The 288358-nt window shown below is 40.7% G+C and overlaps 5 protein-coding genes, 1 long non-coding RNA gene and 1 other non-coding gene across 11 annotated transcripts in view; 3 read left to right on the plus strand and 4 right to left on the minus strand.

Annotated features, from left to right (window-relative positions):
* Positions 1-3356, minus strand: part of LOC122664991 — an 18300-nt gene extending 14944 nt beyond the window's left edge. Inside the window, exon 1 of the long non-coding RNA XR_006333410.1 lies at positions 3165-3356. This is a non-coding gene — a long non-coding RNA (uncharacterized LOC122664991). The remainder of the gene's footprint in view (positions 1-3164) is intronic.
* Positions 3357-27580: 24224 nt separating this feature from the next.
* LOC122664791 (sacsin) lies at positions 27581-188158 on the plus strand. Of its 2 annotated transcripts, XM_043860769.1 has the most exons (14): positions 27581-28177; positions 84324-85050; positions 88577-88579; positions 98601-104596; positions 110770-112280; positions 113046-113309; positions 125611-125831; positions 127646-127917; positions 153003-156045; positions 156124-156256; positions 157114-157631; positions 157760-158677; positions 172130-172312; positions 187853-188158. In XM_043860769.1, exons 1-14 carry the CDS (start codon positions 27834-27836, stop codon positions 188048-188050), a joined length of 14331 nt encoding a protein of 4776 aa, XP_043716704.1. In that variant the 5' UTR covers positions 27581-27833; the 3' UTR covers positions 188051-188158. The 2 variants fall into 2 exon arrangements, with proteins under 2 accessions (XP_043716704.1, XP_043716705.1); XM_043860770.1 differs by lacking the exon at positions 88577-88579.
* Positions 188159-190824: 2666 nt separating this feature from the next.
* On the minus strand, positions 190825-205381 carry LOC122664611 (photosystem II stability/assembly factor HCF136, chloroplastic). 4 transcript variants are annotated; one of them, XM_043860507.1, is made up of 9 exons: positions 204995-205381; positions 203999-204234; positions 202578-202708; positions 200973-201105; positions 199525-199647; positions 198772-198846; positions 197917-198032; positions 195777-195813; positions 190825-191064 (listed from the first exon to the last, which is right to left on the minus strand). In XM_043860507.1, the coding sequence occupies exons 1-8, from the start codon at positions 205320-205322 to the stop codon at positions 195807-195809; spliced, it is 1149 nt and encodes a 382-aa protein (XP_043716442.1). In that variant the 5' UTR covers positions 205323-205381; the 3' UTR covers positions 190825-191064; positions 195777-195806. The 4 variants fall into 4 exon arrangements, with proteins under 4 accessions (XP_043716442.1, XP_043716443.1, XP_043716441.1 ...); XM_043860508.1 differs by having other exon boundaries at positions 190825-191061; positions 195765-195813; XM_043860506.1 differs by having other exon boundaries at positions 195777-195845.
* Positions 205382-205525: 144 nt separating this feature from the next.
* TRNAA-AGC lies at positions 205526-205598 on the plus strand. The gene has a single exon. It is a non-coding gene; the product is annotated as a tRNA-Ala (tRNA).
* Positions 205599-209216: 3618 nt separating this feature from the next.
* On the minus strand, positions 209217-226295 carry LOC122664645 (trafficking protein particle complex subunit 5). The gene is made up of 8 exons (XM_043860556.1): positions 226132-226295; positions 225743-225831; positions 225381-225444; positions 223609-223686; positions 219555-219631; positions 218968-219034; positions 218773-218880; positions 209217-209627 (listed from the first exon to the last, which is right to left on the minus strand). The coding sequence occupies exons 1-8, from the start codon at positions 226201-226203 to the stop codon at positions 209598-209600; spliced, it is 585 nt and encodes a 194-aa protein (XP_043716491.1). The 5' UTR covers positions 226204-226295; the 3' UTR covers positions 209217-209597.
* A 9411-nt stretch (positions 226296-235706) lies between these two features.
* Positions 235707-245022, plus strand: LOC122664643. Its single transcript, XM_043860555.1, has 3 exons — positions 235707-236086; positions 236809-236939; positions 244020-245022. The coding sequence occupies exons 1-3, from the start codon at positions 235943-235945 to the stop codon at positions 244807-244809; spliced, it is 1065 nt and encodes a 354-aa protein (XP_043716490.1). The 5' UTR covers positions 235707-235942; the 3' UTR covers positions 244810-245022.
* An 8207-nt stretch (positions 245023-253229) lies between these two features.
* Positions 253230-255358, minus strand: LOC122665844. Its single transcript, XM_043861977.1, has 5 exons — positions 255353-255358; positions 254834-255059; positions 254345-254433; positions 253860-254083; positions 253230-253770 (listed from the first exon to the last, which is right to left on the minus strand). The coding sequence occupies exons 1-5, from the start codon at positions 255356-255358 to the stop codon at positions 253230-253232; spliced, it is 1086 nt and encodes a 361-aa protein (XP_043717912.1).
* Positions 255359-288358: the final 33000 nt, after the last annotated feature.

The following is a 288358-nucleotide window of genomic DNA, read 5'->3' on the forward strand; positions in this document are numbered from 1 at the left end:
AAATTGCAAACCCCCACCTCCCAAAAGAATAAAAAAATAGGAAACAAGACAAAGTGCTTCCTAAGAGACTACTCTAGACATCAGGAGTGATACCAAAATCCCACCTAATTGCAGGTTGAGTATTTCTGTACCCAATATTTCAGTCCAGTTCAATGATACAGATGCCCGGGGGGAGATGGGTCAGAAAAACTCCATTGTTTGTTGAAAATAGGTTACAAACTCCAGCTTTGAGACCTCCATTAAGATTATCATAGTGGCTGATCTTTAAGGACATTAATTCTAGGTTGAGAGCTGCTCTTGATAAGTTACTCACTCTTGACCATCTTTGAGGTAGACAGTTTTTCCTTCTTTTTTTTTTGGATAGATTATCTTTAAGGAAGAGGTTGCAAACGAGCCAACAGGTGTGTTCTATGAAATAAGTAAGCCCTCAAAACATCTCTTCATTTTCTGTGATATAGCATGAAAGTAAATTTGGCCTCCTTCCACTGTTTGTTCGTAGTTGATTCAGAAAGCCCGGAGACATGGATTTCCTTGGACTTGGCTTCTTTCAGTTTTTACTTTGAGGAACAGGTGATGGGGGGAAGGAAGATGGCTCCCATGCTATTCCTTTGGGGGGATTTAAATGGAGAGGAATCAGTAAATCTATGACAGAGTAAGTGCTCAATATATGCGCACATCAATTGGGTGATCCATGGAATAGACAGCATCTAAGAAAGAATACCTAGGTGTTCGGGTTTCCAAGTTGAAGATAATTTGCAATATTTGGTTTAAGGGTATTACATTTTCTTCTTTTTCTTGATACATTTTTCTGAACAATTTACATCTTTCTTTTTTTTTCTTTTTTTGGTTGAATTCCTCATTCACCATGCTTCTGCTATAAAATTTTCAGTACAGATTAATCTACAAAACATATATTAATAAAACCCTTCCAATCATTGCTTAAAAAATTGTTATCACTGCACTCTCATGACTTAACAAAAAACAGCAAAGGAAAGAAAACTGAGACTACAACAAAAACTCCTTACCAAAATGATATCAAAAGGAAACATTAATATACCATGACAAAACCCAGCATCTAGTTAATGAGTCGCTTTCTAGGCATTTCCATGTGTTCTAGGGTTGTCAAAGAAGATACTAAAAGGCCTGAGCTATTTTCCATTTGCTAAAGTCTACAAACTATTAACTATTTATGAAGCTTCCATGCATTGGTATGGGAGCTGTACTTCATTCAAATGTACAGTATATACAATAGATCTCTCAAGAGAGGAATAAGGCATCTGACAAGGTATGCATAGAAATCAAGGTGTATTACCAAACACATCTGAACAATATATAATAAGTTCCAAGGAAAATCCCTCTAGGTCAAAGGTGGGCATAGGATCAAGGAAATTGAATTGCAAGTTTTCCTTAATTTATTATTATTATTTTTTATCAATACCAAAATGATATTTTATCTATAGAACCAAATTGCACATTTGGAAAGAAGCTCAATGAGAACGTGGAAGATATTTGATGTACAACATCAAGTTAAGTGTTATGCTCCATGGACTGAAAAGTTGGCAACACATTTTACACTTGCTTGTGGAAGTTAATGATTTACTCTGGCCACAAGGACTAGTAGCACTTGATTATTTCCCAAAGCCAATGTGTGGTTTATAAGGATTTTATTCCAGCCTCAAACACAAAACAATAGTAAGAAACAATAGAGCACATACTTCTAGTAAAAGCTATAACAAACAAAGCTCCAAGAGCGTAACAACTAACAATAGAAATATTTATTGAAATATTGGAAAAAAAGCACAACCAACTGAATTATGCAGTCTAATAATTGTGGCAGGAAATTTGTTGCTAACAGCTGCAGTACCTCAACAAATAAAATAAGGCTCAAAACCTTAAACTCTAAAAGGGCACTGCCAGTCCAAACTACATCAGTTCCTAGTCGGAATTTTGTGCAATAGTCCAATACATGAGGCACAAACATAAATTAACTCTTCTCCCTCAAAGAAGGCCAAACACATGGACACAATGACACGTAGATAAGGACCATTAAACTCTTCTCTTTCAAATGGAATTAACTTTTCTCCAAAGCTTCAATTCTTGGATACAACATTACTAAAGAAACTCCCACATTCTGAAAATGTAAGTTAATATAATTACAGAAGTATTATTAATTTTCCACTCACATCTGAGAATACCCTGTACATTGAACTATTACAGAGGGCATTTACATTCTCAGAAAGAATATACAGAGAAACCTGACCAAAGAGCCTATCTTCCCAAGGATAACTTAGAGAAACAAAAAAAAAAAAAAAAAAGCTATAACTTACACACAAAGCGATCTATCTGCATCCAAGACTTGCAGAAAAAATCCATCTTCCATACAAGTCACGAGATGGAAAAGAAAATTCATAGAATGACAATCATAATAACGTATTGACGAAAAGAGAGAGAATGTTTCCAACACCATGTGCCTACCTCTGTATGATACATCTTCTAAACAACATAGAACTACCAAACAGAAATTGGCAGAGGCCAAGGATATGATATCCAGGAACCAAAACTTGAAAGGAAAACAAAAAAAAGAAAACCGGAAATTTGTCCATGTTCGACTCTAAATCAAAAAATAACAATAATTTTTTTTTTAAAAATCACTAATTGCAGAAAACCGGAAATGACTGCAACCGCTAATTAACATAATCAATTAACTCCACAGAACCGTGACCCCTAAATTTAAACATCCGCTATATAATCAAATAACAAAACAAGCCTTCTTTAAATTCATTATTTTCCTCCCTCTTCCTTCTATATTTCTGCATCATCCAATTCACCAAAATATAATAACAATAATTATACAAAACAAGAGTTGAGAAAAAGCTTCACTAAATTAAACAGCGAATCAAAAACCGTCACTAAATTTATCATACGGAGCCTGAAATATCTGCGACCACATTTGATCACCAACAAACTTTAAAATTAATAATACTAAAAATCCTCAATAGACTTAACTAATCTTACACTGAATCAAAGTCTCTAAATTTAAAGATCCAAGAAACTCTGATAAATTTAACTACAGCAGTGTTAGATATGAACAAAACAGAAAGATAGAAAGAAAAAAATCTTGAACAGAAATGGAGAAAGAAACGGAGAAGAAACTAGAAAGACACCTTTGCATAAGCTTTCCGATATCCGCGCTTTTCTCGCTTCGCTTCGACGGCTCCCTTTATAAGGTAACCTGTCTTGATCTATTATTCTTTAATCCTTGAACGATAAGAGAGAAAGAAAGAAAGAAAGAGAGCGAGGGGCACGAAAAACCAGAGACTCTGATTGAAATTTGGGAAGTGAAAGAGAAAGGATTTGTAGTAATAACGATACTTTTTGGTCCAATCGTTACTATTGAGTAGAATCACAGAAGAAAGGAAAGGAAGCAGTTGAACTGTAAATTTGGTGAGATAGCAAGGGCATTTATCTACGTTTAGATGTGATCACGTGCATAATAGCGCTGGATTAGAATAAACATTCACAGTTCTGAAAAAATATTCTGATCAGACGGTTAGATTATAAAGTATATGGTTTAAACAATTCTTTAGTTATATTGTGTTTTTTTTTTTTTAATCACATTTGTCCAGTCCCAGCTAACGCTCAAAAAGATGTGGTCCCCATTATGTAATCTTTGCATGTTTAGCTCGCATAGATCTCTCCTGAGAATGTTTCTGATGCATCGACGGTATACATAAATGATGTACATTCATAATTTTATGGGGTTCATAATGGAAATGTAGTATGTAATGGATGGATAGGATCAAATGTTGCGGAGAATCAATATGATCTACCATGTACAGTTGCAGCAAAATAGACTTTTCTTTGGATTGATTTTGCGTTCTAAGTGTGGTCCCGTTAGAGGAGGAGGTTTGGTTGTTAGCCATGCGTAGGTGATGGACTTGCCACTTGACCATTTGTAGTTGCTACTTACCATTTGTACAACTTTTACCGATCAACATTCGATTAATACATTTTATCCAAAGGATCTTAGGTAGACCAGCTCTCATGGGAGCCACTAGATTAGAATCTTCCAATTCAAAATTGTAATTGTGGACCAAGGAAACTCATTTTAAGTAGGTTTTAGTGGTTAGGCTTGGATCAAATATTCGATCAAAGTATCTTTATATTTCCATGGAACAAAAATTCGATTTTAACAAAAAAATAAGGAAGGTATCCGTAGTTTCGTACACGGGAGATTCTCTCATCGACTCCATCAAATAGGGGAACAGGGGTTTTTATGTCATTTGGGGCAATTATGTCAATCGGATCGCATTTAATGCCGATTGTGCACATGCATCACCGGACATGAAAAAACATGGTGAAGAAGAGAAATCTATTTCCACTAGTGATGTGAATCATTTGACCATGTTTTAAAGTGAAAGTTTTCTTTAACTAGTGTGTTGGAAGAATCCCCTCCCCCAAATGATGTGACTATATGATAGGACTCTTGTTCCATCATCAATTTTCAGTGTCTATTGTTTGGGGTTGAAATTATATATCCCTCTCTTTTGGCATCCAATGGTACGTCCTTCACTATATGTGTATGGTTACAAATATCGGAATCAGATTGGACATATTAGTATAGATACTTGGCTAATACTGTACCAATGTAATGATTCATAGTAAGGGCAAAACCATCCAAACATCAATTTTCTTTAAAAAATGAGGGTAAAATCATTTGATATAGGTTGATATGGCCGATCCATATCAGTGTTAGTATTGGTCGAGACTTCTACTGATCTTGATACCCATATTAAAATCACGCAAGGGTGAAGAGAAACTCGGACCGTATTTATTGCATGATTAAGATAATGATGAATAGATAAAACTATCTTTTTCCATACCTCACCATCTCAATGTTTTTAATATTTTCGTACACAATACAAAAGATTGTAAGCATGCCAATTTTTTTTTTAATCTATCCATTATTAAAAAGATGCATCTAACTAGAGAGGTGAATGAGAAATTGTAACCTTCTTTTCTTTGTCCGGAATTGTTCTCAAAAGGTTTTTTCTTTTTCAATAAAGTTTTCAATAGTTCTTTAAGTTGGGGGTAAAACAAAAGTTTTTAAAATAAGGGAAAAGATTGAGCATACTTTCGGTGTACCATAAGTAAGCACCCATTATGTATATATTTCTCTCTCTTCACCCTTTGAAATGACCCATACTCCCTCTTATATGATACCCCATCATATGCCCCCATTAGTGTTGCTCGCTAGTTTATCGCACACAGGCGGTGTGCTTATCCCTCTCCCTTAAAATTAAAATAATTTGAGAGAAAAGTGTGGTACAATATATAGGTTAAAAAAAAAAAGTTTACATCTTCTTTGTCACTAACTTTGGTTAAAATAATATTTGTCTTTATTAAACACACCTTTTGAGAGTTGACACACCACCATCTTCCTGTATTTATTATTTTTTAATGAAACAATACTAAAGTACTATTTACCAAAAACTGTTTGATGCATAAGAATCATGCTATAATAAAGGTATTATGGTAATTAACTGAAGACAATTTTGCCTTTACACCAATCAACTATAGAGAGGGTTCTCTCATAGGACTCCTAATTCTCCCACGAGGTAGGATGTTGTGGCAATTTTAAATTGTGGATAGACAACGGAGAGTTTGGATAAACCACATATCAAATTTTGAACTGCTATTCAATCATGTCCCATATCTATTGGCATGAATTCTCGAGTATATTTATGCACACGCAATGCCCCTGATCAATTTTATGCACTCGCCCCCTTTTTTAGCCATATTTTGTTACTTGACTCTTTTTTTTTTTTGTAAGATATTTTGTTGACTAGACAAAACCTAGTTGTAGGCCCCTCCCAATACTACGCAACAGATTTAGGTTCCATGTAAATGGGGAAAGTACACAATCATGAAGGAAAATTTAGCTCATAAAAGAAAATTCTACATTTATTTTTTTTGTTGCATTACAAAATGATGCAATATAAGTATCTTGTTATGGGGTCATAGTGGAAAGGCTAATGTTTTCAATCTAACCATTGGATAAGAAGAGGACCACTTAGATTATCTAGGAGCCAATTTCTTGACCAAATTTTTTTTTTTTCGAGTAAACTCCTTGACCAATTTTTAACTGTCCAATAAAGAATGGCGGATATAGAAATTTTATCTATTGAATAGATAGGTAACATTGTGGATTGACAATCTAAAACCCAAACTCAAATTGTAAGTTGTCGAAGAAGATAAAAAAAAAAACTCAAATCATATGGACCACTGTGTTGAACCATTTTCTTGTATAACCTAAAAAGTAAAAAATTTAAAGGCATCCAATGACATATTCCTCACTAAGTGCTCACTTTAGAGAATCCACAATCTATGACACGCGATACTTTTTATGAAGCTATCAAACTATTTTTTCCCCTTTATTTGGATACAATTTGATTTTCTTTTTAATGGTGGCAATAGCTTGTTTTTATAAATAGCAAGACTACCTCTTCATGGGGTGTGCGGGTTTAATCCCAAGTTGGGTGTGTGAGTGTGGTGTGTGTTGTATATATCCGCTATTTTACGATCCCAAAAGTTGATTAACCTTTTGGGATTGGTGTGTGGTTTGTGTGATTACACTTTCATTAAAAAAAAGAAAAGACTACCTCTTCATGGTCTTACTTTTTTTTACGGGGGAGGGGGGTTTGTATTTTTAACTGCTCCATTTCCTACCCGCTCCATTTCTCCAAGTTCCTCTAATAGAGGGGGGTGGACCCCACCCGGGCAGTGTGTTCGGGCTGGGGTAGGGTGGTCATTTTCACCCCCTCTATTAGAAAAACTTGGGGAAATGGACCTGCTCAGGAAATAGAGCAGATAAAGGTCGGGGGGGTTTGGAGGACATGGCCCCTAGCTTCGCTCCTAGCACATGACAACTTGTGTAAACTCAATTTTTTTGATAGTTGCATAAGTAGGTATTATCCTTCTCTAACGTCGTATCAAATTTCAAGCCAAATAGTATTCGTCCAAGCAATAGAACAAAAGGTTTAAAAAAATAGGACCTAAAGGTTAAGTTGAACCATTGAGTTTGGAATGTTGGCAATTAAAGGGGACCTTATATGTACAAGAAATCATCACATCATCCCTCCATGTAGGCTCAAAAATAGGTATATCTTGTACAAGATCATTATTCTACCTTTTATCTATTGATATTTTTTGTTCATTTTTTTTTTTAATTATTAAGGAAAATAGAACGCTGCTTGGTCGCATGGTTCCTGTGCTAAGACACAGGAGCTCATTGGCCCCCGCATTGGTGCAGGGCTACATGACCAAGCAACAATCTATTGCCCATTTATTAAATATAATTATGGGTAAAAGATCCTAGTTTACGGCACCCCCTACACGGCTGCACTCTCTTACAGGGCATCATGAAATGACGCCCTTACCCCCTGGGTAGATACCCAAGCATGCTCCCCCATTGGCCCAGATGCTAGTGTAGGGACCATGCGACCAAGTAGCGATCTCCTGCCCTATAATTATTTTAACCAAAATACAAGTGTTTTCATTTTTTCAGTACAACCGTAACTCCTCACCGAATAACCCCCACCCCCAAAGTTAACATAACCATTGTTCTACCTTTTCGCTGATGAATATATAAATCCTCATCAATAAAAAATCTTACAAAATTTGTTCAACCAAGAGAAATCAAAATACAAGGTTTGTTTTTTTTTTTTTTTTAATTTTATTACAATCATAACCTATCCCACCCCATAATCCATCAAACCTAGTCTCCCTCCATATTAAGCGAAATAGATCCCTAGTCTCCACAAGTCCAGTTCCTTTCGCTATGTGAGTACCCTCCCCCTGGATCTCACACGTACCGTCCATAGGGTGTGGGACCCACCTTTTAAGTGCAGGACCCATATCCCATGGACTTTGTGAGATTGAGGGGGGAGGGTACTCATGTGGGGAGAGGATTTTAACTTAGTCTCCACTATTAAAAGTTAGACATCGTCCCACCAAGCCAAGGGTGGCACCAAAAATATATTTACTATTGAAAGATATTTTTCATGGAAATCATCTAAGTTCTCTTACCTAATGGCCTTCTTATATGTCGAAATTATTTATAATAAAATATGATTTTCATTGTTGATGATATCAAAGAAGAAAGATATGGTTTATCTTCAATTCAATCAAATAGATATTTAGATTATTTCATGGAAAGTGATGGCATATGAATGGATAGACCTACGAATTATAATAATCTCTCCTTATCCAATTCACTTTGAAAGTATGTTACTTAAAAAAAAAAAAGAAGTAAAAGATGCGACATGTACATTGCTCTCGCACTCTCTCTCCTCCCTAACCATGTGGTTTTTTCTTTATACGAATCATGAGGCACCCCCTCCCTTTCTTGTGTGTCCATTGGCTTGGCATGCAATGTGACTTTAAAAAACTTATCACTTAAAATCAAAATAAAGTAAAAAAAAAAAAGTGGTGTGTACATCGCTCTCTTGCATACTCTCTCTTTCCTCCTTGACCATGTGGAACTCACTGAATAAGAATCGTGAGGCATCCCCTCCTAGGAGACCATTGGCTTGACATGTTTTGGAAGTACGAAAACCTCCCCAACTAGAATCACAACGAGCATGTAATATGAGATATTTCTATCAAAAAAAAAAGGAGCATGTAATAGAGATGACTTGCTCATGTATGTACTCCAATCGTATGGTCGTGCCAAAATTACAGTTACAGTAAGCAAGTGACAGATCTTCTGGAAGTACAAATACCTCCCCAATTAGAATCAAAGAAAGCATGTAATATGCGATGACTTGAGGAGGAGGAAACTTAGAGAGGACTTGATGTAAGATTCTTGTGGTTTACTCATAAATTGGTTGAGATGGTTGATAAAATAAGCAATGTCAAGGTGCGTGATTGTAAAATATAAGAGGCAACCTATGAAACACCAAGCAATAGATAGATAAGAGAGGAGTGGACCATCCTTTGGTTGAAGTTTCAAATTTTGTTCCATGAAAAATTCTAATGGACGCCCTCTGAGGATGCTTGTGTGAATCAAAATGTCTAAGGCATATTTGCGTTGAGAGAGATAAATCTTTCGGCTTGAATGAACAACCTCAATCCCAATAATATATGTTAAAGTGATCCAAATCTTTGATATGAATGCTTAAGTGCTAAAATTTATTGACTATGTTAATAGAGGTAGAGGCATTGCCTGTGATGATGGTATCATCCACATAAACTAAAATATAGTAAATGAAGATTTCCGTATAGAAGTGAATAAAGAGTAATCGGCCTTGGACTGCACAAAACCCGCGTCAATAAGAGAGAGAAAAAATTTTGAGAACCATTTGTGAGAGGCTTGTTTAAGCTCATATAATGACATATTAAGGTGACAAACTCTTTGTTACCCTTGTTCTTCTTCCAAATCACTGTGGAGGAAGGCATTGTTTATTATTATTATTATTAATTTTGGTAGAAGAGGAAGGCATTGTTCACATTTATCTAAATTAGTGGCCAACCAAATACGGAAGCAATAGCAATGCATGGGAAGTTATATAATCGTGCCGCACCCACTTCTTAATGGTCTCACTCCTTTTGAAGTCCTTTAAAAAAATCATGTATGATCATCTCCGCAATTTGGTTGTTTATATTATGCCTCAATGTTCATCCATGATAAATTTGGGGCATGTACCCACAAATGCATTTTCTTATGCTATTCACATGGTCAAAAGGAGTATCGTTCATCAAATAAAAAATGGTTGTAAGTTACAAAAAATTCAAAATTCAAACAATGTGTAGACTGCTCCACCAAATCAAAAATTGTTGTAGATTACAACAAATTCAAAAACTCAAATGAGATAAGTTTCGGTCAATAAATGAAGATGGTATGGATACTCTTTTAGAAGATAAGCACTTTTTCTAATGGTTAACACTTGCAGTTCTTTCCCATTTGACGAATTGTAAACCAAAAAGAAATTTTTGTATTCCTCCAGGATTTATTTCAATAGCACATGAATTTCACAAGCTAGTCAAGTGCTTCTTTGTTTCAATCTTTGCAATCATATTTGATTTTCATTTCCTGAATTTTCTTTAAGAGACCCCATTAGGAACAACCTTATTCTGGAGGAAGGCTTATGCAATATCTCTTTCTTCCTCTAAATATGCATTTGTTCTTATTTGATTGGACTGAGTTTCCCTCCACTCACGGTGAATGGGATCCCATTCACTACAGGCGGGAGAGGGTAGGAAAGGGTATCAGAAGGGTATTTTGGAACATACTAAAACCCTAGGAGGGGTTTGTGAACCCTAGGATGGTGGGTGAACCCTAGGATGGTGGGTGAACCGTCCACTTTGGGCGGAGGGAAACTTAGTCTTATTTGATTTACTTTCTTTAATTATATTCTTATAGTGTTGTTGATTTAATTTTTTTCCATTTGTAAGCTTATGACAAGTCTCTATATTCTCTTTCCATTTTGTTACAGGTCAAAAATCATTGATTTATTCAATTTGCATCTTATAGTTTTTATTTTTTAAAATCAACAAATTGTTGTAAACACAATCTAATTGGTTAGAATGGTTTTGGATTTAAATTTCACATTCGAATCCGAGTTTTCTATTCTAACTAATATGGTAGTCCTAATTCACAAAACCCCAACCCTATTGAATCATTTCAAATTAGTTTAAAACTTGAGCATTAGTTCCTCTATTGATTGCAATTCTAGAATCTTTGGAATATATTTGATTGGTAACAACAACTGCCCAGCTCAGTTGGTGAAGCTGTGGTGCGCTAAGCCCATGCTTACCAGGAGGTCTTGAGTTCAAACCTCTTGGTTCCTCCCCCCCCTCTCTGTAGAGTACCTACCTATCAATATATATATTTGATTGGTTGAGTTTGACCAAGGTTTGAAACTTTGGAATCAAAATACAAACCTGTTAGTGGATGTGGTCAATCCGCTAGGTTGCACTTGAGTAGTAGAACATAACTACCTAACCACCTTCATGGGAGAGGCTATTAAATAGAGATAATAAATAATAGGGTATTGGGGTCCCTAGTTTCACTTAAACAAGTATCACATCTTACCATCAAAGTGTGAGATAGAGAGACGGGCAAAAACTAGAAGATTACCAAGAACTATCTTTGTTATTCTTCATAATCTTTACTCGCACGTCGGAGAATGTCAAACACTTCAAGGGCTGGATAGAGATGGCAAACCTCAGTCCGAATGATGGAGATAAATTATGCAAGTTCTCCCTTTCAATTTATCCTTTTAGGTGGTATTGGAGCAAGAGGTATTTGCCTCGTGTTGTATGTTTGATTGTCTGATTAAGGTTTTTCGACCATTAACGGCCTTTGAATCGAAATGCTCTGAAGAGGCCACAACCACTATAATAAAAATTATTAACACTTCCATATACCACCCGAATGGTGGAGGGGGCTTGTGGGTTTTAACAGATGATCGATGTCGGATTCCTTGATGACTCGTTTCGCTAGAAAGAGGGAACAATAGATTGCCCAGCAGCCAACCTCACAGCAACTACCGTGGCAGCATCGGCTGGATATTGCAAACAAAGTGAGATTTATTCCCACATATGGTTTGAAAAAAAAATGATTCTGATGGCCACCGGTTTGACTGGTGATCATATTCGGCGCATTCCTAACTGCCACGAACATGGCCAACTGGTAGTGTTAGCGATCGCAGTTGTGTCCGACAGCAGAGCCCATTGGGGCTTTTATAGGTGACCAGCGGGAGAGTTTCTCCCTGCCAAAAAAAAAAAAAAAAAACCTAATGGCCATCATCATTGGCCGACAACCAAATTCCGAGTATAATTGGTGCCTATGGGGCTGTCATGGCCGTCGCCTATACGGGTGTAGACTTCCCAATTTGTCGCCCCCGAGTGGCCCTAGACAATGATGAGTTCGGAATCTTTTTAAAGCATGGAAGTGATCCCCTCATTATAGTTTATAGTGTTCTCCTTGCCTTAGGCAATATTCTCAGCCCCCACGCTAATATGGGAGGCTATAGATGATCAACATGATTTTTTAAAATAACAATAAATGGTTTTGACACACTTAGATAGACCCAGATTGACCCTAAAGACCAAGACTATAGCTAGAATAGGCTTAAACCCGGATAACCCCCCCCTTGGTGGTATATTTCGACTAGGTACATCATGTCCAAAAAAGGGCACCAGCTGTTGGGAAAACGGTGCCGTTTTTCCCTCACCCTGTGCCGTTTCTTCCCATCTCATGTCGTTTCGACAAGAAATCAGGGATTTGGTGAATCTCACTCAGGATTCGATTTTTTTTCTTTCATATCACACGACCCTAGCTCCCCCTAGACAACTGTTAGCACCTAAAAGACACCCAAGAAGACCCTAAAAACCTTCCTTTGGCAAATCGAACTGATCTCCTTCCATCCAAAGCCAAGATTAACCTCTCTTCTTATACCAATAAGATTCCTTCAAATGGAAGTTGAGAACCCATACCTTGCACGATTTAGGGATTCTAAGACTATAAATAGGTGGCCCCTTACACGTTTTAGGGAGTGTCCAACCAATTTTCGATGATTTTACATGTATAATTGTGCATTTGAGCATATTTCGAAGATCAAGTTGCTATTCTGCTGCGTCAGTTCCAATTTGAAGCTTCTCAAACCTGAGTCTAGGCCATTCACACTACTTTACTCCCTTCATGAAAGTTTTTAAGCAAGTAAGTCTTCTTCCTTTCAGTCTTTGTTTTACATTATTTATATTTTTGTTGATTTTATATCTTTTTTCTACTGAGCACGTGTCACTGTTGCCATTCATGGGGCAGTGGTGCTGTGCATAATTACATTATATCTCCTAATGGGTTTCAAAAGTAGCCCTTTTCTCACATATTCCTCACCCCTTTAGCTTTCTTCTTGGACTTTACCAAAATTTTCGTCATTGTTGTGATATTTTTCCTAGATTTTTCCTTTACAGTTTAAGCTGTTTCAGTTTTCACCATTTTTTCTTTATTTTCTTTAATCAAAGTTTTCATCATTTTGGTTTCTTTTAACCTTTTTTTGTTCTAATTACTTTGATTTTATTTAGGATCTTTTAGGTGTTTTCATCACTGTTGTAATTGGTTTCATCTTTATTTCAAGTTTTAGACCCATTCCCACCCCTTTTATGTTTTTTACCCTTTTTAGGCTATTCTAATGATCAGGGTATTTGGTAAATTCCATCTTGCATGTATATTCCCTATTTATATATTATTTCTGATATAATATATGTTCTTACACCGTGCTTGGGATATTTTATATGCATGTTGACCATGTTTGCTATGATTCCCCATGATTTTAATACTTCATAATGATTATTCCATACTTTGATTTTATTTTATGAGATCCATACTTTGATGTTATACATGAGATGAACGACGAAGCTTTAATTGGCAACATGTATGTTGGATGTCTCTAGAATGTTTAGCATAGGATTTCGCTTTCGATCATGCCATGTATGCATTAAATTACAGTATACTAACCTTGCAGATAAAGCTAGATTTAGATATGCCATCCTCCCCTCCTTGTGAAGAATGTATGTGATTCCAAGCATGCTTGTTCTTTTGATTGTGGTCCATTCAAATACATTGACCTAGGGTAAAAGTCTGATTTTCTTTTTCTAGATCGCAACCTAACACGGACACCAACCTTTCGATTGGATCAGTTTGGATGGAATCATTTTGTTTTATTTTTATTAAGGGTCCTAGACCTTAATCTAGGTGGCGACTCCTTGTCAATGAAACCTTGAGTCTGGTTTCCCTCCTGAAACTAGTTGTCCTCACAGCGGGTAGAGGCAACTGTAGTTGCATTGCTGAGGGCTTAAGCTTGATCATAATGAAGATGGCAGAGGTAAAGCCCTATAATTTGTGAAATTTATAAGGGTATTTTGAACATTTTAACTGACATTAGCCTAGCCATGTGTCGACCTTCCATTTGTTGAAGGGTAATTTCACAATGGTGAAATTCCAGCGACAATATTGTCCTTTTAAAGCAGTTTTAATAATCGATGCCACGTGTCAACCCCTCATTAGGAGGGGTAAAATAGTAATTTTATAGGTCATATAATGGGTCGTTACGATTTTCAATTCCATTAGGCAAAACGATAAATTCACGGTCGTGAAGGAACGAAATATCATTAGCACATAAAATGGCCATTAAGTATTCACAAAAAACATGGCCATTACGTGAGGCTAATCTTGTAATTTCATGTGCTAAAATTAAAGTTTCGCATTTTCAAAATTCAAATTTTGTAATCTACTAACGTGTGTCGATCCGAGACTCGGCTCGCTAACCTGCTTTTTTACTCGAAACCTGTCTAGGTTTGGTTAGCCCGACCCACGGTGATCAGTTCGGGCAACCTTTAACTGGTCTACTTTGGTTCCTTTTGAACCCATTTCAACCCTGGTTCAATCAATTCACTCTTGATTCAATTTAAGGCATAAAATAATTTATAGAATTTAGTTTGGTGTCTTCTATTTCTAGAAATAATTTATGACAAAAATAATTTTTGTAAATACTTTTGTTTCTATCCATTCTTATAAATTGTTAATGACATAAACACTTAAGAAAAATATTTTTTCTAAATTCATTTAAAGCTGTTTCTTTTTGCCAATTTTAAACCATTTTTCACTCTGATTTTCTAAAGTACTTTGGAACTGTGGGACAGTGGGAGTACACTTATAATGAAAAAAAAAATATTGAAATATACTCTAAATCAAGAAGATGAGGGTATGTTTGACTGCATTAATACCATATGTGTATGTCATTTTGGTGTTTTTAATTTGTTTAATGTTATGAGCATACTATCATACTTTAATTACATTATGATGAGAATAATACCTAATTATATTAAAAAAAAAAAAACTCATGAATCATGGAAACTCATAAAATTAGGGTTGTCTTCTATTTACATGATTGCCATTGAGGGGATTGATGTGCCATAAAATTTCATCTTTTGAAATCCCATTAAGTTAGTTAAGGTAATCATATAAGTATGTAAAGACATAAATACTTGCAACTTCTTTACAAAATGAACATCATTCACCAGGGAATTGGCCATTTTTGTGCAAATGAATTGGGGTAAGGTAGTAATGTTTATTAGGACAACTGATGCTTGCATGTAAGCTTGTCTTAATGTGAAGCATTCTAGCCTTATCATTTTATTTTAAACTATAGTTATTGCGGATGATGCCCACAGGTAAGTTTTGTAATTGACATTACTCTAACACTGAAGTCAATATTATTATTTTTAATAAAGGAGACATATCATTGCAACTTGCAACCCTAACCCATTGGAGTAGTGAACTTGATTATGTCACTAAAAATTAAAATGGGTTGATTTTAGCATTAATGTGATTGAATTTTTTGTTAAGTATGTTTTATTTATTGTACATATTTTAATTTTGCAATAATTTTAGATAACCAGTTCTATTTTCCCATGTTGAATGGAGAGAATTATGCTGACTACAATGAAAATGTTGACCTTACATTGATGTGAATGGAAATATGGATTATGACTGGCTTTCTAAGACTCTAACACTACAGCTGAGAGAACTTTACATAAAAACATGGAGGGATCTAACTGCATTTCCCTATCGCTCATTAAAGAGTCATATCAACAAGAGCATTAGGGGGTCTATTTCTGCTTGTGACACAATCAAGGAATATATAAAGGCTGCTGAGACCCAATTTTTAAGTTCTAACAAAGCCATAGCCATGACCAAATTGATAGGTTAGTTCTACTCCATAAAGTATAATACAATAAAGGTTTGAGGGCACACATCATGCATATGATTTCTATTTAATTTTTTCGGATTGATTTCATGAAATAGTCAACAAATAGATTATTGGTTAAGAAATTGAAATTGTTTTGATTGCATCAATTTGAAATATTTCAAGAATAATAAATGCATTTGGTAGTTCAATTTTTTGAGAATAAATTCTCTATTTCTTTGGGAAAGGGTGGTAGTGGCTGGGGCAAGGCGGGAAGGGGGTGGTGGCGGTAGCGGTGGTGAGACCATCACGAGAAGAATAATGGTAAAGTTTTTTCTTTAATATGAAATTATTGCTTTGCCTATCAAATTAACCATGTGGTCATTAAAGAGTAAGAGTGAAATTAATTTCAATTTTAAAATTGAAACAACTCCTCGGCTATTTCTGAATTTATATTCCATTTTATTTCTATTTTACTAAAATAAGATGCAAAATCAAACCAAATAATTTTTTAAAGAGAAAGAACACTACCTAGGCACGTGTTGTGCGTTGCCATTGCGTCCAAACACAAGGGCGGGCGAAATGACCAACTGCAAAATTTTTATTTTTTTATTTTTTTAAAGTTATTATTGTAAAAGAGAAAAGTATTAGGCACCTGGATCTCCGGCACATCTGCAACATTCCTCACTTATTTGGTAATAAAAAAGACAAAAAAAAGAACTATTACCACAAAGGGGATTAAACTCAAGGTGGCCCTCAAGTTGCCCACGTATCCCTTATTGAAATTAACTCAAGTAACTTTTATTTAAACCTCATACTCGTTATTCATTTACAGTTTTTCTCTCAAAATTGAATTTTTTACATTTATGCTTTTCTATTTAAAAACAATCACTTGTTTCATTTCTCTAAGACTACATAAATAGTTAGGAAACCTCCAACCAAACTTATGCCAATTTTTAGATATTATAACTACCCCTATTTACCCACATTTTCAATCAAACTTATGCCCAATTTTTAGACATTATAGCTAAGTCTATCTACCCACATATATCAAGAGCTTTATTCTACTTGTTCTTCTTTGGCCCAATACTGGAAGTGATTAACGTAGGTAGAAAAAATCACAAATTTATTCCCTCCATCTGTTTCCAAGTAAAAAATGAAAAAAGAAAATGTTCTTGTAAAATGGGAGTTTTCATTATTTGTTTTAGTTGAACATGCAAGAAAACACAGAAGACCAAAAAAAAAAAAAAAAGGAAAAATTTACAAAAAGAAAAATTTTAATGTAAAATATCATTTGGATGGAAAATTTTACAATGAAACAAACATGGTCTGAGTGTATTCTTTCCAATTACATGGCAAACTGGAATGAAGGACCATATTTTCCATTCTATAAAGTGTGATCTTTCCAACTTCATGACACTATTAAGAGACTGTATCCTTAAATTCTATTTTTCTAACAGAGGTTTGACTCTAAAAGCAAGTGGCCACAAAAACTATCTAGGACATTTATTGTTTCTTCATCCATTCCTCTGGTTCTAGGTTTATGATGGCACAATAATTCTCTACAAAATACATCTAACATGGTGATGTGTCATAAAATCTCCCAACCAACCAAAAGCTACCATGCAAACGTACTGGAACTGAATCCGAGGCCGAGGCCGAGCACTGAAGCCGAGGCTGAGGCCGAGGTCGAGCACTGGAGCCAAAGCCAAGGCCGAGCACTGAGGCCGAGATAGGGCATAAAATCACCTCACCACTTAGAAACTGCCACGTGGCCGACCTGAGGTCAGTCTAAGAACCAAACTGACCTGAGCAGGAAACCGGGCCGACCCGATCTCCGATAGGTCACCTGACAGAGCCGAGCTCACACAAGTCAGCCATAAACTCCTGACCGAGCATACATAGGACAGCCTAGGCCAAGGTGACTGCCGAGACCGACCTAATAGGCCGACCTCCCAAGCCGAGGTGACTGCCAAGACCGACCTACCAGGCCAACCTCCTAGGCCGACCTCCGAGGCCGAGCCCTCCTCCACAAAAGCTACCATAGCACCCCACCAGGGATCGCGGGGCCACGTCAGCACATCCCGAGAATCAGGAGATAAGGATCGAGCCACGATCCCAGCGCAATACGAAATCACACTTTACATGGACTCTTACCTTAATAAGAGCCCGACCCCGAAAATAGCCCTCCACTCTGCTCTACGCGAGAGAGCCTTCCAAAAGAAGGACTCCTACCATACTAGGACTCTCCCAACCACCTCATCTCATCCTCACTCTATAAATAACCAAGTATGGAGCACCATTCCTCATCTTGCTTTCACTACGCAGTTACGCTGTTGCATTGGAGACCAGACTTGAGCGTCAGAGAGTCCTTGGCTGGAGCCACACCTGCTCTCTTATTCTCATCGCTTGGTTTTTGTAGGCTCATCCGTGGGCGAACCGGCCATCGGAGGTTTTCACTCGCAACAGATTTGGCGGCGTCTGTGGGAACGACATCAGTAAGTCGTTGTCGTTTCTACCAACCTCAAGAGCAGCAACAATGGTGCACACGAGATTAGGTCAACATGGCTCAACCTCTCGAGGAGATGAGCTGCAACCTAATAGGCAGGCAAGAGAATCGCCACCCCCGGAGACGTCGCGGCAAAGGGCGGCAGGAAGACCCCCACTAGGGGGAGGTGCTTCGCGCAATACGGGTACCGCTGTCAATCCCACGCCACCAGTGAATGCGGGCAATGGGGGAAGTGTACTGGACGCGGCGGCGGTAGACCAAACTCAGGCCGAGCCGAATGGGCTGAACTTGTAGCCGCCACCACTTTTGCCAGAGAGTTTGGATCCTGAAGGGCCAGTGAATAATCGACAGGTTATGGATTTGCAATTGCAAATGCTTCAAACTAACGAGATGTTGCGAACCTTCATGACTCAGATGGCTCAGGGTGGGCTGATGGGTCAGCCACCGATCGCACCTCGGCTGGCACTCACGCGTGTCATAGATCAACAGCAATAAGGTGGTCAGTAGAGGGCTGAGTTGAGCCGAGCTGCGTCATCTCATCCCCGGGGCTGAAAAACTCCCCCTCCCCAAGCTAGCGGGGGAAATCGGCAGGACGAATGAGGACACCGTCGAAGCCCAAGGGCCACAAAGGACATCGAGCCAGCTGGGTCGACTGCACGGAGATTGGTCTTTTCTGGGTGACTCGATGACGGTGAAGGATCGAGGAGATACCAGGATCAGCGTGAAGAGCCCCGAGGCCAACGTACTACAAGGGAAGAAGAGGATTCTCGCCATAGTCCCGGGCGACGAAGTCCACTTCGACGAAGAGATGGACGAAGGGGCCCACATGAGTCTGACCACAAAGATGACGGGCGTACGAGGAGAAGTGATGTTGGCTAAGCTGACCATAATGGTCGGCCTTGTCAACACGTGCTAGAGGATCAGGTTGGCTGACCTCATCAGGATGAGTTGGCCGACCAGAACGGCCGACTTCAGCAGGAAAAAGTGCAAGACCCCATCCGAGCTGAGGAACAAAATGGCCGAGCTCTAGAATCTGAAATGGAGAAAAAGCTAAGGGAGCTGACCGAGCAAGTTGAAGGGCTTAAGAAACAAGCAACTCCGGATGCCTACTCACTGGTCGGGCGTCACCCCTATCCGCCTGAGATCATGACAGCCCCGCTTTCGGTAGGGTTCAAACCACCTCCCTTTGATCGGTATGATGGGACTACCGACCCAACCGACCACATCAACTACTTCGACGCAATGATGACCATGCACTGCGGGACTGAGATTATTTCTTACGGAGCTTTCCCCTCGTCCCTAAAGGGTGCGACAACTTCTTGGTTCTCATGGCTACCGTCAAACTCTATTACAAGCTTTGCCCAACTTTGTCGAGCCTTCGTCACGCATTTTCAAAGTAGCATGAAGCATAAGAAGACAATAGTGAACCTCCTCAACGTGAAATAGAGGTCAGACGAGTCGATCCGATCGTACGTCTCCCGGTTCAATAAAGAATCCCTGGATGTTAGAGACCTGGATGAGGCCATAGCTCACACTGCGATGAGCAACGGACTTACACATGAAAACCTGATCAAGGACTTGGCTCGAAAGCCAACCAAAAGTATGGCCGAGCTCCTTATCAGGTGTAACGAGTTTGCAAACATGGAAGGCGTTCTCCAAGCACGCTAAGGGAATGAAAATGAGGGGGAGAAGAAAAGGTCAGCGACCGATGACCGAAGGGATGAAAAGTGGACCAAGACTGACCGTAGAGCCGAGAGCTCAGACCGAGCTTAGAGTCCCGAGTACAATCCCTTAAACGTGTCGCGAAAGGAAATTTTGATGGAAATTCAAGATGATGGGTACATACACCGACCTCGACCGATGCAAGCCGGGTCATCCCGAAACCCCAACAAATATTGCCTATTCCACAAGGACAATGGCCACGACACCGAAGACTGCTAATAGCTGAAGTGAGAAATTGAAGAACTCATTAAGGCTGGTCGCCTGAATAAATATATCAAGGGTAATCGAGATGAGCGAGGTGGTCGACGATCCGACGATCGGGACCTGAAGAAAGTCGATCCGAGGTCTGAAAATCGATGAGCCGAGCGGGACGAGGATAAGGCCCGAGCTGACAAGAAAGATGACGGATCCTGGCCGAGCAATGAGAAAAGAGCTCCCATATACACCATACTTGGAGGGTCCAAACATGAATCCACCCGAAAAGCCAAAGCGAATGCACGATTCGTCGGAGTCGCGGAGATGCAGAACAAAAGGCCGAAGGCGACGATCTCCTTCTCTGAGGCCGACCTCGAAGGTATAAGTTTACCTCACGACGATGCTTTGGTGGTACAGGTAGAAATAGCAAGGAGGCCCGTTCAACGGGTATTGATCGATACGGGAGCATCCGTGGATCTTATGTCACTGGACGTGTGTCGACAGTTCGGCTTGGGCGATGGGGCGCTCAAACCAGAAGCCACCTCACTCCATGGATTCTCGGGGGCCGCCGCCACGATTCAGGGGTCATTACACCTCCTGGTCACATTCGGGAAAGCTCCATACCAAGCGACGATCCAAGTCAAGTTCATGGTGGTACGATCGGTGGTGGCCTTCAATGCCATACTTGGTCGCCCAACGCTCACCGCCCTCCAAGCTATCATCTCGCCAATACACTTGAAGATAAAATTCCCCACAGAGAACGGCATCGGAGAAATCCGAGGTGATCAAAAGAGAGCTCAAGAGTTCTACGCCACCTTTGTAAAGCAAAACAAAGGAAATGTCCAAGGAATGGCTATGTGCGTTGAACACCTCCCTGAAGACTAGCGGGATGAGCTCACCAAAAGGCGCGAAAGTCCTGTGGAAGACCTCATCCCGTTCTCCCTTAGTGACGAAGACCCAACAAAGATGGTACTGGGGCCTTGGAACTCAGAAAATTTGAAGAAATTTTTTCAATAATTTTGTTAAGTATTCTGCTCGGCACAGCTCATGACAAGCATTTATGTATTCGGCTTCGGCCTCAACATTCTTGATTCAATGAAATAAAGTCTTTTCTCCACTTGCTTAGCGCACTTGCAACACGTCGGGCAGACCAAGTAGTAAGACTGGTCCTCATAGACCTGGCCGACCTCAAAGACCGACCCTCATAGGGTGGAAGGCAACCAAGTCGTCGGCAACCAAGTCGTAAGACCGGTCCTCATAGACCTGGCCGACCTCAAAGACCAACCCTCATAGGGTGAAAGGTAACCAAGTCGTAAGACCGGTCCTCATAGACCTGGCCGACCTCAAAGATCGACCCTCATAGGTCGGCAACCAAGTCGTAAGACCGGTCCTCATAGACCTGGCCGACCTCTAAGATCGACCCTCATAGGTCGGCAACCAAGTCATGAGACCGGTCCTCATAGACCTAGCCGACCTCAAAGATCGACCCTCATAGATTGGCAATTAAGTCATAAGACCAGCCCACAAAGACTGGCCGACGTCTGAACCAATAAGAGCAAACTCTGCCCATGGCCGAGCTGAATAAAGTCTAAAACTAAGCTAAGGCATTACGCTCAGCTATGGAGGCTGCTCGGCCACAACATCAAATGGAACAACATACACAAGGAAAAGAAGGCTAAAATTGTCGAGCTAAAATAGTTAGACAAATTTTAAGAAATGAAATTTTCATTGATTAAAGAGCCGACTGCTCGGCACAGTACATAGAGAGGCAGCTCGGCCCAGTACATACCAAAAAAAAAAGAGGAAGAGTTCAGTGTGATTTAAAGATCCAAATCGAAAGACGGTTCAAAATCCCGAGCATCATCATTACGCCGAGTACTGTGGCACAGACACCCCAACTGATAGACAGTACAACGTCAAATCATCGAAGGAAAAGAGCTCGGACTTAGCCTCGGAACGAAATCGTTAAGCGGACCGAAAGATGACACTCATCAAGGACAAGCCGAGCCTTGATGAGTGGGGGGGCCTGTGATGTGTCATAAAATCCCCCAACCAACCAAAATCTACCACGTAAACGTACTGGAACTGAATCCGAGGCCGAGGCCGAGCACTGAGACCGAGGCCAAGCACTGAAGCCGAGGCTGAGGTCGAGGCCGAGCACTGAGGCCGTGATAGGGCATAAAATCACCTCACTAATTAGAAACTGCCACGTGGCCGACCTGAGGTCAGTCCAAGAACCGAACTGACCTGAGCAGGAAATCGGGCCGACCCGGTCTCCGATAGGTCACCTGACAGAGCCGAGCTCACACAAGTCAGTCGGGGTTGAGGCCGAGCTCACACAAGTCAGCCATAAACTCCTGACCAAGCATACACAGGACAGCCTAGGCCGAGCTGACTGTCGAGACCAACCTAACAGGCCGACCTCTCAGGCCGACCTCCCAGGCCGAGGTGACTGCCAAGACCGACCTACCAGGCTGACCTCCGAGGCCGAGCCCTCCTCCACAGAAGCTACTATAGCGCCCCACCGGGGATCGCGGGGCCACATCAGCACATCCCGAGAATCACGGGATAAGGATCGAGCCACGATCCCAGCGCAATACGAAATCACACTTTACGTGGACTCTTACCTTAATAAGAGCCCGACTTCAAAAATAGCTCTCCACTCCGCTCTACTCGAGAGAGCCTTCCAAAAGAAGGACTCCTACCATACTAGGACTCTCCCAACCACCTCATCTCATCCTCACTCTATAAATACCCAGGTATGGAGCACCATTCCTCATCTTGCTTTCACTACGCAGTTACGCTGTTGCATTGAAGACCTGACTTGAGCGTCAGAGAGTCCTTGGCTGGAGCCACACCGGCTCTCTTGTGCTCATCGCTTGGTTTTTGCAGGCTCATCCGTGGGCGAACCGGGCATCGGAGGTTTTCACTCGCAACACATGGGAAGGTTAAGATTCAATTTCTTTAATGATAATTAATCTATAGTTAATAAAAAAAAATGAGAACAAATGAATCACTGGTATCAACTTTTCTGTGCTAAATTCAAGAACAAGGAACCATTTACTATCAAATTTTAGTAAAAGTGGGATTTTTTCAGTAAAAATGTTCCCATCTCTGAAAGAAGATCTCTTAGAACCTTGATTGGTATTAAAGAGATGGCCAAAAATTCAATTTACCTTAGCACAAAACTTATTCATTCGTGTTCTAAAAAGGATTTAGTCATGATAGATCGCAGAATGAAAAATGAGTTTTCTTGTGGGAAATTTAACCAACTTTCTTATGTAGGGAGGAAAATTCTTATTCAATCAGTACTTGCTTCAATTCCAACGTACACATTGTCTTGTTTTCTTTTTCCTCTCATGGTTTGTAAGACCATTGACTCCATTTGCCTCAACTTTTGGAATGGCACCATGAATCAATCAAGAAAGCCTTGCTATATCACATAATTAACATTCGTAATAGACCTAGCAGGTATGGATTAAAATTATCGTCATGAACCATAATCCATTGCACACTAATATGGTAGTGTCGTAACTAGTGACCAGACACAAAAAGGTTTGAAAATATTTTCAAATAATATTTATTTAATATAACAATAATAAAATATATTTTTCAAACTCCTTATAAAAAAGTGCAGGACCATGGACTACGGACCAATCACTGACATGTAACTCACTCACTTGGATGTTCTCCTTAATAAAAAGGCAGTGAATTTTTTTATTTTTTTTTGTTTGTTTGTTGAAAAAGGCAGTTAAAACCTTATTGAATATCACCCCACTGGCATTCATACCTTTTACGCCGAACAACCAGTGTGTAGCTAATCTTATTGGTTGGCATCATCCATTAGCACACACACACACACACAAGATATAAATGTAATAGTAAATGTCTCTTAAGTAAGGAAAAAAATAACTACCAGTGATTTCCGTTGTCATATACAACTGGTGGTGAACCATCCAGGAATCTCTATGAATCAATGTTCAATACATAAAAGTGCTCACATCTATATTCCTTCCCAAACTTTATTGGGAAAATATATAACATAGCAACCCTAGAACAAAGTGCTTAAGTTTGTTCATAGTTGTGAACAAGTAAACAATACTGATGGGCAGTTGCACTTAAAAGATCAATTATAACAAGCATATAATATTGAATTGTAACTAATTTATTTAATCTCATTAAATAGAGTTTGATGAACATACATCTAATATCAATATGTCCAACATTTTTATCCATGAATTCCATTCTCTCCCTCTCTCCTCTCTTTTCTCCTTGCTTGACCACCGTAGCGTCCCTCTTATGGAGACCCCACTCCACCTAGCCGTTCGCCTGAACGACTTCATCTCTACCCGTTCCCTTGCTACTGATGTCTTCATCCAAAATGCCTTTGGAGGGAACCCCTTGCCGGATTCACAACTTCTACATGGAGATCTCCTTCCACTTCGAGAGCTCCATCATTCCCTTTGTTGGCAAGATCGCTCTCCAATACTTACAAAGATCTCGACATGTGACACAACCTTCGAACTGATACCTCCTTCGAAATTTTGAATGTCAAGGGAACATGGAATTTTAGATTTCAAAATGCTTCATCAAATGAAGGAACACAAGAGATTTTATTTCCATGCTTTACTCTGCTATATTGAACAACATTGTAGAATAGCAAGATGGTGGTGAAAAGCGGCGACGAGGATCGGTGGCCATACAAAAACTCTCCATGGTTTTCTCCTTCAATCTAGAATTAATAGAGAGAGAGAGAGAACCAATTGCAAGATTGTAGGAGATCTTTTCATTTTTATTATGTTGACCACATGGATTCTACAATATTGGGAGATTTATGGATATCATCAACCTTCCTATCCTAAAATTGGAAAGCCCATCAACGATTCTTTCATATATTTGGTATATGGAAATAGCAATATTTCCACCTTTTATAATATGAAGGTAATCTTAGCTTGAACATCCAAGGTGGAATGCTAGCAACAAAGATCCCCTATTATTATTTTAAAAAAGAGTTTGACTCATTGGAGATCGCAATCAAGGGAGCATCTAGCCTAGCTGAGTTATGGAATCTCTCTCCGCTTTTAATTTAGTTTTTATTTTTAGCATGTCTTTTGTAACAAGGAACCTACTTTAGTAAATGTTACTTTCTTTAGGTTTATTTTCTCTATAAATTCTTAACCATAAGATTTAGGTTGTTATTGTTTAATCTTAATTGTAGGATTGGAGTTTGGGCTTGAAAATTAGGGTTTAGTTTTCTTACAAATTGTACGAGCTTTGTACATTGTAGTGGAAGAGTTGAATAGAAGAATTGAATTTGCTTTAAGTAGACACCTTGAGTGTATAAACCTTGAAACTTATAAGGGTTTCACTGCATCCTTGAAGAGTTGCAGTTTTCCCCTTGAAACCACAGAGAGTTTGACTACAATATAGAAGAGCTATAGTTTTCCTTCTTTGCGTCTTCTTTATCTTTTATATTCAAGTTACTCGGTTGCACACTTAGAAGATTGTATCTTGACTCTCCTGATCTATAGATTCCAACATGGCTGTTCTAGAGAGAGAGAGAGAGAGAGAGAGAGAATTGGGACAAATGACCAATCATAATGATTTTGATCTCTTGTTTGACTATGAAGGAAGACGTTGCTAGCGGTGGCGGTGACAAGGGAGAAAAGAGGTCAATCAGGTGAATGGCCAAGTGCAGTGGGAATCTCCATGTGAGAAAGAGAAGAGATGGGAGAGAAATGTGAAGGGGGAATCAAGGGTATGGTGAGGGAGTTGGACGATATTTTGGGTAATTTTACAATGGGAAAGAGAACGCTACTTGATTGCATGCAGTGCGTGTCCCCTGCATTTAGGCATAGGGCTGCGTGAAATGACCGTTGCACCCTTAGGGATTTGGGCATTTTCATGGGCGTGCATCCGTCATTTCGCATGGTCCTGTGTCTGAACACAAGAGTTGTGCGCCGCACATGACCAAATAGCATTCTTTCTCCCTTTTACAATGCAATCTTTTTATAATAGGTAAAAATGTCATTTAAAAAATCTCAATATGTTGTTAGTACATTAGTTAGTATCATTTTCTACAAAAATGATCTGGGAAGTTTGAATGATGAATAATTTCATCCATCCTTAATTGCAAGAAAGCCATAATCTGTCGATTGGGTCAATTTTCTCCACTTGCCGAAGTTCTTTCCCATTGTATATTGTCAACTATATGCGTAATTGTACTTTTCAAGTACAATATTGCTTAAGGACTGTGAACCCTACCTTCCAATATCAATAATTCAATACCCAGCTTAGAATCTGATTTGATATAAAATTCTTTTCCACACACAACACCAATCATATATAAACGCCAATACCAGATTAGAAGGGCACACTAGGCTCCCACAACTGTGATATGGAGAGGGTCATACTGTACCCAATCTTACCCTTGCTTTCACAAAGAGATTGTTTCTAAACACAAACCACTTGGTCACATTGAGCAACCTTATTGTTGCACCAAGGTCCACCCTCAAACATCAATACCAGATTATCATCTTTATTTTGGAACTTGTATACATATATATATCAAGCCTGTTTTATAAGGGGTGGGGAGGGGTCTTTGGTCATTTTAGATGGGAATTTATGCTCATTTAACAGCACTAAATGTACGTCTTGCATATGCATGGCCGTACATGAAAACTATTACCTTTTCTTTTTGGGTTTTTGCCAAATGCCCCCTTCTCAAAATGCTCATTTGTACAAATGCACCTTTGCAATTTTACAATTTCCACGTGCTCCCTACTTTCAAAACATTGTAATATTTTAGTCCAATTTGTTAGTCTGGGACGTTAGATGTTAGTTTTAAAGAATCTAATGACCAAAATGCTCTTGTGACAAAACCCACAAAAATAAAAAAGTAAAGTGACCAAATTTCCCTCATCTTCCCTAAATCATTTAGGGTTTTAAACTGAAAATCAAACCCTAAACCATTTGGGGAAGATGAACCCTAAAATCAATGGAGTAAGCCCAACCGTTGAAACTTTGCAATTCTAGAGTAGGGATACCCTTTGCCCTCTCCTAATGGATTGGACTAAAGTGTTACAATGTTTTGAAAATAGGGAGATACGTGGAAATTGTAAAATTGTAAAGGTGTATTTACATAAATAGGCATTTTGAGGGGCGCATTTGACAAAAACCTTTTTTTTTTAAACTTTATTTTGGTTAGTTTGATTTAATGAAAGTTTTTTGGAAAACAGATTTAATGAAACTTTGGATAGATAATTTAGTAAATTTAATTTTGGGTGGATAATCTGAACCCATTTTTTGTATTATTTATACTTTTTGGTTCGGATTTCTCAGTCTGATGTATGAACAGAGTCCACAATAATTCCAGCATGAACCCATAGCCTGCCTAGGACCCTCTTGTCTATTTCATAATAACCCTTTTGTGTGTACGGATGCTAACGTCGGCACTGACACATTCCAACATTGGTCGTTCTCCAGACCTTTTGGCCATTGAAGAAACTCAATCTTGATCTCTAGTTGTCGCATTTTCGAGTCTCTCTCCTCAGAGATTCTCAGAGATCACACCAAAATCGTATTCTCTGTTGAGTTACTATACAAGGTTTGATGAATTGGAAGGTTTATCCTCTCTGATTCTTCTCTAAGCAGTGATGGCCTCTCATGGCGCTGATTCATTGTTGTTGGAGGATTTCGGACAGAAGGTTGACCTAACGAGGAGAATCCGTGAGGTTCTAGCTAACTACCCTGAAGGAACCACTGTGTTGAAGGAACTGATCCAAAATGCTGATGATGCTGGGGCAACCAAGGTCTGTTTGTGCTTGGATCAGAGGGTTCATGGTGTTGACTCTTTGTTATCAGATAAGCTGGCCGAGTGGCAAGGCCCGGCCTTGCTTGCCTTTAATGACGCCGAGTTCACAGAGGATGATTTTATCAGTATATCTCGAATTGGGGGTAGTAAGAAGCAGGGTCAAGCTTGGAAGACTGGGCGTTTCGGGTAATTTCCTCAAACTTTATAATTCTGTTCTTGTTGATTTGTGTTGGCTTGAGAAGCATATTTCAGTAATTCAATCACCATTGCGCGTCTCTGGGTGTGAAAATTTTATGAGCCTAGTTTGAACCTTATTCTATGTGGCTTGTGTGAAGATTAAGGAAGAATGAAATTAAGTTAATCAATGTTGAAGAGGATTTCTCTATATAAGGTCCAGTATTGCTTGCTTTAATGATGCTGAGTTCAGGGGGGTGCTTTTATAAGTATATCTTGAATTGGGCATAGTAAGCAGCAGGTTCAAGCTTGGGAGACTGGGCGATTTGGCTAGTTTCCTCAAACGTCAAACTTTATAGTTCCTATCTGTGGTTTTGTTTCTGTTGATTCTTATTGGGTTGAGAAGCATACCAGCAATTCAATCACCATTTCAGGTCTCTATATGTAAAAGTTTTATGCTCCTAACTACTTTCGGTCTTTGCTTGAACCCTACTGAATAGTTTGTTTGAAAATTGAGAAAAGAGGAAATTAATAATTGTCAAATAGGATATCTTGAGATAAGGTCCTCTATTGAACTAATAGAATCTCATTTATGGATAAAAATTGGGAGTAATGAAAGTTAAAAGAAGCCTTAACGAGGATGAAAGTAGGCAATGCACAAGGCCCAGATGGGATCCAATAGAAGTGTGGAAGAGCTTAGGAATCTGTGGTTTATGTTGGCTAACCAAGCTATTGAATAAGATTAAGAGCACAAGGAAAATGTTAATGAATGGAGGAGAAACATGGTGGTCCTGATTTACAAAAATAAAGGTGAATTTAGAGTTGCAATAACTATAGAGGCATAAAACTAATGAGTCATAAATCATAATATGAACTTATGAGAGAGGGTTATTGCAACCCACTTGAGACAAGAAATTACTATTGTGGATAACCAAATTGGTTTTATAATAGGAAGATCCACGACCAAAGCTATTTACCTAATTAGGAGACTTATGGAAAGATTTAGAGATTGCAAAAAGGATCTCCATATGGTCTTTGTTGACCTAGAAAAAGCTTATGACAGAGTCCCTAGAGAGTTAATCTAGAATGTATTGGAGAAGAGAAATATTTCAAGTAAATATGTGGACATAATTAAAGATATGTATGATGGTGAGGTGATAAGTGTGACTGTGTGAGAATTGTGGGTGGGGGGAAGTAGTGAATTCCCAATTACAATTGGGTTACATCAATGATCAGCTTTAAGCCCTTATTTGTTTGCGCTTATCATGGATGATTTAACTAGAGATATTCAAGATGAGGTTCCTTGGTGTATGCTTTTTGCTGATGATATTGTTTTGGTGGATGGGACAAAACTCACAAAAGTAGGGATTAACACCAAGTTAGAGTTATGGAGATCAACCTTGGAATCAGAAGTTTTTAAGATAAGTAGAATGAGACGGAGTATATGGTGTGTAACTTTATTTAATATAGGAAAGACAATGATGTGGTAAAATCGATGAGAGGGAGATTTCACAGAGAATTATTTTAGGTATCTGGGCTCAATCATAAATGAAGAAGGTGATATAGGGGGTGATGTTTCACAGAGAATTATAATAGGATTGATGAAGTGGAGACGTGCATCCGGAGTGTTGTGTGATTGGCCTATTCCTTTAAAACTTAAAGGAAAATTTTATAGGACAGTCATATGACCAACTATGAGGGTGGGCCTTGGTGCAACAGTAAAGGTTGATCCATTGTGACCAAGTAGTGGTCGCGGGTTTGAGTCTGGAAACAACCTCTTTGCAAAAGCAGGGGTAAGGCTGCGTACATTATGACCTTCCCTAGCCCCTGTAGTGGTGGGAGCCTTGTGCATTGGGTACGCCCATTTTTTTTCTTTTTTTGAGTCATACGACCATCTATGATGTGTGGTGCGGAATGTTGGGCAATTAAGAAGCATCATATAGATAAACTCAGTGTAGCGGAGATGAGTTCCATAAGGATGTTGAGTTGGATGAGTGGCAAAACTAGGAAGGATAGATTAAGGAATGATCATATTAAAGCTGGTTTGGGAGTAGCCCCGAAACTTGATAAGCTACAAGAAAGTCGTTTGACGTGGCATGGCCATGTTCAACGAAGGCCTTTGGATGCTCTAGTATGGAGGAGTGATCTGATTCAGACTGATGGAACTAAAAGAGCTAGAGGCAGACCTAAAATGACCTTAGGAGAAGTGGTGAGGAAAGACATGCATAGCTTAGGCCTTGTATCAAGTTTGACCTCGTATAGAGCTGATTGGAGGGCAAGGATCCATGTAGCCGGCCCCATTTAGTTGGGATAAGGCTCAGCTGTTGCTGTATTCAAGATGAGGTTCCTTGGTGTATGCTTTTTGCTGATGATATTGTTTTAGTGGATGAGATAAAAGCAAGGATTAACGCCAAGTTATAGTTATGGAGATAAACCTTGGAATCAAAAGGTTTTAAGATAAGTAGAATGAAGACGAAGTATATGGTGTGTAACTTTGGTTACACTAGGGTGGATAATGAGGTGGTGAAAATTGTTTAGAGAGAGATTCCACAAAGTGATTATCTTAGGTATCTTGGCTCAATCATAAATAAAGACGGTGATATAGAGGATGATGTTTCACAGAGAATTAAAATAAGATGGATGAAGTGGAGAGGTGCGTTTGGAGTGTTGTGTGATCGGCGTATTCCTTTGAAACTTAAAGGAAAATTTTATAGGAGAATCATTCAACTAACTATGATGTATGGGGCAGAACGTTGGGCAGTTAAGAAGCATCATATAGATATACGCAGTGTAGCAGGGATGAGGATGTTGAGATCGATGAGTGGCAAAAGTAGGAAGGTTAAAGTAAGGAATGATCACATTAGAGCTGGTTTGCAAGTAGCTCCGATACATGATAAGCTACGAGAAAGTCGTTTGAGGTGGCATGACCATGTTCAACAAAGGCTGTTGGATGCTCTAGTACGGAGCAGTGATTTGGTTCAGATTGAAGGAACTAAAGAGCCAGGGGCAGACCTAAAATGATCTTAGGAGATGTGGTGAGGAAAGACATAACTTAGGCCTTATATCAAGTATGACCTCGAATAGAGCTGATTGGGGGGGGGGGCAAGAATCCATGAAGCCGACCCCATTTAGTTGGGATAAGGCTTAGTTGTTGTTGTATTAGTCACAAGGCGTTTCAGGTAGTATCCTCAGATTTTGTAATTCTGCCCTGTCGATTCTTATTGGCTTGAGAAGCATATTTCATATCAAGTCTCTCTATGTGAAAGTTTTTCAATCCTAATTTGAATTTTATGCTAAATAGTTTGGGTGAAAACTAAAGAAGAAATTAGTTAGTCTCTGTCAAATTGAAGTAACAGAGATCTGATTGACTTAATGAATCTACTCCCATGGATAACAATTGGTACTGGTAGAAAGGATTGTTTATTAGTTAATTAGTTTTAGTTCCACAGAGTTGAGATGAAAGATGAGTGTGGATGCTCTGTTTCTATTCGTGCCATATCAATCACTAGGTGAAAGCTTGTTTCTAAGTTTTTATATATGTTACCTAAGAAAATCAGAGAAGAGGAAAAGAAGAGAAGGAGAAAAGAAGAGAGGAGAGTTTCAGCCATAAGAATTCTGTCTATTCAATAGGAGAGCCAAAAGAATATAATACATAGGTATAGGGAAAAAGGAAAAAGACCAAAAAGGGCCTCATAATGGGGCTTAGAGCTAATCACGAGATCCTGTTTTGGACCCCACAACAAGCATTTTAACGCTCCCCCTCAAGCTGGAGCATATATATCAATCATGCCCAGGTTATTACAAATATACTCTATCGTCCCATTACCCAATGACTTAGTAAATACATTTGCAAGCTGCTCTCCAGTTCTGATATGGCTTGGAAGAATCAATCCACTCTGCATCTTTTCCCGAACAAAATGGCAGTCAATTTCAATGTGCTTCATCCTCTCATGGAAGACAAGATTAGAAGCAATATGAATTGATGCCTGATTATCACACCATAACTGCATGGGAGTTGGAATCTTGAATCCCAACTCAAACAATAGCTGCTGTATCCACATTTACTCACATGTCACTTGTGTCATAGCTTTGTATTCTGACTCAGCATTGGAACGAGCCACAACACTCTGCTTCTTGCTCTTCCATGAAACCAGATTTCCTCCAACAAATGTGCAGTACCCAGTAGTCGAACTCCTATTAGTTGGCGATCCTGCCCAATCAACATCTGAAACCCTTCAACTCTGCTATGTCTGTTATCTTGATACACAATTCCTCTACCTGGAGGCCTTTTTAAGATACCTTAAAATACGTACAACTGCAGCCCAATGAGAAGTCCGAGGAGAGGAAAGGAATTGACTCACCATACTTACTGGAAAAGTAATGTCAAGTCGAGCAACTGTTAAGTAATTCAGCTTACCCACCAATCTTCTATATTTCTCAGGGTCATCAAGTGCATCTCCTCCTTCAGCAACAAGTTTCACATTCTGGTCCATGGGTGAGTCAATAGGCTTAGACGTGAGCTTACTTGTCTCAGTAAATAATTCCAACACATACTTTCACTGTGACAGAAAAACTCTCTTCCGAGACTGTGCCACTTCAATTCCCAAAAAATATTTTAACTTCTCCAAGTGTTTAGTCTGAAATTTCTGTTGAAGGTATGACTTCAACTCAGCTATGCCAACTGAATCATCCCCACTGATGATAATATCATCAATGTACACAATTAGAACAATCCTCCCTACATCTGACTGTCTATAAAAGAACGAGTGATCACTTCCACACCTGGACCTGCGAAAGGCCAGAACAACTTCAGTAAATCTGCCAAACCATGCATGAGGAGACTGTTTCAGCCCATACAATGATTTTCTTAATCTACACACCATTCCAGACTCCCCCTAAGCAACAAACCCTGGTGGTTGCTCCATATAAAACTTCTCTTGCAGAGTCCCATGTAAAAATGCATTCTTAATATCAAGCTGAAATAAAGGCCAGTGATATGTGGTTGCAAGTGAGATCAGAATACGAACAAAAGCAAGTTTGGCCACAGGTGAAAAGGTATCTAAGTAATTTATACCATACACCTGTGCATAACCCTTAGCTACAAGTCTCGTCTTCAAACGGGCAAGAGAACCATCAGGATTCACCTTCACTGCATACACCCATCGACAACCAATGACAGTTTTCCCTTGGGGCAGCGGTACAATATCTTAAGTATCATTCACCTTTAATGCCATTAACTCTTCCTCCATAGCTGTCCTCCATCCAGGACTAGATAATGCCTCTGTCACAGACTTAAGAAGGGGATGGGCCTCAACAGTAGATAAAAAGGAACGAAATGGAGAAGACAAAGAAGAATAAGAAACAAATTTAGAAATAGAATGCTGAGTACAACTACGGGTACCTTTTCGTTTAGCAATCAGAATGTCAAGATCAGAAACAGTAGGCTCAATTGAAGGGGTATCTGTGGTAGGATCTGCAGCAGCAGAAGACGTGACAGGGTCGGTGAGAATAGGAGGGGCAACAGCTACTTGTGGGCGGCGGACATATTCCTGGATTGGCGGCAATCCCTGTGCCGGAGCTGGTGGTGGTGGCTACGAAGAATTTTCACATTCACACTAAACTGAGTTCGAACTTTATAAATAGACACACAAAATATAGAAAATAATTCAGATCTATTTTTCATTAAATATAACCAAGTCATCCTTGAATAGTCATCAACAAAAGTAACAAAGTATTTAAAACCCAAATTTGATACGGCAGGACACGGACTCCACACGTCAAATGAACCAAAGAAAAAGGAGAAACATAACGCTTACTTACTCTAGGGGGATAACTCACACGGTGGAGTTTCCCAAACTGACAAGACTCACACTCAAGACTAGAAAGAGAATGAAAACTAGAATCTAACTTCTTAAGGCTTTCCAAGGAAGGATGACCAAGCCGACAATGAATCTGATGGTGCAAGGCAACACTGGAACAAGCAATAGATTGAGAGTCATCAAGTAGATACAGCCTTAGTCCTTCTTCTTCTTCTCCGACCTGCCCCTCCGGCAACCTGAGAGTCCTTCTTCTTCTCCGACCACCTGCAATTTCCGGTAACCTGCCTCTCCTATTATTGCTGACAGAATGCCTTCCCCCTCGCCTCCACCAATCCTTGATCCTTCTACTGTTTCTGTCCTTCCTTCTGAAACCCCTCGATGGAGCTCCTTCTTCAACTCCCCTCACACCTCCTCCCCCTCGACTGAAGGTCTTCCCCTACACTTTGTAGCTCCTGTAGTTGTAGGGTCTTCTAAATACGCTTCTTGCCTCTCTGGTGCTCTAGACGATGAAGCCAAGCTCTGGGAATCCTATTTAGTGGGTCATTTTCTGGGCTCCTGACCCTCCTTCCATATCGTCAAATCCTCCCTTACTCAACAATGGAAATCCCTTGGCACTCTTGATATTTACCTTCTGGATAATGGTTTTTTCATTTTCAAGTTCTCTGATGAAAATGATAAGAACCATTCTTGAAGGTGGGCCATGGCAAGTTGGGAAGAAGCCCATTTTTCTCAGGCAGTGGCATCGCCACTTACAGCTTCGAAGGGTTGACCTCTCTTCCATCCCTCTCTGGGTGTCTCTCCCTGGGCTCCCCCTTCACTTCTAGTGCACCGATGGCCTCAGTGCAGTAGGATCGGTGCTAGGAAAACCTTTATTCTCGGACATGCGAACTATGAGAAAGTTGCGCTTAGCTTACGCTCACATATGTGTTAAAGTATCTGCTAATGAACCCCTGCCAACTTTTATCACTGTGAAAGATGGGGATGATCACTCGTTCGAACAGGAAGTTCACTTCGAATGGAAGCCTCCCCAATGCCTGATCTGCAAGAAATTTGGACATGATTCAACACTTTGTGCTCCACCTGTCCCTTCTTGCCCATCGGAGAATGTCCTGGAACCATGTTCTGAGCACCCCCAATTGCCGGAATCTCTCCATTCCAGAGGTCGCACCCGATCAAGAGCTCGCCGTCGGCACCGGAATGTTCAGGCGGTCAGTCAAGGCAGCATTCTAGGCTCTCCCCCTTTATCCATTGGTCAAAATCGATTTGCAGCTTTAAAGGACGATATCCCTATGGATACTGACACTTGCTCTGAGCAGATCATCGATTCTGCTGTTCCTCGAAGTCGATCTCGCATCTCCCTGATAGCTGACGACGTCTGCCCTGCAATCTTTGAGGAAGCCCCTCCTCCTGGCGCTCTGTCGATGATTTCGCAGGCTCTGCAACTTGGCTCCCCTTCGGTTGTTGGCCCTTCTTCTGCGAAGGACCCCGTCAACCCTCTGGTTTGCCCCTCTGCTTCCCTTCTTTCCCCTCCTCTTCCCGCAAATTCCCTTTCTAATGACAATAATCCCACTTTTCTATTGACTGACCCGTCCACTTCTTTGTCCCTTTCCCCATCGCTTAGAACCGAAATACCCACTTTGCCCTCCCCTATAAAAGGCAAATCCAAAAAGAAAGACAGGAAAGCGAAGGAGAAGAAAAGCAAAAATAGGAAGTCCACGTCTGTTGCCTTTTCTGGGTCCCACTCCTCTCACTCGCCTAATTCTTCACTTAACCTATCTGGGTCGGGTACCCGTTTACCTGACCCAGCTCAAATTTTCTCCATTGCTCCTTCGTCCCTACCCGCTTCCCCTTCTACCAATATCCCCTGTAACTCCCCTGTTCCTTTGGCCTCTGCAAGTTTAAATCCCCCTGCCTCCTCTTATAACAGAAGGCACCGCAGCTCCTCTGCTTCTCGTAGCGCTAGTGTCTTGTCCCGACTCCTTGGGACTGAGTTGCAACCTTCCAATCTGCAATCTAGGCATTTTGTGGAGTACTCGGGGTCTCAATTCCCCTTGTAAACACGCTGCTGTTTGTTCCCATATCCGTCAACTTCAAGCTACTTTTTGATGCTTGCTTGAGACTCATGTCAAAGAACCAAATGCTGCTAGAATCTCCAACTCTATTGCTCCAGGCTGGTCATTCTTATCCAATTTTTCTCACCATCCTGATGGCCGTATTTGGGTGCTTTGGGATCCCACTAAAATCAAAATTTCCTTGGTCTCCTCTTCAGCCCAATACATCCTCCTAAGCTTCTCGGATTGTTTAAACCAATTTTCCTTCTTCACTGTTACTTATGCTTTCAATTGTCCTATGATGAGGCAATCTCTTTGGTCTGATCTTCGTAACCTTGCTGTTCCCATAGGCTCTCTCCCCTGGGGTATTGGTGGTGACTTCAGTGTCATCAGATTTGGGTTTGAAAAACAGGGAGGTGTCCATTTGGATCTTGAACCAATGGCTGATTTCAATGATTGCATAGACGACTTGAGTTTGGTTGATCTCCGATGGACAGGTCCCCCTTTCTCCTGGAGCAACAAAAGGGCTGGTCCTTCCAGAATAGCCTGCAAATTGGATCGGGTTTTAGTTAACGAAACTTGGCTGTCCTCCTTTGCCAATTTTGACTCTCCTGGTATATCTGATCACAGCCCCATAGCTTTATCCATCCAACCCTACAACTCCTTTGGTCCAAAACCTTTTAAATACTTTGACATGTGGTCTACCCACCCCTCTTTTCTGACTACTGTCAAGGATGCTTGGGACAATCCTGTCCAAGCTTTCTCCTCTCCCCTCCTAGCTTTGGCTAGAAAGCTTAGAAATGTGAAATCTGCCCTCAAAGTCTGGAATTCTAGCACCTTTGGCAATGTCTCTCAAAATGTTAAGGATTGCAAGCAAAAGCTTGCAAATATTCAGATGCAAATACAAATGGACAATCTCAATACCCAATTGGCTGCCGCTGAAAAAGCTGCTACTCTTGAATTAACTATGCTCCTCAACCAAGAAGAAAGTTTCCTAAAGCTAAAGTCCAGGATCAAGTGGCTGGAATTAGGGGATTCTAATTCAGCCTACTTCCATCGCTCCTTGAAATCTACAACCAATTACAACTCCATTCTCCAGTTGGATGCTCTTGATGGTTCTCCAGTTACTAATGTGAATGATATCAAAGACATGGCTGTGAACTACTTCAAGAATCTTTTCTCGGGTCCATTGGATGAGGCGGATCAAATACCTGATAATGTGCTCAACAAGTTCATCCCAAATGAGCTCATTCAGTCTTTTAGTGCTATTCTTAATGAGGAGGAAATCATTGCTGCAATTCACTCTATCAAGCTAAATTGGGCGCCTGGGCCAGATGGGTTCAGCATGGGGTTCTTCCTAGCAGCTTGGGACATCATCAAGGATGACCTCATCAAAGCCATTAGAAGCTTTTTCTACAACCCCAGCCAGATCTCTGAGGTAAACCACACTTTTCTTTGCCTCATTCCTAAGAAGGAGGGCGCCTCTGTGATGATTGATTTCAGGCCCATTGCCCTTTGCAACCTAATCTACAAATTCATAGCTAAGATCCTTGGTTCCAGACTCAAGACTGTGGTGGACCTTCTTGTCAGTGAAAACCAGTTTGCCTTCATCCCTGGTAGAAGTATTTGTGACAATATCCTCCTATGCAATGAGATTGTCAGAGGTTTTGAAAGAAAAAACCATTCCCCTGCTGCTCTCATGAAGATTGATATTCACAAAGCCTTCGATTCCCTGAGATGGGATTTTATAGTCAAAACCTTGAGCAAAATGAGGTTCCTTGCGGTCTTCATCCATTGGATTCATTGCTGCGTCTCCACCCCCAGGTTCTCTATTCTTGTCAACGGCAGCCCAGTAGGTTACTTTGGCTCGACTGTAGGTGTGCGTCAAGGCTGCCCCCTTTGCCCCTACCTTTTCACTTTAGCTTTGGAAATCCTATCCAGGGAAATCCAAATTTGCACTGATCAGCACCTCATCTCCCCTTTGCCCAAATGCAAAGCCCTCAAGCTTTCTCATTTGGCGTTCGCGGATGACCTCATGATCTTCTCCAAGGCCTCCATCACCTCTTTTGAGTCTATCATGAACTATTTGCAGCACTTTCAAGCTTTATTGGGGCTTCAGATCAACCCCCTCAAGTCTCTTCTCTTCCTAGCTGGGGTTCCTGATGATGTTAAAGCTGCTTTGAAGGGTATTTGTGGTTTCAGTATTGGCCAGCTTCCTGTGAAATATTTGGGCCTTCCTTTGATCCCGGCTAGATTATCGGCTCATCATTGCACTCTTATGCTGGATCTTATCAGGAAACGTCTTGAACTTTGGAAAGGCAAACTTCTCTCTTATGCAGGTCGCTTGGTGCTTGTCAAGTCTGTTCTCCAAGCCTCCTACATCTAATGGTCTAGTATCTATGGGTTGCCTCAGTCCATCATCAAGTCTTTGGAATCTCTCATGTCTTCCTTCCTTTGGAAAGGCTCTGATGCTACAAGATTCCTTCGGCCTATTAGTTGGAACTCAGTTTGTCATCCATTAGGGGAAGGAGGCTTGGGTGTCAGAAGGATAAAAGATGTGAATTCAGCTGGCATTATCAAATTATTATGGAAGATTGTGTCTAAGGCTAAAAGTATTTGGGTGGACTGGATATATTCAGGCCTTCTCCGTTCGGACTCTATATGGACTGTCCACATAGCCTCGGATGCTTCTTGGACCTGGAGCAAGATTCTTGAAAATCGATCATTGGTTCTTGGATCTATCCATTCTCACATTGGTAACAGGAACTCCACCCTGTTCTGGTTAGATCACTGGCATCCTTTTGGTATTCTGCTTCACCATGTCAGTCCTAGAGTGATCTATGGCTCTGGGCTGCCTAGAAATGCCTTGGTGGTTGAGATTCTTAATGCCGATGGCTGGGATCCTCCTGATTCCTCTAACCCTGCTCTTACTTCTATCTGGACCCTATTGCCCTCTATTTCCAGAAGGCCTTTCACTAGGGACGATTGTGTCTCTTGGCTGCCTAGTACTTTGGGAAAGTTCAGCACTAAATCAGCTTGGGATCTTGTTAGAACTTGCCTCCCGCTTGTTCCTTGGAGGAAACTTATCTGGTACAAGCACCACATCCCTCGATACTGCTTCATGGTCTGGAGAGCCTTCTCCAACTGCCTCCCAACGCAAGCTTTTCTCAGACACCACCACATCATGGTCTCCCCCAATTGCGGCCTTTGTTGGAATGGGATCGAAGATGCAAATCATCTTTTCTTTGACTGCCCCTTTGCCTGCTCTATCTGGAAGGGTATCCTTTCCAAATGCTGGCCAAGAAACAGGAGGATCCTTCCTTTCGACCGAGAATGGATTTGGATTGATATAACCTTTGGTGGTTCTACTCTTTGCGATGTGATTGGGAGGATGGCTTTCTCAGTGGTCATCAAACACATTTGGATGGAGCGAAATCTTCGGAAATGGACCTCCAAATCCAGATCTACCAACCAGATTTGGGATTCCATCTCCTTCGAAATCAAATCTAAACTTAATTTAGTTGCTCCCTCTTCTTGTATTGACACCCCATGGAATAGGCACATTGTTGTATCCTGGGGCCTTTCCTCTATCTCCCTTATTCCAGTGGGCTCCCCTGTTTGAGCTTTTGCTACGGGTTCTTGTTTTCCTCCCTCCTATTTGAGGGCTGCTCTTCTTTTAGTAATGAAATTTTTATTCATCCAAAAAAAAAGTAGATACAGCCCCCCCGACTCACCTCCTCTACCAATCGTCTTCTTGGTAGCAAGATTCTGAAAAACACAAGAACCGGGATAAAATGTCATTGAATAGTTAAAAGTATTGTTTAATTTACTTACAAACATAAGATTAAATGGAAAATTCGGAAGGTAGAGAACGGAAGACAAGGACATTGAAGAGTTAGGATGAACAGTACCAGTGCCCTTAACCTTTGCTAAAGATCCATCAACTAAGGTAACACTAGATGATGATGGAGACAAAGAGGAAAAGATACCTGACATTTCTGACATGTGGTCCGATGCCCTTGAATCAATGATCCAGGGCCGGGAAGCAACGGAAAGGCATGCAGTGGCACTACCTGTCTTAACCAAAGTAGTATTGGAAGAAGTTGGCTGTGAAATCTGAAACTGGTTGTACCGTGCATACTCTTCGTCAGACATAACAATCACCTTACCCTTAGAAGGTTGAGACTAAGGGGGCTGAATCGCTACTAGCAGCGGAATTAGCAAAGTGCTGCTGTCCAGGCTTCCCATGAAGCTTCCAACAAAATCTCTGAATATGGCCAACTTGACCATAATGATGAAATGTCCGGACAGCACCCGATCCATCAGAAGAGGCATTAGACTGCCCATAACCTTGGCTGTTTCCTGGCTGAAATGAACCACGTCCTGTACCACGACCACCTCCATGACCAGCCCCACGTCCACGACTTCCCCCACGGTAACCACCACTAGCTCCAATTTGTGAGACCAAAGCTGAACTGTCAACTGCTGGTGCGGAGTCACGAGAATTCTCACGAGATACACGAAGAACAATGGCAAACGTATCTATGAGTGAGGCAATGTTCTCACTACTAAGAATTTGTGATCGGACAGATTCATACTCCTGCCCGAGTCCTCCCAAAAATCCTATAACAACCAATTGTTCTCTTTGAACTTGCATCTGCTTCACATCCGAAGAAATAGGAAGAAGGGCATTCAATTCTTCATACATTCGCTTAAAGTTAGCAAAATATTGAGTGATAGAACGCCCCTTTCTCTCAGTTCTCTAAAACTCCCGTGATAATTCATAAATCCTTAACAAATTATTTTGACCAGAATAAATAACTCCTAAATAATCCCATAAATCTTTCACAGTGTCGATATGAGTAACCAAATCCACAACATGATTCTCCATCGAGTTCAACATCTGTCCAAGAATTCTGGCATTTGACAGTTTCCCAAGTTGCATCATCTGGTGGTGTGGATCCTGTCAAGTGTACCTGTTGATTTCGCCCAGTCAAAACAAGCTTCACAATTTTCCGCCATTGCTGAAAATTGGTAATACCTTTAAGTTTCTTCTCTGTGATTCGATTGGAAGAAGAGGACACCACCTCAGTAACCATTGCACTACTTTTACCTTCATCACCCATGTTGTCCTTTTAAAATAAAAATACCCAAAACTTCAAGAATCAACAAACTCGAAATACAACTTCAATAGATGCTGCCACCAATCGAATCAACAAACACCAAACACAACTTCAATAGATGCTGCCACCAATCGAATCAACAAACATCACCCACGGCTTCAAGAACTACTGCACTAACATCACCCACGACTTCAAGAACTGCTGCCAACATGAATCAAGCCTCCCAAAAACATCAGACCAGCAATATGGCACTCAATTGCCACTCAACCAACTACAAACATCACCATGAATAAAAAAAAATCTGCTTTTTAATTATGAAATAGCAGATTTACATCTTAGGCACCCAAACAGCAATCAACAAACACCAACAAAAAATCGCAGGGGTGAAAAATGACCCCCTTCTAAGACCGTGAGCCTCTGGTGGTGTTAACCAGAAATCGCGGAAGAGAAAAGAAAAGGGAACAAAGAAAAAAGAGGAAGAAAAGAGGAGAAGGACTTGCGCAGATTTGTACCAGGCCTAGGAGTTATGCTCTGATACCATGTTACCTGTGGAAATCGGGAAGAGGAAGAGAAGAGAAGGAAAAAAGAAGAGAGGAGAGTTGCAGCCATAAGAATTCTGTCTATTCAATAGGAGAGCCAAAAGAATATAATACATAGGTATAGGGAAAAAGGAAAAAGACCAAAAAGGGCCTCATAATGAGGCTTAAAGGAATTTCATGATTAGAGACTGGCACTAATCACGAGATCCTGTTTTGGACCCCACAGCAAGCATTCTAACAATATAATTAACCAATTTATCAAGAATGTTTATCATAGAGCTGTCATTCGTGGGAATAATCTGTCACTGTTGGTGAATATTGGTCAGTAATAAAAAAATTTATTCCTGACTCCATTTAGTTGGGATAAGGCTAAGTTGAGTTGAGTTGTATTCTACAAAACCACCATATCAATCGATATGATCTATGAAAAAGCCAAAAAGAACTAAAAGAGAAAGATATGAGTCGTCTGTCTTAATAAGTTAATTGATTCCGATTCATGCGGTCGTTCTCTGCTGCATTGGTGTTTTCACTCCCCACTCTCCACCATAAAAAATGTTTCCACTATATATTAGGAAAGGAAGGAGGTTAGGCAGGATGAAAGCTGGCACTGTGGCCTTTCACTTTCCTCTCCCGTTGAGTTAAAGAGTTCCTCGTAGCGCTACTTCCATAAGACTTTGGTTACCCATGTGGCCATGATAACTCTTCATTAATTTGATGAGCCCAGTTGTAGAGTAGTATAATGAGTGTTCAGCTTGAGAGAGTTATCGGATATGAAAAAAACTGAACAGCAAGGGGAACAAGAGCTGTGTATACAGATGGACAATTGGGATTTTGGGGAACTCAGTCAATGTGTTCAGGTTTTATTGGTTAGGATAGGATTTTTCTGGCTGGGGTTATATTGTGCAGGCTGAAGGCATAACATAGGTGGAAGCATTAAAAGTCAGAACTTATCTTAGCGAGAAATTTGTTTTCATCGTTTTGACGGTTAAGAAGTTTTATTCTATCAAATGCTAAGAAGGACAGTACAATGGAACAACACAAACCAGAGAGCATCTCAAGCATCAAAAGAACGACGGTTTTCACCTTTCGGCTTGAGATCATGTATACATAGTATCTCTCCCTTCCATTGATTTTCATTGCAAGAAAGGGAGAAGTATAGCAGGTCAGGGTTGAGGAAAAGGAATTTCAGGCCAAAGAAAGAATGAAACCTAATCCCAGTATCAAAAGAAATACAGCACTACAATATGAAAGGGCAAACTGTCCCCATTGTAAAGGTTTTAAATACCGCTACCAGAGACCAGATCAGATGCCACTGATCCTGTGACCGATGGGCTGATTTGGCTCGACCGTGGTCAATCTTACACAGGATATCATTGGTTTCAGCCAGGGTCTGGTTGATCGGCATCATCATATTCAGTCCTGAGTTTTAATACTTACCAACTTACACTCTAGGGTGAATAATTCTTTGCTTAACGAGGTCATCTGTGACTTAATTGTTGTCCGAGGTATTGGTATTTCCCTGATGAGCCAAATGATGATGTTTCTAATTAAACGGGTAGACCTCCAAGGTTCATAGTATTTTTTTATTTATTAATCCAGCCAATTACGTTAGCCACATTTCATCCAACATGATGTTGGTAAAGCCAGCCACTATGAACAACTCCAAGCTTGCATGTAGTCTGCCTGGTAGAATTGCCCCCATCGGGCATGAATAAGCTATTAGCACCAATGACCAAACCAACGTCATCCCTAACAACACCACCAATTCCCGAGGGACCTTGATTTCCCAAAGGTTTCAACAAGGGCCACTGTGGAAGGAGCCCATTGGATCATAATGTGCTGAAGAATGGCCTGGAATTGATAATTGACCAACATGGAGTAACAGGCTGGAACTTGGAAGCAAATCCTTGAAAATGCGATCCGTGGCTGCCCCATCGAAAATTCTCAACTTCACTTTCTGCACCATCATCTGCTTTGAAGCCACTTCATCTTTGAATGGTCTTGCTGTGCTCTTCCAAAGATACCAGTTGCATGTATAGTCGCATGCCAAAGAAATTGGCCCCTCTTCCCAAATGGGTACAAGGCCAAAACAAAAGAACTTCCACAATGTACCTAGGGCTGACCCGGTCCACTTGAAACACTGTTAGTTCATGTTTCCAGACCTTTTGAGCAAAATTAAAGGAAAAAAAGAGAACAGATGGTCATTGGATTTGTAATCCCCCTTTTGGATGAATAAATAATTCATTACCAAAAGGGAGAGCAGGAGAAAAAGGGGGGGGGGGGGGGGAGCTATACAAAACAAGGCCCTAGGAGGGGCCTGAATGAAGAAGAAGACAAATAGATAATCCCCAGGTAACAACAATATGCCTGTTTCGAGTCAACAATAGGACGATGAGGTAACAAGTGTAACTTGGAGGCTTGGAGCTAACATAAAAAAAGATGGCATTCCAAATCATGTCAAGAGAGCGGGAGTTGGGAGTCCATCTTCGAAGATTGCGCTCCGCTCCATTCAAATGTGAGAAATAGTAGCACCGAACACAAGTTTGCTGACCATATTACAAATTAATGTAATTCTAGATGGCTAGAATACCAGCTAGAACCAATAACTAGGATCTGCTATGGATTGGGAAAATTGGCTAGGTCAAATTATGTGAAATTGTGAAATTAGGGTTAGGGTTTGATGGGGCCTAGGGTTGGATGTTTGGGTTAAGTTAGGAGAGTGTAGATTATATGGGAGAGAAGAGATGCTGAAAGTTATAGTTAAATCAGATGACTAAATCTGAAATTATTGAGGAATCCTAGTAGAAATAGGATTGAGGGGTAAAAGGGTAATTTCAACAATCATCTGGGTGGATAGTAATGAAATTTGAATAAAGTATCTCCTAGGGTTTGAGGAAGATTCGATCAAAATTTCAGCAGGTTCTAACGGTTAGATTTGGTTGGGCAGAATTCACGCGAAAATTACCTTGCATGTGACCTTTTAGAAGGGAAGAAGAATAATTGCGGAATTTCAATTTCAGACTTACTTGTTGTTTGAAAATATTTTGATCTTACAGAGAAATTCCAGCAACTGAATATGTTTCTTCAAGAGATCGGCTATGGCAGAATTGAAGCTTGAATGGAGCTTGATTGGAGATCGATGGAGGGGGTTGGGGAAGGGGATGGCTATCTCAGCTCACCCAACCTATCTCATGATTTTTTTAACAAAGGCTAAAGCCAATATTTCATTAATCAAATTCGTGTTCAATGCTGGCCTCCCTTACAAACTTATATAAAAGAGTCAAAAATAGAATTAGAGACACTAAAAAGGAAAGGCCTAACCCTATCCTTAACTAATAAGGTAACCTAACTTGACTAAGAAAATTAAATAATAAAGAAACAGACTCAAAATAGGACTCTAACTAAACTAATGAATTAAATTCCGTTTTTCTATTTTCTACCCATATTTTAGGCCCATTAAATTGGCCAATTACAAAATAAACCCATGGGATCAAAACCCCAACACATATATAACCCAACCCAAAGCTTATTTCCACTAAAATAAGCCTTAAGTGACTTATTTACATCATAAATAGTACTACCGGAGAACGTCATATCCATCCAAAGCCACTCCCTATTGAAGGGGAGGGGTCTCCTACTGCGGGGCTAGAAGGAGAATAATGCTTTTTCCCAAACTGAATAGGCAAAAGGGTGAGAGAAAAAGAGATGGTCAATGTCCTTAGAGCCATTCCAACAAAGGGTACATGAAGGGGAAACAGAAAGGTGGTAGTGTAGAAGGAAATCTTGGGTGGGAAGGCTTTGGGTAAAGACTCTCCAGACAGTGAAATTGTGACGGGGGATGTGACCTTTAGGCCACACAAAATTGTGCCAAGGGACAGGGAGGCCACTATTTCTAACAAAATTCCAAGCCGATCTAGAGCTGAATAGGCAATAGGGGATGGAAGCCAAAGGATCAGGTCAGAGGTGGAGGGTTCGGGGGGGGGGGGGAGAGAGGCCCAGACCTGGGAGAGACTCGGGAAGGGAGGGGGGAAGAGAGAGGGACCAAGAGCCATGAGAAATAATTGAACAAACCTTAACAGATTTTGGAATACCCGAGGAGTAGACCAAATGGGCACCAAGTCACCAACAACTGAAAGGAGAATTTCTAAGGGGATGCTAGTGGTCAAGCTAGAGGGAGGTAGAATTCTCATCAATAACCTTGGAAATGGTAGCTCGAAGGACAAGGGGGCGAAGGTGGAGGATTTTGCGCTAGACCCAGGAAGAATCAACAGGAATCAAAGCTGTGCAGATTGACTGAGATTTAATAGACCCAATTAACCCAAATGGAGTCATGCTTAGTAGAAATTTTCCAGAGTAACTTGAGAATACCAGTGATATTAGAATCATGGATTCTACAGATGCCAAGACCCCCCTCTTTTTTAGGGAGACAGATGGATTTCCAACTGAGGGGGTGAAGAAATTCGGAACATTCTTTGCCTTTCCTGAGGAAGGCGCAGAAAAGAGATTCCATGTCAAAGCCTTGTGAGTAGTTCCTTCGACTCCTGTCTGATGGAGCTCTGCTCCCTGTTCTTCTTCTGTCTCTTGCACTGTTTTGTTATGGTTACCCTTTATGTTGCCTAAGTATGCTCTGCAGTTGCCGTCTCTGACGGATCCTCTGCATCAGAAATGGGTGTGACTTATGCTTAGTGTTCTTCCTAAACTCTGGTTGGTAACGTCCCTTGAGGTAGGTGTGGGTAAGCAGGCAAGGCCGCTGTAAAATCCCGGCACAATCGGGTTACATCCGACCAGGGTCTAAGAGGTTTACTATCCATAATTCTCCGGTTATATTAAAACAGTACCAAAACAGTTCCTCCGACAGAAGTCCAGGTGCATCTCTACCGGACGGTGGTCCCTTATCATACATCTTACATGGCTCTTCAACCGCCTTCTCCGGCTCCGGTTACTGTCTTCGACTCCTGTCTGATGGAGCTCTGCTCCCTGTTCTTCTTCTGTCTCTTGCACTGTTTTGTTATGGTTACCCTTTATGTTGCCTAAGTATGCTCTGCAGTTGCCGTCTCTGACGGATCCTCTGCATCAGAAATGGGTGTGACTTATGCTTAGTGTTCTTTCTAAACTCTGGTTGGTAACGTCCCTTGAGGTAGGTGTGGGTAAGCGTGCAAGGCGCTGTAAAATCCCTAAGACAATCGGGTTACCTCCGACCAGGGTCTAAGAGGTTTACTATCCATAATTCTCGTTATATTAAAACAAGATCAAAACAGCTTCCTCCGACGTAAGTCCAGTGCATCTCTACCGGACGGTGGTCCCTTATCATACATCTTACACGGCTCTTCAACCGCCTTCTCCGGCCCGGTTACTCTCAAACAGTCCCATGCATCTAAAGTGGACTATTTCAGTATGAACTCACTACACTCCTGAACAAGCAGATCCATCCGACGAACTTTCCAATCCTCAATCCTTATGATGTCTTCCCTGCACCTCCTCTTCCGTCACAAGGAAGCTTGAACTATCATAGCTCCTAAAAAGACCCAGGGTCTTAAGGAGTATGTTCGTGCTCCCCGTTCTCTCGTAATCAAGTTACTGCAAGTGGCAAGGAACAATATTTTTGTTGATATCACCCGCACTGATCCGCCAATGGATCCATCTTGGTTACACTCATCTTCACTGGGTGCGGTCAAGATCGCAACAACCTTCCATGGTCGTAAAGGTCTCCCAGTGGCGATGCGTCTCAATTTTCTCGACACTAGATTCCGAGAGTTCCCTCATGCCACCATCACGACGCCCGCACCACTTTGAACGATGGCACCGTGTTTTACACTATTTATCCCAACTACAACATATCTCTACAGATCCTAATCTCACGGATGCCTGGCAGTTTTCGATACAACTTACGGTGCTCCTCAAAAGGAAATGACCATCGCAGCCCACTCGCACTATCGACCATATGCATCGCAGAACCATGCCACGAACCTCAACACCGGTTTTTCCAAGAACGATGCAGCTCTCTTCGCCCGGATCGGCGAAGATCGGATCCCAACGATCACTCATGTCCCACGACGGATAGATCGGGAGACTCTTCTCAAGCTTATCCTGCAGTCCTGGATCACGGCATACGAATCTACCCACAATATCCCTGCCGCAACACCTCCGCTGACACCCACAAACCCCGTCTACAAATCACTGACGACGGGCGTACTATGGTCACTTATCCCCGACCAACCGATATGGGTATGATTCTCCTGGCTCCATCTATGGACGGTTGGCCTTCATGGCCTCGATCGCGAATCACGATGATTCACCTCCTCCTATGCGCCTCCAAAACCTAAGAAGAAGAAGCACGGACCAGATCCTCTTTCGCCACGTTATCAGTGGATGTCCTAACGTTGGCCCCTCGTGAAGATCGTGGACGCTATCGTTCATCGCTGAGTATGGTAACAAGAAGCCCGCTCTTTGGGTTGTTGTCCACCCCGACTCTCCGATGATTCCCCCACCATCCACTCCTTATTGCAAGCCGATCTACCACCGCTACTCCATCTCCACCAGCCTGACCTCCGCTTATGCTTGGGCAAGAAGCAGCCCATTCCATGTTACATGGCTACCAGCTCAAGGCATCGCAGGAATTTTCCTCCTACAATTGCTTATGAAGATGCTCGACCGCCGTTATCATAAGTGGAAGATTACTCCACCAAATGTTCTTGACAACAATGGCCAGATGACACATAATTCTTCTGTTGAAGCCCAGCTTAATTGGCAGGCTGAGAACTCTCTGGTTCAAAACCAGTATCTCACCAAGCTTCTCTCATATCAAGAACATCATACTCTTGCTCTACGACAGAATGAAGGCGACATCCGTTATCTGAAAACACGGATTGAATCCCTCCACCAGGAACTTATGACCATTGCTATGACGGTGAAGGATTCGCAAGCCTCTTATCTCGATCTATGGCCGAGAAAAAGAAAACGATATCTTGGAAGAACAGCTCCGCCTTCAGCCTGCACCGCAACTATCCGCTAGCCCGACCTGTTCCCCGACTCGGTTATGACCCCGCATACCATGACTATCAAGCTCCGCACGCCTTTCCTACGGCCATGTTCAAAGAACTCCAAGATCAGCAGAGACAACTAGCTGCACATAAGGCACGATCCGCTAAACCTAGGCGATCTCATGACTCGCCCTACCCATCAGTGTCGCAGCCAGTTTTTCAGCCTTCCCCTATCAATATTGCTAAGCCCATGGTGCAGCCTACGTTCCAACCACTAGCTGAGCAACCTACAGGACCTCCTGGTTTTGTCCCCTGGGTTCCTCCCAGTTCTAAGCCATCACCTCCTGACTCAGCCTATACGGTTGTTCCATCACCAGCACTTCCAAATACCCTTAGCAATTTTTTGACTCAGTTAACCTTGGCTCCTCCGGCCATCCCGGCCTTGCCCCTTTCCAGGGTTTCCTCTGTCACTACCTTCTCAGATCCGGAATCCCAGGCTTCCTCAAGCCCTTTGCCTGTCTTTCAGACCAAGGCACCAGATGATCCTCAGGCAACTGAACCTATCATCTATAGCAGCGACAGAAGCTGACACGCTCCACAAGCCCCACCGCAAAGAACGGCAATGTGCCTTCGTGCCCAAAATCCCACGATGCCCCCTCAGGCCCATGTTCCAAGCCCTTTTGGCAATCAAGACCCCAAACAGTTGTTTACCTTTGACGGTCTTCCTTTCCACAAATGGCCTGACCGCATCTCGGAGTTTCAGCCTGGCTCACTGCAGAAATGTTGGTTGCCGGAGCTATCGACAATCATCGTCCTCACCAAGTTTTCGCCCGTTCCCATGGTACTCTCGAGAGAATGGTTTATGGCCCTGGTGGTTATCGTCAGCTTCAATGGACCCAGATCCCCATAGATGCTTTCATTGCCCAGTTATACAACGAGATGATTGGCCCTATTGAGAATAATCGCATCAAAGCTCGCGAAGAGTACTTCCAGATGAAGTGCTGTTCTTTCCAAAGGGCTGACCTTGCAAAACATTACACCCGCATGCTGGATCGCTTCTACATCCTCGGTGGCATGGATGACCCTAATATGAAGCAGGTTTTCCTCAACTCTTTCCCTGATCCTCTGGGAAAAGAGGCTGCGAAGGCTTTGCAGCAGCTTGGTCTTCGTATTGATCAGGCTCCTATTGGACGTCTCTACCAAGAGATCCTCAGCGCCCTGCAAAAGCTCTGTGATCAACAGCTTTTTTTTAAGCAATGGGAGAAAACCACCCATAAGCTCACAGATGCGTGTGATACTTCATATCTTAAGCTCAAGTGCAAAGATAAGGACTGCTCATGTCCTTCGAAGAAGAAATCTCATTTCTCCAAAGTTCATCCAGGCAAAATCCGTTCCAAGCATAACCGTCCTCATCGGTTTAAACGGACTTCCCATGATCAGAGGCCTTACAAGTTCTTCAAAAGAAAGAAATTCAGGAACAAGACCTCTACAAAGTGTTATGCCTGCGGAAAAATTGGACACTTTGCAAAGAATTGTCCTGACAAAGCTAAGCAAGCCAAACTTCTGCACATGCTTGCCCCCTTTTCCATTACGGATGATCTTGACGCAGACGTCGAATCTCTCTACTCGGTAGATGATGATTTCACGCCTGATCTCCTGTTCGTTCTTGAGAATGGAGATGATGACGAGCCAGACTCTTCTTCACCCGAACCCGACTCCGATGTTTTTAACCCCATTTACCCGATTACCTATCTTGATCCGCCTAAGTCACCACTTTGCTATTACCAAAACCCCTTTACCCCAGGCTCCTCTTTCCATACTACCTACATCTTGGGATCGTCCGATTAAGATCATTGGTTACTTTGACACCGGATGTGCTAGCACAATCCTAGCCCCCAAAGTCCTTCCCCCGGAATTTTGGAAACCTCACAGCCAGTTCTTTACTGCGGCAGATGGCCAAACATTTTCCATTGATCTCATTTCCAAACACCCTGTTAAGCTTAGATTGTTTCCCAATCTCACCATCTCCACACAAGTTAGGATCCTCTCTTCCTGGTCGAGATGCTCTCATAGGCTTTGATGTCTGTCAAGCTACCCCATCTTCGATGGAGTATCCATGGTCTCGCCTACAGAAGCATTTTACCCCTCGACCACTCTACCCAAATTATTCGTGATAACTCCTATTGTGGATATCAAGGCACAGTTACTTCTCAGGTGCAGTGCAGATAATCATGCGGCTTTTCTTCCTAAGTGTTCGAGTCCTCTCTGGCAAAATGATAAGTTCTTCATTCGTCTTCCTTTCAAGAAGAACGAGGACATTAATCCTACCAAGGCCAGCCATTGGCGTGAACCCCGCACACCTCATCGCCCGCAAAGAAATTGCCCTCTTGGAAGCCCAAGGTCTCATCGAGAAGACCTCTTCCCCTGGGCCTGTGAGGCGTTTTATGTTAACAAACGAGCAGAACAGAAACGAGGCAAGCTTCGACTTGTGATTAATTATCAGCCTCTGAACACGTTCTTGCTAGATGACAAGTTCCCCTTGCCAACCAGGCCAGCTCTTCTTCTCCAGCTATCTAAGGCCAAGGTTTTAAGCAAGTTCGACCTCAAAGCAGTTTACGCGTTGGGTATTCATCCGATGATCGCCCCAAAACTGGTTTCTGTATCCCCTGAGGCCATTACCAATGGAAGGTCCTCCTTTTGGTTTGAAGTGGCTCCGTCTTTATTCCAAAGAAGCTATGTTGCAGATCTACGCTCCCATCGAGAACATGCTCTTATCTATATAGACGACATCCTCCTGTTTTCTACTACAGAGGACGATCATGCTCTTCTTCTTCAAACATTCTTGGATATCACTGTGGCTCATGGCATCATGCTCTCTCCTACCAAGATTGTAATTGCAGTCAGCACTATTGACTTCCTTGGAGTCACCATCTCCAATGGACAAGTCCAACTACAGCCCCACATTGGTAATTCTCTTCTAGAATTCCCAGACGGCCCTCTCACCCGTCAAGAGTTACAGCAGTTCCTAGGCATCATCAACTATATGGCAGAGTTTCTCCCTCATCAGATCCGCATGACTAGTCATCTTCATCGTCTCTTGAAGAAGGATGCACCTCCCTGGTCTGCTCTCCATACCAAGGCAATCACGGAATTAAAAGCCCTGGCTCAGACTCTTCCTACCCTACGGATCCCTTCTACAGGACTTCGTATCCTCCGGATCGATGCTAGTGACACCCAATGGGGTCTGTTCTCCTCGAAGAACTTCCTGACAAGACACGTCGTGTCTGTGGTTATCGCAGATGGCGAGTTCAAGCCGTCCGAACAACATTATCATTCGACTTTCAAGGAGATTCTTGCAGTTCGTCGCGGCATTGAAAAGTTCCAGTTCTTCCTCATCGGTCATACTTTCTTAATAGAAATGGACATGACAGCTTTCCCGAAGATGTTACAGTTCAAGCAAAAGCAACTTCCTGAATCCCAGCTCCTTCGTTGGGCTCAATGGTTCTCCCAGTGGTCGTTCACGGTTCGCCATATCAAAGGCAAGGACAACGTACTTGCAGATTTCCTCTCTCGTACCAAGCGGAAGTTACCATTATCTTCTTCCATCCCTGTCCTCTGCATGCCCCTCACTCCAGGTGCTTCCTCCTCCGCACCTCCACCACCTGACCCTTTGCTTCGTCTTCTACCACGGCTTCCAGCCTCACTGTTTAGTCATCTCTCTCTTCGTGCCCTGCGAGCTTATAGCATCGCAACCTACAAGTCTGTCCTTCTCTCCATTGTTCATAACAGTGGACTCCAGTTTGACTGGGTGGCTTGTCATCCTGACTATCCCTTCCTAATGCCCTTCGCCATTAATCCAGCATTATTTGACAAAGAATGCGTGGTCTTCTTCTGGCACCTTCTGGCAGTTCATAAGGTGGCTCTCACCTTTAATCGCCTTACTCTCTGGCATTATCTCAGCACAGTCTCCACCATCTTCTCCAACCCTATAGGCTCAGCCTATTTTCGCCTCGTGAGACCCAGTGCTTAGCCCGTTTCCTCCGCCTCTTTGCTCCTATTCCCACTTGGCTCAATCATCTGTCAGCTCTTGATGATCAGCCTTTTGTCACTTACATCTTCCATCGACCACCTGATTTTATACACCATCATCTGGTTACACCACCCATCTTGGATCATAACCTTATTGCTTATGACCCTACCTTCACATTTCTCGAATCCAGCTCTCAGGATCTTTTCCTCCATCGTGATCAGTCAGATGAGCACAAGGCTAGATGGTTCTCTTTCATGCTAACCATGTGCACCCACAACCAAGTTGATCCAGCCACGTTGCCCTCTTGCCTTCTGCAAAGTACCAACACAGCTTGGGAGGTCAACAACGTACTTCACCATCCGTTCATCCATCGTATCATGCGCGAACATACGGAATTCGAAGTCGACCATGCTCTGGACTTCTATATCCCTTACGATGATGATACCGACCTTGATACGGATTAGCCTGTATTGTATAGGATTATTTTTAAATGTATGTCTGTATCGAGTCTGTATGTTTTTCATTTGAGTATGTCTGAGTATGTATGTATGTGTGTACCATGTCTGTACTTCTACCCGACAGCAGCCCGACAGCAGTCCACATCAGTTTGGTTTCTCTTTCGGCTACTATGGTTAGTTGAAGACTTTGAAGGCTCAACCACAGTTTGTTGAAGACTTTGTACCAACTATGGTTAGGTGGGTTACCAACTATGGTTTGGTTAGATAAAGACTTTGTACTTACCTTGGTTAAGTTACTTTTAGACTTTTGTACCCGTGGTTAATTAACCCGGATTAGTTTGTAAGTCTATATAAGCAGTTCGCCTGCTCCTTTGTAAAATAAGATTGAAATATCAATATAACTCTGAAATATGGTTCCTAAGTATGCTCTGCAGTTGCCGTCTCTGACGGATCCTCTGCATCAGAAATGGGTGTGACTTATGCTTAGTGTTCTTCCTAAACTCGGTTGGTAACGTCCCTCGAGGTAGGTGTGGGTAAGCGGCAAGGCCATGTAAAATCCCTAAGACAATCGGGTTACCTCCGATCAGGGTCTAAGAGGTTTACTATCCATAATTCTCCGGTTATATTAAAAACAAGACCAAAACAGTTCCTCCGACAAGTCCAGGTGCATCTCTACCGGACGGTGGTCCCTTATCATACATCTTACATGGCTCTTCAACCGCCTTCTCCGGCTCCGGTTACTCTCAAACAGTCCCATGCATCTAAAGTGGACTATTTGTATGAACTCGCCTATACTCGGCTGAACAAGCAGATCCATCCGACGAACTTTCCAATCCTCAATCCTTATGATGTCTTCCCCCAGACCTCCTCTTCCGTCACAAGGAAGCTTCGAACTATCATAGCTCCTAAAAAGACCCAGGGTCTTAAGGAGTATGTTCAGGCTCCCCCGTTCTCTCAGAATCAAGTTACTGCAAGTGGCAAGGAACAATATTTCCCGGTTGATATCAGTCCAGACCTGATCCGCCAATGGATCCATCTTGGTTACACTCATCTTCACTTGGGTGCGGTCAAGATCGCAACAACCTTCCATGGTCGTAAAGGTCTCCCAGTGGCGATGCGTCTCAATTTTCTGGACACTAGATTCCAGAAGTTCCCTCATGCCACCATCACAGACGTCCAGACCACTTTGAACGATGGCACTGTGTTTTACACTATTTATCCCAACTACAACATATCTCTACAGGATCCTAATCTCACGGATGCCTGGCAGTTTCTCGATACATTACCTTACCGGTGCTCCTCAAAAGGAAAATGCCATTGCAGCCACTCTTGCACTCATCGATCACATGCATCGAACCATGCCATGAACCTCAATCTGGTTTTTCCAAGAACGATGCAGCTCTCTTCGCCCGGATCGGCGAAGATCGGATCCCAACGATCACTCATGTCCCACGACTGGATAGATCGGAGACTCTTCTCAAGCTTATCCCGCAGTCCTGGATCACGGCATACGAATCTACCCACAATATCCCCTGCCGCAACACCTCCGTTGATGCCCACAAACCCCGTCTACAAATCACTGACGACGGGCGTATTATGGTCACTTATCCCCGACCAACCGATATGGGTATGATTCTCCAGTTCCATCTATGGACGGTTGGCCTTCATGGCCGGATCGACGCAGAATCACGATGATTCACCTCCTCCTATGCTGCCTCCAAAACCTAAGAAGAAGAAGCACGGACCAGATCCTCTTTCGCTACGTTATCAGGCTGGATGTCCTAACGTTGGCCCCCTTGGTGAAGATCGTGGACGCTATCAGTTCATCGTTGAGTATGGTAACAGCAAGCCCTGCTCTTTGGGTTGTTGTCCACCCCCTGACTCTCCGATGATTCCCCCACCATCCACTCCTTATTGCAAGCCAGATCCACCACCTGACCCTTTGCTTCGTCTTCTACCACGGCTTCCAGCCTCACTGTTTAGTCATCTCTCTCTTCGTGCCCTGCGAGCTTATAGCATCGCAACCTACAAGTCTGTCCTTCTCTCCATTGTTCATAACAGTGGACTCCAGTTTGACTGGGTGGCTTGTCATCCTGACTATCCCTTCCTAATGCCTTTCGCCATTAATCCAGCATTATTTGACAAAGAATGCGTGGTCTTCTTCTGGCACCTTCTGGCAGTTCATAAGGTGGCCCTCACCTTTAATCGTCTTACTCTCTGGCATTATCTCAGCACAGTCTCCACCATCTTCTCCAACCCTATAGGCTCAGCCTATTTTCGCCTTCAGAGACCCCAGTGCTTAGCCCGTTTCCTCCGCCTCTTTGCTCCTATTCCCACTTGGCTCAATCATCTGTCAGCCCTTGATGAACAGCCTTTTGTCACTTTCATCTTCCATCGACCACCTGATTTTATACATCATCACCTGGTTACACCACCCATCTTGGATCATAACCTTATTGCTTATGACCCTACCTTCACATTTCTCGAATCCAGCTCTCAGGATCTTTTCCTCCATCGTGATCAGTCAGATGAGCACAAGGCTCGATGGTTCTCTTTCATGATAACCATGTGCACCCACAACCAAGTTGATCCAGCCACGTTGCCCTCTTGCCTTCTGCAAAGTACCAACACAGCTTGGGAGGTCAACAACGTACTTCACCATCCGTTCATCCATCGTATCATGGCGAACATACTGAATTTGAGGTCGACCATGCTCTAGACTTCTACATCCCCTACGATGATGATACCGTCCTTGATACGGATTAGCCTGTATTGTATAGGTTTATTTTTAAATGTATGTCTGTATCGAGTTTGTATGTCTTTCATTTGTGTATGTCTGAGTATGTATGTATGTGTGTACCATGTCTGTACTTCTACCCGACAGCAGCCCGACAGCAGTCTCCATCAGTTTGGTTTCTCTTTCGGCTACTATGGTTAGTTGAAGACTTTGAAGGCTCAACCACAGTTTGTTGAAGACTTTGTACCAACTATGGTTAGGTGGGTTACCAACTATGGTTTGGTTAGATAAAGACTTTGTACTTACCTTGGTTAAGTTACTTTTAGACTTTTGTACCCGTGGTTAATTAACCCGGATTAGTTTGTAAGTCTATATAAGCAGTTCGCCTGCTCCTTTGTAAAATAAGATTGAAAGATCAATATAACTCTGAAATATGAAGACTTTGAAGGCTCAACCACAGTTTGTTGAAGACTTTGTACCAACTATGGTTAGGTGGGTTACCAACTATGGTTTGGTTAGATAAAGACTTTGTACTTACCTTGGTTAAGTTACTTTTAGACTTTTGTACCCGTGGTTAATTAACCCGGATTAGTTTGTAAGTCTATATAAGCAGTTCGCCTGCTCCTTTGTAAAATAAGATTGAAAGATCAATATAACTCTGAAATATGGTATCAGAGCCTTGTGAGTAGTTCCTTCGACTCCTGTCTGATGGAGCTCTGCTCCCTGTTCTTCTTCTGTCTCTTGCACTGTTTTGTTATGGTTACCCTTTATGTTGCCTAAGTATGCTCTGCAGTTGCCGTCTCTGACGGATCCTCTGTAGTAGAAAACAGGAGGATGTCGTCTATATAGATAAGAGCATGTTCTCTGATGGGAGCGTAGATCTGCAACATAGCTTGCTGGAATAAAGACGGAGCCACTTTCAAACCAAAAGGGAGGACCTTCCATTGGTAATGGCCTCCAGGGATACAGAAACCAGTTTTGGGGCGATCATCAGGATGAATACCCAACTGCCAGAAACCTGCTTTGAGGTCGAACTTGCTGAAAACCTTGGCCTTAGATAGCTGGAGAAGAAGAGCTGGCCTGGTTGGCAAGGGGAACTTGTCATCTAGCAAGAAAGTGTTCAGAGGCTGATAATTAATCACAAGTCGAAGCTTGCCTCGTTTGCTCGCGCTCGTTTGTTAACATAAAACGCCTCACAGCCCAAGGGGAAGAGGTCTTCTCGATGAGACCTTGGGCTTCCAAGAGGGCAATTTCTTTGCGGGCACTGATGAGGTGTGCAGGGTTCATGCCTGAATGGCTGGCCTTGGTAGGATTAATGTCCTCGTTTTTCTTGAAAGGAAGACGAATGAAGAACTTATCATTTTGCCAGAGAGGACTCGAACACTTAGGAAGAAAAGCCGCATGATTATCTGCACTGCATCTGAGAAGTAACTGTGCCTTGATATCCACAATAGGAGTTATCACGAATAATTTGGGTAGAGTGGTCCAAGGGGTAAAATGCTACTTGTAGCTGAGACCATGGATACTCCATCGAAGATGGGGTAGCTTGGACAGGACATCAAAGCCTATGAGAGCCATATTTCAGAGTTATATTGATCTTTCAATCTTATTTTACAAAGGAGCAGGCGAACTGCTTATATAGACTTACAAACTAATCCGGGTTAATTAACCACGGGTACAAAAGTCTAAAAGTAACTTAACCAAGGTAAGTACAAAGTCTTTATCTAACCAAACCATAGTTGGTAACCCACCTAACCATAGTTGGTACAAAGTCTTCAACAAACTGTGGTTGAGCCTTCAAAGTCTTCAACTAACCATAGTAGCCGAAAGAGAAACCAAACTGATGGAGACTGCTGTCGGGCTGCTGTCGGGTAGAAGTACAGACATGGTACACACATACATACATACTCAGACATACACAAATGAAAGACATACAAACTCGATACAGACATACATTTAAAAATAAACCTATACAATACAGGCTAATCCGTATCAAGGTCGGTATCATCATCGTAGGGGATGTAGAAGTCTAGAGCATGGTCGACCTCAAATTCTGTATGTTCGCCCATGATACGATGGATGAACGGATGGTGAAGTACGTTGTTGACCTCCCAAGCTGTGTTGGTACTTTGCAGAAGGCAAGAGGGCAACGTGGCTGGATCAACTTGGTTGTGGGTGCACATGGTTATCATGAAAGAGAACCATCGAGCCTTGTGCTCATCTGACTGATCACGATGGAGGAAAAGATCCTGAGAGCTGGATTCGAGAAATGTGAAGGTAGGGTCATAAGCAATAAGGTTATGATCCAAGATGGGTGGTGTAACCAGGTGATGATGTATAAAATCAGGTGGTCGATGGAAGATGAAAGTGACAAAAGGCTGTTCATCAAGGGCTGACAGATGATTGAGCCAAGTGGGAATAGGAGCAAAGAGGCGGAGGAAACGGGCTAAGCATCGGGGTCTCAAGGCGAAAATAGGCCGAGCCTATAGGGTTGAGAAGATGGTGGAGACTGCACGAGATAATGCCGAGAGTAAGACGATTAAAGGCGAGGGCCACCTTATGAATCGCTGAAGGTGCCGAAGAAGACCACGATTCTTTGTCAAATAATGCTAGATTAATGGCGAAGGGCATTAGGAAGGGATAGTCGGATGACAAGCCACCCAAATAAACCGAGTCCACTGTTATGAACAATGGAGAGAAGGACAGACTTGTAGGTTGCGATGCTATAAGCTCATAGGCACGAAGAGAGAGATGACTAAACAAAGGAGGCCGAAGCCGTGGTAGAAGACGAAGCAAAGGGTCAGGTGGTGGAGGTGCGGAGGAGGAAGCACCTGGAGTAAGGGGCATGCAGAGGACAGGGATGGAAGAAGATAATGGTAACTTCCGCTTGGTACGAGAGAGGAAATCTGCAAGTACGTTGTCCTCGCCTTTGATATGGCGAACCGTGAACGACCACCGGAGAACCATTGAGCCCAACGAAGGAGCCGATTCGTGAAGTTGCTTTGCTGAATCGTAATATCTTCGGGAAAGCTGTCATGTCCATTTCTATTAAGAAAGTATGACCGATGAGGAAGAATCGAACTTTTCAATGCCGCGATTTAATCGCAAGAATCTCCTCGAAAGTCGAATGATAATGTTGTTCGGACGGCTTGAACTCGCCATCGCGATAACTACGCATACGACGTGTCTTGTCGTGAAGTTCTTCGAGGAGAACAAAGACCCTATCAGGTGTCACTAGCATCCTCCGGGAGGATACGAAGTCCCGTAGAAGGGATCCGTAGGGTAGGAAGAGTCCGAGCCAGGGCTTTTAATTCGTGATCGCCTTGGTATGGAGAGCAGACTGTGGAGGTGCATCCTTCTTCAAGAGACGATGAAGATGACTAGTCATGCGGATCTCGATGAGGGAGAAACTCGCCATATAGTTGATGATGCCTAGGAACTGCTGAATCTTCGACGGGTGAGAGGGCCGTCTGGGAATTCTAGAAGAGAATTACCAATGTGGGGTGTAGTTGGACTTGTCCATTGGAGATGGTGACTCCAAGGAAGTCAATAGTCTGCGATCGCAATTACAATCTTGGTAGGAGAGAGCATGATGCCACGAGCCACAAGTGATATCCAAGAATGTTTCAAGAAGAAGAGCATGATCGTCCTCTCGTAGTAGAAAACAGGAGGATGTCGTCTATATAGATAAGAGCATGTTCTCCGATGGGAGCGTAGATCTCGCAACATAGCTTGGCTGGAATAAAGACTGAGCTACTTTCAAACCAAAAGGGAGGACCTTCCATTGGTAATGGCCTCCAGGGATACAGAAACCAGTTTTGGGGCGATCATCGTGATGAATACCCAACCGCGTAAACTCGCTTGAGGTCGAACTTCACAAAACCTTGGCCTTAGATAGCCGGAGAAGAAGAGCTGGCCTGGTTGGCAAGGGGAACTTGTCATCTAGCAAGAACGTGTTCGTAGGCTGATAATTAATCACAAGTCGAAGCTTGCCTCGCTTCGTTTCTCGCCGCTTGTTAACATAAAACGCCTCACAGCCCAAGGGGAAGAGGTCTTCTCGATGAGACCTGGGCTTCCAAGAGGGCAATTTCTTCATGCGGCATCGATGAGGTGCGCAGGTTCATGCCCGAATGGCTGGCCTGGTAGGATTAATGTCCTCGCTTCTTGAAAGGAAGACGAATGAAGAACTTATCATTTTGCACGAGAGGACTCGAACACTTAGGAAGAAAAGCCGCATGATTATCTCAGACCGCACTGAGAAGTAATCGTGCCTTGATATCCACAATAGGAGTTATCACGAATAATTTGGGTAGAGTGGTCCAAGGGGTAAAATGCTTCGTAGCCGAGACCATGGATACTCCATCGAAGATGGGGTAGCTCGACAGACATCAAAGCCTATGAGAGCATCTCGACCAGAAGAGAGGATCCTAACACCGTGGGAGATGGTGAGATTGGGGAACAATCTAAGCTTAATAGGATTTTTGGAAATGAGGTCAATGGAAAATGTTTCGCCATCTCGCCGCAAAGAAAGAACCGACTACGGGGTTTCCAAAATTTCGAGGGAAGGACTTTGGGGGCTAGGATTGTGCTAGCACATCCGGTGTCAAAGTAACCAATGATCTTAATCGGACGATCCCAAGATGTAGGTAGTATGGAAAGAGGAGCCTGGGGTAAAGGGGTTTTGGTAATAGCCAAAGTCAGTGACTTAAGCGGATCAAGATAGGTAATCGGGTAAATGGGGTTAAAAACATCGGAGTCGGGTTCGGGTGAAGAAGAGTCTGGATCGTCATCATCTCCATTCTCAAGGACGAACAGGAGATCTGGCGTGAAATCATCATCTACCGAGTAGAGAGATTCTACGTCTGCGTCAAGATCATCCGTAATGGAAAAGGGGGCAAGCATGTGCAGAAGTTTGGCTTGCTTAGCTTTGTCAGACAACTCTTCGCAAAGTGTCCAATTTTTCCGAGCATAACATTTTGTAGAGGTCTTGTTCTGAATTTCTTTCTTTTCAAGAACTTGTAAGGCCTCTGCTGCTGGGAAGTCCGTTTAAACCGGTGAGGACGGTTATGCTTGGAACGGATTTTGCCTGGATGAACTTTGGAGAAATGAGATTTCTTCTTCGAAGGACATGAGCAGTCCTTATCTTTGCACTTGAGCTTAAGATATGAAGTATCACACGCATCCGTGAGCTTATGGGTGGTTTTCTCCATTGCTTAAAAAAAAGCGTGATCACGAGCTGGCAGGCGCCGAGGATCTCTTGGTAGAGACGCCCAATAGGAGCCCGATCAATACGAAGACCAAGCCGCTGCAAAGCCTTCAGCCTCTTTTCCTGGAGGATCAGGGGAAAGAGTTGAGGAAAACTCGCTTCATATTAGGGTCATCCATGCCACCGAGGATGTAGAAGCGATCCAAGATGCGGTGTAATGTTTTGCAAGGTCGCCTTTGGAAAGAACAAGACTTCATCTCGGAAGTACTCTTCGCGAGCTTTGATGCGATTATTCTCAATAGGGCCAATCATCTCGTTGTATAATCGGGCAATGAAAGCATCTATGGGGATCCGGGTCCATTCAAGTTTGATTTATAACCACCAAGGGCCATAAACCATTCTCTCGAGAGTACCATGGGAACGGGCCAAAAACTGGTGAGGACAAGATTGTCAGAGCTCCAAAGAACCAACATTTCGCAGAATGAGCCAGGCATGAAACTCCGAGATGCGGTCAAAGCCATTTGTGGGAAAGGAAGACCGTCAAAGGTAAACAAATCTGTTTTGGGGTCTTGATTGCCAAAAGGGCTTGGAACATGGGCCTCGAGGGGGCATCGTGGGATTTTGGGCCCGAGGCCATTGCCGTTGTCGCGGTGGGGCTTGTGGGAGCAAGATGCCACTTCACTGCCGCTATAGATGATAGGTTCGGCCGTTCGAGGATCATCTCAGCGCCTTGTCTCGAAAGAGTGCAAAGGGCTTCGAGGAAGCCTGGGATTCCTGGATCCGAGAAGGTAGTGACAGAGGAAACCCCGAAAGGGGCAAGGCCGGATGGCCGGAGGAGCCAAGGTTAATCGAGTCAAAAAATTGCTAAGGGTATTTGGAAGGCTGGTGATGGAACAACCGTATAGGCGAGTCGAGGGGCGATGGCTTAGAACCGGGAGGAACCAGGGACAAAACCAGGAGGTCCTGTAGGTTGCTCGCCTAGTGGTTGGAACGTAGGCTGCACCATGGGCTTAGCAATATTGATAGGGAAGGCTGAAAAAAAACTGGCCGCGACATCGATGGGTAGGGCGAGTCATGAGATCGCCTAGGTTTAGCGGATCGTGCCTTATGTGCAGCCTAGTTGTCTCGCCGATCTCGGGAGTTCTTCAACATGGCCGTAGGAAAGTCGTGGCGGAGCTTGATAGTCACGGTAATGCAGGGGTCATAACCGAGTCGGGGAATGTGGTCGGGCTAGCCGGATAACTGGTTTGGGCTGTAGACGGAGCTGTTCTTTCCAAAGATACGCTTTTTCTTTTTCTCGGCCATAGATCGGATAAGAGGTTCTGCTGCTTTAATCCTTCACCGTCATAAAGCAATGGTCATAAGTTCCTGGTGGAGGGATTCAATCCGTGTTTTCGGATAACGGATGTCGCCTTCATTCTCACAGAGCAAGAGTATGATGTTCTTGATATGAGAGAAGCTTCGTGAGATGATCGGTTTTGAACGCAGAGTTCTCACCGCCAATGCTAAGTCGGGCTTCAATGAAGAATTATGTGTCATCCGCCATTGTTGTCAAGAACATTTGGTGGAGTAATCTTCCACTTATGATAACGGCAGTCAACATCTTCATAAGCAATGTAGGAGGAAAATTCTCATTGATGCCTCGTGAATCGGGTAGCCATGTAATATGGAATGGCTGCTGCCGCCAAAGCAAAAGCGAGGTCTCACGCGGAGATGGAGTAGCAGTGGTAGATCTGCTTCGCAATAAGGATGGATGGTGGGGAATCATCGGAGAGTCAGGGGTGGACAACAACCCAAAGAGCAGTGGCTTCATTGTTACTTCATACTCAACGATGAAGGAGATAGGCCCACGATCTTCACCAAGCGGGGCCAACGTTAGGACATCCAGCCCCGATAACGTAGCCAAAGAGGATCCGGTCCGTGCTTCTTCTTCTTAGGTTTTCGAGGCAAAGATAGAGGAGGTGAATCATCGTGATTCTCGCGATCAAAGCCAGCGAAGGCCAACCGTCCATGATGGAACCGGGAGAATCATACCCATATCGCTGGTTTCAGATAAGCTGATTGATAGTACGCCTGGCGTCGCAAGTGATTTGTAGACGGGGTTCGCGGCTGTCAACGGGAGGTGTTGCACAGTGGAAATTGTGGGTAGATTCGCATGCCGTGATCCAGGACTCGGGATAAGCTTCGAGAAGAGTCTCCCGATCTATCCGTCGGGACATGAGCGATCGCTGGGATCCGATCTTCGCCGATCCGACGAAGAGAGCTGCATCGTTAATCGAAAACCAAGATTGAGGTTCACGGCATGGTTCTCAGGCCAGAACAGACTGGAGACAGGCAGAGCGGCCGCAATGGCTGCTTTTTGAGGAGCACCTGGTAAGTCAGATTAAACCGCCAGGCATCCGTGAGATTAGGATCCTTCAGAGATATGTTGTAGTTGGGATAAATAACAGTTGAAACACAAAGGCCATCGCTCAAAGTGGTTCTGGACGCCTTGTGATGGTGGTACGAGGGAACTTCTCGAATCTAGTGCCCGTAAAATTGAGACGACATCGCCACCGGGAGACCTTTACGACCATGGAAGGTTGTTGCGATCTCGACCGCACCTGCCGAAGTGAAGATGAGTGTAACCAAGATGGATCCATCGGCGGATCAGTCTCGACTCGATATCAACCGGGAAATATTGTTCCTCGCCACTAAAGAACTTGATTCGAGAGAACGGGGAGCTTCGAACATACTCCTTAAGACCCCGGGTCTTTTTAGGAGCTACGATAGTTCAAGCTTCCTCGCGATTTTAAGAGGAGGTCTGGGGGAAGACATCATAAGGATTGAGGATTGGAAAGCTGTCATGTCCATTTCTATTAAGAAAGTATGACCGATGAGGAAGAACTCGGAACTTTTCAATGCCGCGATTTAATCGCAAGAATCTCCTTGAAAGTCGAATGATAATGTTGTTCGGACGGCTTTGAACTCGCCATCGCTGATAACCACGTATTAATGCACGTGTCTTGTCGTGAAGTTCTTCGAGGAGAACAAAGACCATCGGGTGTCACTAGCATCACCTCCGGGAGGATACGAAGTCCTGTAGAAGGGATCCGTAGGGTAGGAAGAGTCCGAGCCAGGGCTTTTAATTCCGTGATTGCCTTGGTATGGAGAGCAGACCAGGGAGGCGCATCCTTCTTCAAGAGACGATGAAGATGACTAGTCATGCGGATCTCGATGAGGGAGAAACTCGCCATATAGTTGATGATGCCTAGGAACCGCTCGTAACTCTCGACAAAGTAGAGAGGGCCGTGCCTGGGAATTCTAGAAGAGAATTACCAATGTGGGGCTGTAGTTGGACTTGTCCATTGGAGATGGTGACTCTGGTATGATACCATATTTCAGAGTTATATTGATATTTCAATCTTATTTTACAAAGGAGCAGGCGAACTGCTTATATAGACTTACAAACTAATCCGGGTTAATTAACCACGGGTACAAAAGTCTAAAAGTAACTTAACCAAGGTAAGTACAAAGTCTTTATCTTACCAAACCATAGTTGGTAACCCACCTAACCATAGTTGGTACAAAGTCTTCAACAAACCGTGGTTGAGCCTTCAAAGTCTTCAACTAACCATAGTAGCCTAAAGAGAAACCAAACTGATGGAGACTCGGTCGGCTGGGTAGAAGTACGTACATGGTACACACATACATACATACTCGGACATACACAAATGAAAGACATACAAACTCGATACTGGACATACATTTAAAAATAAACCTATACAATACAAAGCTAATCCGTATCAAGGTCGGTATCATCATCGTAGGGGATGTAGAAGTCTAGAGCATGGTCGACCTCAAATTCTGTATGTTCGCCCATGATACGATGGATGAACGGATGGTGAAGTACGTTGTTGACCTCCCAAGCCGGTTGGTACTTTGCGGTGGCAAGAGGGCAACGCGGGTCTGGATCAACTTGGTTGTAGTGCACATGGTTATCATGAAAGAGAACCATCGAGCCTTGTGCTCATCTCGATCGATCACGATGGAGGAAAAGATCCTGAGAGCTGGATTCGAGAAATGTGAAGGTAGGGTCATAAGCAATAAGGTTATGATCCAAGATGGGTGGTGTAACCAGGTGATGATGTATAAAATCAGGTGGTCGATGGAAGATGAAAGTGACAAAAGGCTGTTCATCAAGGGCTGACAGATGATTGAGCCAAGTGGGAATAGGAGCAAAGAGGCGGAGGAAACGGGCTAAGCACTGGGGTCTCTGAAGGCGAAAATAGGCTGAGCCTATAGGGTTGGAGAAGATGGTGGAGACTGTGCTGAGATAATGCCAGAGAGTAAGACGATTAAAGGTGAGGGCCACCTTATGAACTGCCAGAAGGTGCCAGAAGAAGACCACGCATTCTTTGTCAAATAATGCTGGATTAATGGCGAAAGGCATTAGGAAGGGATAGTCAGGATGACAAGCCACCCAGTCAAACTGGAGTCCACTGTTATGAACAATGGAGAGAAGGACAGACTTGTAGGTTGCGATGCTATAAGCTCGCAGGGCACGAAGAGAGAGATGACTAAACAGTGAGGCTGGAAGCCGTGGTAGAAGACGAAGCAAAGGGTCAGGTGGTGGAGGTGCGGAGGAGGAAGCACCTGGAGTGAGGGGCATGCAGAGGACAGGGATGGAAGAAGATAATGGTAACTTCCGCTTGGTACGAGAGAGGAAATCTGCAAGTACGTTGTCCTTGCCTTTGATATGGCGAACCGTGAACGACCACTGGGAGAACCATTGAGCCCAACGAAGGAGCTGGGATTCAGGAAGTTGCTTTTGCTTGAACTGCAACATCTTCGGGAAAGCTGTCATGTCCATTTCTATTAAGAAGGTATGACCGATGAGGAAGAACTGGAACTTTTCAATGCCGCGACGAACTGCAAGAATCTCCTTGAAAGTCGAATGATAATGTTGTTCGGACGGCTTGAACTCGCCACTGCGATAACCACAGACACGACGTGTCTTGTCAGGAAGTTCTTCGAGGAGAACAGCACCCCATTGGGTGTCACTAGCATCAGTCTGGAGGATACGAAGTCCTGTAGAAGGGATCTGTAGGGTAGGAAGAGTCTGAGCCAGGGCTTTTAATTCCGTGATTGCCTTGGTATGGAGAGCAGACCAGGGAGGTGCATCCTTCTTCAAGAGACGATGAAGATGACTAGTCATGCGGATCTGATGAGGGAGAAACTCTGCCATATAGTTGATGATGCCTAGGAACTGCTGTAACTCTTGACGGGTGAGAGGGCCGTCTGGGAATTCTAGAAGAGAATTACCAATGTGGGGCTGTAGTTGGACTTGTCCATTGGAGATGGTGACTCCAAGGAAGTCAATAGTGCTGACTGCAATTACAATCTTGGTAGGAGAGAGCATGATGCCATGAGCCACAGTGATATCCAAGAATGTTTGAAGAAGAAGAGCATGATCGTCCTCTGTAGTAGAAAACAGGAGGATGTCGTCTATATAGATAAGAGCATGTTCTCTGATGGGAGCGTAGATCTGCAACATAGCTTGCTGGAATAAAGACGGAGCCACTTTCAAACCAAAAGGGAGGACCTTCCATTGGTAATGGCCTCCAGGGATACAGAAACCAGTTTTGGGGCGATCATCAGGATGAATACCCAACTGCCAGAAACCTGCTTTGAGGTCGAACTTGCTGAAAACCTTGGCCTTAGATAGCTGGAGAAGAAGAGCTGGCCTGGTTGGCAAGGGGAACTTGTCATCTAGCAAGAACGTGTTCAGAGGCTGATAATTAATCACAAGTCGAAGCTTGCCTCGTTTCTGTTCTGCTCGTTTGTTAACATAAAACGCCTCACAGGCCCAAGGGGAAGAGGTCTTCTCGATGAGACCTTGGGCTTCCAAGAGGGCAATTTCTTTGCGGGCACTGATGAGGTGTGCAGGGTTCATGCCTGAATGGCTGGCCTTGGTAGGATTAATGTCCTCGTTCTTCTTGAAAGGAAGACGAATGAAGAACTTATCATTTTGCCAGAGAGGACTCGAACACTTAGGAAGAAAAGCCGCATGATTATCTGCACTGCACCTGAGAAGTAACTGTGCCTTGATATCCACAATAGGAGTTATCACGAATAATTTGGGTAGAGTGGTCCAAGGGGTAAAATGCTTCTTGTAGCTGAGACCATGGATACTCCATCGAAGATGGGGTAGCTTGGACAGGACATCAAAGCCTATGAGAGCATCTCGACCAGGAAGAGAGGATCCTAACACTGTGTGGGAGATGGTGAGATTGGGGAACAATCTAAGCTTAATAGGATTTTTGGAAATGAGGTCAATGGAAAATGTTTGACCATCTGCTGCAGTAAAGAACTGACTATGGGGTTTCCAAAATTCTGAGGGAAGGACTTTGGGGGCTAGGATTGTGCTAGCACATCCGGTGTCAAAGTAACCAATGATCTTAATCGGACGATCCCAAGATGTAGGTAGTATGGAAAGAGGAGCCTGGGGTAAAGGGGTTTTGGTAATAGCCAAAGCTGGTGACTTAGGCGGATCAAGATAGGTAATCGGGTAAATGGGGTTAAAAACATCGGAGTCGGGTTCGGGTGAAGAAGAGTCTGGCTCGTCATCATCTCCATTCTCAAGAACGAACAGGAGATCAGGCGTGAAATCATCATCTACCGAGTAGAGAGATTCGACGTCCGCGTCGAGATCATCCGTAATGGAAAAGGGGGCAAGCATGTGCAGAAGTTTGGCTTGCTTAGCTTTGTCAGGACAACTCTTTGCAAAGTGTCCAATTTTTCCGCAGGCATAACACTTTGTAGAGGTCTTGTTCCTGAATTTCTTTCTTTTGAAGAACTTGTAAGGCCTCTGCTGCTGGGAAGTCCGTTTAAACCGGTGAGGACGGTTATGCTTGGAACGGATTTTGCCTGGATGAACTTTGGAGAAATGAGATTTCTTCTTCGAAGGACATGAGCAGTCCTTATCTTTGCACTTGAGCTTAAGATATGAAGTATCACACGCATCTGTGAGCTTATGGGTGGTTTTCTCCCATTGCTTGAAAAAAGCTGTTGATCACAGAGCTTTTGCAGGGCGCTGAGGATCTCTTGGTAGAGACGTCCAATAGGAGCCTGATCAATACGAAGACCAAGCTGCTGCAAAGCCTTTGCAGCCTCTTTTCCCAGAGGATCAGGGAAAGAGTTGAGGAAAACCTGCTTCATATTAGGGTCATCCATGCCACCGAGGATGTAGAAGCGATCCAGCATGCGGGTGTAATGTTTTGCAAGGTCAGCCTTTTGGAAAGAACAGCACTTCATCTGGAAGTACTCTTCGCGAGCTTTGATGCGATTATTCTCAATAGGGCCAATCATCTCGTTGTATAACTGGGCAATGAAAGCATCTATGGGGATCTGGGTCCATTGAAGCTGACGATAACCACCAAGGGCCATAAACCATTCTCTGAGAGTACCATGGGAACGGGCCAAAAACTTGGTGAGGACAGTATTGTCAGTAGCTCCAGCAACCAACATTTCTGCAGTGAGCCAGGCATGAAACTCCGAGATGCGGTCAGGCCATTTGTGGAAAGGAAGACCGTCAAAGGTAAACAACTGTTTGGGGTCTTGATTGCCAAAAGGGCTTGGAACATGGGCCTGAGGGGGCATCGTGGGATTTTGGGCCTGAGGCTGTTGCCGTTGCTGCGGTGGGGCTTGTGGAGCAGTGTCCACTTCACTGTCGCTGCTATAGATGATAGGTTCAGTTGCCTGAGGATCATCTGGTGCCTTGGTCTGAAAGACAGGCAAAGGGCTTGAGGAAGCCTGGGATTCCGGATCTGAGAAGGTAGTGACAGAGGAAACCCTGGAAAGGGGCAAGGCCGGGATGGCCGGAGGAGCCAAGGTTAACTGAGTCAAAAAATTGCTAAGGGTATTTGGAAGTGCTGGTGATGGAACAACCGTATAGGCTGAGTCAGGAGGTGATGGCTTAGAACTGGGAGGAACCCAGGGGACAAAACCAGGAGGTCCTGTAGGTTGCTCAGCTAGTGGTTGGAACGTAGGCTGCACCATGGGCTTAGCAATATTGATAGGGGAAGGCTGAAAAACTGGCTGCGACACTGATGGGTAGGGCGAGTCATGAGATCGCCTAGGTTTAGCGGATCGTGCCTTATGTGCAGCTAGTTGTCTCTGCTGATCTTGGAGTTCTTTGAACATGGCCGTAGGAAAGCTGTGCGGAGCTTGATAGTCATGGTATGCAGGGGTCATAACCGAGTCAGGGAACAGGGTCGGGCTAGCCGGATAATTCTGGGTCTGGGCTAGACGGAGCTGTTCTTCCAGCATTCATATTTCAGAGTTATATTGATCTTTTTTTCTTTTTTTTTTTTTTTTTTTTTTTTTGACTTACAAACTAATCCGGGTTAATTAACCACGGGTACAAAAGTCTAAAAGTAACTTAACCAAGGTAAGTACAAAGTCTTTATCTAACCAAACCATAGTTGGTAACCCACCTAACCATAGTTGGTACAAAGTCTTCAACAAACTGTGGTTGAGCCTTCAAAGTCTTCAACTAACCATAGTAGCCGAAAGAGAAACCAAACTGATGGAGACTGCTGTCGGGCTGCTGTCGGGTAGAAGTACAGACATGGTACACACATACATACATACTCAGACATACACAAATGAAAGACATACAAACTCGTCTGGACATACATTTAAAAATAAACCTATACAATACAGGCTAATCCGTATCAAGGTCGGTATCATCATCGTAGGGGATGTAGAAGTCTAGAGCATGGTCGACCTCAAATTCTGTATGTTCGCCCATGATACGATGGATGAACGGATGGTGAAGTACGTTGTTGACCTCCCAAGCCGTGTTGGTACTTTGCGTAAGGCAAGAGGGCAACGTGGCTGGATCAACTTGGTTGTGGGTGCACATGGTTATCATGAAAGAGAACCATCGAGCCTTGTGCTCATCTGACTGATCACGATGGAGGAAAAGATCCTGAGAGCTGGATTCGAGAAATGTGAAGGTAGGGTCATAAGCAATAAGGTTATGATCCAAGATGGGTGGTGTAACCAGGTGATGATGTATAAAATCAGGTGGTCGATGGAAGATGAAAGTGACAAAAGGCTGTTCATCAAGGGCTGACAGATGATTGAGCCAAGTGGGAATAGGAGCAAAGAGGCGGAGGAAACGGGCTAAGCACCGGGGTCTCTGAAGGCGAAAATAGGCGAGCCTATAGGGTTGGAGAAGATGGTGGAGATCGTGTGAGATAATGCCTGAGAGTAAGACGATTAAAGGTGAGGGCCACCTTATGAATCGCTGTAAGGTGCCGAGAAGAAGACCACGCATTCTTTGTCAAATAATGCTGGATTAATGGCGAAAGGGCATTAGGAAGGGATAGTCAGGATGACAAGCCACCATTAAACCGAGTCCATGTTATGAACAATGGAGAGAAGGACAGATTTTGAGGTTGCGATGCTATAAGCTCGCAGGCACGAAGAGAGAGATGACTAAACAGTGAGGTCGGAAGCCGTGGTAGAAGACGAAGCAAAGGGTCAGGTGGTGGAGGTGCGGAGGAGGAAGCACCTGGAGTGAGGGGCATGCAAAGGACAGGGATGGAAGAAGATAATGGTAACTTCCGCTTGGTACGAGAGAGGAAATCTGCAAGTACGTTGTCCTTGCCTTTGATATGGCGAACCGTGAACGACCACTGGGAGAACCATTGAGCCCAACGAAGGAGCTGGGATTCAGGAAGTTGCTTTTGCTTGAACTGCAACATCTTCGGGAAAGCTGTCATGTCCATTTCTATTAAGAAGGTATGACCGATGAGGAAGAACTGGAACTTTTCAATGCCGCGACGAATCGCAAGAATCTCCTTGAAAGTCGAATGATAATGTTGTTCGGACGGCTTGAACTCGCCATCTGCGATAACCACGTAGCACGACGTGTCTTGTCGGAAGTTCTTCGAGGAGAACAACACCCATTGGTGTCACTAGCATCAGTCTGGAGGATACGAAGTCCTGTAGAAGGGATCTGTAGGGTAGGAAGAGTCTGAGCCAGGGCTTTTAATTCCGTGATTGCCTTGGTATGGAGAGCAGACCAGGGAGGTGCATCCTTCTTCAAGAGACGATGAAGATGACTAGTCATGCGGATCTGATGAGGGAGAAACTTCGCCATATAGTTGATGATGCCTAGGAACTGTCAGAACTCTTGACGGTGAGAGGGCCGCCTGGGAATTCTAGAAGAGAATTACCAATGTGGGGCTGTAGTTGGACTTGTCCATTGGAGATGGTGACTCCAAGGAAGTCAATAGTGCTGACTGCAATTACAATCTTGGTAGGAGAGAGCATGATGCCATGAGCCACAGTGATATCCAAGAATGTTTGAAGAAGAAGAGCATGATCGTCCTCTGTAGTAGAAAACAGGAGGATGTCGTCTATATAGATAAGAGCATGTTCTCTGATGGGAGCGTAGATCTGCAACATAGCTTGCTGGAATAAAGACGGAGCCACTTTCAAACCAAAAGGGAGGACCTTCCATTGGTAATGGCCTCCAGGGATACAGAAACCAGTTTTGGGGCGATCATCAGGATGAATACCCAATCTGCGAAACTCTGCTTTGAGGTCGAACTTTGAAAACCTTGGCCTTAGATAGGCTGGAGAAGAAGAGCTGGCCTGGTTGGCAAGGGGAACTTGTCATCTAGCAAGAACGTGTTCAGAGGCTGATAATTAATCACAAGTCGAAGCTTGCCTCGTTTCTGTTCTGCTCGTTTGTTAACATAAAACGCCTCACAGGCCCAAGGGGAAGAGGTCTTCTCGATGAGACCTTGGGCTTCCAAGAGGGCAATTTCTTTGCGGGCACTGATGAGGTGTGCAGGGTTCATAACCGAGTCAGGGAACAGGGTCGGGCTAGCCGGATAATTCTGGGTCTGGGCTAGACGGAGCTGTTCTTCCAGCATACGTTTTTCTTTTTCTCGGCCATAGATCAGATAAGAGGCCTGTGCCGAATCCTTCACCGTCATAGCAATGGTCATAAGTTCCTGGTGGAGGGATTCAATCCGTGTTTTCAGATAACGGATGTCGCCTTCATTCTGTCGTAGAGCAAGAGTATGATGTTCTTGATATGAGAGAAGCTTGGTGAGATACTGGTTTTGAACCAGAGAGTTCTCAGCCTGCCAATTAAGCTGGGCTTCAACAGAAGAATTATGTGTCATCTGGCCATTGTTGTCAAGAACATTTGGTGGAGTAATCTTCCACTTATGATAACGGCGGTCAGCATCTTCATAAGCAATTGTAGGAGGAAAATTCCTGCTGATGCCTTCAGAACTGGTAGCCATGTAACATGGAATGGGCTGCTGCTGCCAAAGCATAAGCGGAGGTCCCGCTGGTGGAGATGGAGTAGCAGGTGGTAGATCTGGCTTGCAATAAGGAGTGGATGGTGGGGGAATCATCGGAGAGTCAGGGGGTGGACAACAACCCAAAGAGCAGGGCTTGCTGTTACCATACTCAACGATGAACTGATAGCGTCCACGATCTTCACCAAGGGGGCCAACGTTAGGACATCCAGCCTGATAACGTAGCCAAAGAGGATCTGGTCCGTGCTTCTTCTTCTTAGGTTTTGGAGGCAGCATAGGAGGAGGTGAATCATCGTGATTCTGCTGATCAGGCCATGAAGGCCAACCGTCCATAGATGGAACTGGGAGAATCATACCCATATCAGTTGGTCGGGGATAAGTGACCATAGTACGCCCGTCGTCAAGTGATTTGTAGACGGGGTTTGTGGCTGTCAACGGAGGTGTTGCAGCAGGGATATTGTGGGTAGATTCGTATGCCGTGATCCAGGACTCTGGGATAAGCTTGAGAAGAGTCTCCCGATCTATCTGTCGTGGGACATGAGTGATCGTTGGGATCCGATCTTCGCCGATCTGGACGAAGAGAGCTGCATCGTTACTGGAAAAACCAGTATTGAGGTTCATGGCATGGTTCTGCAGTCTGTAACAGATCTGATAGTGCAGAGTGGCTGCAATGGCTGTTTCCTTTTGAGGAGCACCGGTAAGCTGTATCAGAAACTGCCAGGCATCCGTGAGATTAGGATCCTGTAGAGATATGTTGTAGTTGGGATAAATAGTGTAAAACACAGTGCCATCGTTCAAAGTGGTCTGGACGTCTGTGATGGTGGCATGAGGGAACTTCTGGAATCTAGTGTCCAGAAAATTGAGACGCATCGCCACTGGGAGACCTTTACGACCATGGAAGGTTGTTGCGATCTTGACCGCACCCAAGTGAAGATGAGTGTAACCAAGATGGATCCATTGGCGGATCAGGTCTGGACTGATATCAACCGGGAAATATTGTTCCTTGCCACTTGCAGTAACTTGATTCTGAGAGAACGGGGGAGCCTGAACATACTCCTTAAGACCCTGGGTCTTTTTAGGAGCTATGATAGTTCGAAGCTTCCTTGTGACGGAAGAGGAGGTCTGGGGGAAGACATCATAAGGATTGAGGATTGGAAAGTTCGTCGGATGGATCTGCTGTTCAGCCGGAGTGTAGCTGAGTTCATACAAATAGTCCACTTTAGATGCATGGGACTGTTTGAGAGTAACCGGAGCCGGAGAAGGCGGTTGAAGAGCCATGTAAGATGTATGATAAGGGACCACCGTCCGGTAGAGATGCACCTGGACTTCTGTCGGAGGAACTGTTTTGGTACTGTTTTAATATAACCGGAGAATTATGGATAGTAAACCTCTTAGACCCTGGTCGGAGGTAACCCGATTGTGCCGGGATTTTACAGCGGCCTTGCCTGCTTACCCACACCTACCTCAAGGGACGTTACCAACCAGAGTTTAGGAAGAACACTAAGCATAAGTCACACCCATTTCTGATGCAGAGGATCCGTCAGAGACGGCAACTGCAGAGCATACTTAGGCAACATAAAGGGTAACCATAACAAAACAGTGCAAGAGACAGAAGAAGAACAGGGAGCAGAGCTCCATCAGACAGGAGTCGAAGGAACTACTCACAAGGGTCTGATACCATATTTCAGAGTTATATTGATCTTTTTTTCTCCCGTAAATGCTGCACCATTAAATGCAAGAGGGTTGGAGGACTGATCTGATTAGCTCCACCCTCCCTGCATAGGAAAGAAGTTTTCCTTTCTAGAGTTGAAGCCTTTTGTGAATTAGGTTGAGCATGGGGGTATAGTGATGACCAATCAGCCTAGAGGGAATAAGAGGAAGACCGAGGTACTTAACTGGGAGGGAACCAAGGGATAATCCCGTGAGGCCAAGGAGGGAAGCCTTTTCAGCTTCAGAAACGCCCGAAAGAAAGATGTGGGATTTCAAAAGGTTAATTTTGAGACCCGGGAGACATTCAAAATAGTGCAAGGAGGACATGATGGCTGAGATAGAGGAGGGAGAGGCCTTGGAGAATGTTGGAATAAGTAGTTGTAGGGGCAGAAGGGTCTTTGTCTTATGATTAGTTGTTTGCCTTTTATTATGTCATTTTTGTAATAAGGGCATGCTTGTCCTTTTCCTCTTTAACCTTATGATAAATATATTGGAGCAGGCCTGTAGCAGTTTTTGTATTCTGTCCGCAGGTCCTCTCCTTTCTTTTGGGGCTTGTGTTTCTCCCTTCTTCTTCTCCTCCATTCTCTGATCTGGTTCACTAAGTTTTGGTTTACTAACATGGTATCAGAGCTTTTTTAATCAGATTAGAGCCCCCCTCCACGATCTTCTTCTGATTTCTCTCTGTCATTTTTAGCCTGTGGTGTGCAGCCACCTACAGCTGTCTTTACTATGGTGTAAATCCACTCCTATAGAAGAATTAATGGAGTGATTTCTACTACTATCTACCCGATTTGATGATTGATTAGATTTCTCCTTTATCTACTCTAGAAGGCAGCTCCATTCGATGTCAGGACAAAACCCTGACAATTATCGATTTGTCTCTGGGAAGGCTGTTGTTGAAGTTCTGCGGTTCAAGGCTGCTTCTACATGTTATTTATTGCTTCTGGAAGTTGTTGCAACCTGGTTTCATTGATGGGGCTGCTTATTTGAAGGTTTACCTCTCCTTCCCAAAAACCCTGAGATCGACTCTGTTGTTTGGGAACCTTGAGATCGACTCTGTTTTTTTTCCTCTTGGCTGTCTTCATTGAGTGTGGTATTGCTGCTGTTCTTTGCTTCCCTTGTTGCTGCCGATCAGTTATCTTCTTATTGGTTGCTGCTACCATCTGTCTCTTACTGCTGAATCGACTATCATTGTTTGCTTATCCTTATTGGTTCCTAAAGAGTACATATCATGGCTGATTCGAAGACACCCCATGACAATGTTAATGTTCAGATTACCTCCAATAAATTGAAGGGGAATTCCAACTACCTACTGTGGGCACAAGCTGTCCGGGTTTACATTATAGCTAAGGACAAGCTTAGCTACATTACCTCTCCTCCTCTAGAACCCGACTCTAAGGAGTACAACACATGGAATAAGGAGAATGCTATTATTTTAGTTTGGTTATGAAACAGCCTGGAGTCGGATATCGCTGCGAATGTTATGTTTCATACCACGGCAAAGGGAGTTTGGGACGACCTCAAGGAGACATACTCTCAAGAGAAGAGTATGACACGTATCTTCGACCTTTATGAGAAATTGTTTCAGTTTCAGCAGGGAGACAAGTCTCTCCAAGACTATTACAGTTTTTTCAAGGGCATGGTTGAAGAGTTAAATGTCTTCCAGCCTCTTACTACTGACATTGACAAATTGAAGGCCGAAAGGAATGAGTTTTTTGTCTCTAAGTTTTTGGCTGGCTTAAATCCTAGTCTCAAGGCTGTTAAAGGACATCTATTGGCTGGTGTATCTGACCCTACTTTGAATGACACCTTTTCTAGGCTGCAGCGTATTATCTCTCCTAGCTCCAAGCCTGAAACAAACCCCAAGGAAAATTCTGTTTTCACTACTACTAGAGGCCGTGGTAGAGGCCGTGGTTCAAGGGGAGGACGTGGCTTTGGTGGTTGCAATTTTGGTGGGCAGCATATTGATAAAGCAGCCCGATTGTGCTCTTATTGTGGGAAGACTAATCACACTGTTGACACATGCTGGTCCAAGCATGGGAAACCCGAATGGGCTCAAAACTTGGCCAATCATGCAGCTTCTGAAGATGGTACTGATTTTGTTATACCTAGTGATACTAAGGCTGGTTCTACTTTGGGAGATTCGTCTACCAACATCCGTGATGAGATGCAACAATTCATGCGTTGCCTCAAGAGTCTGGAATCATCCACTTCCACTTCTGGGGCATCCACCACTGCTGCCACTCTCGCTCATGCAGGTACACCTCCTGCTCTCTTTTCCACTACTTCCACACCCTGGATTATTGATTCGGGGGCTTCTGCTCACATGACTGGTAAGTCATTTGTTTTTAATACCATTACTCATAGTTCTCACACCCCTCCCGTTGTTGTGGCCAATGGTTCCTCTAGTCCTGTTACAGGACATGGTACTGTTTCTCTTACTTCTAATCTTTCCCTTTCTTCTGTCTTACATGTTCCCCAATTTCCTTTAAGTCTTCTTTCAGTTAGTCAACTTACTAAAAGTCTGAATTGTTCAGTAACCTTTTTTCCTTCTTACTGTGTTTTTCAGGATCTTCACACGAGGAAGACGATTGGTGGAGGGTGTGAGAAAGATGGACTATATTATCTGAATGGTGCTGCCCCGTCTGCTTCAGCTGCAGCTACTTCTGTTAGTGGAGAGTCTCTGTTTCGATGGCATTGTAGGTTAGGTCATTTATCTTTGTCTAGGTTGAAAGTTGTTTTTCCTCAGTTTAAGTCTTTAAATAAATTAGAGTATGAGGGTTGCGAGTTGGGAAAGCATCATCGTGCCACTTTTCCTTCTCGTCCTATGCCCCGTAGTGATTCTTTATTTTCTTTAGTGCATTCAGATGTGTGGGGTCCTTGTCGTGCAAGCAATAGACATGGATTTCGGTATTTTGTCACTTTTGTGGTTGATTATTCCCGAACTACTTGGCTGTACCTCTTAAAGGATAGATCAGAATTTTTATCTGTGTTTCAAAATTTTTGCAATGAAATAAAGACTCAGTTTAATGCCTCTGTTAAAATTTTTTGGTCTGATAACGCTTTAGAGTTTGTTCAAACTGAGATCTCATCTTTTTGTGTTGCTAACGGAATGATTCATCAAACTAGTTCCTATACCCCTCAACAGAATGGGGTAGCAGAACGAAAGAATAGGCACTTGCTTGAGGTTGCCATGGCTCTCATGTTGCATATGCAGGTGCCTAAACATTTTTGGTGTGATGCAGTTCTTACTGCATGTTTTTTGATTAACCAAATGCCATCCTCTGTTCTTGGTGACAAGTCACCATTTTCTATTTTATTTCCCGCTGTTTCGATTTTTAGTTTGCCTCCTCGAGTCTTTGGTTGTGTTTGCTTTGTGCATAATCTCCATCTCCATGGGGATAAGTTGGACCCTTGGTCAACCAAATGTATCTTTTTGGGTTACTCTAGGACCCAGAAGGGTTGTAGGTGCGCTATGACCCCCTCACTAGAAGGCAATTTGTGAGTGCGGATGTCATCTTTTTCGAAGGTACATCCTATTTTTCTGCTCAGCCCACCGTGTCCAGTGATCCATTTGCTGTGCCAGACCCTCCTCCCATCCTTGCCATCGTTCCTTGTCTACTTCTCCAGTACAGGTGTATCGGCGCAAGAGGCATTTTGAGCAGCTTCATGCAGATCAACCTGGCCCTTCTACATCGCTTCTTGTACCTTCCTCGACCACTGGTGGAGATCTAGTCTTACCTGTTCTTCCTGACTTACTAGCTGATCCGGATCCTGATGACTTACCCATTGCCACTCGGAAAGGTAAACGTTCATGTACTTAGAAATCCTTGGTTACCTATCCTATTGACAAGTTTGTCTCTTTGTCCCATCTTCCAGCTGCTCCTCATAGTCTTTCTACCTCTTTGTCGTCCTATACTGATCCTAAGACTCACACTGAGGCTCTTAAAAACCCTGCTTGGAAAACCGCTATGGATGTGGAGATGGATGCTTTACTGACTCGTCATACATGGGAGTTGGTAGATTTACCTCTTGCTAAAGAACTAGGTAAGTGTCGTTGGGTGTACACTATTAAGTATCATTCTGATGGGTTTGTTGAGCGGCTCAAAGCCCGCCTAGTTGCTAAGGGGTACACCCAGACTTATGGTGTCGATTATTTTGAGACTTTCGGTCCTGTGGCTAGACTGAATTCTGTTCGACTCACTATTTCTCTGGCTGTGAACTTTGATTGGTCCTTATACCAGTTGGACAGTAAAAATGCCTTTCTTTATGGTAACCTGCTTGAAGAGGTCTATATGGAGCAACCTCCGAGGTATGTTGCTCAGGGGGAGAATAGTAGGCGTGTGTGTAGGCTGCATAAGGCCATTTATGGGCTGAAATAGTCTCCTCGTGCTTGGTTTGAGAAGTTTAGTTCTGTTGTGACTGATTTTGGGTTTACTTAGTGCTTCTCAGACCATTCTGTGTTTGTTCACTGCTAAGGAGAGAGATTGGTGGTTCGTATGGTTTACGTTGATGACATTATCGTGTCAGGAAATGACGAGATTAGGATCAAGGAGGTGAAGAGTTATTTACAGCAGCATTTTCAAACAAAAGATTTGGGCCAACTTTACTACTTTCTTGGGATTGAGGTTATTTGAAGTAATAAGGGAATCAGCCTTTCTCAAAGAAAGTATGTGTTAGACCTCTTGACCGAAACTAGTATGCTTGCTGCCAAACTAGTAGATGTTCCAATGGATCCTAATCACAAGTTTGGCTCTAATGATGGTGAGGGTCTTCAGGATGTTCACTCTTACAGAAGCTTGGTTGGAAAGTTGTTATATTTGACAGTCACTAGGCTAGACATTCCCTATGTTGTTGGGGTTCTCAGCCAGTTTATGCAATCCCCTTGCAAGTCATATTGGGATGCAACCATTCAAGCTCTTCAGTATTTGAAGGGAGCCCCTGGAAAGGGGCTGATTTATCGGCCAAATAAACACATGGAGCTTGTTGCCTACTCCGATGCAGATTAGGCTGGTTTTGCCAGTAACCGTCGATCTACTACGGGATATTGTACCTTTGTTGGAGGAAATCTGGTTACGTGGCGAAGCAAGAAACTTTCGCCACGTAACAGACCACGATTGCCAGATCCAGTGCTGAAGCAGAGTATAGAGCCATGGCTCATACTATTGCAGAGTTGATGTGGATTAGATCTCTCCTGCTTTAGATGGGGTTTCCTTTTCCAACCCCTATGAAGATGTTTCGTGACAACCAAGCCGCTATCTATATTGCTAGTAATCCCGTATTTTATGAGAGGACCAAGCATATAGAAGTGAATTGTCACTTTGTTCGCAGCGCCGTCTTGAAGAAACTGGTTGAGACACCTTTTGTCTCTTCGTTTGATCAGGTTGCTGATGTGTTCACGAAGTCCTTGTTTGCTCCTAGTTTTAAGTACTGTTGTAACAAGCTGAGCATGGGTGATGTATATGCTCCAGCTTGAGGGGGAGTGTTGGAATAAGTGGTTGTAGGGGCAAAAGAGTCTTTGTGTTATGATTAGTTGTTTGCTTGTTATTATGTCGTTTTTGTAATAAGGGCATACTTGTCCTTTTCCTCTTTAACCTTATGATAAATATATTGGAGCAGGCCTGCGGCAGTTTTTCTATTCTGTCCGCAGGTCCTCTCCTCTCTTTTGGGGCTTGTGTTTCTCCCTTCTTCTTCTCCTCCATTCTCTGATCTGGTTCACTAAGTTCTGGTTTACTAACAGAGAAGATCATGAGATCATCAACAAAAGCAAGGTGGGAGAGCTTAATGGCTTTGAATTTGGGGATGGGAAAGATAAGATGTTGATAAATGCCTCAATCCTCCAACCTCCTCTTACCCTAACCCAACCCTATCCTTGAACCGGTTCAACCATATTTCTTCTACTCTCCCCAACTCCCTTGGCCATTGCAACCACTTCCGGTTCAGCCAACAAACCTAATATCTGATCCCTCCCCCCTTCCCCCCTGTGTGGGCCAGGTCGTGGAGTCTCCCCCTCCTCGCTGTCCCCCCTTTTGTGGGCCAGAAATTTCTGCCCATCACCATGATTCCCTTCCCCGTTGGGTTGTCTACTATCGCCGTAGGTTTAAAATCCTACCTCCCCAGTTGATGCACTGACCTCCATGTTTTGCCTTGTCTTCCGGTTTCATCCGGAATGCCAGGGGACTTAACTCCCTATCAAAACACGCCGATATCAGAGCCCTTATCAAATTCTCCCATTGCTCCTTTTGTAATCTTTTAGAAACTCGTGTCTCTTCTGAGAATGCTTCCCGCATCGCCTCCTCTATTACCCCTTACTGGTCATTCATTTCCAATTATGACCATTCCCCTCATGTTTGTATTTGGTTCTTGTGGGATCCCTCCAAATTTCACATATCCATTTACTTCTCCTCCTTCCAATTCCTCCATCTCCAGCTTACTCTCCCTAATTCCCCCTCCCCCCTTTTCCTCTCTATTGTCTATGCTCACAACCGTGCCACCGATAGACTGCCCCTTTGGTCCGATCTAATTTCCATCAAACCAACGGTCGAGTTTCCCCCTTGGTGTGTTTGCGGTGACTTCAATGTTGTCCGTTTTAGTCATGAAAAACTTGGTGGTCGCTCCCCTGACATATCCTCAGTCAATGCCTTTAATGATTTCCTCGAAGACTTAGGCATAAATGACTTAAGATGGTCGGGTTGCCCTCTCACCTGGCACAACTGTTGTGTGGGCAATGATAGAATTGCCTGCAAGATTGACCTTGTTCTCATCAATGAAGCTTGGCTCTCCTCTTTTCCCAACTCCCATGCCAGTTTTCTCCTCCTTGGCATCTCTGACCATAGCTCCTGCCTTCTCTTTATACAACCTTATATCTCTTTTGCTCCAACACCATTCAAAATCTTTGACATGCGGTCAAAGCACTCCCAATTCCTCTCCATTGTCCATGATGCCTGGAATAATCCTGTCCACTGTCACTTCCTTGAGTTCTTTCCTGTCCTTTCATTTGCGATGAAACTTCGCAATACCAAAGGAGCCCTTAATACAACTAAAACAAGTAAAGGACATTAAAGAACCCCCCATGGTAAACACTACTTAACAACTTAAAACAAAACCACATATATTAGACACCACCATGAATAGTTGTCACCACAGTTACTAAATACTTAAACTGCATCCTTACGACCTTACTACAACTTTAACAACCCCCTCATAAATCTTTTCTGTTTTAAATTCAAAATGGAAGTTTCTCAGAATTGTGATCATTCACCACAAATCATCTTCCCAAAATCTGATTTGAACACCTCTAATCTAAACCAAGGAACCATTAATGGAAGAAGGTCCCTAACGTAGTTGTCAAAGCGTCTAGGCGACCCAAGGTGTTGGGGGAGCCTAAATACAAGACGATCAAGGCGTCCAAGGCGCCCACCTAGGTGACTAAGGTGCCTGACCGCCTAAGCGACGTCTAGATGGCACCTTGACAACCATGGTCCCTGATGCTTTTCCAAGGAGCTGTAAGTGTGACTCTGGAAGGTGATCTGGAGTTCCAACTCTCAGTAGAAGGGCCATACTTGGATCTCAATGCCTCATGATGGGTTGAGGTCTTGAGGAACCTATTTACATTGACTATCTGATTCACAAAGATACTGTTCTTGTCATCTACTTGTTTGCCTGATGTTTTGGTTTTCTTTTGATTCATTGTTTCTATATGGTTTCATTGCCTGATCCTCATAATAAAAGAAAAGAAAGAATACAGGAGCTATGTAAACCCATTTCAGCTTGAAGATGCAGATAAATTTACAATTCTGTGCTTAATGGGCCTAATAAAATAAAACAGGTCTGATTTCCAGATCTAAACAGAAGTCAACCAATAAATATACACAGATAACCCAAAGAAAAAACTGAATCAATTGAATGATTCACACAATTAGAAAAAAATAAATAAACATAATAAGATAAAATGAAAGAGAGAAGAGAGAAAAGTCCTTCCTTTGTTTAGTTTTCTAAAAACCCATAAATTAGAAAACTAAACAAAGAAACAAAGTTCGCCGCTCCTCCTTTCTCTTCTCTCTTGCTCCTGAGATCCTCTATAGGAGTATCCAGTCTAAAACTGACCAGCTCCTCATCTCCCATTCTCCCCCATTCGTAAATGTAAGACCCTCAACCTTACCCACCTTGGCTTTGCGGATGATCTCATGACCTTTTCCAAGGCTAACCCTACTTCCATCTCCTCCGGGTATGTCTTCCCTTCAGCTCTTCGAGAGCCTTTCCAGCCTCCGGATCAATCTTTGAAATCCCATATCTTCCTCTCAGGTATTTCGGAATCAGAACAAAGATTATCTTCTTCGCGTGACGGGATTCTCCCTTGGTTCCCTCTCATACTCTCAGTCAAATATCTTGGTCTCCCTCTCATCCCTGCCAGGCTGACGGGTCATCATTGTACCCCTATGCTTGATCTCATCCGCAAAAGGCTTCTGCTCTGGAAGGGCAAACTCCTCTCCTTTTCTGGTAGGATTGAGTTGATTAGATCTGTTCTCCAATCCTCTTATATTTATTGGTGTGGCATTTATGGGCTCCCCAAATCCACAGTTAAAGCAATGGAATCTCTCTTTTGCGCCTTCCTTTGGAAAGGAAAAGAATGCTCCAAATTAATCCACCCGCTTAGTTGGGATACCATGTCTCCCTAAATTTGAAGTAGGTCTCAGCCTGTGCAGTATCCGAGATTTTAACATTGCGGGCATCCTCAAGCTTATTTGGAGAATCTACAGTAAGCATGACTCTATCTGGGTCAATTGAGTCTACTCCTACCTCCTTAAAAAAGATTTCATTCGGACTGCCCCTCACCCCGCAGACATCTCTTGGGTCTGGCGCAAAATCCTCCTCCTCCGGCCCTTAGCTTTTAGAACTATCTCCTGCGTGATCGTTGATGGGACCTCCACTTCCCTCTGGCTTAACCCCAGGCACCCTTTAGGAGTCCTTTTCAATACCTTAGGAGCCCGCTCAGTCTACTCCTCTGGCATCCCTAAACTTGCCCCACTCTCCTCTATAATCTCTAATGGTTTGTGGTCCTCCCCTCCCCTTTGCCCCCTTGTCTCACCTAGGTCTGGGCCTCTCTATCATCCCTTCCCCCCTACCTCCCACTCGGACAAGATCATTTGGGCCCCCTCCCCCAACAGTCTCTTTAGTTCTAGATCCGCATGGGACTTTGTTAGGACTCATGCCCCCATTGTCCCCTGGCACAAACTTGTTTGGTTTAAAGGTCACATCCCCTGCCATAGCTTCAATGTTTTGAGATCTCTAAACAATTGCCTCCCCACCCAAGCCTTTCTCCTTCACCAGCACATTCCTGTCTCCCTTTCCTGCATCCTTTGCTGGGGCTGTATTGAGGACGTCGATCACCTTTTTTTTTTCTTGCCCTTTCACCTTCACTATTTGGAAAAAAGCCTTAGATTTCATCTGGCCCCGTAGCAGGAGACCTCTACCCTTCGCCCGGGAGTGGCTTTGGTTGGACATGACTTTTTCAGGTCATTCTATCTGGGACTCCGCCAGTAAGCTGGTTTTTGGGGCCGCTATCTCGCACATTTGGATGTTGTGAGGAATCTTCGAAGATGGACCTCCAATTCCTGTTCTTTCAACATGATTTAGACAGCCATCTTTTTCGATGTCAGCTGCAAGATTCACTTGCTTCGCCATGGTTCTCTTTTAGATACTCCCAGGAACAGGCATTATGTTGCTTCTTGGGGCTTAGATGTCTCTCTTTTTCAGTCTCCTAGCTCGCCGCTCTAGGGCTTGTAGGGCTTGAGACTTTGTATAGTTCCCCCCCGTCTCTTTCCCGGTGTATTCTCCCCCTCTCTCCTCCCCTTTGGGGTTTTGGTGATGAATTATTTATTAACCAAAAACAAAAATCTTAAGCTCATATATCTTTAATTTTAATACAGTTAACCCAACTGATGTCAATATTATACTCCTTTGTAAGAAATCCCAATTTAATGGACTGAAAATAAATATTCTCTATACAGATGCTCGACATCAATGCTTCTGGCTATTGATATTCTAAGTGTGTTAGGTGGAGTTAATTAAAATAATGAATAGAATCCTTGCTGGCAGCTTTTGGTTATATTTGGGATTTCTTGTTTGGTCACTGCTATAACTTTCTGACTTTGAAATAATGATTTTCTTTGTAGGGTTGGATTCAACTCAGTGTACCATTTGACGGATTTGCCATCTTTTGTGAGTGGAAAATATGTGGTGTTATTTGATCCACAGGGTGTATATCTTCCAAATATTTCTGTGGCAAATCCTGGAAAGCGTATTGAGTATGTTAGTTCTTCTGCTATTTCAATTTATAATGACCAGTTCTTTCCATATTGTGCTTTTGGATGTGACATGAAACAGCCTTTCCATGGAACTTTATTCCGTTTCCCTTTGAGGAATACAGATCAGGGAGCCATTAGTAAGCTCTCAAGGCAAGCATACTCAGAAGATCACATTTATTCTATGTTTGCTCAGCTTTATAAGGAAGGGATTTTCACCCTGCTCTTTCTTAAAAGTGTCCTGTCTGTTGAAATGTATATATGGGATGCTGGGGCACCTGAACCACGGAAGCTCTACTCTTGTTGTGTCAGCTCAGCAAATGATGATATAACTTGGCATCGCCAGACATTACTGAGACTATCTAATTCTGTTATGTCTGTAAATAATGAGGTGGATTCCTTCTCATTGGATTTCTTGAGTGAGGCAATTCTTGGGACCCATTTGGAGAAGAAGATGGTCACATATTTCATAGTGCAGGCAATGGCATCAGGATCAAGTAAAATTGGTGCTTTTGCTGCTGCTGCTTTCAAAGAATATGATATTAACCTGTTGCCTTGGGCATCAGTTGCTGCATGCATTTCAGATGGTTCATTGGAGGTGAGTTACAATATCCCACTTATCAGCTAATTTTTAATGATATAACAGCAGTCTTTTTAGTTGCATCACAGACTGGTATAACAGATCTGGTGCTGCATTGGATATTTCTTTTATGAGCTTTTTTTCATTTGTTTCTTTTTTGGCATAGAGGTAAATTTCATCAAAGGAGATCATGAAAGGAGTGGATATCTTACCTGTAATGGCGACAAACTAGTATAGGCTTCATGATATTAGCAAATGAGAGAGAGGATTCAACATTTAAATGTGCCATCATGACCTAGAGTTGAAAAATGCCTTAGTATTCACTTGGTGAGCCACTTTTTTTCTTTAAATACTTAGGAGTTTCTCCCCTTCCGAGCGCATCAACATTGGCAGAACGTCCTCTCTTTAGTGGGGAATTTTAATGGTAGCCATGCATAAACTCTTATAACTACATGAGGGACCCAACCCAAACAACTACAACAACTAACACAACTTTAGTACAACTGCCTGTCTGCCTCCATGTAATCTTTCTAAGATAAATCAATTTTTTGGGTGATGTGGTAAATTCTTTCTGGAATGAGATTTAACCAAGATTCAAAATCTCGGTTTTGAGGCCGGTTTCGACCTTGGCTGTAACTAGGTTGAGACTAGGTTGAAACTAGGTTGAAACCTGGTATTTTTTTCTACCGAACTGGAATCAAAGGTTTCGAGGCCCAGAAAGCGTTTTTATGATCTGTTTTTTTTGGACTCTCTATTTTTAACATTTTACACCTATTCCATGAATTAGTTTCACGAAAAAACCACCCAAAATGGTATTTGTGGTTTCAACCCAAGTTTGCTAGGTTACTCTGAATGCTGCTGTACACTAGCCCTATTATAAGCATCGAGTTTACATATAATTTAGCTATTGGAAATGTAAATAAGCTGCTAAAACAATCAAAACATATATTAGAATGAAAAAACAAGCATACAACGCTCACCACTCAATTCCACGTGGAGTTTTTTGACGGGTCCATTCCACGAGCTGTGTATGATGGGATAAATTGTAGCCACTCCTTGGAATGCACCACATATGTATCCCATGACATGTTTGGGTCCAATTGTTCTGATAGTCCAGGACTGCCCCACTTATAAGCCCCATCATAAACGTCTCGAAGGTGTCCCGACCTAGGGAATGGCTCACTGAGACTGCAACTGGGTGGAGCCGGCACAAATTGTTTGCCTGGATACGAGAAGATGCTGTCAGCGAAAGATGACCAACCACCTGACCCACCCCCATTGGTGGAGGACCGGTTGGGGAAGAAAGGGAAACTTGAGAAGAACTCAGAGTTAAGGGGAGAGAAGGGATCTGATGCAGATTTGGTTGGGGAAGAAAGGGAAACTTGAGAAGAATTCCGACTTGAGGGGAGAGAAGGGATCTGATAAAGATTTATCACCAAACTGGGTTTCTTCGCTTAGGAATAAGTCTAGGGAGTTAGAATCTAGAAATGGATCGATTCTAGTAAGAGAAGAAGGATTTACAGCTAGGAGAAGAAGAAGAAGAGAAAAAGAGAAGAGAAGAAAAGAAGTGGGATTGAGAGAGAATCGATTGTGAGGGAGTTACCACTCCACTCACCTATTTCCTTCATTAACATATTCTTGTAATTACACAACTCCCTAGGGAGGTAAAAAGGAAAAAAGAACACAAGAGTACAAGACAAAATTACAACGTAACATGACCTATAACAAGACAGTGACCAAAGTACCCTTTATAAACTCTTAACAGCCCCCCTCAAGCTGGAGAATAGATGTCATGCATTCCCAGCTTGCGTAGGAGGGTACTAAACAGGCTAGGAAGAAGGGCCTTTGTAAAGATATCCGCCACTTGATCACATATCTTCACAAAGGGAGTGCAAATGTAATCCGAATCCAACTTTTCTTTAATGAAGTACCTATCAACCTCAATGTGCTTCGTTTGGTCATGTTGCACGGATTATGAGTAATGCTTATAGCAGCCTTGTTGTCACAATAAAGCCGCATAGGTCCCTCGGTGTCAAATCCCTAATCTTGAAGCAACCGCCTCAGCCATATAAGTTCACACACTCCATGAGCCATGGCTCTAAATTTTGCCTCAGCACTGGATCAAGCTACAACTGGTTATTTTTTACTCCTCCATGTAACCAAGTTACCACCCACAAAGGTACAATATCCAGAAGTAGATTGTCTGTCAGAAATTGAACTAACCCAATCAGCATCAGTGTAACCCTTTATTCTCAAATGATTATGCATGGCATATAGAAGGCCTTTCCCTAGACTGCCTGGAGAAGATTTCAAGTACCTGATGATGTGATAAACAACATCCAAGTGCTCTCTCTTGGGAGCATGCATGAACTGGCTCACCACTCCAACTGCATAAGTGATGTCTGGTCGAGTCAAGGAGAGATAGATTAGTTTCCTAACTAATCTCTGGTACTTACTTGCATTCATAAGAGGAGAACCACACTCATCGCCAAGCTTGTGATTTGGATCAACTGGGGAGTTTGCTGGTTTGTACCCCAACATTCCTATTTCTTTCAATAGATCCAAGACAAACTTCCTCTGGAAGATATTGATTCCTTTCTTTGATCTTGATACTTCAATACCCAAGAAGTACTTGATTCCTTTCTTTGATCTTGATACTTCAATACCCAAGAAGTACTTAAAAAATCCAAGATCTTTAATCTCAAATTGTTGAGCCAAGTAAGATTTCAATCTACTTATCTCGACGTTGTCATTCCCAGTTACAACAATGTCATCTACATAAATAATGGGGCTTGTGACTATACCCTTTCCTCGCCGGATAAACAAATTGTGGTCAGCCTGCCTCTGTAAATACCTATTCCTTAGAATGGCTTGCCTGATTCTCCCAAACCGGGCCTTAGGAGATTACTTCAGGCCATTAAGTGCCTTTTTTAAGAGACAGACTTTCCCTTGTGCTGAGGAGAACTTAAAACCAGGTGGAGTCTGCATAGACACCTCTTCTAAGTCACAATAGAGAATGGCATTCTTCACATCTAATTGGTACAACAACCAATCTCTATTAGCAACCACTGATAGAAGAACTCTGATTGAGTTATGCTTGGCCACAGGAGCAAATGTCTCTTGGTAGTCAATGCCGTACACTTGATTGTACCCTTTGGCCACCAACCGAGCCTTATCTCTTTCCACAGTACCATCTGATCGGTACTCAATGGTATAAACCCACCTGCAGCTAACTGGAACTCTCCCCCTGGGAAGATCTACAAGTGCCCAAGTACCACTCTTCTCAAGAGCCATCATTTCCTCAGACATGGCCTCCTTTCACTTTGGGTCAGGCACAAGTGCATAACCTTTGTGACATTTTGGGGAATGGAAGAAGAGGCAAGAGCAATGGAAAAGGCAAGACCTGTAGGAGAAATAACATCATAAGAGGCAAACTTGGCTATGGGAATAGTACAAGTTCTCTTCCCTTTTCGAACAACAACGGGGAGATATAACTCAGAGGAAGGAGAGGAAGAGTTACTTGATTGAGGATGGTGAAGCTCAGGATGTGGATCCAAAGAGGACTCTTGGGATGTCTTCTTTCCCTTTCCCTTCAGACATTCACCTCTTTTGTGCACAACCAACTCCTTTTCTTTGCTAGCTAACTCATTTTCATTGCTTGCATCAACACCTGAATGAGTATCAACATCAACAACATCCATTGCTCTGTATTTTCAAATGTCAAGTAGAAATGGGGAGGTAGAGGTAGGCAAAGGAGACAGAAAAGGAATGACATCAACAGCCTGTTCACTTTTATTGCTCTCCCCTGAAGTGGATGCGGATGAGAAAAGAAAGGAATGCACTCAAAGAAGGTGACATCCTTGGAGAGAAGCTGTCTTTGGGAGGAAGGGTTGTAGCATTTATACCCTTTAGTAGAAGCATAATAGGCAAGGAAAATACATTTGAGTGCTTTGGGGTTAAGCTTTGTTGGAGCTGATTTATTGACATGAACATAGCAGACACACACAACATGGTAAGCTTGATCCTCATGGGCTCTGTTGCATTTTTCTTGGTTATTCGGCGACTCAGAAAGGGCACAAGTGCTATCATCCTCCATCTCGCTGCATACTTGTCTCTATGGATGTGGTGTTCGATGAAAGTGAAGCCTTTTTTCCCATTGCCACACCTCTTTTGGGGGGTACTCTTCAGTCAGTCTTCACGGGAAGATGTGCTTTTGTTTGCTCTTATGGAAGAAGACTTGGGTTCGGAAATTTCGGTTCTGGAGGAGCCCACGGTTCCTTTGAAGATGTTTGTTCACACCAAGTAAAAAAGACAGCAAGATGGAGCCACCAGTATTATCATTGAGCCACTTCAATCGTCACTTCTTGATCCTATTCAATCTTCACTTGGTAAGGCTCCTCCTATTTCTGATTCTACATTAGATTTGCCTATTGCCATTCGTAAACCTGTTAGAACTTGCACTTTACATCCTATTTCTAATGTAGTATCGTATGAGTCTCTTTCCCCTTCTTTTCAAGCTTTTGTTTATCCTTGTCGTCTATCTCTATTCCTAAGCACTAGCAGGAAGCATTAGCAGATTCAAACTGGAAGGCGGCGATGATAGAAGAAATGAAAGCACTTGGAAAAAATGAGACATGGGATCTAGTTACTCTTCCTTCGGGGAACAAACCTGTGTGGTGCAAATGGGTGTTCACTGTGAAGCAGAAATGGATGGTACAGTTGATAGATATAAAGCTCAGTTGGTTGCCAAGGGCTTCACCCAGACATTTGGCATTGATTACCAAGAGACCTTTGCTCCTGTGGCCAAGTTAAATATTGTTTAGGTTATTCTCTCGTGTGCAGTTAACTTTGGATGGGAGCTACAACAATTGGATGTGAAAAATGCGTTCCTTAAAACCGTGAAAAGGAGTGGACGGTTGTCTTTTGGCATGGGGAATTCGAAGAGGAAGTTTACATGGATGTCCCTCCAGGGTTCTCTAGCTCAAAAACCCATGGAAAAGTATGCAAATTGAAGCGACCTTGGTATGGGCTGAAACAATCACCTTGAGCATGGTTTGGGCGCTTTCATAAAGTGATGATATTTCCTGGTTACAAATAGAGTAGTGCTGAACATACTATGTTCACCAAGAAAAATTGTGAGTTGATTATTGTTCTCATTGTGTACATCGATGACATCATGGTGACAGGAAGCAACAATGGTGGGATAGCCTAGTTGAAGACTTTTTTGGGTACTGAGTTTGAAATTAAGGATTTGGGAAAGCTTCGCTACTTTTTTGGGATTGAGGTTGCCCGATCAAATGAAGGTATCTTCCTTTCTAAACGGAAGTATACACTTGATCTTCTGACTGACACTGGAATGTTAGGGTGGAAACCGGTAGAGACACTCCTAGAGGCAAATTTTCTTCTCAAACAAAAGGATGGTCAACCTGTAGATAAAGGGGGTTATCAGAGATTGGTTAGGAGATTAATTTATCTCTCTCAAACTAGGCTGGATATTGCTTTTGCTGTTAGTATGGTTAGCCAATACATGCATGACCCCTACTCCAGTCATTTGGAAGTTGTTTACAAGATCTTGTGGTACCTAAAATCAGCCCCAGGTAGAGGGGTTCTTTTTTCTCCTCATGATCATCTGCGTGTTGAGGCTTACGCTGATGCTGATTTGACTGGCTCTCCTAATGATAGACGTTCCACCTCTGAGTACTGTACTTTGGTTGGTAGGAATCTAGTTACTTGGTGTAGCAAGAAGGAGGCAGTGGTTGCTCGGTCTAGTGCAGAGACTGTGTTTAGGCCTTAGGGTCATGGCCCATGGCATTTGTGAACTACTTTAGCTTCAAAGTCTTGTCCAGGATTTGTGTGTCCATTTTTACTTTCCTATGCAGCTCTTTTGTGACCAAATATCAGCCATTAGCATTGCTCACAACCCGGTTCAGCATGGTAGGATGAAGCATATTGAAATTAATCGTCACTTCATCAAAGAGAAGTTGGAGCAAGGCATTGTTTGTGTATTGTGTTCCCTTCATTACTTCCTCCGAACAACTGGCAGATGTGTTTACAAAAGGACTGGCTAGCAAAATTTTTCATCCAATTATTTCCAAGTTGGGCATGATTGACATCTATGCACCAACTTGAGGGGGAGTGTTGTAATTTGGGATTCAAGGGTATTTATGTTATTTTGTCTTATTTTATCTCTTAGGGGTATTCCTGTACTTGTTCCTATTCTGGAACATTCTCTAGTTGATTATAAATAAAGTGGGCTGTGGACATAAAGTCACAAGCTATTATTCTTCAATTCTTCACACATCTTCCATTTGGCTTGCCCAAATTGGCTCCAAAGTTGACAGATCTGCATGAACCTATGAAGTCTCCATTTAAAACTCATGTATCCTCATCCGATGCTGCCACATGCTGCCAATGACTGAATAACACTGTGTTAGTAAATTAGAACTTTGTAATCAGATCAGAGAACACAGAAAGAGAAGAAGAAAAGAGAGAAGAAGAGAGGAGAGAAGAATCTCGCAAGTCCCAAGAGAGGAGAGGACCTGCGGACAGAATTGAATAATCTGCCGCAGGTCTGCTCCTTATATATTTATAATAAAATCCAAAAAATAACAAAAGGGCAAGTATGCCCTTACATAAACGACTCAGGTGAGAGCAGAAATAAACATAAGAACAAAGATTATTTTGCCCCTATGACTACATATCTCAACACTCCCCCTCAAGCTGGAGCATATATATCACCCATGCTTAGCTTGTTACAACACGACCGAAACCCAAGAGCAAACAAGGACTTAGTGAACACATCAGCAATCTGATCAGATGAAGAGACAAAGGAGTCTCAACAAGTTTCTTCAAGACGGTGCTGCGAACAAAGTGACAATCCATCTCTATATGCTTGGTCCTCTCATGAAAGACCGGATTACTAGCAATATAGATGGCTGGCTGGTTATCACCAAACATCTTCATAGGTGTTGGAACTGAAAACCCCATCTCAAGAAGGAGAGATCTAATCCACATCAACTCTGCAGTAGTATGAGCCATGGGTCTATACTCTACTTCTGCACTGGACCTGGCAACAATGGTCTGTTTCTTGCTTCGCCATGTAACTAGGTAATGTAGCTCACAATAGGATAAGGATCCTATTAGAGGCTAATCAACAGGATCTAAATACAGCTGCTGGTTTGGCTAGGCAGTTTGGGCTGTTTAGGGCAAATCCAGGGTTTAGGCTAGGGTTATGGATGAAAATAATATATGGTAATGATCAGCAGGTCTAGGGGGTTATTTTGATATAAAAATATGGGGATTTGGATCAGTTTAAAATTCCTACTGAATTAGGGTTAGGGTTTCGGGTTTTAGAAATTAAGAAAAATTACCAAAACTAGGGTTTTGAGTGGGATCTAAGGGCTGGGACTAAGGTCGAGTTTTCTAAACAGTAAGGGGAAGGTCCGACTGTAATATGGGCTGAATTGAATGGCTAATTAGGTCAGAACAGGTTTTTGACTATTTAGGGTTTAGTGGAGATGAAGGGGAATTAGGGTTTAGCTATGGAAGAAGAGGCAGGAGGCTAGGTTGAATGGAGGGGTTGATGTAGTGATGCTGTGTCTGAAGTTTGAAGGGATTTGGCTGATAGGATATGGCTGGACTGAATTTAGAACACTAGGGTTTATGAAATTAAAACAGAAAATAAAGGGATCGAATGGGGAAAGACCGAAGGAGAAGGAATGATAAAAAACAGAAATTAAACTCAAACTCACCACTGGAATCCACCGGCAGCAGCTTGAATGATGAAGGATGAAGCCACCTTCAGAGAGAGATCCTCCCAGTCGTCACGGCGTAAGGAGTCGGAGGAATCCACCCACCCTTTCCACCTTGAAATCCACAAGGATGCACACTCAAAGGAGCGAACAAGCGCAGCATCGGCCAGCAGCAGAAAACAGTCTTTTTAATTCAAATTTCAATGTGGGGGAGCCCTCCACGATTTACTATATTAATAAGATGGCTTTATGCCAAGTCCTAGTACAATTTAAAGTCTTTTCCTTCTAAAATCGTGGAAGGAAGAGATTTAATCTAATTTAACTTATTTAAAACAGTAAAAGACCTATTTAACCCTACTAACTTAAGTTAAAAGATATCTAACTTAAAATAACTAATTTAATAGAAGATTCTATATTAGCCAATAGGATATAAGGACCTATTAACCAATAGGAACACTTCACTTAAATTAGACCAATTGAACTAATTGGATGCAACCAATTCTAAACCGGTTCAATCTAAAAACAGAAAAATAAAGCTAAGTATGGAAAATAATAATCCTAATCTATGGCTCCCTATTCAAGCCCTAAGTTCAAGGCTTCTTCTTCTTCTTCTTCCTTCTTGGAGCTGCATCACTAGGTTTCCTCCAACACATAGTTGTCACGGCGGTTAGGAGACCCAAGGCGGTGGAGAGGGCCAAAGTTTAAGGTGACACCAACTAGGCGAACAAGGCGTCCAAGGCGCCCGCCTAGGCGACGCCTTGACAACTATGCTCCAACAAAAGTACAATATCCTGTAGTAGACTGACGGTCACAGCCGAACCTACCCAATCTGCATCAGAATAGGCAACAAGCTCCATATGTCTATTTGGACGATAAATCAGTCCCTTCCTAGGGGTTGCCTTCAAGTATCGAAGAACCTGAACTGCTGCATCCCAGTGAGACTTACATGGGAATTGCATAAATTGGTTGAGAACCCCAACAGTGTAGGGCCTAGTGACTGTCAAATATAACAAATTTCTAATCAAGCTTCTGTAGGTATGAACATCCTTAAGACCCTCACCATCATCAGAGCCAAACTTGTGATTAGGATCCATAGGAATGTCAACTGGTTTTGCAGCAAGCATACCAGTTTCGGTCAAGAGATCTAAAACATATTTCCTTTGGACATGCTGATTCCTTTTTTACTTCGGATAACCTCAATCCCAAGGAAGTAGTGAAGCTATGGCCCAAGTCTTTAGTTTGAAAATGCTGCTGTAAGTAACTTTTCACCTCTTTGATCCCACTCTCATCATTTCTTGACACAATGATATCATCAACATAAACTACCAGAACAACCAACTTCTCTCCTTGGCGGCAAACAAACATAGAATGGTCTGAGAAGCACTAGGAAAAACCAAAATCAGTCACAACGGAACTAATTTTTTCGAACCATGCTCGGGGGGACTGTGTCATCCCATAAATAGCCTTGTGTAGCCTGCACACACGTCTACTATTCTCCCCCTGAGCAATATACCCCGGAGGTTGCTCCATATAGACCTCTTCAAGCAGGTTACCATAAAGGAAAGCATTTTTTATGTTCAATTGGTACAAAGGCCAATCAAAATTTACAGCAAGAGAAATAAGAAGACTAACAAAATTCAGTCTAGCCACAAGAGAGGTCTCAAAATAGTCAACACCATAGGTCTGGGTGTACCCCTTTGCAACTAGACGGGTTTTAAGCCGCTCAACAGATCCATCAGAATGATACTTAATAGTGTACACCCACCGACACCTGACCAGATCTTTACCAGGAGGTAAATCCACCAACTCCCATGTATGTTGAGTCAGTAAGGCATCCATTTCCACATCCATGGCATTCTTCCAAGCAGGAATAGTAAGAGCCTCAGTGTGAGTGCAAGGCACAGTATAAGAAGACAAGTACCAAGACTATGAAGACAAGATGGAAGATGGGACATGGAGACAAATTTTCAATTGGATAGGCAACTAAAGACTTTTGAGTACATGAACGTTTACCTTTCCGAGTGGCAATTGGTTAGTCATTAGAATCCCGATCAGCTGGTATGTCAAGAAGAGTAGGTAAGATCGGATCTCTACCAAAGGTTAAGGAAGGCATAGTAAGCGATGCAGAAGGGCCAGTCTGATCTGAATGGAGTTGCTCAATGTGCCTCTTGCACCGGTACACCTGTAGTGCAGGAGGAGACAAAGGAACAATGGCGGGAATGGGAGGAGGATCAGACACAGCTAATGGGTCACTGGACAATGTAGGCTGATCCAAAAAATAGGTTGTACCTTCAAAGGTGACATTAGCACTGACGAACTGCTTTCTAGTAAGAGGGTCATAACACCTATAGCCCTTCTGGGTCCTAGAGTAACCCAAGAAGATACACTTGGTTGACTGAGGGTTCAATTTATCACCATGGAGATGATGATTATGAACAAAACAAATGCACACAAAAACACGAGGTGGTAAGTTAAATCTCGAAACACCCGGAAACAAAACAGAAAAAGGAGACTTGTCATCAAGAACAGATAAAGGCATTCGGTTAATAAAAAAACAAGCAGTAAGGACTGCATCACACAAAAAATGTTTGGGCACCTAGAGATGCAACATGAGGGCCCGAGCAACTTCAATTAAGTGCCTATTTTTTTGTTCCGCTACCCCATTTTGTTGAGGAGTATAGGAGCAACTAATTTAATGAATTATGCCATTATTAACACAAAAAGAGGATATCTCAGTTTGAACAAATTCCAAAGCATTATCAGACCAAAAAACTTTTGTAGAAGCATTAAATTGAGTCTTGATTTCATTGCAAAAGTTTGGAAACACATTTAAAAATTTTGATCTATCCTTTAAAAGGTACAACCAAGTAGTCCTAGAATAATCACGCACAAAAGTCACAAAATACCGAAAACCATGTCTATTACTTGCCCGACAAGGACCCCACACATCTGAATGCACTAATGAAAATAAAGAAGTACTATGGGGCAAAGAACGAGAGGGATAAGTAGCACGATGATGCTTACCCAACTCGCAACCCTCACACTCTAATTTATTTAAAGTTTTAAACTGAGGAAAAATAATCTTTAACCTAGACAAAGATAAATGGCCTAGCCTACAATGCCATCGAAAAGGGGACTTTCCACCAACAGTAGTGGCTGCAGCCGAAGCAGAAGCGGCAGCACCACTCAGATAATATAGCCCATCTTTTTCATACCCTCGACCAATCGTCTTTCTCGTGTGAAGATCCTGAAAAACACAGTAAGAAGGGAAAAAGGTCACAGAACATTTCAGATTTTTTGTAAGTTGGTTAACAGAAAGAAGACTTAAGGGAAATTGGGGAACATGTAAAACAGAAGAAAGAAAAATATTAGAATTAAGACAAGCAGTACCATGATTGGTAACAGACGTAGAGGAACCGTTGGCCACAATAACAGGAGGGGTATAAGAGTTAGATGAAATAGAACTAAAATTGATAACTTACCAGTCATATGAGCGGAAGCCCTTGAATCAATGATCCAGGGTGTGGAAGTGGAAAAGAAAGCAGCAGGTGTACCTGCATGAGCCAATGTGGCAGTGGTAGTGGATGCCCAAGTAGTGGAAGTGGATGACTGTAGACTCTTGATACGACACATGAGATGTAGTGGATGACCAAGTAGTGGAAGTGGATGACTCTAGACTCTTGATACGACACATGAGATGTAGTGGATGTCCAAGTAGTGGAAGTGGATGACTCTAGACTCTTGATACGACACATGAGATGTAGTGGATGCCCAAGTAGTCGAAGTGGATGACTCTAGACTCTTGATACGACGCATGAGATGTTGCATCTCATCATGGAGGTTGGTAGAGGAATCTCCCATGGTCGAACTAGCCTTACCATCACTAGGTGAAACAAAATCAGAACCATCTTCTAGAGCTGCATGATTAGCCAAGTTTTGAGCCCATTCAGGTTTCCCATGCTTGGACCAACAAGTATCAACAGTGTGATTTGTCTTCCCACAATAAGAACATAACCAGGCTGCTTTATCAACATGCTGCCCACTATAATTTTGACCCCCAAAACCACGGTCTCTAGTAGTAGTAGTAGTAGTAAAAGCTGAATTCTCCTTGGGGTTGGTTTTAGGCTTGAAACTGGGAGAACAATGCGTTGGAGTCGAGAGAAGGTGTCATTCAAGGTAGGGACAGATTCACCAGCAAGTAGTTGTCCCTTTACAGCTTTGAGACTAGGATTCAACCCAGGCAGAAATTTAGAGACGAAAAACTCATTCCTTTGGGCCTTTAACTTCTCAATATCAGTGGTAAGGGTCTGGAAAACATTTAATTCTTCAACCATGCCCTTAAAAGCACTATAATAATCCTGGAGAGACTTGTCTGACTGCTGAGACTGAAACAACTTCTCATAGAGCTTGAAAATACGGGTCATACTCTTCTCTTGAGAGTATGTTTCCTTTAAGTCATCCCACACTCCCTTTGCCTTGGTGTGGAACATGATATTGGCAGCAATATCCGGCTCCATGCTATTCCATAACCAAATAAGAATGATAGCATTCTCCTTATTCCAGTTGCTGTAATCCTTGAATCAGGTTCTGGAGGAGGAGAGGTAATGTAGCTAAGTTTGTCGTTAGCTATAATGTAAACCCGATCAGCTTGTGCCCACAGTAAATAGTTGGAATTCCCCTTAAACTTGATGGAAGTAATCTAAATATTGACATTGTCATGAGGGGTCTTTGAATCAGCCATAACAGACAGACTTCAAAAATCGAGTAGAACAAACACCCAGGGCAGCAATCAAGGTTGGAGGAAGAAAGTGGACAGCAGCAACCAAACCCAGCAACAACTGACCATAAAAAATATCCTTGGCAGTAAGAGGAGTAGTACCAAACAGCAGCAAGATCACAACTGTAGAAGCCAACCAAAAAAAATAAATCGATCTCAGGGTTCCTGGGAGAAATCGATAGCATGGTTCTGGGAAGTATAAGAATGCCTTCGATGAAGCAGCAAACTCAGTCAATTCAGGTTGCAGAGACCACCAGAAGCAGGGCTGAATCGAAGAACTCAAAAAAAAAAAAAAAAAACTTCCCAGAAAAAAAATCGATTGTCAGGGTTTTGATCCTGACATCAATTTAGCAGTCTTCAAAGATAGTTGGTGTAGAACTCCAATCAGCCATTAACCGTAGGTATAAAGTAGTAGAAATCACTCCATTAATCTTCAGAAAGGAGTGGTTTTAAGCCATAAGAAGAGCAGCTATTGGTGGCTGCACATCACTAGGGGAAATCGAAAAGAAGAAATCAGAAGAGGATCGTGGGGAGCACTCTAATCTGATTAAAATAGCTCTGATACCATGTTAGTAAATCAGAACTTTGTAATCAGATCAGAGAACACAGAAAGAGAGAAGAAGAGAGAAGAAGAGAGGAGAGAAGAATTACGGGTGGGCTAATTTCATTACTAACTGTGTATAAGATTAAAAAATGGTGAGGGAGTGTTTGTGCTAGGTTGTGCTGGTTGTGTATGTACTGTTTTGTTTGTCTCTCTTGTTGTGTCTGCATGGATACCTAGTCCATTCTGACTTTTCACTAAAAAAAATAAAATAAAATAAAATAAAAATGAATAGTTTGTTGCTTATGTGGTTGTCTATTACTATTGCTTGGATTATCTTTATTATTTTATGTGCATTTTTCTGTTGCAAGTACTCTTACAGTTTTAACCTGTGAACTGCTTTTGCCTAAAATATTATGTTTCACTGTTTTGGATGTCTTTATGAGCATTATTCGTAATTGAATCAAATGATGTATTGATTGAATGTGATTTTTGACAGGATGATGTCCTGAAGCATGGCCAGGCATTCTGTTTTCTTCCTTTGCCAGTCAGAACTGGATTACCCGTACAAATCAATGGTTACTTTGAGGTTTCCTCAAACCGCCGCAGCATCTGGTATGGAGCTGACATGGACAGGGTTGGAAAGCTTCGTTCGGACTGGAATAGGCTTCTATTGGAAGATGTCGTTGTTCCTGCTTTTACAAAATTGCTGCTTGATCTACGAGGGTTACTAGGTCCATCTAAGTTGTATTATTCGATATGGCCCCGGGGTTCCTTTGAAGAGCCATGGAGTCTTCTAGTGGATCAGATCTACAGAAGTATTGGTAAAATTCCAGTCTTATACTCATATCTTGAGGGTGGAAAGTGGGTCTCACCATCTGAAGCTTTTCTTCATGACAAGGAGTTCAGTAAAAGTAAGGAACTTGGTGAGGCCCTTGTCTTGTTGGGAATGCCTATTGTTCATTTGTCGTCTCCTTTGTTTGACATGCTCCTGAAATATTCTTCAAGTTCTAAGCAAAGAGTGGTCAGTCCTGTGACAGTACGCCATTTCCTTACGAGATGTGAGTTACTGATTACATCAAGTAGATTTTACAAACTGGTATTATTGGAATACTGTCTCCAAGATCTGATTGATGCTGAGGTTGGTCAATATGCAAGTAGCCTGCCTTTGCTTCCTTTAGCAAGTGGCGATTTTGGATCCTTTTCTGAAGCCTCACAAGGAATTTCGTACTTTGTCTGCGGTGAGTTGGAATACATGCTGCTTCAACAAATCCCTGATAGAGTGATTGATCGTAATATTCCCTTGGACATACTGAATAGACTGACTGGTATTGCAATGTCCTCAACAGCCAATATTGTGGTTTTCAATGTTCAGTATCTACTGCAGTTACTACCTAGATTTTTTCCTGCTCAGTGGCGATACAAAGAACGTGTTCTTTGGGACCCTGAATCTACTCTTAACCATCCCTTGTCATCATGGTTTATGCTCTTCTGGCAGTATCTGAGAGATCGATGCGAGACTTTGTCTATATTTTGTGATTGGCCCATCTTGCCAACCACTTCCGGGTATCTGTATAGAGCTTCTAGAAGCTCAAAATTGATTAATGCAGAAAAATTGTCTGATACATTGAGGGAACTCCTAGCTAAGATTGGATGCAAGATACTAAACCCTAACTATGGAGTTGAACACCATGAGTTATCTCAATATGTCTGTGATGTTAATGGTGCTAGTGTATTGGAAGCAATTTTTGATGTTGTCTCCTCAAATGAGGGACTTCTGCAATTATTTCACAATATTATTGATGAAGATGAGAAGAATGAGCTTCGTCAATTTCTTCTTGATCCAAACTGGTATGTCAGAGACTGTATAGCTGATTGTCACATACGGAACTGCAGGAGGTTGCCTATTTTCAAAGTATATAGTGGAGCTAGTCCGCAGACTTTCAATTTTTCTGATTTAGAAAATCCTCGAAAGTACTTACCACCTTTTGGTGTTCCCGATTATTTCCTGGGAGGTGAGTTCATTGGCAGCTTATCAAATAATGAAGAAGAGATTTTATTAAGGTTTTATGGGATTGAGAGAATGGGGAAAGCACGCTTCTTCAAATTAAAGATGTTAAACAGAATTGGTGAATTGCAACCAGAATTTCGTAACAAATTGATGATTTCTATCATGCAAGACCTACCTCATTTGTGTGTTGAGGACATATCTCTAAGAGAAGCTTTGAGAAAATTAGAGTTTGTCCCCACACTAAGTGGTGTCCTAAAGCGTCCTGAGGTTTTATATGATCCTCGTAATGAAGAACTATATTATCTTCTAGAAGATTCTGACAGTTTCCCATATGGTGTATTCCAGGATCCAGGTGTTCTGGACATGCTACTAGGTTTGGGCCTGAGGACATCTGTATCACCTGAGGTTGTCATACAAAGTGCTCGCCAGGTTGAATTATTGATGCATAAGGATCAAGGAAAGGCACATTTAAGGGGGAAAGTGCTTCTTTCCTACTTAGAAGTGAATGCTTCTAAGTGGTCATTCCGTCCACCAAGTGATGGTCAAAGAGCAATGAACAAACTTTTCTCACAAGTGGCAACTACTTTCAAGCCTCGCAATTTGGAATTTGATGTCGAGAAGTTCTGGAATGATCTTCGAATGATATGCTGGTGCCCTGTTTTGGTTGACGCTCCCCATCCAGCTTTACCCTGGCCTGTGGTATCATCTATGGTCGCACCTCCTAAGTTGGTCAGATTACGTGCCGATTTGTGGCTTGGTTCAGCGAGTATGCGTATACTGGATGGTGAGTGCTCTTCAACTGCCTTATCATTTAGCTTGGGCTGGTCTTCCCCACCAGCAGGAAGTGTAATTTCTGCCCAACTTCTCGAACTTGGGAAAAACAACGAGCTTGTTACAGATCAGGTGCTTCGGCAGGAATTAACCCTAGCAATGCCAAGGATATACTCTATATTGACTAGCATGGTTGGTTCTGATGAGATGGATATTGTAAAAGCTGTTCTAGAAGGGTGCCGCTGGATTTGGGTGGGAGATGGGTTTGCAACATCAGATGAAGTTGTCCTCAATGGTCCTCTTCATTTGGCTCCTTATATACGTGTCATCCCTGTTGATTTAGCTGTTTTCAGGGAATTATTTTTGGAGCTTGGCATACGAGAAATCTTGAAGCCCACAGATTATGCTAATATTCTATCTAGAATGGCTGTGCGAAAAGCTGATGCGCCCCTGGATCCACAAGAACTCAGGGCTGCAGTACTGGTAGTGCAGCATCTGGCTGAAGTTCAGTTTCAGAATCAGCAGGTTCAAATTTATTTACCAGATGTATCATCCAGGCTATTTCCTGCAGCCAATCTAGTCTACAATGACGCACCATGGTTGCTTGGTTCTGGAGATCCAGATACTGCATTTGTTGATGCATCTACTGTTGCTATGAATGCTAGAAGAACTGTTCACAAATTTGTGCATGGCAACATTTCAAATGATGTTGCAGACAAACTTGGTGTATGCTCACTTCGTAGGATATTGCTTGCTGAGAGCGCTGATTCAATGAATTTGAGTTTGTCTGGGGCTGCGGAAGCCTTTGGGCAGCATGAGGCCTTGACAACCAGACTTAAACATATAGTTGAAATGTATGCGGATGGGCCTGGGATTCTTTTTGAGTTGGTGCAAAATGCGGAGGATGCAGGTGCTTCTGAGGTTGTCTTTCTCTTAGATAAAACTCAATATGGGACATCATCTGTTCTTTCTCCTGAAATGGCAGACTGGCAAGGCCCTGCTCTATATTGTTTCAACAGTTCTGTCTTCAGCCAACAAGATCTTTATGCAATATCACGTATTGGTCAGGACAGTAAACTGGAGAAGCCCTTTGCTATTGGAAGGTTTGGTCTTGGCTTCAACTGTGTTTATCATTTTACAGACATCCCTGCATTTGTTTCAGGTGAAAACCTTGTGATGTTTGATCCTCATGCCTGTAACCTGCCTGGGATCTCTCCATCCCACCCTGGCCTGCGAATTAGATTTGCTGGGAGAAGGATTTTGGAACAGTTTCCTGATCAGTTTACTCCATTCTTACACTTTGGCTGTGATTTGCAGCAATCTTTTCCTGGCACACTTTTTCGTTTTCCTCTTAGAACCGAAAGTGCAGCCTCTAGGAGCCAAATAAAGAAAGAAAAGTATGCAATTGAAGATGTCCTATCACTCTTTTATTCGTTTTCAGAAGTTGTGTCAGAGGCCCTTCTTTTTCTCCGGAATGTTAAAACTATCTCTCTTTTTGTGAAGGATGGAGTTGGCCATGAAATGCAACTCCTTCATCGGGTTAATAGGCACTGTATTAATGAGCCTAAATCTGATCCCAATCCTCTGCATCCTATGCTTGGCTTTATTCATGGAAATCAGCGGAGTGTTATAGACAAGGATCAGTTCCTCAACATATTAAAAAAAACCCCTGATAATGAATTGCCGTGGAACTGTCAGAAGATCATGATGACAGAGCATAAGCCTTCTGGTGATATCTCACACTTGTGGGTAGTCAGTGAATCTTTGGGAGGTGGACGTGCAAAGAAAAAATCTCTTGCCTTGGAGAACAGGTCTCATAATTTTATACCTTGGGCTTGTGTTGCTGCACATTTGCAGTCTGTTAATTTGATGAAGACTGAGGAACCAAGTGACTTCACTGAAGGACAGTCTATTGATGACAATCCATGTAATTTTCATGTTCCTTTGGATTTTATGCAAGATAGAAGGGATTTTGAGGGCCGTGCATTTTGCTTCTTGCCGCTGCCAATTACTACAGGTCTACCAACACATATTAATGCATACTTTGAGTTGTCATCAAACCGAAGGGATATTTGGTTTGGCAGTGACATGACAGGGGGTGGAAAGGCACGCTCCGATTGGAATATATACATCCTTGAGGATGTAGTTGCACCGGCTTATGGTCATCTGCTTGAAAAATTGGCAACAGAAGTTGGTCCATGTGACCTGTTTTTTACACTCTGGCCCACAAAAACTGGGCTAGAACCATGGGCATCACTAGTGAGGAAACTTTACATTTCTATAGCAGATCTTGGTCTCCGTGTCCTGTATACTAAAGTTCGAGGGGGCCAGTGGATCCCAACCAAACAGGCCATTTTTCCTGATTTTACTTTTCCTCGGGCAACTGAGCTTATAGAAGCATTATCAGATGCAGGTTTACCTACAGTTATTGTCTCTAAGCCAGTAGTGGAGAGATTCATGGAAGTTTGTCCATTGTTACATTACCTGACACCTCAATTGCTGAGGACCCTATTGATTCGACGGAATCGTGGTTTTAAGAACAGGGATGCTATGATCTTGACACTTGAATACTGTTTAAGTGACATAAAAGGACCTGTTAACTATGATTGTTTGCATGGTTTACAGTTGGTTCCTCTTGCCAATGGTTTATTTACGACATTCAACCGAAAAAGTGAAGGTGAACGAATATTTGTTACCAGTGGAGATGAATATGACCTTCTTAAAGATTCAATTCCACATCTTCTGGTGGATTCCTCTGTTCCAGGAGGAGTTCACAGGAAACTGCATGACATTGCTGAACATGGGCATTTAAATATTTCTTTGCTTACATGCCATCTTCTAGAGGGACTCTTTCCCAGATTTCTTCCAGCAGATTGGCAAAATGCTAAACAGGTATCCTGGGAACCGGGTCATGAAGGTCAACCAAATTTAGAATGGATGGGGAAACTATGGAGCTATTTGAAGTCATCTTGTGACGACCTTTCAATTTTTTCTAGGTGGCCTATATTGCCAGTTGGCAAAAATTGCCTTCTGCAGCTTGTCAGAAATTCAAATGTCATTAAGGATGATGGCTGGAGTGAGAACATGGCATCACTATTGGAGAAAACGGGATGTTTCTTGCTGAAGTCTGATGTGCAAATAGATCATCCACAGCTGAACAATTTTGTGCAGGATCCAACTGCAAGTGGCATACTAGATGCTTTACTAGGTGTTGCTGGGGAGCCACAGGAAATCGGGAAACTTTTTGATGTTGCATCAGAAGGGGAGTTGCATGAACTTCGAAGTTTCATTCTCCAATCCAAGTGGTTCTGTGCGGACCAGATGGACTGTAGACACATTGAAACGATAAAGAATCTTCCCATGTTTGAATCGTACAGAAGTAGGAAATTAGTTAGTTTAAGCAAGCCTACCAAATGGCTGAAACCAGAAGGTGTGCATGAAGATCTTTTGAATGAAGAGTTCATTCGCACAGAGTCAGAAAGAGAAAAGACCATTCTAAGAAGCTTTTTGGGGTTGAGAGAGCCTAGAAGGGTTGAATTTTACAAGGATTATGTACTCAATCGGATGGCAGAATTCCTTTCTCAGGAAGGAGCTCTTTTAGCCATTCTGCAAGATGTAAAGCTTTTGATTGAAGAGGATACTTCCATTAAAGATGTACTTTCACAGACAGCTTTTGTTTTGACAGCTGATGGGTCATGGAAACATCCTTCAAGGTTTGAAATTTTCTTCTCACTCTAAAGTCTTCGATGGTTTGGCCTAATTATGTCACGTGGTTTGCATGATTCTTTTTTGATAAAATGATTTTTTGTTTTGTTTGGTAAAGCAAACTTTCTTTTCTTTTTTTGACCATTGACTGCTTGCATGATTTTTTTCATTTTCTTTGGTAAAGCAAACTTCTTTTTCCGTTTTTGATTACATTGAATGCAATTGTATTCATGTGAGAGACCATGCTATTTCTTGGCACTTACCCTTCCTACATTTCTTCCACATTGGTTTTGTTGTGAGCTTGTTTTTGTTTTAATAATAAACTCTTGGCTTGTCAATTTTTTGGATGGCTTTGGGTTTGGATGAGTGGAGTACTGGGGCTCTTCTATTATTTCTGGGAAGGATGAGAATCATACAGCATTTTTCGTTTGACTTTGGTTTGGATTCACACTGCATTTTCATTTGATCATTGGTTTTCTCTTGGTTTTCCACCTATGTTACATGGATAAAGGTGAGGGTGGTGTCAGAGTAGGCAAAGTTTAAAAAAGGATACTGTAAACCCCCCCCCCCCCCACCCAAAAAAAAATTATGGATTCAGGAACCCAAGGCCCATACAGCATATTCATATTTCAATCTTTCGAAATCGGGAGAAAGATTATTTGTTCCGCCCCTTATTTATTTTCACGGTCCACTTGTTTGAACTATATCCAGTGCTGAATTAGTTGATCTGGCCATTGGATAGAGAGTGGACCACCTGGATTGTCCGTATTACAAATTCTATGGCCAATCTCAAACATATGGCTCACCATCTAGTGGATTTGCTGCCATAGATTTTTCATCCATCTGATCACTGGATAGCTCATTTGACAATCAAGGTTTGAAATTTTGGATTTCGACCCCATTTCGATTTTTGTCAAAACCAAAATATTTTGGTGAAATTTCGATAGTCATTTCGTTTTGATTTTGGTCAAAATTGATATATTTTGTGAAATTTTGGGCATTTTGACTTAAATTTCAAACCATGCTGAAAATTCAAACTGTTCAATAGACATGGCAGTATGTGGAAGTGTGGGCTACCCAATGCATGAGGCTCCCACAACTGCGGGGTCTGGGGAGGGTCATAATGTAGTAATGTACGCAGCCTTACCCCTGCTTCGCGTAGAGGCTATTTTCCGACTTGAACCCGCGATCACTAGGTTACAATGGAGCAACCTTACCGTTGCACCGAGGTCCATCCTCTGCATGTGGAAGTGTGGATTTGTCTTTAATAAAGTTCTGAAGCCAACTTCAATCATATGACCTACTATGTATTGAATCTTTTAACTAGCTGTCATAAACTTGACCAAAATTGTCCTGTTGATTGTCCCACATGGCATAATGCTTTTGGGTTGAAACTTACTACGAGTCAAGGATGATGTGGACAATATTTCTACAAAAACTTGGACTCCAACTAAGCTGCAACACAACAGTTTAGTGCCATTTGGTTAAAATTATCTTAATCAAAGAAGGAAACTCAAGCCCTTTTAAATTAATTTCACATGATGTATACTGATGCAAGTGATTATTGAATTGTTAAGAAAGAGAGGAAACTATTTTTATTTATGTTAGAATGACCCAATTGCGTGTATTGTTTGTTCTGATCAATTGGGATGGGTGTTGTGAAAATAATTTAATCATATATAGAAATCCTTTAATTGTTATGAGAGAGACCAGCTCTTAACGTGTAACTAAAGCACCGTTTGATAACGTTTCTGCTGTTTTTGTGTTGAGAAACGGCAGAAACAGTTTTTTCAGTTTCTGTGCTGAGAAACAGTTTTTTGGGTGTTCGAAATCGTTTGGTAAACCTGTTCCGGAAACAGTTCCATAACACAATTGCAACACCAATGGCATTTGATAAAACCTGTTTCCGGAAACGGGTTCTTATACTGTTACCAATAATTACAGAATTGCCATTAACTCTATAACCCTATGGTCCCTACTACTTATGTAATTGACATTACCTTTCATCATATTAGAAATCAAAATCATAAAAAGTCCACTACAAGCAATATTTCTTAAATTTAATAAGTAAATTATCTTTACAAAAAGATGTAATTTAACTAATAAAAATATCCACGAAATTAAAAGTTGTTACAGTCCAATTGTGAAGTTGTAAACTTAAGTCTAATAAAAGAGATTGTTAAGCAACATGCCCAGACAGGGTTCTAATTTCCTCCTTTGTTTAAGTCAAGCTTGAGGTTGAAGTAGACGAGCAAGAAGAAAGACGAGGGTTTTTGTGAGGTAGATGAGTAAAAAGTGTTGGGCACAATTGTTTTTGGTATGCCCTTGTTTCCATCGAGTTTCAAAAAACAGAAAAACAAGTCATACTTGTTTTGTCAAACCTGTTCTCTGGCCCATAAATTTTAATTTATGTTTCAAGAAACAGTAGAAACGAAACATGTTTATCAAACAGTTTTTGGGGTGTTTTTCTGTTTCTTAGACAGAAAAATGGAAAAACACGTTTCTTGGAGTATTATCAAACGGACTCTAAGATATCTGTAGTACTGATCCAAGAAAAAGAAAGCCTTGGTCGTCTTGTGTCCAGGCCCCCTCAAATGCCTTGGGTTGCATGGATGCCGTGACAACTATGGGAAAGAAGGGAAGGGAAGTGAAGAAGAAGAACAATAAGAAAGAGTTTGTGAGAGAAGCTTTAGGGTTATCGTGCTCTCTCCATAAAATATATTACAGATTTAAAATATTGTTCCAAATATACCCTTACATACTAACATATTTCCCCATAAGATGATAAGACTATATTACACAGTTCCAATAATACCCCTACAACAACTGTTCTAACACTCTGATAGGGAGAGTCTCCCCCAAAGACTGTTTTCCGATGATGAATGCTATTCTTTTTTTTGTCTGATTTTAGTATTTTACAAAGGATAGACAGTGCATGGTGTGGTCTGAGGGGTCTATCACTTAAATTTTTTTAGGATGTTGATCAATATGTGAATTGGAGAGAAGAAGAAGATGAAATAGTAGCAGTAGTAGAAGGATGAAGAAGAAGAGATGAGGGAATTGTGAGGAGTGTCCAACACAACTTTTGTTACTCATGTATTACCTTACACACATAAGAGAATTATAATACCAAAATGCCCTTACACAATGTATACTAATACTCCCCCTCAAGCTGGAGTATGTATATAAAACTTGCCCAATATTGAGATATTGGGAGTTATAGAGGCATAGTCCCACATCGGTTATTTGGGAGTTTGGGACCTTGGATGTGTCTTAATGTACCCTTGGGCCAACTCCACCTAAAGCCTTAAGGTTTTGGGTTGGACCGCCTAGTGGTATTTCGTGGGTCATCTTACTGTATTTAACATGCTATTAGAGTTAGGAGGTCGGGTGTTTGATCCCTGGTAAGTGTGAGGGATTTGTGCTGTGTTGTTGTGCCCCCTTGGTGCTACATGATGGTGTCATGTGTAGAGTGTGTTTGTGTGTGTGGGCCTGCACGTGCCAGGGGGTGGGTGTTGTGGCCCTTAAAAGCTCAAGCATTTGGAATAGGCGGTTGTAACATGGTATCAGAGCCAAGTCCATTTGTTGTCCTTAAGATGTATCTCCATGTGTATGCTGAAACTACATGTGCGGGGGAGTGTTGAGATGTTGGGAATTATGGAGGTATAGTCCCACATCAGTTATATGGGACCTTGGATTTGCCTTAATGTACCCTGGGGCTATCTCCATTTCAAGCCTTAAGGTTTTAGGTTGGGCCCCCACTGGTATTTCGTGGGCTATCCCACTATATTTAACATGGTATCAGAGCCAGGAGGTCGGGTGTTTGATCCCTGGTAAGTACGAGTATGAGGGGCTTCTGCTATGTGTTGTTGGGCCTCTACGCGTTGTCCCCCCTTGGTGCCACATGTTGGTGTTACATGCAGAGCCGTGTGTGCTATGGGAGGGTTGTTGTGTGTTGATATACATTGTTGTGGCCCTTACCTAACAGCCTGAGTTTTTGGGATTAAATGGTTGTAACACCTAGCTTGCTCAAAAGAACATGAAAATAATAGGAATTTATTCTGTTAAGACAGGCATCATCCAACTGATCTCTTATCTCAACAAGGGAGTATGGGCACTTACAGAATTTAGCTTCTCTTTACTAAAATGCCTGAAAACTTCAATGTGCTTTGTGTTGTTATGTTGAATAGGATTTTGTGCTGTGCTGATTGCTGCTTTGTTGTCATGGTATAATCTCATTGGTCCGTCGGTCTGAAAACCCAATTCTTGCCCTAATTTCTTCAACCATAGCCACAGGAGCTCATATATTCCAAATGTATAGCTCTAAACCCAGCTTTTGTTTGCTACCGTTTCACCTAAAAGCTTATACTGTGAGGGAAGGGCAGCGTCAATGTATACATCAACACTCCCCCGCACGGGCAGGCCAAGATCCCATGGTCCTTGTACGTGGAGCTAATGTGGCATTTCCTTCGCGCGGCACGGACGGAAAAGAAATGTTGGGAAAAACTCTTCCAATGCACTTCCCAGTAGTCGAACACCCGACCTCCCTGCTCTGATACCATGTTCTTTACTGTTTCACCTAAAATCTCGAACTGTTAGGGAAGGGCAGCGTCAATGTATACATCAACAACCTTAGCACTTGATCTTGCCACTACAGATTGTTTCTTGCTCCTTCAAGTAGCTTATTGTAAGTTTCCACCTACAAAGTTATAATATCCTGAAGTAGACTTCCTTTCAGATAGAGATCTCACCCAATCAGCATTGGTATAAGCTTCTGTCCTCAACTTGTCGTGTTCTGCAAATGGGAGATCCTTCCTGAGATTACACTTCGAGTATCTAAGGATATGATATACTTTTTTTCGATTACCTCAGGCTTAAACCTCCTCACAAGTAAAGGACCCCCAGAACAGAAATTACAAAAGGGGGCATCCACTCTACTCTGGAAATTGCAAAACATTTCCTGAGATGCACCCTCTCCAGCCTACACCTTGCCTATTAATTAAGTTCATCTGCCAATCCATTTGCTGACCTAGGTTCCAGCTGAATGAGTTCATCTGGGAAGCCAGGATGTTTCCGTGTCTAATGATATGAACAAGCCTTCAACGACCCTATATAGTTCCTTGTTCAAGCTATAATAGTCACTGTGACACCTTCCACGTCGATGTTGTGAAAAACTTCTCAGTACAAATTGCAACCCCGTTGTAAGTGTAGAAGCTCTGGTCTGATGTAGTTTCCCACTCCAATGGGGTCTGAATATACCCCCAAAACACCCCCTGAGGATGATCTGATCAGACCACTCATACTCGGAAGGACTAGGGTTACCTAAGGATGACCCATCAAAAGTACTTCTTATGGAGGAGGAGACCGGGCCACCTGAGCCTTTTCCTTGGGCATGCTGAATCTGATCACATTCTTCCAGTCTGTAAATGGGAAGGGACGTGGGACCCCTCTAAAGAGAATACAATGCACTGATTACCTTGATGAAATTCTTTTCTCAGAGATATTTATTTACTGATAGCTTATATGGTTTGATATGGTAGACTGGTCCAATTATTAATTAATAAAGGTTCTACTGACTACTGGATTTGTGTTGATTTTGGCAAGTAGTAAGCTTAATAAATGCGAATTAGTATGAGGTGTTAATGCAGTTTTCTTTAAGAATTTCACTCTTTTCATATGTATTCTGTTATTAATTTCACATGCAGTCTGTCTATGAAAGCAGGGGTAAGGTTGCATACATTATGACCCTCCCCAGACCCCGCAGTGGTGGGAGCCTTGTCACTGGGTACGCCCCTTTATGCAGTCTGTTTTGGTTTGTTGTAAGTTTGTTAATTTCTCACCCTCCTTCTTGGTGGGTGGTGCCCCCAAAGAAATAGTTCTTTCTGTGAGGGTGTAGTATTGTTTATTTAGCCTGGACTCTGGAGGGGCTGTGCCTGGTTTATCCCTTGTTTATTTGTTGTTTACATCTAGTTCTCTAGTTTTAGTTCTCTTTGCCTTCTTTTTAAATTATTTTTGCATGTAGCACTCTTCTCTAGCGCTAGTTATCTTTGCCTTTTTTTTTATCCTTTCATTTTCTCTTTTATCTGGTTGCGAACTCTGCTAAAAGATCTATTTTAGATATCAATTTCTTTGATATTTTGGACTGAAGCGAATATCCTGTCTTAAAATGTAATATTTGCAGGCTTTATGATCCTCGAATTGATGGGTTTAAAGAAGTGCTGCATAGAGAAGCATTCTTCCCTTCTGAAAAGTTTTTGGATGGTGAAACGCTGGACATTTTAGTTAGCCTGGGACTTAGAAGGACCTTGGGATTTACAGGCTTACTTGATTGTGCTTTGTCAGTGTCAATGATGCATGATTCAGGTGATCCAGAGGCACTAAATTATGGAAGGGGGCTACTTGCCTGTTTAGATGCTCTGGGATCTAAGCTCTCAAATGGACTAGAAGGTAGTAACAATGAAATTAGTTCTAAAATATTTCAGGAGAACAGCAATATGGTAACTGAGGGTGTGGAGTATATGCACTTGCCAAAGACATATATGAAGAACTGCTGCAATTTGGATCACAATATTTTTTCTTGTTTGGGTGACATATGTGATAAACCAGAAGAAGATTTTTGGTTAGAAATGAAAGCAATACCTTGGTGTCCTGTTTATGTTAGTCCACCTCTACAAGGACTTCCATGGCTCCTATCCAAATGTCAAGTCGCATGTCCAAGTGTTGTTAGACCTCGATCACAAATGTGGATGGTGTCATCTATGATGCATATACTAGATGGTGAATGCCATTCAAGTTACCTTCAAAGTAAACTGGGTTGGGTAGATTCCCCTAATATTGGTGTTTTAACAACCCAGTTAATTGAGTTATCCAAGTCTTATGGTCAGTTGAAGTTTGATTCTGTTCTCAAAGCCACCCTTGATTCCACATTGCAGAAGGAAATCCCTACACTTTATCTGAAATTGCAGGAATTCATTTGTACTGATGGTGTCATGATTGCAAAATCTGCACTGAGTGGGGTTTCATGGGTTTGGATTGGAGATGATTTCATATCACCAAAAGCACTGGCATTTGATTCGCCTGTTAAATTTCATCCATACTTGTATGCTGTCCCATCTGAGTTGTCAGAATTCAGAGATTTGCTATTAGCATTAGGCGTGAGACCTACATTTGATTCTATTGACTACTTTCATGCTCTTCAGCGTTTACAACATGTTGTTAAAGGATCTCCGTTGTTACCTGAGCAGTTAAGTTTTGTTAGTTGTGTCCTTGAAGCTGTTGCAGACTGTTATTCAGACAAACCATTGTCTGAGACATCTAATACCCCATTACTAGTTCCTGATTCTTCTGGTATTCTAATGTCTGCAATGGACCTTGTGTATAATGATGCGCCATGGATGGAGAAAAATGCTTTTTCTGCAAAACGTTTTGTACATCCAAGTATTAGCAATGATTTAGCAAGCAGGTTGGGTATACAATCACTTCGCTGCTTATCTTTAGTTGAAGAGGAAATGACGAAGGATTTGCCTTGCATGGACTATTCTCGAATAAGTGAACTTCTGGATTTATATGGGAACAATGATTTTTTGTTGTTTGATCTTCTTGAGCTGGCAGACTGCTGCAAGGCAAAGAAGCTACATCTAATACTTGACAAACGGGAACATCCTCGCCAGTCTCTGCTCCAGCACAATCTAGGTAATGGCTTTTGGTTGTCTAGCCAACTTTTGTTTCACTTGTTGAATTGTCACTCATGGTGAAAGAAATAACACTGATAATCTCATCAAAATGGCCGTGAACTGGGCCAGATACTAGATGATTGGCCCTTGCAGGCTGACTGCAACTTCAGTTCACTTACTCCCCTCTTAACTCTTAAGGGGGGGGGGGGGGGGGAGATTGTGTTCTTGCAGAAGTAAGCTTTTCAGCCATTAATATCCTAAAGTAGTGTTACCTTGACCACTGAAATCTTGATTTCCAGCCTGGAAGCGCGTTTAGCTAATAAAAGATTAAGTTTCATTGTGGTAAAAATTTGTACTATCAAATTGAATGGTCCCTAGGCTTTGTTGCAGCTTGCTCTCATAAGACCATAGATTTCAACCATGAAGTTTTTTTGAATGTTCATTTAATGGTTAACATATTTGGTCTCACAATGCTAATGTTTTCTACTATCAAGTTGAAGACTTGAAGAGGTCCTGGGCTCAAGTGCAGCTTCAGCTCCTGTGGAGCCATAGCTTTCAACCTTGAAGTTATTGTCTTAACTTTACGATAGACTCAACACTAAAGCATATAATTTATTTATGAAGGTCCCTTTAGTTGTCAAATCCCTAGTTCACAGTGCTGAAGTGGGTTAATCATATTATTCCCATATTTGGGATGTGGTTGGTCCTATGTCATATGAAATTCTGTTTCAGCTTTGAACTGGAGATGCATCTAACTTTTTTCATTGAATTGTACATGGTTCAGGTGAATTTCAAGGGCCAGCTTTATTAGCTATCCTGGAAGGGGCTACCTTGAGCAGGGATGAAGTAAGCAGTCTCCAGCTTCTTCCTCCTTGGAGGCTTCGGGGCAGTATACTAAACTATGGTTTGGGACTTCTTAGCTGTTATTCCATATGTGATCTCCTATCAATTGTTTCCAGTGGCTACTATTACATGTTCGACCCTCGTGGTTTAGCTCTTGCTTTGCCTTCAAACCCAGTCCCCTCTGCCAAAATGTTTTCTCTGACAGGTAGATGATGTTCTTACCCTTCAATTGATGCGTTTTGTCTTTTTTTTTTTTTTTAAAAAATAAAATTTGGTAATCCAGACAATAAATTTTCACTATATGGCTTCACAGTTTGCTGTGAGTTTAACTTCACAATTGTTTTGTGATTACCGTAACACTGATGCGATGCTGAACAAGTTCACATAAGTTTAACTGTTGTGTTCTATGAAATGATTTTCCATCTTACCTTGGTCTTTCTTTAGCTTTCAATCCCCTAAAAGTGGGATAAGTCTACTTATTTAACTCTGAAAGAAAACATGATACAATGTAGACTTGTGTTGAGACACAAACTCTTTTTTCTTTTTTTTGGGGGGGGGGGGGGCGCTGAAGTGTCAAACTCACCTGTTCATACGTTGTGAATTTTTGAGAGGATATAGACCCACTTCCTGAGACTATTTTGTCCCTGCTAAGCATTTCCATTGGATATTCTTGGACATTATGTTTTTGATACTCGACAGTCGACATCTTTGAAGTAAGAAAGATACTGCAGTGTAATACTTTGATCTCTGGAGTCTTTGGGAGGGTAAGAAGAAGGCTAGATCAGCATATATGTGAGATTGTTCTAGTTAGCCTGCATTTTTTGCTGAACTGTCGGCTCTTTCTTAGCATTTCTTTTAATTGTGACCATAAAATGGAGTACCATAGTGAGCTCAGACCCACATGTGCACATAAAGCTGCATCAATGAATTCCTCTTCCTACTATGGCCCACAAGTTTGAGTTTGATGGTAGTAATTTTGGGAAAACAGATCGAGGATGTCGCAAGATTCTACCCATGAACCTTCCTTTCCTGACTCTCCTGGCACTTCTGCCTCTGCAGCTGATCCGATGTCTTCAACCTTGGCGATTTGCTCTGCAACCGTGACTGGCCCCCTGCCTTCGCTTTCATCTCAAGGTACCCCTGCGGCAGCTTTGCCTCTGGTGACGAAGACTGCTTTATGCCTTCCCTCTGTGGGCCCCTCCTCTTTTGGCTCTTGTGACACTCACGTGGTCCCCCCTGGTCAAATCCTCCCTACGGGCTTGACCCCTTCTGCCTCTTGGCTCAGCCCCTTCTCTTTAAGTGACCCATCCACTTCTCTCTCGGGTTCGCGGGTCTCAAACCAACCCGCAACTCCCAACCCACTTGGTACTTCGTTTCCTACACCCGACAACTCCACCCTCCTCTCTCCACTTCTTCCAAGCTCTCTTTTGCCTTTAAACATTCCTGCTTCCCCCCTCCACTGCTCCTACCGCCGGCGCCACCGCAGTGAAACCCGTTCAAGGTCGGTCTTGTTCAGGCTCTGTGAGCCATTGCTGCCCCTTCCCTCCCTTTCCAAATGATCCAAGGATTCATTTGGAACACCAGGGGCTTGAACTCCCCTTCTAAGCAAGCTACTGTTCGCTCCAAGCTGCGCCAGTCTCGGGCCAACTTCTGTTGTCTCTTAGAAACTCATATCAAATAGCCCAACCATGCCAAAATTCTGCTTTCTCTTGCTCCTGGATGGTCTTTCCTCTCTAATTACACCCACCACCCAAATGGTAGAATCTGGATTCTTTGGGACCCTACAAAAATCTCTTTATCTCTACTGTCTTCTTCCTCCCAATTTGTCCATCTGTCTTTCTCTGACTGCCTGGGCCACTTTTCCTTCTTCTTCACTGTGGTCTATGCCCTCAATAGCCATTCTTTGCAAATTCCTCTGTGGTCTGATCTTCTTTCCATTGCTAGACAGCTTGGGGCTCACCCTTGGGGCTTGGGAGGAGATTTCAATGTGATTAGATTCAGTCATGAAAAGCTGGGAGGTGATCAGTTGGATTTGGAAGCAATTAACTCTTTTAATGAGTGTATTGAGGACATGGGTGTAAATGATCTTAGATGGACTGGGTTCCCTCTAACTTGGTGCAAGTGTGCAACAAAAGAGCAGGTTCAAATCGGATCTCTTGTAAACTGGACAGGGTTATGGTCAATGAGGAATGGCTTTCAGCCTTCCCTTCTTCTCATGCAAATTTTGACAACCCGGACATTTCAGACCACTCCCCCATCTCTCTAGCTATTCAGCCCTTCCCTTCCTTTGGCCCCAAACCCTTCAAATACTTCGACATGTGGGCCTCTCACCCCTCCTTTTTAACCATAGTTATTCAAGCTTGGGAAAAACCTGTCACTGCTATCTCTTCCCCTCTCATTACTTTCTCCAGAAAGCTCAAAAATGTCAAGGCAGCTCTCAAGGATTGGAATTCCTCTACTTTTGGCGACATATCTCAGCAGGTTTTGGACTGCAAGGACAGACTTGGCTCTATTCAGATTCAGCTGCAATCGGATCATTGCAATGATGCTTTAGCAGATGAAGAAAAAGATACTTCTCTTGAGCTCTCTTCCTTACTAGCTCGAGAAGAGAGCTTTCTGAAGCAGAAATCTAGAATCAAGTGGTTAGAGCTGGGGGACTCAAACTCTGCTTATTTTCACAGATCTCTGAAGGCCAAAGTAAATGCAAACTCCATTGTTCACCTTACAGCCCAGGATGGTTCTATTGTCTCCACAGTTAAAGATATCAAAGACTTGGCTATTCAGCATTTCAAGGGTATCTTCACCAGCTCTCAGTTGTCCTCTCCTCCCATCCCGAATGGCCTGCTCAACAAATTCATCCCCTCTGCTCTCCTTGACTCTTTGAGCTCCATTCCAAATGAAGATGAGATTGTGGCTGCCATCCACTCTCTCAAGGTGTCGGGAGCTCCTGGCCCGGATGGTTTCAGTATGGGTTTCTTTTTAGCTGCCTGGGACATCATCAAGTTGGACCTTATTGCTGCCATTGTCAGCTTCTTCTACAACCCTTATCAGGTCAAAGGTATCAATCACACTTTCCTCTGCCTCATCCCCAAAAAGGATGGTGCATCTGCTATGAATGATTTCAGGCCCATTGCTCTCTGCAACCTCCTGTACAAATTTATTGCCAAGATCCTTGCTAGGTGGCTCAAAAGTGTTGTGGATATTCTTGCCAGTGACAACCAATCGGTTTTCATCCCTTGAAGACATATCTCGGACAACATCCTTATTTGCCATGACATTGTCAGAGGGTTTGAGAGGAAAAATCATTCCCCTGCTGTTCTCTTGAAGATTGACATCCACAAAGCCTTTGATTCTTTAAGGTGGGACTTCATAAGTCAGGTGATGACCAAGATGGGATTTCCCTTTATCTTTGTCAACTGGATTCAGGCTTGCATTTCTTCCCCAAAGTTTTCTGTGCTAGTTAACGGCAGCCCGGCTGGTTACTTTGATGCCTCTGTGGGAATTAGACAAGGCTGCCCTCTCTGCCCTTATTTGTTCACTTTGGCTTTGGAAGCTCGCTCCAGGGAAATCCAAATTTGCATTGATCAACAGCTTATTGCGCCTATGCCTAAGTGTAAAGCTCTCAACTTATCTCACTTGGCCTTTGCGGATGACCTGATGATCTTCTCAAAGGCTTCCATCGCCTCTCTGAAGTCTATTATGCTTTGCTTGCAGCACTTCTATGAGCTATCAGGCCTTCGCATCAACCCTTCAAAGTCTCTCTTATTCTTTGCAGGGGTTTCTGAGCTGGATAAGGCTCCTTTGCTTGAGAGATCTGGTTTCCAAGAAGGTCACCTGCCTGTTAAGTATTTGGGGCTTCCTTTGATCCCTGCCAGGCTTTCAGCTAACCACTGCACCCCAATGCTTGATCTCATTCGGAAAAAGGCTTCAGTTATGGAAAGGTAAGCTTCTCTCTTATGCTGGCAAGTTGGTTCTTATCAGATCAGTTTTGGAATCTTCTTATATCTACTGGTCTGGCATCTACGGGCTGTGCCACTATAAAGTCCTTGGAATCTCTTTTGGCTTCTTTCCTTTGGAAGGGTAATGATACTTCCAGATTCCTTCATCCTTTCCCCTGGGCTGCTGTGTGTCTACCGAAGAATGAAGGAGGCTTGGGCATCAGAAGAATCAAAGATGTGAACTCGGCTGGTATCTTCAAGTTAATCTAGAAGATTGATTCAAAGGAAAAGAGCATCTGGGTAGACTGGATGTACTCGGGGCCCCTTCGGCATGATTCCATTTGGACAGCTTCCTTGTCGGCTGATTCTTCTTGGGTTTGGCGCAAAATCTTAGGCTCCCGTCACTTGATCATCCATGTCATCAAATCTCAGATTGGGGATGGTCTCTCTTCCTATCTTTGGCTGGATCACTGGCACCCAAAGGGGATCCTCCTCCCTCTGATTACCCCTCGGATCATCTATGCTTCGGGCCTCCACAGGCTCTCTTTGGTGGCTGACATTCAAGATCAGTCCGGCTGGGCCCCCCCTCCTACTTCCTCTCTGGACCTTGCCATCATCTAGAATGACCTCTCCTCCATCATCAGAAGGCCTTTGGGCAGTCAGGACTGTGTTAATTGGTTGCCAAACAATCCTTCTCTCTTCTCGTCAAAATCTACCTGGGACATCATTCGGCACAAGGGACCTCTGGCCACTTGGAGAAAGCTTCTTTGGTTCAAGCACCACATCCCTAGGCACTGCTTTACAGTTTGGAGGATCTTCAATAATTGTCTTCCAACTCAAGCCTTTCTTCTGCATCGCCACATCCCTGCCTCCCCCTCTTGCTGCCTCTGCTAGAACAAATGGAAGACACTGATCACCTTTTCTTTGAGTGCCCTACTGCAACAGCGATCTGGAAAGGCATCTTGCTAAAATGTTGACCAGCCCCTAGAAGAATTCTTCCTTTCTCCCGGGAATGGATTTGGATCGACATGACTTTTGCTGGCCGCTCTTTATGTTATACTGTTGGAAAGCTTGCTTTTTGTGCTACCTGGAACCACATTTGGATGGAGCGCAATATTAGGAAATGGACCTCCAATTCTAGATCTTACCAGCAGATTTGGGATTTCATTTCCTTAGATATTAAGACGAAGTTATCGTCAGCCCCTCAATCTTTTTGCACTGACAGCCCAAGGAACAGGCTTATTGTTGTCTCCTGGGGTTTCTCCTCTGTCTCCCTTGTTTCCCCTAGCCCGCAAAGCTGAGGCTTCGGTTCCTTATTTTTTGTTTTGTTGCTCCCCTTTGAGGGCCCTGTAATTCTTTTTTCCTTCTTGGTAATGAATTTCTTATTCATCCAAATTTTTTTTTGGGAAAACAGGTCCATCTGCGATTGATGGAGTTATTGGGGATTCCAGATCCTTTTTTTTGGGGTGAGTCAGAATTATATTAAGAAAAGAAGAAAGAATACAAGAGCTCCCCTTAAGAGGCAGCGGAGAAAGAAAGAAAGAAACTATAACAAATGCCCTGCCCTCAATTGGGAGGGACTCTGGCATGGTACAAAGAGAATGGAAGGCCCAAGGAATCAACAATAAGCATGTTCCTTGGGGGTATTAATGCACCGGGTGGAGTTATCAGAATGCTTGCTTCTAATGTCGAGGGAGATAGAGTCCCAAATCTGCTAGATTGATCTGGATTTATTAGTCCATCGTCTGATGTTATGTCCCATGCAAATGTGGTATATGGCAGCACCGAAAGGAAGCTTACCCACTGAGTTACAACTGGATTTAGTAGCAAAGGTCATATCCACCCGATTCCATTCTCTATCAAAGGGCATGATTCTTTTCCTCTGAGACCAACATTTGGCTAGCAGCCTTTTCCAGACAGAGGAGTAGAAGGGGCAAGCAAAAAAGAGGTGGCCTACATCTTTAGGGGAGTTCCAGCAAAGGCAATAATTGGGAGAGGCAGGAATCAGTCTCTGGATGAGGAATGATTGCATTTGGAGAGCGGGTAAGGGCCCGCTAGACAGTGAAATTGTGGTGGGGAATGTGCCTCTTGAACCAAATAAATTTCACCAGGGAATCATGGGTGAATAAGATTCCAAGCAGACTTGGAGCAAAATTGGCCAGAGATAAAAGCAGTTCAAACAACAAGATCTCCACTCCCATTGGGCCTTATATTGATTCGGCAAAGCTTCCCAGACGATGAGCAAGGAGGGGGAAGAAGAAGGGCAAGGGGCCCAGCCATTGCCATAAGGATATCCGGAACCATAGCCATAGCTGTATCTGGATCTATCTTCGACCGAGTGAATGAGAACCCCAAGGGGGTGCCAATGGTCCAACCAAAGAAGTGTGTTTGCCCCATCATCAAAAGGGATTTAGTGACATTAGAGGCAAGGTGCCTGAAATTCAGAATTTCCTCCATGCCCAAGAAGCATCTGATGGAGAAGGGGTATAGTCCAGATGGAATCATTCCGAAGGAGCCTATAGGCTAGAGTAGACCCAGTCGACCCAAATGTTTTTCTTCTTGGCAGCCAACTTCCTAATCAGCTTAAGGATGCCAGAGATGTTAACATATTTTATTCTTCTCAAACCAAGACCCTCTTCTTCTTTGGGGCAGTAGATTGCTTCCCAGCTAATCGGATGGAGGAATTTGGAGGACTCTTGGCCTTTCCAAAGGAAGGCACAGAAAAGAGATTCCATAGCTTTGATTGTGGATTTAGGAAGCCCATGGATACCACACCAGAAGATGTAAGAAGATTGGAGGACCGATTTGATCAAAACAATCCTACCTGTGTAGGAAAGTTTTGAAACTCTTATGTGTTCCTTTCTCCTAAAAGGCTCAGATTGTTCCATATTCCTGCATCCCATTAGTTGGGCCTCTGTCTGCCTCCCCAAAGATGAGGGGGGTCTTGGGTTAAGATGCATCAAAGTTGTCAACTCTGCTTGTATTCTCAAGTTGATTTTGAAGATTGCAGCCAAGAAGAAAAGCATTTGTGTTGATTGGGTCTACTCTAGACTCCTTTGAAATGACTCTATTTGGACGGCTCCTATTACCTTTCATGTTTCTTGGATCCAAGGTTCGAGGTCTCGGTTTCGAGCCTGGTTTCGGTCAGGATCAAAACTGAGTTGTCTCGGCTGAGATCTCAGATCCGAGAACTCGGCCGAGTTGATGTTTTTTTTGCCCCTGGTTTCGATGGCCATATGACCTATTCAGTTCCCTTTAATTGCAGGATAGCCTACTTTAGGCCCTATAAACATAATGGAACCCTTAAATTTTAAAAAACCAACTCAAAATGGTAGTTTGACTTTTGATCTATGGTTGGTAGCATACACTGTATCTATACAGTGATATGACCTATCTCATACAATATTTAGTACTAGAAACATAGTTATCAAGGCGGGAAGGCAACTATGGCGATTTAGAGGGTAAAAAATCAAGGCGACACTGCCATTGGTGGCAAGGCATCCAAAGCGACCAAGGAGCCTGGACGCCATGTGAAAAGACATACAAGCATGTGAAAAGACATGAAATTATAAACCACTAATTAAATCATACATCAAACATTATTTGTTACAAAGAGTCAAGAGGGTGACATCTATAAGGCTATAAGAGTGAACAAATACCTTCCAACACAGTCCTTTCTCCATCATCGCTAGATCGCTGTCTCCCCCTTGAGTGGCTTGTGTTGGAATGCGGTGGAAGATATTGATCGTCTTTTTTTTGTTTGCCCTTTCTCCGCCTTCATCTGGAAAAGCATCTTAGCAAAATGCTGGTCAAGAAGTAGGAGAATTCTCTCTTTCAACAGAGAATGGATCTGGGTGGACATGACTTTTGCAGGTTCAACTCTTTGCGACTCGGTTGGCAAGCTGGCTTTTTGTGCGGTCATCAATTATATTTGGATGGAGCGTAATATCAGGAAATGGACTTCTAACTCCAGGACTTTCACCTAGATTTGTGATTCCATTTCTTTTGAAATTAAAGCCAAGCTCTGCTTGGCTGCTCCCTCTATTTGTAATGACACCCCAAGGAACAGGATTATTGTTGCTTCCTGGGGTATCCATCTATCTCTCTTCGATCCTCTGCCTCCCCTGTTTGAGGCTTTGGTCTTTTTGTGTTTTTGATTCTTTTTTCTTCCCCTCTTTCCGGGGCTGTTGTTTTTCTTCTTCTCTTTGGTAATGAATTATTCTATTCACCCAAAAAAAAAATAAAAAAAATACAATCAACAATGTCAGTGAGTCACCTAGTATTGGAACGAGTACTGAAATGCTCGCAGTCGTCCACTGCAGGCCTATAGATGGAATCATCATTGTACTGGAGGTACCCTAACCTGGAGTACCCTAAATTTCTGAACCGTGCAGAACTCGAGCGGGAGCCACTGCTACTGCCACTGGATAGTGCATGTGGAACTGGAACCGGCAGGTATGGCTGGAGGACTGGGAACCCGAAGATGCTATCAACAAAACCTGACCCATGTGTGAGTGACCCTCATACTCAGAGATAGGGTAATGGTGATGATCATACCCAGTATAGTGACTATAGTCAGAATCGGTGCTCCCCCTGCCATATGACCCATATCCGTATGATGGTGCACACCACTGCTCCCTATACCTACCATCCTCCATACTCATTCCTTCGAGACTTTCAGTCAAGCTCCTTACACTGATGTCCATGGATTCCAGTGTATCATCCTGCTTCTCAGATGGTGGTACGAATACATGACATGGGCCTCTTGAGTAGCTTGTAGTCCCTGCACGTGTGTGGGCACATGCACCGTGGTTATCATTGATGTAGATCCAAGCACCCGCAAGAAGAAGAGGAAGAAGAAGAAGCCCTAAGATCAGGGCCTAGTATTTGGAGCCTTAGCTTATTACTTAATTTATTTCAGCTTTAGTTTTCCCATAGTTTATTTTTCAAGTTTAAATGTAACTTAAGTTGAACCGGTTCAGCCTTGGTTCAATTTAAGTGAAATAATCCTATTGGCTATTAGGTTGTTATTTCTTATTGGTAGATTAGGAATCTCTTAATTTTTTAGTTTTAATTAATTGTAACACCCCTTCCACGATTTAATTGAACGAGAAATTTAATTTGTGTTAGGATTTGGGCCTTAGGCCATATTATAAGTAAAGAGAATCATGGAAGGCTCCCTCACAGTTTTAGATTAAAAATTTTCAGTCATGTTTGCATGCCATTGCTGCTGCTACTCTGCTCTTCAGTGAGTGTGCCTTGTGGATCTTAAGGTGAAGGGATTGGTGGACTCCAATCGACTCCTTGCATCTGTTACTCTCTTCTCTGCTTTCAAGCTGTTTTAAGCTGCTTCAGGTTGCTTCAAGCTGCTGCTACTGGATCTCTGAAAATCCAGTAAGTTAATTTAATTTTCCTGCAACTTTCGTTCTTCTAATCCTCCAACCTAGCCCTAACCCATCCCCATCGATCTCCATTAAACCCTAATTTCCCTATTCAGCCCAATTCCCCCATCAGTTTACTTTCAAATTTCAGCCACAGCTCCTACTCAGCAACCCTTCCACTCGACCTGAACCGTAGGCCCATCCTCTCAAAAACCCTAATTCCCCTCAACCCCACTAAAACCCAAAACCCTAAAATACTGCCTAGACCTATCTAGCCATCCAAAACCATTCAAATCACAGCCAAACCTCACCCTCATTGCCCTGAACACTCGACCTAAAGCCCTGACCCAAATTCCCATCCTAAACCCTAATTTCACCTATTTTCCTATTTCCCAAACCTCTAAACCCTAACCCTAATTCTTCTGATATTTAATTCTCCACTTAAACATCAATCAACCCTCATTGTTAGCTTCCTAAAAGTCTGCCTAGCTTTACTAAATAAAACCCCACCCCATTACCCTAAACCTAGCCCTAATTCTGACCTAAATCCCCAATTCTGCCCCAATTGGCCAGCAGATTACAGATTCTGATTTTACCTGGCTCCTAGTAGACCTTTGTCTATCTAGGACAACATTAATCATCCTATGTGGCATGAGTATACTGAGTCTCTCCTGTAATGCGCACCGGCTCTTGCTTTGGCTCAAGATCGAATTGGCACCTCTTGCACATCCCCCCCATAATCACCCCCATCACTGGAATGCGACCACTCAGTCTTCCTCATCATCCGTGCCAGCTTGAGACTCAAAAGATTGCGGTTTCTATGAATGCACACGGCCCTTGTGAGATGACATATACTCGTCCACATCCGTACCCATCTGACTAGCTATCTTTGAGTCGGGTCCAAGGTTTGAGGTCTCGGTTTTGGGCATGAGACCAATGAGGTGATGGCACATGCATGCGTGCATATGAACTTCTAAAGATTGTATTGCATCCCGGGAAGGTGGATCAAGGATATATAGAGTTTGGGGGATGTGCCTACAAACTGATGGAATCATAGAGCTCCCTCGTGGTCCCTACTAAAGAAAGTAGAGATTTTAATCATTGGGCTTGGAAAAGGAGAAGCAGTCAGAGTTGCGAAAGGGGCGACAGGTACCCAAACTATATTGAGTCAAGCTGAAAAACGTGACAGAAACTGGTGAGAGAAGGGCGCAACTGTTCCATCACATGGGGGATACCGGTTGAAGGAATAGGTTGGCCTTCTCGGAATTTGAACCCCACGGAGCAGGCGAAGTCGGAACTATAGCTATATGTCTAGTGCTCCTAGAAGGGCGATTGCGGGGACCGACAGAAACCAAGACGAGATGACCAAGATTCGAGATCTCGGTTGAGTTGGTGTATTTTTTTTTTTTGGCCCCTGGTTTCGGTGGCCATATGACCAAATTAGGCCATGAAAGTTGCTGTCCAGCCTATTTTAGGCCCTATAAAGATAATGGAACCCTTAAATGTTTAAAAAACTCACTAAAAAATTGTAGTTTGACTTTGGACCAATGGTTGGTAGTCTACGCTTTATATATACAGTGATATGGCCTATCTCATACAATCATTAGTACTAGAACACATAATTCAAGTAAAAAAAACTAAATAAGCATTAGGAATGAAAATACATTAAATCGTGCATTACCTTCAAGTTGCAGTCTCCTCCAAATGATGATGTTGTCAGCAAATCAAGTGCCAAATGTTGTTTAGCAAGAAATTTAATGGATGCAAGCAAGATTGGGTTGTATTTGATAAGGCAATTGAGCCAATGGAGAGTTTTTGGGAAGGCAGTGTTGAAACTCACTGAGAGCAGTGAGACTGGTCGAGATTTTGACCAAAATAATGCACCTTTTTATATGTGGTTTGTAACAGTTTTCCCAAGACGAAACTTCAGTGTGATATCTTGCCGAGATTTCTGAGATATCGGCCGAGAAAATGTACTATTTCAGTATCGAAACCCATCTCGTCTCGAAACTAGATGAAATTGAGATGAGATGGCCGAGACCTCTTACTATGTTTGGGTCTGGAGAAGAATCTGAAGCTCAGGCCTTTTGCTTATGGAGGTCTCGACTCCTTGATTGATGATGGTGCCTCCACTAGTTTGTGTCTGGACCACTAGCATCCCCAAGAGTCCTTCAATTAATTGGCGATAGAGCGATCTACAACTTGGACTCTGACAAGTTGGCCAAGGTTTCAAACATTGTCCAGCATGATGATTGGTCTCGCCCCTCCTCCGCCCAGCTCTCCTCCATCTGGTCTGCAATGTTGAGTATCCCTAGAAGACCCACTAGTAGTGGTGACATTGTTTCTTGGACTGCCTCCTCTTCGGGTCTCTTCAGCTCCAAGTCGGCCTGAGACCTAACTGAGCTCGAGGTCCTGTTACTCCTTGGTGCAATCTGGTTTGGTTCAAATACCACATCCCCTGCCACAACTTCACTACATGGCGAGCCCTTTCTCAAGCCTCCCCATGTAGTCTTTCCTTATTATGAGGCACATCCCTGTTCCTCCCTGCCTTTGTTTGAATGCTCTGAGATGTTGCCCATCTCTTCTTTGACTGCCCCCTCTCCTCTAAGATTTGGACTAGTCTCCTTTGTAGATGTTGGCCTTAGAGAAGAAGACCCTTGCCCTAGGTGGACATGACTTTTGGTCGTATCTCAGTCTGTGATCATGTGGGTTAGCTAGCTTTTGCTGCTGCTATATATCTCATTTAGATGGAACGCAACCTGAGAAGATGGACTACAAATTACAGATCTTTCCAGTAGATTTGGGATTCTATCCTCTTTGATGTCAGATGCTAGTTGTCTATGGCCCCCACAAGATGTGGTCTCACCTAGAAATTGGCTTATTGTTGCCTCTTGGGGTCTCGCCCACTTGTTCTAGCTCGAGTGTGGCTTTGTATTGTTGAATTTGTTTTTTTGAGTTTGTTTCTCTTTCCCCCCTTCTAGGGGCCCCTTGTATATTTTCTCCTCTTGGCAATGAATTTTTTTATTCACCCCAAAAAAATTTCTCTAAACTTTTGTTTTTTGGAACTGAACAAAAATTTAAGACCACATTTTGCCAGAATCTCTACTTTCGGCTAGTAGGACACTAGGACCAGGATGGCAGGATTTATGGACTTGAATTTTTTATTGAACACTGATGTGCTTGTCAGGTACTGATTTGACCGAGAGATTCTCTGATCAATTTAATCCAATGCTTGTTGGACAAAATATGCCATGGTCATCCTTAGATACCACAATTATCCGGATGCCTCTACAATTGGAATGCATGAAGGATGGCCTTGACGATGGTTTTAGTAGAATAAAGCAGATATTTGACAGATTTTTGAAGCATTCAAGTACAACTCTTCTATTCCTTAAGTCGGTATTGCAGGTACAGAATTTTTTTTATGCATGGTAATTTGTCGCGTCTTGCTTTCTTGATATCAATAATTGTGGTAAGTGGGACCCATCTATGCAATATTTATTAGCTGTTTCTGCTAGTATTCCAACTAGTTTAATGGATTGGTCTTGTTTCCTGTCATCTCTTCAGCTCTGAAACTGAATATATATATATATATATATATATATATATTTCTTCAGTTTTACTGAAGTTTTTTTTATTTTTTATTGTTGTTTTAAGTAACTAGTTCATAAGCAATGTTCCTGAAAAACTTAATTGGAGATCGCATATTTTGGATTTGTGCCAGTGTTTTAGATGCAGTTTGTTTGTTCTACAAACTATAAATCTATTTAGATTATCTTGATAGAGACTAGGGTTTCTATTTTCCTTTTCCCCCTTACATCTTAATGATTGACCAGCAACAAGGTTTTAGGTCTCGGTTTCGCCCCTGGTTTCGCCAGACCACAAAACCGAGTTCTGCCGAGATCTCAGCGAGTTGGTGTTTTTTTCCCGTCTTGACTCGGTGGTGGGTTTCAGTGGCCATATGGCCAAGATAGGTGCTGAAACTTGACATCGACCCTATTTTAGCCCTTCTAAACACAATGGAAACATTAGTTTTTACAAATTCAAACCCAAAATGGTACTTTGACTTCGGATTCTAGGTTGGTAGTCTGCGGATAGGTGATCTCTACCCTAGGCTATTTCAGACAATATTTAGAACACATATATTTAAAGTAGAGGTGTAAAACAACTAAATTAAGCATTAGAAATTAAAAAAATGTCGAATCATAAACCATTTAAGCATTAGGCGTCATACTCATAATCATACATGGTGATGTTTTGACGGTTTGATAATAATTATTAGAAACTTGGAATGAGACATAGATTAAACCAATACAAGTTTAAGTGTGCAAGGAGTCCTCCCATTTGAGTAGCTAGTACTGAAACGAGTGTTGGCCCGGATCATCAAACGACCTTGTTGTTGTTGTCGAATCAACCTCTGCTCTTCTTTTTACCTAAAACTGTTCTTGAGATGCAATGTTGCTCCCTCTCTTGATGTTGAAGCTTCAATCTTGAATCTCCATGCTTTAATAGATTTGCCATAACAAAGCACCAAAACCCTCACCTCGAAGTGTTTTTCCTTCACAATAGAGTGAGACGCGAGATTTCGAGTTGAGGTCGAAATCTCGCCGAGAGGGTGCCTTTTATAGCTTGGTTTTGTCCTGAATTGAACCGAGATCGAGATGTACCATGAGATCTCGGTGAGATACCAAGAGCTCGGTCGAGATCTTGCACAAATCCTGTATCGCCTACCGTCTCGTCTCGAGACTTCACAACACCGAGATATTTTCGAGATCTCGGCGGGATCTTATACTATGACCATGATGACTTTGGGAATTGTGACTTGTGTTCTATGAGACACAAGCCCATCTTTATTTATAACAATGAGATATGTGGTACAAAGAGTCAAAGACAATATAGCCCTCATGTAAACAACCACTTACCATACTTGTTTTGGCTGAAATTTGACCCAAGAGATGGGTGTGGGATCTCCTTACCACATGGACCAACCCATGGCTACCCATGTCTGTCACGTGGCAAGAAAAGCATTCCCATGTTACAAAATCCAAATATCTGATGACTTGTAAGCTTTATATATATGTATATATATATAAAGTTTATATGCTGCATCCTTTTAATCATACTGCAGGATGTGTCACATTAATCTTGTGTGCTTCTTCTTTATTAACAAATGTATGGTTTTATTTTTCACACTGCTCTTCAAAATGTTGGATCTGTTTCAGGTATCACTTTCAACATGGGAGGAAGGAAATAAGCACCCTTGTCAGGATTATTCATTTTTTATTGATCCATCATCTGCTGTTATGAGGAATCCTTTTTCAGACAAGAAGTGGAGAAAGTTTCAGATATCAAGGCTTTTTAGTAGCTCAAGTGCTGCCATTAAAATGCACACTATTGATGTGAACATTTTCCACAAAGGAACTAAGGTTGTTGACAAATGGCTTGTTGTGCTTTGCCTAGGATCTGGTCAATCAAGAAATATGGCCCTTGATAGGTGTGTCTTCATAACATTATGAATCTCATTCTTTTTCTCGTCAAAGCATCATGGAGTCATGGACACTGTATTATGTAACATGCGAGGTGTATGTTGTATGTAGTTCCAGTAAAAATAAAATTGCAAACTGTATGCTACAATTTAATAACATGTAATCCGTAGGTATAATGTTGTTGGCCCTTATCAGAACGGTCCACCATTTTGAACCATGTTGACAGTTGGTTTTGCTAACTAACCATTGCTTGTATGTAGAAAGCTATTGTTTTTTGCTTCCACTTCTCAATGAAGATATATCATCAATTGGATGGAAAAAAAGTTTTATTGCTATCCTTCCAATAAATTCTTCTCTCTATTGTGTGCAATTGTACATAGTTCGAGATTTTGATTTCGACCCTGGTCGAAACCAAAATATTTTGGGTTTCGGTCAGATCTATACCATTTAGGCTGCATGTTTTGTTTGACCATTTTGGTGGTCAAATGGCCGTATTTTAGCCCGAAACTTCAAAGAAACCCTAATTAAGTTAAAACTTAAAGGTAGATCGAATCTGGTAAGAGAAGAAGTTTACAGCAAGATGAAGAGGGAGGAAGAAGAAGAAGAGAAGAGAATGGGAGAAATCGATTATGTGTGTTGAGTGATTCTCAACACACATATTAGCTTCATTAATTAAGTCTTCCAAATTACACAAGCTTCCCTAGGGAGGTAAAGGGAAATAAAGAACGTAAAAATACAAGTTAGTCATGTCTTATAACTAGACAGTGACAGAACTACCCCTATATAAGATATTCTAACAACTCTAACACTCCCCCTCAAGCTGGAGAATAAATGTCATACATTCCCAGCTTGCACAATAGAGTACTAAATAGACTAGGAGAGAGACCCTTGGTGAAGATATCTGCTACTTGATCACCTGTCTTCACAAAGGGAGTACAAATGCTCCCAGAGTCCAACTTCTCTTTGATGAAGTGACGATCAACCTCAATATGCTTGGTTCGATCATGTTGAACCGGATTATGGGCAATGCTTATGGCAGCTTTGTTGTCACAATAAAGTCTCATTGGCCCTTCAGTTTCAAAGCTCAAGTCTTGAAGAAGTCTTTTCAGCCATATGAGCTCACATACTCCATGGGCCATGGCCCTAAACTCGGTCTCAGCATTGGATTGAGCAACAACTGGTTGTTTCTTGCTCCTCCAGGTAACTAGATTACCACCCACTAAGGTACAATACCCAGAAGTAGATCTCCTGTCAGAGACTGAACCAGCCCAATCAGCATCTGTGTAGCCTTCAATCTGCAAATGGTCTTGCCTGGCAAATAGAAGACCTTTTTCTGGACAAGATTTCAAGTATCTAATGATGCGATACATTGCATCCAGATGTCCACTCCTGGGAGCATGCATGAACTGACTCACTACTCCAACTGCATAAGAGATGTCTGGTCGAGTCAAGGAGAGATAGATTAGTTTCCCAACTAACCTTTGGTACTTGCTTGCATCTATAAGAGAAGAACCACATTCATCACCAAGTTTATGATTCGGATCAATGGGGGAAGTAGCTGGTTTGCACCCCATCATCCCTGTCTCTTTCAGAAGATCCAAGACAAATTTCCTTTGGCAAATGTTGATCCCTTTCCTTGATCTAGATACCTCATTACCCAAGAAGTATTTCAAGAGTCCAAGGTCTTTGATCTCAAATTGTATAGCCAGATAAGACTTTAATCTATTTATCTCAACAACATCATTCCCAGTCACCACAATGTCATCAACATAGACAATGAGGGCTGTAACTATACCATTACCTCTCTTGATAAACAAGGTGTGGTCAGCTTGACTCTGGTAATACCCATTCTTCATAATGGCTTGTCGAAATCTCTCAAACCAAGCCTTAGGAGACTGCTTTAGGTCATAGAGGGCTTTCTTCAACAAACACACTTTCCCTTCAGCTGAGGGACACTTAAAACAAGGTGGAGGCTGCATGTATACTACTTTTGCTAAATCTCCATGAAGAAATGCATTCTTCACATCTAATTGGTACATTGGCCAATCTTTATTGGCAGCTACTGGAAGAAGAACCCTGATGGAGTTATGCTTGGCTACAGGGGCAAAAGTCTCCTAGTAGTCAATGCCATACACCTGACTATACCCTTTTGCAACTAGCCGAGCTTTGTACCTTTCCACTGTACCATCGGATCTATACTTGATTGTATAAACCCATCTGCATCCAACTGGAGTTCTCCCCCCTGGGAAGATCAACAAGTGTCCAAGTATTGTTCTTCTCTAGAGCCACCATTTCCTCAGTCCTTGCTTGCATTGGATAAGGCCTCTGTGACATTTTTGGGAATGGAAGAAGACTCAAGAGCAGTGGAAAAAGCAACACCTGTAGGAGAAATGGAGTCATAGGAAACAAACTGGGCTATGGGGTTAGTACAGGTTCTCATCCTCTTTCTCATAGCAATGGGAAGATCTAGTTCAGAAGGAGAGGAATTACCTGAGTAAGGAGAATGAAACTGAGGATGTGGATCCAAAGAGGGATTTTGGCAGGGTTGCTTATACCATTGTTGCTTCCCTTTTCCATTCAACAAGGATTCACCTCTTGTGAATACACCATCTTCTTTGAATCTCATACCCTTGTATTCTGTTTCCCTGCTAGCATCAATATCAACAACATCCACTTCTTTGTACTTTCCAATATCAAATAGGAATGGGGAAGTTGAGGTTGTAGGCAAGGGAGATAGGAATGGAATGACATCCGCATTCTGTTCACTGCTAGTACTCTCCCCCTGAACAGAATGGCGAGGGGAAGAAGAAAAAAAAGGAATAGACTCAAAGAAGGTGACATCTTTGGAGAGAAATTGCCTTCGGGAAGGAGGATGGTAGCACTCATACCCTTTGGTGGAATCAGAGTAGCCCAAGAAGATGCACTTGAGAGCTTTGGGATCAAGTTTGGTGCGGGCTGATTTGTTGGCATGTACATAACAAACACAACCAAAGATTCTTGGAGACAAGGGAAAGACTGAGGATTGAGGAGAAAGAAGAGCCAGGGGGGATTTGGAGCCAAGGAGTGGAGTTGGCATCCGATTAATAAGAAAGGCAGCGGTAAGAAGTGCATCAGACCAGAAGGTCTTAGGCACGTGCATGCCAAAGAGAAGACCCCTGGTGATTTCCAGCAAATGGTGGTTTTTGCGTTCAGCCACCCCATTTTGCTGTGGGTGTCAACACAAGCCAGTTGATGGATGATGCCATTATCAGAAAAGAACTGTTGGAGCCCCCCATACATGTACTCACCCCCCTTATCAGATCTAACAATTTTGATGTGAGTACCAAACTGAGTACTGATAAGTTGATAAAAATCCTTAAAAGCATCACAAACATCACTCTTTTGTTTCAACAAAACGGTCCAAGTAGACCGAGAATAGTTGTCCACAAAGGAAACAAAATAACGAAATCCAGATAAAGAAATAGTAGGAGAAGGCCCCCAAACATCAGTATGAACAAGGGAAAAAGGTGCAGTAGATCTATTACCACGATAAGGATAAGATGTGTGACAATGTTTAGCAAAAATACAAGATTCACACTGAAAAACATAAGATGCAGGAAAAGAAGTAAACAAGTGGGGTAACTATCTCCTCATAACAACAAAAGAGGGATGACCCAAACGCTGATGCCAAAGCATAATAGACTCCAAAGTACTACGGTCATTCCGACCACAAACATAAGCTGCAGCAGTAGATTGAGCAGGTAATCGTGGCTTAAGAAGATAGAGTCCTCCTTTCTCAGTCCCACTGCCAATAACCCTCTTTGTCTCCAAATCCTGAAAAACACAATAAGAAAGAAAGAAAGTGACATAACAATGTAAGGATTTGGTTAGATGACTCACTGATAATAGGTTAGTAGCAAAGTCGGGAACATGAAGGACAGACTCAAGGGAAATAGAAGGAGTAACCCGCACATTACCCTTACCAGAGACAGAGGAAAGGGAACCATCAGCAACCCTTCCCTTGTCCCGGCCAGAGCAAATGGAATAGGAATGATAGTACTGGGACATACCAATTATGTGATCAGAGGCTCCAGAGTCAATAATCCAGGTGGGTGCAGTAGGGGTAGCAGATGAGACCTGCAGAGCTAAGGCTGAAGTAGTAGACCCTCCAGAGGTAGAACCAATAGCTGACCCTCCTAGGTGAGACATCAACCGATGTAGGGCTGCAATATCATCCTATGAGAGGGAATCAGGAGTCGGCTGCGGTCCAGGTGGCTCGGACTCGGATGTCACAGAGTGAGCCTTAGCTCCCCCTCGCTTGGCTCCACGGGCACTAGATGAACCACCACGCATACCAGGGGGCTGCCCATGAAGATCCCAACACCGGTCCTTGGTATGTCCAAACTTGCCACGCTGGTCACATTTGTATCTCTCACGGTGATCGCCACGAGATGGCCCTTGGCCTTTCCCCCCACTCTTCCAGTCTCTGTGGGAACTAGAAACAAGAGCAGACCTCTCTGTTGATGGTACAATATCCATTGTGGTCCTCCGGGTTTCCTCCCTTTGCAAATAACTGCGCACATCATCCAGAGATGGAAAGGGAGATCTCCCTATGATTTGCAGGCGAAGAGGCTCATATTCGGGGTTGAGACCACCAAGCAAAATAAGGATCCTTTCCTTTTCTTGACTCCTGTAGACCTTTGCCTGATCATCAGAATTGGATAGCTGGAGATTGTTATAGTGATCATATTCCTCCCACAAGCTAATAATAAAGTTGTAGTACTCAGATATACTCCTATCCCCCTGTTTCATATGAATGATCTTTTGGAGAATTTGATACACTTTTGTTGAATCTCCAACTCTATCAAAAACTCTGGATACACTATCCCAAATATCTTTTGCAGTCTCCTTACTCATAAATCTCCGACCTATCTCAGGTTTCATGGAGAATATCAGCCAAGTCATCATAGTGGAGTTCTCAGTCTCCCACTTGAGATAGCCTGGATCGGTTGTAGCAGGAGCTGTGATAGACCCAGTTACGTACCCCAACTTTCCCCTACTGCGTAGGGACAATTTCACAGAACGGGACCAATCCAAATAGTTGGTATTGTCCAACTTCACAACCAAGATTTGGGTGTTGGGGTTATCAAAGGAAGCCATGGTTGAGAAATCACCACTTGGGCTGCCGGCTGTAATTGGTCCACTGACCTCAGAATCTTGTCCAGACACAGTGGATATAATATGCAAACACTTCAACAATCAAGATAAGTTGTTTGCGCAAGTGGGGAATATACTCAACCCAACCAAGGAAGAAAAAACAATACACAAATGGTACTCAATCAACCAAACCACTAGGCTGAGACCAAGCCTAAGAAACAGTAAGCATATAAAGAGCAAAACAATTGCATAACTCAAACCAAATTCTTCTAGCAGCCAAGAACCTTTAGTTCATAACACCCAATAAGTGCATCAAGATGCAAAGCATTCCATTCTCAATCACATTCAGTCATCCAATACAGCAAGCCTCAAAGAAGGCAAAAAAACAGAGCAGCCGATACCTGTATAGCTGCAAGGAAAAATCAGTAGCAGTCCTCTGATCCTCTTCCTTCAAGAGCAGGCTCTTAGGGCTTCAAAAATGCACTCCCATACGACATAAATGGGATAAGTGTTTGAGTTAAAAAATTACCGCAATCGTACGGGTCAATCGTAGTTACGGGTCGAACACGAGGAGATATACGCCACTCTATTTAACTAACTTAAAAGTAATGCAAAGTGAACCAGATTAAAGTGTTAAATTAAACTAACTGAACTAATGAGAATTAATGCATCCTAACTCATAAGCATCTAACAAAATTAAGGGATTAAATTGTCGTCCTAACACATGAGCATCTAACCTATCAAACTAACGCAAATTGGAAGGAATAAAAACAAAATATAAAACTAACGCAAATTGAAAGTAATGAAAGTGCAGCCACACATCCACAACCACATAAACAAAATAACCACATAAAAAAAAGAAATAAAAGAAATAGAGGGAGAAGAAGAAGAAGAAAGAAAGAATGAGATAGAGGAGAGGGAGAATGAGATTGAGAGTTTAGAGAATGCAAACCTAGATGTGCTTGAACTGGATTAATTGAAGAAGCTTGAATGAATACTTGGTGAACTTACCATGGCCTCCTCTTCTAAATCTCCAAGTCTTGTCATCAACATAGGAGCTTAGACTAGGAAGCTTTAAACTAAAACTATTACAACCATATTGAAGACATTAAAGTATAAACTAATCCTATTACAACCATTAACTAATCTTATGAAAGCAAAATTAAGAATTTGAAAGAACTAATCTTATGAAATCAAACTAAGAACTAAAGCCAAAAATAGGAGAAGAAGAGAAAATTCCACTAAGTGAATGAACTAAAAATTACACTAAAAACTGAATTAAAATTGAACTAGAAACTAGCTAAAAACTGAACTAAAAAACTAACTTCTTACAACCCAGAGGGCAAGGGGTACTTATAGGGGGCAGAGAGGAGAAGAGAGAAGAGGGAAGTGTAGGAGAAATATTCCCTAAGAAAAGAGAATATTCTCTTCTTCTTCCTCTTTTACAATGCCTTTAATCCTAAGAAAAAAGGAAAAAAATAGAAAGAAGAAGAAGAGAAGATTGTTTAAATAGACCTTTTATTTCTAGAAAAGTAAACTTCCAATTCTAACAAGTGCTTCTTTTTCTTTGTAGATATCTTCTCCAAGCAATAAAATCAAAGCATCTTTGATTTTCAACTTTCTATAGGTGAGAGAATATCTTTCAAAATAAATCTATCCCAAGTAGAATTCCAGAAGTGCCCTTGAGAAGTTGGAGGGGAGAGACAGTGATGACTAGAATTCCACTCATAATTAATGAAATGCCAAATCTGTCCTTCAAAAAACGTGGAGCATGGGGTGCTTATATAGGCCTCACCATTGTGTTCCTTGCGAAAAATCACCCAACATAGACCTAAATTTCGTCCAATTTGGAGTTCGGAAGCCCAAGATATCTCAAGTTGAAGTTGGACTATCCAGAGCCTTCCAAATGGAATCTCTCGGCTACAGCAAGCATAACTTCTGATTATTGTGCTAAAACCCCTCAAATCCGAACTTCCGCTTTACTTTGTCCCTGGCCGATTTTTGATAATTACAAACAAACCCCTGCAGACCATTTTCGATCGTCGTTACGAAAACGGCTATAACTTCTTCGTTTCAACTCGGAATCAAGTGCTGTTTGAACCTTTGTGAAGCTGACTCAATGGGCTATGCATCCAAGCCATTAACACCTCTAAACAGCTTAAAAACATTTCCTTAGCATCATCTCCTCCATTTTCACAAGAATTCACCTAAACCCTGAAAAGCATAAGAAAGCACCGAGTAACTCTGTCCAATGTGGTAAAATGTATGCTTTATGCCCTAAGATTTCACACAAATGTGCTCATCAACAAGTTCCAAGGCCAGCCAAGCTGCCAAAGGTAGGATCGAATCTGAGACAGTCCAAGGCTGGCGGAAAAACAGGGTCTGTTTCCAAGATTTCAAAACATCTGGAAGCTAAGTAGTATTCCCTTTCAACAAACAGGAGATTTGGGGTCTGAAACAACTCCCCTAGACGATGCAACTCCAATAGGTCTCATGCCAAGATATGGAGAAGAGAAGGAGAACCAAGAAGAAACTTCACAGGCTGGCGGTAACTTGGCAGTCTTCTTCAATGGCTTCAAATCACCCTCAGCAGCTCCTAAACTCTCTCCAACTTAGAGAATACCACTCCCAAGACTGTAAGGAGTATAGTATCTCACATATACAGCCTCTAATGGAACCCCCTTTACATTTATAGGGTTCCAAAGAGAGGAGAAGATGATCACTGAGCTCAGCCGACTCTCAAACCAGAGATGTTGGCTCTGATACCAAGTTAAAACTTTAAGGTAGATCGAATCTGGTAAGAGAAGAAGTTTATAGCAAGAAGAAGAGGGAGGAAGAGGAAGAAGAAGAAGAGAAGAGAATGGGAGAAATCGATTATGTGTGTTAGAGTGATTCTCAACACACATATTAGCTTCATTAATTAAGTCTTCCAAATTACACAAGCCTCCCTAGGGAGGTAAAGGGAAATAAGACAAGAAAGTAAAAATACAACTTAGTCATGTCTTATAACTAGACAGTGACAGAACTACCCCTATACAAGATATTTTAACAACTCTAACAAATTAAGGATCTTTAAACGTATTAGAACCTTAAGACTATAAAACAAACATACCCAAAATAGTAGTTTGGTTTCTGAGCCTAGGTTGCTAGTGTACGCCGTACCTTGCTGTATAGTTTCTCTAAGATAGAGAATTCTACACCTAATTTAGTACTAGAACACACGAAATTCAATTAAAACAACTAAAATATGCATTAGGAATGGAGAAAAACCATTTAATTGTACACTAACAAGTAATTAAGTACAACTGGTGAAACATCTACGAAACCGTTCCTCCAATTCTATGTTAGTACCACATAAAGTTTTGTGGAGCCTTGAAACCTCTAGAAGATTGTTTCCATCAGTGAAATGTTCTTCTGACTCTTATCACAAAAGACGGCCATGTTATGGTATACTTGAAGAAATGCTCGAAGTCCAACATAGTAGCCTGATATGTGTCATCATCAACATACTCTTGGTAGTTCAACTTAGGATTTAAATATAGAATCGGGAAGATGATACAAATGTAGACCCACTATAGCTGCTTGGTGGACTGAGCTGATATGGTTGCCGGGTATGAGAAGATGCTATCCACAAAAGACGACCCAGCCTGTAACTGACCCTCAGATGCACTAGGGAATGGAGAAGAAGAGGTATACTAGTCTTAACTACCATACCCACCATCCGTGGCAGTGGAGCCCTCTGTGGAAAATGAGGGTGACGCCACTGTCCTGTCTATCCATACCCACCATATTCACTACTCTCCTCCAAGCTCAGGCTTCCAAGTGTGTTGGAAAAGCTCGTACATCTATCCATAGTTGTCAAGAAGTCGCCTTGGTCGCCTAGGCGAGTACATTGGTTGTCTTATTGGTGTCGCCTTGCTTCCAAGCCCCCTCCAATGCCTTGGGTTGTCTATACATCGTGACAACTATGCATCTATCTCCATGCTGTCATCCTTCCCATCTGGTTTGAACCGGGGGCACTGGTCTCTTGAGTAACCTGAACGTGTGGGGGTACATCCATCCTCGTCTGTATTCCTCCCTTCATGAGGCCAGCTATGGCCTTCTGCACCTCACTAGGGACCCTAGGGCATTTGGCCACATCCCTTTGTCCACCAACTAGATGCGACTTAAGTCTATCGGCCCACCTCCCATGATCTTTGTCCCATTGTAATTGCATTGTGACTTTTTTTGTCATTTCCAATGGTCGTACCATGCTTCCATGTAATGACTCCCCATCTCCTCCTTGAGCAACCATTAAGCAATCTTCTTATTTTGTTGCAACAAAAAATGCCACATTATTAGCTTTTCTATATCAATTAAAATTCTTAAAACAACAATAAAGCTCTTTCCTAATTTTTACCTAAATCTCATATTTTTTTCCTAATTAAAATTATATTTTTTTTTTCAAAATAATAATGCCTTAACTAACCAAAATTTTTTTTTTGGATGAATAAAAATTTAATTACGAAGAAAAGAGAGGGAATACACAAGCCGAAGCTAGAGACTAGATGGGGCGCAAGATAGAAATAGGGATGCCCCAGGAGACAACAATGAGCCTATTCCTTGGGGAATCCTTCACATCCTTAGGGGGGAGGGAACTAACCAAAATTAAGTATGGAGCAACTCATTAATCGTCATTTTATGATGAAAAGATAGAAACAATGCTTCTAGAATTTTTCGTGATTTTTCAAACCAAAACAGAACATTTCCTGCAAATTTTTTCTTTATTTCTGAAAATTTTTAATTATTTTTATTTTCAAAAAAGAGAAAAAGAACTTTCAAGGGAAAAAATAATTTTCAGTTAGAAAAATAAAATCGACACCATGAAAAGCCTTAGATCGGCCAATAATCTCTAACATGTATAAAATCTAGCCCCAACCAATTTATAGACCCTATTTTTTTTAAAATTTTTTTTGTAAGAAAAGTAATTTTTAACCAGAAAACTAAATCTGATGCCGTGAAGGTGTAGATTGGGTTACGGTGTTTAACATATAAAAAATTGAAGATGAACCGCTAAATATTTACCCTATTTTTTGCAAACATAAGTTTGGGGATAATGGGTATACCTCCAATCTGGAATCTTGCACAAATCTTACTTAAATTCGACAAATTATCATTGTAGATGCATTGTAGACTTGTAGTAGTCCCCAACACCTTCCACCAAGATATACACGTAAGGCCATAGTTGTCACGATATCTAGGTGATCCAGAGCGTTGGAGGGGGCCTGAACGCAAGGCGACCAAGGCGACTGTAGTTGTCAAGACGCTAGTACACCAAAGTGACACCTTGATAACTATAAGGCAGGAAAAAAACCAAATTTAGGTTTTTTTATTATTTTAAATTTCCTCTCTTACTGTCAAAACCAGTGAAACTTATGAAATGGGTCAAAATTTTGGCCCATTTCAATCAAAACAATGCTTTTATAACCACTATTATGTACAAAATGATACCGAAATCCAAAATGTCACTGAAATCTGACCGAATCCACAGAAATCTAGATCGAAATCTTGAAAGCTGTTAAATTGTATGGTGTATACTGTGGGGGTATATTGGGTACTTTACTATGTATTTTTCCTTTTAGTCATAGTAAGGGTACCAGTGTAATTTTCCTCTTTGAGGCTTCTATTATATATAGAAGCTTGGATGGTCTAACAGAATGTTATCGTGGACTTGGTATTAGCGCAGAGAGCTAATACCGAGAACACAATGAGGAAGGGTATTCTAGTCTATTTAGTTATTAGGTTATGTCTTTTATTTTATTAGTGTGTTTACTGTTTTACCCATTTAGTATTTTCATAATGAAGGTTTAGAGGAAGAGGATCACATGTCGTGAAACTTTCTCTAATTTCTGCAGATTCTCTTCTCTCTTCGCTCTCGGTTTCTCTTCTTCTTCTTCCTTTTTTCTTCATTAGTTTACATGGTATCAGAGCAGTAAGGACTGCTATAATTTTCGTGGCTCACTACTTCCCTTCTGTACAGCATTCGATTGAAGTTTTGAGTATTGGTTGAAGACTTGAAGCCCTTGCGGTTTCTTCTATCCTTTGTTTGAAGGGGTGCAGCACCCTATGCTGTTTTTTGGATTTGTTTAGAGACTAGTTCGTGGTATGAATTAAGAACTAGGTCTCTCTTTTTGTTTGAGGAATATTTGAAGGTGATTTTCATGAAGTGAAGATTCTGTCAGGGTTTTGGTTGAGGAGATCGATTGCTGCCTCCACTGTCTTTATCGGATTTTATCAGGGTTTTTATCTGAGGGACTTGATTGTTGTCTTTGTTGCTTCTATCGACTTCTATCAAGGTTCTTCAATGTCTATTGATTTCTGTCCCTGTTTTCAGCATTCTTTATTGTACTTCATCTTCACTTCATTAAGCATATCATGGGTGATGAATTGAAATCTGTTGAGGGTTCAAAGTTAGTAACAACTGAAATTTTTTCTTCCTCTTCCAATCGTATTACCGAGAAGTTGGAAGGGGTTATCAATTTTTTGCAATGGAAGAAAATTGTTCAGCTAGTGTTAACTGGCTGTGATCAGCACAAACACCTGTTCGATGCTAAACCTGAGAAAGACTCTTCATGGGAAACAGTTGATGCTCAAATTTTGGGATAGCTGCTGAATTCTATGGATCATCAAATTGTAGACTTGGTGACACACATTGATACAGTGAAGGAGTTGTGGGAGTACCTTAATGTTTTGTATTCTGGACAAAACAACCTTTCCCGCATTTATGACTTGTCTCAGGAGTTCTACAGAGTTGATAGGAAGGGTTGTTCTTTGACCCAGTACTTTGCTGATTTTAAGAGAATGTATGAAGAGCTTAATTCTTTACTTCCTATCACTGCCAATGTGGAACAGATGCAGAATCAGCGGGAACAATTTGCTGTTATGGGATTTTTGGGAGGCCTTGGGAAGGAATTTGACTCTGTTCGCTCCCAAATTCTTGGTGGTGACAAGGTTGCCACTTTGTCTGAAACTTTTTCCAGGGTTCTTCGCGTTTCTTGGGAGAACACTACTGATAGTGATACTTCAGCCCTGGCTTCTTTTCCATCCAACCGTATGCCCAATGGTGGGGCTGGTAGTGGTGGTAATGTTAGTTCTAGTGGTGGTGGTGGTGGTGGGGCTGGTTCTTCTAGTAAGGCACCTACCTTGGGGACTCAGGGTACCTCTGATGTTTCTGGTGGTTCAGTGCGCACTTGTCATCATTGTGGTCTTCCAGGACATATCCAACGTTTCTGTTGGAAACTTCATGGCAAACCAACTCAGCAACAGTTTGCCAATTCTGCTACAGCTGATGCTCCTGTTTCTCCACAGCCTGAGGGTAAGACTGTGAAGATGTCTGATGATGAATATGCCCGTTATACACAGTTTCAGATTTCTCAACCAGCCCAGCCTCCAACTGCGACCTTTGTTCAGACAGGTAATGCCACTGCATGCCTTTCGACTGTCTCTTCCCGTCCCTAGATCATTGATTCAGGGGCCTCCGAGCACATGACTGGCGTTTCAAGTATACTTTCTTCTTTTCAGCAATCCTCTTCAAGTGTCACTTTAGCTAATGGTTCCTTGGCTAAGGTGACTGGTACTAGTACTGTCCATATTACACCTTCCCTTTCTTTGTCTTCTGTTCTTTATGTTCCTGATTTTCCTTTTAATCTTTTCTCTGTTAGTCGGTTTATTAAAACCCACAACTGTTCTGTAACCTTTTCTTCTGACTCTTGTGTATTTTAGGATCTTTCGTCGAAGAGGATGATTGGTAGAGGTCGTGCATCAGGGGGACTTTACATACTTGAGGACACTTCATCTATGGCATGTACCGGTGTGGCGTCACCCCACCAGATTCATTGTCGTTTGGGTCATCCTTCGTTAGAGAGTTTGAAGCTTCTTGATGGTTGTTTTCAGTTAATTTCTAGTTTTAATTGTGAGTCGTGTCAGTTTGGGAAACTCCACCGTGCGAGTTATCCTCCAAGAGTCAATAAACGGTCTGACCAACCACTGTCTTTAGTTCATTCAGATGTTTGGGGTCCATGTCCTGTTGTTTCTACTTTGGGGTTTCGTTACTTTGTCACTTTTGTTGATGATTATTCCAGGGTTACCTGGATCTATTCAATGAAAAATCGTTCTGAGTTATTTCTATATTCTGTGCATTTGTGACTGAAGTGAATAATCAGTTTTCACACTCTTTGCGTGTTCTTCGTAGTGATAATGCTAAAGAATATTTTTCTGCTCCTTTTATTGAATTTATGACTCAGCGTGGTATTATTCATCAGTCCTCTTGTGCCTACAACCCCAGCAAAATGGTGTGGCTGAGAGGAAAAATAGACATTTGATGGAGGTTACTCGTTGTCTCTTGTTTGAGATGAAAGTGGCTAAATCCTTTTGGGCAGATGCTGTTTTAACCTCGTGTTATCTTATTAATCGTATGCCTTCTTCGGTTTTACGGGGTGGTATTCCTTTTTCTTTGTTGTTTCCTTCTGCACCACTGTTTGTTTTGCCACCACGTGTGTTTGGTAGTGTTTGCTTTATTCGTGATCATCGTCCGGGTGTTTCCAAGTTGGATCCCAGAGCTCTGAAGTGCATGTTTGTTGGTAATTTTCGCACTCAAAAGGGTTATCGTTGTTATTCTTTTGACTTGCGAAAATATTTTGTTACAGCTAATGTATCTTTCTTTGAGTCTACACCGTTTGTTCATTCTTCTAGTACTGTGTCTGACTTGGATGTTGATATTCCTGTTACTGTTGTTCGGTCTACTGTTCACCATGCTCCGCAGGCTGCCTCATTACCGGCACCTCAACCTAGTGTGTTTCAACGTCACCAATGGAAAGTATGTGCTTGGACCCCTGCTACATCGACTTCTACACCGTCTCCTACTTTGCTGCCAGATCCTGTGATAGGTACTGATCCTCCACCTTTGGAACCTTCTTCTGACCCTGATATTCCTATTGCTCTTCGTAAGGGGGTTAGGGCTTGTACCCAACACCTCATTTCTAACTTTGTTTCCTATGATAGTTTGACTTCCGTTTTTCATTCTTATTTACATATTGTTGAGAACCATCCTGTTCCTAAGTCTGTCGCAGAGGCATTGTCTAGTCCTGGTTGGAGGGCTGCTATGGGTGAGGAATTATCGCCTTTGGAAGAAAATCAGACTTGGGATCTTGTTCCCTTACCTTCGGGCAAGATTGCTATTGGTTATCGCTGGGTGTATGTGGTGAAGGTGAACCCTGATGGGTCCTTGGCTCGCTTGAAAGCCCGTCTGGTTGCCAAGGGTTATGCCCAAGTATATGGTGTGGATTACTTGGATACATTTTCTCCTGTGGCCAAGCTTACGTCTGTTCGTATTCTGATATCTCTGGCTGCTACTTATCATTTGCCCTTATATCAGCTTGATGTCAAGAATGCATTCTTGCATGGTGATTTACATGAAGAAGTTTATATGGAGCAACCTCCTGGGTTTGTTGCTCAGGGGGAGTCTGACTTGGTGTGTAAATTGAAGAAATCTCTCTATGGGCTGAAACAGTCCCCTAGAGCTTGGTTCGACAGGTTTACTGAAGTTGTGTTAGAATATGGGCTTACATGATGCGATAGTGATCATTCTGTATTTTTCCGCTGTTCTGGAGGTGGAAAATTGTTTCTTGTGGTCTATGTTGATGATATAGTCATCACAGGAGATGATGTTTCTGGAATTGATGGTTTGAAGGCACACTTGCAACAGAAGTTTCAGACCAAGGACTTAGGTAAGCTGAAATATTTTTTGGGTGTGGAAGTTGCTCAATCAAAGAAAGGGATCTTGCTCTCACATCGGAAATATGTTCTTGATCTTCTGTCAGAAACAGGAATGCTAGGCTCTAAACCTCTAGATACTCCTATGGATCCTAATTTAAAACTTGTTGCAGAGGATGGTGAAATTTTAGGTGATCTAGAAAAGTATCGGAGACTTATTGGGAAATTGAACTATCGCACAGTGACTAGGCCTGATATAGCTTTTCCAGTTAGTGTGGTGAGTCAGTTTTTGTCTGCTCCTCGGACATCTCATTGGGAGGCTGTTATGCATATTTTACGCTATCTCAAAAAGGCTCCTGGACGTGGTCTTCTCTACAGTGATCATGGTCATGGGCGGATAGCAGGTTTTTTAGATGCTGACTGGGCAGGATCTCCGGTTGATAGACGATCTACTACAGGTTACTGTGTATTTGTTGGTGGAAATTTGGTGTCCTGGAAGAGTAAGAAACAGACAGTTGTTGCCCGCTCCAGTGCAGAGTCAGAGTACAGGGCTATGGCACATGTTACCTGTGAGTTGATGTGGGTAAAGCAATTAATGACTGAACTTGGCTTTGTTGATAGTGCTCCAATGAAACTGTGGTGTGACAATCAAGCTGCTGTCCATATTGCTTCAAATCCGGTGTTTCATGAGAGGACGAAACACATTGAGGTTGACTGTCATTTCATTCGAGAGAAGTTACAACAAGGTTTAATTTCTCCTGGCCATGTCCGTACAGGAGAACAACTTGCAGACATGTTCACAAAATCTTTGGGGAGTGCAAGAGTGAATTATATTTGTAACAAGCTGGGCATGATTGACATCTATGCTCCAGCTTGAGGGGGAGTGTTATCGTGGACTTTGTATTAGCGCAGAGAGCTAATACCGAGAACACAATGAGGAAGGGTATTCTAGTCTATTTAGTTATTAGGTTATGTCTTTTATTTTATTAGTGTGTTTACTGTTTTACCCTTTTAGTATTTTACATAATGAAGGTTTAGAGGAGAGGATCACATGTCGTGAAACTTTCTCTAATTTCTGTAGATTCTCTCCTCTCTTCTCTCCCGGTTTCTCTTCTTCTTCTTCCTTTTTTCTTCATTAGTTTACACACAACATTCAAGCATTTTAGCTCTAAACTCTTTTTCTCATCTTCTCTTCTAACATGGTATCAGAGCCATAAATTTGATTTAGGTTTCTCCCACCATTCTATCACAAACCCTTCATCACACTTTCCTTCTTCCACCTTCCCTTCTTCCTTTTGTCCTTCTAACCTATGACAGGGCAGCACTAATGAGGTGATTCTTATGAATCTAGTTGCTGCCTTATACCAACCTCGATGAGATAAACAATCATTCCCTGCAAGAATCAATTTGAGAGTCTTCCCACTTTTCTGCGATTTTTTGAATCTTCCTACTCTGGAGTTTGAGTCTACATCAACATTGAAGATCAATTCTCCTCCTTTTTGAAGATCAAGTACTGCACCTGTGGAAGCATCCATCATTGCTTGCAAGAGTGAAGATCAATTATCGATTTCAGGTTTTAGGGTTTTGAACAAAACCCTAACTTCATCGATTTCAGCTTTTCCCTTCTCAGATCAAGCTAATATTTTGAGACCTTCACCATCATAAAAGAGGAACTCGATCTCAGTTCCAGCCCTTTCTGCCCAGTTTTTGGTGTGAACCTTATTTCTATTTTCTAAGATTTTTTCTTAAAACCTTGGGAAGATCGATCTCACTCATCTCTCATCAACAGCAGTTTATTTTTGGAGGAGTGTTTCACACTTTCACCTCAGCAATAGGAGTACTCGATCCAAATTTGAGCCCTTTCTATTGGGTATTTTTGGAGTTATTGCTGTGACTTTTTTTAGAAATCATTTTGTGTTGCTGCTGATTCTGAAGATTTTTTCGGATCATCATGACTGGTTCAGACCTTACCTCCACTACCTCTGGTTTTGATGGACAACCTAGGAGTGATTATCTTCCTTTTGCAGCTGTGATTAAGCTCGACAGCACCAACTACTTGATATGGTCCAGATCTACCTACTTGACTATGGTCGAGGCCTCACTGGACACATCACTGGCACTACTGTGAAACCAACTGCAGAAGGTCCTACTCAGGAAAGATGGGTTGCTAATGACTCCCCATGGTGATGTCCTTGCTCAACTCTATGCAAACTGATCTCTCTAGTGTGTACTTGTTGCTTGATACTGCTGCCCAGATCTGGGCTGCTGCAAAGGAGACATATGGTCAGGTTGGGAATGATGCCCAGGTGTATGAACTCCGTAAGAAGGTTCATGACACCACCCAGAAGGATTTATCTGTCTCTCAGTATTGGGCTGTCCTATGTGTTGTCTTTGTGGGAATGTTGTGGAAGATATTGACCGTCTCTTCTTTGCCTGCTGCCCTCTCTCCTCTTCCATTTGGAAATGCATCTTAGCTAAATATTGGCCTAGATGTCGGAGAATTATGCCCTTTAATAGAGAGTGGATTTGGGTAGATATGTCCTTTGCTGGATCCTCTATCTGCGATATTGTTGGTAAATTGACTTTTGTGCTGTCATCAATCACATTTCGATGGAATGTAATATCAAGAAATGGACCTCCAACCCTCGGCCTCTCCATCAGATTTGGGATTCCATTTCTTTTGAAATTAAAGCTAAGCTCTTGGCTGTTCCCTCTATTTGTAATGACACCCCATGGAACCAGCATATTTTTGTATCATGGGATCTTCCCGCTGTCTCTCTCCAAGCCTCTACCTCCTCTGTTTGAGGCTCAGGTTCTTCATGTATTATTTGGTTTTTTCTTCTCTCCCTCTTTGAGAGCTGCTGTAGTTCTCCTTCTCTTTGGTAATGAATTTATTTATTCACCAAAAATTAAAAAAAAAAAAAGGGTGAAAGTTTTGGATAATGAATAGGGGCTATTTTTAGCATACTTTGGTCAGATACTATTCAGAGCAGTTTTTTGCAGTGTCCAAAAGAATGCTATTGATTAAATGGTTTATGATTTCTTTAATCAGTTGCATATATATCTTCTACCTTGTTTCTGTAACCTTGATCTTGTATTTTGCTTATAGACAGTAATGCTTTTCTACTGTAGTCAAGTATAGACATGGTTCAAAATCTCGCGATATTTCGCCGAAATATCGTTTAATTTCGTATATCTCGAGCTTACTGAGATGCGAAATCAGGTCGAAATGAAAAAATACCATATTTCGTCGATATCTCGATATCTCACGAGATATTGACGAAATAAGGTATTTTGGCTTAAAGTGTCACGTGAAGGGGGGCTTTAATACAATATTTCGTAGATTTCGGTCCATATTTCGACCGAGAGCTGCATTTGCTAAGGAATTTCAGTCTTTTGCCTATTCTTCCACTCTTCCAAGCTCTCATCCAACACTCTAGCCATTGTTCAAGCACATTGTTGTTGGATTTTCGCGGAGGGTCATCTAAGCTCATCATCCAAGCCTTTTTCCACTATTTAAGGTAAATTCTTTTTCTCTAAAACTATTTTTTTGAAAAGACTATGTACAAATTTTGTTGGATGGTGATGATATTAATATATGTTAGACACCGGAGGCCGATCTATAGCCTCACGGTGTCGAAATTTGTTTTCCATATGTAATTTTTTTTTTTAATTTTCTGGTTTTAAAAATTCATTTTCCTACAATTAAAATAGGAAATAATTAGGGGTAATATGACTTAGTGTATTGCCTTTAAGGCTTTAAGCGAGTGATTGAATATTATGGAGTTTATGAGAATCATGGTGTAGAAACAGATTTAAATTAGGTTAATGCTTGGATGATTAGTTCATCCCAAGCACATTGTATTTATAACTATAATGAAATAGTAAAAATAATTACATAAGCAATGTGGGATAAAACCACATAAGAAACTAACAAATAATAAAGGAAAAAAGTCCAGAATACCCCCACGGTATTCTGGCCCAATATAACTAACACTCCCCCTCAAGTTGGAGCATATATATCATGCATGCCCAACTTGACTAAGATAGGATGAAACAGCTTGCTACTCAATCCCTTAGTGAACACATCAGCTAGCTGATCAGAAGACTTCACAAAGGGAACACAAATGAGGCCAGCTTCAAGCTTCTCTTTAATGAAATGTCGGTCAACCTCCATATGTTTCGGCAATCATGCTGGACAGGGTTATGAGCAATACTAATAGCCGCTTTATTGTGACAATAAAGCATCATTGGAAGATGGACAGCAACACCAATATCCTGCAATAACCCTCTAAGCCACAGAAGTTCACAAATTCCTTGTGCCATTGCGCGGAATTCGGCTTCAGCACTAGACCTTGCCACAACATTCTGCTTTTTGCTTCGCCGAGTGACAAGGTTTCCACCCACAAAGGAACAGTAGCCAGAGATAGATTTCCTGTCAGGAGAACCAGCCCAATCGGCATCAGTATAGGCTTCAACCTTCAAGTGACCATTGGCAGATAGAAGAATTCCCTTTCCTGGAGCAGACTTCAAGTACCTCAAAATACGACGGACCGCATCCATATGAGAGGAATATGGATCGTGCATGAACGACTCACCAAACTCACAAAGAATCGCAATGTCGGGCGTGTGTGGGAAAGGTAGATTAGTTTGCCTACTAACCGCTGATAGGCACCCTTGTCAACCGGCTCACCCTCTTTCTCCCTAAGTTTCGTAGTAGCTTCCATAGGAGTATCTAAAGGATGACAGCCAAGTAGCCCTGTCTCAGTCAATAGATCAAGGACATATTTTCTTTAAGAAAGAAAGATGCCCTTTGAAGATCGAGCAACTTCTATCCCTAGAAAATATTTTAGGGGACCAAGATCTTTGACCTCAAACTCACAGCCAAGAAAAATTTTCAAATCCCTGATTGCAGCATCATCATTACCAATGATCACAATATCATCCACATAGACTACGAGAAGAGTAACATTGTCACCAAGTCGTCTGATAAACAAAGTGTGATCAGCATTGCTCTGCGTGTAACCTGCTGAAATCATAGCCTTATGAAATCTGCCAAACCAGGCCCTGGGTGACTGCTTCAAGCCATAAAGGGCATGCTTCAATTTACACACCTTACCCTTAGTCCTGTCATCAGAGAAACCAGGTGGAATGTCCATGTATACCTCCTCCTGAAGCTCCCCATGGAGAAAGGCATTTTTGATATCTAACTGCTGAAGACCCACCCAAGATTTGCAGCACAAGATAATAACACCCTGACAGTGTTGAGCTTTGCCACTGGTGCAAAGGTCTCCTGATAGTAAACTCCATAAGTCTGAGTGAACCCCTTTGCAACCAAACGTGCCTTGTACCTGTCCACCGAACCATCAACCTTCTGTTTAACTACGACGACCCATCTACAGCCCGCTGGTTTTTTCCCTGGAGGAAGAGCCACAAGATCCCACGTATTATTTTTGTGTAGTGCTTTCATTTCTTCCAACATTGCTGTCTTCTACTTTCCATCTGTAGATGCTTCCTGCCAATTTCTAGGAACCGAAACAGAGGAAAGAGAAGATACAAATGCACGAAAAGAGGGAGAAAGAGAGTTATACGAAACAAAATGAGATATGGGATGTAAAGTGCAAGTCCTAGTACCTTTGCGAAGTGCAATAAGTAGGTCGGAAGGATTACCAGGAGATGTAAGATCTATGTCTGGAGCTGGCAATTGGATGGGTACTAGTGCTATAGTGGGATGCAACTGCCCTCTTGTGGACCTTCCCCTTGTATAGGTGATCATGTTGGAGTTGTCAATTCTCTTCTGAAATTCACCAATAGTTCTCTGGACCGGAGTCTGCTCCCCCTGAGTAGGAATATTAACAACACTATTTTCTATGGTCTCCCCCTGTAAAGGATTCCCATTAGGTGAGGGAGGAACAGCCAGAGGTTGTTGGGAGGTCTCCAAAGTAGGATGGGCAGCATCCAAGGGTGGATGGGAAGCATCCAAAAAGGGCTGGACAGCAGCCGTGGGTGGTAAAGAGGGCTGGGCAGCCAGAGGCTCCTCAGGTTGAGGAATCTCGAAAGCCACATCTTCACCAGCACTCTCCCCCTGAAGAGGTGGCGAAGAATAATAAGAAAGGGATTCATGGAAAACAACATTCATGCTAACCATGGTACGGCAGGAAGGGGGATGGTAACATTTATAGCCTTTCTGGGTTGGAGAATAACCCAAGAAAATACAACGGAGTCCTCGGGGTTCAAGTTTGCTGGGAGATTTAGTGTCTCGAGCATTACACACACAACCAAACACCTTGGGAGGCACAATAAAGGAGGAATTACCAATTAAAACATCAGAGGGGCTACGGGAGTAAAGTACCCGAGATGGCAGCCTATTGATGAGATACACTGCCGTGATAACCGCATCCCCCCAATATTGAGACGGGACATTCCTCGCAAACATTAAGGCTCTGGCCATTTCTAACAAAGTGGCGGTTTTTCCTTTCGCCACACCATTCGGGGGGTATCAACACAACTAGTCCGATGAATGATGCCATGGTCAGCCAAATATTTTTGAAATTGTGATTTCAGATACTGCTCCATTATCACTTCTCAATATTTTGAGAGTAGCCTGGAACGAGTTTGGACCATTTTATGAAAGTGTTGAAAGCATGAAAAAACTTGATTTTTGGTGTGCAAGAGGTAGACCCATGTGTTCCTAGAATGACAATCAATGAAAGATACAAACCACCGATGGCCAAAAATAGAGGGTTTACGATTAGGGCCCCAAACATCGAATGCACTAACTCAAAACAAGAAGAACTTCTTTTATTTGAAATAGGATAATTTGAACGTGTCTGTTTGGCGAACACACGCCTCACAAAAAAAGTCATCCTTAGTATGTAGGGTGACCAAACTAGGAAAAAATGTGCTAAAATTCCTAAAGGGGGGTGACCTAACCTAGAATGCCACTGGTAGAGTTCAGAAGAGACCATGGAGTTCTGGTGTAGTGGAGAAGGTAATGGTGGTGGAGAGAAGCGACCATCATCAAGCAGGTACAGCCCACCGTGCACTTTACCCAATCCAATCGTCTTCCCAGAGGCCAGATCCTGAAACACACAATGAGAAGGAAAGAAAGTAACTTTGTAGTTAAGATCACGAGTAATACTACTAATGGAAAGAAGATTAGTAGTAAAATTAGGGATGTGCAAAACAGAAGTTAAGGGAAGGGAGGAGGTGCAGTTGATAATTCCCTTTCCAGAGATAGATGAAAGAGAACCATCGCCTACCTTGACCTTGTCCTTCCCGAAGTAGGAGAGTATCGATGAAACAAACTAGAGGAACCGGTCATATGATCTGTAGCCCCAGAATCTATGATCCAAGGATGGGAGGCTACAGAAGCACAATGACCGCCAAAAGGAATACCTGACCGGGCAAAGTGTGAACCTGAATGAGCGGAAGAATTGGCAGTAGCTGATGTAGTAGAGGCAGCAGCAGCGGAAGACCTCAGCATACGTAGAAATGCCTGTAGCTCATCCTGGGATAGACCAGGGTCGATGGTAAGTCTGTAGTAATAGTCTCGATCGATGGGCCTTGGGCTTTGTCTTGGTCTTGGTCTTGGCAGCCCGTTTTGCTTCAAAGTCAGCTGGTTTCCCATGAAGTTTCCAGCACCTCTCCTTGGTGTGATATGGTTTGTGACAGTGCTCACAAACAATAGTCCCTGTAGTAGAATCACCAAGAGAAGCAGTGCCAATAGGTGTAGGAGTAATGGGGGCAGCAGCCTTGAGAGCAGATCTGTCAGTAATAGGAGGATGTAACATGGCAGCCCTACGGTTCTGTTCAGAAGAAACCAATGCATAAGATTGTTCAAGTGTGGGAAAAGGTATATGGCCCAACACTTGAACACGAATGGGATCATACTCCATATTCAAACCAGCTAAAAAATTGTAGACTCTGATCTTGTCCACATGTTTCTTATAAGAGGCAATATCAGCAACTGTAGAGGGGTGAAAATCAGAGTAATGATCCAACTGTTGCCACAGGCTGCGGAGAGAAGCATAGTAGTCCGAAACAGAAAGGTCTCCCTGAGTAGTGTGAAGGACCTTCTTTCAAATTTCATAAACTTGGGCATCATTGCCAAGCTGTCCGTAGGTCTCCTTGCAAGCAGCCCAAATCTGGTCAGCAGTGTCCAGAAGAAGAAAATTATGCTGTAAAGCTGAAGTCATAGAGCCTATGAGGTAGGACATGAGAACACCATTATTGGCCAGCCACTTAGTCTGATCAGGGCCTTTATCACTAGGCTTAACAATAGTGCCATCAATATGGTCAGTGAGACCACGGCCAGCAATGGCAAAGGAGGCTGATCTAGACCACAGAAGGTAATTTGAGCCATCCAGTTTGATGGGGTTAGGTGGAAAGCTGTGATAATCTGTCTTGTGATTGCCATCATGAACAGAAGTAGCAGTAGAGTTGGTAGAGTCACCCATACCGGCAACAGAGAAGGCCAAACAACGTCAAGTAAAGTCCCAAACAAATAGAACCAGCAGCCAAAAAGAATCTTGATCGATTATGGTTTTTAGGGTTTTGAACAAAACCCTAAAGTGATGGAATCGATGGATGAGCCTAGGCTGCAATAAATAATATCAAAGTGGCTGAAAGACTGAGGTAGAGAAGTCCTTAATAAGAGAAACACATCTGCAGAAAAATCAGATCCAAAAAAACAGGTGCAGCAGCCCAATATCGATAGAGTTAGGGTTAAAAAAACCCTGTAATGATGAGATCGATCTCAAGGTCTTCACACACCAAAAACGGATCTGTAGAAGCTGATATAGCTGTCAAAGGAGCCCTTATAAGTGAAGAAAACACCTGCAACAAATCAGCAACAGTGGGCAGCAATAACCCTAAGATCGATAGATGTCAGGGTTTTGAAAAAAACCCTGATAATGGAGGAATCGATCTCAAGGAAGTCTTCAATCTTGAGGAATAATTTCTGAACCAATAAAACAACAATTCTGCAGCAGCTTCTGGTCTTCAAAGAGAGGAGAGGAGCCCTTGTATCTGATGTAGAAGCAATCTCCAAGAAGGAACTGAAGAACCAATATCGCAGCAGTGTTGATTGGAGTCTATCGAACAGAATTACAAGTCATAAATGAGGTAATGGGGGCAGCAACTGGATCGCATGATTACCTCATCAGTGCTGCCCTATATGGGAATGAAGAACAAGGGAGAAGAAGGAGAGAACTAGAAGAGAAGAAGATCGAGAGAGAGAAGAAGAACAAAAATCGAGAAAAATTGGTGTCCCTAGTTCGAAATCTGCTCTGATACCATGTAGAAACAGATTTGAATTAGGTTAATGCTTGGATGATTAGTTCATCCCAAGCACATTGTATTTATAACTATAATAAAATAGTAAAAATAATTACATAAGCAATGTGGGATTAAACCACATAAGAAACTAACAAATAATAAAGGAAAAAAGTGCAGAATACCCCCACGGTATTCTGGCCCAATATAACTAACACATGGTACTCATCAATGTGTATTGGCTTTAACTTGATATGTGATGAAGTTGAATACTATTATTAAATATTAACTGCCTAATCTATATGTATTTAACTATTTATACATTAGGGTCGGCGACTGTATGTCAATCAAGGGTGCAAGCCCAAAACACCAATTTGAATTCACATTTTTACAATTTTATGGTTTAAATGTGTTTATTAAGCTTAAATAAGGTTGTCCATGAAGTTTCAGGCCTAGATATGGCCAAATACCCCCCGAGATGGACACCCGAAATATTGCAGAAAAAATGCAATATTTCGGTCATATTTCGCGATATTTCGGGTATCTCGGATATCTCGGTAGGCCCGAGATACCGAGATATCGCGAAATATTAAACCTTGAGTATAGATACCTTTTACAATTCATTTTATATGAGAGCACTCCAAGGTCAAATCAGTAAGGGAAATTTTTTTTCGTCTTTCATTCATGACTTACTGTTCTTATGTATGCTATTTCAAAGTAAAAGTAGTACTGGATAAATCTTGTTTGGTTAATACTGTTCAATGTGCATTGTATAAATACAATACAAGATTAAACTTTAGAAACAAGTTGAACATATGCTCTTTGAGATCCATGTGCCTGTGATGAGAATGGTTACAATCTTGAAGTTTCTCTCAAACACATATGATATTATAATATTATTCTTTACTTATTTTAGACATGGTTTTTTCAGGCAATATCTGGCATACAATTTAACTCCAGTTGCTGGAGTTGCAGCACACATCTCTCGGAATGGACAGCCTACCAGTGCTTTTTCATCAAGCTGCATTTTATCTCCTCTTCCTCTTTCTGGCGATCTACCAATACCTGTCACTGCTATTGGGTGCTTCCTTGTGTGTCACAATCGGGGCCGCTACCTATTCAAATACCAAGACATGATAGCTTCTACTGAGGCACAGCGTGATGCTGGAAATCAGTTAATAGAGGCCTGGAACCGTGAACTTATGTCTTGTGTTCGTGATTCTTATGTCGAAATGGTGTTGGAAATCCAGAAGCTAAGAAGGGACCCCTCAAATTCATCTATTGAGTCAGCTTCAGTACGTTCAGTTAGTCTAATTTTACAGGCTTATTCGGATCGAATTTATTTGTTCTGGCCAAGGTCGAATCAGCATTCATCCAATCAACATGATGATGCAAGTAACCCAAGCTTGCTAAAAATGTTCAAAGCAGATTGGGAATGCATAATCAAGCAAGTAATAAGACCTTTCTATGCACGTCTTGTTGACCTTCCTGTATGGCAACTTTACTCTGGAAACTTGGTCAAGGCAGAAGAAGGTATGTTTCTCGCACAACCTGGGAATGGAGTGGGTGATAGCGTGCCACCTGCTACAGTTTGTGGCTTCATCAAGGAACATTATCCTGTGTTTTCAGTACCCTGGGAATTGGTGACTGAAATTCAGGCTGTTGGGGTTGCAGTCGGAGAAATCAGGCCAAAGATGGTGAGGGATCTTCTCAGAGCTTCTTCATCTTCTATTGTGCTTCGGTCAGTTGAAACTTATTTAGATGTTCTTGAGTACTCTTTGTCTGATATTCAGCTTCAAGAGTCATCTACTTCATCCAATATTGATGCATCACTGGAGCATAATACCTTGGATTCTGTTGGAGGAGGGAGTATACAAGAGAGTAGCATGGTAGTTTCTTCATCAAATCTGAATATGTGTGAACCTCCTTGGTTGTCTACCCACAGTCCTGTAAATTCAGGAGCAGATGCATTGGAAGTTGTGACAAATTTTGGGAAGGCTTTATTTGATTTTGGCCGGGGAGTTGTTGAAGATTTTGGTATAGCTGGAGTTCCCATGGTTCAGAGAAACTCCGTTTTAGATAATAGTAGTGGTAGTGGAAATGCTGACCAGAAGTTTCTGAATATAGCTGCAGAACTCAAAGGCTTACCATGTCCAACTGCTACGAGACATCTAGCAAGGTTGGGCATCACTGAACTTTGGATTGCAAACAAGGAGCAGCAGAAACTGATGCTTCCACTAGCAGCAAAATTTATCCACCCAAAATGCTTGGGAAGACCAATCTTGGATGAGATATTTTCCAGCCAAACCATTCAAAGGTTAATGAAATTGCAAAGTTTCTCCCCTTACTTGTTGGCAAGTCACATGAAGTTACTTTTTAGTGAGCATTGGGTAAATCATGTAATGAATGTGAATAAGGCTCCATGGTTTTCATGGGAGAGTGGTACAGATTCAAGTGGTGAGGGAGGACCTTCTCCTGAATGGGTAAGACTCTTTTGGAAAAATCTTAGTGGATCATCAGGAGATCTCTCACTTTTCTCTGATTGGCCTCTCATTCCTGCTTTTCTAGGTAGGCCAGTATTATGCCGTGTGAGGGAACATAACATGGTGTTTATACCACCAGTTTTTCTTGGCTCAACTACCTTAAATGTTGCCACAGAATTGAGTAGTGAGGAACCTGACATGAGAGATTCATCTGAGTCTCAGCCTGTCCAGTCCTATGTTTTAGCATTTGAAGTAGTCAAATCAAGACACCCTTCATTACTGTCATTGCTGAACCAGTGCAATATACCGGCATATGATATAGCTTTCCTGGAGTGTGCTGCTCCAAGTCATTGTTTGCCCATGCCTGGCCAATCACTAGGGCAGGTGATTGCTTCCAAGCTTCTGGCAGCTAAACAAGCTGGCTATTTCTCCGAACCTGCTTCTTTCACAGATGCAGATCGTGATTATCTGTTTACCTTGTTTGCTTCAGATTTCAATTCCTCCAGTGCCACTCCTTACAAAAGAGAAGAGCTTGATGTTTTGCGAGATCTACCTATATACAAAACAGTTGTGGGGTCATACACCAAATTGTATAGTCAAAATCAGTGTATCATCTCTGCAGATTCATTCTTTCAGCCACTTGATGAACATTGCCTTTATTATACTACAGACACCGGTGGAAATATGCTGTTTCGTGCGCTTGATGTCCCTGAATTGCATGATCAAGAGATATTGGTAAGATTTGCATTGCCTGGGTTTGAAAATAAAGCACAGTCAGAGCAGGAGGATATCTTAATATATCTGTATGTAAATTGGCAAGATCTCCAGCTAGATCCTACTGTGATTGGTGTATTGAAGGAGACTAAATTTGTAAGGAATTCTGATGAACTTTGTTTAGAATTGCTTAAACCGCAGGATTTATTTGATCCCGGTGATTCTTTACTGACTTTAGTATTCTCTGGGGAAAAAAGGAAATTTCCTGGTGAGAGGTTTGGTACAGATGGGTGGCTTCACATTTTAAGAAAAACAGGCCTTCGAACAGCAACTGAAGTGGATGTTATAGTTGAATGTGCGAGGAAGGTAGAGTCACTTGGGGGTGAATGCATGAAGTCTATAGAGGATGCTGATGAATTTGAGGCAGACTTCTCTTCTCAGAATGAAATTCCCTTTGAAATATGGTCACTAGCTGGAGCTGTCCTGGATTCTATATTTTCAAACTTTGCTGTCTTCTATAGCAGTAATTTCTGCAATACTCTAAGCAAGATTGCATTTATACCAGCTGAAAAAGGTTTTCCAAGTATTGGTGGTAAGAAAGGGGGGAAAAGAGTGCTATCTTCATATAATGAAGCTATTCTATTGAAGGATTGGCCCCTAGGCTGGAGTTGTGCTCCTATTCTTTCCAGACAGAATGTTGTTCCACCTGAGTATTCTTGGGGAGCATTCCACTTGAGGAGCCCTCCAGTTTTCTCCACAGTCTTGAAACATTTACAGGTAATAAACGTGGTTCCCTTCCATTGTTAATTATACTAGCTCCCAGTTGGGGTTAATAACTAATAAAATGTGTGGCAGGTTGTAGGAAGAAATTGTGGTGAAGATACTCTTGCTCATTGGCCAATATCACCAGGCATGATGACCATAGAAGGAGCTTCTTGTGAGGTCTTGAAGTATCTTGATAAGATTTGGGGTTCCCTTTCAGCTTCAGGTCAGCTTGTTTCTTAATAGTCTTTTGATTTTTTTTTTGGTAAAGAATAGTCTTTTGATTTAATCTCTGTATGGTGATCATTTTCTCATGACCACCATTTCCCTTGAATTTGGAGTTACACAAGTATTTCTGCTTAATTTAACTAATGGATTCAATCTACACAATTTCTTAATAAAGCTGGAGACTGTTTCTTTTTATACCTAATTACAACATTACTGATATGTATCATTTTCTCCAATACTGAATCATAATAATAGTTGCTCATGGTCTGTATCATAATTCTTTTCTTTTTTCTTTTGATGAATGAAATCTTACTGAAGAGAGAACAAGACTATATTAAAAAGAGATGACCTTAGTAAACACCAGTTTCTCAAGGCCTCATTTGTCCCACACACACAAGAAGAAGAAATTTTCTATCCAAAAGGAAGGGGGGGGGGGCAACAGAAAACTCTAAACAGAAATGCAGCATCCTTCTACAACGGAGATGATGTGCCACAACACGTACTGGGTCTGACAGTCCTCTGTAGCTAGCTCACCGGCCTCTGATTTGCAGACTCTGGCTTGCACTGGTATGTGAGGCTCAAAGATGGACAGAGACTATAGCTGCGGCGCTGCCTGATCACCTAATGAGATGCCAAAATCTCCATGGACCACCATATTCCCTCTGCTTGTATCCTATATCTCTGGATGTTACCCTTAAACACAATAAAAGCCAAGAATCTCAGGCCTGGCTGGGCCTTGTTCATGATTCATTAAGCCGAGAAATGACATGAATAGGTTGATCAGCATTTGAGTTACCTGGTTTCAAATGTCCACTTTTTTTACACTTATTTTTCTTTCATCATTTTCTCTCACAGATATATTGGAGTTGCGGAAAGTGGCATTCATGCCTGCTGCGAATGGCACTCGCTTGGTGACAGCAAATAGTCTTTTTGTGCGTCTGACAGTCAACCTATCACCATTTGCCTTTGAGCTTCCTACTATTTATCTCCCTTTTGTAAAGATTCTCAAGGACTTGGGGCTGCAAGATTTGCTCTCAGTTGCCTGTGCAAAGGACCTTCTGATGAATCTCCAGAAAGCATGTGGTTACCAGCGCCTAAATCCAAACGAACTTCGTGCTGTTATGGAGATTTTGCACTTTGTCTGCAATGGGTCTGTTCAGGAAAACAAGTCAGATGGTTCCTGCTCAGATGTGATAATCCCAGATGATGGCTGCAGACTTGTTCTGGCAAGTTCATGTGTGTACATTGATCCTTATGGTTCGCGGTATCTCAGGTGCATAGACACTTCAAGGCTAAGATTTGTGCACCCATATCTGTCAGAAGGAATATGTACAGCATTGGGTATTAGAAAGCTCTCTGAAGTCGTTGTGGAGGTTTAAAGTGCTATGAACCCTTCTTTTTTTCCTTTCTTTGTGAAGCTTCAATAAATTTCATCTTTAGATTTCTACAATATAGATTTTTCTTTATCAGGGATTTAACATCAATCTGCTTCTTTTTGCAGGAGCTAAATCATGGACAGAAATTACAGTTTGTAGATGAGATTGATTCAGTTCCACTGTCAATGGTCAGACAAAAGCTGTCCAGCAGATCATTTCAGCTTGCTGTGTGGACTGTTCTCAATAGCATAAACAGTTACATTTCTGCATCTGGAGATCTTGCTTTGGAGCAGATAGAAAGTTCACTCAAGCACATTGCAGATAAGTTGCAGTTTGTGCGTTGCCTCCGCACTTCGTTTATACTACTTCCTAAGCATTTAGACATTACCCGTGCAACAAAGCAATCCATTTTACCTGAGTGGGAGGACGGATCTGGACATGGGACTCTTCATTTTATTGACCAATCAAAGAACTGTATTTTAGTTGCTGAACCTCCTGACTATATTTCAGTTTTGGATGTTATTTCCATCATTGTGAGCCAGGTATTGGGTTCCACAACCCCATTACCTATTGGGCCGTTGTTTTCTTGCCCTGAAGATTTAGAGAAAGTGGTCGTTAGTACGCTGAGACTTGGGTCTGAGAGAGGAGAAATTGGGACTATAGGTGGAAGTGACCGGTTGTTAGGCAAAGACCTTCTACCACAGGATGCTCTTCAGGTGCAGTTTCATCCACTGAGACCCTTCTATGCTGGGGAGATGGTGGCTTGGAGGACAGGAAAGAATGGAGAAAAGTTGAAGTATGGTAGAGTTCCACTGGATGTAAGGCCATCTGCAGGTCAAGCACTCTACAGGCTGAAAGTGGAAACAGCACCAGGGATCTCTGAGCCTCTTGTCTCTTCTCAGGTTTTCTCATTCAGAGCTATCTCAACAGTCAGTGAGGCTTCTCCTTCGACCTTGCCAGAAGGTGGGCACACAGAAACGTCAAGCCAAATGCATGTCCCGATGCGTGAAATTGCTGGAAAAGGAAAAAGTGAGCTCTCCCAGGTATGATTTTCTGATTCAATTGAATCTGGTTCTTAATATGGGTCAATCTGGATTCAGTTAAATTTATGATAGTGAGCCAAAGACACTATGAGACCCAATCCCATTGTTTTCACGGACCGTCGGTCTGTGGTTCGGATCGTCAGCCACTGGGGATGGTTGATCTGCATGTCTCCTGACTGAGGGTACCTGTAAACTATTGAATGATCAAGGGACTGCCTGGTTCGTACTATCCAGATATCTGACGGTCCGTGGTTCGGATCGTCAGCCATTGGGGATGGATGATCTGCATGTCTCCTGACTGAGAGTACCTGTAAAATATTGAATGATTAATGGACTGCCTGGTTCATACTATCCAGATATCCTGATCACCCCAACTGGATAGTTGGACCGCTGGACCTTGGTAATCCTTAAAGTCTTACATGTTTAAAAAGTATGCACCGGAAAGGATTGAACCTACCGACCACCTACATGCAATATCACACCTTAACCAACACACCAACTTATGTATTTGCTGTGTAATGACAACATATATTGTGAAACAAGTATCAAACCTTGATAACCAGAAGAAGAGAGAGATGGGAAGATGGGAATGGAGAGATGGAAGAGGGAGAGAAAGCTGGACGATGGAGAGTGACTGTTCTCCTATCGTACCAGAAGGTTTTATTTATAATAAAAGTCATCATTTACGTAAGGAATGAAACACTTAAGCAGTTATTCCCAAGGCCTAAACACAATAGGAAACTAACACCTACTTACAATAGGAAACAGTAATAAGGAAATAAAAAATATCTAGATTACTTAGACAAACTTAGACAATGAACACATAACCACGGTACTGAGGTCCATGGACACCCATGGACCTCCAACCGAGACTCTAACACCCCCCTCAAGCTGGAGTATATATATCTCCCATACTCACCTTGGAACAACCACCAAGAAACGCAGGTAGAAACAGCACCTTCATAAACGTATCACCAAATTGATTGCCAAATCTGACAAACGGAGTTGAAACAAGCTTTTGTAAGATTGCATTTCTCACAAAATGACAATCGACCTCAATATTCTTTGTCCTCTCATGAAAAACAGGATTGCTAGTAATATATATTGCAGCTTGATTATCACAATACATCTTCATTGGTTTAGGAACTGAGAACCCTAACTCTTGTAGGAGAGACTTTAACCACATCAACTCTGCCACAGTATGAGCCATAGCTCTATATTCAGCCTCTGCACTCAATCTAGCCACAATAGTCTGTTTCTTTTTTTTTTTTTGGTGAATAAAAATTCATTACCAAAGAGGAAAGAAAGAAATACAGCAACCCTCAAATTAGGAGGGAGAGGAAAAGAAAAAACAGAAAGGCAAAAGAGCCAAAGACTCAAACCGGGGAGTCAGAGGCTCGAAGAGAGGTAGAGGAAAGACCCCAGGATACAACAATAAGCCTGTTCCTTGGTGTATCAATACAAATAGAGGGAACAGCCGAACTAAGTTTGGCTTTAATTTCAAAAGAAATGGAATTCCAAATCTGTTGATGAGATCGAGATTTGGTGGTCCATTTCCGGATATTGCATTCCATCCAAATATGATTGATGACTGCCCAAAAAGCCAACTTTCCTACCGTGTTATGGAGGGTAGGGCCACCAAAAGTCATATCAACCCAAATCCATTCTCTATCAAAAGGAAGAATCCGACAATTTCTTGGCCAGTATTTTCCAGATAGAGGAGGAGAAAGGGCAGGCAAAGAATAGGTGGTTGGAATCCTCAACCGCCAACAAATTACTCCTCCAAAAAACAAGAGTACCACCAACAAATGTACAATAGCAAGTGGTTTACCAACGATCGTTGGCAGCAACAGCCCAATCAGCATCAGAATAACCCACAAAAGTGTGACAATGACACCGATAAATAAAACCTTTTCCAAGAGCACCTTTAAGATGCCTCAGGATGCGACAAGCAGCAACTTAAAAGTGTGTGATTATTGAGTTAATAAGTTAGGAGTTGTTTTCTGTTTAAGTTGGATTTTGGGGGTGTACTTGTATTAAGGGTTCTATGTAAGGGTGTTATTGTAATTTTGACATGGAGGAAGTTTTTGAGTTCATTGTGGATAAGTACCAAGTTACTTGCAGGAAAAGTAACTAGTTAGCTACTTGCACAAGTAGCTAGTTACTTGAACCCTAAGTAACTTTACATTATATGTATAATATTGTACTTTTGATTGAATAGAATAAATGGACTTTTTTTTCTCTAGCTTCGTGTTGATGCCGTGTGGATTCATGGTGGTGCGGATGGATTTTTCTACATGCTAAGGTGGATTATTTAGGTTCTCAGAAGTGGATTCCTCTGGTTTCTAGAGGTGGATCCCTTGCTTATAGGTGGATTCCTAGATTCTTTTGAAGGTAGACTCCTTCAAACCATAGGTTAATACCTAGTGGAGTTCTTTCATCTTCTTCCCCTCCTTTCTTGTCTTCTATTTTCTACTTTCAGTTTCTATTACAACAGGCTCTTAGCAGCCCTTATTTCACAGTTTCTCTCCAATAAACTCTCACCAAAACACTGTTCTAACCATCTTCTATCTTCCCACATCTTCATCAATCATTAAAATCTTAAAACTGATTTTATCTTTGCCTTTTGCAGCCGCCAATAGCCAAAACATCAAGATTTGTTTTTCTCTCTGAACCTAGGGTTAGTTGGATTTAACCCACTCCTCGAAGACCACCTCCTTGTAGAACATCTAGGTCCTACATCAAGCAGTCTGACATCCGGTCTGTTTTCAATAGGTTGCACAGTCTGACCTCTTGGAGAATACAAGGATGGTCTAACAGGTAACAATTGCTGACATGATCCACGAATCTGACACAAACATGCCACAAAGCTTGTGGGTTAGGTTTTAGGTACATCTGGACATGTTCCGAGAGTAAAATTATTAATTTTTTACGACCTTTCAATCCTCTAAACATTTTAATACCTAAGATTCCCAAACCCCTCAAAATTTTGGGACAAAAATATCTTCCATAGAGGATTCCTAACTTCTCTATTTCCATACCATCCATTTCACTGCCATAATGAAAGTTGTTTTTCCTTATTCTATTCCTTTCTAAAGATTTCTAATAAAACCTCACTTGCACAATGGCCCACATGATTAGGGTATGCTGTAGCTGTACAACTCTTGTTAAACTACGATTGGGTGTTCTCCCTGGTTGCCGAGTAAAATTGGTACTTACCATGCATGTCGAAAGGGGCAGGATTGAGTGAATTGACTAATATTTAAAAAGGGTTGGGTACTATATTGGGCCTGTTGGCAAAACCTAGTCCATCACTGTGGTGTGGTGAGATGTGATGGCCTGGTGGAGATCAAATTGTAATGATGAAAAACTATAAAGGAAGGCATAGAATAGACAAAAATTGCCTTTTGTTGGTGGCAACAACATGGAACTATATCGTGACATGGAAATATAGAGACTAGGGTATCCTACATGAGGGACCTTTTATTCCCCGAATTTTGAGGGGTTTGAAAATCTTAGATATGAGAATGATTGGAACTAAAAGGTCAAAATATTTGAAAACTTTCTCTATTGGTACTTTTACGTTTAATCAATGGCTGTCTCAGGACTGTGGTGTGTTATGTGTAAGCTGCCCAACTGATTTAACCCACCAATGTCTAAACATCATGTGTAAAAAAATTAATATTATACAGTATAATTAAAGAAACAACACATAATGATTTTTGAATGTAGCTGAAATGTGGATGTTGAGATGGATTAGTGATGATGGACAAGACATAGAGATATAGACGGACATAGATACATTCAGGGATAAGTACGTAACCGTAATTCTGCTTTGGGAAAGAAGAGAGAATTCTTTCCTTATCATTCAAAGTTTCATTTTAACATCCGTCAAAACCGAAATATTTCGTGAAATTTCGGCGAAACTTGAACTATGAATTTGAAACCACAATTGGATAGGCCCATCTGATGATAAGTGAGAAGCAAAATGCATGAATGTTTAAGCTAAATGTGAGTGTCTTAAGATTTATAAAGATACGGTTTAAACACCATCTCCAAGGCTTCAACAGGAAAGTTAGTCCTCTCACCTCCAAGGTTCCAATAGGAAAGGTTATCCACTTCATTCCCTTGGACAACAGGAGTTAAGTCTACCTTGTTGAAGTGACCCTTATTTCAAGGTTGCAAATGACTATGATTTCTTCTGTGGCTGGAACATCAGTCCACATCCTTTACTTGCCGCATCTGCTGAATGATATCCAGTCTGAAGCGAGGGGGCTTGATGGAGTGTAACAGCAACAGGCGGTGAGATGTGGCTAGAAGCGCCTCTTAAGAAAGTGGCCGTTCTCCCTCCCTCCTTCCTCCCCCCTTCCCTTCTTTCCTTTTTCTCATCATGTCTGCATGGAAGGCTACAAGGAGAAAGTGTCAGGTTCATCATTTTCCTCCTGAGATCAGGATGAACTCATCTTCCTCCCCATCACCTGCTCAGGCATCTTCAAAGGAGTCATCAAAATGTAGGAAGCAGACTGATTTGCCTTCCATCCGCCATGTAGGTTCCATAGAAGCATAATTTTGTTTACTTAGCACCTTGTTCCCTCCTTTGTCATTGTTATATGCTATTTCCACAAAAACTGAATAGAAAATTCATAACTTTGGGGAACCATGCCCCCTTTCCCTCCCTTTTATGCACAACAGGTGTAAATCCTTGCAGCAGAAAACCTACTGCAAAAATAGGCTGTACAATCTCAGCTATGGCCATGAGAGAAACAATGAAACACATTAATCAGTCAGCAATAAAGAATTAAGAAACAACAACAGTAGGACCAAGGAAATAGCCAAACGGTAGCAGAAGCTTTACCACAACCAAGACGCCAATGGATTCTCACAGGGAACTTATAATATTTCTGTTAGAATATATGGGCCAGAATACCGTAGGGGTATTCTGGTCCTTTTTCCCACTTTATCTCCCACTTTCTCCCTCTTTATTTTCTGTTTTTATTATTCTGTAATTTGCCTTTTATTTCTGTATTTTTCCCCTTGTCGATCTCTATTAGAATAGACAAGGGGAGCACTCCTAGTTTGACTAGGAGTGTGCATTCCTAGTTGTTTCTATTTCTGTTATTAGCATTCCTACTTTGATTAGGAGTTGTACTCTTTGATTCTATTACTATAAATAAAGGGCTAAGTAATAGGATTAATCACTTAAGCATTAATCAACTAGTTGTTCTCTCAACATGGTATCACAGCTACGAATTGATCTAACCTAAATTTTTTTTTTTCCCACCCTCCCATCGTGTTCTCTTCTCTTTCCCCTATCTCTCAATCTCTTTTCTCTTCCTTCTCCTTGCTTCTTCTCCTTTTCTAAGGGCAGCACTACAGAGGTGATCTTATGATCTAGTTGCTGCCCCTTCTCACCTCTGTTTTTTTTTTCCTAATTCATGACCTAATTTTCCTGTTCGATGGCTGCTGCTGGTTCCCTCTTGCGGAAATTGGAGCTTCCATATTTTATTGCAGATCAGGCCTGAGTTTATTGGGACTGCTTCTCCCTATATTGGAGCACTTCTGCGACATTGGACTGCTGTTTTCCAGCCTCATATTGGTACTGAAGACCCCTTCTCCCACTCGATCTCTTATTTTCAGGGTTTTCCTACAACAAAACCCTGAGCCTTATCGATATTGGGATTAGGGCTGATTACAGTTGCTGTGCGACACTGGACTGCTGTTTTCCAGCCTCATATTGGTACTGAAGACCCCTTCTCCCACTCGATCTCTTATTTTCAGGGTTTTCCTACAACAAAACCCTGAGCCTTATCGATATTGGGATTAGGGCTGATTACAGTTGCTGTTTGTTTTTGGTTTTATTCTTCATCAAAGGCATACCCTGCAGGCTCTTGGACTGATTCACCTGGCTTCATCTGCAGCATAGTTTTGGTTTCCTCTCCCCCCATCGATTGCTTTTTTTTTTGGGTTTCTTCCAAACCCTAACTTAATCAATATTGGGGAGGGCTCCTTGTTTGCTGCTGCTTTTTTGGGTGGTGTGTTTTCCATCCCTTGTTTGGCTTCTTCAGTGGCTTTCTCTGCTGATCAGCTCCTCTCTGCACTATGGGTGACTCCACTGATATCTCCACTGCCACATCTGATCAGGTTACCAATGACAAGTCTGATTTTCGTGATCTCCACCCTAACCCTATCAAGTTAGACGGCAGCAACTATCTTCTATGGTCTCGATCAGCCTCTTTTGCTATTGCTGGTCGTGGCCTCACTGATTATATTGATGGGATTATTCCTATGCCGACAACCCCTGGTGCTGCCCGGACTAAATGGCTAGCCCACAATGGTCTTCTTATGTCCTATTTGGTTGGTTCTATGACTTCGGATCTTGCACAAAGTTTTCTTTTACTTGATACGGCTTCTCAGATTTGGGCAGCATGTAAGGAGACATATGGGCAGCTTGGTAATGATGCTCAGGTTTATGAGCTTCGCAAGAAGGTTCTTCATGCTACTCAAGGGGACCTAACTGTGTCTAAATATTATGCCACTCTCCGCAGCCTCTGGCAGCAATTAGACCATTTTTCAGATTATCACCCTGATACCGCTGCCAACATAGTTGCATATAAGAAGCATGTTGACAAGATTCGGGTTTATGACTTCTTGGCTGGGTTGAATGTTGAATATGACCAGATACGTGTTCAGGTGTTGGGCCATTCACCTTTTCCCACACTTGAACAATCCTATGCCCTGGTCTCTTCAGAAGAAAACTGCAGGGCTGCTATGTTACATCCTCCTGTTTCGGACAGATCAGCTCTCCAGACTGCTGCCCTTATTGGTACGTTATCTGTTGGTAGCTCTACTTCCAGTCCTATTACATGTGACCACTGTCACAAGCCTTATCACACCAAGGACAAATGCTGGAAGCTTCATGGGAAACCGGCTGACTTTGAAGCCAAGCGGGCTGCCAAGAAAAAACCTAAGAGCAAGGCACATCAATCTGAATCTGTTGCTACAGCCCCAGCTACGGGCATTGGTCTATCCCAGGATGATCTACAGGCTTTCCTGCATGTACTTAGGTCTTCCGCTGTTGCGGCCTCTACTACTTCCGCTGCTACTGCCAATTCCTCGGCTCCTTCAGGTTCTTATTTTGCCCGGTCAGGTATCCCTTTTGGTGGTCATTGTGCTTCTGTAGCTTCCCATCCCTGGATAATTGATTCCGGAGCTACGGATCACATGATTGGCTCTTCTAGCTTATTTTATAGATACTCTCCCACTTCTGGGAAAGACAAGGTCAAAGTGGCTGATGGTTCCCTTTCCTCTATCTCTGGATAAGGGATCATCAATTGCACTTCAAACCTCCCTTTGTCTTTTGTTTTACATATCCCTAATTTTATTACTAACCTCCTTTACATTAGTAGTATTACTCGTGATCTTTACTGCAAGGTAACCTTTTTTCCTTCCTATTGTGTTTTTCAGGATCTGGCGTCTGGGAAGACGATTGGATTGGGTAAAGTTCACGGTGGGCTGTATCTGCTTGATGATGGTCATCTCTCTCCACCGGTAACTTCTCCACTACATCAGAACTCCTTGGTCTCTTCTGAACTTTACCAATGGCACTCTAGATTAGGTCACCCTCCATTAGGAATTTTAGCACATTTATTTCCTTCTTTAGTCACCAAATGTAATAAGGATAACTTTTTTTGTGAGGCTTGTGTTCTGGCCAAACAGACACGTGCAACTTTTTCTTTATCAAATAAAAGGAGTTCTTCTTGTTTTAATTTGGTGCATTCGGATGTTTGGGGACCTAGTCGTAAGACCTCTATTTCTGGCCACCGTTGGTTTGTCTCATTTATTGATTGTCATTCTCGTAATACTTGGATTTATCTTCTTCAGTCTAAAAACCAAGTTTTTTCTTGCTTTCAACATTTTCATAAAATGATCCAAACCCAATTCCAGGCCACTCTTAAGGTTTTACGGAGTGATAATGGCACTGAATATAAAGAATCCCAATTTCAACAGTACCTTGCTGATCATGGGATTATACATCAGACTAGTTGTGTTGATACCCCAGCCCAAAATGGTGTGGCTGAAAGAAAGAATCGCCACTTGTTGGAAGTGGTCAGGGCTTTAATGTTTGCTCGCCATGTTCCATCCCAATATTGGGGTGATGCTTTTCTCACTGCAGCTTACCTTATTAATAAGTTACCTTCACGGGTTCTGGATTCCCGTAGCCCCGCTGACCTTTTACTTGGTGATTCCTCTTTTGTGGTCCCTCCCAAGGTCTTTGGTTGTGTCTGTTATGCTAGGGATACTCATTCCCCTGGCAAACTTCAACCCCGGGGGTTGAGGTGTATTTTTTTGGGTTGTTCTCCAACCCAGAAAGGTTACAAGTGTTACCACCCTCCTTCCCGCCGTACTATGGTCAGTATGGATGTGGTTTTCCATGAAACCCTTTCCTATTATTCTTCCCCGCCTCTTCAGGGGGAGCACTCTATTGAAGATGTGGTTCATCCTCTTGGGTTTCCCTTCCCAGCATCACCTATAGCCACCAACCAGCCTCCCATAACTGCTGTCCAGCCTCCCGAGGCTGCTGCCCAGCCTCCCATGGCTGCTGCCCAGCCTCTCGAGGCTGCTATCCCTTCACCTGGGGGGATTCCAATACAAGGGGAGACCTTGGAAATAGGTGGTGGTAATGTTCCTACTCAAGGGGAGCTGACTCCAGTACAGAGGACCATTGACAATTCCACCATTCTCACTTATAACCGGAGATGTTCTAACAGAGGGCAGAATCAGTCTACTGCAGCACCGATACCCATCCAGTTGCCGCCTCAGGATCCAGATCCTCCTCCTGGTGACCCCTCCTCTTCTGATCTACCCATCGCACATCGCAAAGGTACCAGGACCTGCACTTTACATCCTATTTCCCATTTTGTTTCTTATAGTTCTCTTTCTCCTTCTTTTCGTACTTTTGTTTCCTCCCTTTCTTCTGTTTCCATTCCTAAAAATTGGCAGGAAGCATCTACGGATGGGAAGTGGAAGGCAGCAATGTTGGAAGAAATGAGAGCATTGAACAAAAACAATACGTGGGATCTTGTAGTTCTTCCTCCAGGGAAAAAACCAGTGGGTTGTAAATGGGTGTTTGTGGTCAAGCAGAAGGTAGATGGTACAGTGGATCGGTACAAGGCACGTCTAGTTGCTAAAGGCTTCACTCGGACATATGGCATTGACTATCAGGAGACTTTCGCACGATAGCAAAACTCAACTGCAGGGTATTGCTATCTGTCTTGTAAACCTTGGATGGGATCTTGGTTGGATGTGAAGAATGCCTTCCTCCATGGTGAACTAAGAGAAGAGGTATATATGGCCATTCCTCCAGGTTTTTCAAGTCCTGCTACCAAGGGTAAGGTTTGTCAACTGAAGCGTGCACTCTATGGCTTGAAGCGGTCACCAAGAGCTTGGTTCGGTAGATTTCACAGGGCTATGCTTTGGTGGGCTACAAGAAAGCAATGCTGATCATACCTTGTTCATCAAACGTATGGGTGATAGGGTTACTCTCCTCATAGTTTATGTTGATGATATTGTAGTGACCGGCAATGATGGTGATGAGATAAAAAGGTTGAAGCTGTTTCTTGGCCGTGAGTTTGAAATTAAGGATCTGGGGACTCTAAAATATTTTCTAGGGATAGAGGTTGCTTGCTCTTCAAAGGGCATATTTCTGTCTTAGAGAAAGTATGTCCTGGATCTACTATCTGAAACTGGGCTGCTAGGGTGTCATCCTTCAGACACTCCCATAGAAGCTACGACAAGACTCAAGGAGAAAGAAGGCACACCAGTTGACAAAGGTCGTTATCAGCGGTTGGTCGGCAAACTTATCTACCTATCTCACACTCGGCCAGACATTGCCATTGCAGTTAGTATGGTCAGCCAGTTTATGCATGACCCTTATTCTTCTCATATGGAGGTGGTTCTTCGCATCTTGATGCAGATTGGGCTGGTTCATGTGATCGGAAGTCCATCTCTGGATATTGCTCTTTTGTAGGAGGTAACCTCGTCACCTGGCGTAGTAAGAAACAGAATGTGGTGGCTAGGTCCAGTGCTGAGGCTGAATTCCGTGCAATGACGCATGGCATCTGTGAATTGTTGTGGCTTAAAGGGTTGTTGCAAGATATTGGGGTTGCTGTCCAACTTCCAATGATGTTATATTGTGACAATAAGGCTGCCATAAGCATCGCTCATAATCCTGTCCAACATGATCGTACAAAACATGTGGAGGTAGACCGACATTTCATCAAGGAGAAACTTGAAGCTGGACTAATCTGTGTTCCCTATGTGAAGTCTACTGATCAACTGGCTGATGTGTTCACAAAGGGTTTGAGTGGCAAAGTGTTTCGTCCTTTTCTAGCCAAGTTGGGCATGTGCGACATCTTTGCACCAACTTGAGGGGGAGTGTTAGAATATATGGGCCAGAATACTGTAGGGGTATTCTGGTCCTTTTTCCCACTTTATCTCCCACATTCTCCCTCTTTATTTTCTATTTTTATTATTCTGTAATTTGCCTTTTATTTCTGTATTTTTCCCCTTGTCGATCTCTATTAGAATAGACAAGGGGAGCACTCCTAGTTTGACTAGGAGTGTGCATTCCTAGTTGTTTCTATTTCTGTTATTAGCATTCCTACTTTGATTAGGAGTTGTACTCTTTGATTCTATTACTATAAATAAAGGGCTAAGTGATAGGATTAATCACTTAAGCATTAATCAACTAGTTGTTCTCTCAACAATTTCTTTCCATAAAACTCTTAACTACCATGTGTTGTACACAAGGTTTAAAGTATCCTTCTGTATCCTCCGATACTAACCAATACATATTGTATCTTTAAGGTATCGATACGATACCTAAAAACGAAGTGGTATTAGTACATGTAAGAAGCCTCATCCTGTATATATAATCAATTGAATGCCCTTGTCTCGTCGTATTATATTCTCTTTTTTATACATGATATATTGTACATATTACTTATTTATAATGTTTTATGCTTCAAAATTGTATTTTGCGTATATCCTAAACATTTCCATACATATCTAGCGTATCTTGCATTTCTCCGGTACGATATGATATATCTCTTAAAATCACGCTTCCGATATGATACCCGATACCGATACTTTAAACCTTGGTCGTACACATATATTTAAAGATGCCCTACTATTCCTACTCTTACTATTTCTAGAAGGAAAATGACATTAAGTCTTTTACATTGAACCCCTAGTTATACTTGTTATATAATAATTTACAATTATCTACTGCAATGAGCTAGGAACTGCAAGATCTTCTGGCCATTCAAAGTAATGTTTTAAAACCTGATTGAAGCACATAATCCAATACTTTCTCAGGTCTATTTAACCTGGTTGACTGTGGGTGGATGTTTGGGTCAAAAGCGAAAGATCTACATGAAGAGGGGTTTTAGATCTTTGGGTCACAATCAAATACTTTCTCAGGTCTATTTGACCTGGTTGATCTGAAGACCAAAATAAAGGTTGCCTTGGAGGTTGGGAGGATCTACCAGCGGAGTAGTAAAGGGTTCCAGATGAGTCAAAGGTTTAGCGGAGGCCACTAATTGAAGAGGAGTGTCTTTGGTGACTAGCAACTGAGAAGGAGGATCTGTGGGAGCACCAGGGTAAGGGGGCATTTTCCAGACGGATGTCCGAAGACTCTGCAGCTCGAACAGTGAGGTCAAATCCAGCCGAAGCAAACAAACTGCTTGAATGAGAACCCCTCTTCATCAACCACCATGTTGAGCGGAGACCTCGACACAAATTTTGGCAAACGCAAGCCGGTCCATTTTCTTGGTCCTGCCATCAGAGTAGAGGGGCTTCCCCAGAACTGAACCAACAATGCTCAGGCCATCCTCGCACCAGAAAGTGGAGCATAAGACCAGGGAGGGTAACTCAAAGGGGGATGGAACTGAGGTCAACCCTGTTGAGTTGAAGGTAGTGATCCCATTGCCTTATCAGAATCGGCTTCCGACCAATGTTCCAAGGTCCACCCTCTAGGGTGCAAGCCTTGTCAGCTTCATCCTGGAATTTGAAGATGAAGTAGCCATTGTCCATTAGGTACATCTCAACAGTCCCTTGCAACTTCCGTTGTTTAGCTAGAGAAATTTTGACAATATGGAAGGGAGGGTAATTGCCGATGAAGTGGCTGTTGAAATTATTTATCCACTCGTGTCCCCCTTTGGATAGTCCGCCATGTTAGAGCTCTTGTATGATATTCATATTGTTTCCTCCCTTTCCTACAAAGTCGGTCTTTTAGAGGAAGCGGTTCCAACATGGTATCAGAGCAGGCAGGGGTCACGGTATCGAGTCCCCTTGGGAGCGGGCAGGTGTTGAATTATTTATCCACCCGTGTCCCCCTTTGGATAGTCCGCCGTGTTAGAACTCCGGTTTGATATACATATTGTTTCCTCCCTTTCCTACAAAGTTGGCCTTTTAGAGGAAGCGGTTCCAACAGTGGCCAACAAGGCTTCCCACTTCATTGCTTCATTAACAAGAAGATCAGTCATAGAGAGCAACATTGAAGTGCCGATGAGGGATGGGGTCATAAAGTGCAGTGGAAGTCCCTCCCCCAGCAGAGATTTGGACTGTCTGAAGAGAGAGGACCAGGGACAAACTTCCCTGGGGAGGGGTAAGGAGGAGGTGGAGGGGAAAGCACCCCAGGGGAGCCAGACATGGAGGAAGAGACTCAGCTGGACATGGATGGAAAGAGGTTATAATTCTGTTGATGGAACTCAAGGAACAATAAATGCTCTGTTATTTGATGCTGTAATCGAAATGTGTGCTAGGGTGAAGTAGATAGCCCCAACATATGGTGGATCCTCTATGTTTATACATTGAATTGGAAGGATACGTTAAATTGTATGGTGGTCCTCTTAAGTAGAGATTCCCACTTGATGCATATGTACTTCTAATTGATCAACTACGTCATCTTTATCCTTGTTTCTCAGCTCCTTCAAAATCCTTGATAAATTCTCTCCAATAAGAATTGATCTACATCTTCATCTGGGTCAGTTGCTTCTGAAAGTTTTTATAAGATAGCATTTTATGCTCATGAATACCTTGAGAGATGTTCAAGTGAACAAGACACCAAAATCACTAAGCATTCTATCTCCAGGTTCTATCCAGATTTTGGTCTGACAGAAAACAGATGCAGGATAGGTTTTAGAAACAAACTTATCTTTCTTGCAATGAGCCCATGTATAACGCTATTTTCATTATCCTTGCTGGCAACCGTAAGTCTCTTTGGGTGATACCCAGGCCCATTGTAAAGAGCAATACATGACTTTCCATTTTCATTCTGCCTACATGGAACCATGGAACCATCACTGATTGCCCTTCTGTTGATGCATACAAATGAATTCTTGAAGCATAAAACTGAGATTTTTTTATTTTTTTTTTTGTACTTTTGCACAGCTGCAGGGAGCCAAGGAGTTCCAATATGGCCGTGTGTCACCAGCAGAATTAGTGAATGCAGTTCATGATATGCTTTCTGCAGCTGGGATCGATATGGATGTGGAGAAGCAGTCATTGCTACAAACAACCTTGACCCTTCAGGAACAGCTCAAAGAATCTCAGGCTGCACTGCTACTCGAGCAGGTTTATAATTTGACATTCACTTCATTGGAATTGCTTTATTTGACCCTTTAGTTTGCTGGAATCATATTGGGGACTTTGTTTCTTCTCTCATGGTTGTGGCTGTATGTGTGCCTTCTTTTTTTTTTTTTCTCCCTTTTGGGTACCAGAGGGGTATCAAAATTGCAAATTGCTTTTGGTTGAAAAAAAGAGGACAAAGATCACCCCAATACACAAGAAGAAGCTTGATCTGTCTCCCGATATAAAGGCAGACAACAAAGAAGCTCACAAACACTAAATTGAGGATTGCAATAGATATAATCATTTTTGCAGCACCAACTGTGCCTGACCATTCCTTGTTTCACTGGAAGTTCCGCCAAATCATTTCCACACTTGGTTTCCACTGGAACAAGCAGTTCGGTTGTGGAGCCAAGTATTTTATTTCTTAACGATGTTGGGAAATCTCCAAGAGCGATCTTCAAAAGAGTAGAACCATGCAATCAATTTCCATTTCACCTTCAACTAACATATTGGTAAAAAGCCTTCTGTGATTGCATATACCACACCCATCTGGAGTGACATTTTGGCTCACATTGAGTCACTCTCTCCAATCGGTCCAGAATACGCCCTCACAATCACTCCTAAACTAGAACTCATAGACCCTCCCACTCCTTAAGGCCCTGGGTTACCCGAAAACCACCTACTGAAATTAAGTTTTACCACTCCAACCACAGGACGGGTCTGTAAATCTGTCAAATGAGCTCTCAGTTTTCTTGTGAATATAATTACACTCCAATCGCTAAAATGACGGACTGCCAGAATGCCCTTGAAAGAATTTTCTGCCAACTCCGAATGAGCCACCCTAGTTATGATCTTCTCACCGGTCACTTCCTCTCCAAAACCCTCGGGGCACATTTTGGGTTTCAACGGGATTAGAATTCACTGATGGATTCTGTAGATTTGGAATCAATGGAATTACTATTTCTACTATTTGGGTAAATTTTGTCAATTTCATGGAATTGAACCACCAATTCCATCTCCACTGTTTGGGTGATCCAAATGACTTATGGAATTTGCAAACCATGAATTTCCAAGTACAAGAACACAAATATCTCTTATAGTGATCGTTCTCTAGATCGAAGCAAAGCGGACTCATCATTTACTGCCATTATTGTCTGAAATGTAAGGTAGTAAATTAATGAGATCTGAAATTGATATATTCTGTCGATATTTATGATTGCCATACTATTCATAGTTTATCAAATCTAAACTGATATTCATCGGAAAAAAAAATGATATAGCATATCGACACTGTCAACATCTACATCAGTATTGAAGTGCCCCCAAAAAAATTATGGTAGTAAGCAAAGATAATACAAATGTATCTATGCTGACAATATAGATAAGAAATTAAAAGTGGAGGTAAATGAGTACAAACACTGATCATAGTGAGGTCAACTATCCAAATCATGTAACCCTCTTTATACAATGCTTTATATATATGGGGCCGATTTTTATACACGGTCATGTATCTTGAATGGTCAACACTTCAGCCGTTTGATAATCGCACACAAATCAGGTATTCCTATCGAACGGCTGAAGTGTTGACCGTTCAAGATACAAGACCATATATGAAAACTTTCGCTTTAATTTATTACATGAGTGTCAGAATGAAACAAAGAGAATTTCATATTCTTAGTTGAAATACAGAATTATATTTTACTGGTGTTTGTTACATCACAGGGTATGTTGGAGTTTTGTGTTAAGATTTCAAATTTTTTGCATAATAAATAAAAAGTATTATAGGGCACAGACCGAGTGACTGCATGAGCATGAGTCGCATGACTGAAACACAGGCAGATAAAGACTGAAATGAGCATGAGAGTGAAAAAAAAAAAATGATGAATAACTGAAACAAACACAGACAGACAGAGACTGAAATGAAAGCAGGGGATGGGGGGAGGAACTAAAACGAGAGAAATAGATTTTCCTGTCCGCAGAAAATGTTGCTGTTTCTGTTGCAATTGTGGATAGATAGTGTTGGATGTTGGGAGTGGGATGGAGCAAGAAGAGATGTGGGATTGTGAGAAGTAGGGTTCCATTGTTTTTTATTACGCTCCAATGTTTTTCTTATTCTTTCGATGTATCAAATTCTGATAAGTTATAAATCCTTAACCCTTGAGTGAAGATTGAAGATGAAGAATTTGGAGGTTACAATTCCACCGAATTTTGTCCCAGTGGAAGTGGATCAATTTACTTTCCACTCTTAAAATGAATATCCAAACTGCAGAATTGGGTCTGATGAAATTAAGAATAATGGCTTGGGACCTTATGTCCACAGCCCCACTTTATTTATATTACACTAGAGACTGTTCTAGAATAGGTACAAGTACAAGAATATGTCCCTGAGAGATGAATAAGACAAAAATACCCCTGTACCCATATTACAACACTCTCCCTCAAGTTGGTGCATAGATATCAATCATGCCCAACTTGGAAATAATTGGATAAAAAACTTTACTAGATAAGCCCTTGGTAAACACATCAGTCAGCTGCTCCATCGATGTAATAAAAGGGATACAATGGTGACTTGTTCTAACTTCTCCTTGATGAATCAATATGCTTCGTCTGATCATGCTGAACTGGGTTGTGCAATTAGCTGTCACAAAAAAGCTGCATGGGAATCTGAACATAAACACACAGGTCCTAAAGAAGACCTTGGAACCAGAGGGGTTCACAAATTACGTGGACCATAGCCCTAAACTCAGCCTCTGCACTAGAACGAGCAACCACTGCCTGCTTATTGCTCCGACAAGTGATTAGGTTTCCACCAACCAAAGTATAGTATCCGGAAGTGGATCGTCTATCATTAGGGGAACCAGCCCAATCAGCATCAGTGTAAGCTTCAATGCGTAGATGCTCATGGGGAGAAAAGAGAACCCCTCGACCAGTAGCAGACTTTAAATATCTCAAAATCCAATACACAACTTCCAAGTGTCCAAAGTATGGATCATGCATGTACTGACTGACCATGCTAACAGCAAACGCAATATTTGGCCTAGTATGAGAGAGATAAATCAATCTCCCAACCAATCTCTGATAACTCTTTTTATCCAGAGGTTCACCATCTTTTTGGTTCAGCTGGGAATTTGCCTCAAGAGGGGTATCTACAGGTTTGCACCCCAGCATCCCAGTGTCAGACAAAAGGTCAAGTGTATACTTCCATTGAGAAAGGAAGATACCCTGATCTGACCGTGCAACCTCAATCCCAAGGAAGTATCATAGCTCTCCCAGGTCTTTAATCTCAAATTTGGTTTCCAGCACAATCTTCAGTCGAGCTATTTCTTCAATGTCACTTCCTGTAACCACGATATTATCAACATATACAATGAGGATAGTAACCAGCTCACCATTCTTCTAGATGAACAAAGTATGATCAGCATTACGCTGTTTGTAAATCACATACATCATGGCTTTATGAAAACGCCCAAACCACGCTCGAGGAGATTGCTTCAGCCTATATAACAATCGTTTTAATTTGCATACCTTACCATGGGTTTTCTGACTAGAGAAGCCAGGAGGGACATCCATGTACACCTCCTCTTCAATTTCCCCATGAAGAAATGCATTCTTCACATCTAGCTGCTACAATTCCTATCCCAAATTGACTGCATATGAAAGAATCACTCAAATGGGATTTAACTTGGCCACCAAAGCAAATGTCTCCTAGTAGTCTAAGCCAAACGTCTGGTGAAGCCCTTGGCTACCAATCAAGCCCTGTATCTGTCAACTGAGTCATCCGTCTACTGTTTCATAGTAAACACCCACTTGCATCCCACAGGTTTCTTCCCCGGAGGAAGAGTAACTAGGTCCCATGTCTCATTTTTCCCAAATGCCCTCATTTCTTCCACCATAGCAGTCTTCCATTTTGGATCGGCCAAAGCTTCCTGCCAGTGCTTAGTAATAGAAATAGATGATAAGGAAGAAACAAAAGCATAAAAAGAAGGTAAAAGAGACCACATTGGAAATGGGGTGTTGAATGCAAGTTCTAACAAGTTTACGAATGGCAATAGGTAAATCAAGTGTAGGGTCAGATATAGGAATACTAGGAGTAGACTACCAGATGAAGGTTGTGTAGGAGAACTTGGATCAGGAGGTGACAATTGGAGTGGTACAGTGGTAGTGATGGCTTCATCTTGCTGCTGTTTGGACTTGGAGCAAACAAAAACCTTTAATGGATTCGTGGGCTTTTCTTGGACAGAAGCCGTGGGCTCCCCCTCGGCCGAAACCATATCAGTATCTTCGTTTGGAACCATATCTGGCATTGGAGCAATCAGAAGCACATCTTCCTGTGAAGAGGACTCCCCTTGAAGAGGTGCGACAATGGGAAAATATGCGTCATTCTCATGGAACACCACATCCATTTAGACAAACAGATGGCAAGAGGGAGGATGATAACATTTATATCTTTTTTGAGTCGCCGAATAGCCAAGAAAGATACAGCGGATGCCATGAGGATCAAGCTTACCATGTTGGTGATGATTACAAGCAAAGCACACACACAGCCAAAAACCTTCAAGGGTACATTGAAATTAAGTGATCCCAACAGAAATCCAAGGGGCAGCGAGGGTCTAAGACACATGAAGGCGTCCGATTTATGAGATACGAAGCCATAAGGATAGCCTCGGCCCAATAAGGTGTAGGGATGTTCATTTGAAACATCAAGGAACGAGCCACTTCCAATAATGCCTATTCTTGCGTTCGGCCACACCATTTTGAGCGGGGATGTCAACACAACTCGTCTGATGGATGATTCCATTAGCACCCAGATACGATTGAAAAGACCCATCTATATATTCTCGCCCATTATCCGTGTGAAGGATCTTGATCTTTGCATCAAACTGGGTTTTAACTGTCTGATGGAAGAGCTGGATTTGTTGCAATAAATGAATCTAAGTAACTCTCGTATGACAATCAATAAATGTGACACACCACCGATACCTAGTAACAGAACAAATCGGGCGGGGACTTGGCTCTTGTGCAGCCATGGTGGGAGCTGCACAGGTGCAGCACGAAAACCACCCCAAATACAGGGGGGAGGTGATCATTTCACATGTGGGGTCCAGGTGGGACCCACCTGCGAAATGACTACCTTACCCCTGTTTTTGCTGTCGTTTAGCGGTGCTGCACCTGTGCAGCTCCCACCATGGCTGCACAGGATCTTTTTCCATCGGGTGGGGCCCTATACATCATAATAAATTAAATGAAAATAAACCGAACGAGTTTGCTTGGCAAAAATGCAAGCATCACAAAATAAATGGTTCAGATTACACTTTTTAAATTACTCAAGAAAAATCTTGGCTAAAGTCCCTAGAGGTGGATGACCCAAACGTGATGTCACTTGTATAAATTGGCTAAGGCAACTTCAGTGGAACCAAGAATAGCTTGCATTGTCAATGCTGAAGGAGAAGAGGCTGCAAAATCAAGCAAGTATAAGCCATTGACCACTTTACGACTGCCAATCGTTTTTCCCGTCACCAAGTCCTGAAAAATACAATGGGAAGGAAAAAAAAGGTTCCTTTGCAATTTAAATCCCTAGAAAGACTACTAATGGAAAGGAGATTAGTAACGAAATTGGGAACATGCAAAACAGAGGATAAAGGGATTAAAGGAGAGTATTTGACAATTTCCCATCCCAGAAATAGAGGAGAGAGAACCATCAGCAACTCTAACTTTTTTTTGGTAAATGAATATATTACCAAACCCCAACGGGGGGCAGGGAAGAGAGAACCAATATACAAACAAAAGAGAACGGGAAGGGGAAGGGGGAGGGGGAGGAAGAGGAAGGGGCCAGCCAGCCTACGCAGAGGAGGGAGGCCGCAAGAGGGCAGTATGAAGGCCCAAAAAAGTCAAAATGTACCTGTTCCTAAGGTTGTCCTTGGAAGGTCTCTGACGGATACATCTGAGCTTGGAAGATACATCTGATGAGATGGCTTTCCAAATCACTTCAAAGGATCTAGATTTGGAAGTCCATCTCCTGATATTTCTTTCCAACTGGATATGGTGAATAGCAGTGCCAAAAACTAGCTTCCCAATAGTGTCACATATGGAGTTCCCCGGAAAAGACTTGAGCAACCATAGCCATTCATGATCAAAACTCCGGGCCCTTCTGGTCCACGGCCAAAAGGATGACATGGCCTTATTGCAGATGGTGGAGGTAAAGGGACAGTCAAAGAAGAGGTGAGGGGTGTCTTCTTGGCCAAGCCAGCAAAGGTTATAAGAGGGGGAGGCGGGGATGGTGCGGTGAATGAGGAAGGCTTGGGTAGGCAGGCAGAGTCTGAGGGCTCTCCAGACGGTAAGGCTATGGCAGGGGGTGTGGCCTGTGAACCAAACTAGGTTGTGCCAGGGGACTGTAGGGCTAGTTTCTCTAGAAAGGTTCCAAGCTGAGGAGGGGGTGAAAATACCATTGGGCGAGGTGAGCCAGATAACCCGGTCCGCATGATGGGAAGTGGTGGACTGCAGGGGGGAGAGTTGCCCAGATCTGGGAAATGATGGAGGGATTAAGAGAAGGGGGCGGAGACCAAGAGCCAGAGGAGATCAGGGCAGAGACAAGTGCATCCTTTGGGAACCCAGAAGAATAGATAGCTCTGGGGCCGAGGAGGTTATAGAGGATCCCAAAAGGATGCCAGGGTTCAAGCCAAAGGGAGGTGGAGGTGCCATCAGCAATGGAGGAAGAGATTCCACGAAGGGCAAGGGGGTGGAGGGAGAGGATCTTACGCCAAATCCAAGAGGAGTCAGCTGGGATTTTAACGGTCCAAATGGAGTCCGATTTAAGGAGGTGAGATTGGACCCAGGTAACCCAGATAGAATCATGGCGGGAAGAGATTTTCCAGAGGAGTTTGAGAATGCCTGCCGTGTTAGAGTCACTAATGCGACGGAGGCCAAGACCTCCCTTAGATTTAGGGAGACAAACAGACTTCCAGCTGGCAGGGTGGAGAAATCTGGTGGTGTCTTTCCCTTTCCAAAGGAAGGCACAAAGGAGGCATTCAATGGCCATGATGGTGGAGTGAGGGATGCTGAAGATTCCGGTCCAGTATATATAGGAGGCTTGAAGGACCGAGCGAATACATTCAAGTCTTCCTGGATAGGAGAGAAGCTTGCCTTTCCGGAGCTGGAGGCGCTTGCGGATGTTATCAAGCATAGGAGTGCAATGGTGGCTAGAGAGCCTGGCAGGAATCAGGGGAAGGCCAAGGTAGATGACAGGAAGGGTACCTATAGAGAAACCAGTGAGCTGACGCAGAGTTTCTTTGGCAGAATCCGAGATGCCAGAGAGTAAGATTTTGGATTTGAGGAGATTGACACGGAGACCGGAGAGAGATTCAAAGAGGTGGAGAGAGTCCATAATGGCAGAGATAGAGGAGTAGGAGGCCTTAGAGAAGATCATCCGCAAAGGCTAAGTGAGAGAGATTAATGTGCTTGCATTTAGGAAGGGGGGAAATGAGATGAAGATCAGTTTTGGTTTGGAGGCTTCTAGAGAGAACTTCCAGGGCTAGGGAAAAGAGGAAAGGAGAGAGGGGGCAGCCTTGGCGAATGCCCACATTGGAGTGGAAATAGCCTGCTGGGGTGCCATTGATGAGCACAGAGAAGGAGGGGGAAGAGATGCAGGCATAGATCCAGCGGACAAAAACAGGGGGGAAGCCCATGAGGGATAGAGCATCACAAAGGAAATCCCAATGGATGGAGTCAAAGGTTTTGTGGAGATCGATTTTCAAGAGAGCCGCAGGGGGGTGAGATTTGCGGTCAAATCCTCTCACGATCTCAGAGCGGAGGATTGGGTTAAGGAATGGGATTAACCAGTCATATGATCGGTGGCCCCTGAGTTAATAATCCACGTATTGGATGCAACAGAGGCATAATGACCATCGATAGAAATACCTCTGTGGGCAAAGTTGGAATCAAAATAGACTGCTAGAGAGGTAGCTACAGACGTTGATGGGGAACAGAAACTAGGCAAAGTTAGGAGACAATGGAGCTGAGTCATCAAATCCTCCAGAGAGGGATGCTCTTATGGGAGCAGCATCATTAGTTTTGAACCGAACCAGTACCTCGACCACGACCTTTGTCATTCGCAGGCCTACCATGAAGCTTCCAACAAAAATCTTTGGTGTGACTTCCCGCAGTACTCACATTTAATAGGCCCCTTGTCAGAACTAGAACGGTTACTGGAACGGTGAGTCCCTCCATGGGAAGGACCTCCTGACCTCGACAAAAGTGCAGATTGATCTTGAGAAGCAGGTTGCAACATTCGCAGCATGGCGGCTGTCCTCAGATTGAACCATAGCATATGCGATATGTGTGCTCTAGGGTTGGAAAAGGATCACGACTCAGAACATGAGCTCGAATCTGATCAAAATCAATATTAAGGCCTGCTAGGAACACATACAGACGAATCTTGTCCACCTGTTTAGTGAACTTCAGGGCATCGGTAGTGCAAGAAGCAGAGAATTCTCATAATAGTCTAACTCTTGCCACATACCTCGCAACTCAGAAAAATACTAGGATAATGTCATCCCTTTCAACTTCGTATCATGGGTGTTCCTCAGGAGCTCATAGACCTAGGCATCATTGCACACTTGAAAGTAGGTACCTTTAGTTGCTTTCCAAATTTTGGCCACCGAATCCAATAAGAGATAACCCCGTGCAATATTTGGGTTCATAAAATTGATTAGGTAGGACATCACCAGATAGTTGTCCGAATGCCATTTGTTTTGAGTAGGACCAGCATCAACAGGCTTCGTAGCCTCCCCTGTAAGATACCCTGAAAAGCCACGGGGAGCTATAAAAAGGAAGCAAGAACGAGACCATATCAAACAATTGTTCCCATCCAATTTAATGGAGCAAACATGGAACGAAGGAAAGCCGCGATCACTAAAAGTGTTCCGATAAGTCAAATCAGTGGTCATGTCATAGTTGCTGGTCAGAGAACAAAGACTTGAACGAAAGGTTCTAAAAAACAAAGAGTGTAGCCAAAGCTAGCAAATCAAACAATTTCCGGAAAAATAACCATAGATCTCTGGGGGGAAAAAAAGAGAAAGAGATCGCTCAAAAACTCATGGATTCACCAAAAGAAACCCTCAGTCCAAGAAATTACCACTGAGGGGGGGAAAAAAGGATGCGCTAAGAGTAGGGTGGCGCTGCAGGCTAAGGCGGTGGCAGTAGGTGAAACCGAGAGAGAGAGAGAGAGAGAGAGGCGGAACCGAGGAGGGGTAGCGCTGGAGAGAGGCGGAGATGGCAGCACTGGAAGGAGGCGGCTCTGAAAGGTGGAGAGCTAGGGTTTTGGCATTAGGGTTCAGATCCCAAAGTTGATCCTCGCTCTGATACCATGATGAAATTAAGAATAATGGCTTGTGAGTAACATACCTAGGAGGTTGCTCCATATAAACCTCTCCTGAAGATCTCCATAAAGAAAAACATTCTTGGTATCCATTTGATATAAAGGCCAATCTAAGTTGATGGCCAAAGATATAAGAACCCGAACTGAATTCAAGTGAGCAATAGGTGAGAAGATCTCAAAATAATCAACACCATAAGTCTGAATATAGCCCTTGGAAACCAGTCGGGCCTTAAGACGATCAATATTACCATCAGGATTGTATTTGATAGTATAAACCCAACGACACCTGACAAGATCCTTCCCAGTAGGGCAGTAGGTAGTGAAACTAGAGTCTAAGTATTGCTAGAGTGTAATGCATCCATTTTTGTGTCCATTGTTGCCTTCCAGACCTTAAGCTTAAAGGAAAGTTCTACAGGACTGTTGTCAAACCTGCTATGATATATGGGGCGGAATGTTGGGCATTTAAGAAGTACCATATAGTGAAGCTTTGTGTTGCAAAGATGAGGATGTTAAGATGGATGTGCGGCAAAACTAGGAAGGATAAAGTGAGGAACGAACGTATTAGAGTTGATGTGGGAGTTGCCCCAGTCAGCAACAAGCTCCGAGAATGTCCTCTGAGGTGGTTTGGCCATGTGCAATGGAGGCCTAGGAAAACCCCAGTAAAGAGGAGTGATCCGATTTCGATTGAAGGAGCTAAAAGAGCTGGGGGCAGGCCTAAAATGTCAGTAGGTGAGGTTGTGAAGAATGATATGCATAGTCTTGGTCTGGTGCCAAATATGACCTTAGATAGAAGCTATTGGAGGGCAAGGATCCACTTTGTCGACACCATGTAGCTGAGATTCTACTGATTTCCTGGGCTATCCTCTTTCCTCTTACTTTCATCTTTCATTTTTCATTTCTCACTTTTCTTATCTCATTTCTTCAATTTTATTCTTCATTCCTTCTGACTTTCCTTTCCCTTTGTGTGGATCTTTGTTTTACTTAATTTGATCTGAATGGATCCATGTAGCCAACCCCATTTAGTTGTCTTCCAGCCAGGATGAGATAAAGCCTCACGGTGGGTCGTAGGAACAAAGTTAGTAGACAAAGCGGAAGCAAATTGGTGATAGCGGGGTGGAAGAGGAGAAATTAATACATATTTTTCAATAGGGTAAACAATATGAGATTTTTTAGTACAAGAACGAGTACCTTTGCAGACAGCAACTGGTAAGTCAAGGGAGACCTCAGCATCAGAATCAGATGGCGGGGCAGGAGGAGCGATGGCAGCAGTAGGGGATGGCAGCTCCGGAACACTAGGAGCAGAAGGTAATGGACCAAGGTCAATGGGGGCCGGCTCAGCGGTAGTGGAGGGTAAAATAGGTGGGCGACAGCGGCGACGTTGATAAACCTTAACGGTGGAGGTGGTGGTGAGATGGGTATGGGCATAGGTATGGGAGGACCTAGAAGATCTTCATTGGGGACAGTAGACGGTATAGGAGAAGTAAAATAAGGAGTATTTTCAAAAAAGGTAATATCAGCACTAAGAAACTATTTTTGGGAAATCAGATCAAAACATTTATATCCTTTATGGGTCGTAGAGTAACCAAGAAAAATACACTTAATAGACCGAGGGGATAACTTATCAACGACAGGGTGAAGGATGTGTAAAAAGCAGACAGAACCAAACACACGTGGTGAAGTAGACAGGACGATTTGGGTAAAGAAGAGAAAAATGAATTTTATTATTTAAAACGGATGACGGCATACGATTAATAAGGTAACAAGCAGTGAGGACAGCATCACACCAACAATGCTTGGGTATATTCGTGTGGAGCATAATGGACCGGGCCACCTCAAGTAAGTGTCTATTTTTGTGTTCGGCCACTCCATTTTGTTGTGGGGTGTATAGACAACTAGTTTAGTGAACAATATGATGAGTGAGACAAAAATCAAAAATCTCAGTTTGACTATATTCAAGAGCATTGTCAGAACGGAAAACTTTAATGGACTTGTCAAATTGAGTTATTATTTCCTAATAAAAAATTTTAAATACAGTAATAAATTGAGTCTGGTCTTTCAACAAATAAACCCAAGTGGAACGAGAGTAATTGTCCACAAAACTAACAAAATAAGAAAAGTCTAACCTATTACGGACACGACACAGACCCCAAATGTCAGAATGCACTAAAGAAAACAATGAACTTTTGGGCGTAATACAAGAAGGAAAAGATGCACGGTGATGTTTGCCCAATTCACAAGCTTCACATTCAAGGCGAGAGGTGGACTTGCAACTAGGAACCATCAATTGTAGTTTAGGGAGAGATGGGTGACCAAGGTGTAAATACAATTGCGTAGTAGAAGGTATAGTAGTAGATGTAGCTGCAGTAGAAGGGCCGGTGCCATCCAGGTAATACTAACCATCACGGTCAAGCCCTCCAACAATCTTCTTCCTTGTCTAAAGGTCCTGAAAAACACAGTAAGAAGGATAGAAGGTCACAGAAAAATTAAGAGATTTAGTAAGTTGACAAACAGATAAAAGGCTTAAAGGTAATTTAGGAATATGAAGTACAAGAGGAAAAAAGGTCAAGGAAGAAGTTGGGGAAACAATTCCATGACCAGTGACCTTAGTAGAGGACCCATCAACAAGGACAACATTAGAGGAGGTTTGAACTTGATTTAGAGAAGAAAACAAACTAGACTTACCAGTCATATGACATGAAGCACCACAATCAATAAGCCAAGAGGTAGAAGAAGGAAAAAATACCGAGTTACCTTTATATGCTAAAGTGGCGGTGGAAGTGGAGGCAGAGGCAGCTTCAAGTTGTTGAAGGCGTTTGACCAGCTGATTGTAATCATCACGTGACACAGTTGATGGAGTACTTGAAGTGGAACTCTGATTCATATCACTGGTAGGTTTCTCAGTATGGTTGTCAGTCATGGCTATACTGGCCAATTCATTTGCCCAGTCGGGCTTGCCATGTTTAGCCCAAGTATCTATAGTATGATTTTATTTGCCACAATAAGAGCATTGGTGGAAAGATTTATCAAAGGATTGGGAACTAGTACCCCTTCCACCAGTGCCACAGCCACGACCACGTCCACGACCACGATTAGCAACAAAGGTAGAACTTTCTTTGGTAGCAGACTAGCAGTATCAGGTTTAGATGGAGTAGTCAGTCAATTGATATGGGAAAACACTTCATTAAGAGAGGGAACTTTCTCCCCTGTGAGTAGTTGAGCTTTCACAGATTGATAACCAAAGTACAATCCACCCAAAAATTTAGCAACATGAAACTCAGCCCGTTGTTTTAACTGATTCAAATTGGTAGTGAGGGGCTGATGTATCTGGAGTTCTTCAACCATGCCTTTATAACTGGTAGAGTATTCACTGAAGGATTTATCCCCGTGTTGGAAACTAAAAATCTTCTCATAGAGATCATACATGCGGGAGATATTCCTTTCTTGAGAAAAACTTTCACGCAAATAGTTCCAGACATCTTTGGCAAGAGTGTGAAACATTACATTGGATACAATAGCAGGCTTAACATGTTCCATAGCCATATTTTAATAAGAGTTCTCATGCATCCACTCATCATAAGCTGTAACTGAAGCAGGGTCCTTTGGATCAGCAGTAGGAGGATCATCAGTAATGTATTTTATTTTTCCTTTGGCATGAATATATGCATGCACAGCCTGTGCCCATAAAAGATAGTTGGAGACTCCGGAGAGTTTTATAGTAGTAATCTGAACTTGGACATTGTCCGATGGTAGTTTAGGGTCAGCCATAATGATAGCTGAACAATTCTCAGAAGCAGTAGCAGTAGTAATGCAATTGGTTCTTGAATAGAAACAGGTTAGGGTAACAAAGAACCCAAAAACAGTAACAGCAGCAGTAACACAGTCGAAAGCAGTAGCAGCAGCAGTGTCAGCTTCTTAAAAGAACTCAGATAAGGGTTAAAATAACCCAAAAACAGTGATAAGAAGACCACCGGCAGACATAGGGTTTCTAAACCCAAAACTTCCAGCAATAATAGTGAATGGAGGATTTGAAAACCCGAAAACAGCAGTAGAAAAGAAACAGGTAGTAGCAGTGATGGCAAGGGTATGGTTTAAAAACCTAAATTTAACAGCAGCAAGTCAATCGGCAGAGTTAGGTTTTGAAAAACCCACACTAAACCAAACATCAATGGAAAATAGGAATCGAAGGCTTTACCTGAAGAACATAGTTGTCACGGCGTCACGGCGATCCAAGTCGGTGGAGGGGTCTCTGATCGATATATTGACACAGATCATGTCGACCATGGCAGAATTGTAATTAAATCCAAAGTTGAATAGCAATGGCAGAATTGTAATTAATCTGAAGTTGTAAAGAACGAGTGGCAGAACTGTAATTAATGGAAATCAATTTAATAAAGAAAATAAACCAGGAAGTGGGATAGCACGTTTGATGGGTAAAGGGTATACTTGGAACAAAATGGAAAATAATAGATGGTGGGAATAAAAGTAAAAGAAAAGGGTAAGGTTGGGAACTAAGGAAAATGGGTTTAATAGATAAGAAATCGAGAAACAAAAAACAAAGGAATTCAGTCTTCTTCAACCTCACGACGACTCAGCCAAAGAAGGAACCATAACCCAGTGGCATAATGGAAGATATTTCGAAGGTGGGCCTTCCTCGTAAGAACCCAATCGATACGAAGCTTCAGGCAAGAGTAGCCACAACCTGTGCTCTCAAGGGCACCAAGAATCTAATTGAAAGAACCTGCAACCAAGAGATCGATGGGACTGAACCAAATCTGACGTAGTAATGGAGGTGCAGGTCTGATGTGCAATGGAGCCTCAATGTTGAATGGGGCTGAGCCAAAGGTTTGGAAGGATGAATCGCCCAGACCTACGAGAAATAGCCCCAAAATTCTGCTGGCAACCGAATGGTCAGAGCAAGGCTAAAATAGGAGATTTAGGGAAACAGGGACGCCATGGCGTTGGTCGATATGGCCATTTCTCCAGCGCCATGGTGACGCCATGACAACTATGCTGAAGAAGGAAACCAGAAATTGGATTAATTGGAAACAATCACCTGATATTAATCCCTTAATAGGAAACCGCAGGTGATAGAAGGTAAAAATCTTTCCAAATTATGTTGAATCTGCAATCTTCAAGTGTAGAATCGATCCACTGACTGGATCAGCGTTAGGGATAGAAGTAATGTTGTATGACCAGCTTCAACTTGAAAATCCCCAATCGATCTTGTACTTCAGGTGAGCAGTAGTAGTAGTAAACCCATAGTTTTCAATTGAAAACTCTATCTAGGGCTTAATCCATAGCAGTATGCAGCAGAGGGTGCTGCACCCCTTGAAGAAAATAAAACTTTGAGAAGACTCTCAAACCAGAATCACAGGAGACAACAACCTAATGGGTTGTGCTCTGATACCATGTTGCAGATTATAGTACTAGAACACCAGAACCGAGAGTGAGAAGAGAAGAGAAGAGATGAAGAGGAGGAAAGAGGACTGTGGGTGATGAGAATCGAGCACACAGCCCCCCCCCCCCCCCCCATTGTCTTCTTTATATATTCAAATATTCAGAGTCAGATTACAAAGAGGACTCCTAAACATAGTAGGATCCATAAATATAAAATAGAAAGTAAAGTAGACTAAACCTAATAGAACTAGGAGTTAATTAGAGAGGAATCTTGATTAAGATATTAGAATATCCTAATCGAGATTATCTCCAGCCCTAATTACTCCACACACTTTAACACTGAAGATGTCCCCAATGCCAGCAGAGCCATCTATATGCACTTTGGTAATCTTTGGTTTCAACTAAATGTATTATTTTCTATCCATTTCTAATATGGGAAGATGGCAATTCCTATGGCTGTGAAGATGATACTTGATGTGGTTCTTGTTCATGCAGCACATATATCTGTTCATCCAAACGACCATAAACTAAAGATCACATCCTAAACATCTGACCAGTTCCTGCTTTATTGTTAGACTATTGTTATTTGTTGAATTTTTGCCATCTGTTTGAATTCTGCTGAAGGTCTCAGGGCAGCAAGATATGGACTCAAAACCTTTGTTGACTTGAGTCTCAAAATGATATTATTTTTTAACTCTTTTTTTTCCTTTTTGTAAGATAAATATCTTTATTCTCTTCAAAAGTAATTTTCTTACACAGTTGCAAATTCACAGGAGAAGGCTGATATGGCTGCAAAAGAAGCTGATACAGCAAAAGCAGCTTGGATGTGTCGGGTCTGTTTAAGTGCTGAGGTCGATGTAACAATAGTTCCTTGTGGTCATGTACTCTGCCGTCGATGTTCCTCTGCTGTTTCGAGGTGCCCCTTCTGTCGGACCCAGGCTTCTAGGACTATGAAAATTTTCAGGCCATGAAAATGTTGGAGGTTATAGTATTTAAGAGAGATTTCAGAAATCTAGTTTACTGTGCAAAAATGATCCAATCAACATAAAGGTGTTGAAATCTTCTCATCTGCTTGACTCAAGTGATCACCACTTGCTCAGCGTCGCTACCAGCATGAACATGACTCCTCCATTGGTTACGCTGTCATAATAATGTTGCCATTTGGACCTGGTACAGGTTTGTTGAAGTCGGAATACTCAGCCTCAATTTGAATCTAACTTTGAGGCCAGACCTAAACAATCCAACACACTGCTGCTCTCTATTCCTCGAGTATTAAAGCTGAATGAAAGAAACATAGATGGGTCTGTAAGTAACACAGGTGCAACCCATAGCAAGGATCAAACTCCTAAGTGATCATCTATCATTAGCTTTGTCACTGCTGCTTCCATATGAGCAGTTCTCAATGTGAATCCCCCCAGGAGGTCTTAGGTAGAAAATCATAAGCTAACTCAGCTGGATTCTGGTTTCGACCTTGACCATCATAGGTTGGGCCAAGTTCAGTGACGAATACCATTTTCTTTTGCTTTGGTAGAAAATGAAATATTATTGAAAATTAACAAAAGCTACAGATATTGTCAATATTGTATATTCTTCTACCTGATAATTTAGATGTAGTTTTCCTAGCCATGAGCAAGATTAACATGCAATCTACTGACATGTTTTATTATAAAAGACTGAAGTGCTTAAAAAAAGGAACTGAATATTGGTTAGCAAATTAAACATTGTCGATAGCCATTCCTTGATGTTTTCCTTCACCAATGTTCTAGTTGAGTAGAATCTGTCCAGGTTTCTATGCACCTAATGCCTTGTTCTGCTACATCTCTGAGTACTTGTTCAATTGCTTTCCCTTTCGCTTCTAATGCTGAGCCTAATATTCCATTGTCAAAGGAAACCAGATTTCAATATGAGTTTTGATGCTCAGTCTGCTTCTTTTGTTTGCTCCATCAAACTGTTGTCTGTGATGAGTATGACCATCTGTTGGTTTTAAATGGATAGACTCATCCAATGAGAATTGGGCGGCAAAAGAAGCTGATACAGCAAAAGCAGCTTGGTTTTAAATGGATAGACTCATCCAACAGTAATTTTTTTACACACTTATATGTTTTGGAAGAATCTAGTAAGTTCAGATATGAATGTATAAGTGTGTTTCAGCTGTGTATGGTTAGGAATTCTGAATCCTTCCATTGTAAGAATCCATGGGCATCGCCACATTTTAACACAAGAAGCCTTACAATTCCCCAACACCTTCTGAAAAATCATATTTTGGCTTAAAAGATCCTCCAAAAACCAGAACAGTGCTTTGTTAGGCTAGCTTTAAAAAAAGGGACTGAGTTTTCCTTCACCCATGGTGAAAGAAGAATCCCTTCACCGGTGGCCATCATTGTGCTTCAATAAGTCCTGGTAACAGTAAAAGGCATTTTAGACCTCAAACATATAAGGGGTGGTAATCATGAAGGTAGATTCGTGGGTGAATCACCATGAGTGGAGGAAAACTTTCTCCTTAAAAAAATCAGTGTTTGAAGTATCTGACTCTCTGGCTCAGAAGGTTCTATCTGTTACATGTAGGATAGATTGGTCTGTTTCCTTTCTTTGGATTCGTGAGGCATGTCTCTCGGATTCTCTGGCTTTTACACGTTCTAATCAATAGATTTATCCTTGCAACCCCTCCTCCCAAAAAATTAAGTACTTGAATTTTAATTAAACTTAGTTATTGAGATGGATTCTGAAATGGCCCCCAACAGAGCTTTGAAGAGTAAGGCTTCATTATGAATCTTAGACCTCCTTATTCATAGATATGTTTTTCCGTTGGCATATAATGTTCCATGAAATTGGGTGAAATTTCCTTTGTTCCTGATTATGACCCCACCAGGAATGAGATTGAATAGAATCCGAGTCCTTGCAGAGTGGTTTGGACATTCTGAAAATAGACATTTGAATGGTCCTATTACCTAGAAGTTTTGAAATTATTTTATATGGACACTCTGTGTGCATTCACTTGTTTAGGAATCGATGCAATCAGATTATTATTAATGGGAAGCAGTTTTTTGTACGGGAGTGTGGCTCTACGCCAGCTTTCTCATGTCTATCTCTTTCCTCCTTAAAACATGGGGGCAGAGGTGTCTTTTCACATGGGGAGAAGAGAGATAGACTCATGGAGTGCTGGCGTAGGCCACACTCCCGACAGAGATCTTTTCCCATTATTAATATCAGGGGAAAGGAAGCTTTTGGTAAAAAAATCAAAACTAAGATCATTATATCTAGTTGCACAATTGGCCAGAATTTTTGAAAGAAGCAAGCTGGTAGACCATCCGGATCAGGAGCTTTGAAAGATCCATAGTGAAGATAATATTCTTGATTTCATCCAGGGAAGGAGCTTTGTGAGAGCTTCATTATCATCAACAGAGATCACACAACTAAAGATAGGGAGAGGGTTTTCGCACACTGGCAGTTGGGGGGGGGGGGGGGAATCTCCTACCTACACCAATCACAGCATAGGAAATGATTTCGTCCAATAGAAAACCCACATGGTCAAGGAGGAGAGACTGTGCCAGAGGGTACATGGTCAGAATGTGAGAAGACATAGGGAAGTATCCCCCCCACACTGTCAGCATGAGGATTGTTTTCCTTTAAAGATATTACCCAAACAAGAGAGATATCTATAGGATTAGATGTGCCATCCCTAAATCAGAGTCATCAGTGCATGATAGATGACACACATCCATATGGTGTTTATCAAAAAATGAACTTTCAGAATGCACTACCACTTCTGATTGTGAATGTTATCACCTTCCTTGATATAAACAATTATTTTTCTGATCCATTGATAGCTATAAGAAAACAAAACTATAATACTTACACACTTTGAAGATACATGACAGCCTCAATAGACAGTAGTACAGTATGACCTGTTTATATAGTAGCAGCATAATTCCACGGTACAAAAATGGTAGTCATGACTGGGATATCTGAGTGCCATAAATTCCTGTAACCATGAAAAGGTTAAGAACTTGATTAAACCATCAAAAAGATGCCCCATTGGTTCAGATGGTATGATTAATTAATTAATTAATTATCTAGCAATCTAACACAGAGACCACAAATCAGAAACCCGTCCCTATCCTATCTATCTGTCATGAAAAGGAGGTAAGCACTGTAGTGGTCACTATAATGTGGTGAAGGTCACTAAACTCAGTACCTAAATGGTATTATTTAAGAAGGGAAGGGGGAACCAATTTTATGCTTCTGAATATGACGAATCATTAGATAACCAGGGTGAGGTATATTAACACGTTATTCTCATAAAGATGATGAAGATCTGCAAAATCTAATATAGGCTGAGGGAAGAAGATTTTCATGGGGCTTTTCTACTTAAGATGTGTTGCATTTGACAAAGTGGAGAACACAGTGCTCTTTTCTAATGAATATGGATGTTTCTCTTCAGTAACTGATTTTGGAGTTCTAAGAGGTAGATTTTCTCATATAGTCCATTGGTGATTTTAGTGGATAAGTATTGGTGAATTTTTTAAAAGAGCATTCCAAGGTTTATGTAAATTTACACCCTCTAATTCTATATCATGGACAAGAAATTTGCAAGGAATCAGTAGCGGATTTGTGCTGTGATGAGAAGATGTGTGGGAGTGTAGTATTGCTTCTGTCAGTATTTCAGGGGGGATATAGCTTCATGAAGAATCCATGAAGGAACAAGGCTGCTTAGAATTCTGGCTGATATTCCATCATCTTTTATTGCTTGGTTTAGTCTCAGGAAGGAGGTTCAGTCTTCAGAGATATTCCGATTTCCAAGTGAAGCTTGTGGGTATGGCTTTATTTCCTTTATTTTCTGATATGGTATAATTAATTATGTTTATTTTCATATCAGCTTTCTCGTGATTTCTCATTGATATCCCCTGTAACTTCTCTATTATCTTTCTTTTTTTAATTTCTGTTTCTCTATTCAAAAAATATTCTCATTGATTTTTTTTCCTTTAGCAATCTGATAAAAAAAAAATTATTGGTGAGCTACCATGCCATTGAAAGACCTATCATATTGGCATGGAGACACTGATGCGACAGTTCTTATCTCTCAGGAAATGATTGGCACCATAAATATGGTTGCATATTTCTTGCCTTGTGAAAAATGACAAGTTGGATTGACCTACGTCATTCCTGAGCAGGAGTGTGATACATATACAGGCAAAATGGACTTCGACTGTCATACCACCTATTCATCATTTTTCCTTCCATACCCTGATCAAATGATTGTCATGCAAGATTTATATTCTCCTTACAACAAGTGCGTAATATCTCTGATTCATACTTGTTAAAACCATGGCACCCAGCCACCCCCATAGTTTGAGAACTCGCCGAGATCTCGGCGAGTTTCTCGGTTTTTTAAGAAACCGAGACGAGTTGGCATACGAGTTGCAAAAGTGCAACAACTCGACCGAGATCTCGAGATCTCACCGAGTTCTCGAGATCTCGAGAATTTCGACCCAAACTCCTTTATATGAGTGCCAGATCTCGAGATCTTGGTGGAAAATCTTGGTATACAGACACCTATCTATGCAAACCTTGGTATACAGACACTTATTTAGGCCAGGAACTAAGACAGACACTTATTTATGCCTAATATCATTTAAGTAAATGTTTTACTTAAGATATTATTCATAAATAAGCATATATCCCCCTATTTAAATCCAATAAAAATAGTTAAAAAATCAAATTCCAACAGAAAAAAAAAGTCAACCCCCCAGTTCAAGAACAAAAACTGGATTTTAGGCGATAGGTGCAATTTTCAACTTTCTAATGCTGGGGTTTTTCTCAAATCTAAAAATTCCATAATTATTATGGTAAAACATTGCTAAAAACCAAAAGTGCGGCAAAATATTCATTTGCTTTGATGTCCAAGAAAATCTTTTCATTCAGAGCAATTTTGACAGCATTCGTGCACACCAAATTAAGTTTGATCGGTACATAACTCCTATTTGGACTTTGTTTTTGCAAAATCTAATAATGTCATTGTGTTTAAATGGCCTAAAATAGGCTAAATACCAAGTTTCAAACCCAAACTAGGTCTAAAACCCACCAAGTTGAGGCTTTGAGTCAAAAAAAAAGATGCACCAACTCAGCGAGATCTCGACTCGACTCGACTCGGTTTTTTAAGGGACCGAGTTGGTACCGAGTTCCGATTTTTAGTACCTTGGCCACCCCTTGAATGAGCCATAACCTGTTACTTACTGCTAAGTGGATGATCTAAAGCGCATAATATATCACATTCCCTAGGAAGATTAAAATAAATTCTTGGGAAAATTTCATGGACACCCCCTAAAAGTATCCAATATCTCAGAAACTTACCATACTTGGACAAAATGTCACAGACACCCCAAACGTTAAGCACAGTTAGTACCCAAAGGTGACATATCCATTTTACCCCTTAGTTATTTAAATAAAAGGACAAAACTGTCATTTCATCTTCTTCCCTCTATGGCTCCGGCTACGGCGACCATTACCAGCGGCAAGGCAAGGAGAAAGCGAACTGAAGAAGGGCGACAAAACAAGAAGATGACCGGACTTCCATTTCCACCCATGGCTGAAAGCGAACTGAAGAAGGACGAGAAAACGAGGCAAATACATCTTTCATTTCTGAAACCCCATCACCGACCCTCTCTCAAAACCCATCTCTGCTAAAACCGCCATCATCTCCACTAACCCCTATTTCTCCTTTCATCCCTATTCTTTTCTCTTTATTTTTTTATCATTTTCATTCTAAAATCCCTCATCCCACCATCACCGATTCTCCTCTCCATTTCTTTTCACTTCTAATCTAACCCACATCCTTGTCTAAACAAAACCCCAATCTGAATTCCAGCCATGACCACACCCATCCTCAACTAATTTATCATTTCTGATCCCATCATGTCTTTGATTTCCTTTTCCATTTTCCCTCCCAATAACCATCGGATCCCTATTTCTTTTCTTTTATTCCCATTTTTCCAAACCCAACACAGAATTAGAATCCATTGGCTGCCATCATTTTTTTTTCAAGCTTTCTGGAATCCATTGTCGGCTGTGGTGCAAAGAAATGTGGAGCAAAAAAAATAGAAGAAGATTAGGAAGAAGAAGAGGAAACCTGGGCGGAGAAGAAGGAGTTGGGGAGGAAATTGTGCGGACATAGAAGGAGGGCTGGAGGGGGAGGCGGTGGTGGTGGTGGTGGCGGCGGTGGAAGAAACAGCAGAAGGAGAAGGAGAAGAAGGGGGGGAGAAAAAAGGAATAAAAAAAAAGTATTGAATAAAAACAAGGGCAAAATTGTCTTTTTCTAAAAACTAACTTCTAACATCATTAATTCATCATTAAGGGTATTATAGGGATTTCACTGTGGTAAGGGTAATTTCGCCATTTAAAAAGAGTTAACAGACACTTAACTGCAGAGACTCAGATGTTGGGTTGAACAAGGCGTAATGGCCATAGGAATGCCCCTCGAGGTGGTCGAATGAGTAGCCGTATGGCAACTCCAGTTATTGGTAGAACTCGTCATCAAATGAAGGCAAAGCCTGGTGTTAAAGCAGTGGACACGGCAGTAGAACAACCCTTGGTTGTAGGGCTGCAACAGGGTCGGGTTGGGCAGGGCTTTATAGAACCCTAGCCCAACCCTAAGTCCCCTTAGCTGGGCCCAAGCCCGACCCGACCCTAACTCAGGGCTAAAAAAATCCAACCCTGACCCGCCCTCAGGGTCGAGCTGGGCCGACCCTGATTGGCCTTGATCATGGGGAAGGGGAAAGAAATGCATGGGCTGGAATGGGCCGGGAAGAATATTATCAATTTTACATAAGATAACAATATAATAAAATATCTTATAACACTTATTGTCTTCATATATAATATATTATATAAAAAAATGAGGGTGAAATTTAAAGTTTATAATGTATAATTATATCAATATATATTTTATAGTATAACTTAAATCAGGGTCGGACCGGGGCCTGGCCAAGCTTAGCTCTCGGCCTCAACCCTAACCCGATCCGACCCTAACTCAGGGCCAGAAATTTTCAGCCCTGACCCGCCCTCAGGGCCAAATATCTCAGCCCAGGCCCTGTTCGGGCTCAGGGCGGGTTCGGGCCGACAGGGCCAAACTTGCACCCCTACTTGGTTGAAAAGGAGATTTCATCTCCCTTTTCACCAGAGGAGGAGGCTCTTTTGGCTCGTGTGGCTTTTGATGGGCCTGGTGTATATACTGGGATCCCCCGAAGATCAAATAGGACAAGGACCCCCTCGGTGCGCCTCGCAGAGCCTCCGTAGGCTTGTTTTATTATTTTCTCGGGTTAGCTCTCGCCAATATGGTTAAGGATTGAGTTCCCCCTGTTTAAGTTTTAGCTTTCTTTGCCAATACTCTGTCATAGGCTTGTTTGGCCCCCTTTTATATATTCAATAAAATTGCTCTTTTCCAAAAAAAAAAAACTGCAGAGACTAACGGAGTGGACTAAATTGAAATAAATTCATAAAAATAGGGGGTGTCTGTGACATTTTGACCAAGTATGGTAAGTTTCTGAGATATTGGATACTTTTAGGGGGTGTCCGTGAAATTTTCCCTAAATTCTTTTACTATCATTTCACTATAAGACAATGCACTTATACTCCTTAAATGAAAAATATAAGCTAACAAATCAAGGCCCAAAGGGAAGATTTACATACATGTCATTTCTGAACTATCCCAAGTACCGAAGTAAGACTCCATCATTCCCTAGAACAAATCCCTTATTATCCTTGATGAACCTGTGCAGGAACAAATAGATATATCAAGACATTGAAATAAATTGACTGTAACATAATCGATGCATTGAACTCTTCCGATTGATTCATGAGAGGTAACTGTAAAGTACAGGTGCTAAGGCATGAGGAACTTTGTAGCCTCAAAGGAATACCACTTAGATTTTTTTTTTGATAAGCCAAGTCATACTACTGTTTCCTCTTTACATGGGCATTATAACTGGAACAGATACCTCCTTAAGAAGATCTTGTCTTTGTTGCTTCCCCAGGGAATGTCTCATTCCTCTAGATGTCCATTCTAGCAAATACATCATTGATAAGCTTGCAAACCAAAGGGTCCTTCTATCAGTTAGTGAGACTGGATTCTAGATCATTGTGGACCAGGGTTGCACATTGAGCACATTGAGCCATCAGCATGAATCTGGCCCATGGATTCAAGAATCAGAATAGGATTGGACGATCCGGCCGTTCCTCTTCCAAAATCTAGGGTTAGGGCAGATTTCGTCTGATTCTGGCCTATTCCTACCCAATTCTGGGACTGATCCAGATCCCGATTACTATTCTTTAAAACCTTGGTCTGGCCCCACCCAGGCTAATAAATTTCACCCCAAGTCAAAGGTATTGATGCACAAAGTGAATTTGGGTCCAGGTCAATCCAACCATGGTACAGCCCAAGACCGAAATTACACTTTGTTGTCTGTTATTTATTTTTTTGTTTTTTTGGTTTTTTAAATCTTTGGGTGAAATAACAACTTCATTTATACAAGAATCCAGAAAAATAGAGTACAGTTCACATCTGTATTCAATGACAGGTGGTCAGAGATAGAGCATTAGTTGCTGTTTTCACCCCACCTTTACAACCAAGGGATGACAATACATCCAGCTCCTTCAGGAATACTTGAACATATTTGCCTAGAGTTACTTGAGATGCCTACCCTGAGATCGCCCTCCACAGGCTTAGACTCAAGTGACGGAGGTCGGAGATAGAGCATTAGTTATGGCATTCCCGTGTGCTTCCTAAAGGGTATACCCAGTGCACGAGGCTCCCACCACTGTGGGGCTGGGGAGGGTCATAATGTACGCAGCTTTACCCCCTCTTCGCGGAGAGGCTGCTTCCTGACTCAAACCCACGATCACTAGGTCGCAATGGAGCAACCTTACCGTTGCACCGAGGTCCACAGTGGTAAGGCCTTCCTATTTGCTTCCTAATTCCTATTTATGCAACTTTGCCAATTCCTATATGTTTCCATATTCTCTATAGTACTTACTATTCCCTCTCTTTACCCTCAAAAAGTTGCAGCCGACAACCTTAGAGAACATACAGAAAAGAAGTTAACATTCAACCAAAATGCAGACTGGGTAATGACTAATCATCTGCTACAGCAGAATGATCACCTAGGCCTCACTACCCCCTGTTGGGCCATGAGATACATATTCATTTTCCGACCTTGGCTTCCACTGGAACGGACAAGTTCACTTGAGAACCAAGGTACCTTATACTTTTTATTTCATGAGCAAATCTCCATTGACAGTCATCTTGGGATTAAACCCATGCCATAATTGCAGCTGAATAGCCTTCCACCATAATGTTTAAAGTATTTTACAGGGTCAATAGATAACAGTTTATAATATTACAATGTTAAATATAATCAATATACATTAAAGTATAATATAGGATATATAATATTTACTTAATTGCATTAGTAATGCACCCTTATAACCTTCACTAGAAAGTACAAAAAAATCGTATTTAAATTGCATCTGTGAAGTTCAGGCTAGCCCTAGCTTGATCCAGCACAACCCCACCTGATGTGCAGACCTGATTGATTTATTTTACTCTGTATCTTTCTGGTTTTTTGTGCCATTGGCATTCTCTCTTGTTTATCATCCTTTTCTCTCTTTCCTTTTCCTTTTCCTTTTCCTTTTCCCTCCAATAAGAGAATTAAAAACATAGGGCAAACAAAGAGAACCAATTATGTTTTCCACTGGCATAAGGGACTAAAATCATATGATAAAATTCACATCTAGGACAACATTAGTCAAGTGTATAGAAGTTCAATAAAATGATGAAACTTACTTTACTGAATAAAGATTTGCAGCGATATTGTCAGCTGCTTTGTCCCGGATCCATGATTTTCCACCATTGGTTGTTCTCAATAAAATTCCACTACCTCCAGCAGCCCAAGCTTCATCCTGGCAGACCATGAAATCATTCATAATTTGAGAGGTCAGCTCTGAAACTAAGAAAATTAGACAAGGGGTTGCATTTATTTCTTCCCCTTTTTACTTCGACTTCTTTGGACCTATTCCAGTTAAACCAATGTTACAGAATGTTCAAGTTCTAAATTCTACATGTTTTTGAGGTCAATGTAAACCTGAAAATCACAATCTAAGGTAGATTGTATAGTATAAGGCCCTTCCAACAAGAACCTTTGGCAGTAACAGCAACCACCACCAAAATCTTCCCTTAAACCTATTCCCAAATTTGTAATCTGATGGGATAATAAAACTATTTTATATTCTTATCGTCTCTTTTTCTGTGAACATTGAAATTCTAATACATATATAACTAAGAGCTGCATTTTGGAATTCCTCCTACAACTCCTAAATTAATTGTTTCAATCTTTCAGAAAAACAAGAGAGGGCGGACCTTGGTGCAATGGTAAGGTTGCTCCATTGTGACCAAGTGGTCACAGGTTCAAGTCTGGAAACAGCCTCTCTGCGAAAGCAGGGGTTAAGGCTGCGTACATTATGACCCTACCCAGACCCCACAGTGGCGGACGCCTCATGCACTAGGTACGCCCTTTTTTAATCTTTCAGCAAAACCTCCTGTTTTGATTCTAAGATCCATAAGAGAATGGAATTCCATTTTTCACGGGCCTAAAAGCAAAACATGGTAGAAATAAATGGAAACTGACAGTTAAGATGTTACCTTCGAACGATACCCAACATCAAGGATCCCAAAGCCCCGACTCTGTACTTGAACTTCTTCAAACTCCTCTGTTATCTGAAAAATGGTAGTGATTTGACTAATTTCTGTTTAAATTGACAAAATTTTAAGGGGAAAAGATAAAATCTATAGAAAATAGTAGTTCCAGTACATTTTCCATTTTGGAAGGCCACAAAAGATCGGTGCAGGTTGGGACTAGCACATGAAAATGAGACTCAACCACCAGTTTGATTAAATGTATATGAATTATGAACCAACATTATATGTATAAAATTTCTAACCAGATGATATCAGAAAGAAAAAAGATGCATCAACATTATATGAATATATTTATATAAACTTCTGAGTGCAAGTTGATGTTCCAAAACTAATCATATAGGTGAAGTTGATAATGTCAAAACTAATCATATAGGTGCAAGTACATATGGATTTGCTAATACTACCACCAATGAGCCATGATCCAATTCACATTAGAGTACGTTTGTGTGCATATGCATGTGTGTGTGTCAGATAATATGTTAGGAGAAACTTGATCTAGAATCAACTTATGAGGCTTTTGAGATACAATAAATGAAATAAAGCAGGCCATAAATTGAAGCAGCCAGATGCAAACTTAAACAGCTCAAGAAACATCTAAGCATTTCAGCAGTAACACATGAGAGTAGAAGGGTTTAATCATCCCTAATTAGAACATTCTGATAAACTCAAATTAAAACAAATTCTAGTTTTACTTACCCCGGTGCCTTTGCTGAGATAAAGTCCCCCACCGCGTACAAGAAGCCAAAGTCCACCATCAGCTCTCCATCCCATGTTTTGAATTCTCCTTGCAACTGCCCTATTATGTGGCTGCCAGTATGGCTGCAAACTATGAAAAGGTATGAGCAACATACCAACATGACTTTGCATCTCCATTCCAAGAAGGGATGAGGAGTTAAAAAGAAAAGAAAAAACAACCAGTCATGAATTTGCAAGCGGATGATAGATAGGAATCTGCAACCAGAGATAACTGAATGGAACTAAAACCAGAAACAATTAGGTCACCAGATGACATTAACTAAGCAACCAGACTGTTAATAAAGTTGGAGTGTGGAGCGGAGAAAATAAAATAAAGCCTCTAATTTGGGAAGCCAGAATTTTGTTTGAGTGTCTACAGAGAATCCATAAACATATTTCAGTATACATAAATATGTACATATATAGGTAGCCTATATATATGTTCTCATACATAAGGGAGATGAATAGGTTGTTCTGACCCATATTAGAGAGGAGACAATAACCCAACCCATTTATATGGTATCAACTGGCCTTCACTGGCTTGCAATTAGAGTACTAAAGCAGCATCCAATAGGGGAATATTTGATTCACTATCTCCAAATTTGAATTGTGCTCCTAAAATTCACAAGTGTGATTCAAATGCACTTTCTCTACCAAGTATAAAACAAGAATTTTGAAGTGAACCACCACACATGATGCTGCACCATTCTGGTTATGAAGTACATGACAATCCCAATGGAATACAAACTTGAAGATGAAGTGGTACAGCACCGCACTCAGTTTAAATCATAAAAAACCAACATTAATAAGAACAATATCAGGATTAGAAAATTCTACATATGAAACAGTAATAGCATAGTCATGTATTCTGGTAATTGTAGTTAGTTATAGCCCACCTCACTCCTAATAAATTTCAGTATATCTAAAGTATACCTAGGAGATGACCACTTGACTGACTAAACTTCATTTAGGCCCGACACCTCATCACTTTGATGACTGAGATTCTCTCTCTCTCTCTCTCAGAGAGCCAGGGTCAACTCTCCCCACCAAAAATCCTCCCAAACCCAAACCCAATCAACTCTACCAGCCTCTAATTGAACAAAGTGAATAAACTTAGGAAGGTCAACACCAACCTACCCCCCCTAAAAATTAATACACATGCACAAAAACACATATTGAGAGAACAAAAAGAAAATAAAGTCCAAAAGAACAAGTGAATCAGGCAATTCATTCAATCAAATGCATGTACGTCAAACTGCTACTCTTCCTTGAGTTATTGAAATATGGAACATTATGCAACTTGTATGGTTAGAACATTACAAATTGTTATTTAAAAATAGAAAACAAATATTTGGGGCTTCTATTAAGACAATAAAACTGGAAAAGAGAGAATGAGAGATGAAGTTCACCTGCCCAGGTTCCCAAGTCAAATAGAAGTTTCCACGGCTTGACACAGCAACATAGTTTCCATCAGGAGAGCGATTCACTGTATTAAAAGTTCCTGTATAGTAACTTGCACCACTAATTCCACTAGAAACTGTTCTGAAAAAACAATGAAGGTACATGAGCTTGCATTTGCAGCATATAACTATTCCATTGAACGATGCTAACTAAAAGGAAAAGAGAGGATAAATGAAAACAACACCAATTTTTTATATCTGGGCCATGTACAAGACACAAGCTATTTAACATATAGTCAACACTTGCTCCTGATCATGGCAGGAGACAAGGACAGCTTCTTGACCAACTAAAACTACTAATTAGGTAAGACAAAGTTTCTTGTTGTTAACTGCAAGAAAGGATAACTTTTCACCAGTCAATGTGCAACTTGAGTAATACCTAAAGGCCTTGCTAGTCCTAGAAGTAAAGACCTTCAAAAAGAAATATCTATACTTGTACTCAAATCAAAAATGACTGAGCAAGGACAGTGATAAGCTTACCATATCTCCAGGAAGTATTGTACAAAAATTTTTAAAAAAATATTCTGTTTTTGTTTTAAAAATCATTACAGTTTCTGAAAGTATTGTTTTTGTCTTTTTAACTCAAAATGGGGATTAATGTGTTGTTCCATACTTAATTTTGGTTAATTAGGGTATTATTATTTTAATAACTTATAAAAATTAGTTTTAATTTAAAGTATATATAACAGTTAGTAAAATTTAGGAAATAGCTTTATTGTTGTCATAGGATTTTTAATTGATGTATAAAAATTAATAAGGTGGCACTTTCTGTTGCAAACAATGTAAGAAGAGTACATCATGGTTGCTCAGGGAGGAGATGGGGGAAGACATAGCGTGGAGGCATGGTGTACCCATTGGAAATGATCAAAAGAAGTCACAATGCAACAACTATGAGAAGAAAATCATGGGAGATGGGGCCACTAGCCTGAAGTGTCATTTACCAGGTAGAAACGAGGATGTGGCCAAATGCCCTAGGGTCCCTCTTGAGGTGCAGAAGGCCATGGACACCCTCATGAAGGGAGGAATAAAGAGGAAGTTAGATAAGCAGAAGGCAGGGGAAGAGTTTGATGAGTTAGTGTGGGAGAGACAGCCAGGAGTAGGAGATGACTCTGGTTTTGATAAAGATGAGGACAACATGCCTGCTAATGTGGAGACAGATATGGTTTGCTAGGGCAGCAAGCCAAGTTACACATATGCAGGAGGAGGATAGAATCAGAGAGTTCAGGGGAGGGGTTGGTTCCTCTAGAGCAACATCACCAGAGGCTGGTGGCAGTGGTTCTTCTGCACAAGGTCGGAAGAAACAGAAGCAAACATAGACAGAGTATGAGAGGATTACATTCCATACTTCGGAGGGAAAAGAAGTTTAAAAACCTCTCTGGACTCTGCATGTCTAGAATAAGTCTGCTTTCTCACCACAAACCCAACCCAAGCACCTACCCTTATGAGCTTTTCCAACCACTTTCAGGTATCAAAAAGACCACCGTAGTAGAATAACTATAATTTTCATGGACTGTTTCCTTTCAACACAAAAGGGTCTTGGTTTAGAAAACTCACCTATTAAGAGTAGCTGAAACAGTTTCTTGAACAGCAGCCCTCCAATTATACCCTCTGTTTGAGGTAATATAAATTGCCCCTTGATCAGTCACCATCTCTGCACTCTTTTCTCCAGTTGCTTCTATATAAACCTGCAGAAGTAAAAGCAGAATGGGTCATGTTGGACTTTTTAATTATCAAAAAACAGAGATATGCAGAGAGTTCTGGTTCTCATTATGAATTCATAGATATCATGGACTACCTTAGATATTCTAGTACAGGAAGTAAAGTTTTCAATGTTTTAGGTAAGCTTTGAGTGGACGCACTGATCTAGCCCTGTTTGGTCCTTTTCCTTTCACACTTCCTTTCCTCAGTATCATTTAGGTCATATTCGGGTACAATTCCAATTCTAAATTCTGAGCAAATTCCAGTATTACAATCATAGTACTAAAACTCGTTTCGTCTCGGTCGAGATTTTGAGAATTTCGAGTATCTCGGTCGAGTCGAAACGAAATGCAACATCGAATTGAAAAATGCAATATTTCGGAAATTTCGTTCATCTTGTTTCGGAAATCTCGGTCATTTTTGGCATTTTACACCAACAGAAAAAATACCATATTTCGATGAAATTTCAGTATCTCGGAAATTTCAGTCTGACCAAAACACCGAAATGAAACGAGTTTTAGTACTATGATTACAATTGAGGCTGGAATTCCCAGAATCGGAGAATCATTTGGGTGCAACATAATCATCAACTTATTCTTACTCCAATGTGATCACTTACTCCAGTGAGTCCCACAATTGAGATGGTCCCATCTTACTCCAATATGAATTCCAATTTTCCAGCCCGGCTAAATTTTCAATTCTGAATTCTGAGCTAATTCTAGAATTGGCCCTTGAGAGTTGAGCAAACGTGCTTGAGAATCAGAATTGTATCAAAAAATTGGACTTATATCATCAAATAGCCTTAATCATCCAAAGAGCACAATTTCTTGCCTTGGTTCAATCAGCTGAAATGAGGGAGAGATTGAAGAGCATGTTGCCCACAGAATTAAAGGAGGGTGATGGACTAAAAAGGCTATACTGAAGAGCTGTCTGTTTGCAAGCAACATTAAAATTGAAAGGAAAATTTTATAAAATGATCATAAATAGGGATGTGTTATGCATTAAAATATTAGGAAAGGAAGGAAGATGCATAAAATGTGTAGCTATCTGTGAACATGTTCAGCTAGATGAGTGGAAGGATAGAATAAAAAACGAATGCATACACAAGAATTAACCGTAGAACTTCACAAGTACATCCATAGAGGAATGCAAGGAAATTTGGGATGAAGTTACTGATGATACGGTAGTCAAAAAATTAATTCGTTTTACATCATTATACAAATTTATTATAAAAAAATAATAATAATATCAGTCTTATCCGCACAAGAAAAGCTTACCATATCTCCAGGAAGTTGGGAACTTAAAGGTATCCTTTGCCAGCTTTCTCCAGCATCTGATGTGTACAACAAGATTGCAGGTTTTCCAACAATCCATCCTTCCTTACCTTTGAAGCTAATTGAGTTAAATCTGTAGTTGAAATCTTCATCTTCTGCAGAGGGTATTGAACGTGGAACCCAAGTGTTTCCCCCATCTTTTGTCTCCAAAATAGTTTGCCTTGTCCCCAAAAGAAAACCTGACTCAAGCCAACCAAGTGTGAATCTTTGGTAATCAGGGTGTGAAACAAGTCACACTTTATCGGGTCTGTTGTTTAATCACAAGTAACATTAACGGTGGTTAATGGTTGCTCAAATTGTTGGAATCTGCTACAAGTATCCTGCTTTTCCATTCTACTCTAGAGAAATCAAATTGTCTTCTTATTGAAATCATATTCCATCTACATTATGCATAGTTCAGAATTTTCTGTAAGGAGTACAGTTAAACAGGACAGAGTGAGAGAGAGAAATCAAAGAGGAAGAACTCATAAGTAGCAGCAGAAAAGGAAAGACTTTTCTCATGTGATCGTGTCATCCATTAAATTGGAAAAGTAAATTAGAGATTCGATAAACTTTCAGGAAATCAAATGGTCGACCTGAACAAGTGCAGAAATTCCATAGTTTGGAGCATGAATGCATTCCCCATTCAAATAACTAAATTTATAAACCGACAATATCAATTATAAAGGATTAAAAACTGAGAAACCACAAACTTTGAGTTCAAGATTGATAATTCAAAGAAACAGAACAATAGAATTAGTACAAGGATTTAGAACCAAAGAAACTACTACAAGGACTTAACAGAAATTTCTCCAACAACTGAAACCAAAGAATCCAAACTAATCCTTAAGACAAATTGTCCTTCCTGCACTTAAAATTAGGAAATTAAAAATGAAAACATTAAAAGTTATGGAGAATAATCTTACAAAAACCGAAACCAAAAGGGAATTGTAAGCTAACCATGATTCGAGTCGTCGGGTACAAACGCAATGTCAAGAAGAACAACACCAGGATCGATGGGGAGATAGACTCTTTCCCACTCAGAAAGAGCTTCTTCGGACTTAGCTGGTTCTCCGAAACCAATCAGAGGTGTAAGTGATAGAGAAACGGCAGCTGTTTCAGCTATGAACTGCCTTCTATTAGAAGGCTGCTGAAGAGAAGCTCTGGTGACGAACCGAGCTTGAGAATTTCGGTATTGACGAGTTGTTCTCATAAACAGAGAGGTCACCGAAGGTCTTCCGAGTACAATTATTGGGTTCGAAAAGTCGGTTAGTTGCAGAGTCGCCATTACTGAACGGTTCTCTCTCTCTCTCTCTCTTATCCAAAAGGCTTATTCCTCACAGCTTCGCGGGTGTTTTGAAGCTTCTCAAATGCCTGTAATTTGGCATCCCAGTAACGTAAATTTTCCATACCGGAGATGCGAGTTTAGAAAGGAAATTACGTTCGTTCAATTTTTAATGAATAATAATTAATAAAATAATCAGATTAGAAGGGGATGTAGCTCAGATGGTAGAGCGCTCGCTTAGCATGCGAGAGGTACGGGGATCGATACCCCGCATCTCCATTTAAATATTTTTTCATTTCAATTTTGGTCTTCCATTTTCCTTTCAGAAAAAAAAAACTTTTGCCTACAGTATTAATTATTAAAAAAGAAAAAAAGAAAACACAGACCTTATAAAATAGACAATCATTTTAAAGCAAATTAAGGGGGCCAACTTATATGGATTAAAATCCTCTCCAATTCCTTGTAAGTGTAATTTAGGCTTGAGAGTTCAATACGTGGACAATTACGAAATCCAACAGTGCCAAGTTCGATGTGTCAAGCTCTCAGCCCTGCACTGCACTTTGGGAATTGGTGAGAGATTTTTTTCCAACTACTATATCAAGAAATGGAAACCTTATGAGAAGAAAGATAACAAAATATGATGTGGATTTGAGGGAATTTCATGTTCCAACCATGAAAAATGCAACCACGGACTTGAGAGTGATAACATTAATAAGAATACACATGAATAGGTGATTTAGAGCTAAGGCAAATCCAATGGACATCCAACCTTCAGCTCGAAAACTACTACTTCATTTTTTTTATTATTTTTTTGCATGTTGAAAATATTGCATTAATATATTTGGGAGAGGGTTCCCCATGATGCTAAGTATGTGGGGAGGAATTTGTACGTCACACCAATGGTTATCCTAAAAAATGTATCATCTACATGAGGCTCACATATTCAAAATAGATGAGAGAAAATATTCATGTAAGAGAGAAATTACACTTGGGCATTGTGGGGAAGTTTATATAAACAGTGATTATGACATTTTGTGTCTATTATGACTTGTCAGATTCACAATCACAGGAAGGTCCATGTGATAAATAACTTCACACACATCTCAATGGTCAAGTTCTAGCTTAAAAAAACAAGTCAGAGAAATAGGTATATGACACTCTTGAAGAACATATCATAGACCAAAGAAGAGGTGGGGGAGTGAAAGCCTATTTGATTGAAGTCTAGTTTGTGGCCTTAAAAGTGAGATCAAAGGAACATAGAATTATAGAAAATTCATCATATTCCATTAAAATGAATGATATTTTTGTGACTTTAAAAAAATTTAAAATTATTTTGTAAATTCCTGAGGACTTCATAAAAATTTAAATTTATTTAAAATACTTTAGGACCTTTGGTGCTTATTTCATACCTAAATTTCATCTGCGAGATGAATTTGGAGTCGTGTGCCGCATGAAGCTACCCACCTCCCTCCAAGTCTACTACATGGAAGAAAACAAGACTCATGAGAAGGGCAAGAGATCCCTGTCTGGTCAAGTGGCCTCTGCACCAACATGTAGGGACTAATGAGAGCGTGTGTAGGGGCATCAATATGGATGGAGTTTTTTTATTTCATAGGGGGTGAGGTGATAATTTTGTGTGCTCCTGTGTCAAGGTGCAAGGGCCATGGGACCAGGAAACGTTCTTTTTCCATATGAAATATGAGTCTTTCTCGATGCTCCTTACTCTTCCTCTTTGTGTGGTGCTGAGGTTGGATTGGACAGAAGGCTTCTTCCCCAACCGGACCTCCCCTTGGCAAATCCTCTTAACTAACTAGTCTTCCCCTGCCTTTCAGAAAGCGATGATCAAGCCTATTTTCTATGTTTGAAAAAGAGGATGGGAAAATCCGGATTTCCTATTCTACGAGATTTTTTCGTCTCTTTCCCAACTTCGTTACCTTACAAAAGATATGGCTTTGAATAGAGTCAAATGGCAAAGCAGGATCCACGTACCTATCTCATTTAGTCAATACAACAACAACAACTCAGCCTTATCCCAATTAAATGGAGTCGGCTACATGGATCCTTACCCTCTAATCAGTTCTATTCAAAGTCATACTTGATAGAAGGCCTAAGCTATGCATATCTTTCCTCATCACTTCTCCTTAGGTGATTTTAGGTCTGCCCCTAGCTCGTTTAGTTCCTTCAATCTGAATCAATTCATTCCTCCGTATTGGGGCATTCGAAGGCCTCAACATGGTCATGCCACCTCAAACGACTTTCTCGTAGCTTGTGATGTACGGAGCTACTCTCAAATTAGTTCTAATATGATCATTCTTTACTTTATCCTTCCTAGTTTTGGCAATCATCCATCTCAACATCTTATCTCCGCAACACTGAGTTTGTCTATATGATGCTTCTTAACTATCCAACATTCCACACTATACATCCTAGCCGGTCGTATGATTGTCCTATAAAAATTTCCTTTAAGTTCTAAAGGAATACGCTGAGCACACAACACTCTAGATGTACCTCTCCATTTCATCCATCCTATTTTAATTCTCTGTAAAACATCATCCTCTATAACACCTTCTTTGTTTATGGTTGAGCCTAGATACCTAAAATAGTCACTTTGTGGAATCTCTCTCATCAATTTTCACTATTTCATTGTCCATCCTAATGTAACCAAAGTTACACATCATATACTTCGTCTTAGTTCTACTTATCTTAAAACCTTTTGATTCCAAGGTTGATCTCCATAACTTCAACTTGACGTTAATCCTTACTTTTGTCTCATCCACCAAAACAAGCATTAACCCCAAGGCTTAGCTAATTAACGCCCTTTCATTTACTCGATAGGCCTCTTAATTAAGTTTTTTTTTTAATATGGAATTTGAACCTAAGGCTTAACTAAATTGAGATGCACAAAAAGTGGGCGGAAGTTGATTATCACAAAGTTTGTAGGCTTTTTGCCAATATTTATCAATCTAAAAAATTTGTTCAAGTAGATTGAATGATGTGTCTAAGATTTCACCGTAGATATGCTTGAGTTTTTTCTTTTTATTGACAAAGGAAACAAACTACTAATTAAATAAAAAGTTACATACATAGTTGATACTGACCTACCAAGCTTAGATAACTTTGTCCTGGTAGCAAGAAGATGCACTTTTTGAAACAGTCCTTCCATCCTTCTAAATCATACTTAACCCTACTTACAGATTTAAAAGTTAACAAAAATTTATGGATCGAGTTTCCCTCCACCCAAGATGAACGGGATTCCATTCGCTGCAGGTGTGGGATGGGTGGGAGAGGGCATTGAGAGGGTGTTTCGAGAAAATAATAAAACCCTATAGGGGTTTGTGAACCCGAGGATGGTAAGTGAACCATCCTCTATGGGTGAAGGAAAATTTTCTCCAAAATTTATAAACATCATGTGCTAAAGGATAATTGTCCAAGCAGCTTAGATTCATGAACCAGTGATTCAAAATCAGTCCTAACTTCTATATCTTGAAAATGAAAGAATCAAAGGAGCTTGTAAGTATATAACCAAAGTTTTGAGAAATAGAAAGTCTGAAAGCCTCCTTCAAAATGGGCATCACAATAGCATGGTGCAACTTTGGATTCCCAAACATTTGGCAATGCCAACCTCAGGTCATAGTTCTAAACATTGGACTGGACAAGAAGCAGTAAGATGTCCTCTTCCAGATTTTCAGGTTTAATCTCTGGTTTTCATCGAAGACAGGGAATCTGACGGTTAAACTGTGAACCATTTAGGTGTGTTTTCTGGTTCAACAGCGAATCTCATGCCCCATTCAGACCGAGCTTTTAGAACTATAGCTGATATTCCAAATAAGGACCGTTGCCTACCCCATAACTCGTTTAGTATCTTATTTTGTTTAGAAGAAAGACCAAGCAACATCATTTCAAGGTACCAACACTCTTAATTCTTTCATATAAGAATCTGACGATCAATCAAGCTAGGATGAAATAATGCACCAGAGTTGATATAAACATCACATAGAGGAAGGAAGAAACCATAGTAGTTACACTAAACCCTCACACTTTACACTAATGAAATACCCCCGGTACATGAATTGTAGTGATACACAATGTTCCAACCTCAACTGTCACATCCATGGAGATGGTAACTCCAGCCTAACATAAGGGTTCCATTAGTAACATATAGCTGAAGAAGTTCCAACGGTATTGGAGTTGTTTGTATCCAATTAATCAGCTACAAAATTCTACATCCTCCGTTACAGTGTGATCTTCAACAAGATTAACACCAACTCAAGCCGAACATTAGCCCAACCTTGCTTCTCTTCGTAATACCTGAAAGATAAATCAAATAACATCACTAAAACCGATATCATTTGAGGATCACGACTTGTAGGTCAATGAAATATTTAAGCACATGATCCCAAATAAAAATAAAAAGTGAATGACAAGATATGCACATGCTGCAATTTTCTGCATTATGGAACTACATAAATGCATTAAGTATACAGGAACTAACTCATCATTAATTTATCAAGACTCTCCCTGCATATACAGATACACATTGGTGCCTTATAACCAGCACATCTCATTTAGGTCACGACTGAAAAGAATTAGCAAAACCATTAAGTACTAACAAAACAAGTATCAATGATTTCATGACTGGGTAGTATGAGAGCAAAGCAGAGGCAGGAAGTTGAATTCTAGGAAGATGTACCATATCAATGATTTCGTGACTGGCACTACATGATTGTAATGGGCATGTTATAATGGTTCAGATGGGAAAGACTTCATTGAGGATGACAGATAATCATCTTGACCAATTTGGAGCACAGGGGAAGACGTACAACATAGTACTAAATGATTGTAATGGGCAAGTTACGACGGTTCGGATGGGGAAAGACTTCATTGAGGATGACCGATAACCATCTTGACCAATTTGAAGCACAGGGAAAGGTGCTGCAGCTTCTCCAAAATAGACTGTGTGAAGAAATCACATGATGCGTGCAGCTAAAAATCTGATGGGATCATTCCATAATACACAGTGTGAGCTGGACCACTCCCAGGTGACATTAATCCAGACCAATATAGATACACATGATAAAATGTTGGAGGTGTAGGTTTTGTTAAGAGAGGAGGCTTTTCATGTAATGGTGTTTGGGAGGTGGTAGTTACTGGAATTCTTTCACTACAGCTCCAAGTTTGCAGTAGCTCCACCCCCCCCCCCTCTTCCCACCTTCATCTCCTGTTCTATCTAAACTTAGTGATGTCTCAATTTCTATAGATCTCAGAGATTTTTTATTTCTTTCAAAGAAAGATGAAAAATATATTACTACGAAACTTTATATAGGTAAGAATCGAGATGGTATTCTGGAAGGTGAGTTGAAAATACAGGTAGGTGGAATGTCTCTACGGTTCTTAGGTGATGATTTACTATTAAAGCCTTTCTTCTCGCCATGACGCCAAGTACATAAAATTATTCAGTCTCAGTATGCATTCACTCTTACTATGCAAATGAAGAGGGTGTAAAACACAAGCCCTCCTATGTCTGCATGCTGTTTACCAAAAACGGAAAAAATGAGAGATCAAATATTTGGATAAATGCTAGCTTGTTCCATTTTTTTCTACTATTCTTTAACCTTTAGTACCAAATGGAAAAAATTGCAGTTATTAAGAGCAACATTAGCATATTGATCTTAAACAACAGGTTAGCATATGCAATGGTCTACGGCCACAACCCATTGCAAACTATACTTAAAGGTTATAAAGTATAAACTATAGACAAAACCATGTTTACATGTGACTTCTCACCTATACTATACTTTCAGACCAATAAGAATGCACAGCTTTCATTAGTAAAGATTGCTTGATAGCATCAAACCAACAATGAGGATCAACTGTCGAAAAGTAATACAAATAGAAGGAAAGCAAGTGAAACAAAGTACATAGATATCTCTTTCCTCAGAATGGGTACAGAGAGATTATGCAGTTGCTGTGTTTTACAACTTTTCCGCCCTAAGATAATTGCTGTGGAAGTTGAAACCTCCAACTTGAAGGTATTAGTTATCAATATTCCATTTCTACAAATCTAAGTGATGGCTTGGAACTACATGAGTTGTATGTAATCCGTGATTAGGAAGCAGAGAGCTAAATATGACTAGCAGAGTCTAAACCACGAAATAATTCTCGTTTTGTTTACTGGTTTGATTGTAAAACGAATGAGGGGTGGTTGTTTTGAGCTCTGGTAACTGGTAATGCAGTTCAGGATTCTAGAAAGAATCTAGAGTAAAATCTGCCAACGGTCCAGGAACAATGTAGACCTGATCAAACTACTAAAGATTAAGAACAAAAGAATGGTAGGAGAAATTACAGAATTCTCAAACTAGTGGTCAGAATACTCTGTAATTCTGGTCAAGTATGCTACGAAGGATGGCCTACCCAATGATACTGAAATTTTGGAAAACAGATGTAAGAAATGGATGAAAACCAGGTTGCTGAAATTTCAAACTATCTTCAAGAACTTGAGATATATCACAGTAGATGAAGGTCAGATATAACTAACAGATCTAGAATTACTCTTAACAGATCACAGAAACTCAGAATTGCAACAAAAAACCAGAACTATATATATATATATAGCGAGAGATAGAGAGTAGAATTAAATGAGATCAGAGAAGAAAGTAGAGGTGCTAGAAGAAGATATTAGAATTAGAGAATAAGAAGAACAGAGAAGAAGAGAAAGGAAAGACAACCCCTGATCTCAGAGACGAATAGAACTAAAAGGAGGGAGATCAGATCTGGAATACCAATTCCCTATGCAGTTCAACAGTTCCAAAACTTTTAAGAAAACTCAAAAATTTTTATTCAATCATCCTTGATAGACGAGGGGGTGTATACATATATGTAAGCTTTCAAAATTCCTAATTCAACTCACAAAAGGACTTCTATTCACACTCTCACACTGACTGAATAGAATCAAAACAAAACTCTAACTAACTAATAATTATACTAATCTAACTCAAAACACTTAAAACACCAATCTCACGTACTAACTCCCCCACTCCCACCACTTTATAGGTTTTTAGTTAAGCCCATAACAAAATTAACCCCATAAACAAGTAGCCCGAGGCCCATACAACCCATTCATGGCCCAAAATAAGGTCTTCATAATCCCTATTGGGCAGTGGTGAAGGAAATTCAAAGAGGTAGCAAAATATATTGTAATTTTCATGGTTAAGGGGGCCATGGAAAGACAAGTGTTGCTATAAAACTCCATTCTGATTTTGCTGCAGAGCCCAGAATTGACTTGCAGAGGGGGGGGGGGATGCTGAAGGCAGGACGCTAGTGTCTAGAGTGAAGTCATAAGAAGATAGTCACACTGGAAGGTGCAGCTAGATCACCTCCATCTCGGTGAGAGCTAACGCTTATCCAATATTTTGGTTTGACACTGGTTCACACCGAGGAAAGAAGTGAGCTATAAAAAACCAAAGGCCATACCCAGTGCACAAGGCTCCCACGTTTAGCAGGGTCTGGGGAGGGTCAAATGTACACAGACTTACCTCTGTTTCAGAGAGGCTGTTTTCAAGACTTGAACCCGTGACCAAGCATTCAGCAAGTGAGCCCTTGACCAACGCGCCAAGCATGACCTTCTATAATTTAGAAGTGAGCTATGTCTGAGCTAAACTTGAAATTTAGAACTCTGCTTTGGGGTCTTATGTATTTCACTATCTCAGACTCCAGTTCATTTGAAGATGATGTTTAAATCTGAAAGGGTCATTTCTGAAATGGGGATCCTTTTCAACAAAAGAGGGGGTGAATTCCCCACTGAAAACTCCGGGATATTCTTTCAGATCTCAAGGTGCACGGCCGTAACGCCTATTGGGATGTATCAGCCAAGGGGGGTATTAAGTCTATTAAAGCTTAACATGGTAATCATCCTGCTGTTTTTGGTTCCTAGATGATGGCCAGTCTCATTTTATTATATCATGCATCACCATCCCAATTTCGATTGCTAGATGCTGTATAAGATATAACTTGACATTTGGTAGAACTCTCACATAGACAATTCTGGTTTCTCTTAGTCAATTGGAAGGATATCAGCAGGTTCTTGGATCGGTTGGGATTACAAAATACTTCACATGAAAAAGGCCCCCTTAACATTGCGCAAGGGAGCTTTAATTATGATAGCCTCTGCAGACGGGTAATAGTGGTTAAGCATGATATGATTGGTAATTGAGACAGTGTCCTTACACTGGAATCTCATGGTGTGGGTCATTGGAACAGTAGTATGATTGTATGAAGCTGCTATGAGCTTAAAAGGTTGTGCAGTATACTGTGGGCAACTGGAACAAAGTGGGCTCTCTATATGCTCCATGAACAATCCTCTAATGGTGGAATTCTGTTCAACAATCCAAAAACAATTGTTATTTCAACTTACTCTTCACTCATTGGCTCTAATGATGGGAAGTGCAATTCTAGTCTATACTCTATACTGCTGGATGTTTTTTATGCTACACAAATATCTCCCATAGTAAGGACCACAGATTGTGAACCTTGGACACCCCTGTTTTGTTCTTGGTCAAGTCTCAAAATAAGATGCTGTTAGGTAGTTATAACTTGTAATTCAGATTTTCCTACAAATGCTGTTTGGATCAAAGAAACACATTCTATGGTTCAGTTTTAACTTCAGACTGAACTCTAAACCACATTCTCACGTCAATCACCCAATTAATAAGGGCATGAACAATCCAAATACAAGCGCTATACGCAACAGGAGCAGCTCTCTATTCTGTAACCTTATCCTGCACTATCGTACAGCTCAGGAGGTTTGGAACACTCTTAAATGATTTGGGTGTTGTTTGAAGAACTGGTGAGCTCAGAGCTGAGAGATCTCTTGTGACAATACCAGCACCTTAGAGAACCAGGAGAGAGAAGATGAAGGGAATCAATAGGGATGAGAAAGTTGGGTGATAGAGAGTAGGTTCTATTGTACCAGCAATATATATTTCTATTAAAGATAAAAATAGAGTCACAATAGGAATAAAACTATTACCTAGCTAATCCTAAAGTCTATTTACAATAGGAAATTGAGCACTAATTACAATAGGAATAAGAAACAATAAGAGCCTAAGCTAAACTACTAAGCCAAGCATACAATACCACGGTGGAGAACACAAATCCGCATTCCAAAATATCATATCAGCAACAGCAACAACAACATCACAAGCCCTTCCCAAAGAAGGCAAGTAGTAGGTAGTAATGTTCCCAAAGAAGACAGATAAAAGTGCAGCATCCAACATCTACATCATAAGCCCTTCTCAAGGAAGGCAGGTAATAAGCTTCACAAAGAAGACAAATAAGAGCCCCAAATAGAGGTCACAGATAAAATTGCAGCATAGGTCATCGCAAACCACTAGTAAAAGTGCAATATAGGTTACTGCGGACCAATGATAAAAATGCAATATAGGTTATTGCAACCAAGTAATAGCATCAGGTTGCTAGGAACCATTCAACATAAGATTGTTGTAAACTAGACAGCATAAGGTTGTTGTAAACCATTCAACATAAGGTTGCTCCATTGCTGTGAACTACTCAGCATAAGGTTGTTGTAAACTAGATAAATTGTATTGTTGTTGAATTCCATCTTCATAGATGAAATTGTTGTTGAAGACACGAACAAGCAAATAATAATAATCCTCAACTGATGAGCAAATGACACAAACAAATAATCTTCAAGTAATGACTTGAGCAGATAAGAATCTCCAATCTCTCCCCTCACGTGTAGCATTACACATGGACAAATAATGTATAGGATGCAACAAAAAATATTCCACCATCATATGGCAACAATAATCAGCGTCACGAAGGATGAGCGAGCACCACAAAAAAATCCATAATCAAGAGCTGACGCAAATATGATCCCAATAAAATAATCTCCCATTCACCCCCTCATAATAGAAAATAATCTCCATGCAAGTACCAATCGTCAAAAAATTGCAAACCCCCATACTAATGTGATCTTTGTCAGAATGGTCTGGAGGACATTAACCACCTTTTCTTTACCTACCCCTTTTCCTCCTTTATTTGGAAAAGGGCACTTACTAGCTGTTGGCCCCGTCTTAGAAGTATCCTACCCTTCTCCAGGGAATGGGTTTGGATCAACATGACTTTCTCAGGCAGCTCCATATGTGATATTTCAGGGAAGCTTGTTTTTAGCTCCACCATTTCTCACCTTTGGATGGAGCAAAATCTTAGAAGATGGACCTCCAATTCTCACTCTTTAGACATGATTTGGAAAGCCATCTACTTTGATGTCAGCTCTAAGCTCCATTTATTATCTCATCGTTTAGTCCGCGACATCCCAAGGAATAGGCGTATTGTTGTCTCTGGGCTCTACCTGTATCTAAGCTTTTGTCCTTTGATCCTTCCTCTTAGGGTCAGTTTCGCTCCCCCCCTCCTCTCCCTTTTATATTCTCCCCACCCCCTTTTTGGGATTTTGGTAATGAATTCTTTTATTCACCCAAAGAAAATGTGATCTTGGGCCCACAAAAGCAATAATATGGAAAATATATAAGCCCAAAGGCAATTCTGTAAATTCTGGCAACACTTATGGGCAAGGTTTAAGGTATCGGTATCGGGTATCATATCGGTCGGGTGATTTTAAGAGACATATCGTATCGTATCGTTTCGGAGATACGTATCGAACAATACAGATACGCATAGAAATGGTCAAGATACGCATGGAAATACACTTTTGGAACAAAAAACAATATAAATAAGCAATAAATAATAAGTGTCATGCATAAAACCTAAAATGGTGAATAATGTATAACGAAACAAGTGCATTAAATTGAAATTGTTATAAAAGAAGAGGTTTCTTACATGTTGTAATCGTCTATAGCCATGAAGAGTATTGGATGATACAAAGGATGATGTTGTAGCACTCCTTGATTCGTTTTTTAGTTTAAAAGTGTGAAAAACTAAGATTAAATGTAAGATTTTAGACTCTTGATTGAGAGTTTTCCTTCATTTTTTCGTTAAATTAGGAGTTGCATAGAGTCTGAGTCAAAATGGCTTTTTTTATGAAATGTATCGATGGTATCGGTATATATCGGTATATAGCGGTGTGTATCGGTATGTATTGGTACGTATCGGTAATGTATCGGTATGTATCGAGTGGTATCGGCTGATACGTATTAAACCACCCACAGAACTCTTTACTGGACATATCGATGGTATCGATACGTATCGGTTGTATCGTATCGTATCGTATCGTATCGGCCCGTATCGGTCGATACAATTCGAGACAATTCATTTTTTTTTTAAAAAGAGACGTATAGGTATGTATCTTATCGGTATCGACCGATACCGATACGTATCGGTCCATATCGTATCGATCGATACTTTAAACCATGCTTATGGGACCACCCAAGCAAATAAACCAAATAATGCAATCTGGGGTTCCAAAACCTGATTCGGATCGTTTATGGGCCCACCCAATCAACAAGTCTCCAAGTATTAAAAGGTTAATGATAATTTGGTAAATAAATACAAATTTTCAAGGGACCCTTGGATAGATAAAAGATAAGGAATGGCATGGTTGTAATTTAGTGAAAATCCACTTATAGCACAATCCAAGCCAAAAGGGTAAACTAGGAAGCAAACTAAAAATTGGGACATGAGTTGATTAGATATAAGGAGAGGAATATTATGGGAAAGTCAGCAATAAAGGAATCAACATCAATAAATCGTGGGGTTATATATCACGCCCAAGAAATGACCCAGATCCGTTGAGCCCAAAGGTTGTGCAAGAAACAGAAGAGGCATAGCAGGGGGGGGGGGGGGGGGGGCAGGCTATTTAGTCCCACATCGGGTAGGGGGGAGATTGGGCTTTATAGATAACCTCAAGCACTCCTCCAAGGTCACGACACGTTTTAAAACCGTGAGGGGTTCACCCCAAAGCGGACAATAACGTGGCTTGGTGTGGGGTTGGGGTGTTACAAATGGTATCAGAGCGGACACTGACACCGTGTGGGGCCACAGCAGGGACGCTATGCCACAAGGGGGAGAATGTCACACCCAAGAAATGACCCAGATCTGTTAAGCCCCAAAGGGCGATGATGACTTCAACAGGGAGACGTCCAAGTCGCAGGATCCCAGCAAGACGTCGAGGGCAGCGATAAGCACGCGACAAGCAGACTAGATAGTCGATCTTCTTCTCAATCACGGCCTTGACCTGGTTCAGCAACCATTAGAAAAGGGGTAATAACATGGGGTGGGGTTTGAAGGTTGTCTTCAACCTCAGCCATGAACAGAACCAGCAGAAATTGAACTCCTTCAGTCGGTAGCACTCCTTCAGCAGATCTCACAGCGATAGTTCTATGTATGAGGAAAGGATTTGATTGCACAGCAAGAACAACCGACGAAGGACAGCAGTAAATCATGACGAGCAAATCCTTGGCAGCAGATTCTGATCGAAACCCTTATTTTAAAACCAGCAATCACCATCAGTTTCTTTGATCAGCAGTAGCAGGAGCAGTAAACGGTACCAGATAAGAAACCCTTTTTTTTTCTTCATCAAACAGCAGAAACCCTAGACCTTCTTCAACTAGGGTTACATATATATAACTATGAATAGGAGATGTTGTGCGGGTATCTACAGGACCTAAATTATCAACAGGTTCTCCAAGAACATTGAAAATTTGTCCGAGAGTTGCTCCACCGACCGGAACACTTAGAGGAACTCTCGTGTCAATCACTTCCATTCCCCTCATCAGGCCATCTGTAGCACTCATAGCTACAGCTCTAACTCGATCTAAGATTTCAATTCTCCCATGTTTCAGCAGTAGCATATTGTTCCATGGAGCTAAGGTCCAAAATATGGAAGAAACAAGTGTTTCCACAACTCTACCCCCCGTCAATTCTGTTCCACTTAATCCCTCTTTCATGGCCACATATCTTTCCGGCTAAGGGAATGGGAAATCTTTCTCCTGTTACATGAATCAAATGTTGAACCAAAAGATCCCGATTCAAGACAAATTCATGAGGAAGTGGGATTCAATTAGGATCTACTCCAGCGTCTAGAAATTGGTTGATCGGTAAAGATACATGTACTCGGTGTCCCGTTATATATATATATATTATTTTTTCTTCTTCTTCTTCATGGCTCTGATACCATGTGACAATAACAGCACCTTAGAGAACCAGGAGAGAAAGAGAGAGAAGATAATAGGGGTGAGAAAGTTGAGAGATAGAGAGTAGGTTCCATCGTACCAGGAGTATATATTTATACTAAAGCCAAAAACAGAGTCACAATAGGAATAAACTATTACCTAGCTAATCCTAAATTCTAATTATAATAGGAAACTGAAAACTAATTACAATAGGAATAGGAAACAATAAAAGCCTTTTCTCCCCCTTGATGAATCTTTTTACTCCCACACCCCCCCCCCCCGCGGAAAAAAAAGTACATAGATTTTACCTCTTCAGAAAACTTTATCAAAATGGTAGTGCGAGGTCGCTGCTGACCCTCCATAGGGACAAAATGAGCTGTAACTACAGCTGGAAAACCTGCATTATCCAGGACACCCTTCACAAGAAGCAACAGAGGAATCAACCACCAGATTATCAGACATGAAGAACAACGTCAAGTTGTTTAACAATATCAGATACTCACCCTTACAATTCCAGCAACAAATGCCCCACAATTAAATGTTCCCATGTCTTTAGGTATAGAAATAAACCTTCAACCAAAAAACAAGTATCAGTAGGAAATTCTACCTAAAATTGATAAATAAGATGCAGCATAAAATGAAACATCTTTGGTTGATTCAGGGGAAATCTAAATGCAACCACTATTGGTGACATTTAGAATGCCCACTTTTTTGCCCGGCCTTGCCACATGGAATATATGGATGTATGTGGGCTGGTCAAAATTTCAGCCTGAGACAAGCATGTGAAGTGGTTAAAAAGTTATCTTCAAATTACAAGGATGCAATCTCACTCCAAGGGAATCCAACGGAACTGTTGTATATCTCACTATTATGGAATCTAATGGCAGTATTGTAATTTGTTCACTTTCAAAACATTTTCGAGGAACTTCCCAAACTCGTTTGGGCCTGAAACTTGACCATTTTGCGGTCCTCTACAACATGGACCCTGCCACATGGCAAAGTGGAGGCATTTAATTACTACTGCAGATGATGGGATGAAGATACACCTTTTGATTTATCAGTTAAAAGAATTCAAGAACAATATTATTACCGATTCACAAGGAGCTCTTTTTCACTGATCATGTACTCATCTTCATGTTCAGTTCCCTTCTCAAGTGAATCTGCTACCTAATATCAAGTAGAAGTGAAATAGTAGGCATTGCACCACAGAATTGTCAAAAATGAATAGAGGTATAAAATGCCCAAACCAACTACACAATCACTCTCTCATATCTTTAAGAAAAAGGGTAAAGCATGAACCTGCATTTAATATTTTTAAGATGCCAATTACTCCCCCTCCCCCCCAAAAAAAAAAAAAAAAAGTTTACACCAGTATTACACAAATGCCTTTTCGGTTTTTTGAACCTTAATTTACAAAGTTTACAATATTACAGTAACTCTTATCATTGTATTTATTCAATTTTTCCACCTTGCAACTAAATCAAGATGAATAATTTGGAACTACAAAAAGCCTATGTAACACCACAAAAGAAAGAAATTTTCCCCTCAGAGCACAGTCCCCTAACCTTCCTTAATAGGTGGAGATAATGCCAGGGACCACCTTTAGCAAATTGAATCCAGTCAATTCACCTTCTATGACAGAAGTATGCCAACCTAACACAGGTTGGTATCCTTTAAACTCTACTGAATCTCAAGGGATTGAACCTGCCTCAAAGGTGGCAATACCAAACACAAGAGGGGCCGATTTGAATTATAGGACAGGACTGGAATTAGGATAAAGATATGGGCAGAAACTATGAATCCCGAACTATTAAAGGAAATTATCAAAATTAGAAAGGAAAAACTGGAAAGTAAGTAATAACAGGAAAAACAAAAACATAAAACAAAGAGAACTATAGGAACAAGAAATGGACAGAACTGAGAAGAAAAAAAAAATGAAAACTCAGCAACACATTGGACACCTAGGCGATGCCTTGAACGCTTTGTGATGCAGATTCATCACCGAAATGGGCTTGTTTTATTAAGAATAAGTCTAGGGTTGGGTTCTATACATGTTGGGCCTTCGCTCCCATGGGTTTTCTATGTAATAGGTCATTTTTATGGACCTAAAGTATGGGTACTAGGGTTGCATACGGGATTAGTTGTTTTAGTTCCATACTTAGTTTTATTTTGGTGTTTTTGTCCTTAAATTGAACCAGTTCAACCAGTGGCTCAAGTTAAGTGATTTTAGTAGTTTTCTTTTAAGTGTTTAGTTGGACTGGATTAGGACTCTGTTTTGAGTCTATTTCAGTTTCCTAGTTATTTTAGGTTACCTAATAGGTTAAGGATTGGGTTAGACCTTTCCTTTTTAGGGTAAGAGTCTATTTTTGAGTCTTTTATATAAGGTTGTAAGGGGGGCAAGTAGTGAACACGAATTTTGATATTAATGAAAAGCTTTTGCTGCCAAGGTTCGAGAACTCGCGAGATCTCGCCGAGTTTCTCGGATTTTTGAAATCTCGAGACGAGATTGCCTGCGAGTCTCAAAAGTGCAATATCTCGGCGAGATCTCGGATCTCGGTTGGATCTCGGTTTCAACCCATTATTTTAACCCACCTACCACTTAAATACCTTACCTAATTGGACAAAACTCGACATATCTCGGTGAGATCTTGGCGAGATCTCGGATCTCGGGTCCAGATCTTGGGTTGACCCAAAGTTGAGGCTTCGAGTTGAAAAAAAAAAAAATGCACCAACTCGGCGAGATCTCGACTCGTCTCGGTTTTTCCAAGAGTCGAGTTTGCACCGAGACCCGAGTTTTAGTACCTTGTTTGCTGCTCTTCTTCTCCATTGAAGATTTTTGTCTTGTGTTTGATCAAGGCTGGTGGGATCGGTGTTTGGTCTGATTGACACCTTACAGTGGGAAGCCTGGGTGGTTTGTTGGTGGGATTGGTGTCGACACTTTGCGGTGTGAAGCCCGGGTGATTCTTTGAAGATCTACTTTCAAGTTCTAGTTCAAGTTTGGATTTTTATGCAACAACAATGAGTTATAAGTGATCCCCATCCCCATCCCCATAATTCTTCTTCTAACCGTCTACAGCCCCAACCCTAACTTTCCCCCTTTTGTTTTTGAGTTTTCCAAAACCGTAAAACTTCCACAGACCAAACCAACCATCAGATTCTGCCCATGCTTGGACCAAATCACTCTCACACCCTAAGGAGAGTTCGATCCAAACCCTAGCCCAAACTGACCATCCTAAACCCTAGAATCCCCCATATTCCTCTTTTCAAAAACCCAGAAAACCTAACCCTAACCTGCTGCTCATTCAAGTTTACATACTTCCCTCCATCAAAACATCTCAAGACCTTCATTGATAGACTTCCCAACATCAACTTGACATAACCCACACATCAAACCCTAACCCTAATTTCACCAAAAACACCTATTTTAGTCTAGCTGATTTAGTGTTCATACTTCATAGCAGATCCTGGTTTACTGGCTTCTAGTTGGTCTCCTACCAATCTGGTCAGTTATTCACCACAGATTGATCTTGGAAGCTACCTCATCTAGTTAAAGAGACATTCTCTCGGATCATCAATTGGCAAATCCTTCCAGTGGATGCCCGCACAAGCTTTCTTTAGCTGACCATAAAGCCAAGCAAGTTGTTTTTAGGAACTTGATGTATTTAGGCCCTTTGATTTCTTTGGATTAACTTCTTACTTTGCTTCGGTATGTTGAAACTTCTCTCCAAGTCCTTATGGAAGCTTTCTTCTTTCAACTGTGTACATTCTTTCTTATTCTTCATCCACCTCCATTTATTTATTAGTTATTTTCTCTATGTTTTCTTGCTCACTGGAAAAGTTCCTATACAAGTCCATGCATCCTGCACAGACAACGGGCAGGAACTTCACCCTACAAATCTACTAACAATAACACTATGTGCCAAACCATAAGATAGGGGTGGAAGCTAAAGAAAAGAGGGAACAATGTGAAAAAAAAATGAAATGTATTGAATTTTCAAAATAAATGGAAAACAATGAGAGAACATGGTCGAATGACTATTAATTCACAAACGGGGAAGCTTAATCGTCTCATCCATTTTTAGAACTGGTTGTCCATGTTATCATATCTGAAGACAATATTTTCGGTTGATTAAGCAACATACTACATCACCACGATATCCAGGGATCAAAAAAGTTTAAGATCAAAGAGAGGGTGTCACGTGAATAAGTGAAAGTCATTGAATCGAGGATGTGATAAGTTGGTTAGAGTTCAATTTCTTTCCTGTTACAACCGCTTATCCTAAAAGCTCGAGTAGTAAGGGCTATAACAATGTATATCAACACACAACAACATTATCCATCCAGGTTGACAGTTCAAGAAGATACCCTTGAAAAAATATCCCTGAAAATTTGTAACAAAACTCAGTTTTTTTAAATTAGGCAAAGCAGAAAAGATATTTTATTAGGAAAAATGGATGCAAAGTCGGTGGAGTGGACAGGAGTGCAACTCCTGCATCCCCATTTCTGCCACATGGCATGCCAGCTGGAAAATCCAAACTATTGAATAGGAAGAGGATACCAACTGGTCATGTCTCAAATTTGGAGTCCTGATTCAATTATACGGCCCACTATGTATTGTGCATTTTCCGTTATATTTTTAACAATCCAGATTTGTTCAAAGATTGTATTTTTTTGTTCACTACTGTACTATGCTCCTGTTTGACACTTGGCAGCTCAAGTTGGCTCACAGTTGGCACACAAGTGAGGGAAAGTGGAACCTACTTCTCCATAAACTTTGAGCCCCTCTTGACATGCCACATGGCAAATATTGAAAAAGAAAGGAAAATGTGCAACTAGAGTAAAAAACCATCAAATGAGCACTATTTAAACCCAATCTATACATCAGAAACCAAAAAAAAGTTGACAAAAATTCGCTTCTAATCCATAAGCAAGGACACCGCTCACATAAACCTCCCCAAAATCCAGCAGATACCAAAAACTACTTAAAGAGAACCAAAAAACCACTGGAAATTCCTGACACCTAATGAGTTCTGTCAAATGTGAGGGTAAGAGCTTGCAGAAAATAACATCTAAGAAAATTCATTTAAGTCATTGGGTAAAGCATTTCACCATTGATAACAGAAAATTCAAGACAATGGACAGACCTTTCCAAATAACACTTTCCATACTGTACTGTGTACAAAGGACAAAATTCCCAACAATCGTGTTTCCCTTCTGTTTCCCTGTGTCATCACATTGAGAATAGCAAAAGAACAAATCAGAGTAAAAATAAAATCAACCATGCCAAATAATTTTCCTATATAATAAACTCTGTTTGCAGTATTCAACTTCAAATAAAAGTAAAACAGGGATGCATATATTTATCAAAAAAGGAAAAGTAAAATAGGGAATTAATGTGTTGAGAAGGAGCACAAGTACCCTACTCAACTTGCAATAGACACAAAGTTGCCCAACATCCATACCAATGGAAACTTGAACTATACAATCCAGCTCAACTTAGAGGCAGTAGATCTGGTACATCAAGTTTAGAGTGTTTCCAATACAAAAATCACACCTATCAGACTTTGAATATAGGTACTTAAATCAGAATAGAGCATTAGAGACACCCACAATTTCCATATTTTATACAAGCAGCCTCAAAAAGTTTTACCATAAGAAATATAAATCATAAATTGAGGTAGCAAAAATGTCCATTCTGTACCAAAAGTCCAAGACCATATTTGACCAGGTTGAGCTGGGCCAACCTTAACCCAGGCCTTTTTTTCCAATTTTTTGAGTTTCAACCTTTTCCCTCTTAAAAAAATAAAATCCCCTTCTGAATAAAGTTACTTTTATTATAAATAAAAACAAAAGGGGAAAATGCCCGCCAGCCAATTCTTGGGCAAATAACTGGATTGGCTCATTTTTTGGGCCACGTTGACTATTGCGCCATCCAAACCCAAAGAAAACCAGGTGGATTAGAATGGGTTGGCCACATTTTTTAAAAAAAAATCCACCCTATGACAATAATAGCAGTAAATATATATGTTTTGTTAAATGCAACTCATTGAGTTGTAGCATCATGTTAAATCCAAGTTGCTGAGTTAGGGGATCTTAAAGCTTGATAATCAGTGAAAATACATCATTAATTTCTACAGCCAATCAGGGTTTTAAGGATTTTGTATCAGATCAATCTGATCATTTGATCCACATCAGTCTCAGATGGAACCAATCCAGTAGCACTATCAGGACCTTTGCAGTCACTGTATTGGCCAATTCAGCATTTCACTTAGAAACAATCCAGATCCCAATATTGATATTTAAATCGTTGCAGATAATCCCAATTTGTTATCGGCTAGGGTACCAGTGTTACAAATAACTATTCCAGACATACTCCTCCCACCCCCATTTTGAGTTAGACATTAAATGTTTGAGTAATTTCACACTTATGAACAAATCAAAAAGAAAACCAATTGTCTAAGATGAAGCCTTGAAGCATGAGAGTACCAAAATTCCTCCATGTGATTCACCACTCCTACGAAAAAATCATTAAGCAGGTAATTTAATCATAATTCATAAAAGAATTTGAAAGCCAATAATGCATTTTTGTTTCACAGTATCCACAGAGCACAAACTTCTTTCAAGGATGCAGCACAAATTATAATCATTAACAAACAAGTATGTTGTAAACATACAAGTGGTACAGTAGTTAACTTTAATCATTCTCTCCCAAGCAGAACAGATAACTTTAATCGTTCTCTCCCAAGCAGAACGGATAACATAATTTTCTGGTTCAATCCATTAAAGCAAAAGCCCTACTTCTAATTATCAAGAATATTAAATAAACCCATTTTAAAAAGAAAGGTTATCCAAATTACAACGATCAAAACAAAGCCATCCAACCAACACACAAACATGGATCTCAAATGAAAAGTACCTTATCCCTATGGCACAGAAGTTCCAGAACTCTTGCACCAACAGCATAGCCAGCATCCTCTAGCCTGTTCCAACTCAAATAAATCATAAAATCACTATGCCAAAATATGTGGATAAACTCGTGCACAGAAACCACCAGTTCAAAGAACTTGACTATAGCACCTGGGTTTTATCAAATGTAAAAAGCAACAATCGTAGATCTAATTCAGCAAAGGTATGCAAATGAGTTTTAAAATCAAATCATTGTCGAAGACCCCAATGGTAAAAGATTAAAAAGCAGAATCACAATATGTTTGTGGATTTCTTTTATTTTCAATTTTTTTCCCAATATCAAGCACATTAAATAGCCCATAGATCAATCACCTTCGCTCTAACTCAGCAATGTTGTCAACTTGAGTCTGATTGTACTGCACAAGCTCCGAAAATAAGAATGCAAACGCACTCAGACTGACCTGCAACCAATTTACTGATCAAAAAACCCAGCACAAGAAAATCGAAATTTCCTAAACCAAAAAAATTATAAGAAAGTGACCATAGTACTAACATCACTAAAATCACAAAATATATAGCATGAAATCTCAATAAAATATAAAAAATGAACCTAGAAAATCCGAAGGGAGATCAAGTTGGATCTTATCATATGATGAACCAACAGTAGAAAGGGTGAATTTATTAGTCAAAATAAGAAATAAAGTTAAAATCAAAAAGAGAAAAACATATATTGCAGAGAATATAATTGAAGAGAAGAAGACCTCTTGTTTGCCTTTGCTAAGGGGTTTCTCAAGGACATTGGAGTACTGCTTGACCTTCCCTACTCCGATCATCGTTTCCTCCTCCTTTCCTTTTCTCTCTGCAATCTCAGAGGAGACTGAGGAGCTGGAATCAAACTACGAAACATAAGTAACGAACAAGGTTAACCACATAACAATGTTTGAAAACACGGAATCGGGATCCGGATCGCTCCCAATTCCGTGTTTCCAAGCCCTGTTATTTTTAAACCGATTCCAATCCGTATCGACCATTTTTGGCGCGGGTCGGAATTGACCATATAATCGGTTTAAAGATTAGGGGAAAAAGAATGGTCTGGTAACTCTGGTCGTGTTGCTCCTAAACCCATACATGAGAGTGTGCAAAATTATCACCCCACCCCCGTGAAACAAAAAGTCCAATCCATGTTGATGTTTCTACGCAAGTTTTATTGGTCCCCAGACTAGTGCAGGGGCCACGTGACCAGGCAATAATTTCTTGCCTAAAAATTAATAAATAGGTGAGAAACTTTTCTTCGTCTTCTTCCCCCCCCCCCCTTCCTCTCTCACTGATGCTGCAACTCCCCACCTAAGAGTATCAAAACCTGGCCTGATTACCTGAACCGACATGAGCTTATTGGGGTCTTGTGACACTAAAACCAATTGGACCGCACCAAACCGAACTAAAAAACTGGACTAAAAACCAATATAACCTGATAAGAAATCAATCAGTACCAATCCAAAATTTATATTTAAAAAAAAAACACACATTTTTTTCATACTTATAAATATATTTACATGGTAAATCAAAATCAAACTGTTAGTAAACCGATAAGAAAAAATGAACCAAAACCGATGCACACTTATTGGATCATGTTTTGGACTCCGTCATTCTTACTCCGAAACCAATGAAACCAAATCAAAAATCGGTCGAACCGATCAAATGATACCCCTATCCCCACTTCTCTCTCTCTCTCTCCGGTTTCCCCTCCCTCTTCCTCCTCCTCCGGTGGCTCCTGTGATACCATCTCTTTTTTTTTTTTTTAATTCAAATGATGGTGATATGTATCTATCATGCTACTACATGTTGGTCACGTGTCCATCAAGTTACTAGACCTAGTTTAGGATCGGCCAAAATCGAGATTGGCCTCAATCGATTTTGATCCAATTCAGATTTTTAAATCGCTCGATCTCATAAGTATTGAAACTTGAAAGGATGGGTAAAGAGTTGCTATCAATTTTGGCAAGATTTTCATTGTAAAGAAGTAGCATCAAAGTCCAATTTCTTATCCATCCCAACAAAACAAAGAGTCCAACTTCTTGTTCATTAACCAAAGGCTATGTTTAAAATGCAACAAAGGAAAATAAAATAAATTTTTGAAAAAAAAAAACACATAAACTCAGTATAACTTTAGGGAGGGAGTTTTGTAATAAGTAAATGGCATGAAGGAATGCACCGATGAGATGCAATGGAATGGTTTCGTTCATAAGAGGGTAGTGATGTTATTTCATGTGAGGAGGAGAGAGATAGAGAGAGGGTGCTAGCTATAGACATATAATTTTGTCACCCAAAGTCCGCTCTGACAATGATGGACATCCCTCAAGGTGTGAGGACCTTGTACCAATGAATTTGGGGAATTTATCATGCTCTTTGACATGTTTACCAACCCTTCATGTAAAATGACCCAAATGCCCCAAGAGACAAAAATTTGATGGAAAATAGTTTTGTGACCCACAAAATTATCGGTATGTCCGGATGATGGATTATTTTGTCATACCCAAATTTGATATGGAAACGAGCTCACTTGTTTCTTCGTTTAGAGAAGTTTTCATTTCAGTTGATTGGGACTTACATTGGCGGTAGTTCCTATTGTCCAGTACTATCATTGATTTTCATACTAAGTTAAAGTATGTGAAATATAAAGAAAAATGACTTTGAATCATCCAATTCGGGCATACTGAGCTTGAGATATAAGCATCCAAAGGTTTTGATCCCTAACTGATAAAAATAATTAATTGTCACATCTAAACCGGGTCAAAGGGTCAAAGGGCCAAAGGCTATATTTTCAACAATAAGCGTATGAGGGCATTTTAGTTTTTTTCCATGCACTGAGTCTTCCATGAGAGAGATATCGAAAATATGAGGTCCTCCTATTGTCATTCTGGGACGACAAAATAAAGTGTCTACACAAGACAAATACATATTAATATCTCCAACTTGTCGATAACTTTGAACTTGCTAAATGAGATTGATACACATGGATTAAGGTGCTCATCATTTCATTTATTAGCATAAGACCTAACCATGGTCATAGTATAAATAATTTCATTTTTCCAAGCCCTTATTGTATATTCAACTATATTAAATAGATGAAACTGTGGGTAGTCTACTTAAACCTTCTATATCTGCATAATTAAGTAAAAAACATAGAATAAAAATACTTTTATTGATGTCTCATCATAAAACCGAACTGACATGCCCTTGTGGATCACACGATCCTCACATAAAATGATGCCAATGCCTGAAGTCAGTTGATTTACTATCATCACCTTAGTGCTGATATATTATTAGCATATATCTTTTCCACTTTTTTATGGGAAGCAGTTTTCCATACGAGATGTGTCTATCTCTTTTCTCATTAAAACAAGAGGGTTGAGGTGTCTTTTTACATGGAGAAGAGAGAGATAGACTCATGGGAGTGCTGGCATAGGCTACATTCTTGGACTGAGAAGTTTTTTCCCTTATTATTATTATTATGGAAAATATTATCCCCTCTTTAAGTTTCCTTAATATCAACCCAGTACCTAAGTTTTGAAAAATGATAATTCCCTCTCCTATTTTATAAAGATTCTATCAACTGTACCTTAACTGTTAAAATACGCCATTAAGTGATGATGTGGCATATACAAAATTTTTAAAACCCCAAAATACCCTTAATATAATTATATCCTAATTTATTCCAATTTTGCCCTCCCCTTCTTCTTCGTCTTCCTCCGCCAGCACCACCATCATTGCCACCACTCTTCCACCGCCAGCACCGAAACCCCTCTGTGAAACCCCTCTGCGAAACCCCTCTTAGGAATCAGGTCTGCCCACCTCTTCTTAATTTCCCACCACTTCCCCACTTATAAATCTACCCTCTCCCACCCTCTTTCATCCTCTCCTCTCTCTCTCTCTCTCTCTCCCAAATCCACCCTGTCTCGTAGCCCCACCCCACCACGTCTGTCCTTTATCCCCAACCCAACCCGTACTCCATTACCTCCGCTGCAACAGTACTCCCCTTCCCTACCACTCCTGCGAGGAATCGCGACCCACAATATACCCAAACCCTCCTTCGCAATAGGCCTCTATTGGAGTATTTGGCGCCGATGGCGGTTCCGATGCCGTGGAGTCTCCACCCAACTTAGCCTCCTGGTTCTGAGTTCTTGAACCGCCGAGTCTACGGCTTTGTTGTACCTTCACAGCAAAACCACTTGGGAATATCTTTCCACTCTGATCGTGAATGTTGTAACGAGCACTGATATATATTTCGAATCTTAACGGGCATTTGCTGCAAATCACAGGGGACTGTGTTGTGCAAGAATCTCAAGCTTCCCCTGCCTTTGCTTCGCCATCGCAAACTCCAACCCACCACGGAAGGAGGAGCACGGAGTTCGCCGCTGCGCAAAACCCTCTCACAACTAAATGTTCTTCGCTCCAACGAGTCGGTTTTACCTCCATCATTGGAATCTCATTGGTGTTTTTTATTCTAAAAATTGATTTCTTAGAAAAAATATACTTGTTAGAAACCCTTTTCTATTTCAATAATTGCATTGAAATGCTTTGAACCAGTTCTTCAAAATTTTGTATTGTTTTATTCTGAATTAGTTCCTTAAAATGCTTATGTGGTTTTTTGCCCTTCTATCTTGATTACGATTTGTTTCTTATTGTTCTTTGAAATTTCATTTTTTATTTTGTTTTGAGTCTTTTGACTCTGTTATGAGTCATTTTTTGTGATTCGACCATTAATGCTTTCTGATTAGTTTTTTCTGAAACGATTAACCGGTGTTTAATTGTTTATTCGAAGTTATTTGTCGGTTAATGTTTAGGTGGCACTGGTATTAGCTCGAATGATCGATCCTTCACTCTTCAGACCTTGCACGAGGAGGTAGGTAGGGGTTGCAGAATGATTGCTTGCTTCTCTGCTTCTATACAGAATTTATTTTCCGAGAGAAAGAGAGAGAGGCTGAAAGAGGGGTTTCGGTGCTGGCGGAAGATGAAGAAGAAGGAGGGGAGGGCAAAATTGAAATATAATTATATCAAGGGTATTTTGGGGTTTTAAAAATTTTGTACATGCCACGTCATCACTTAATAGCGTTTTTTAACGGTTAGGATATAGTTGATAGAATCTTTATAAAGTAGGGGAGGGAATTATCATTTTTCAAAACTTAAGTACTGGGTTGATATAAAGGAAACTTAAAAGGGAGGGGTATGATATTTTCGCTTATTATTATTATCTCTTGGCATCTCGCTCATTGCCTCTTGGCTATTGCGAATCAATGGAAGAGCATCCACTTGTTGGGTTACTTTGAATGTTTGATTTTTTTTTGTTTGCTTGGTGATTCCTATTGTTTGTATGTTCTTGCTCCAACATTGCTAAGTTATACCACTCTTAGCTAACTTTGAACATACACGTAATAATGCTGACTAATGGGAAAAGAAAGCAAGAAAAATGCTATGAGGAACTATGCATTGATTCATACATGTAGTCAAAGCCAAAAAACTAAAAAGAATTTGAAACCTTGACCTCAACCAAGAAAACCCTTTTTAAAGTTTGAAACACTATCCTATATTAGAGAGGCTTTGATAAAATTGCAAGGATTCATTGCATATGAGAGATGAGAGGAAAGCATTAGCGAACACGGATAGTAAAACGAATTTTTATCCTCTCCTGTTATAGCACAGTGCTGTAACGCATCGTGCGACAGTTATAGAGACCATGTACACCATGTGGGGCCCGTTATACCACATGGTCTCTGCAGCGTCGCATGATGCATTATAGCACCGTGCTATAACAGGAGAGGATAACGATTTGTAGTAAAACCCTAAAACTGCAAGAGAATAGAGTGAATGAGAGAAAATAGAGGCTCGTCAATGGTAGGAGAGAGAGGAGATGGATGCATAAGATGGCAATCTCCTCTCTCCTTACGCCCTATATTCCTATAAAAATTGGAACCTATCAATTAATTTCCTAAAAATATATATGCCCCTCTAATTTCCCTCTCTAGTTACTAATTTGGAGAATCCTCATATGTGGTAATTTCTCTTCTCTACTGCCATTTGCTACATAGAACTCATGCTTGCCAAATAGGGAAGAGATGAGATATTCTACCATAGATGTTCATGTAAATATATCAATAATTCACAATTAAGATACTAACCAATATGTGCACCTCTAGCAAATATAACTCTTAAATCTCCCAAAGAGTTAATTAATTACACTTAGGTCCCTCTACGTAATAATGTCAAGTAACAAACCTAAGGGCATGGAAATAATCACCATCACAACCCAAGTACGCTGTAATTTCATATGCAAAGAATCTGAATTTCCGAATGGACCATTAAAGTAATGGACTACATTGCTCTTAGTATTGCTATTGGGCAGTCCATACTGGTTTTGCATCTTATCGATCCAGATACCGTATCGATGACATGGTATAGATAAAGGGTAAAATGATCAAAAAAAACTTATTTTTAAAGAAGGATCATAAGCAAATTTGTCCGATACAACCGATCCTTACCGATACCAATTGGATACCGTATCAATTTCTAAGTTGATTGATACCCATTCCAATACCGTGCACCAAAACCATGCTAGAGTATGATTTCTTCTACTTGGAATTTATGCACCACCACTCCACCAGTCACCAGTTGCTCAATAAGAATCCATTCTGGTCCCATCTAATGGAGGTTCCATCTAAATTCTAAGTATCTAATGGAGGTTGATATGTCGTTTACAATAAAACCTTAAAACTTGGGTCTTACATCGGTGATTTTAATGAACTCGTTGATTCAAATAAAAAATTGTGTTTCTACTAAAAAAAAATAATAATAATAAATTGTGTGGGTAGCTAGGTTTCCAAACCTTTTCACCCAATCTAGTTTCTTTAGACATCTTATTTGACCATTTTTTCACTTTTGTTAAATTAAGGGCACTTTTTTATTTTGACAGAGGTTTTGGAAACACATTTTGGTTTCAGATATTTCCTCTTTCCTCTCGGAAAACCTTGCCATCTAATGACTATAAGTCAAGACCCCAACCCAATCCATAGACTTATGATCTACTATTTTGTCTCATATCAATTTCCTTTCCTTCTCAGAGAAAATAAAATTTTCTTTGGATTTCTATTAGAGTGGAATGAGAATGTTTTAAGAAATTTATATTCATCAAGTTAAAAACTCAATCTTCTTTTATCTTTTGCATCAATTGAGAGAATTATGATCTTACTGCTCATTGAGATTACATCATTTGGGAAAAAAATTCTCTTAAATTCTTAAAAGTGCAATTCAAGGCCAACCGCTCGACACTGGGAAGATATTAAATCCAATGGTGCCAAGCTCAAAAAGGAAAAAATTTTTTTTGGTCAATCGAGTTCGGCACTGACAACAAGTTATTCCCTAATCAAGAAATTACAGTTTATAAAATCATAATTAAAGAGCTTCCTGTCTAATTTAGAATTTTTGAGGTCCAAAAATTAAACCAAGTAACTTTATGAAAATAGAAATCAGCCCAAAATTGAAATAAAATACATATCAAATATGATTTTAGGGTTTTTTTGGTATCAATTTTCATTTTCATGTTCTGATAGTTTTTCATTTTTTCATGCGATTGGTATCATTTTTAAAATTTGTTTTTATTTACAATAAATAGAAATACCCCCAAAATGATAATAAACTCAAGAACCTATAATCGATTATGGTCAAAATCTGTTTTCTTTCATTTTTTTCGCTTTTTAATAAACACGTGCTCATAACATGGACATTTCAAATAGATTTTAGAAAAAACCCCTTTCTCCTCTTCCTCCTCGTCCTTCTTCGTTCTTGACTATGGTGTACTGCTGGTTCACTGTGCTTTTCGTTTTATTGAACCTTGTGATCGGCACCATCGCCCTCATGTCGGGGTTTGGTACCCTAAAAAATCAAGCTAAATAAGAGAAGAAACCCCACCTCACTCGAGCCCCTTCCGTTTTGGAACGACTCAAATCCTTCAATCTATACCGCTACAGATCTGAAGAGTTGGCCGCCATTGAAAATTGGAGTCCATCACTTTAATGGAAAACAACGTAGATCTGGGTGCTACTTGTGGCAAATACTTTCGTGTTTGCTGCCTCAGCAATTTGCAAAGACGTGTTTCAGAGATAGAAAATCAAATTAAGACATCCTTTTTGTTTTCTCTTGTGCTATTTTTATTGCTAATTAGATGAAGCACTAAAATCCGGGCCATCTGATATTGGAATAAAAAAATTTTTCCAAAGAGTTGAACCCATTTGCGTCCATCACTATCTCCTTAGAGCCACCAGAATCGTCGACCTATCAAACAATGGAGCAATCAACAGATTGAAGAGCCTGTTCACAACCATCGGTTATCCAATCAAACTCAGACACGAAAGCGGGGTTCGGCGACAAGCCGGTGAAGCTACTCCAGAAGGTAAAGTCAGCGGGTTCAATATTTAATTTAGGTCATTTTGAAGAAGAAGAAGATGGATGATGGGGAATTTTCTTCACCTACCACTAAAAATTATTTATTTATCACGACTTCTCAAACGATTTCTCATTCAATTCTCTATTTTGTCTAATAATCATCCAACAGTTTTCATTTTTTTATAAAAAAATTTGTTATTAATGATTTTTTTTTAAATAGGTCATAATCAAAATGAAAACTGATAAAAAAGACCCTTAATATTTAAATTTACATTTTAATGTACAACACGTGTTGCTTATTAAAGGAGGGAAAAAAACTTTAATTTTTAGGAAAAAAAATAGGGACACCCCCTCAACTATGGCGTGTTTTCATGTACACCCCCGCATCTTTAAAATTCTTTCAAACACACTCCCTCATCTATTAAAAATACATAAATTAGTCCATCAAGTTAACTGTCGTAAATTTTACATGTTAATACTCACCCAACCATATTTTTAAGATCAAATTGCCCAAATTAAAAGTTTGAAGACGAAAATATCCATTAGGGGTAAATATTAAATACAAATCATGCCTTTGTTTTTCTCTAATCTGCCATAGGGTTGGGCTAGGGGTGTCAATCGATCGGTTCGGTCCAGGTTTGGATCAATTTTTTCGATTTTCGGTGTGGTTTTTAGGAAAATCGAAACTGAACCAATAAGGATTTTTAGATTTCAACTCGGTTTTGGTTTCGGTGCGGTTTGGTTTCATGCCGTTTCGATTTATGATAACGAGTTGATAGCGATTTGGATTCGGTTCGGTACCGGATTTTTTAAAACGGATTGGGTTTGGTTTGTGCCTATTTTCTTCTCTTTCTCTTTTCAAGTACATTAAATATTTCATTAGCCCCACACTTAAAAAACATTGTTACAAATCAATTTCCCTATTTTCATAATCTAATCATATTCATTGATTTGTAATAATTCCCCTGACAACCATAAATTTGCTTATTCATATTAAAATCAATTCAATTATTCATAATTTTATACTCAAATTTTTTATCGGTTTCATTCGGTTCGATTTGTTATCGGTTGGTCTGATATGGTTCGGTTTTCAATTGATCCCGTCATACCCCAGCCCAAAACCAATCAAATAAGGATCGGTTCGGTTCGATCTAGGTTTTTTCGGTTGGTTTCAAAAGGTCTTAACGGTTTGGACTAGGTTTTGACACCCTTAGGTTGGGCACATCAACCCCCCATTTCTACCATCTTCCTCACCCCATCATTCCTTGTACCGCCCCACCCCATCTCTATTAATTTGGGGTAGTTTAGTCTTTTTGATTTTTAATGTGTTAGGGTATTGAGGGTATTTTTATCTTTAAACTTGTAATTTGGGTATTTTGGTCCTAAAAAAATAGTTGGGTGAGTATTAACGTTTAAATCTAACGGCAGTTAGTTTGATGGACTAATTTCCTTACTTTCGATCGATGAGGGGGTGTGTTTGAAAGATTTTACAAATGAAGGGTATACATGAAAACAGGCCATAGTTGAGGGATGTCCCTATATTTTCCCCTAATTTTTAATGATTAAAAAGGAAAAAAAAAAGAAGCTTTAATTGATTTAACTTTAATTTTCTTTTTCGTTTTTATTGCCATCAATATAGAGGTACGAACAGAGGAAGCATCGTCAAAGCAGAATTCTATACTGGAACACAAGACTAAAACCAAATCTGATAACGGTGTGCCGAGATCTAAGAAACCCAATTCGTTCCATCTCTGATCTTTTCTGGGGTTTCGTTCTTCTAATCCCTCTCCTCATGATTTTTCGTACCAAAACGGTACTATTAACTGCGAATTCCGCATATCCTGCGATTTTCACCGGTTGTTTTTTTCGTGAATTCTTTTAAGATTTTGGTGCGGCATTTCCTGATCTGTGCTAAACGAGGGAAAATTTTGTGAGTCTTTTGAGATTCTTCGGTTTTCGATGGGTTACAGGTAAGGGTATGACGAGAGTTCTTTTAGGTTGGAAGGATTTAGGGTTTTCTTGGCTTGAGGAAAATTATTAGTGATGTAGTTCAATAAAAATGTGGGCAGTGGAAATGGAAATCACCGGTTTGCGTTAGATCCAGTGTGTGAAAGCAGGGAGAACAATCAGACGACGATGTCCAATAATTTGCTTTTGTTCCCTGTGTCGTCTTCTTCTTCGTCGACGTCTTCAACCTCCGTCGGTGGCGTTAATTATATTGAACATCATGTGTCTAAATTCGATACTCTTGCAGGCGTGGCGATCAAATATGGTGTCGAGGTAAAAAGACAAAAACTTGGGTGGAAACCCAATTAGTGCTGTTTGATTGTTCAAATCATTTTGTTTTCTGGTGTCTTATACATATAGTTCATCTGGGTTTTTTCTGTAAACTGTCTAAATAGATGAAGCACAACCTTTGAACAGAAACCATTGGTATATTGATCAACCTGGTCGATTTGTTTCTCGTTTTTAAGTCCTTGTTGTTCATATTTGGTTTTAACGTTAATATTTTCTATACTGAAGAAGAATGCAATTTTAAGAATTCAAGCCTTATGCAAAAAGAAGCTTATTAGAAAAGATACTTTCTTTTGGAACAATTTTTTGATAGTTTTTAAGATCTTAATAACAAAACTAATAATAAGATAACGTGAAAAGGTAATGCGAGGAAGAGCAAAATCTTTAGCATCAGTTTAGGTTTTCATCCAATGAGTATAGTTTACAGAGTTTCCTCTCCAAGGTGTACCATAAAGTGGAAGCTTCTGATTAATGAGTCCATACATCGATTGCGGCATAGAAATGTGAGGCAGCACACATCTCTTGTTTCTCATTATAAGCACATTGGTTAAGGTTAATCGTTTGTACAAGTTCATGCATCCTCTTTTGCAGTTTTTGATGTTTGAATTTTAAAGTTAGGCTCTATTAAGATGGTTTGGTGGTTTATTTTATTTTTGTTTATTTTTCTTCTTCTTTTCTTTCAATACAATTGGTTTGTGGGATGTTAGGTAGCAGACATCAAAAGGATGAATAACTTGGTTACAGATCTTCAAATGTTTGCTCTCAAGTCTCTACAAATACCATTACCTGGAAGGCATCCACCATCAACAAGTCTAGCAAATGGTTCAGCTACCCCAGTGTATGCTCTTGTTTTTCTCCTACTCTATACTTCTTATTCATGTTCTCTAACTTATTAATCATGGTTTGGCATTAATAATGATTTCTTAATGAATGTTGCTTATTTCCTACTATGCCGCCTCCGTATATATGTGATATTCCTCTTTCTCTGTGAATATGCAAAGGTTTCTGACTTGGTAATGCATTGAATTGTTATGCATAGTTTCAGGAGTGAGTAAGTTTTGTTCCCTTTCCCCACCCCCATCTGTAACTGTGAACCCTGGTAAATGACATTTTCTAACCACACTAACAAAATTAGAAAATTAAGTAGAAAAAGGGCCATTTCTGAATTTTCAAAGTCCTCTTGTAACATCAATGCCCTGTTCTTTACATTCTAAACGAGAAGCTTTAGTTTGACCATCTTGAACAAAAGAATAGAAAATAACCCCTAGAAACTCAAGATACTCTGAAAATGAGTCCCCATTGCTTCAGACAAATTTTTTTAAGTGCATTTGTCATGAGACAATTTCTGGATCTTAGCTGTAATGTCATCACTTCAAAGTGCAAGCGTCTAAATAAGCTCCTAAAAGCTTATTTTTTTTGCAGGTGGTGTTCAATAAATCTTTGGCTCTGATACCAAATTGTTGTGGTTCAAAGTCTAGGATAGAATCCAGAATAGCACAAAGCGTCGAACAACATCTATAACCAAGGTCTTATTAAAGAAATTTGAGTAATTTGACAGAAAAGTAGAAATAAATGCAATTTTGAGGTAATAGCCAGTTTCTAACAAATGACCAAACACACCTCTGGGTCTGTATTTACTAGTGAAGAAGACGGTAAACAGGAATGGTAAATTATATATCAAAACAGTATCAAAGACTGAGATTTCACCAACAGAGTTGCTTGGGTCTGTTGATGATTTCCAGACCAGAAAATAATATTTCAAGAGCTGAAAAAAAAAGATGCAATGGGTTGGTTACAAGCAAAACCCAAAACAGAGCAGGTTCTTGAATTTATTTATGTAGTGTAGGTGAAATTGGAAAGAAAGATCAGAATCAAGGAGGGAATGTTAACAGAAGTGCAACCACCGAATTTCAGACCAAGTTATAACTACTAGAAAAGATATGCATCAAAGAAACAAGCTGAAACTTGACAAGAAAACAGGGTATCCGCCTGGTGTGGAATCAGAAGAGATAAGAAGTAAGAAGAAGAAATAGAAGACAAATAGAATAACGGATGAGGGAATGGTCACTCCTGAGTTCTTTTTCAAATCATGCTTAGGCCTGATTTGGTATGCTTTCTATTTCAATTTCATGAGGTCTCTGAAATTGTTTGGTTTGATTTTTTCACCTTATTTCAGTGAAATAAAAATCAAATGGAATAGAAATTCTGAAATAGCTGAGGAGTTGTTTCAGAATTTCTATTTCATCTGATTCCACTCTCGCTCTTTAATGAGCACATGGTTAATTTGATGGGAAAAGTAGTAATTTCATGTTAAAAATAAAACACTACACTTCTTCTCCTAATGGTCTCACCACCACCATGCCCCACCACCACCGCCCCATTGCCACCGCCACCGCCATGCCACCGCCACCGCCACCGCCACCGCCACCGCCATTGCCACCACTTCCTCGCCACCAGAGCCACCGCCACCACTTCATGCCACGATCACCACCACCACTAACCTGCCACCACCACCACCGCCACCTTCCCAGCCCCTTCCCTGCCCCCACCACTACCACCCTTCCCAAAGGAATATAGAAAATCTATTCTCAGAAATTGAACTATCAAATGGATTTTTTTTATTCTTGAAATATATCATATTAATACAACCAAAACAATTTCAATTTCTTGACCAAAAATCTATTTGTTGACTATTTCATGAAATCAACCCAAAATTGAAAATCATACCAAATCTAGCCTTAAGTGATGTGGCTATATATATATATATAAGATTTCTAAATTCCTAATTCAACTCACAAAAGGACTCCTATTCTCACTATCACATTGATGACGTAATAGGCTCAAAACATAACTCTATCTAGCTAATTTGTATCTTAATATAATTCAAATATATAAACAACTAATCTCGTGAACGATTTTACCCCCATGTTACAGGCTTATAATTTAGGCCCATTACAATGAGCATAAAATAAAAAGCTCAACCTATATCATAACTACCCAAAACTCAATTTTAGCCTATTGATTGCCACAAGCACCTTATGGGCCTCTCAAGCTTGCACATAGGCCTCCATATGGAATCATAGTGATCCACCAATTTAATGTAACCAAGGTTTTAAGTATCCTTCTGTATCCGCCGATACTAACTGATACGTATCGTATCTTTATGGTACCAATATGACATCTAAAAAAATTTGGTATTAGTACATGTAAGAAACCTCATCCTTAATATATATAATCAATTGAACACACTTGTCTTGTCGTACTTTGTTTTTCTTTTTTTCTTCATAATATTTATTTATAGTGTTCTATGCTTCAAAACTGTATGTTGCATATATCCTAAGCATTTCCATATGTTTCTTAACCATATCCATACGTAACTAGCGTATCTTTCGTCTCTCCAATACAATACGTTACGTCTCTTAAAACCACCCTTCCAATTCCCTTGAATCTAACTACATTAATTCTCCCTCTCTTGAAAGAACTCTATTCTGTCAAGTTAGGCTTCAAACCCAAGTTACCTATGTAGTTATCTCAATACTGAGGGTGGCATAACCTTGTTCGTGACTGGATGAGAAAATTGTTGCCTTAGTGGCATATCTGTCAAAGTATGAGGCAACATCAAACATGTCCATCCTCCTTGGTTCACTTTGATGGTTTTATGAGCACCTTCATAGAGAATACCAGCCTTCCTCTGCCAAGGTTGCCCTAAGAGACTGTTGAATTTTTTATTGGACTAACTAGGCAAGGTACTTGATTGTGAAGTGGCCCAAACTGTAGATAAAGTTGAACAATAGCATTGGCCTTTTCTCTAACTATAGGTCCAAAACCATTTAGGTGGATCATTTTATACAACTTCTTCCATGCAAGGTTAAGCTCACGCACTAAGTCAGCTGAGATGAGGATGGCTTCTGCTCCAATATCAACAGCTGTATGGCTTTAATTCGCGTTTAAAACGTGTATAATACGGCCATACCATATTTTACCGTTTTAAATGTGAACTCCCGTCTTATTGCCAAAGAGTCGGCAAAAAACGGGTTCGACAAGACTATCCGATTAAAACACGTTTAAAATGCTCACGACCTTTTTTTTAAAATAAAAAAAAACGGAAACATGGAAAAAAAGTATTAAATATTTGGAAAAACTACAACTCACCACCCACATTAAAAGCAGACAACTTTCTTGAAAAAGACAGCTATCAGCTTTGCTTTTCAAGTTGTGTTTTACATTGTAACAATACACTTCTCCTTTTAAAGCCCACCCTTGTCCTCTCCCTTCCAGATCTCATTGATGCAGGACTAAAATCATTTTACTTGTACATCGTTTCACACAAAATCAGTAAAGGTACATGTATTCTAATTGAGAAGAAATTTTCAACAAGAGACACCAATACTTCAATTAATCTGAGAATCAAAGTATAATTATGTACTTTAAATTAGGGAATGTATAACATAAATATTACATTAAACTATCTACAATGGCGTGCATGCAAGTCAGTTACATGCTATTTTGAGCACTAACCCAACATCCATTATAAGAAGTTCAATATTCACCGAGAAAAATGAATTGAAATTATGTTCTAAATCGATGTGAGTGTTAAATAACTTGATTTTCCCCCCCTTCTTTTTGTGTATATATTGCCCTTTTTTCAGTATCGTATTTTTCAAATCAAAATGTTTAAAACCCGTACTGTCCATTTTCCCTTTTTTTGCCATTTTCGAAATGTTTGACCTTTTTTTGACTGTTCCATTGATGTTTTGAGCCGTTTAAAACATGTCTGTACCAAACGTTGTTTTTTTGCCGTTCCCGTTTTAACTAACAGAGGTATGGACTACAGTTTATTGCTCATCCTGAAGTAAAATTTCCTTTTATCGGATAGAGGAAGCTCTCTCCTCCAGTCCATTGGAAAAGGTAGGTAGTCAAATTAGCTAAGTAGGTTTCAACTAGTTATTGGATCATGGTTGGGTCTATCTAGATTAGGAGGATAACCATCATAACATTCTGCATCCTTCTAGTTCTTATCTTCCGAAAGTGTCTCAACTACATCCAAAGAACGAGTCTTTTGTGGAAATTTATTGCTAAAATGACTTTTCTCTACAATTAAGACATACTACATTCTTCAACCAGTCATTTCTTTTGTTGCTCCATGGCTTCTTTTCTTCAACCTTCTTGTTCTCAAAATTGTGTTCTTCAGTCTTCGGTGTTGGCTTATAAGCTGAAGATGTCTTGATCATTTATTCATATAGTTGTACATTTCTTTTGCTGTCTTTTGCATAATTGGCTGCCACATCTGCTGATCTGTAGTCTCCTTTGGCAAGCTCTAATTTGATTTATGTAAGCAAGCCACTAATGTATCATTACAACCTTTGCTGATCCATCTTTTGAAGCCTACATCTGGAGGACAACTTGTGGAACTTTAAGGTGTAGGTATCCATGTCTTTGTTGCCTCGGTTAAATTTCACTAGCTTGTGAAAGAGTACCTTCTCATAATTAGAAGAGGGATGTACTTCTCATTGAGTATATATGCTCCATGACCTCCCAATTGGTGACGGGTCCAAGTCTTTGAATGAATCTAGACTGAAGAGCATCCCACCATCAACAAGCTTTTCCTGTGAATTTGGTGAGGATGAGCTCGACCATCCGGAAAGGATTTGTTGCCAAAATTCCTTTTGACTTTGGTTAATAGTCAAGAAAACCTCGGGTCCCATCTCTCCGAATCCTGGAACGTTGACCTTGATGTCATAGTCTCTGTTGGAAAACAGTTGAGTGATGTCTTGTGGCATTGTTGGTTTTGCCCATTGCCTCACTTGTGTATTGTTAATTCAAAGTGCACCTGACCTCACTACTAATGTGGACGATCTTGCTTCATCCCACTTGTCTATCCGTATCAACGTAGCTAGATTCTGATTGAGTGTTTCCTGATGTAAGGCAGGTTGTTCTGTAAGCTTAACAACAGCTTCATGTAGTTGTTGAATAGTAGAGGCATGCTCCTGTAGTTGAACACCAATTTTCTCTTGTTTATCTTGGAGTTCTCTATATACTTATATAGCTAATGAAGCTCAGGATTTGGTAATATGGGAGGATCCTGTTATGGTTAGAATAAAGAAAACGACAGCTTTGTAATGCAGGGTTATTCCAAAAATGGGACTTACTTTGCTAGTACTTGGTTATGGGCTTTTGTTTTAAGTGTTTTTACTGGTAATGGCCTAATTATGAGATCAAAAATAAGATCTACAAGGGGTGCACCAGATTAATGTCTAAAGTTAAGTGTAACTTGTGATCATGCCATGCTTTCAGCCATTTTTTTTGTGCATTTTTGTTTTCTATTCTGCAACATGTGCATACTTTTTTTTTCTGGTAATATTTATTTGTTTATCAGCTGTTTTAGTTTATGCAATCATGATGGATTCACCCCTACTGGCATTCAAATTTCTTTCAGTTCTTTAGTGTTCTACATATCAATGACGAGGATATTGTTAAATTATTTTTCCTTCCAATTTCAGTTTAATTTTGTAGGGTTCACATTTAATCTCGGAACTCTTTCATACAACAACAGCCATAACCTTATCCCAACTAAATGGGGTCGGCTATATGGATCCGATAGATGCTACAACAGTAAAATAAATAAGAGAAGTAAAAAGAAGTAAAAGGAAGAAGAATAGAACATAAGTAAAGGGAAAAGTCAAAGCAGCATCCTAGGAACATTCCCCTACAAGGGGTCGGCTACACGGGTCCTTGTCCTCCAAACAACTCTATTTGCGGTCATACTAGGATCGAGCCCTACTACATGCATAAAGAGATAAAAATGAACCTGCACCAAGATCCAATTTTGCTTAATTATGATGGTTTTGATAAAACGATTTTCCCTGTGCTACTGTTTAGTTCCTTATCAGAGCTTGAAACTATTAAGGGTCCAAAATCCAAATTACCATTTTGATTATTATTATCGAAATTATGGATCTTATCCATTGATGTTTGTATTCTGTAAGGCAGAAGTAGCTTATCTTTTTTTTGAAGCTAATAATTCTTATAATGAATCAATGTAACAGATCCTTCTTTCAGCTCCTGTTAGTCACATTTATTGTTGTATTTATATTTGTATCATTGGGTCCATATGGTCTCAATTGAAGATCATGACAATCAACAATTGCCAATTTATCTATTAACATGTGAGTGGTAGAGTAAACCTAATGAAGCATTGACTTAGAATATCTTTTTCCCATGCATTGAATACTTAGTTGTCAGAGGTGGCCTAGAAAATAGTAAACTGAACCAGTGATTTGATATGCTGCATTTTATTGTCATATATTTTGGAAATTTCCTGAGGTGTTTTTGTTGCTTCATCTGTGTAGACATTTTGTATTTTGGTTAGCTTATACTAATGTATGTATGGACATGTATAATAGTAAGGGCTATAAGTATATTTTAATCATATGAAGATAGTTCTAAACAAAACAGACGGCTTGAATCTGACATGAGAGTATCACACAGATTGTTCAACATGGCTGAAAATTGGTCACATTCGCTGATCTTTGATCTCTTTCTCCCTTTCGTTGGTTAATCTGTTCGCAGTATATCTGGCTGGTTATTGAATTGATTTAGCCCTTTATATCGAGCAGGAGAATAATGCTTCAACTAGGATAATCACTTCCACCAATGGTGTGACGACACTTTCTCAAGGTCTTGTTTTTGAAAGATACTTGTTCAAACAAAACTATGTTGAATTTGGTGTTTAATGCCTTGGGATAATGTATATTGGGACAAATTTTGAGCCATAATAATCCCATCTCGGACAGCTTCTGTCAACTCCAAAACTAGCTATTTTAATTGTTATTTCCTGATATATTTCCTTTGGAATGATTCTCACTTTGAATTGGATTATGATGAAGGCTTCATAGTGGCTTATGTTTACTTTTTGTAGACAGAAAAATACTGGACAAACTCCATCTCGCCGGCATTCTGATGTGTTGGAATCTATCCAGGCACTAAGGTTGAAATCTGCTCAACACAAGGTTTCTCCAGCCATGAACACTTTACAGGGCTACTATGGGCTTAAACATTCAAGTAATAATAGCGAAGCAGAAACAGAGATGGCAGTTTACAAAACAGACAGAGCTCGCTACTTGGAAGATGAACTACCCAAATCCTCACCATTTTCTGATCCATTTCCAGGACGCCATCGGAAGTCAAGGAGTTTAGTTAATGGTTTCTTTCCTGAGAATGGTGAGCTGTCGGATGTGCCTAATGTTGGAGCCGGGGATCATGAGGTTTACAGATCAAATGATAAGTATGTCCGCAGGCGGCAGAAAGCTGAAAATAACTCTCCTCGCACCCCAGAAATGTTATTGAAGGAGGATACCAGTGGTGGCAGTGGGTTTTCAACAACATCTGGAAGGGGTCTGGCTCTGAGGCCAAAATCTGCAAGCCGAACAAATCTTGCAGCTGATGTTGAATCAGGTTGGTTGAGCCCAGTTCCTGTGCGTCTGGGTGACTCTGTCATAGCTGATGGGTTTTCTGGAGTACGGAAATCGTCAAGCACACCCAGCTTCCAGGAGCAGGACAACAATAACTCTTCATTCATATGGCCAACTTCGAAGTGGAATTTAAAGTCAGACTTACAGGCTTTTTCAGCGGCTGCCATTGCCAGACCAATATTTGATGGCTTGCCAAAGCCAATTACTGGTAGAAGAAATAAAGCTGCTCTTGATTAGTACAGTCACATTGCACGTTCTTGAAATCTGATTTATTTTTTACTCATTAAATGATACAACCAAAACCCTGAGCCTAGCCTTCCATCAAGCAAGGGAGAACATACAGTATATAGCTCCAGAAGGGGATATTTAAGGAAAGGAAAGTGATAGAGAGTCAAATAAGACATCATGCTCCTGCGATTGAAAGATGAACCATCTTATGATTGCCTGGTCTGTCCAAGTTAGAAAAATGCTTGAGAGGTGCTGGAGATGGAGAAGAGGTATCAAGTGATTATAGTATTGTTTAGTGGAAGTTCAAAAAAAGAGAAAGGAGAAGTTCAAATCTAGTGCCTTCTTAAACACTTATGGGTTTTTGTCATACAAGATAATAGTTGTAATATAAGTTAAAAGTTGTCAGTGCCCTCTTAAACACTTATGATCAGTTACAATTCTAGAGATTGGAAATTTCATAGGGGATGATGTATCATACTACAAATTTTCAGCTCTTTCATAATATTATTTATTTATTTATTTTGTACACAAATTTCTTTTATATTGAACTCGTAGCTCTTTTTTATTTTTATTTTTATTTGATATAGTGTGTTATTTTGCAACATTGCCTGCAGGAGTTAATCCTTAGATCGTCACAGATACGTTCAGCCAAGAATGTGAAATCGATCTCGAATGCATACTAAACACAGCTTTAGACTCATTTCTCTTGATCTAAAGAGAAGCACTGTAGTTAAGTGGATTGACCCTGTAGACAAGGCAGTTACAAATTATCCAATAGAGGTGGACATTTAATGAGAGAGGGTGTGGGATCCTTGGGTGGAATGTGAGACAGGTATCTGCATACTGGTGTTGTGCGGTTCTTTGTCCCTTTAATATAAAAAGCAAAATTATTGGCAAAAATCATTTTAGGGAAAATTTTCTTTTATCTTTTTTGTTTTTGTTTTCCATAAAAACTTCAGACATGGTTTCTCTTGGTGAATTACCCATATACTTTTATCTTTTGCAGGGTAGTACTTTTATCTACCGCATTGCATGGTTGTGTTAGTGCACCAACTTTGGATGGTAGTACTTTTATCACCCTTGACTGATGTGGTAAGTTTTGCCTAAAAGCATATCATATGATGCAATTAGCGAGTCAATCTTGATCGATATTTGGACGAGGACCGAAAAGATTCACTAACAGCGAATAATCTGATTAAATTAACTCTAAAAGACAATAGATGACTTAAATCAGATGGTCCTTTATCGTTCCAATGGATAGAATTGGTGCACCAACCCTATATCTTAAATGGAAAGAGACTCTACCTGATTGTGCGCAGTGTGTGGCTCTTGCGCCTAGACACAGGATTGTGCAAAATGACCGTTGCACCTTAAGAGATTTCCACCTTTCTATAGGGGTGCGGCACCTTAAGGGATTTTCACCTTTCTATGGGAGTGCGATGGTTATTTTGCGTGACCGTATGTGTAGGTGTAGAGACCGTGCGCCGCACGTAATCAGGTACCATTCTTTTCCCCATCTTAAAAATATAATTGAAAAAATGGTAGACTATATGGTTAAGATAGTCAATGAAATTTTCAAAATAAATTATCAAGAGAGTACTTTTATCCATTCAAAGATTGGAATAGCCATCATCAATACTTGGTATTGTAGACTTATTATGTGCACCTAGAGTTTCCTTTTGAGGTGTGCTAATGCCTAGAAATAATTCGATATTACCTTTGATCTAATGTAAGAAAGTACAACATTATCCTTAGCATTGTTTTGAATTTCTACTGATTTAATACATTTATGTACTCTTGTGTATGACATTTATGTTTTAATTGCATTTAATCTATTGGTTACAAATTATCCAATAGAGATGGACATTAAATGAGGAGAGAAGGTGTGGGATCCACATTTCATGTGTGGGATGTGAGGCGCAAGCATCTACACATTAGTGTTGTACTTTTCCCTTAACTAGCAAAATTATCCACGTTGATATTGTGCAGTTTTTTCCCCTGAACTTAAATAGCCAAATTATCGGTAAAAATCACTTTAAGGAGTTTTTTTTTTTTTATCTTTTTCTTTTTATTTGTCATAAAAGCTTTAGACATGGTTTCTCCAGATGAAGCACACCTACAGAGGTATCTCTAGGTGAATTCCCCGGAGTACTTTTATTTGCCGCATGGTTACATCGGTGCATCAACTTTGGATGAGATGCTCTCATCACCCTTGACTTATCTGGTAAATTTAGCCTAAAAGTAACATATGATGCGATCAACGAGTCAATCTTGATCAATATTTGAACAAGGAGCAAAGAGATTCACTAACACTGAATAATCTTATTAAATTCAACTAAAAAAATTCAACAAATGATTAATTCAGATGGTCCTTTATCGTCCAATGGAAATTCAGATTGTCCTTTATTGTCCAATGGACAGGATTGGTGCACCAACCCTATATTAATTTGATGATTAAAAATATAGTAGAAAAAAATGGGGGGGTCTGGTTGAGATAATCTATGAAATTTTTAAAAATAAATTATTTATGAAAAATTTAAAAACAAATTATCAAGAGAGTGCTTTTATCCATTCAAAGATTGGAATAACCATCATCAACACTTGGCATTACAGATTTATATTGTGCACCTAGAGTTTCCTTTTGAGTTGTACTAATCTTTAGAAATAATTCGATATTATTTTTGGTCTTTAGAAAGTACAACATTATCCTTAACTTTGTTTGGAATTTCTAGTGGTTTAATATATTTTTATGTGCTTGTGTGTATCACATTTATGTTTTAATTGCATTTAAATCTATTGATTATGAATTATCCAATAGGGGTGGACATTTAATGAGGAGAGGGGGTGTGGAATACACGGGTGGGATGTGAAATGTAGGTTTCTACACACTGGTGTTGTGTGGTTCCTTTCCCTAGCTTAACTAGCAAAATTATGCACATTAATGTTGTGCGGATATTTTTCCCTTAACTTAAATAGCAAAATTATCTGCAAAACTTACTTTAGGGAAAATTTTCTCTTATCATTTTCTTTTTGTTTTGTCATAAAAGTTTCCGACATAATTTTTCTAGGTGAAGCACATCTACAGAGGTATCTCTAGGTGAATTTCCCAAAGTACTTTATCTGCCGCATGATTGCGTCGATGCACCAACTCTGGATGGGATTCTCTCATCACCCTTGACTTTTGTGGTAAATTTTAGCTCAAAAGCATACCATATGATGCAATTAACAGATCAATCTTGATCAATATTTGGATGAAGAGCAAAGAGATTCACAAACAACGAATAATCTGATTAAATTTAGCTCTAAAATCCAATAGATGACTAATTTAGATGGTCCTTTATTGTCCCAATGGACATAATTGGTGCACCTAACCTACCCTATATTAATTTGATGATTAAAATATAATAGAAAAAAATGGTGGACTATATGGTTGAGATAGTCAATGAATATTTTTAAAATAAATTATCAAGAGAGTGTTTTGTCCATTCAAAGATTAATGGAACAATCATCATCAACCCTTGACATTGCAGACTTATGTTGTGTATCTAGAATTTCCTTTTGAGGTGTGCTAATCTCTAGAAATAATTCGATTTTATCTTTGGTCTAACTTAAGAAAGTACAATATTATCCTTAGCTTTGTTTGAAATTTTCGCTGGTTTAATACATTTTTATGTACTAACATGTATCACATTTATGTTTAATCTCCGTAATTTTTTAAAAGTTTTTTTCCATTGAGGAAAATATTTAACACTTGTATCCTAGAAATTTCAACCATGGTTTTGAGTTTTAAAGGCAAATTTACATATGATATATAGGACTATCAAATTATTAAATTGCTCTATTTATTTCCCCCTCCTCTTTTAAAGTTTATAATATGACAAAACACTTCCAAACTTATGGATAACCATCACGCTGATGATGTTGTAACTTTCAATCTTATGGATAGCCATTGACTCTTTTGGATTAGCCACATATCAAATTTTATGATAAAATTAAAATGATAATCTTATTGTAATCAAAGTGGTGAACTAAGAAGTTCTAACATTGGTTTTTATCCTTTTAGGATAACATAAATTTTTTTTTAAAATGAGGGTAAATCTTGTCATTCGACATAAGTTCTGCATTAAATACTACAGTAAATAACTTTCAACTTGTTGAAAGCCCGTGTATTACATAACTTTCGGGAATAAGACAAGGGGAAATTAAAAGAAGGTTACAACTTCTTAATTCACCACTTTGGTGACAAGTTGTACCCATAATTAAATTATGGGAGAAAGAACGCTACCGATCGTGCGACCAGCATGGTGACCACGCCTAGACACAGAAACCGCCTTGGGCGTTTGGAAATGACCGCCTTACCTTCATGTAAAGGTGAAAATTCCAGGCGCCCAAGACGTGTTCACACATTGTGCGCACGAGTAGGTACCGTTCTATTCCCCTTAAGTCATGCACAACTTATTTAACTTTTCTGTTTATTTGCAATCATCAATGTATTATATTTTTATATTTCACTTTTTTACCATTTTTGGAGCTTCATTTTCTTCATGTATAGAAGTTTAATTATTTAAAGATTTTTATGAAAATGGTGGATAGTGGACTCAACATGTGCACCAAGTTAAAGGACCAAGTAGATTGCCACATAGTAGATATAAATGAGACATTTTGTCATATTTATCAACACACTGGATCGAAATGTTGTATCTACAAACAACCTCTCTTTAGTTGAGGTTGTAAAGTGAGCAAAGTTTGCAGAGAAGGTGGAAGCAAAAGAAACGAAGCCACATTTCATTATGGGGCATTACCGATACAAGAAACATCGCAATCATGGTCAGTACCCAGAGGACTCGATTAGGTTCTCGGAGGAATCCAAAGGGCGATGCTCCATGACTCGACTGTGATGAACTTACTATATTGATGAAGAAAGGTTTGGGCTTAACGCTGGTGAAAAATTATTGGAGACCAACTAGACAGTGTATGTCCAAAGCAAGCAAAGAAGATGATAGAAGACCTACCAAGCAACATATGTTCAAGGTGTAGATCGTTTTTGACAAGGAAAAATTAGATAGGGAGAAGCACTATACGATTTCAAGGTATGATACAGATACATGAAGAAAAGGAATTTTGAGGTACGATTCTGAGATATAATTTTGATGCGTAAAGGAGAGGAAAGAAGGACTCCAAATCGAAGAAAAGAAAAGATGAGCCACATGCAACCCTAGGAAAGAGAAAAAGTGAAGAAGAAGAATTGCTTCTTCAAGTGGAAAAGGAAAAAGAGGGGGAAAAAAGGTGTGTATAGTGGGAGGAATTGTTTTGTTTTATTTTTTCTTCTCTTGATAAATTGGAGAGAGGAAAAGTGGATGTTCGATACACCCTAGGAGAAAAGAAGAGGATTGGGGTGGAATTCGATATATGAAGAGTATGTTCATGAGTGAATATTGGTATCCTGATTTTTTTACTATGCAGATGCAGTTGATGGTACGAATTGAGTAGGTTCTACTCCGTTGGTGTTGGTCTTGCAAGTCCATTCAAGATCAATAGTGATCAAGTTCGTTGAGATTGATAGTGGGTATGGAGGACAATGATCGGGTAAATTAGATGGTAGTGAAGGGTTTAAGCTTCACCATATAACCTATTTCAGTGACAAACTAAAGTTTATTACAACTTGTCTGTGAGTTAAAGTTGCAAACTATTGAGTTAAGGAAAAAACTTGCAAATGTTTGTAAATTATAACGTACTAAAAACTTTATACTAAAATTAAACCACGTTAATTTTCAACCACAAATCAAAGCTCACCACAGTCTGCCTGTGGACCGAAGTTGCAAGTTGTGATGATTTATACCTTTATACTAAAAATATTTAAGTCTTTTACGTATAAGTATAATTTTTAGTATCTGACCCACATTGATAACGACTAAGTTATGAGTTAAAACTGTAATAAGATGGCTAGACACTTTAAATGATACGACTATACATATCACATTAACACAAGTTTAGTTGTGGACTAAAACTGTCATGGTGTTTATCATTCTATCTTATCCTAACTGACATACACAAAAATGATCTTTTTTCTATAGAGAATAATATTCATTATGTACAATTAGATGCAATTGATGATGCCCTTTAGTGTATTTATAAAATTGCTAGTAATCTCATTCTGTTGTGGGCTAAAGCCATAACAATAATGGCCTGAGACTTTAAATGATAAAATCAAAAGCATCACATCAAGACAAGCTTAATATGGGCCAAAGTTACCCTAGTGTTTTAACATTTTATCTTATCTCAATTGACATACACAAAAATAACTACATCCTTGTGGGAATAATGTTCATTTTGTGCAATTAGTTGCAATTTATGAAGCCTTTTAGTATATTTTATGAAATTACCAGTAATCTCACTTTATGGTATTTCAATGATGGTAATGTGAACAACCTTAATTCTCTTAATGACATTAATTCTTTTAATGACATTCTCATAACTACATTCAAATATTTAGTTTTTTCTTAAATATCTTATTGAAACCGAACATTATATTTATGGTCTAAATAAACAAAATACAATTTTTGTCTTTTAAAATTCATCATTTTTTTGGGGGTAAAATGCATATTTAATTCAGAAGAACGTGTGGAGCTCATGGAAGCCAAACATTGATCTTGGATCCATGGATCGGATAAAGGCCAAACTGTCCTACACGTTACGGACAAGGCCCTCCTAGCCAGGGAGTCGGTTATGCTGTTAAGCTCCCTTGGAACAAACTAAAAATTACAATACTCAAAGTAAGACTGGATATGGAGAATATCTTTCAAAATAGGCGTGATTGGAAGTGGTGCACCTTTCATTCCTTGTTGCAGATAAGAGACAACGTCCATATTATCTGTTTCAATTACTAGGCGTATGAGATCCTCAGAGAGGGCTTCCAATAAAGCACTACGAATTGCCATGGCCTGTCCCATTGTGGGAGTAGTGAAGGTACTTGGAATTGAGACTGCAAAGTGGAGCATTCCTTGATGATCGCGATAAATAAATCCCAGACCCCCATTCCTCGAGTTTGAAGATAGACTGGCATCACAGTTGATCTTGAAGGAACCTGAAGGAGGGGGAACCCATAGATTATGAGCAAAGACACCAACCCGGTTGTTATTTCCAGAAACCGGTTTGGGAAGAGGGTAGCTCGCTTGATAAAATTCATGGAAATGTCTCTCAGCCAAAGTAATTACTTCAAGTGATGACCATTGACGACACCCAAATATAAAATCGTTGCGAGCCAGCCAAAGATATCAACATATAAAAGAGCAATGCGACATCAGTTCCTTACTCATAGTCTTACCACTTGAGTTGAAAAGACTCCAACCGTCGATCCAATTATGAAGGGTGACATCCATACCTTCTAGGACTTTGTAAGAGAGACTACAACCCAACCAAACTGATTGAGCAAAAGGGCAGGTTAGTAGTATGTGAGAGATGGATTCCTTGATGTTCCCACATTGGGCACAAGTAGAATCAATTGAAATATCTCTGCGACATAGATTCTCCCCTGTGGTTAATCCAGCTGCACACCCTCTCCATAAAAAAAATTTTATTTTTGGAAGAGAGTTACAATTCCAAATTCGCCTCCAAACTCGGTCTGGAACTAGATCCCATGGTTTTTGTGATGATGACGATGCTTGAGATGATTCCTTCTCGTGCTCAATATTGGATAACATGTGATATGATGATTTGACAAAAAAGATACCATTCTTTGAAGCACCCCAAACTTGCTGATCCCCTCTTGGAAATAAAGGTAGTTGGATTTTCATAATCTCCTCCACCTCAAAAGGTTAGAAAAGAGTATAGAGAAGCTCACGATCCCACATACTATTTTCATGGTCAATAAGTTGGGAGACATTATGAATATCGCAATTTGGTGGGGGGGGGGGGGTTGACTGAATATGCTGACCTAGAAGGGTTGGAACCCATGAGTGATGCCATATATCAATACTATCACCAGTGCCAATTCGCTATATTAAATCAGTTCTCAAGACCTCACGTCCTTCCAAAATGCTTCGCCAAGCCCAACTTGGATTATTCCCCAATGATTCTGAGAGAAAATCACAATGAGGAAAATAGATTGATTTGAGAAACTGGGACCATATTGCATCTGGTTCAGTCCATAGACGCCAAGCCATTCTAGATAAAAGTATTTTGTTGTGAAGACTCGGATCCCGGAAGCCAAGGCCACCTTTCTCTTTGGAACGACACAATCATTTCCAAGATATCCAGTGGAGTTTTGGTTTGCCATTAGTGTCACCCCAATAGAAATTTGATGCCGCACGCCGAAGATGTTGGTGATGAGATGCTGGAAATTTGAAATGGGAGCAAGCATAATTGGACAAAGAAAAAGCCACAGACTTAAGCATCACCTCTTTGCCAGCATAAGATAGCAACTTGGTCTTTCAACCCTCAAATTTCTTTGTAACCTTCTCTGAAATATCCTTGAAAAGATCAGCCTTAGAAACACCAAATTGTGTAGGCAAACCTAAGTATTTTTTCGGTCCCACACCATAAGGGACTTTTAAAATACGGGAAAAGCACTTCTTTAACTTTAAGGGTGTATTAGAGTTAAATATCATGGTGGACTTTTTAAGATTGATGGCTTGGCCTGAAGCACGACAATAAATATCGAGGGTGTCTTTCAAAGTAAAGATTTCTGCAACACGAACTTCAGAGAAAATAAGTAAATCATTTGCAAATAGAAGATGAGTTACCGGCTGGGATTGGTTGCGAACACGAACACCATGGATGGATCCACTCGATTTTGCCTGTGTCAAAGTGCTATTTAGGGCTTGGGAACAGATAATAAATAGGGCTGGTGATAGAGGGTCACCCTGGCGGATTCCTCTAGTAGGTTGGATTGCACCTTGAGTAGCACCATTGATTAGGAATTTGTAGTTCACCAAGCTGACACTTGCCATGATTAGATTGACCCATTTGTCCCTGAAACCCAATTCAACATTAGTTTTTCAATAAAGTGCCACTCCACTCGGTCATAAGCCTTTTTCATATCAAGTTTGACTGCAACCAACTTCTTTTGACCTTTCTTCCTTTTGCCCATATAGTTGAAAAGCTCATAAGCTATGAAGGAATTGTCTGAAATTGATCGATTCGGAATAAATGCTGATTGTGTAGGAGCAACAATGTCTTCAAGAACCATCTTCAGACGATTCGCTGAGATCTTAGTGATGACCTGTAACAGCACCGCACATAGTGCAATTGGCCTGTATTGGTCAGTAGACTCTGGTTGTTGAACCTTTGGCAATAAACATATTAGACTTGTATTGAGGGAGGGAGCGAGATAACCAGAATGGAAAAAATTTAATACAAAGGAGAAGAGATCGTCCTTTACCATTTCCCAATATTTCTGAAAAAAAGGTGATGGAAAACCATTAGGACCTGGGGCCTTGAGGGGACTCATGGCGAAGAGACCATCGTGAACCTACTCCATTGTTGGCATACGGCATAACTAATCATTGGTTTCACTTGAAATTCTTGGAATAACCGTATTGAGAACCTGTTTCAATGCAGCATCATTTACGCCTTCAGAGGTGAAGGCCGTATTAAAGTGATCAAGAATTTCTTGATAAACTTCATGCTCAGATCCTGTCCAAACACCAGAGGCGCGCTTCAGCTTCAAGATATGGTTTATTTGGCGATGTTGGATGGTTGATGCATGAAAAAAATTGGTGTTTCTATCTCTGCTTGTAAGCCATAATTGTCTTGGCTTTTGGCGGCTAGAGTTCCTCTTCATTTGCAAGTTTTACCTCCAGGTTTGCAGTAACCTCCACCACTTAGGCATGAACGGACTCCGAAAAGGAGAGGTTGTTGAGATGCTCAAGCTCTTGCAAATAGAATCTGAATTTGGTTTGAACATGGCCAAAAACTTCTTTGTTCCATTTCCTATATGGCTTTTGACAAGCATTTAGCTTATGAAGCATGATTTCTGATGGCACACCAAGGCTTGGAGAATTCTAGGCCGAAGATGCAATCGCTTTACAATCACTGTGGTTAAACCACATGGATTCAAAGAGAAAGGGGCGTTGACCACGAAAAGCACCACCTTCAGTATCGATAACAAGAGCCAAGTGATCTGAGCCCACAGTTTGCTTGACAATAACTGCAGCATTACAATAAGTCGTCCTCCAATTATGATTTGAAAGAGCACGATCCAGCCTTATCCGGATCAAAGCTGAGCCTTTCCGATTATTATTCCATGTGAAAGCAGGACCCTGAAATCCCAGGTCCATTAGATGACAAGAGTTAAGCATATCCCGAAAAGGCCGTGTGTCTCTATCGGTTGGAGAGTTTCCACCCTTTTTCTCATACCAAGAGATATAAGAATTGAAATCACCGAAAACAATCCATTCAGAGGAGCGACCAACACTTAAATCAATAAGACGGTTCCAAACCTATTGTCGCTGAGTTGCCACTGGATCACCATAGACACAACTCATAAAGAAAGTGTCGGTAAATTCATCATGAGTTCCTATAAATTATCACAATAATGCCTCATAACACATACCTTCATCACGAACTGTAAGGTATGAGATAACTTTTTATACGAGGTTTCAAAATTTAAAAAAGTGTGATATTCAACACATAATAAATAATTCAAAATTATCCAAACACCAAAATGTACTAAGACAATAAATGACACTGTAGCCAAAAGCACTAAAGCTTTTTTTTTTTGTTGAACAGCTAAAAGCACCAAAACATGTACCAAATAGGCTTTGAATATATGCTCAAACAGACCTTAAATGTATGCCCAAACCGACCATAAGCATGTGTTCAATCCAACTTTAAACAATGATCTATGTCCTTTATACATGATTTAAAATCAATTTCTCATGTATTATTACATAAACGACACACATACCCTGAATACATCAAAATTGAACTCAGGAGGTTCAAATTTATAGAACCCAAAAGCATCAACCTTAATACCTTAGGATGACACATCACTCATCCTAGGAGCACATAATTTATGTGTTACCAGGTGAAATATGTTAAAACCCTAGTAGGACAAAAATGGTGCTCTCAGGTGCCCTTTTTTCAGCCCTATAGAACTAAAAATTATCTTCCTGGATGTAATCTAACCCTAAATCGATTTAAACATGGTTCACATAGAATTGGTTGTGTGATCGAACCAAACGGGCTAACCAACAACCAAACGAGTTAGATATTTAGGTCATATTATTAGATCAAGTTCTACTACACTAAGTTATTAATTATTTAGAGGCCCAACAATTAAATGAGGCCCAAAATACTATGACTTAATGATGACCTAAAATCCAACTGAACTTAAAATTTTATTAAAGCCTAAAACTTATGAATTTTTAACGAGCTCATAATGATCCAACATAATTAAAAACTCATTATTCCGGTGCACATCAATAGATAATGATGCCTGATAACATGCATGGTTCGAGAACTCGCGAGATCTCGCCGAGTTTCTCGGTTATTTTAAAACCCGAGACGATATAGCCTACGGTACCGAAAATTGCAATTTCTCGCCAAGATCTCGGCGAGATATCGGTTTTACCCATGGTTTTGACCCATTTAGACCCATCTACCACAAATATATTCACTTAACTCGACAGAACTTGCATATCTCGACGAGTTCTGTCCTAAAATGCTACAACACTCAAGACATCTCTCTAAAGTCGATATTTCTTCTTCTTGGCTTCAATTTTTTGATGGATTGTAAGCCTTGAAGTGTGATTCAACTACAAACTTAAAGATTCAACTCCAACATTGCAAGAATCATCACATATTTGAAGGTTTTTTCAAAGGTATTCCCTCTTTTCCCTAAATCTATTTTTTTCAACAAAAATTGTACAATCCTTGGTAGATTTATGTGCTTTTGAGATATGTTAAACAACTTTAGCCGATCTATCACGTGATGGAGTCCGAATTATTTTTCTGTTATTATTATTTTTATTATAATTTTTGTAAAAATAAATGATTTTTTTGAAAAAAAAATTAAAAAAATAGGATGAATAATGATTGTTTGGAAGTGATTTTCATATATGTTGAACAACTTTGGACGATCTATCACTTGATGGAGTCTGAATTATTTTTCTGTTATTATTAATTTTATTATAATTTTACAAAAATAAATGATTTATTTAAAAAAAAAATAAAAAAAATAGGATGAATAGTGATTATTTGGAAGTAATTTTCATATATGTTGAACAACTTTGGATGCCCTACAGCCTCATGGATCAGTTTTTTATTTTCACCCATTAAAAAAAATATTTTATTTTTCAAAATTAATAAAAATATTATTAAAATAAAAAATATATATAATATTAAGAAAAAATAATTGTTGTTTATGAAAAATTATGCACAACATATGTACTTAATGTTTAACTTCAAATGGTGTCAAATACATCATTTCATTATATTTTTCTTATACTTTAAGATATAAATATTTTTAATAAAAATTTTAAATATTATTTTTAATTAAGAAATAAATACTAGGATTAGGGGATAAATAAGAGATAGCTATTTGATTGTTCTAGTAGCTTGGCATTATGTTTAATAATTATGAATAGAATTCTTTAAGTCTTGAATACATTACTTTAAGTTTTTAATACAATACTTTAACTTTTTAATAGTTACTAATCCATGCTTTTTTATGTAACTGTGTAAAATATAAGACATTTTGTACACAATGTCTGATATAGCATGGCAACATGGAGTCTCAATGTCCAAAGACAAAAAGAAGTCCAAATGCAATTATTGTAGAAGGGTGCTATTGTAGAAAGGTGCTATCTGGAGGAGCCACCAGGTTAAAACAACATTTATCTGGTACAGACAAGGATGTTGCCTCATGCTCAAATGTTTCGACCCAAGTGAAACTGGCTATGACACAACACTTGAGAGGAGGAAGAATAAAGAAAGTTGGGAGAAAAATAATACAACAACAGTTTGATGAGACAGTACTAGAGAGACCTGGTGTAAAGGTCCGTGGAGGAGATGATACTAAATTTAAGCCTTCACCTGGTGAGTTTTAATCAGAGGCTTAATGGAGAATTTACTAGCAGACTTTGGCAGAGAGTAGACAAAATTTATATTTTGAGAATGTGAGAAGGTATGAGCAGGTAAGAGGAGCTGGTGGATCTGGCTCAGCTGCATCAGTGTAACAAGATGAGAGGAGGAAAAACACTGGCATAAGACATATACCACGGCCCCCAAACCCGACCACGAGCATATTCCCCAGATCTCATTTTTGAGCAGGATCCAACAATTTTTAGGCAACAAGATGCTTACTAGCCAATCATCCCGCAAATGTTTGGTGGTAAGCAAGAGGAAACACGAAAAGCCTTAAGCAAGTTCATGTTATACAATGACATTCCAGCTAATATAGCACAAGGAACATACTATAATACATTCCTTGACGCTGCAGGGAGGGCTGACCCAGGATGGAAGGGGCCTTCACCACATGAATTATATGATGTATATTTATCTCAGGAGGTACAGGAGCTGAAAGAGTACATTGATGGTTTGAAGCCAATGTGGGAGACGTATGTGGTTATCCTTATGACTGATAGTTGGACTGGACCTACTAGACTGTCCATTATAAATTTCATGGTGAGTTGCAATGGGAAGACAGTATTCTTAAAGTTCGTCGATGCATCAAAGCATGTAAAGGATGCATCATACTTGTATAAGGAGTTGAAGCTAGTGGTGGACGAGGTAGGAGCAAAGAATGTTATCCAAATTGTGATGGATAACAGTTCTAACTTTAAAAAGGTTGAAGAGAAGTTGATGAATAAGAAGAGTAAGAGGATCCGGCTCTTTTGGATTCCGTGTGTAGCCCATTCCATTGATTTAATGCTGAAAGACATGGAAAAAAAATATTTGGTGGCGAGTGTGGTAAATAGGGCAAGACAAGTGACAAATTTTGTATATAACTATGGTTATGCTTTAGCCATGTTGAGGGAAAAATGCAATGGAAATTTAATGAGGTCTAATGTCACTCGATTTGCCACCAATTACATTGCATTGAAGAGCTTTCAGACGAAGGTGATAGGTCTAAGGTCTATGTTTGCAAGTGAACAGTAGTTTGGTTGGCATGGTTCTAAGTCAGAAGAAGGGAGGGTAGCACAATAGACCATTGCAAATGACGAATTCTGGAAGGACTTATATAAAGTGATTACCATATTAGAGCCAGTGGTGGTAGTACTGAGGATGATTGATACAGAGAAGAAGCTTACCTTAGCCCACATTTATGTTATCATTCAAAAAATGAAGGAAATGGTTAGAGCTGCTATACCTCGAAGTGCAAAGTCCTACATTAACATCATATATGAGCGGTGGGAGAAGCACTTGAGTCATTTATTGCATAAAGCTGGTGAATTCATCATACTTTATACTTTAAATGTTAAAACTTTTTTACATTAACATATTCAAAACCCAAAGGCATTAAGTCACTAACAAATTATATTTATGGTGTTTACTTTATCAGTATACTATTTGAATCCAAAGTATCAGTACTCCCATGATCTTGGGCTACACATAGATTTGTTAGTGGGAGTTCAAGCTGTTATTAAGAAGTTGGAGCCCAATCCAAAGATACAAGCTATCTACAATGACGAGGTGAGAATATGAAATTTTGGTACTTTGGTAGTTAGTTTATGAATGTAATTACTAAATAACAAATACTAATGCCTCTAACAATGTTTGAAATTTAAAATGAAAATAGATCAAATACTTTAGAGAGGCCTCAGTAAGTTTTAGTCGACAAGCTGCAGTGGAGGGTAGACAAAAGTCAGACCCTGGTAGGTGGTATGACATTACATTTATAAATTATAATTTTATCCCTTTAGAATGTACATATTCTTAATATTATATATTTGTAATGCAGCCGACTGGTGGGTGCTTTATGGTACAAGTTACCCAACCTGAGGAAGGTAGCAGTAAGAGTGCTCTAACAAACTTGTTCATCCTTCGGATGCGAGTGCAACTGGAGTACATTCTCATTGATGCATTCAAAGAGGTGGAACAGGTTGGGTAGCTAACAACTGGAGTAGCTTGTGTATGTGCACTACAATATGAGATTAAGGATGAAGCACATACGTGAAGGAATTGAAGCCAATGACAAAGAACCCATCGAACTGTCCAACATTTTTCAGGAGGACTCTGATGATGATGAGGATCCCCTATTGCAGTGGGTGAGAGATCGTGATACACCCAATATGGATCAGCCTGGGGGTAGGCCTGACCCCACCATTGCGTCTGTAACCGGTACTGATGTTGAGGACTATATGTCGCAAGAGGGGTGTGCATATTCAAAGTCATCGAGACCTTTTGAGGCTACAGTAGGAAGTCCTGCTGCTGATGATGATGATGGTGATGGTGATGGTGATGATGGTGGTGGTGGCATGTGGAGTGGTGGTTATTTGATGATCTTCATGAGGGGATGCACGAGCAGTACCAGTATGATGTGAAAATGCAAGCGGACCCTATGCGTTTCACAGGTAAGTCTCAATTTACGCATGCCACTCAAGATTAAGACCATGGTGGCCATACTAAAACGTATAATAGAAAGAAGGGTCGCAAACACTCACATGCTCAGGATGATGACAATAGTATGAACACCATGCTTGCAAGTTTCGAAAGCATGAGTATAGATACTACTAGTGAGCATCAGTCATGGCATTCATCTCAGCATCATCATGGCTATGAATATGGCCAGGAGAGCAGCGGTTATGAATATAGTGGATATGATCAGTTTGGGCAGTCAGCAGTTGAGTTTGACAATCCAAGCACTGGGTCAGGTTTTGGGCACATATTCCCAGTCCCAAACTAGCCATACACGCTTCAAACTCAATATGACAGTAGCAGTGGCTCTCACACCTCATACCAACAGCCTCCCACATACCCTAGGATAGGGGGTTTGGTATATGTTGATGACTACACTTATATGGAGGCTATCACACTATATGCAACACTACAGTAATTCTATGACACGGGAATTCTATGTGGATCAATATGGGGAAGAATTCATTACTCGATCACATTTTATGTAACAAATTCAGAGAATATTGATGTAATGTATTCTTTATTTGAATGTTTTGATTGCTATGTACTAAATTGAATGTTTTGATTGCTATGTATTACTAAATTATGTGCAGACTGTAGAATAGGGTGTTTTAGTACGACTCATCGCCTAACAACCTATGGTCCAAAGTGAAATCATATTTGGACTTGTTTTTTAGGAAATCTGGGCATGTCATTGTGTTTAAATGGCTTAAAATAGGCTAAATACTAAGTTTCAGACCCAAAATATATATAAAACTCACCGAGTTGGGGGTCCGACTCCAAAAAAAAAACTACACAATCTCAGTGAGATCTCGGCTCGTCTCAGTTTTCCAAGGGACCCAGATCCCACCGAGACTCGAGTTTTCAAACCTTGATAACATGCACTTAATGATGGTATATTTCAACGAATAAGCAGTGCCTTCAATCATAAACCAAATAATCGTTTATTATACCATATGATAACCACATATGCACTAAGTCATGACTTTAAAATATTACAACAAAATTTATGTGCACACCATAATAAACATCATGTGTACACCATAACAAACATAATGCATACGTCATAGCGACCCAAATATACATGTATCATAACCCTTCACAACCATTGATCCTTATCAGTTGTGTTTCTTTCTTTTTTAAATTATTATTAACTCTAATTTCAAAAATTTCATGTAGCATCATTTATTAAATAACACAATATAGTGGTACAACTATAATGAGATTCCAAAGTAATCATTCGACAAATGACATGTAACATCTTGGGATTCAAACACATTAGTAACTAAAATAATTTCTCGTTAAATAATGAATAACATAGTACAGTTGTAGGGAGATTCAAAGTAATCTTTTTTTAATTTTTAATAATTTTAAAAATCTGCAAACAAAATAAAAAAGGGGAAGCTTCGCCACTATTGAGGTTAGTAGGCTCCAGTTTACGCTAGTGGTAGTCTCCCATGTTGCCGATGACTTTGCTTTAACTTACAAAGGGATTCTAAATGTCAAAATATTTGTTTATTTTTATATACTTGATATTCAGACCCAAAAAATGAATGATCAATGCCCCCTTGTGCCCGGGTTGGCGGCCCAACTACAAGGGGGTAGCTATGCATGGGTCATGTGGCAGGCATGACCTTGGGCATGAGTGTTTGCAACTATTCCACAACCAAAATAAAAGTTATTTCTGACAATCTCAACATGGACAGATTCAAGAAAGTCTTCATTCTCTGATAATAATAGAAAAAAATTCTTTAATATCTTTTAGAAGAAATGAACTAGTGAATGATGAAAACAACCACTTGGTCGATTGGTTGGTGGATTGCCAGTTGGAACGCATGCCCTCAGGAGGTCAAGTGATTGATTATCCTGACTTGCATATTTGTGCCAAAAAAAGACAGCCCTCTCCCCACTCCTTTCTCCCCCGATAGTGATTAGATATCTTTTGTAGTTGGTTGTTAAAGTCCCATTGGGTAGATAGATGGGGTAGATAATTATAATAATAATAAATATTAGAAAATGATGGAGAATATACCTCCATTAGGATTAATCTTGACATTTTATTCAACATATATATAATTTTAGGCGATTTTTTTATGAAAGAAAAATTAATTAGATTAAGAATATAACAAGGGTTCAAGATCCACCTTCCACCAAACAGAAAACTTATCTATTTTAGTCTTAGTTGTTCATTTATGTTATATAGAAATCGCTTCTTTGACTTCTTAATTATACATATATGATACATGATCAAAATGCTTCATTAGTTCAAAAATACCGAACAAAATATTATATAAATCCCACAGCCAGCCCTTACCATCTCCTTGGATTAGCCAATCAACTACTTCTTGACAATCTGTCCAAACTACGATGTGTGGCCAATCATACTCCGACGGTCCTTGCAACTCTTGATAAATTCATCATAGCTCTGATTCTTGAGAGTTCCCTACAAAACCATTTTTCATAGATGCTGCAATAAAGTAAGATTGAAACAATAAAATATTTGCCATCCCTCCATTTTGGTAGATGATTTATAACTACCATCACAAATCACCAGATATGGTGTCTCACTTGATGTCCTATGATATTCCTCAATCCCCAAAACATCCTTTCGTTGAATTAGATCTACAAGAGTAGGAGAAAGAATTGGAGCAAGCTATAGATCAGATGTCCATCTATATATATGTTGAACTATAAATAAAAGGTTGGGAGAACGATGTCGAAATAAGACATTATTATGACATGTTTATAGAAAGTAAAAGATGACTGCAAGCACAAATATAAAATATTGTTTATTAGATTTAAGGGACATCGAATTTGTGAAAAAGGAATTCACAAGATCTTGAATGTTTGAAGCTACAAGAAATTTGACCTTAACCCAATCAGTCCAACAACCAAAATTCTATTAGAAAATTGACAAGACACAAAAACATGCCAATCAGTTTCAAATTCCTTTTTACAAGAACAATAAGGGTCTATATTAATAATCTCACTAATCTATTCTTTACACTTACTCACAAAATACGAAATTTAATAAGAATATTTAAATTCTAAATAGAATTCTAAAATTCCCTATTTAAAAAACCCTTGTTGGCCGTTACATGTATGTCTCATCAATCATCTTACAACCATTTCAATACTAAAAGTTCTTCTCTTGGTATACAGGTGAAACAAAAAATCTTCAAAATTATTACAGCATAATGGTATCTTGATAATTGCATCAGCAATGATCCTAAGAAATATATAATAGATTAATATTTCATTACCTATCAAGAATAGTAACTGTTGCAAAAAAAAAGAAGAGCTTTAGCTATGATATTCCAAATCATATATCCTCTTTTGTTAAGAACAGATGAGTGAAAGAGAGTTTTGCTGTGGAAACATTTTTCTCTCAGCATTTGATCCCATAAGCTATCTGAATGAGTAAGGCTTAGCTAAGCCAAATTCAGCAACAAAGCTTTGTTATGAATTTCCATAAGCCTAAATCGATGGACTCGATGATCTCCTAATTTCTCATGAGGTAAAGGATTTGGTTAAAATCTTCCAAAATTAAAAAAATATAGGACATAATCTAAAAAAATAAATAAATAAGTATTCGAAAACCCAACTTTTTCAGTAGCATATGGAGGGACATATATACAAATTACATACCATAGGTTATCAAAACGAGGATCAATCAAACTTAGAACTATGAACGTACCAATCCTTTATATGAACATAATTCACCATCAACAATCTAGAACTCATCAAACACCAAATCAGCCACTTAAGCATCTAGAACAAGTGCTAGGGATAAAGCCTATGGTTTTACAAGCACATATAGATTTTGGCAACAACCTAATGTTATCTATCATCAATGCACTTAAGATTCAATAAGAAAAATGATATCTGGCCAATAACTGCTAAAGTGAAAGTTAAGCATACGCTGGAGAGCAAAAGGCTTTTTTTGCACTTTTCACTCTCCCAAACAAACAAAAGTCTCAATGGTATTCTGTTGTATATGACTGTAGAGCGAAGGACCCTATTATGTATATATAAAACCCACTCTCCATAACTCTCACCATTGAGGAGTGAGGAGTGAGGAGTTATGGGAGTTACAACTCCCACTAGTGGTTACATGAAAACACCTAATGCTGATGTGGCAATATAAGGCCACATTAGCATACAAAACAAAGTTTGGGGGCATGCTTTGCTATGAAGAGGGGAAACTAGGGCTAGAGAGAGAGAGAGACAGAGAGATAAGTTGTATTACCAGGAAAAAATGGCAAAAAACTTACACTATAATTTCTCCAATATACGACACAACTATAGATACCATTTTATATTTTTTACCATTTTAAAAATATATACAGTAAATCCATATGTAGATATACGATACATTGTATCTCATAAAAGTACATGTGCTTTATTCAATGGCCTAGATTTAATGATTCTAATTTGCCAGACCCTAAAAACTGGCTAAAGGCTACCCTCACCGTGGCATAGTTGGAAAACTAGGTTTTTTTAACTCGACTCATCTTTCTAGAAAACCTAATGACTCGGCTAGGTTAAACCTAGTCAAGGCAAGTCACATTTTTTTTTTTTTAAATTTTTTGGTGAGTTGCAAGAAAGTTTATTCTCCAACTATTCTTTTATTAGTTATTACATTTATTGATTTATTTACTCAACAATCAAGTAAATTTTGTTTTTTTTTAAATGACTAGACTCACCAAGTTTATGGTGACTCTGGATAAAAAGGCCACGTCTTACATGACTTGGACAATTAATGGCCGAGTCTCGTCATTTTCCACCCTGACAAAGTCTACATGATTCTTGACCGTTTTTCCAAATTTTTTGACTCGACTCAGGTAACTTGTCCAAGTCAAAACCTGATTATCCAACTATGCACCGTGGAGGAAGAGAAACTCGATCCTGTGTTATATATACGGAAAACCAAAATTGAATTGATAGCTAATCGATAAGAATCCATTAAGAAAATCAGAAAAAACCCCAAAAGCGAAACTGACCAAAACTGAATCTCACCTTAACCATTCAACAATTCAACTTTCATTTGTACTGCTACATGCATAAAACTGGTTCAGACCAGTCAAAACCATATTGAACCGACAGTTTGATGCCCTTACGCCATAGTTCTTCTAACTTCCCTCAAATAACTTGTCCTTGACCCCACATCCCTAACAAGATTCTTACAACTACTACAAGAAAACTCATCCAGGACTTTTTGTATAATTCTGCAATGGAATATCATTTTGGCAGATGCATGAAAGATGGTAGGTCGTCATCCTCTAGAACCAGAACTCATGACACTGTTGAAGGGTATGAAGCAAGCTCAAGATTTTGACCTCCAAATACGAGAAATTTGATGTTCAAGCGAGGAAGTTTTACTTTATGTTCCTCAGCCCAGGAAACATCCTTGGCCGTAGCCGCTTGTTTCATTACTCTGTCATATTAACTCTAATGTACAGGATAGCACTTTGGTTCACCTCACCAGGTATAACGTTTTAATTTTTTGGTTATCCACGATGTCCAAAACTGATCTCCCAAGCTCATTTCCAACTGTACCCTTTAAGATCTGCTAATATATTTTATTTTCTTCTCATAAAAAAAAACAATAAAAAAAAAAAACTTCAACAAGAAAACAAAAACAGGGCTTTTTTCCCTCAAAAAACCTTCATATCCTTTCGGTATTGTATCTAATAATTTTCTTCATCATTTTTTTAGTTTTATGAATAATTGTATGCTTGAGTTATTGATTTGTGCAGCATTATAACTAATCCAAGGTTAATATTTAGAATTTTATGCTTTAAAATGTTTCATACATTTACAATGTTAAAATTTGAGATGTAGTAATGTTAATAATCGTCTTTTTTTTAAAAAAATAATCTATTTTGACTTGAATTTTATCCTTATTTTTACATTTTACTGAATAAGAATTTAACTTATAAATTTTATTTTCAAACTATTTGTTTAACTTTTTCTTTCACATATACTTCTTATTTGTCTAAAACTAGTAAATACTGCTTTGACAGATGTACTATATTAACTGTGGGAAACCATTTTCCCTTTATCTATTCCATTCTTTCAAAAATTTTCTTAGCCAGCGTGCACTGCTTGGGCTTACGTGCTAGTTGCAATACAATATTCAGTCCTACAAGATGTTATATACTGAAACTCATATATAGGGGCCAAAAAAATTTGTTGACCATAAATTTCATTATTGGAAGAAAGAACGCTACCTGGTCGCGTGGACATCGTGTTTCCTGCACCTAGACACAGGAGCAGGCAAAAAGACATCAGCCCCCAGTGAAAAAGCGAAAATCCCTTCCAAGCCAATGTCTCTGTACGCAATCTCATCAGCTCCCATGCTGGTGCAGGAGTGACACGACCAGTTAGTGTTCTCTTTCCCTTTCATTATATATTGGGTCAGCAGGAGATTGTCTGAGCATCTATTTGAAGAAGAATAGGTGAAAAAGTTGGCATGCGGACAGATCAAACAGATGGGTATTATAACCACTGAATTCTATTACACATAATTGCAAGGCTTTCAAAGGGGAATCACCCGAGTATCTCCAATCATTTCTGTGTAAATATAACTTACCATCAACACTATCACAATACATAGACTAGGGGTTGCTCTTCTGTTCATAATTGTCCAGGTGTCTCCTAGCCAACAAGGTTTATCTTGACCAGCCACCTTATTTATCAATGCACCCAGACCCAAAAGATGAAAGAAAAGTACCTGGAATATGGCAATTGTATAGGCATCATGACAACTATGCTTCTTTTACCCACAGAAGAAGAGGAGACTATCAAGCATCTACTTTTTCCAAAGTTCTTATAACTATATTGTTCAAGTTATTTGGTAGTTGATGGTGATGCTTCAGATGCTCAAAAGTGCCTTCAGTCAAATGAGAAATAGGCAAATGGGAATTCTAATAGCCGAGCATGTATTGATTCGAATGAGACCAGTAAACAATAGATTTTTAGTGACAAGATAGTAATCAAGGCACAGAATTCTTGGTCAGGACTCAAGAATACAATAGGATTTTCAAGGAAAATTTGAAACCAGATCAAACAATCCCCAAATCCCACCAAAAATTCATGAAACAAGTCCTAAGAAATCAATGGAATGTGGAGCTGCAACAGCACAGTTCGCACACCTCCTATTGTGGCCAATTGCTTGATAAAGGACAACCAGAAATCAATTATGATGGGGAGTAACAATTGGTTATGCATTTGCCCCTCTCAGACCTGCAATAGCGGGAGCCTCGTGCACTGGGACGCAAAAATGTCACAATGACATCCAAACATTCAGACTTGTATTTATGAAGAAATACTTCTGACTCAACTGAAACATTAAAGTACTTCAATTTGGACACCAACTTAACAATCCTACTATGACTCTGATATTAAAATAGAATCAAAGAGAGAATATTTATAAAGCATGGACCAGAAATGAACTAACCATGAAATCTTTAATCAATAAAACCAACCAGCTAACAAAAGTACAAAATAGTCCCAAAAAGGAGAAATGAAGGACATTTTACTAATCAGTAAACTGCTTTATAACTTGTTGAATTTTATCTTTGTTTTAATAGGCTTCTAAGCTCCTGTAGGAGCTTCACCTCTCCATGATGTGGATAGAGACTTAGGAGTATTAAACATATCGACATTTGGTCCATCCTAATATTAGGTCTCAACTTTCTCGGAATATTGTTTTACATCAACTGGAAGTATAGGCAAGTGCATGATATACTCCTGTCAACAGTTAATATACTTTACATCACTAAGATCATGAACAATAAATTACGTACTGATAATGCAAACCAGAAGTGCCAAAGATTGAAAGGAAACACACTAATAATGTCTGCTTACAGAATGTTGAATAAGAGAAGAAAAAACTTCCAAGGCACGAGGGCTCCTGTGACAGAAATCTATCAACTAAGCTCAATACTCAAAAGTCAAAATCTTGCGATAATCAAGAATGACATCTCTTGTAGGAAATATTCAAAATCAAAGTGAACATTTGTTGCAAACCAATCTCTTTATGATTCCCCCCCCCCCTTTTTTTATTATTATTAAATTTCAATAGAGCAAATAACATTCAACAAACAGTTTTCAAACTATGGCGAACAAGGCATTTGAGAGTAACACATAAAGATTGCACAACAATGAATTACTTCGTGATGTGGCTTTTGTTCCAAAATATTGCTTCCATTGGTGACTTCAAAAGCTTTTCGGGACATGGTTATAATGGTAGAAGGGGAAGTTCTAAGGTTGGTTAGACCCAATTAGAGGAACATAAACATTATTATATCCAATGGTGCAGAATGTTGGGCACTTAAGAAGCATCATATACTCAGTGTAGCTGAGATAATGATGTCAAGATGGATGTGTGGCAAAACTAGGAAGGATAAAGTAGGAATGATCATATTAGAGCCGATTTGGGAGTAGCTCTGATACATGATAAGCTACAAGAAAGTCGTTTGAGGTGGCATGGCCATGTTCAACAGAGACCTGAGGCTCCAGTATGGAGGAGTGATTTGATTCAAATAGACGGAGCTAAAAGAATCAGGAGCAAACCTAAAATAACTCTAGGAGAAGTGGTGAGAAAAGACATGCATAGCTTAGGCCTTGTCAAGTATGACCTCAAATAGAGCTGATTGGAGGGTGTGAAAAAATTTTAGCAACCAAAACTTGTGAAGAAGCGGAGGAGAAATGAAGTAAAGGGAAAGAGAGATGATTAAGATGGAGAAGAGAGATAAAACCACGATAGGTTCAGTGTGCAAATCGTGGTTTGCCAAGGAACTATTTATAATAACAAGTAAAATCAAAGTCAAACTCTTAGTAGGTTACAAGACACACACACACACACACACACACACACAAAAACACTTAATCTAACTAGACTCCTACAAGGAAAACTAAAGAAGACCAAACATAACACAATAGGGACACTCCTCTATCGTGACTAAACCCAATACATATCCCTCCCCCTCAAGTTGGAGTGTGTGTATATATATATAACACAAAGACTCTAGCTTGGAACAAGAAGAATTGATAATAAAATCAACAAGCAACACATGTCTTGAACATATATAGTAGTCATTCATGCCAGTGAGCATATAAAGAACTTAATTCTGGTAGTAATATCAACTCAAGCACACTAATCATCAACAACATCAATAGATGAAATTTTGTGTCAAATAAATCCAAACAGCAATGAACAAAATAAGCGGCAGAGAACAACAATCCACAATCCAAAATATCATTATTAGCAACAATAGCATCATAACCTCTTCCCAAGGGAGTGGACCACTGGTACTATGTTATTGCGGACCACTGATAAAAATGTAGTATAGGCTATTACAAACCATTGATAAAAATGCAATACAGGTTATTGCGAACCAAGTAACAACATCAGGTTGCTGGGGACCAAGTAGCAGTATCCGGCTGCTGGAAACCGAATAACAACATAAGGTTGTTGGGGACTAAGTAGCAGCATTAGGTTTCTGGAGACCAAATAACAGCACAAGGTTATTGGGAGACAACATAACAAAAACAAATTGCATTGTTGTTTAATATCACAAATAACTTATCTTCATAGATAAAATTATTGCTGAAGACACAAGTAGATGACACAAACAAATAAATAATAATAATCTTCAAATGATGACTTGAGTAGATAATAACAATAATCTTCAATTTCTCCCTCACGTGTAGCATTACATGTGGACCAATAATGCAAAGGATGCAATAGAGAATAACCCACCATCATACGACAGCAATAATCAGCATCAGGAAGGATGAGCATCACATAAATCCCATAATCAAGACCAGCTGCAAATAATAAAACAACAACTCAGCCTTATTCCAACTAAATGGGGTCGACTATACGGATCCTTACAAACAACAGGATTAATAATAAGATTAAAGGATTAATACTAAGAATAGGGTTAATAATAGGAAGAACAAGAAAGGAAACTCAACAACCAAAACTATAAATCAGTCTAAAACAAACTAACTAGGGTTGACTGCACTGATCCTTGCCTTCCAATCAACTCTATTCGACGTCATACTTGGAAAAAGACCTAAACTATGCATGTCTTTCCTCACCACTACATCTAGGGTCATTTTAGGCCTGCCTCTAGCTCTTTTAGAGCCTTCAATCTGAATCGAAGTCACTCCTCCGGACTGGAGCATCCGCCTGCCACCGTTCATACCACGTTAGACGACTTTCTCATAGCTTATCTTGAATCAAAGCTACTTCCAAACCAGCTCTAATATGGTCATTCTTTATTTTATCCTTCTTGGTTTTGCCACTCATCCATCTCAACATCTTCATCTCCGCTACACTTAGCTTATCCATATGAAGCTTTTTAACTGCCCAACACTTCACGCCATACATTATAGCTGGTATTATAGATGTCCTGTAGAATTTACCTTTAAGCTTTAATGGGATTCGTCGATCACATAACATTCCGGATGCACCTCTCCACTTCAACCATCCTACTTTAATCCTCTGTGAGACATCATCTTCTATATCACCTTCCTTATTGATGATTGATCTAAGATACGTGAAAAAGCTATTTTGCAGAATCTCCATCTCATCAACTTTCACCCCTTCATTATCCGTCCCGGAGTTGCTAAAGTTGCATACCATATATTCCATCTTTGTTGTACTTAAATCTCAAAACCTTTTGATTCCGAGGTTGACATCCATAATTTCAATTTGGCATTAATTCCATCTTTTATATCATCCACCAAAACAATGTCATCAGCAAAAAAATGCACCAAGGAGCCTCATCTTGGATGGTTTTGGTTAGCTCATCCATGATGGCGCAAATAGATAAGGGCGTAATGCTGATCCTTGATGTAACCCAACTATAATTGGGAATTTACACCTCACGATTCTTACACTAGTCACCACACTGTTAGAGTGCTGTCGTGGGGTCCATATAGGATCTCGTGATTAGCGCCAGGCGCTAATCACGAGATTCCTTAAGCCCCAATTATGAGGCCTTTTTCGTCTTTTTACCCTTACCCTACACCCATGTATATATATTCTTTTGTCTCTCTATTGAATAGATTGAATGTTTACGGCTGCAACTCTTCTCTCTTCTTTTCTTTTCTTCTTCCTCTTCTATTCTCTGATTTTCACAGATATCATGGTATCAAAGCCAAGTTTCTAGGCCTGGTACAGATCTATGCAAGCCCCTTCTTTTTTTTTCTTTCGTTTTCTCCTCTTTTCTTCTCTGCGATATCTGGAAACACCACCTGAGGCTCTCGGTCTTAGAAAGGGGGGTGATTTTCACCCCTGCGATTATTTTTGGGAATTGGTTGATTGTTATTTGGGAGTGTATGATGTAAATCTGCTAGTTCATAATTAAAAGCAGATTCTGGTGTGTTTGTGATGATGTTTGTGATTGTTTGAGTGCTATATTGGTGGACTGACGTCTTTGGGAGGCTCGATGTATGGTTGAGCAGCAGTTTTTGAAGCTGTAAGTGATGTTTTTGGACTTGATTGGTGGCAGTACCTATTGGAGCAGCAGTTGGTGAAGCCGTGGGTGATTTTTTGTGGATTCGATTGGTGCTATCATCTATTGAAGGTGTGTTTGGTACTCCTTAATCTCTGGAATTTTATTGTGAGAAGACAACATGGGTGATGAAGATAAAAGTAGTGCAGTGGTTACTGAGGTAGTGTCCTCATCTTCCAATCGAATCACAGAGAAGAAGCTTGAAGGCATTACAAATTTCCAGCAATGGAGAAAAATCGTGAAGTTTGTTTTGACTGGGCGAAATCAGCAACTACACTCGATAGGACCCAAACCAGCAGATGATGCAATTTGGGAGACAATCGATGCCCGAATTCTTGGACAGATGTTATACTCGATGGAGAATCATGTTGTGGATTTGGTCACTCATATTGATACTGTGAAAGATTTATGGGACTACTAGGGAGTTCTTTACTCGGCCAAAATAATTTATCAAGGATTTATGAGTTGTCACAGGAGTTGTACAGAACTGAGAGAAAGGAGCGTTCTATCACCCAATATTTTGCTGATTTTGCTGATTTAAGCGATTGTAATAAGAATTGAACACATTGCCTCACTCACAGATACGTTTGCTCGTGTTCTTTGAGTATCTCGTGACTCCACACCAGCAGTTGATAGTTCAGCTTTGGTTTCCCAAAATGCAGCCAGTGGAGGTGGTCGTGGAGATGGTAGTTACCGTGGGGGAAGCCGTGGACGTGGGGCTGGTCGTGGGGGTGGTCGTAGTACAGGCCGTGGTACATTTCAGCCCGGCAACAGCAAAGGTTATGGGCAGTCTAATGCCTCTTCTGATGGGTCAGCTGCTGTCCGGACATATCATTGTGGTCAACCTGGCCATATCCAGAGATTTTGTTGGAAGCTTCATGGAAAGCCTGGACAGCAGCAGTTTGCTAACTCTGCTGCAAGTAGTGATTCAGCCCCTCAGTCTCAAGCTTCTGAGGGTAAGGTGATTGTTATGTCTGATGAAGAATATGCACGGTACAACCAGTTTCAGATTTCACAGCCGACTTCTTCCACTGCTACTTTGGTTAAGATAGGTAATGCCACTGCATGGCTTTCCGCTGCTTCTCGTCCCTGGATCATTGATTCAGGGGCATCGGACCACATGTCAGGAATGTCAGGTATCTTTTCTTCTTTGTCTCCATCATCATCCAGTGTTACATTAGCCAATGGATCTTTAGCCAAGGTTAAGGGCACTGGGACTGTTCATCCTAACTCTTCATTATCCCTGTCTTCCGTTCTCTACCTTCCGAATTTTTCGTTCAATCTTATGTCAGTAAGTAAATTAACCAATTCTTTTAATTGTTCAGTGACATTTTATCCCGATTCTTGTGTTTTTCAGGATCTTGCTACGAAGAAGACGATTGGTAGAGGCCGTGAGTTAGGAGGGCTATATCTGCTTGATGGATCTCAGTCTGTTGCTGGTTCCAGTGTTGCTTCACATCATCAAATTCATTGTGGACTTGGTCATCCATCCTTGGAAAGTCTTAAGAAGTTAGATTCTAGTTTTCGTTCTCTTTCTAGTCTTGAGTGTGAGTCTTGTCAGTTTGGGAAACTCCACCGTGTGAGTTATCCCCCTAGAGTCAATAAGAGGTCTGTTTCTCCCTTTTCTTTGGTCCATTTTGATGTGTGGGGTCCATGTTCTGTCATATCAAATTTGGGTTTTAAATATTTTGTTACCTTTGTTGATGACTATTCAAGGATGACTCAGTTATATTTAATGAAAAATAGATCTGAATTATTTTCTATCTTTTGTGCGTTTGTCTCTGAAATTCAGACTCAGTTTGGTGTGACTGTGAAAATTCTTCGTAGTGATAATGCTAAAGAGTACTTCTCTGCTCCCTTTTCTACATTCATGGTACAACATGGTATGGTCCACCAGTCTTCCTGTTCTGACACACCACAACAAAACGGTGTGGCAGATAGGAAAAATCGTTACTTAATGAAGGTAACCCGTTCCCTGTTGTTTGAGATGAAGGTTCCCAAACATTTTTGGGCTGATGCTGTTTTAACTGCGTGCTACCTTATTAATCGTATGCCTTCATCTGTCTTGCAAGGTGGAATTCCTCATTCCTTATTGTTTCCCACCGAGCCATTGTTTGTTTTGCCGCCTCGTATTTTTGGTTGTACATGCTTTGTTTGAAATCATACACCTGGACTGTCTAAGTTGGATCCTAAAGCGATTAAGTGTATGTTTCTTGGCTATTCCCGTACCCAAAAGGGGTACCGCTGTTTTTCTCCATCCTTGCGGAAGTATTTTGTCACAGCTGATGTCTCCCTTTTTGAATTGACACCGTACCATGCTGATCCAGTGAATGTCTCTGAGTTGGATGATGACTTCCCAGTGTATGTAATTCAAACTCATGCTCCTGCTCCCACACCACCAGCTCCTGCACAGGGATTGCCGCCAACCAAAGTCTATGTTCGTCGCCCACAAGTAGATGTTGCCCCTCCTGTTCTCGCCGACTCTGTCACGTCTTCTTCTGCTGCAGATCCTACCACGGCTACCCATTCAGTTGAACCTGTTGTTTCTGACCTCGACCATAGTTGTCACGGCGTCATGGCGATCCAAGTCGGTGGAGGGGTGTCACGTTGATATATCGACATGTCGCCTGCCATGGCGTTGCCATGGCGAGCATGTCGACCATGTTTTATTTTTTATTTTCTCTATTTTTAATGTTTTAATAGATGTATACTCAAGCCATGTTTTATTTTTTCTCTATTGTTTCTCAAATTTTAAGAAGAAAATTCAGAAATCGAAGAAGAAATCGAAGAGGGAAGAAGAAATCGAAGGCAGGAAGAAGAAATCGAAGAGGGAAAGAGAGACAGGAAGAAGAAATCAAAGAGGGACGCCATGGCGTAGGTCGCCATGCAACCTTCTCCAGCGCCAGGACGCCATGGCGGCGCCATGACAACTATGACCTCGACATTTCAATTCCTAAACGGAAAGGTACCCGTAGTTGTACTCAACATCCAATTTCCAAATTTGTTTCTTATTCTTCTTTGTCTTCTCCATTTCGTTCTTTTTTATCTACTGTTGAGGCCCATCCCCTTCCTAAGTCTGTGACAGAGGCATTATCTGATCCTGGCTGGAGGACAGCTATGGAGGAAGAGTTATTGGCATTAAAGGTGAATAATACTTGGGACATTGCACCGCTGCCTCCAGGGAAAACAGCCATCAGTTGTCGATGGGTATATGCAGTGAAGGTTAATCCAGATGGTACTCTTGCTCGCTTGAAGGCGAGGCTTGTAGCTAAGGGGTATGCGCAGGTGTATGGTAAAGACTACTTAGATACATTCTCCCCGGTGGCCAAACTTGCTTCCGTTCGTATTTTGATATCACTTGCAGCCACATATCATTGGCCTTTGTTCCAGCTTGATGTTAAGAATGCGTTCCTACATGGGACTCTACAAGAGGAGGTTTATATGGAGCAACCACCCGGGTTTGTTGCTCAAGGGGAGCCTGGAATGGTGTGTAAATTAAAAAAATCATTATATGGGCTGAAACAGTCTCCTCATGCGTGGTTTGGCAGATTTACTGAAGTTGTTCTGGCCTTTGGCATGTCTAGGTGTGGGAGTGATCACTCATTCTTTTATAGACAGTCAGATGCAGGGAGGATTTTTCTGATTGTGTACGTTGATGATATTATCATCACTGGTGATGATTCAGTTGGTATAACAGAGTTGAAGTCATACCTTCAACAGAAATTTCAGACCAAGGACTTGGGGAAGTTAAAATATTTTTTGGGAATTGAAGTGGCACAGTCTCAGAAAGGAGTTTTCCTATCATAGCGAAAATATGTGTTGAATTTACTTACTGAGACAGGTATGCTTGGATCTAAGCCGATTGACACACCCATGGACTAGAATGTGAGACTTGTGGCCGAAGGTGGAGATGCCCTTGATAATCCTGAGAAATATAGAAGGTTGGTGGGTAAGTTGAATTATTTAACAGTGCTTTTCCAGTAAGTGTGGTTAGTCAGTTTCTTTCCTCCCCTCAGACATCTCATTGGGATGCTGTTGTACGCATCCTAAGGTATCTCAAAAAAGCTCCAGGTAGAGGAATTGTGTATCAAGATCATGGACATAGTAGAGTTGAAGGGTTTTCAGATGCTGATTGGGCAGGATCCCCAACTGACAAGAGGTCGACTACTGGGTACTGCACTTTTGTTGAAGGAAATCTGGTTTCATGGAAGAGCAAAAAGTAGAGTGTTGTGACTCGTTCCAGTGCTGAGTCAGAATACAGAGCTATGGCGCAAGTAACATGTGAATTAATGTGGATACAACAGCTATTGTCTAAGTTAGGGTTCAAGGTTCCAACTCCCATGCAATTATGGTGTGATAATCAGGCATCAATTCATATTGCTTCCAATCCTGTGTTCCATGAGAGGACGAAGCACATTGAAATTGATTGCCATTTGGTTCGGGAAAAGATGCAAAGTGGAGTGATTCTTCCAAGCCATATCAGAACTGGAGAGCAGCTTGCAGATGTGTTTACTAAATCATTGGGTAATGGGAGGATAGAGTATATTTGTAACAAGCTGGGCATGATTGATATATATGCTCTAGCTTGAGGGGGAGTGTTAGAGTGCTGTCATGGGGTCCATATAGGATCTCGTGATTAGCGCCAGACGCTAATCACAAGATTCCTTAAGCCCCAATTATGAGGCCTTTTTCGTCTTTTTACCCTTACCCTATACCCATGTATATATATATTCTTTTGTCTCTCTATTAAATAGATTGAATGTTTACGGCTGCAACTCTTCTCTCTTCTTTTCTTCTCTTCTTCCTCTTCTATTCTCTGATTTTCACAGATATCACACACTATCATACATATATTTAATTATTTTCACATATTTGCTTGAAACATTTCTTCTCCCTAGCAGATGCCAGATTAATCTCTAGGAACTCTGTGACAAGCTTTTTCTAGGTCAATAAAGACCATATGGAGATCCTTCTTGCTCTCTCTAAATCTTTCCAAGAGTCTCCTAAGTAGGTATATAGCTTCTGTTGTGGATCTTCTTGGCATAAAACCAAATTGGTTCTTTGATAAAATAATCTCCAATCTCCCTCTCACAGTGGCAAATAAAATACCAGATGGCAAGATTTAAACAAATCTGAGCAAATAATATCCAATAATAGCAAAATAATAGCAATAACAACCATCATTTCATGTTAGGTACCAATCTTTAAAAAATTGCAACCCCAAACTGATGCAATTTGGGGCCCCCACAAAAGCAATAAATAGCTGATATATGACCAATGGCAATTTTGTAAATTCTGACCACAATTACCCAAGCAAGAAAAGACTCAAATCAAGGGTTAGTGGCAAAATAGTGAATATATCAAAGGTAGCAAAGGGGCTGGTGACAGAATTGTAATACTTGGTATGTAAAGAAGAGGAGACACAAAGGGGTTTCATATTTATTCACCAAGGGTGCACTTGGAAGCAAATAAAAACAAGGGACATGAAGGGATTTAGAAATTATTATTTGGGGACAGTCTTGGCAATAACACTAAATATGGATATTGGCTGGATTAAAATAAAAGGCAGGGGTAGTATTGGGAAACAAACGGAAAAATAAAGATTACTAAAAGTCATGCTGTCAAAGTCGTGACTGTCATCTACCTCCCTCTTGACAGTCACACTATCAGCAGGAAAGATTTATGGAAGAGAAAATAGAATAACATAGAACTAAGGGTTGGGGCTGGGGTCGATAACCAAGAGGGAGGGGATTCGCAGACCTCGTCGACGCCATCTTCGACCTTCCGTTTAACTCATAAAGCTGAAAAATTAGTTGTTCGCAGTAGCAGCAAACAGATATTGGACATGCAATGGAACCACCTCCTCCTTGACTGGTTTCCTCACTTGACTTCAACCTTCAAACTAGCAGCAAATTGAAAAGAGGAAAATCAGACTAGATTGACCACAACCTTGGGGGCTGCCATTACAGAAAACCAACACCTGCTTGCCCCCTTCCGATGCTCGATCAACCAGGTAAGAATACTCCAAATCCTCAAGGCACTTCTGCAATGAACCCGATATATATTTTCCAATGTTTTCTTTGATTATCGACCACAGACCAACTGGCTTCTCTTTTTATTTTTAGTTTGGGCAACCTGTCCCTTCTTTTCACATAAGGTTATTTGATGGTCTAGATCTTCAATCAACAGCGTTTCATTCTCCACATCAACCTCAGAATTGGTCTTGCTCTCTATGTTTCAGCAGCGGCACTATACAAAAGAACACCAGTCAACAGCATTTCAGTTATTTTTTTTTCCTTCTTCTTCATTGCTCTGATAGCATGTGACAAAACCTTGGCACCCAGAACCTGTGAAGAAGAAGAAGAAGAGAACTGAGAGAGAGAGAGATCTAAGCCTACGATAGGTTCAGTGTGCCTATCATGTTCTGCCAATGAACTATTTATAATAATAAGTAAAAGTAGAGTCAACTCTGAGTTGGTTACAAGACACACACGCACAACTTAATCTAACTAGATTCCAACTAGTAAAACTAAAGAAGACCAAACAAAATACAGTAGGGACACTAACCTAGAGAGAGAGAGAGAGATCTAAGCCTACGATAGGTTCAGTGTGCCTATCGTGGTCTGCCAATGAATTATTTATAATAATAAGTAAAAGGACAGGTTTTTGTACATGGCCGTGTATGGTACACGGTTGAAAGCATACACGGTCGTGCTTTCAACCATTAGATGAGCATGACCGTGTACAATACACAGCTTCTCATCCCCATCCAATGGTTGATAGTACGGTCGTGCACCATACACGACCATATACAAAACCTTTTGCCATAAGTAAAATCAGAATCAATTCTGAGCATAGTTGTCAAGGCACCTTTCTCTCGCGTTGACTTTTGGTGTCGCCTTGGTTGCCTAGGCGACGCCTTGTCGCCTTGTTGGTGCCGACTTGATTTTTAGTCCTTTCCATAGCCTTGGTTCGCCTAAGCGCCTTAACAACTATGATTTTGGGTAGGTTACAAGACACACACACACACACAACTTAATCTAACTAGATTCCAACTAGTAAAACTAAAGAAGACCAAACATAATACAATAGGGACACTCCCCTATGGTAACAACCCAGTACATATCTTAACAGAGGGTAAGAATCCGTGTAGCCAGCCCCATTTAGTTGGGATAAGGCTGAGTTGTTGTTGTTGGAGAAATTGCTATGCTATTTTTGCTTTGATCAAAAGCTCTATTTGTTAAAAGACTTCTCAAGAACTGTACAAGCACACAAGTCCTGAACACACATTTGTATGGAATTTTTTTTCAAATAGTACAAGCATCGTGATGCACTCAGTATTATTTTCTGGACTCTTCTTTGGAGCAGCACATGTATATCCTATGGATCCAATCTGAGAAGTCTTCAATCCATATAAAGTTCTTTCTCGTAAAGTCTTCTAAAACTTCAACGAATATAGTTGATTTTGTCATATAAATCATCCACAAGCAAAAGGTTCGAATAATAGCAAATTGTGATACTCGAGTATCAGTGCAGCATCAAAGAAGACAAATGATATAACACTCTCATTTCCATGGTTGCACAAAGCTAATTTAAGTTCAGATCCTTTCTAAAGAACATTCCAAGAACCATTAGTTCCATGGATATAGTGATAAAAACAACATAAAGAATCCTGAAACTAAATCATTAATTTGATTAATTCAGTTTATAAAGCTACAACATTCACGAAAAAGAAATTGACAGAATGTAAACTACTAGGAAAGGCCACTAAAAACGAACCAACAGGGAGAATAAAAAAAGTAATAAATAAAATGTGACTTGTTAGCAGTATTTAATGCTTCAACCACAACAAGCATTTGCAAGAACTCCTTCCTGAAAATGGCTTTTTTTGGAAAGGAAACTATGTAATATTTGATGGGAATTATACACTTCAACATTTACCTCTACAATTGTATCACTCTTTATCTGCCAGGATGCTCTGTAACTTTCATCATTGATACTCGAAAAAGAAACCCCATAAAAGAGTGCATCTCATCATCATTTGTTGCCAAAACCAGTAATGGTATTATAAATAGATACCAAATTATTCTGAACCAGAAACTTCTGTCACAGCTTTAAGAAACTACAAATGACAATATATTTGCCAAAGAAACATCCAACATTAATCATATTTGAGAGAACCCCACAGATGTGACAAGCGAAAAAATGCACTTTGAGAAGAGGTCATGCTTAAACACAACTCATGGTGCAACCTAGGGTTCCAAAACCCTAATTTAGGTCTTTATGGGCCCACCAAAGTGATAAAAAAAAAAAATCAAATAAAAGGAATAGTAGCAATTATGTAATTTCTGGACTGTTTAGGATCCTTTTAGAGAAGGCAAACAGAATCTGGGACCAAACAGTAATTAAGTTTAAAGGTAAAGGACCTTTCTGTAAAGATAAAAATAGAGTGGGGACAGTTTAAAAACAAATTACGAAGGAATGGGATTTTGAGGAAATGAGGAAAGTCCTGTGCTTGATTGCAAATTTTTAAACTAGTCCTTCTCTACCTCTCAACAGAAACAAAACCAGCAGTAAGATTCCCGGATTGAAGGTGACAGAACTCACCCATATGAACTCCAATCCAGCTGAAACTTTAGGCAGAGATTCCTAACCCTGAGAACTCTTGAACTGACTCAACAACCACCCAAACCAGCAGTCAGAAGTTGGAAAAAAAAAAACAAACTGGAAGAACTGTAGCAGCAAGCTATGATTCCAGATTTGGTTCTCACAGCAGAGGGGCCTTTAGGGAATGAGATCAAGCGATTGAATTGCCCTAATGGAGAGAACTAATTCTCAGAAATTAAGGCTGAATGGACTTGTAACCGGGGACTTCTAACAAATTCTTCCCAACCCCAGGGTACTGTTAGAAGCAGGATAAAAGGGAATAGCAGTAACAAACAAAGAATAGAAGAAGAGAACAGTACAACACAAACTTAAAGGAGGAAGTCGGACCAAGATGGGAAAAATCGGAAACGAGAAGTTGAACTGGAAGGAAGAAGAAAGCCAATGGATCCAACCCACAGAATGGTAGAAATAAAAGCACACGAATGGGGTTATCCGCTCTGTTGGTGCTCTTGGCAGTGTTGTCATTGTTGACAAGAACGATTTGGCAGTGCTGTGGTTGTGAAGACAGTATTCAGTTGGTCAGCAGTACTGTGGTTGGCGAATTTTTGGGCTTGCGTTTTCTTGCTTCTTTCTCATTGGTCCGAAGGGTATCTTTTGGAATTGTATATATATTCTCGTTAAAGGACCGAAAACGTATCTCTGGAGCCCTAGTGAAGAAGGAAATCGAGGAGAAGTTGTCTTCTACCATTCCGACGTGATTCGAGGGCAGAGGCGCGAAGGAAATCGTCAGAAAACATCGGTTTGGTTGTTAGCGATGGATTCGAGTGCTTGATTCGTCCTGTTGAAGATCTCACGGCATTCGTTTGGAGTTGGGAGTTTTCCTTTGAGAAGGAAAACGTATTCACAAACCATTGTCTCTGTATAATCTGTTAAGGGTTGGGTTTGTGATTGAAATCTGATTATTGGGTTGATTGATTGTAAGGCTGAGGCCATTTTATATTGGGGATTGAAGTCCTTGCCCTCACTGAGGTGAGAGGTTGAAGCAGGGTTAGGGATATCCTGGCCGTAGGGGCGGCTAATTGTACTGTTGCTGAGTATTGGGCATATACATAACCCTGAGGGGTATTGCTCCATGGATGTAGCCTTCACATACTGTGAGGTGAACCACGTAAATCGTGTCTCTGTGTCTACTTTTATTTGTTGGAGACTAATCCCTGTTTTGCAGAGTGGGTTTATAGTCTTGGTAGACCTGGCCACATTCTGGTGGTGCGAGGTGAGACTATAAGCGACTGTGTGGTTTGCAGAAAACGCCGTAAAATTTAAGGGAACTGATTCACCCCCCCCCTCTTAGTTTGATCCGGCTTTCACATGCTCATATGAAGTTTTGGGGTTGCATCCATGGCTGGAAAATCATGGAGAAGAATGAACTCAATGTGAACATTTGTTGCTGCAGTAGTCTATTATATCATCACCCATAATAACTGTCTCGTCTTCCTTGACTGGCACTTGTCGCCCCACATCCAAGCGGTCTTCCTCTTGTGTTGACCCATTCGGTTCGTCCTGTGGCTGCACTCAGTTTTTTTTTATTCCGAGCATATTTCATCAACCAATCCTCGAAGAATGAATGTCTGGCACATGTCAATCACGATCAACAACGCCTTTTCGTTCTTCCAACCACTCGACTCAATTTAATAATGCACTGAGAAGATTCGAACACTTCACAATAAACACAATCACAATATTGAGAACCAGAGAATTCGATGAATACCTAATCCTCAGACTCAATAATGATTTGGTCGGTCTTTGATAGCATCTCTACCACAGATCGCGAGACGAAAATGCCGCTTCGCCTTTCATCAATAAATAAATTAACAAGTTTTCCATTGGTTAAGTGAACTCTAAACTTGAACATAAAAGAATCCATGGACAGGTTTGTATTTAGAATCTCTATGGGCCCACACATATAAGAGGATACTCAAATCAAGGAGTTAGTGGCAGAACATAAATAAACTGAAGTTTATGATAACAATGGCAGAATTGTAAAAAAAGGAATCTTAAAGAATTAACAAGGAAGAAAGAAAGAAACGAAGGATGTAGAGGGGATTATAATTTAAAGAATAGGGGTTATCTTGGAACAAACTGAAATAAGAGGACATGACTGATTTATATAAAGAGGGGGTAGAAAGGGAAATCAATCTTTAATAGATAATAACATGGGGGTGGAAGGTCATCTCCTACATTGCGGAACTGATTTAGCAACAAACAAGCAGCTCAATGGAAGAAGGTAACTCCCTTTCCTGAACTCCAATGGCCTTGAAAGTCTAGGGTGTAGTTCCCAGCCCAAATCCGTGTCGATCATACCCAATAAACGTCCCAAACAGTACATGGATAAGAGGGTTTCAGGTCTGCAACTAAACCTGGCAGTAAACGCAGGTTCAGGTCTGATCGAAGGTGTGAAGATCATAACTCCAGCAAGGTTTGGCCCTAGGAATTTTCACGTAAGCTCAATTGAATCGATTCAGATCCTTGAGTCTGGAACAAAAAAATGAAAAATTGAGAACAACCAGTGTCTTTCTTGTGGAACCAGATCATGCTAACATAAGAAGGATGAGTGGGCAGGGAAGGGAAGAAATTAAAAGGAAGAGAAGGAGTGATTCGCAACAGAGGAATGGAAGAACACCGATTCTAAAGCAGGTACAATCGATTGACTTCCACCTTTTGACGGTCTGAACCCCTTTTTTTTTCACTGATGGTAACCTATACTGCTAGAGGGAATCTCTCAGAGAAATGGGAAAGAATAATGGGTTTAGCAGAGGGAAGAGAGATTGATGGGGAGGAGATGGATCCTTCAGCTCTGATACCAAATTGGTGGAGTGACGGTTGAGGGAGAAGGGGAGGTTTCTGAGATAGAGTCTCAGAGTTGCAGGGGAGAGAGGAAATCACATAAGAAGAGAGGGGGGAGGGAAGAAGAGAGTGCACACACACAGCCATAGGCTTCAACTCACACTCACAATTTCATTCTCTAATCTGTCCAATTTATTGGTTACAAGCACATAAATAAGAAAATAAAAGATGTTACGGAAACAATCTCCTAAGATTCCTAACCAAAAATAAACTTGCAAATTTGCAAACAAATCCCACTTTCTAAAATAAACTGAATAAAATAAAATAAAAGATATTATTCTCCTAAATAAAAATGAATTCCTAAAACCCTACTAGACCAAAGACCCAAATCTACACCCGGTTCTCAGTCTGGGTTCACAAACGGGTTTGAGTCAATCATGGAAGCGCACCTGCATCACATAGTAATCAAGGCAACTAGGAGACCCAAGGCGTTGGAGGAGCGCCTAGGCGACAAGGCGTAAGCATTGTCTACGTGCTCTAGGCTTGCAGTCTATGATAATATGTATATCAACGATAATTTCATATACTAAAGCTTATATGCAACATAGAAGCCATATTAATGCATTACGATATAATTATGCTAGCAACGACCTAAATGAGAAAATCAACATATAGTAAAAAAATATAGGATATATAATATAAGCATATTCATTGAAAAACAAAGCAATACACATAAATCAACATAAGTTCTTGATGTCCACAAAGCATGCTGCCGCCTTGGACGCAAGAAAGAGCTTGGAAGCCAAGGCGACACCTTGACAACTATGGTTACATACATCAGATATATATAGATTCAAAGACTCTTCTATTTGTTCTCTGAAAGACTTTGAACTAACTTGGACTCCTACTATCGACAGCCGATTCTATTATAAAAACATAGATTGCAAATTTTTCTATAATAAAAATATAGATTATAATTTACAAAAATAACCCCACATTATTGCTTTGTGACAAATCTGAGCCTAACAAACCAGGACTTGTAGAGGAGAAGAAGAGAAATACAAAAAGAGAGAAAGAAAAGAGAGATTGAGGGAGGAAGTCTTGTGCAATAGACCACGAATCAGATCTACCGCCAGCCAGCAAATTAATTTAGATTAACTGAGATTACAAAGTAGCAGACCCTATTAAGTTGCGATAAGGCTGAGTTTGTTGTTGTAAGATTAAAGTAGAAATAAAATACACTACTTAGACTTCTTAGCTAGCTGTTATCTAATCCTATACACACTAGGAATCTGAAACAGACTAGGAAACCAATAGTAATTACAATAGGAAAACCACCCATAACACCAACAGTCACATGCTAACACTCCGCAAGCTGGAGTATACAGATCAAAGACTCCGGCTTGGAACAACAAGAATAGACATTAAAAGCAGCATCAGTCTTGAACATATGAAGCAGTCATAGATGCCAGTGAACATAGAGAGAACTTCAAAAGGCAGCAATATCGGCTCAAGCACACAAATCATCAGTAGCATCAGTAGATAATAACCTTTGTATCGAATAAATCCAATCAGCAACGATCAAAATAAGTGGTAGTGAACACTACCAAAATATCATAGTAGCAACAGCAATATCAAAAGCACTTCTCAAAAAAGGAATGTAGTAAGTAGTAATCTTCATAAAGAAAAATAAAAAAAGCAGCATCCAACAACTACATCATAAGCTAAGCCGTTACCAATGAAGGCAAGTAGTAAGTAGTAATTTGCTCAAATAAAAACAAATAAAAGTGCAGCATCCAACAGCTACACATAATCCCTTCTCAAGGAAGGGAATCCAACAACAGGCTAACAATGATATGATTAGCAAAGATTACATGATTAGATATCTGATTAGTAAAGATCAGACTCACTCCTAAGCCCCAAATAAAGGTCTCAGATAAAAATTCCACTAATAAACACATAATATAGGTTACTTCGAATCAAGTAGCAACATCAGGTTGCTGGGAACTAGACAACATCAAATTGTTGTGAACCAGACAAAAGGTTGTTGTAGACCAACAAGTTAGGAGAAATTACGCTAAATGTGATCTGCTACATGGATCCTTGCCCTCCAAAATGGTTGTATCTGAGGTCATACTTGGTATGAGACCTAGACTATGCATGTCCTTCCTCACAACTTCTCCTACGGTTATTTTAGGCTTGCCCCTTGCCCTTTTAGCTCCTTCAATCAAGATCATATCACTCCTCCTTACTGGGGCATCCCTAGGCCTCCGTTGAACAATCAACACTTCATGCAAAGTAAAATATAAGCCCAATGGTAAATCCCAAACTAATGCAATCAAGAGCCCATCAAAGCAATAATATGAAAAATATGTAAGCCCAATGGTAATTTAGTAATATTGGACCACACTAATGGAGAATCTAAGTAAACAGACCAAATAATACAATCTGGGATTTCAAAACCCAACTTGGATCGCCTTTGGGCCCACCCAATCAATAAGACTCCAAGTATTAAAAGGCAATGGCAGTTTGGTGAATAACCAAAATTTTGCAAGGGGCTATTGGTATATAAAGGAGAAAAGCACAATAGGGTATTAGAAACTATTGACTTAATACCAGATGACAAATCTGAGCCTAACAAAACCAGGACCTGCAGAGTAGAAGAGGAGAAATAGAAAGAGATTGAGAGAGGAAGGCTTGTGTGATAAACCAGAATTAAATCCACCGCCAGCCAGCAACTTTATTTATATTAACTGAGATTACAAATTAGAAATAAAATAGAGTACTAAGCTAGCTGTTATCTAATCCTAACCACACTAGGGATCTGAAACATACTCGGAAACAATTACTAATTACAATAGGAAAACCACCAATAACACACACACACTCACACACACACCCCGACACACAAACACTAACATGCTTAAAGAACCTTATGCTCTATGGAACCATAGTTGTCATGGCATCTAGGCGACCCAAGGCGTTGGAGTGCAGCTGGACATCAAGGTGACACCAAGAATGTGACGCCTAGGAACCCAACGCGGTTGTCTAGGAAGGGATAACTAGGCAATGCCTTTAGGCCCACTTCTCCTTGGCCTGGGGTTCTAGATTGGTTCATGCCGATCCAACCATGAAAGTGATATTGCATAAGCTGAAACAAATTAAAGTTCTGTAGTAATTACTTCAATTCAACATGCTTCTCATTGAATATACTAACTCATATATATATATATATATATATATAGAGAGAGAGAGAGAGAGAGAGAGAGAGATTTAGCATATTTTGCATGTTTTGATCAAAATGACCAAGCTGAAGATATTTTCAAATCTTTTTCACGGAACTTCAACAAATATCAACAGAAAATGGGGATTTATGACTGAAAGCCCAATACTTTACAAGAATTTCTATAATTTTAAGCAAAAATACCACCATCTATCAAACTCTAACGTGATAAATAATTGGCAATTCTAAAACTATATATAATGTAGTATCAGTCGATCTACATAATGATATTGGTACAGAGAAGAAATACTCAAAGGGTTAAAATAAATTACCGAAAAATAAGCATAAAATGCATTAGCAAAGTACATAGGATGTTGCTAAAGGCAACAGCTGTAAGGGTATACTTGTCATGTCTTCTTTTGTTAGGGTGTTATGTGTCTTAGACAAACTAACCAAGAGCATTCAAGATGAGGTCCCGTGGTGTATGCTCTTCACCGATGATATCGTTCTAGTGGATGAGACAAAAGAAGGGATTAACGCTAAGTTAGAGCTATGGAGAGCAACCTTGGAAACAAGAGGCCTTAAGATTAGTAGAATAAAGACGAATTATATGATGTGTAATTTTAGTCACAATATGATGGATACTGATATGGTGCGAACTGAGGAAAGAGAGATACAACAAAGTGACTATTTTAGATATCTGGGGTCTATCATAAATAAAGAAGGTGATATAGAGGACGATGTTTCGCAGAGAATTAAAGTGGGATGGATGTAATAGAGAAGTGCGTCCGGAGTGCTATGTGACCGACGTATTCCATTAAAGCTTAAATGAAAGTTCTATTGAACTGTTGTTCGACCGGCCATGATGTACGGGGCAGAATGTTGTGCTGTTAAGAAGTGCCATATTGATAAGCATTGTGTAGCAGAGTTGAGGATGTTAAGATGGATGTGTGGAAAAAACAAGGATGGACAGAGTACGGAATGAATAGATTAGATCAGATTTGGGGGTAGCCTCGATCAATGACAAACTACGAGAGAGTCGTTTAAGGTGATATGGTTATATTCAACGGAGGCCCAGGGACACCCTAGTAACGAGGAGTGATATGATTCCGATTGAAGGAGCTAAAAGAGCTAGGGGTAGACCTAAAATGACCATAGGAGAAGTAGTGAGGAAGGGGATGCATAGGTTAGGGCTTGTCCAAAGTATGACCTCGGATAGAGCCTATTGGAGGCCAAGGATCCATGTTGCAGACCCCATTTAGCTGAGATTCTCTTGACGAGCTGGGCTATGCCTATTTCCTCTTACTATCTTTCATCTTTCAACGTTCATTTTTATATTTATTTCCCATCTTTCATTTGCTTGTCCTTTTCCTTCTCATTTGTATATATCTATAACACTCTGTTTTCCGTACTTTGTTTTGCTTGGATCCATGTAGCCGACTCCATTAAGTTGGGATAAGGCTGAGTTTGTTGTTGTTTGTAGTTGTATGCGTCTTATGAGTGTTACTTCAGTGAGGGCATAATTGTAATTTATTTGCACTTTTAGTTATAAATATAGCATATTACTTCTTCTACACCTCCATTACTTCCTTTGCCACTCCGAGTGTTTGGTTGTACTTGTTTTGCCCATAATTTGAGTCCTGGATTTGATAAATTGTCTCCTAAGGCTGTCAAGTGCATTTTTCTTGGACACTCTCGTCGTACTCAAAAAGGTTATCAATGTTATGATCTTGTAACCCGAAAATAGTTTGTCTGTGCTAATGTCACCTTC

This window comes from Telopea speciosissima, chromosome 6, assembly GCF_018873765.1.
Source record: "Telopea speciosissima isolate NSW1024214 ecotype Mountain lineage chromosome 6, Tspe_v1, whole genome shotgun sequence".
NCBI lineage: Eukaryota > Viridiplantae > Streptophyta > Magnoliopsida > Proteales > Proteaceae > Telopea > Telopea speciosissima.

Bases quoted from the DNA above. Each gene is read 5' to 3' on its own strand.
- LOC122664791 (XM_043860769.1), top strand. From the start codon at position 27,834: ATGGCCTCTCATGGCGCTGATTCATTGTTGTTGGAGGATTTCGGACAG. The intron at 125,832-127,645 runs GTACAGAATTTT...GATCTGTTTCAG, and splicing joins TCCTTAAGTCGGTATTGCAG to GTATCACTTTCAACATGGGA. The intron at 127,918-153,002 runs GTGTGTCTTCAT...TGGTTTTTTCAG, and splicing joins AGAAATATGGCCCTTGATAG to GCAATATCTGGCATACAATT.
- LOC122664611 (XM_043860506.1), bottom strand. From the start codon at position 205,322: ATGGCGACTCTGCAACTAACCGACTTTTCGAACCCAATAATTGTACTC. The intron at 204,235-204,994 runs GTTAGCTTACAA...GGCTTGAGTCAG, and splicing joins ACCCGACGACTCGAATCATG to GTTTTCTTTTGGGGACAAGG. The intron at 198,847-199,524 runs GTAAGTAAAACT...ACCATTTTTCAG, and splicing joins ATCTCAGCAAAGGCACCGGG to ATAACAGAGGAGTTTGAAGA.
- LOC122664645 (XM_043860556.1), bottom strand. From the start codon at position 226,203: ATGATCGGAGTAGGGAAGGTCAAGCAGTACTCCAATGTCCTTGAGAAA. The intron at 225,445-225,742 runs GTGATTGATCTA...GAGTTGGAACAG, and splicing joins ATTGCTGAGTTAGAGCGAAG to GCTAGAGGATGCTGGCTATG. The intron at 218,881-218,967 runs GTGAGTATCTGA...CTTCTTGTGAAG, and splicing joins TTGTTGCTGGAATTGTAAGG to GGTGTCCTGGATAATGCAGG.
- LOC122664643 (XM_043860555.1), top strand. From the start codon at position 235,943: ATGTCCAATAATTTGCTTTTGTTCCCTGTGTCGTCTTCTTCTTCGTCG. The intron at 236,087-236,808 runs GTAAAAAGACAA...GTGGGATGTTAG, and splicing joins CGATCAAATATGGTGTCGAG to GTAGCAGACATCAAAAGGAT. The intron at 236,940-244,019 runs GTATGCTCTTGT...TACTTTTTGTAG, and splicing joins AATGGTTCAGCTACCCCAGT to ACAGAAAAATACTGGACAAA.
- LOC122665844 (XM_043861977.1), bottom strand. The intron at 254,434-254,833 runs GTGATTGTAAAG...GTGTTTGGACAG, and splicing joins ATCCATGTGGTTTAACCACA to GATCTGAGCATGAAGTTTAT. The intron at 254,084-254,344 runs GTTCTCAATACG...TTATTGCCAAAG, and splicing joins ATGATGCTGCATTGAAACAG to GTTCAACAACCAGAGTCTAC.